The sequence below is a fragment of the Meleagris gallopavo genome, chromosome 20 (genome assembly GCF_905368555.1).
Source record: "Meleagris gallopavo chromosome 20, MGAL_WU_HG_1.1, whole genome shotgun sequence".
Lineage (NCBI taxonomy): Eukaryota > Metazoa > Chordata > Aves > Galliformes > Phasianidae > Meleagris > Meleagris gallopavo.
Genome location: NC_139423.1, coordinates 5,818,788 through 6,066,515, shown reverse-complemented (window position 1 = coordinate 6,066,515; position 247,728 = coordinate 5,818,788). Strand labels below are relative to the sequence as shown.

Here is a 247,728-nt window from a genome sequence, read left to right as displayed (position 1 = left end):
CAGGATTGGAGCCTGGGAACCCAAAGCAAGATCCACAGCTCTTGTTCAAAGCATCTCACCTGATGCTCAAACACGTAGTTTTGCCATAATTGCTCATTTAGCAGGAGGAAGACTGAGCTCATTAACAAGCTAGATTACCAAGATCCTGATGATACTGATACTTTGGCTGCTCAGCAGCCCCATACCATAAGGTCAGCCACAAAACACAGAGTATCACTGCAGACTGCAGGATAATCCAATAGAACCTGATTCAGTGCCAAGAACAGATTTGAACAGCTCAATGGCAAAGACCAGAGAGCTCCTCCAGTCTTCTCATCTGCTAGACAAGGTTTGCCAAGAGCAGCCAATGGATGCACCGTTTGCAAGAAGAAAGCTCTGCAAGCCACTGCATTTGCACAGAAAACCTGCACTGCTCCAGAGCACACCGACAGCAAACCCAGGTACTGCCTGGCAGTGCAGCACCACTGTTTGCTGTCCACACGGCAGCTGACAGCTACAACCATCATGCACCCATTGCACATCACACTGGGTGCCAGCACCTCCCCAGGCTCTCCTTCCACTGCCATTCAGAAAAGCAGGGGAGGAAGAGGAGCTGTCAGCCCTCCTCGGGCTGTTCCTGCCCAACAGGTTTTCTCTCCTGTCTCACGTTGTTACTGTTCCCATGCAACCCCCCCTGTAGGCATATTGGGGCACGTCCGGAAACGATTACAATCAGCTACAATAACGCTGGAGCAGCCCCAGAGCTCAGCCAATGCCGAAAAACACTCTGTTCCTTCGTTTATGAATGAGTAAACCCTTATGCTTTCTATAAACGTCAAGATAAATTACCTGTGGGCATTCCCCTCTTAGCACAAACAGCCACTCCAGCCCTGCAGCTTTTTAATGGAGACATCACCCGAAATTGCTTTTTCCTGCACAGGTGGGGGGATAACAAAGGAGGGGGCAATGATTGCGCCCAGAGCTCCGGAGATTTAACCTTCCCAATGCCACCTGCAAGGCAAGGAGCCTTCAGAGGATTTTTCCAAGTTTAGAAGCAAAATGCAGGTTCTCCATCATCCTGGGGGAAGAGTGGGGTGAGAAAAGCAAATGCTGGGTGCTTCAGGGGGAGCAGAGCCCATTGCTCGCTCACTGCGAGAGCTGCAAGACTTCTCCCACAAAGAGCAAACCCAAAAGCTCTGCTCCCCCTGCAGAAGGACTCAGCAGCCCCTGATCAGCTCTCAGCCTATCCCCACTGGGACAGCAGCCAAGGGAATGCCTCATCCTATGCCGTCATTCCCTGCTCTGCCATCATTTCCCCTCTGCCCCTGTGTTTTCCAAAACACACCTGGAACAGAAGCAGCTCCCTTCAATGCATATGATTCACCTTCTTCCAGCATTGATAAGGGATGTCTAAAAATATATGGGGAGATAACGATCTCCGAGATGCAGTTGTTGGCCTTGCTGGCATAGCAAAGCCTGGCCCAAAGAGCATGGAAATGATCAAACATGCTTTCAGTAACACATGCCTACATTTTTTATTTAGTACCAGGGTATGGAAACAGAGGTGGATGCCACAGTGCTCTCACACTGGGCTCTGCCAGCAGCAGGCTGCTCATAGTCAACAGCACCAACACAACTCAAAGCCACACACTCTTGTCTGGGGGTGAGAAAGAGCTCAGAAGCATTTCTAGGGCACAAAGATCCCTTAGGCCTCGTGATACTGCCACAGCAGTACCTCCATAGGAGCAGCACATTACAGCGACATCAGTTTTGCAGTATGACAGTGATCACCACTTGCATTGCAGTCCCAGGCTCTGCAAGCTGCCACGCAGCTGAGGAGCTCACTGCAGTGTGCAAGTGCATCACAACACCTGCATAGCACCGTGCACAGCTGCATCCCCACCAAGAGCAACAGCTGGGGGAAGGGACCTGGGAAAAACACCACCAAACCCTCCACTGGCTTCCTTCAGGCCCTGACTTGTCAGACAGGCTTGCTGTGGTGCTACTGCTTATCCAAACATCTTCATCTCTTTCATAAATTCAATCCCTCCTTATCAGCCATCAGGAGGAAATGCAGGAGCTTTAGCAACTGAAGTGCAGGGAAGAGTGCAGCTTTGATTAACCCACTTACTCCCCAGAGGTCACTGGCAGTTCAATCACTGTGGATTCACATGTTCTCAATCACGTACTGGGAAATTGGGCTGGAGTTGAAAGTTTTCTTTGCATTCAGGAGAAAGCAGGAGCAGGGAGGGGGGTTCTGCAAATATTAATTTCAGTTCTCCACTGCCAGTTCCCATGACTAATACGGGGCTGTCAAAAACTAGCAGCTCTGCTTAAAATTTCAGCCTCCAGAGCCCTGGCAGTAAACAATCTCAGCTTCATGGTTTGTGTTTTGGAAATGACAGTTCTGTTGCAACAGGCTGCCAGGAAGATTTGTTTCTGGGTGACCGGAGTGCACCCCCAAAGACTAATGCTTCAACGCAAATTGAAAAGTCCAAGAGATCTCCTTGAAAAGGAATTGCATTGCTTTTATATGAAAGCACAAGGAGCTGGAGTGCAGTGGGAGCTGTTTGCTCCAATAGCTGAGCAAGCACCCAACACAGCAGTGGTGTTTGCAAAGGGTGCGTTTCAGTGGAGAGCTGCACCTCCTATGACACAGCCAGCACCCACTGCCTGCTCACAGCAGCCATGTGCCATTTACCAGTTGAGGTCTCCCAGTTCCATTTGCAACACAGCAATGATTGGCATGTTGGTTGTTCACCTAAATTTATAGAGTGCTTCTCTCTTTACCCCAGCCCAGCTGCAGAGCAGGTGGATCCCCCATCCCTCCCATGCTCAGCACTCAGACATCCACTTTTCATAGAATCATAGAATGGTGTGGGCTTGCAGAAGCTGTAGATTCTCTTTGGCAGAAAAGGGGAAGGCTCTTCAATGATTTCTTCCTGGTTTCTAGATGCTCCACCACAACAATACTGAGCCCAAATGTTCTGTCCTGCTCCAGAACAACTGGATTGAAGTAGGCAAAAAAACTCAAAACCAACAGCCTAAAAGCTGCCCCAAAATGCAAGTTCTCTGTGCCCAGCAGGAAGCCCAACATCCTGGATGCACAGGAAGAGCTGCTCAGTTCACCAGCCAGTGCTCCCCACTTCAACCCAAACTCTTGCCAGCACTGAGCTTTGAGAAAAGCAGCTGAGGAGGGAAGGGATCCCACTCCCAGGTTGCCCAAGGGTACGAAAACTGGGAGGAACTGAGCCCTCTGCCAGGCTGGCCAGGCTTGTTAGTAAACTGCTGCTGGGAGGTGAATGGGAAACCAGACCGCTCACTTCTACAAAGGGCTCTAATAGGCCATGGAAAGCTTTCCATGGGGAACAGGGAGCAAACATCACCTGAGGCAGCCCAAACTGCACAGAAGGATACCTCAGAACAGCAGAATTGGGCTGGATTAGATGGCCAGATAAGTTTTCTCCTAGATTTAATCTTTTTAATTCATTGTCATTCTCATAATAACACTCTGTGCTTTTAATTAAGTAAACCACAATAACATTTCAAGGAGACAGCCAAACAAAGGGCTGGCTCACTCTCAGCAGTGCTGACATGTGGCATCCACCTCCCCGCCAGGTGGTGATGCTGGAGATGCACATCTCTGCAGACGTGGCAGGGGACTCCTCCAAGAGGCTTTTCCTCACTGCCCACATCCCCCAGTCTGCTCTGAATCACCCTTTGGAAGCCTGAGTGTGACCAAAGAGGGTTGTCAGCATCACTTGGCATTACTGAGCTGAGCTCCAAGACACACTGCCACATGTCCACTGCAAAAGGACCCTGGAAATCTGACAGACAACTTGGACTCAACCATGGGATTCAGCAGCATCTATATTCAGCCTAGCAAGTCCAATGGGCACCGTGTAACACCCAAACCCCAACCCATCAGACTCCTACTACTGCTTCCCAGAAGGCCAGCCAGCCCTCACACTCTCACCCCAAAGCTCTACATCAGAAGGGCATCGGGTTTCCGAAATCCCTATTTGTCTTTAAAAAAAGGAGGCTGGGGTGACATCCAGAAGCAGTTCTTCATTCCTCAGGAATGATTAATTATCTGCCTTGGTGGAGTGTAAAATATCTCAGTAGAGCTGTAGGTTGGGCTGAGTTATTGAGTGAGAGTGCTCTGAAAGCTCCCACTACCCCAGCACAGCCCAGTGAGGGCTGTGTGCTAAAATTCAAGTGCATGCTGCCAATAGGTAAAAGGCTGCATGCTGCTGCAGGAAAAGGGCTGGGGACTTGTGCTGTAGCAAGGGGCCAAGTTCTTAAAATGAAAGCAGTTCTTGATAGTCTGCAATTGAAGCAGACAGTGGCAATATCAGCAGAAAAAGAAAACTTGCTTGAAGCTGCATTGGTCCCAGCCAAAGAGCAGAGGACTTTTCCCAGCCTGCAGCAGGTGATGGATAAGGCTGGTGCCCCTCAGGAGGGCATACTGTGAAAGTTGTATTGAAGCAGAAATGTAAAGCTTCAGCCTGAGGAAATCAGGCTCACTTTGAGTCATCGCATTTCCTCCATCGCTTTACAAATGAGATGCATCTCAATTGATCAAAAAGATAAAATACCATTTCCTCCCTTGAAATCATGCCCACAGACCCTGGAAGTCCTGTCCACTCCCATGCCCCAGCATTTCTCCAAATGCTGCAGAATTCACACAGATAGGCAGTTATTTTCCTTTTCCCTTCAGCTCCAGACCTCCTGACTGCATAGAAAAGAAAGCATCTCCACTTTAAGCTCAAAACCCAGAAGTTAAACAAAAAGAACCTCAAACTATATTACTGAGTTATATGGGTTTTTTCCTTCAAACCACATGGTTTGGAGTGCTCAGGTTGTGATTTCCATGTCCTTGCACCTGGCAGCACTCCCACAGCTGCTTCAGTGGAGACAAGAGCTGCTCAGAAAACCCCTCTCCATCACATGTTCCCAGGTTGTCCTCACACAGTGACAGTCCAGCTTTGGAAGTCACAGCCAGCACATGGCAGGCTCACAGAGAAGCACAGGCAGCAGAGGAGCCAGAGTGAAAGCAATGGAGATTTCACAGCAGTGAAGGAGAATACAGGTTTTCCCAGCAGGTGTAAGAGAAACTTCTGAGGTACATCACAGCAAGAAGCCAATGCACCTGCAGGGCACTTGCAGCTCTCACATGCAATTTGCTGTTTCCTCCCAAGTGCATTTTGGCCAGCAAACAGGACAGCAGCACAATGCATCCTGCAGGGATGCTCCTGCAGTGCTCAGCTCTCAGCAGCCACTGCCATGCCATCCCCGCAGACCCCAACTTCACAGTGCCATCCCTGGAAGTGCACAATAGCTGGGTAACACCAGGAAGATCTCACTCCTTGAAAGATGAGCTCAGACAGGAAGGATTCAGGGCATTTCTTTTCCTACACAACTCACTGCAGCCAGCTGCTTTTCCAGTCACTATATAAAGCAGCTGTTCTAGTCTTGAAGAAAAGCCTTTGAGGACCAAAGCATGCACTGGTGCCCAAGCAAACCACAGCCCTGGAAGAAGGCTCTGCACTGCCAGCACCATATGGGCCAAGCAGATTCAGGGCTCCAGGGCTGTCAAACCATCACCTTTCACCAGATCCTTCTGCAGGATTTATAGTCCCCTCCCACGCACTCCTGCCCTTATCCAAAATCCTCTTGCCAGCCTCTTACTTTTTGCAGGATCTGGCCCTGGCCTCTCCTCCGCCTCCAACCGGGTGTGTCCTCCCCATCCGCCGTGCCAAAGCCTCAGACATGGTGGGAGGTGACATTTCCGCCCTGCTCCCAGCCCCAGGAGGCTCAGAGGGGTGGGAATTTGGTGGGAGAGCATCACAGACAGAGGCCCGTTAACTCCTGACATCCTGAGAGACACTGATGCCACCGAGGAGGACATCCCTGTGCACCAGCAGCGCCGCCACACAACACATCCTGATGGCCCATGCAGAAGGGGAAGCTCAAAGCTCCCCACAACTGAACAGGGAGAGGGTGGAGTTCACCAGCCAGGTACACAGCAGGTCACCATGTGGTGCTGAGATGAGACATCTCCTATTCTCTCCACCAGCCCAGAATATCCTATGTTACATAGAGAGCTGGGACCACACACTGTGCATCACCATAGACTACACCAGGTGAACTACATTCCAGCCACACAAGGCTCTTTACCTCATCCCAGCTACCCAGATTTCCAACTTCATTCCAACTCTACTCCTTTTTGTCACTGATTCCACTGAACCCTATCCCTTTTTGTCCCCTTTAAACCATCCAAAAGCAGCTACACAGAGAAGAAAAGGAGATCTGCAGCCACATTTGCTGTTGGCTCTTCACATCCCTGTAGGTGCCTTGACTTCTTGTTGTGATGTCCCTCAAAGTTCCTCCTACATCCTCTGGATCCTGACAGAAAATCTGTTCTCTCCTTCACATTGAGAAATCTCCACCTCTTTCGCTCTGGTTCCCCTGCTGTAGGTGATTTTCCATGTGTTTTCCCTGTTTGTGGACTTGATGATCCCCAGATGTCCCTTCCAACCCCCTGCGATCCAGGAGAGGTGACAGCTCACGAGGTGGGCAGATGCCAGAGCCCGAGGTACTTTTCCCAGGAAGCAGCGACTTTCCTCCTTGCTGAGGACATAGCAAAATGGATTACAACTACACTGAAAGCCCAAGGCTGTCTGCTGAGCTTCAGGACCAAGAACCCCAAAGGACATGCTTATGCAGAGCAGCTCCATAGCTGGAGGGGCACCAGAGCACACATTCAAACCAGAAAACCTGCAATGAAACCACTCCTTGCCAGGACCCTGCTGCCTGCAGAGTATCAAGAAATGATAGCAGAGCCCTCCATCCCCATCCTCGCCCTGAGGCAGCCCGCACCTGGTTCTGCCCTAAGCCCATCATGCGCAGCAGATGCTCATGCCAGCAGCAGCCACTGCACCACCTCCCTGCTCCAAATCAGATTAAACCCACCAAGCCGCCGGGGCCATGCAGGTTGCAGCGTTAATTAAATCAGATTTACTCCCCTCACCGCTTTCTCCCCTTTCCCAGAAGGAATTCTAATGACTGCAGAAAGCCAGGCAGGGGGAAGGGCTACAAGCATCACACGGGACTGCTGACAGGAGGCAAATCAGGAAATGCAATGCTTAATTCTCTATTTCTGGTAATCCTCCACAGGGGCTCCAAACACCCAGCTGGGTGCAGGGCTCACGGCACTGCTCACCAAGCATGGTAGGCAGCAGCCAAGCCAAGGAATCACATTGAGTTTGTTGCCAGCACTGGGGGCTTCACTTTGGGATAACACTACTGAAGGAGGTTGCTAAGCAAAAGCAGGGTCCCCATCTGCAGATTCCATCCTCTTATTCCTGCCACTCTGCTGGCAGAATTCCCATCCCTGCACAGCTCTGCAACCCAGCAGCACATTGCACTTTTCAAGCCTCCGTGGCCAATTCACACCCAGCTCAAATTGCTCAAGACCAAAGGCAATTACAGGTTTGGTTTTGTTGTTTTCTGATGGCGGGTGAGATGGCTCACGTTCCAGAAACCACCAGCGCTGCTTTTCCAAAGCAAATGTTGGTACAGGGCAGGAGAGCTGGAGCAGCAGACCCAGCTCATGAGGACACACGTGCTGCTGGCAGAGCACAGCACAGCTCCGGGCTGCACTCTGGGACCTCACTCCGCTGCTTTGCAGGAGCAGAAGCCCCAAAGCAAGCTTTCTAATGGCATTGCCACACAGCCATAAAAGATGGGTTTCTTTTTCTTCCTAAGACAAATACCTCCAGGATCTCAACAATCCATGGCCCTGCTACCTAATCTACCTCTGGCAGAACCTTGTTGCTATTACTACAACTGTCTGGACATGGATGGAGTTGAATCAACACCTCCGGCAAGCAAGAGATAATGCATTGCCCTGACCCATCCCACAACCTCACAGATGGATCAGAAAACACTAGTCCTGCTGAGAACGAAGAGCCAGATCTCCTCCTTCCCTCCGCTTCTTACCAGTACAGCCATCCTAGCAAAGCCCAAGAACCTTGAAGGGTGTCTGGGTCACACATCTCCAAGTCCTTTGGTGCTGATGGAACAGTAACATCACTGCCAACCTGCAGGTTGTGATCTCTCCCCAGCCCCAACTCCTCCAGGTGGGCAAAGCTATCACTGGAGACTGAAGTGCAGAGGGAAGTCAGGAGGAAGGAAGCACACTCAGAATCAGGGCTTGCCTGCAGAGGTGGTAGTGGGAATTATGCTATCAACTTTTAAACATCCATTTGGCTGTATTTTTAGCCTGCAATAATGATGTAGCAAAGATGGGGAGATACAGTTGGTTTTCCCATTGTTCTGTGAGCGCATGAACCCAAACACAACACAAACCAGTCATCACCACCACAACCACAGGAGCAATTCCCCCCTCACATTCCTCTGCACATTTCCACACCGCAGCACACACCCACATCCCCAGGAGAGGGAAGCCAGCCTCCCAATTACAGTAATTAACATGATGTGTATTAATAAATGAGTCTGGTTTTCCCAACAGGGTAACCTGCAGCGGCTTGTTGGGAGGCCTGATCTCTTTTCAGACTGCCAGAATTTGGGGGGGATGAGGCCATGGGGACTCCAGGAGGACCCCAACACACCTCCTGCCCCAGTGCAGGGTAGTGGAATGGGGCCAGTGTCCTCATCCACCCCAGAGCATCATCTCCTGTAAAGCCTAGAACAAGCAAGCTGGAGAGCTGGAAGCTTGCTTGGCCACAGGCAGATGCTCTCAGGGATCCTGCCTACATCTTGTCCCCATGTTCTTCCAACTCACTGATTATCAGGCTGCACACACCTCCATTTCTGCCTCCTCCTTGGATCACTGACCCTTCCACTCCAGCTGCTTCCTCCTCTTCCCACAGTCCAAGGAGTTTGATATGGCTTTTTTTGTTTGTTGGTGGTGTTTTTAAGGCACAGAGCAAAGGTTTATAGAGGATCTGCATGCTCCAAGCCTTGCCCTTCCCAATTCTTCAGCCTGTTTTTCTTGTCCAGTCAAGAAAACACAAGGAGCAAGACTGTGTATAAGACATAGCAATTTACCCCAGTATCCAAGGCAAGCTATGCCACTTATCACACAAGCCACCTCCTCCCACTGCTGCCTGTACAGGGATGGGGTGACTTCACCTTCCCTTGAGCACAAGCATGCAGTCATACCACATCCCCAGGGGCAGCCTCTTGGCCCATCACTGATCTTGCACAGCTCCACCCTACCATGGGGCATGAGTTTTTAAGAGTATCTGGAACTCATCCCAAAGGAGTTTTGTTGCCCGCAGCATCCCTGCAACTGGGATTGCCCCATCTGATCCCCATAGATCACCCTGCCCCATCCCCTTCCCAGCTCAGCTGGCTTTCCATCTCCCAGTGCTCCCTACAACACAGACAATAACATTGCTTTTTATATAGAAAACAGTAAAATGGAATCACATCTTAAAAAAAAAGTATTTCCACCTCACTGCCTACAGCCAGGCTGTGCCTTTCCCTTCCCCTCCCCACCAGACTCTGCTATCAGGCCTCTAAGTCTGTTTAATTGAAAAAATGTGATTTAGGCTAATTGACAGCAGATGAGTTACACTGCTAAAAAGCGAAGGAGCATTTGATCAATTTGATTTATGGCAGCAGAGAACCAGCCTTCCCAGGTCTTTGCATCCCACTTCCAGCCCTGCTGCCAAAGCAGTTCAGCTGGCAAAAAAAAGTAATTAGTGTTTAATTTCTTAACAATTTTTTTTTTACCTTCCTTTTAATTGCTCTACATAAAACTGTCCTAGAATTTTACAGCCTCCCAAGCTACGTCCTGGTCCAGCTCTCTTTGCTGGTTTTAATTAGGGTGAGAGACGGCTGGCACATTAATTTAAAGAGGAGGGGGAGGACACCAGACCATGCTCCAGGAAGGTTTGGCCATTACAATACCCAGCTGGTATCCACCAGCACTGCACAGGGAGCAGGGCCCCCCAGGAGCAGCCTGCATGACCTGAAGGCCACCATGCCCTGTCTGTGACAGGAAGGTTTGACTTCTGTTCACCAGAAGCAAGCAGAGGGAGGTATTTCCTGCAGGAGAATTTCCTCTCCTTGAAGGCTTAGAGGGGAAAACTAGCTTAACTCTGAGCATTTGCTCCCAAGCAGCTTTGGAGCTAATCAGCATTCCTACAGGATTGGGGTTGGCAGCACCCTGATGTTGCTACTCCTCCCATGGATTTACCAGGATGCAATGCGTGCACTGAGTCCCCACATGAACCATGCAGAATGCACTGCCAAAGCTCCCCCCAAAGCTGAGGAGGTGATAAGAACAGAGCATCCTTCCCATCCTCAGCCCTTTGGGGTGGCTCCAACCTGGGCAGGAAGCTTTTAGCAGCCCATTTCTACTTTTTGATTTGATAAAGCTACAACTGGGGGTTTGAGGAAGGTCACAAGCAAGCCAAAGGAGACAGATCTGCCTGAGGGGCAGCTGGAACATGAGCCTGACCCTGGCAGGACAGCATCACCATTGCTCTCAATGAGCACTTCCCCAAGCAAGTTTCTGTGCAGAAGGTAGGAAAGTGGCAGGAAGCTTATGAGGATAAGCAAGAAGGGGAAGAGTTGAAGAAACAGCTGAGAAATACCTGATGCAATGGGAGAGAAATATATTTGCCTCTGTTTTCCCATACTGGCCCTTCTTAAAAAAGGAATCTCAGGATGCCTGGAAAGGATTTTTCCAGGGGAAAGCAAAGGATTAGGCCCTTAACGAACAGCCAGAAAGCTTGGATTTGCTCAGCTGTGTTGTCTGAAGAACAAAAAACAATAATCAACTATTTCTTTCCTGGGTTCAGCCCTCTCCACACACTAAATCTCTTGGCAGCATCACACCAACACAATAGCTGAGGCATGCAACCCCAGCCCTGCTTATCTGCATGGACATCAAACAAGTCCAGGAGCCCAGAGCACCATGCAATAGCCAGGAGAGGTTCAACACCACATACCTCCCCTCAATGCTTTCTAGCACAGAGGTGAGCTCAGCTCCTGCAAAGTCCCAGCACTGCTTCTACAGGGAGCAGGTCAGTGATTGAAGGTAAGGAACACCTGCAAAGGGGCTTTGAAAACAGCCAGGACAGCTGGGAAGTCATCAAGAGGATAAAATCACCCCCAGGTGCTCAGCCTTGCTACCATAAGAATCAAACCAGTAAAGCTCTACACAGCAACAAAAAAAAAAATGCATCTTGCAGAGACCAAAGCTACTCTTCCACAGAAAGCCCCTGTAAGTACAGCTTGTTTCAGGCTGATTTGGTAATCAGAAGTAATACTCATTAATCACAACGATTTCCACAACATGACCATAGGGAGCTCTGTCAGCACCAGGTCTATCCAGAGCAGTCAGTCCCCAGGTACTTTCACATCCCCCCAGCTACTCTCAAAAGGAGAAAGCACTTTAAAACACAAAACAAGCAAGCAAGGACCCTCCTTTTCCCTTCTCACAGGTGATGAAATACCATATGCTACTGTTTTTTCACTTTAGTAAAGATAAAACCAACTTTTTTAAGCACTTACACAGCAGCAGCCAGAGCACACAAGCCCACGCACCAGTTGGCCAGACACAACAGTTTCCCTCTAAGGAGATAAAGAGAAAATCCCAGCATGGAGATATCAATGCCCACAGGCTCACCTACAAATCCCACCTTCTAGGTAGCTCCAGACCAAGCCTGAGCCCAGCCTACATCCCATGGTGTAGCTCACCATCACCCTTTCTTTCAGCTGCAACAAGAAACCAAAGCTAACCACATCTCCTTCCCACTCACAGAAGAGAAAATGGCAAAGTTTGGTATTTTAGAGGAAAAAAAATAGATTAACCAACTCACCAGACAGCAGAACACAGCAAACAGCTTCTTCTCCCCAGCAAAACCCCCAAAGAACCGAACCCTCTCTTCCCTGCCCTATTTTAAGAACAACCCCCACCTGCTCCAAGCACCAACGAGATGCATCTGAGCAGGGCAAGAGTTCCAAAGGGAGAAGTGCCCCAGTCCTCCCCAGCTGTGCAGGCTGATGAAGAGCACCTGCGTCTCTTTGAAGAGGTGAGCCGTGCTGTCTTGATATCTTGCCCAAACAATCTCCAAAGGGTTTTCATTGTGCTTGTTTTGCTCTTGTCTGCTCTAAATCAGACAAACAGCAGTGTGAGAGTGATGGTGAAGAGCATAGAAGGGAAAGGACTCAAATAATGGATTGAGGAAAGAGGGGACAAATTTTGCCCTAACACCAAATAAGTTGATGGAATGATTCTCTTTTCATAGGCTTTGGATCTGCCTATTAAAACCTTGTTTTCTGATAGAGATGTAACATTCATGCCCCTTTAGCAAATAAAACAAATCGAACAGTTTTGTAGATGGTGACTGATGGGAAATGTATCTCCAGCACTGCAGCTCTGCCAAGAGCAATGCAGCACCCAGCACAGCCCAATGCATTCTGCATGCAGTTGCAGCCCGTTCCCAACCTGCCCACTTCCAGTACTGGGACTGGAGAGGTCCTGGACACTCCCAGCTCCAGCAGAAGGGGTTTATGAGGCCCAGAGGAAAAATCACAGTTATAGGAGCATTTTGAGCTGCCTGTAAACATGCACCAGATGCTGCAGGGATGGATGAATTGGGGCAGAGGTATAGTAATGAGAAGGAAAGCTGTGAATGGATGGATGGTTGGTTGGGGTGAGGGAAAGCCTTTCCTTCTCCCCCTGCAATGGCTCATGGCTTCTAATGTGGTTTTGTTCAAATTGAAGCAAACAGAATTAAGCTCATACCAAGTCCGAGCCTTTTGCATCCCGGCTGCACTTTGCTCCCCCCTTTTCCAAGCAGGATAGAAAACTTCCCAGCCCCTAAGCCTTCTCCAAAAAGAGATCCCACATTAGAAAAGCAAATCCAGTTCCCCTTGTCCATCGTTCATGTCTACATGTCCTGAGCAGCATTGCACACACCAAGCCTTGGGGTGAAGAAAGAGTGCTAAGAAGGGGATAAATGGAATCATAGAATCATTAGGGTTGGAAAAGGCCACTAAGTTCACTAAGTCCAACCACCAACCCATACCACCATGCTGACTAACCGTGTCCTGCAGCAACTGGGGAAGGAAGCAGTAATTTGGCACCAGAGTGGTTCTGAAGTCCAGCAGGGCCATGCAAGTGCCTATTTCTATGCAGGACCCGAGCCAAACGGAGACAGAAATATTGCAGAAGAAATGCCTTGGGCTCAAGTGGCTGAGCACAGAGCGCGTCCTTATCGGCACCCATAGGCGCCAGACTGCAGCACACAAAAGGCCCAAGGCAGCCCTGGAGCTGAGCCAGCTCGTCTTAATGTTTGCCTTTGGTAAAGCAAACTAATAAATCCCCTTGGGTTTATCCATGCTTCCAGTTTGTATTTATTAGCGAGAATGACAGGCAAGTTTTCCTCCCGGTTCCACAGGTAAATAGCAATACATCTCCCACGCCCTTCCCCTTTTAACGGCCTGGCTCTCTGTTTGCTCACCATCTCTAAACAAGCTGGGATTACACGACTGACCGACACTGAAGGCAAACAGCCTTTGAAGTCAATATTAGTTATGAACTCAGAAGGGTCCTGGGAGCTGCCATCCATCCCTAGAGCAGGGCGGGAGGAAGGCAGCACCCGTTCAGTCTTGGGGCAGCTTTGGCAGGGAAGAGCAGGGAGAAAGGATCCCAATAGCAGAAGTTCTCCAGCAGCAGTGCCAGTGGTTTGCATCCTACTGCAGAGAAACGTAGACATATGTTGGCCATCCCATGGTGCAGCTCTTCTTGGCCAAGGAAGAGCGTTTCTCTGTTGTGCCATCAGGTTTGGCTTATGGATGGGAATGCCGTGATTTGCCCAACCACCTGCTCACTGCTCCATGAGGCATGGCTCCACTCCACCAGGAGGAGAAAAGAGCATCAGTCCCACCTCAAACATGAACAGTGGCTAAGGGCTGAGCATCACCTTGACTTCTGCCTCCAAGGACACTTAATCAATGACAATGGATTTGACATCACCATCACCCATCATCACCAAACCAAACACCAAGTGATGTCCGCACATTTCTGGGCTTTACTGTTCTGCCATAGTTTTCCCAAGCACAAAACATGGTTCTCAAAACACTCAAGTAATATTTTCAAAGGAAAGGGCCCAGAACTCCATGTTCCTGACCAAGGACCTGCTGTTCCAGCGGAGCACAGCAGTCACACCACCAGCTCAATATCGAGACCACAAGTCACTCCACCACAGCTGAACACCCAACACATTCATGCACGTGCCTACGGCTATAGTGCTTTTTAGATGAAAGGACATCCTTGTTTTTTTTTTTTGGTAATTGAAGAAATAACTCTTAAAAAAGAAAAAATCAAAGGACATTTCCATTACATAAACATCCTTTTATGATGTTACGTTTCCACACAGCACCTTCCAGTGCTTCGGCTCTACAGGGTGGGAGGGAACACATAGTCCATGGACATGAAACAACATGATTTAAGGGGATTTAATCTGCATCTCAGGCACTCTTGGAGCAGGAGGCATGCGAGGGGCAGCCGCCTAGTTGGCGGGTGATGGTTAAGGGGTTGCAGAAAGAAAAGAGGGAAAGGACAGGGAAGAATTTTTCTGCAAAGCAAAGGCATTAAGCTCTTGGCCTGGCTTTACCGGGGTAGAAAAGTTTGCCAAAGCGTCGGTTTCCTGTGCAATCAAACCCGTCCACTCGGCAGCCCCGCGATAGGGCCATGATGTAAGTGTGGCTGAGCCAAGGCAAACGGAAAAGAACAGCGAGCACTCCGAGAGGCAACGGATTTTATTAAGCAGTTTAATTGTTTCTGAGGGTGACATTTTTCCCCTTCTTGACGTCCCCTTCGCTGCGGTTTGGCCCTGTGCCCCCCCAGAATCCCACCTCACCCCTATGGGATGTGTTGGGGAGGATGCAGCCATGTAATGTGAAGGGACACAGCTCCCAGACAGTCTCAGACCCAAGGCACTGCAGTTGTCAGCTCTTGGTGTGCTGCTCCCATTGCTTCTCCAGAGGCGTTCACCCCCTCTGCATGGGGCTGCACCCAGTGCTGGTCCCGGCATTCTCAATAAGAGCCCGAAACCCCCAAAAGATTCAGAAAGAAGAACGAAGGAGGGAAAAAAATAAAATAAAATAAAAATCCACAGCTACTTCTTTGGAACCGGGCAAGCTCTTGGTGCTTCGCAAGGGAAAAAATGGAGCTACTGTTTGACCCGAGAGGACGCAGCCATCCAGCCCCACAGATCCTGAGGCCACCCGGCCAGGAGGAGGATGTGCAGAGCGCAGCAGGGAGCAGTAATTCGGCCATTCCTGCCCTGCATGGGTGCAGGAGAGCGAGGTCAGCTCAGGACCCTGGATCACAGTGAGCGGCGGTGGGCGGCTGCACTGGGGCCATTCCCACGTCAATGCTGGGGGAAGGAGCACGGCACGACCCTGGGTGCATCCCAATCCCTGAGGGTGCCAGGCACTGTGCTGCCTCTGTCCTTCCTCCCTCCCGTCCACGGTGAGGTCCTGGTGGCTGCTCCTGCTGCAGTGCATTGGCTCTCCTCTCAGGTGCATCTCGAGCCTCCACTGCTGGCCCTGCAAAGGAAAAATCCAGCGTTAGTGGGTTGTGATAGAGGAAATTGACATTCCTCTTTGTTACCCTTTGGGATGATGGATGAGGGAGGCACACCAGCAGCTCTCAGTGTCATCTCCAAGCCTTGACACCAAGGCCAGCGGGGACCCACTGCAGCCCAACACCCACACCCAGCATAAAGGTGAGCAGGAGACATGGCTGGGGGCTGGCAAGAGGAAATCAAATGGCTGTTTCCATAGAAGAAACAAAACCACTACACATGAGAGTGCACAGGAAGGGGAACCAGCTCATTTTGCTTGTATTCATGCAAGGGATGCACAAGGGAAGGGACAGCAGCATGTTGCAGCACTTGCAGAGCAGGATGCAGGGCAGCCACAAGGCTGGCACAGGCTGGAAACATCACCCAAGCCCAAAGAGCTGCTCTGCATGCTGACAACTTTCCCAGCCTTTTTTTTTTTTTTAAACTTTTTTTTGCAGCCACTTGGATGGAGATGGGGAGAGGAAAACAGTCTGACAGCAGATGCTGTTACCAGCATGGCAATGCATCATCCCATTTGGCTTTGCTGCCCATGGGCTTCCCCTATAGGTCCCTCAGCCGAGCAGCATGGAGGATCCAAACCCCTCTGCTACGTGCAACACCACCAGCTCCCATGTGGCTCAGCCCCCGTGAAGCAGGTTTTCCATCCAGCAAACCCTGCTCAAGTCCCCATCCTGCTCCAACATGAGCCAGGAGCACGCAGAAAGACGGGAATAGGTTTATGTTCGCTTATCACACTGCACTTATCATCTGTTTGCTTTGGACTTCGCAAGGAATATGCCAGCCAGATTGGCACCTCCTGGCCAAGCAGTGAGCCCCCAGAAATACTGCACAGAGATGGGGAACGGCCCCACACCCACTGACAGTCAACTTCGGGGGGAAAGGAGCAGTGCAGCATCTCCAAGTTTGCAAAGAGTCCCTGGCTCTTGTAAATGTGTTAAAAAATAAAACCCTTTAAGAGCTTCCAGATGTTCTGTTTATGTTGTGGTGTTACCCTGCTTGACTCTCGGGAGGCCAATACACAGCCTCAATGAAATCACAGCAGTGGGGGGAGTTGGGGGGGGAGGTCTGAGCCCTTCTCCTCCTCTTTGCCCCCACTGCAATGTTAACTCCCACGCTGCTGGCAAACACATGACTAGTGGCTGCAAACCCCCTCCCTGCACCTCTGGGAGCTCTCACATCCATGCACCCCCGTGCATGCCCAAAGATCCAACCTCAGTGTACGCATCCAGCTCTGTAAGCCCCAGAAGGTTTCCCAAACCCACCCTGCTGCCATAGCAAAGATGTGACTGGGCAAAAAGATTTGGGCGTAGACACACACGCACACACATCGATGTTGTGTGCGCACAGCCCGGCGCTGCACTCTTTGCACAGGGCGTTGCAGGGATGGAGCGCTGCTTTTGAAGTTCCCGCGAGCGAGCGGCGTGGTTGGCAGCAATCAAAGCACCATAAAACAGCGCTATCGCAGCTGTGTGCGCACGCTCTGATGTGTTATCAGCCTGGCCCCGGCCAGGACAGGGGAGGAGGGCACTTGTTTGTGCGGCTCATTTGAAAAGGTGTTAGCACCCGAGATCAAAGGCGCTTCCTGATGCGCTCCACTTCCCTGCAAGGGCACCGGCCGGCGCTGCTGGGGACGCTGCAGGATGGAGACATTGCAGGATGAAGATATGGGATGGGAACACTGAGGGATGGAGACACTGCAGAATGAAGACACCGTGGCATGGGGACACTGCAGATCACATTTCCTGCCCTGGCTGCTGCTGTAGGATGTCCTCCTATCCTGTTCTCTGGCCCACTGGGATTTCAGCTTGTCCTCCCCACGCAGACTTCTGGCACCCTTGGCGATGCAGCCCAGCTGCTACCCCTCAGATGCCCTCATTTCACTACGCACAGTAGGATAGTGCTTCACTTTGTCCCAGCGACGCCCTCTGCTGAAGGCCCATCCATCCTCCCCATACCTTGGGGATACGACCAAACCCACCCACAACTCACCTCCCCCTGTCCCCACCATCTGCACATCCTCTAGCATGAACCCCACAGAGGACCACATTCCAGGTGCAGTTTCCCTTACCCCAAACCGCTGCCTCCCACAGCCCCCACGCTCCCCAACCCAGCAGCATCTGCTTCCCCAGCCCGCGCTGTTCCAGCCACAGGAGGACACACAGCAGCACACATTGGCCACCCACCGTGAGCCCTATGCTCCTCCAGCCCCCGCCTTGTTTTTCTCCTCTCTGTGAGCCCACTAAAACCCCAGAGAGCAGAGATGTCCGGCACTGAGTAAGGGCACGGGGCTGCCTCCGCACTCAGCAGCCGCCCGGGGAAGGCAGCGCATCCATCCAGAGCAAACAGGAGGCACTGAGAGTGCAGTTTGATGACAATCAGATGCACATTTCTGCATGGGGAGCTGCCTCCTGCCCTGTACCCCCTGCCACGGGCTTGCAAGGAGCCGAGCAAAGCGTAGGAACAAAAATGAGGCTTTTGGCTACGGAGGATGAGAGCATCGCGTCTACAGACATCTTGAGCACAAACTGTGTAGGCAGCGAAGCCAAACAGGAAAGGAAACCAACAGACAGGGAAACGATTCTGGCAGCGCTCGCGTTATGGCTCACTCGGCTCTCATCAGCTGGAAATACCTCCGTGCTGCTCCCTCTGCCTGTCCCTCCTGCAGACCCTTTGCCCTGCTCAGACATGCCCCAATTCTGCTTTTATTGCTGAAGCGCTTCCCATCCTATGGGTTGAACTTAGAAAAATGCAGCTGGAGAGCTAGATCCTGTTTGCAGCAACTGCCCCAGCACACCCAGCACCTCCTTGCACTGGGTCCTGCATGCACGCCCAGGCAGAGCTCAGCCTGAACCCAAACCTCTGCAAAGAGAAAGGAAAGATCAACAGTTTGTGGATCTGCAGAGGGGAACAGAGTTTTGGCATGGGAAGGAGCTGCAAAGATCTGGGGTTGTACCAATCAGACCTGCACACACAGCTGGCCTTCAAAGCATGGAGGTGGTGGACATGGAGCAGTGCAGGGAGCTTGTGCTGTAACTCCCGCAGCCCAAGGGAAGGCGATTTGATACCAGCCTGAAAGCAATCCGCAGTTGAGAGATGCAGATTTATTCACATGCCCCAACGTGCTTAATGACCAAAGTGCTCCTCAGTGAACCCAGCAATGGATTGTAAAATAAAGTCGTTGCGGCAAGTGGATTAAAGGAAAAAAAGCAAAAGATCTGAGAGATGAAACAGAGCCGGTGAGTCACGGCTCTGCCAGCACATGGTGCCCTCCCAGGCTCTGCCAGCACTGGTGGCAGCACAGCCTACTGCCACCCCACGTCCCCAACACCAGCAACCCCACAGAACATCGTAGAAGGATAAAACCCCATCACTCCCTGGAGCTGCCAAGGAACCCATCCTGTGTTCTCTGCTTGTTTGCATGTGTTCCATCTGGAGAGGGGATAACCGCAGCTCTGCCTGGCCACGTGCTTCCTCTGCTGGACATCCATCCACCTCCCATCCCACCTCCTCAGACATCTCTTTGAAGCATCTCTCATTGCCCTGTGGCTTTGCTGTCTACTCCATTGGAGCAGCTTTTTGACAATGCTGCAAAGCAAATGCGTGCTCTTGTTAAGCACCAGACTCCATTGTAAGAGCCAATCTCAATCTCAGTTTCTGTCCAGAGAGATTACCTTCATTTACTGACCTAAGCATCAGACACCAAAATCTTGCCAAAATCCCAAACGGCTTCAGATGCCATTAAACTCCTTCAGCTAAAGGAAGTGAAGCCATTCTGTTCCCATTTCTGGTAACGTGTTAATAAATAACAGCATCCAGACAGGTGCCGTCAGCCTTGCTGCAGAGTTGCTGCTGGGCTGGCACTGAGTCACTGACCTGACACAGTACAGATAGCCGTGAATCAAGGGCAGACAGTCAGACAGTGCCTGAGACCAAACATACGCTCACATATGCTCATGGCTGCAGGGTGCTCCTCCCCAACCCGGGGCTGAGCAGAGCAGGATGCTCAGCACTGCACTGCAGGGGTCAAGATGCACGAGAGCCCCTTGCTCCAGGGCTGGGCACCCCAAAGAGTGCAAAGGATGTTCATTGTTTACATCAAGAGCTTGATGTAAGATCCAGCACGCCCAAAATACTCACAGCATTCAGATGCAGCAGCCACAAGCTGCAGAAAGCACCTTTCCAGCATGGCAGCAACCTGCTGGTCTCAAATCCGAGGAATGAAAGGGAGTGGCTGTGGCTGCAGTGTGTCCCACAGAGTACAGCTCCTCAAGGGGGGGATGCTCTCAGTGCCACTGGAAGCACCACAGCCCAAATATCACCACAGCCATAGGCACTCACCCCTAAAACAAGTGAGACTGGAAATATCCCTTCGACCATCCCCAATAGAAATTCCTCCAGCGTACCCACCTCCACTTGCTGTGTGTGTGGGATGAGGGGGCCTCCATCTCTGGCTGTCCCTGGTAATTCTTTCAAGCGATGACACTCTTTAAAGTGTCACATCAAGACTGACAGGCAGATGAAAGAATGAAGCAAGTCCTATCCTCCTTCATTTTTGGTGGTAAGAAAAATTGAGGCTTGGAAAACACGCTCCCAGGAGGGGCTGGAGGTCTCCTGCAGGCTCTGGCACCCGATGACAGCTCTGACTCCTTTATTAAAAGCATCCCCAAAGTGATAACCCTCTGACAGACAGACTGACAGCAGCAGCATGGTGTTACCGGGGCATGAACTTTGTTTGCCTCCCTGCATTTTTGCTTCTCCTGCTGGGACTCCAGCATTCCCCCATCACAGGCAGGAACCAAACAGCTGCTTTGCTTTCTGCCTTTCCCTGATGATCCCATCCAACTCCTGGGTTCTACCAATGAGCTGGAGGCTCAGAAACACAGGAAAATGCAGAGAGGCTGCTGGCCAGGCCAGCTCAGACAGGACAGCACGGCAAAACCAGCCCAGGTGCATTAATGCCATTCCCAAAGCAGACTGGGGTTTATCGGGGTTACTGGGTCTGCTTGAAGGAGAGCGGAGAGCTGAGCTCTCCATACCTGCAAACGTCCTCCAGTTCTGCAGCACCTCCTGCCTGCAAGCAAAGGCGAGCAGGGCTGTGTTCCCAGGATAAAAGGATTAAAGGAGCATCCATTCTTATCCTCACACCCTCAGCCTGTTCCTCATCCTGTGAGTGGAGCATATGGGTAAGAACGGTGCAGCAAATCCTACTTGCTTGGGCTCAGCCAGGGCAGTCCCAGTCCTCACACTGGGGTCAGGCTGCTTTCTGCAAAGCTTTGCACCAGGGAGCGTCCCCAAACACAGGTGGCAAAGCACCCACACTGAGCCCAGCCTGTGCCATAGACAAGATCTGTCCCACCAGCCCCATTTCCCTGACAGTATGATCACGCTGTGCATTCATTTTGCAACCTTGAGCTGACTTCTATCCCCAGGGATTATCAACATAAGCAGCGTTTTTTCCTGTGCTGCCCCAAACCTGATTAGTTCTCCGTGTTCCCCTTCCTTCTGCAAGAAAACACAAGGATATCGGGCACTGACAAAGCATGACAGGGTGGGCACAGCAGGACCACAGCCCCAGAACACAGCCTCATCCAAGAGCCCTGGCACAATGCAGCCCTCTCCCAGGCACCATCAGTCACAGCAGCAAGCAGTATGCTGAGCATCAGGGCTGTGCTTTGAGGGAGAAACTCAAAGAACTCAAAAAACTGCAAAACTGCGGCTCCTGGGGACCCCCCAGGGCTCCTGCAGGGCAACAGGGAAACCCACCGTGCACCCATCCTTATAAAATGGTAACTATAAAACTTGCTGCAGTAAATCAGCATGGCAGAATGCTGTGTAATTCACACAGTGGACTTCACTCTGGATCAAGGGGTAAAATTACCTCTGAGCTGCAGTGAGATGGTATCCCAGGTCAGGATTAGGGTTGCTGCTGACACAGGGTGGGATGCTGCAGAGCTGCCCTCAGTCCTGTGTTGGCCTTTGGAGAAGCTGGGCAGTTGTCTCTGAGCAGGAAAGTGGAGAGCAACAACAAAAATTCCTTATGTGCATAACTCAGCACAGAGCTCTGAACCATGGACACACTGCTCTTTTGTTTTCCAGTGGTAAGGCATCAAAATTGGGGATTTTTTTTTTTTTTTAATTGCTAAATTTAAATAAAACTTCCCTGTAAGAGGAACGAAAAATGGCCATAAAACAATGGAGCCCTGCAGTTCTCAGCTGAGAATCCCCACTGGGAGCAACGGTCACCTCCGCTGTCACAAAACCGCTGCAGCATCACACGCACAATGCTACAGAGTGCAGGGATCAACCCAAGCAGCAGCCAGCAAAAGGCATCACCCAACCCCTTGCAAACCTTGTTGCATTCATACCAGGTCAACTTCTGGCATTTCTCAGATCCCTTTTGCTCTCTGCATCTTGCTTTTACCCCAGCTATCCAGATTTAGCACAGCCCTGACACACAATGTCACATCTCTCCAAGGCAATGCGAGGTGCTGATGGCCACGGCCAGCCCTACAAACGGCCCTGCACTGGCTGTGGTCTTCTTTCTTTTAGTGCTCCAAAACTCAGCCCTAAGACTTGGAACGCTTATGGGACTGGGAACGATTACAGCACATTTGATGACCCCGAGGACTTTGCATGTCCCCACAGAGCATCCCCAGCAGAAGGCAAAGCACAGGGATGGGGCCATGCCGGTGACCTCCCAGCAGAGCCATTCCTACAGCCAGACAGGAATTTTATTTTATTTAAACTGTTTCTTGCTTGGTAAACGCCAATTGGTTGAAACTTCAACTTTACACAGGATTATAGAAATGTAGGTCAGGAAGAAATTGTCCAAGTGAAAAGCTCCTTGTAACTCACTCTCCCCAGCACCCCGGCTTGCTGTTGGACACAGGGCTTTGTACTATTTCTACGTATGTCCCAGTGATTCCAGGTGATTTCCATACACGTATGGCTGGGTACCAATGGAACCTAAGCATCAACATCTTCCTTTCATTGCTGCTCAACACCGTAGATGCACAAAGATGAATTTCTAGAGAAAATCCACTTTCCAGAATGGATGATTTACCCATGAGAGGAGCTCAGGCTGCCCCCCAACCTTCTCCCCGCTGCTGCCCACCAGAGCCAGGGAACCACTGATCCCTTTTCAACACCTCCCAGCACTGTAGCAGTAATTTATGGGGCTCATTTCAGCGCTGTGCTCAGCGCCCACCACGCAGGCACCCGCACCAGGCACTGAGCTCACCGCAGCACAACACGGCCACGCTCTGCAGCTTTATGTTTGTTTGCTTTAATTGAGAAAGGGCCGAGGGAAAAGAAAAAAAAAATAGTCTGAAAAAAGAGAAAGAAAGAAAGAAAAAAAAAAAACAACAAAAAACCCTCTTTCAACCCCCTGGTTTCATTTTTCAGGTGTCTTGATTTATTAATCGGCCCATTTCTATTTAATAGGCTCTCCTTGCTGGAGCACCAGCACAACCCCAGTCCTGCAGCTGCCAACCCATCCCCAGCCCTGCACATCCCTGCCTGGCAGGCAGCTCCCAGCTCTCTTCTCCAGTTCTCAGCAAGCTCACAGTGCGGGCAGATGTCAAGTTTCCAAGAAAGATATTTTCATGTAATACTGGGAGGATCACAGGCACTAAATATGATTTCATTTTTAAAGCCACACTCACTTTGGCGTTGTTTTAAAACTCATCCTCTTTCCTCAGAGAGGAAATAGCACCAGTGCTCCAAGAAACACAAACAGGTGATCTGCACCCATAATGCTCTAAGAAATCAAGGGTTGATCTTCACCTGACATTCACAAGCATCACGACAAACCCCACTGAATGTGCCACAAGGTCACACTCACTTTCTCCTATGCACAGCCACGTGGAGCTGAGTTTGATGTTACGATTCAAGGCGTGAGACCATCACAAGCAATCATCCCCCAACAACCAATTACAGCTCTTGGATACCCCCATCTGCCCAGCCTTCCTCCCACCACCCTACTCTTTCCCCCATCCCATGCCCCGGGCATGATCCAGGGCACAGTGCCCATGAGGAGAACTCCCAGTGGATGAGATCAACATCTCATTTAATTAAATTCTGCCTTCTAGATCAAGCAAAAAGCACTCAGCCCAGCCCCAGCATACTGAGTTTGGACTCCCAGGGAGGACACAAATGCTGGAGGTTGACCCAATTTCCAGGAGGGCTCTTGGACAAGACTGAGAACTTTGGGTCCACATGCTTTACTGGTGCTGATCCACAGCCCAGTAACCCACCCCATAGGGAAAGATTTAATGAAACAAGTCACACGTGGGACAGACCTCATAGTCCCAAGCCTAGATCTGCACCAGGCAGTCCGTTTGTCACACTGCTGCACCCCACATGTGCTCCCCCTGCCCACTGGCACAACTACACCAGCTCAGGCAGAGTAGAGCTGCTTGCAGCCACGTTTTTCATCAGCAAGGCAAGCAGGCTTGGCCTCTCAACAACTAGGGCTCTTTTAAATAATATATATATATATATATATATATATATGTCAGTCTAGCTATGCTGCTGGCTAGGCCCCAGATGACTGCGACCAAGGCCAATCCCCAGGATAAACACAGCCTACCTGGGTTTATAAGTGCCAGAAGCATGTAGGCACCATGCGTGATCTCTTATACAAACAACACTGCAAAAACAACCCTGAGCACTGTAGGAACACTTGTAGTACGCAGTGTACATGAGATGAAGTGTTTGGGAACATTACTGCAACGTATCCCAGAGGTAGATGCTTCCCCTCTCCTGCCCCATGCATCAGCCTTAAAGGTTTGGAGCAGCGTCTCACTGCTGGCCACAAGAGTGATGTGCCCAGAGGATGCTACACTGCAGCTCAGGATCACATCCAGGGGAGGGGTGCATGGTACAAATCATGCTGGGCAGGCATGGAGCTGGGATGCAGTGGAACAGGCAGACTCAGAACTCTGAGGAGGGGAAGAGATGCAGAAAAAGCTCAGATATGGCCCAGAGCTACGGGAGATGCTGGCCATGCACAAGGAGCAGATGCTCTGTGTCCTTACTTGTGGGACAGGCATTTCCAGCTTCAGTATCACTGAGCTTTGTGTTTTCTTCCCCAAGAGAAAACACAAAACCCACACACAGGTGGAACAATTCAGGCTGCACTCATCTTTTTGCCTCCAGTTATTCCAAAGCTCTGCACTTCTTCACCCTTTCTCTTTCTAACCCCTCATTTATAAGGCATGGTTAAAGAGGTGCATGCACTGTGGGGGCTCAGCCCCCTCTCCCCATTCCTTCCAGCATGAATTTGGAGACCATGGGCTCTCCAGATTTAACCTCCAAGATAAACATCGTGGGGCTGGAGCTTGCTCCATTTGCACTTCAACCACAGAAAGGAAGCAGCAGCAGGCAGGCTCACACCTGTGCCCACTCCATCCTGCAGCAGTGTTACAACCCCTCATCCTTCCATGCACAAAGTGCCAGCTTTGCAATGGATCTGTAACGGATGGCTTGGAGTGAACTGAGAGCACAGAAATTATATCATCACTGAGGCTGGAGAAGATCACTAAGATCCCCAAGTCCAACCCCAACCCATCCCCACCATACCCATAACCATGTGCCACATCTTCATGGATGGAACACGTCTGGGGATGGTAACATCTGATCAGAGCCCGTGGTTTGTGCGCTGTTCAAAGGCTCCGAATCACTCTGACAAACACAAAAATCTCCTTTCAGATCAGGATGTGCTAAGAAACATATCTCAGAGAGGCAGTTAACACCTGGACTCTTGTTCAGAGAGGAGGAAGGAAAGGGTCTCCAGGCTATTTGGCAGCAAGAGCCTTCCAGTAAACACTTATCTCACATCTTACGTTTCAGTCGGAAGTCAAAAGATTTGGTTCATTTTCCACCGGGAATGGGAGAGCTGAGCTGCCAGGGGGAGGAGCAGCCAGCCCTGTCCCAGGGCTCTGCCTGATGTCAGCCTGATTCAGCCCTCCGCACACCAGCTTTTGGGGATGTTTGACTCATTTCACTGCTGGGAAATGTATTTTCACCCGACACAGTGGGAATGAAGCAACCGTGCTCCATAATAACTCAACCAGGAGAGCTCGCAGCCTCAGGAACGAGAGGTCAGATTGGCCCCAAATGGGCTGAAAACCTCGAGATCAGCCCTATGACAGCCAGGAACCCGCAGCTCCCACCCTACGCCCAGCTATAAAATTGCCTTCTGAAGATGATGCACGGATTAATTGCACATACATACCAATGCTTTCATGAAGAAAGTTATTATCTAAAAACGGTGGGAGCAATAAAAATATAAATAGGCCTAGAGGCACCGCAAAACGATGCCATTTTGAGTGCATTTATTTTTTCCTTTCGATCTGCGGGGTGGTATTTAAAGATGAAGGGAGGAGAAGGAATACACGCTGCTCTGTCCCAACCCCACAAAGCTCTGGTGGTCTCCCAGAGGCAGCCGGGGGCTCTGGGTCCCCGCTTTAACAACCTCTGTGCACCTTTCATGTGCCACCCCACTGCCATCCATCACACATTCCATCCCAGCTGCAGCCTGCAGGCGGTGCCCACCAACCCCCTCCCTGTGCAGAAGGGTTTCTCAATATTTGCCTTTGCCATATCAAAAGGTGTCCGCAGCCCAATTCCTGCGGTACGCGGCAGCTCGCTGGTGGTCCCTAAATAAGCCTCCAGATGAGCTCACACCAAACATCCTCAGGTCCTCGCAGGCAGCCTCCATGCTGACCACAGCAACCTTCAAACAAGCCCCGGGAACAGGAGAGGCACAGTTCCCTCCACCACCATCCTCCTCCCGCAGGGTCCACCCAGGGGGACGTTCCTCAAAGTAAACTCAGTGTTCTTGGGGTTGGCCCAAAATCCGAGCCAGCCAGGACAGACAGACGCTGGGAAGGCAACCAGGAGGGAGAGGAAGAAAACCCACAAGCCCCTCTGCACCATCCAAGTCACGAGCCGTGGCTCCATGATGGGGAAGAGGATTTTTCCTGGATTGTACAACTCTGTTTGCATCTCCAGAGATACATGAGGTGGACAAAGGTGACTGTGTCCCTCATTTCCCCTTTCTCTCCTCTCCAAGAAAGGCTGAAGAGAGAAACAGGGACAAACTCCAGCACATACCCTTGTGAGATGCTCCGAGCCCTGCCCAGCAAATGCCTCCAATGCCCCAGTGCAGTGTGAGGACAGCAAGGTGCCTCCTGAGGACATGTGGCTTCACGGACCAAGCAGCTCTAATGTGTTTTCTCCTCTTTGGGAGAGCCATCCACACCCCCAGGCTCTGGGATGGATGTATTTGGGAAGGTGACAGCAGCTATGTGCCCTGCAGCCACAATGTCACTGCATTGTGATGCATCAGGTCAGTGAGCAGGGCAGCAGCCATATGGCCCAGAAACCTTCAGACTTTTATTGCAGCCCAGTTAATTACTGCTGGAAAAGCCATCGGCAGAGCCTGCAAAGCCATTCACCTCTGTTTATTCTGGCATGAGGGAAAGTGGCTGGGGCCACCATGCAGCCTGCCACGGGCAGAACATGGGGCACAGAGACCCTGCAACACTGCACAGCACGGCCCATCTGTGCCGTGGGGACAGCTGTGTCCCCTCACACCAATGCTCCCGTCACCAAACTCCCCACGTCTTCACTGGAGCAAGGGATAAATCTCCAGCTCTTCTCCCTGCTGTACGAAGCAGCAGTATCCAATGCAGTGTTACTCAGATGGAGAAACCAAGGCAGACACAGAGAGAGGCTTAGCTCTGCCATGGATGTGGGACACAGTGGCAGCCCGGCAACCCTGCATGCTGTGGCTCTGTTGTCCTCAAGTAATGGATTTACCTGACCCCAACTCCAAGCAGTCAGACAGCTCTGAACACACAGCCCAATCCCGCACATGACAGCAACAATAACGACTCATTAATTAAATGCTACAGCTTGCCTGAGAGCTGCAGCAGCCCCATGCATACCCCTGTGCCCTTGGCCACGTTCCTGTTCCCCTACGCAGCTGCACTCTCTGTCCAACCCTCCACTTTCTGTCCAACAGGTTCTCCTCCATATCTTTGTTTCTGAGAGGATTATCACTACAGCAATCTCCAGGTGACAGCGTGGCAGAAATCCCACCTGCCTCCTCCCACACTGCTGGGGACCACGCAGGACCAACAAGGAATAAAGCAAACCTCTTGCCTATAGAGGGCATTCACCTGCTTCCTGAAGTCAGAGGCTTTTCTAAGGGCAAGAGAGCAGCAGAACGAGCTGCTTGTTGCATTTGAAGTCTCTGAAACCGATGAGCTGGGAAACAAAAGTTGCTGCACCAGACAGAGGGGACAGCTCTACAGTCTGCAAACATCTGCAACACCCAGGAGCCCAGTTTGGCTGCCAACTTCGAGCTGGGAGCACAGGGGTTCTTAAAGGCACTGCTTACTCCAAAGAGAGCCCTGCTCAGAGCAGACCCACGGTTCCCAACACCTCTGCAGCGTCAACACTGTCCCACGTGTCCACAGAGTCCCCTCCATCCCTGCAGGAGCATAGCAAGCGCCCTGAGCTGGTGATGTGCAGTGAGATCTGCTGCCCTTCAGACATGAGCATCTGCCCAACCAGCTGTCATCACTCCGAACTCAGAGGAAACTCCAGTCTGGGAGGCAGAAGGACCCACGAGAGGCTCCCCAGCTCCCTGCACACACAGTATGGGGGACCCAGAATATGCCACTACCCTCAGGGGTCCGGATTTTGGTCCCGCTCCTTCCTGGCTTGGAGACAGTGCAGAGATGGAGCTGCAGATCCAGGCACTTTCCCTCCTCACCTCAGGGAACACGCATGGATTTTAAAGCTTCCTGCCAAGTATCAATTGTGCAGATGTTGAGTTCTTGGCAGGGACCACGCGTGTGCTCCCTGAGGTCATAAGGAAATCTCTCCAGAGCACAGGCTCTGGCTGAACACGTTTCTGAAGCCCTGTAACCACACAATAGGCTTCCAACACAGTCCCTGTAAGCGAAGCCATGCATAGGAGCAACCCCCTGGACAAAGCAGGCTCTTCTCCATCTGTGGGATTTCCATTTTGCCACATTTAGCTTTCCAAAGGTGAACGCCTCCTGATGGCCTTGGTGCTGGCCCCACATGAGCAAGGATGACGCTGAGCCACAGCATCACCTCCAGGATCCAGCAACTGCACTGGGCCACACTCAGCAGCACAGAACCTCCCAGGCAACAACCCACAGGAGCACATCCACTGCATCACTGCCACCAACATCTGCCAGAGCCACCCCATGAAAAAAAGGGTGGGTAGAACCCATAGCTCTCATCCTCTCAGCCCCTTGGCAAGCTCCTCCCGATCCATCCTGTTCCCTGCTTGGCTTGGGAATTCCAGGAACATCTGCATGTGCCTCCTGCCCAGCCCCACAGCTGCATGTCTGTACCTGTGGTGTGGGATGCACTCCTCACCTGGCTCAGGCAGCAAACCCTCCCATACACTGCACACTGCCCACCTGGCTGCTGCAGCATCCTGTTCCCAACCAGCCTCCTCTGGCAATTAAATCAATTAGTTAAGTCCTAGCCACTGTGCCCCCTAAAACAGAGAGCAAACATCTGCAGCAGCAGAGGGGGCACACACGTGCTTTTTCTTCCCATCACCTGAAAGGATTTTGTTCTCTCCAAGTCCATAATTAGTGAAAATATGAGCATCACTCCCAGATCACTACTGAGGAATGCAAGCATTGCAGATGCACAGCAGATGGATGCCGCCTCAACAAACATCCCACAAGTCACCCAGGTAGGATGCATGGGATGCTCACGGTTCCTGCTCCAGTCAGATGATGGATTTTCCCAAGCAAGTCTGGAAAGTGCCACAAACCCCATCCTGAGCACTTCACAGTGTGATGGACAAGGGCTCTGCAAGTCACCTGCTGACACACCTGGGAAATGTTCTGCTCTCCATGGGAGCCCTCTGTCCTGCTCCTCCTCCCCCATCCCCAAGAGCTCCAGCAGCTTTCTAGGTGGGAAAAAGCTCCCTGCAGAGGTGCTGATGGGAAAGGGGCCTGGATGGGGTGAAGGAGGAGAAACAGCTGCCGTCGCCCATGGCAAACAGACCTGGCAGCGCCGTGTTTTCCCAGCGCCTGCTGGAGTTTTATGGCAAGGCCAAGCTTACCTGGCAACTGCAGGAGGAATAATAAACCCCTGTTAGTGGTGTGCTGGGTGTGTGGGATGGCAGGGAAGGCAGATCCCAAACCCACACATCCAATGATCTGTGCACAGTCCCGCAGACACCACTGGGACTGCACAGCAGCACTGTGGAGTGGCTCAGGGGCCCACTCCGGTCCCATCTGGAGTTCAGGGCTGGACTCTCCTACTCTTCCCTGCACCATCTGACCCCTGTATCCTGTATCCCCCTGCAGTGCCCAGCAGGGTGCAGGGGAAGGCAGGACTTCACAACTGCGAGCTGCACTCCTCCATCTAATCCACACGCATCCCAACACCATTCCTCTCGGTGGAGGTTTCCCAACCTTCGTATCCTTCAAGAAAACTTTACAACAAATGCCCTGCACCACTTTGCCACCTTCATTCCCTGCATCACGGCCCAAGTTCTGCATTAAAACTTCCCAGCCTTTTCGTCCTTCCCACCCACCTCCCGCTCCATCATGCGCACACATCACTTCATCTTCAGCTTGGTATTAGGAAACATTTCTTCTCCACAAGAGTGGTTGGGCACTGGCACAGCTACCCAGGGAGTGGGGGAGTCCCTGTTCCTGGAGATGTTCCAGAACTGCAGAGATGTGGCACTGAGGGACGTGGTTATGGGCACGGTGGGATGGGTTGGGGGACCTTAGGGGTCTTTTCCAACCTTAATGACTCTATGATCTCTGCTTTGGGGCACGAAAAAGCTGAATTGCAGACGTCCCCTCTCCCCTCATGCACTCCAAGCCCACATCCAATGTGTTGACATCAAACAGAACACCCGCTGTCCCTCCCCAGAATCTGTGGGGAATTTGGAGTCCCTTGGGGGTCGCATTAGGAAGGAAAATGCCTATGTGAGATAATGCACGCTACAAGTACAGCCCCATCCCTTCAGAAGGGCCCAGCATGGATCTGCTGTCCCCCCCTGCACTGCAAAGCAGCCCTGTAACCTCCCTCTGCCCCACTGCTCTCCGCTGGCAGCAGCTCAGCGCAGTGCTTTGGCACCAAGACCCCCACCCTGGAGATAGCCCTATTCACACTAAAAACTGCTGGTGTGAAAAAACATATTTAAAAAAAAAAAAATTGGTACCAACCCAAAAGCTTTGAGGCAGAACACCAATGGGCTGTGAGCAACAGCTACAAAACAAACACCTGCGAGTGATGGGGGACCTGCCATCCATGTGCTTGGACAGATGCCCCTTGCAAGCCATGTTGTTTGCACCCACAGGCACCCAAAGACCAGACACCATGTTTTCTATACACTTTACGTGGCCGTTGAGAGTGGTTTCATGCAAGCAGCAGTTCCCCAGTGTTTATTTTAGCACTGTAACAAAGCTGAGTTTTAAGAGGACTGACTGTTTTTGGTGGCTCCAACTTGAGATTCTGTTTAGCAGAAAAGAAGAGAAAAAATAAAATGAGGGAAGAAGGGGAAGAAGAAGGTTTGGGTGAAATTTAAGAAGTCCCATAAACTTTGCTGAGTCCCATAGAACATCCCCTCCAGTAGAGCTGCCAAGGGAACGAACAGACCCTGTTATTATTAAGCACAATCAGGCCCTGCAGAAGTTTCCTATCCAAATTGCAAGGGCACAACAAGGTGTAATGCCACCCAAAGCACAGCAGCAGCACAGGCTGCCAGGACAGCACCTATGCTCCTCTTGGGAAGAGATGTTGGGTGAAGCCAATGGGACTGACATGAGCCCAGCAGCCAGGACATGGCACGCACTGAGCACCTTCCCAGTGTTGAAAGGAACCCTGGGGCAAACAGCACACATCAGTGGCTCAGCACAGCCTGCACTGAAGCCACCCCTGTCCCTACTGCGTCCCCATTGTGTCCATACCACGTCCCACTGCTGAGCAGGATGCAGAGCCTGCAGTTGGGATCCAGGGGAAAGGGGATGAAAGGCAAGAGAAACTCCGATTAATTGAAAAAACACAGCCAGGCCATGTTTGCCTAAGATTATCCAGAGGAATGCAAGTCTCCTTCACAGCGCGTTCATTTGCTCAAAACAAAAGTGAATAGAGTGAACTTTGGGTGGGAGAGGAAAGGGAAAATAAAAGATTCATATGACCTGGATTTGGGGCTGGGACAAGATCTGCCTGAGGACTGGAGTGGTTGCAGACTCTCAGCCCATCTCCACAGCTCAGCCAAACGCCCTGAGCCCACCACGTACCCCTGTTGGGTCAGCAGCTCTGTGCTGCTCAATGGCATCAGCACAGCACTGTGTGGGAAGGTAGCACCACAGCCACGCTGCTTCCAGGAGCTCACACTGGGGACACAGTGCGTGGGGACAGCCAATCCCTCAACCCCTTCCTTACATTTCAGATCCATCTTTTAACTTTGGGGAAAAGAAAAACACAGTCTTCAAGGAGCAAGGACAAATCTGCACCACGGAGGGGAGAAGCACACAAGACAGCGGCACCAAAGTCCCACAGATCTGCAATGCAAAGCCATGCATTGCAAACACTCTGCAGGGTTGGAAATGCAGCACGCAGCCACTACACAGCACAGAAGAGCCCCAGAGCACTTAAAACTTTCAGAGCCATGCTGCCCCGTGGTGAATACAGCCTTTGGGGGTTTTTGCAAGCCTAATCCTCCTCAGAGGGAGGAAGAAAGCTTGCATCACATCCCATCATGACTTGGATGTACTGGCATCTCTGCCCTGACCCTGCTCACCCATCTCAGCGATGCTGACAGCAGTGGAGGTGAACCCAGTGCAGAATGCTTTTCTCTACCCTCAGCCACACTGCAGCACACCTCCTGTAAGTGCCATCTGCACCAGGATAAAGGAGCTTTGTGTAACACTGATCTCTCAGCACGTTCCCATATGGAATTTGATCACCTCGGACTTATCGGAGCGGAGCTTTGAAATCCTCCACCCCTCTGACCACAGATGTCAGCTGTGACGTGAAGGGTGCTGGCATCCAGGCATGGGATGGGCTGAGCAATGCCCTATCACATCCAGCCTGCTCTCAGCTGGAGGGCCAGGGCAGTGCTGCACAGAGCCTGGGTTTGGGGCTGCACATCACAGAGAAGCTGCTCCTGCTCCCACTCAAACCCACTCCCCACCTCCATGCTCACACTGAGCACAGATTCACAAGAATCCGACTTAAAGAAACAGAAGGTGAAATGAGAAAAGGGAAAGCAATGGAGAGCCGGTCCAAGAGCAACATCATCTGGCAACTTTGTTTGGAAAAATTAATAGTTCTGCAACATTTTAAGAGAATGGAAGTGGATGGAGAGGGGAAGAGGGAGAGAAAAGGCAGCGTGGAAATCCAGGAACTCCCTTCAACTTTCTATCCACAATCAAAAGCGAGGCTGAGAAATAAAGAGAAACACAACATGTTGTTGATGACTTTTCCATTAAATACGAACATTTAAACCCCCTCTTTGTATTCCAGCCTTTGCTCGCAGCCTCAGCAGGCCCCACTTCATTTTCCCTCCCCTCCCTCCTTTTTAATAATAATAATAAAAAAAAAGTTATATGACTTTAATTAAATGCACTTATTAAAAGGGTGAAATATTTGGAGAGGCTGTTTTTACGCTGGAGGCACATTTTCCAGCATGCTGCAGAGTGTCTGCATCCGCCCGCCCCAGGCAATTTTTAATGCACAAATAAATCCCCACCTGAAGTGCTGACAGGTTATTACGCAGTGTGGCAGCCAACTAAAGTAAACACAGGGGCAGAGTTTTAACCTCTTGCAGTCGCAGAGCCTCTCCCCACCGAGGCGGGCTCAGGAGTAAATGACCAGCAGCAAAGCAGCCCCTCTTCCTGCAGTTCCTCTGCTCCATCTCGCTCTGCAGCCAGCAGTAGGGATGGGGCAGTGCTGGAGCATCAACTCAGCAGTGCTCAGCCAATGCACCAAGCCAGCAGGCAGTGCAATAGGAAACCACATGGCAAATTGACACTGGGCAGTTGTCACGGGTGTAGATTGATCTCGTTAACTCCATGACAGCAGTCATGCCCAGCCATACTGCAAAGCAGTGGGTCCAACCCCCAGGAGGCAACGTGCTCCCATCAGCTGCGTCCCATTTGCATTACTGGCGTTCCCAAAGCTAAGCCTGGGGTTTGCATGTGCCCTTATCAGCGCCGAAGCCGAGATCCAGCAGATAATCAACAAACTGCAAACAAATCACCCTGCAAACAGGAAGGGGATGGACACAAAGACCAAGGGAAGGAAGGTGCCAGATCTAAGGCCGAGTGCTGCTTTTTAGAAAGGAGGCATTAGCATCACCCAGCAGCTCTCATGCCCCACCAGACTCTCACACCAAGGCTCCCACATTTGGGAACTTAATTCCAAGCATCCACATCCAGGCATCCAAACATGCTCAGCTCCCAAACCTTCCGCCACAATTCTCAGTAACTAATAACTGTGCATCAGGCTAAAGCCAAACCATGCGAGTGTCTTCAAATCTTCAAAGCCCAAAAGCCCAGCTGCCAAAAAAAAAAAAAAAGAAAAGAAAAAAAAGCAGCTCCCAAAGCCAGTGGTCACTTCTTTAAAGTTCGGAGCTGATGCACGAAGCTCCTCTTTCCTGAGGATGACACAGTGCTGCACCCATCCCCTCCTAAAGGTCACAGGCACAGCACACAGAGCAGCATCCAACCTCCACAGGAGGGACCCCCTGCCAGCAGGAGTTATTTGCACAGAAGAGCCCACGCCAGAAGGAGACCAAGGAGGTGGATCAGCCACCTGAAGGAGGCCTTCATCCCACTGCCACAGCCACAGCAGTGACTCCTCTTCCTCAGCCACAGTTCCTGCACAGGTCACTCGGGCAGCACACGATGCAGACAGGCTCCAACAGCAACGCCGCCCTTGTCTTAAGAAATTAAGGCTTCAGCTCTACTTCCACATCTGACAAGACGCCGCATGCTTTGCTAATCCTCGGAGGAGATTAACTTTTTATTTAGAATTCTTTCCTCTAAATGTGGCAATTATGAAGGGTGGTTTTTTTTTTTTTTTTTCCCCCTTCCCTTTAAGCTCTTGGCAAGAAAAACATTTTCTCCAGGTTGGCTCAAACAGTTCAGTTAAACAAGGATCCCGGTCTTATTTTCCCCTTCTGAGCACATCCCCAGCAGCAATTTGCACAAAGGATGGGAACATCCACCTGCAAACGCAGAGCCAGTGATGGTGATGGAGGAGAGCAGCTATCAGTGCTAAATACAGCATCTCAGTGCAGTGCTGTTCACATAACCCCACGGTGGCTCAGTGCACAACGGAGCCCCAGCACTGATGCCCAGGAGAGCTGTGGGCACAGGGAGAGTTTAGACACGCCTGACTGGGACTCCACCAGCAATTGGTTCCCAAAGCAAAAATTCAAGCCAATCTTCTTAGGTCATATACCCACACATATACATATAAACCTAAAAAATATGACGACAGCATACACGTAAATGTAACAGATGGGTTCTGCCTGCATGCACCGAGCCCACTCCCATGCAGACACCACATACCTGTGGCCGTGCAGCTCCAGCAGCAGTAGAGCAGTTCACACAAAATTCATTGAAGAGTGCCCCAAACGGAGCAAAGGCAACCCTGACTGCATACAAAGGGGGGGAAAAAAAAAAAAAGTGTATCGAGCGCCTGCAGCTGTCAGAAAGCATTTCTCCAGCTTTGGGCGAGACAGACACAACCAATTTAGCGCAGCCTCGCTGAGGTGTATTAAGCTGTCAGTCGGGATGATATGAATTTAATCACTCGGAGCAGATCAAAGCTCTGCAGTGCTGTCGGTGGTGCGCCGGACGCACGGCGATAACGCAGAGGATGAATGCATACGGGAGCACAGGGAGCAGGAAAAGCCTCAGTGTGCCCTGGGACATCCACCTCCCACCAGGACTGCCCCTGTGTGGGATACAGCTCCAGCAGTGCCACCTCCTGCTCCATCATTCCCAACTTCATGCTAGAGATCCCTCCAAGCTACAGGGTCAGCTTTCCCACCACTGCGATACACGCGGTGTCCCTTCCTGCCACCATCCACCTGCAGAGGAGGGGGAAAAGCCACAGAACCAAAGGGAAAATACACAGCTCAGCCACAGCTGGAAGGGAAGCCTCCCATTGCTGCAGGGATTTAGTCTGCCGTTTCCCTGGGATGGATTAGCCTTTGACTACTCCATTAATTTTTACTGAGGTTCACCGGGCAGTTTTTACTGGGGTTTGTTCAGCAGGAGGGAGCGGGCTGGCTGCACCATCCAGATGCTGCACGCTACCAACCCAGCCAGGAAATTGTAACCAAACAAAGCATCTCCTGCAGAAAACTGCCCACAGCTGGGGTCAGGCAGAACCCATGGGAGCTCATCCAGTCCACAGGCTGAACAAATGAAGGGGGACCCACCGTGCCCAGCTGCCGCTCATGGGCACCTTGTGCACGCTGCCAGGGATGCTCATATTAACCCAGTGAGAGGAGGAGACGCCAATGGGACGCCAACCTCCCTGTCCACCTGCAGAGGGATAGGAGCTGCTCAGTGGCACTGAGTAGGGAACACACAGCCAGCAGCAGCTTCAGCATCAGCTCTCCCCAAGGCCAAGCATCAGTGCCACAAGGCAAGGAGTTGGAACGCCTCCAGTCGCACCCAGAAGTGGAGAACAGCATGATTTGATAGCACAGCACACATTTCTTGGTATGCTTTGCAATTGTTACCAAGTTCTCATGCACAGAAGCTCAGCTCTCCCCAGACCACAGCACACCTCCTGAGCAGGACCGCGCAGAACGCCATGTGAATCACTTACATAAACCTAATTAGCAGGGCTCCGCTTTCAGCGCACCAAATGGCTCCTCTAATCCTGGATTTGTTCTCCTAGAAACTAATTTAATCTTACAGTGCCAGCCAGGCTGCTCACGTGGCCGAGGGCAAGAGCAACCCCACAGCTCTCTGTCCCCACTCATGAGCTGCTATAGGGCAGGCAGCCTGGCGTGCAGCCTTCCCATTCCCCGTACCACACCAGAGCAGCATGTACTCAGGGATCTTAATCCTCTAAACCAGCCCCAGACAGAACCTGCTGCTTAAAAAATAAAAAAAGCTTCAGAGATCTGAGGAGGGAGGGCAGGAGCATGGTACATCGGAGCAGCCCTGCACCTGCTCCAGCACTGCCCAGACTGACAGCTGCTGCTTGGGGTGGGGGGGCTAAGAGGTTCTGGACACCTCTGATGGCCAGATGTCACCTCTGATGGGACGTCACCTTGTCCCAGGACAGACAGCACCTCTGCTCTTCGCATTCCCAGCAGCCAGGTACTAAACACCAAGTAGCAGAAATTGGCATCACTCTGGCTCGGAGAGACGCAGAGTACCGTGACCATCAAACAGCAGTGACATCATCCTATGGGCGCAGGACCTGGGAAGACTTTGGCACCAAGATCCCAGCCAGAGCAAAGCTTCCCCCAGCCACATCCACGCTGGAACACACCAGGATGCTCCATGCCAAATGGTGCCTCAGTGCCATCACTGCCTCTTACTGAGCTCAGCCCCAGCGCCGCACTCACGCCTACGTGATGGGTTTTGCAGTGCAGTCCTCCTTCACTGCTTTACACGCTTTTCTCCAGCCAAGTGTGAACGCTTTCCTCTCTTTTTTGCAGAAAGGTGAAGCAAGGACATCTGCAGCCAAGCGTCATCCAGACTTGGAGAGCTCTGGCAGCAGCACTCCGTTCTGCAGCAATTTTAATTTATAACCATGCTCACAGTAACCTTGGAGAAATGCAGGAATTGGACTCCTAAGCCCTAAAATTAAAAAGTATCCAGAAATCACAGTTTGGGAGTTTTCTTCCTTCTGAGCTTTTCCACTAGAAAACTTTGTTTCTGGCTTAAGAAGGTTGGCTTCCACAGACAGCTTTAAATACGTATTGAATCCAACACATATGGCTCATCGTGCCAGCAGGATCCCAAACCTTCTGCAAGGGAAACCCCACCTCCTGGGCAGGCTGAGCCTGGGCCTCCAGCACTTCAGACTCCCTTTCTTTTAGCTCAAAGCAGCAGCTCTGCAGACACCTCCATTCTGCCCAAGCACAGAGCACTTTAAACAGACCCAGGAGCACAGCAGTTCCCCAACAGCCTCATGCTTCAACCAAATAATACAGCTTAGAATCATAGGATCAATAAGGTTGGAAAAGACCTCTAACATCCCCAAGCCCAACCTCAACCCATCCCACCGTGCCCATAACCACATCCCTCAGTGCCACATCCCATTGGTTGTGGAGCATCTCCAGGGACGGTGACCCCAGCACTCCCTGGGCAGCTGTGCCAGTGCCCCACAGTAACAGAGCCCCATCTGAAGGGGACGGGCTGCTACAGGCACATCCCTTCCTAATGCCAGCAGCAGGTGCTGGCTGGGACCCATGGGAAGAGCTCTGCCAGCCATCCCCAGGGACCACCTCGCTGTGGTGTCACCCCAGGGCTTGGTCACATGCCCTGTCTGGGCACGAGCTGCCCACGTCCTTGGTCTGCAGAGAGCAAACATCAGGTTATCTCCCGTTAGCAAACAAGTGGGCCATTAAGCGACAGGACTCAGACAATATTTAATTGCCACAATCGTGGGAAGGGGCAGCAGGGAGAAGGCAGAAACTGCAGGGGAAATTCCACCAGCAAAGATTAAACGGACCTGCAAACCAGAGCTGACAGGTTAACAGACAGGTAATATCCCAGCAGTGTTTGCTCAGCCAGGCAGGACAGGCAATGCCACATCCCAAACAGCAGCAGGACAGAGCACAGCACCAACAGCACAACAGCCAACCTCTCAGCTAAACTTCACGGACCTCCAGCACTGCGTCCTCATAACTCAATGGGGCCAACACAGAAGGCTTCCTCCACACCTGCCCAGAAACCTCTTTCAGCAACTCCTGCATCCCCAGCAGGCTCCATCCATCCATCCATGATGAAGCATGGAGTGTGAGCCTCTCAGGTCCACCTTCCCTCCTCCCTTGCTGGGTCCCACGAGCACTTTGGAAATCCTGACCCACAGGTGAGGAGCACGGGCTGCTGAGCACCACCCAAGTTGTGTTGGGCAGCAGGAGCTAACAAGTGATTAATAGAGGTTACAAGGTTGCATCAGACAGACAGGAATGTGTTATGAAGGGCAATGAGCACATCAGCAAAAGGTGTTAAAGAGCCCGACAGGTTGTTTATAACCCTCCATGAACAAGCGATTAACCATTAATCCTCTGTTAGCACCGCTCTGCACAAGCAGGGCTCCCTGCTACAGGTTGGCCACCAGCTCTGCAGAGGTGTTCAGGAAGAGCAGAAAACAGAGCAGCCCCATCAGATGTGGCTCACACAGCTCCCACTGGAAGAACCCATGGTTCCACAGCACCGGGTTGTGCTCCAAGGGGGTTCCTGGTGGGATGCCAGCACTCACCCAGCTCCTTCCAGCATCTGGTCTCATCCTCCTCCACCTGCATCCTATCAAGGATGCTCTTGGCTGGCCTCAACATGTTTGAAGAGCAAGGCATCTCTATTTAGACCCATTATAAAAGCTCTCTGCCCTTGCTTTGGGCTGCCTATTGCAGGGCTGGAGGGAAGCAGCATGCAGCTGAACTCCCTTCTGTAAACAGGGCAGGGGCTGAGCAAGCAGCTGGGCAGGGCTGCAGCAGAAGGGCACTGAGAGGGCTTTGCACAGAGGGTGGGAAGCTCCCTGCAGCTCTCACTCTGCAGCCACTACACCCTGTCATCCTGCAAATGCTCACAGCTCCCCAAACCAGCCAAAACCTCTTTGGAACAAGTTTCAGGAGCTGCAGAAAGCAGGTTTTATGAGCATCCGGATGAACCCGGGCCAAGAAGGGGAGGTCAGAACGGAGCTCGTTCTACCTGTACTGACATCACGGCATCCCTTTTCCAAGTGCTGTAAGGAATGCCAAAGAACATAGAAACAAAACACAGCCCTCATGCAGCCAACCTGAGCATCCGATGAGAGATGCCCCAGCAGCACTGCTCTCAGCTGTCCATCTGCTTTGGTATAACCATACAGACTGCAGTTATTTGCCAGGTACTCCATTCCAGTGCTGCCAGCAGCAGCTGCTTCCTCTTGCACAGTCCCAAGAAGACTACAGGACAAAAAGCTAAACCTGAAGTGACAGACTGGGCCACCCATCCTCAAATGTGCTCAGTGTCCCAAAGGCAAAGCATTTCCTTCATGCTACAGTGAGGGAACCTGCTCCCCATTCAGCTATACCTGTGCCTGAACTTCATTTTCAGACATTTGCTTATCACGTCCTATCACCTCTTCCCAGCTCAGCCTCTGGGCAAGCAGCAGTAAAAATAGAGGGGGAAAAAAAAGAGACAGGAAACCTTGCCAGGTGGAAATCAGAGAGGAAAAAATGGTGCTCCAAAAACAAGCATCCTAATGGCTTCATAGTCATCACAACGTCTCACTGTTCTGCTGAAGAGCTTGGATGCACTGGACTGTCATAAGACACGAGCACAGTGCTTTGCTCCAGTCAGAGATTTTGCACATGGACTCTTGAGTAATTTAAGTGACTTGCAAGTCCCAGTGTTCTTAATCAGGAGGCTTTAGGAAATCCCATTCCTAATCCTTCCGTGCTGTACGAGCTGCCCTTCCTTCTGCAAAAAGGGGATCATACCTTCCTGCTCCATGGGAACATTGCTAACCCAGTTTTTGAGCAGCAATGAGAGCTTGGAACAAACCGAGCATGGAGCTGTGCAAGGAACTGCACCCAAACTGCCCCAGCTGAGCTCCTTTGCTGTCCTTTACCCCAGCAATAAGGGGGCACGGCTCTTGGGAGGGGAACACTGCACCCAGAGATACTGGCAGTATCCAGAGCAGGAGCAGCAGCCAAGGCCATGGCATCAGGCAGACAAGGGGCAGAGCAGGCAGCCAAGCAAGCTGAAGCTACTGGAGAAAACTGCAGCCACTGCCTCCTATGGGCGTTTTGCATCTTTGTCATCATTTGATTTGTTTGCCACGAGAAATAAAGGGGTGTGCTTCAGCTTCTATTGCACAGATGGAAATGCAGACCAAGCATCCCAGCTGAGGAAGCCCACAGCTCCTGGGAGACCAAAGGAGCAGCTCCTCAGGCCCTGCGCTCAGCCACCACTTTTCTCCATGACTGTGGACAAATGGCTTCATCTCACAGAGTCTCAGTTTCCCCTCTTAAGAAACAAAAAGGGGCCATTGCTATGCCCACAAAGGAGGCTGCATCCACCAGAGCTTTGCACAACGCTTCAACCCCATGGCACAGGAAGTGTGAGACCACCACAACATGGAGCTGCTTTGGCAATTAAGAAATTCAAGCTGAGTCTCAGAGTCAGGGCTCTGACTCTGGTGTTCCCACCAGGCACCAAACCACTTCCCAAAGCAGCAGCACAAGGGTTGGGTACCTCGAGGTTCCACCAGCACACCTCCACCAGGCTGGGACCATCCCTTGCAGGGATGCTCAAGTGAACCATATCAGCATTTCCAACCACATATACTCAAAACAAGTTGCTTTGCCACAGCTCCTGCAGAAGTAGTTGGAAAAGCTCAGCTCATCCCTGCAGAAAGCTCTGCAGAGGGTGCTCAGAGTTCTCCTTGCCCTTTAAATCATTTTCTTCTCCCTTCCTTCTGCCCACACCCACTCATTCAGCGATATTTATTATCGCTACTGATTTCCTAATCTCCAGCACATGATGCAAGAACAAAACTCGGAACAATGTCACATATTAAAACCCAGGCACAAAGCAGAGATTTGGGAAAGCTCTGCACAATAAATAACTTGGAAAAACAGCACCAGGGCAGAATGTCGTCCTCCTCCTCCAACCAGAGCATTGGCAGCAGGCATAGCCCATGCTTGGGTGGGGGAAAAGGTTGGAGGTAAAAATGCAAATTGCTTCTCCCTGCTCCCCCCAGGTTGTCTCCACCAGGTGCTGCCAATGCCAGGCAGGACCCCTGCAGGGACCTCTAAGGGCTCACCTAAGGATCGAGCAGGAGGCATTGCTGTAGGCAGGTGGGACAGCCTCAGACTCCAGACGTGAGCCAAGCACTGGTCAGTTACACCCTCTTCACATTTATTTGGTGTTTACCAAAGTTCAGTGCAAACCCCGATCTGCCCTCTCCCCCAGTGGAAGGTGATTGCTCCTGCAGCTGCTCCAAGCAGAACTCCTTCCCCAGGGCAGAGAAAAGGCAGAAAGGGAAGAAAAGGAACTGCTGAAGACGAGGCATTGGTGCAGTTGCTGCAGATCCAGAAAAACTTCAAAAGGACAAAACCATGGAGGTCAGTCGCCAAGACACAACAACATCAAAAGCCCTGGATGAAGCCAAGCATGACAGGTGAAGGGAAACAACAGAAAGAACAGAAGGAGGGAGAGGGATGGATGAGGGCATGGGCTGGAAAAAGTGCCCAGGTTCCGACCGAAGCAAAATCCCCAACCTGTTGCTGGAATCTCCCACGTGCACCAGGCACTTGTGAATACTAATCAGAGCTGAAGAAATATCAAACAATTAGGAAGGAAAGTCTCTTGGCAGGGTTTCTCCTGGAGACGTCGGACTGGTTTTGTTTATGAGCGAGAGGAAGTGGTAACCGCTCCTGTTTGTTCTTCTGAAGAAAAGAGAAAGCCTCAGTGTTTTAATTCCTCCGCTGAGAACCCTGGAGATTTGGCCTCAGATGGATCCAAACGGCTGATCCAGATTCACCCTCAGCCTTTTGTTGCAAGAAAATATTTTAGTCATTTTTCTCCCTCCCCTTCTGCGTGGGGAAGGAAAGCAGAGGATACAAAGCAGGCGGTTTTGTTTGCTGAACACATCAGTGAGAAGAGAATGCCAAAGGACCACAACGCAGCACAGCTCCCAGCACATCGAGGTGTCCTTGTGGGGCAGATGAACACCTCAGAGCCTCCTTTGCCTTAGGAAGGCACACAAGGGAACACAGTGAGCCAGATAAGTTTCCCCACAAGGCAATGGAGAGCAGAGTGCCAGTGGGTGCCCAGCACGAGGCTCCCATCGCTGCCATGCGGAGCAGGACACGGCCACTCATTGACTTGAGGGTACAGCTTCCAGCTGTTGGTGGCTTTTAGAGCATCCCAGCTCAGCAGCCATCCCCCCAGGCAGCCCTCCTGCAGCCACCATGGGCAAGCTGTGACACTCATGGCACAAAAAGCCCAGAGTTTTTGGGAAGTAGTGCACTACCCAAATGCATTCACCATGGAAACCCGGCTCCAGGCTGGTAGCCCCAGTGGAATCTGCCATTGGCTCCAGCTATGGAGGAGGCAGCCTGGACAGTAAAAATCTTTCAATGTGAATGGTGCCAACCAAGCAGTCTGGAACTGATCTGGAAGTGCTTTTTGAGGCAGCCAAACACGCTGCTTTATCCTGTGATTATTCACCCGCTTCCAGACAGCACAATGTGGAAATACTGAGCCAGTCAGCACCCCCAGCCCTCCTTCACCTGAGGAAGTCAGGCCATAGAAATTAGGAACAGCAGAGCAACAGCCTTCCTAATGTATTTTTTGTAGGAGAAGCAACACGTCAAGCCCTCCCCGCATCAGCTCCAGGAGTGCTGGAGGTGGGGGCCTGCTCAGTGCATGCTCAAGAGGACACCAAAGGAATGGCTCTGCTGAAGCTTTTCAGACAAATCTATTAAGCTGTATGCATCAATTGGTTTTGGCTGAAGCCAGATCCATAGAGGTCACACTTACAGCCCCCCTAAGTCTGCTCACTCCCCAGCCCCATCCTGTACTGCCACCATACCCTGTGAATTTGGCTGCCACAAAAACCTGGGGAAAAGAAGCAGAGATGTGGGCCTTGCACCTTGACGTTGGGTACCTGCAGACACTGAACAAACTCATGAGGGATTCAGTTCAGGTCCCAAAGCACCACCCAGCACCGGGTCGGCCACCAGCCCAGCACTGCCTGGGAGCCACTGTGCCGCACACTATGCCTGAGCCAGCACGGGGCATGACGACGCTCCCAGTCCTACCCAGCCTCCCCCTTCTCCTGCACTGCAACGAGCCGTTTGCCATCTCTTTTCTGTCTGCAGCCACATCCAAACCCGACTGCCAGAACAGCTTCGCAGCACTTCGGGGAGCAGGAGCGCAGACACCCAAAGCGCTACGATCCACCCTGCGGCTCCGAGCCCGAGGACAGCGGAGTCCGCCACCGGCGGAGCCACAGCGCCACCAAGCGGCGGAACTGCAGCGCCATCCGGCGGCCGGGGCCACAGCGCCACTTAGCGGTCATCACTGCTCTGCACCCGCTCGCATCGCCCGGCAGGTCTCGGGCTGCGGCCCGGTGTTCTCCAGCTGGGAGAACGGCACCATTGGCATTTGCAGGGAGCAGACTGGCACGGCGACACGAGGTTCGCGGGTATTTCTTTTCCTCTTCTTGTAATTACCCATCTTCCAGTTGCTTTCCCAGTGAGCATCTCGGAAGAGAGCAAAGCTTCTCCTGCAGTGACAGCCCCATGCTCTTGCACTAATCCATGCTCCTCACATGCCGCCAAGGGCCCCCACTTCACAGGAGAAGACCAAGAGTGCTCCAGGGATGTCCTCCAGATGCTCAGGCACAGAGCAGGGACTGCCCTGCTGGGACCCATGTCCAGCCCCTCCCTGAACCTGGGCATTCACCACCTAAATCTGCAGCAGCAGCAGCTCCTTGCAAAGCTAACAGCTGTGCTTCAGCAGTAGCAGCACCAAACTTCCCAGTCAAAACCAAGAGGAGATATCTGATGAAGAGAAACAAGAAATCCTCCCGTCTGTCACACCCAAAGCACCAATGAGCATCAGAAAGAGTTACTGTTTGTATTTACTGCTAAGTTCAGTTTTATTTGTTTGGACTTAGTTCTATTAAGGGAAGTGGAGCAACAGTGTTTGTTGTGAACATAGATTCATTTTTATCCAAACACATTTCTAAGGAGTCCTTCTAAAAACATTTCATTTCTGTCCTTCCCTTGCCATGGTCACAGTTGCATTTTTGCAGCCACAGCATCCTTTCCACAGCCATTTTTTCACCATCTGAAGCATCCAAAATGCACTGGCAACCTAAACCTACCACAGATCCAGGTGAACACACACACACACACACCCCACTTATTCTCTCTTCTCCATTCCTCCTAGTCCATCTTAGAAGCCACACCACAGCTTACAGCACACAAGGATGCCCACTTTGGTCCTCGTAGCCCCAGCAGACAACCACGGAGGCACAGCTGAGGACGCTGGAGCCCAGCAGCCCACACTCAGAGCCTTTCAGCCGGAAGGAACTGCAGAATTCGTTTTTTTTCTTAGCCTTGAGCAGAAGGTCAGGCAGGCCTTGCCAAACCAGCGCCCATCGCCCCATCGCCGGGCGCACAGCGTGGCTCAGCCCGGCCCAAGGCGGCCGCCAGGTGGCAGCGCGGCCCCGGATCGACCCCGTTCTGCCGCTCCGCCCGGGGACGGATCCTGAGCGACGGCAGCTGGGAAAGGTTCGAGTTATCTCCGCCGCAAGGAGTCGTTAGCAGACCGGAGAGAGCGATGGGATTTTGCGACTTAAACAACGTCTATGAGTTTTCACTGCTTGCGAGCGGAGGGAAGGTTCTCTGCAGGGAAATCCCAGTTAAGCCTTCCTGCAATTCCTACGGAGTGCAATGCCAGACAGAACTGACAAGCATCGAGACATGAAGCATCTCAGGAGAGTGACACCCCAGGGGCAAGCAAGGCTTGGTGCATCGCTTATTACACAAGTAGAGAGAGCAGCCAAGCTGATAGTGGAAATCCTCTTTTGCAGTTCACCTCTCAAAGAGCTGAAGCTAGCAAAACAAAGCCAGAAGTACCAGCCTGGCCCCTTATTGCACAAGCTGTTAGAGAACCGAGCTGCATTACACTTGTTTGGGGTGGAGTCTCTGCCTTGCCTTACCCCAAGGAGCTCTGGTCTCAAGCTGCTGTACTACCAATAAAAGGAAATATGTGATATCAGACCCCTCCTCCCCCTCCCTCCCTCCCCCCCCCCCCCCATGTAGTTCAGGGACAGGAAGCCAAAGCACTCACTGCAAGGAGATAAATTCAAGTGCTTGGTACATTCAGACGCTCATTGGGAAAACCACAACCACAAGGCTCTGGGAAGAGACAGAGCTACATAACAGCACCAGTCAGATGCCAACAGAGGAATTGGGAACATCTGAGCTGGGAGCATCCCAACTCTGCTCAGAGAGCTGGGTGCGTGCAGTGCAAAGTGACGAGCCGGATGCCTCTTCAGGTTTGCATTTGCCTTCTCCATCCGTACTGAAAAGCATCCAGCTGGTAGAGCTGTCTCTGGGGAGGACACACCACATCCTCTCCTGTATTTGCATTCAGCAGGAAGAACAGCATCTTTACATCTCCTGTTTCCCTTCATCCACACTGGCGGAGAAAACTGCTCAGCTGCTGCAGGACACACAGCTGCACTGCCCCTGGATGGACACCAGCACAGAGCTCACACTCCCACCAGCCAGCATCAGACTTTTGGCCTGACTGAATACCAACAACAGATGAGCTCTAACCCAAAACAGAAGCATACTTCACAGCAGCAATTTTCCCTTTGTTCATCACATTTCTCAGCCTCATTTCTCCCACACCAAAGCTCACCACAGGAAAACACATGATAGAAAGCAGTCTAGGCAGGGTGAACCACAGCCGCATCTCAAGAAAACCATTTCTGCTCTGTGCCCCAGAAATAAATGGGATCCACCTCAGCTCAAAGCAACAGAGCACCTGCAGGCTTATAGCCTGTGCAGTAAACAGGGATTGAAGGGGAACATCCTTCCCAAAGCACACCAGGACCATGAAAGTTATGTTCTATCAGTGGGTCAGTCTCAGAGGAAAGCCAAAACAAGACAACCGCATTCCTCTCTTGGCAATGGGCAGCACAGAAGGCTGGACGTGGGCCCAAGCAAAGGACCACGAGGGATGGCACAGGAGTCTGAGGTGCTTTGGGGCACAGAGCCCCAGGAAAAGCTCTCCAGGACAGCAGGAGAAGCCCCTCTCCCCCAGCACAACAGTCACCAGCTCACCCAAGCTAGAATCCCTGTGTTAATTCCCCATCCCCAGCTCCTCCTGCAGAGCCCCTTGGGCACATCTCAGCATCCTGTTGATGTCACTGCCGACACAAACCCACCCAAAAGAAAAATAAAAACACAAACCAAAGGCCTGGCATCATTTTCCAGCATTCCCCTGCCTTCCCCAAAGTGGATTTGCTGTTTCAAGGAGGCTTACAGCTCACCTCCCTGCAGTTGCTCCCCTCCTTGAGATGAGCCCCACACTGTTCCCAAGAAGCCTCACAAGTGGCAGCCCCCCCCCCCCACAGCTCCCACCACCCACTATGACATGTTTACAAGCACAGCAAGCCAGCAGGGTTCCTCTTTTCCAGGGAAAGGAAGAGAAACCTGCCTGCGGGATGCTGCACTCCTTTGTCCATTATTCTGCAGTAAACTCAGAAAGAAAGCACGAGATTTCAGGCTCAGACAGTGCTAAAAAGATCACTGAAGTAGGAGATGAAAGCCATGTTAGCTTTCCAAAGCAAGCCTCTATCTACTCCCTTGCTGCTGGAGTAGTAGGTAACTAGATTTTGTACTGTTTCCCAAAAATGGAGGAAAAAAGTATCTTAAAAAAGAAGAAAATCAAATCCTTGACTCACCTCAGACCAGCAGGACATTCCCACACACGTGTATGGATGGGGTCTTCTCCCAGAGTGCTGCAACGCTGAGAAATAGTAGCCCAAAAAGGAGAGGCGTCCGCAGCACTGGGCTGCAACTGCAGCTTTCTACATCTGTAAGTCAGGTGATCTCCAACACCAAAGGCAGTTGCACAAGTTGAGGAAAAGCTGCCATGCTGGCTGAGTGATGCCAAAAGAAATAATCCAGCAGATTTAGAGGAGCAGGTGTCTGTGGCCACCTGGCAGCAGCACACATTTCCAGCTACGGGCAGAAGGGTGCATCCAAAACCCACAGCAGTCCAAGAGGGCTCCAGATGCGAGATCTCAGCAGACAGAAGTCGTCTCAAGATAAATCCTCCTTGCTTGGCCGAGGTGGAAAAGTCCTAAACCCACACAAGGTCGGGCTGATTGTGCCTTCTCTCTTCCAGGTACAAAGGACACTCCAACAGCCATCGCATCCATCTGCCCAGCAGCGATAGCAATTACCTGCAGAGAAACACGTGTCAGGATGAAGGAACAGCAGTGACCTGCAGCAGGTCTGACACACAGGAAACAACCCAGCCACAGAAGGAGGACGATTTCTTGGCAGGACAACATGGCCAAGCACCCTGCAGTGGGGCAGGGAGCAGAATTCCCCCACTGCAAGGATGCCCTGATGACATGAGCACTGCAGCAGCTGTGCTGAGCCCTTCTGTGGGTCTGCAGACCCCACTGTCCCTTGGCAGGGGACCCAGCATCTTCCTCCCTCAAAAGCAAATAGAAGTTCACCAGAACGCCGTCACTGCAGCACACAGGATTCCTTAGGAGGGCTTTTGATTTAGCACTTGTCTGATGGCTCCACGCTCACAAGCGCTACAGCATGTGTGCACGCACAGCACTTTATGGGGATGCACTGGGACTGCCCCGCTTCGTTAGGGCGCTGCTGCTCTCCAGCACAAAGTCCGTATTTGTTTCCCCGCAGGGGTGGAAATAAAGGGGGTTTTGTATTTTCTTCCTCTTCTCTTTGCAGGCTGGAGTGAGTTTATTTGACACTCCAGCACTCTTTGTGCGCTGAGTGCCCGAGGATAAATGCTACCCTTAAGAGTTACTTGGCGTTAGACAGAGGGACCCTCTTCAGAGGAGAATGGGGGTTTGTTGGGATGGGGCGGGGGGGCACAGGGGAGGGGGCCTCTGAAGAGTGCCTATGCAGCCCTCATAGAAGGGTCTCTGTCCTGGGCCACAATAGAGTGAATTCTTAAAGATACCGGGAGCTGAAAGGAAGGAAGGAACTTTCCTCCCTTTAAAAAGGATTTTTGGGAACAATTGGAGAAGCTATAGAAAAGGGATCATTATTTCCCATCCAGGCTGCTGAACTAGAAGCCCTCCCTCCCCCTCAGCTGGGCAGATGTGATGTTTGCCATCGGGATACACAGGACCTGGGGCCACCATCACCACCCGGTTCCTTTTTTCCAAGGGAGCTGTGATGCCACTGCAGCTCGGCTGATGAGCCCCAGGTAATTCTATTCACAGCAAAATTCAGTGTTTGCATCAAACACTTGTATGCCAAACACTTCTAGTGCCCACATCCAGCTCTTGCTGCCCTCTGTGTCTGAGCAGCACAGTGCACACACACCTGCAAGCTGCACTGCAGCACCACCCACAACCCAAACGTGGCTGCTTTTCCACCCCAAAATTAGCCCTGCTCATCACTGCCCCCCCCCAAAGGGTGACACCGTGCCTTCCTTCACGTGCAGGAAAGAGATGCTGGCACCACGTACTCCAAATAAAGCATGTTACAAAGCTGCAGCTGGCCACAAAGCAGGCTGATGGAGAACAACCCCCCCTGCAAGCACGACCTGTCCATAGCCACCAGCCTTTCCTGCTGTTCATTGAGGTGCCAGCAATCAGCCACAGGCTCTGCTGGGGGGCTCCCAGGAACAGCCAAGCAGGGTTTTCCTGCCTGGGAAACACAGAAAAGTCACTGCCAGCTTCGTTCCTGGAGCTTATTTCCCACCAATAGGCATTTGGGCACAGAGCTCTGAGTGAGCCAGGCTGCCTCTTGGTGTCAGCAGCACCCAGGTGCTGCTCCTCTCCCTCCCAGAGGTGCTGCCTACCCAGGGATGAGCCAACCCCAGCACTGAGCTCATCTGCATGGGAAGATGAGCAGAAGAGTTCCACCTGCCAAAAAACAGTATTTAACACATATCCCAAAGGAATGTTCCCTGCAGCACTCTCCCAACCCAAAGCCTCCATGCAGTAGCACGCACCACGCGGCAACCTGCTGTCACAGTGCATTAGAGGTTGTCTCAGACTGAGTTAAACATTGACAGCTCCAGGGGCAAGAAGCAAGAACAAAACCACAGCAAGAAGGATCTTCAGAGAGCCTGTCCCGATTTGAAACCCATCCCGGGCTCCATTTCTGCAGGAAAGCTGCATAACTACCCAGGGAATCAAACGTTTATTTCAAGGCTTGGGTTTTAGCCCTCCAACTGCATTGCCTGCCGCCACAGGAGGGAAAACCCAGCAGGAAAAAGGGGGGGGGGGGGGGGGGAAAACAAAGCACTAAAAGCAGAGCAGGACACGAAGCCACACAAAACCCAGCTCTGCCCCCAGGGGCTAATATGGTAACGCCCTGTAAACCCTAATCCTGTGTTAAGAGTTCTCATCAAAACCCAACAGTATTTACTACCTCCTTTAAGTCCCCAATAAAAGGGTTTTCCTGCAGTGTTTACACTAACAGAGGGGACTTTACGCCAGCATTTGCCCTTTTATTATTTTAAATTCATCTTTCTGATGAAATAAGCCACTCTGAACAAGGCTGCTCTTTGTAATGCCATTATAACTTTCTGGCCAGCCTTGGTAACTGGCAAAGCACCGTGCTTTCCTTACCCTCCCTTTTGTTGCTTTTCCCTTCTACTCGAAGGTCAAACAGAAGAGCCCCCAGCGAGCTGCATTGTGCTGCTGCCTTATCCCCCCATTGTCTGGGGCCTGAGACATCTGATCTCCCAACACTGAAGGCACTTGGATCACTTTGTATAAAGAGTTCCTGGAACTCTGGATACTCTCCTGGATAGAAGAGACCATCTCAAACCCTCTGGGAAAGATGAGCCAATTGCTGTTAGGAAACACCCATCCCACTGAGGAGAAGCAATGCTCCTATATTAAGTGTATTTGAAACCAAACACAAGAGGAATGCACGCCCGTGTCCAGCCCTCAGAGCATCTCAGAGCCCAGGCTCCTATGTTTCATTGCTGTTCTTCCCCACATTCAGAGCCATTGGTCCCAGTGTCCTCTGAGCCCTCTCTGTTCTGCAGCCCACAGAGCTGCATTGCACTGAAGCAGTCACGTACAGGTGAGCTGCTCTAAACTAAACCCACAGCTTAATTTATAGCCAATCACCCAACTGCTTACATCCCCTGCAAGTGACTGTGACCGCCAATCCTCTCCGGCTCAGGGCAGCTCTCTTCTTCCACACCCAAAGGGTGAAGCTGCCTTCCCCAGAGCTCAGCCTGCAGGGTGAACTCAGTCCTAGCAAAGCCCAGGAGATCTGTGGTTTAAACCATTTAGGTCACTTCCACCACGGCCTCTACCTCCCAACCGCTGCAGGTAGGAAGATCTGAGCCAGTAAATCAACAGAGGCAGCTGTGGCACCAACATCCCCATCACCACCAAACCCACCTGAACCCACAGGTGGTTGCCAGCAGCACAACATCCCATGCCCAGCAGCTTCCCCATGCCCCTACCTTGCAGAGACTCAACTCCTGCAGCACAGCCCTCCCTGCTCAGCAGACACCATGAAGGGAATGTCCATGGCTATAACAGTGGCTATAACTTCCCCCTGCCAACGAAGAAGTGGATTGCATTTCTCTCCACACGTGCTATGCTTGCAAAGGGGCTTCACACTTTGGGTTACGGGCCCTCTTCTCATCAAGAAATTATCTCCCAGTTGTCAGGGGGCTGCTAGGGTTCAACCATTCAACAGCACCCCAGGAAAGGTTACAACCAACCCATGGAATGAAACCTGAGGGGTTGGTTTAGAGATCTGCACATGGAAAGCAACCAGCAAACAAGCAGCACAATAGGAAAGACAAGTCCAAGCAGTATGAGCACCAAAGCCTTTGAGAAAGGAGCATTGCAACACCCCATGGGCCCCACACTGCCACCCCATTAGCACAGGTGTGACCCCACATCTGTGGGAGGATTGATGCGTGCAGATTTTCCCACCCATCCGTAGTTTTACGTGATGGCTTTGGGACATCAGTGATCTCATCACCTGTCTGACAGCACAGAACAAGCTGGGGAGGAGGAAGGCGCCCTCACAGACACCTCTAAACTGAAAGCTGCCCTTCTAAAAGCAGGCAGCATTTCCCCATGCCTGAGTCACTACTCAGCAGCCCCTTCTCCCCCCTGCTTCCATCCCACCAGCTGGGACTGTGATTATAAGATGTCTCAATTAGCAGGAGAGCTGAGCAATTCCTCCCATCTCAAAACCCTTCAGAGGAAACGCATTCCAACCCAGCAGAGACCAACACTAACAATGTCCAGGCAATAAAAGCTCCTCTTGTTTATATCAAAGTAACCTCAAAAATCCTCTCCCCAAACAAGCATCCCTCACCCTCTGGATGGATCAGTGGGCTCAAACTGGAAGGGCTGGCGTTGCCCTCAGTGCACTGCATCCCCAGGAGCAGACAGCACTAATTTGTGTGTGATTGGTTGCAGGTCTAGACTGGTGTGGTCTTTTTGTTGTAGTGAGCAAAAAAAGGGACTCATTCATGTTTTTCCAGCGTTCACACATGCTCTTGTGCATCACAGATATCTCGCATCACCCACCCTCATCAGGTGTTCCCAGCTCCGTGTATACAGCACAAGAAGGTGGGGAGAGCCCTGGGTCCCCAGTAAAGGGGGGAAAGAGGGAATTGAGGCTCCTCAAGGCCTCCCCTCACCCCAGCCAGGCACCTGCCCACAGCTCACCGCAGTCTCTCTGTAGCACAGAGCCTTTCTACAGAGCTCTTCCCACGGGTGGGAAAGGGAAAAGTCATAAGATAAAAATTATAAAATCTTTTCAAAACATTTAAAAAAAAAAAAAAAAAGAAAGAAAAAAAGAAAGAAAGAAAAAAAATACCTTCATGGTTCTTCTTAGAGACATCCTTGCCAGCCCAGCCCCTTGGCTCCCAGCCTCCGAGCATCCCCCGGCCGCAGCCCCCGGAGCCACCCGGACACAAAGGCGGCTGAGCCGGGCCGGAGCCCATCGGAGGCACAGCGGACCCCGCGAGGAGATGCCCGGGAGCCCTCCGACACCCCACTCTCCCCTCCCCCGACCCCAAGCGAGGAGCCTACCTCAGCAGGCCGCCTCCCAGCCGCCGCATCACCCCACCACCATCATCCGTGCTCACATCTCCCGGAGGGAACGACCCCGAGATGCTCAAGGGGGGAGATACGAGTGGAGGGGGATCGGTGCGGCATCGCTACCGCTCCCTGCCCGAACAGAGCCCGCACCACCGCGCCCAGAGATGCTCCGACTGCGGCGTTCGGGCCATTTCCCCGCTTATAAAGCCCCGCTGGCGGCGGGCGGGCGGGCGGGCGGGCGGTGCGGCTTCACGGGACTTGTAGTTCCTCCCCCGGGCCGGGAGCCGCCTCCCCCCGTCCCTCCCTCCCTCCTTCCCTCCGTCTATGCGTGCGTCCGGGGGGGGGAGGTGGAACCGCGATCCGTCCCCTGGCGGATCCATCCCATAAACTGCGGGGTCAACGAGTAACGCCAGCGAGCGCTCAGCACCGAGAGCGATCGTTTCAATTGTCCCGTGTATTAGTTATTGTTTAGTTTAATGATTGGCTCAATTATTAATTTAAATTAATGATTAACCCGTCTGTGGGATGAATGAGCAATTAACTGTACTGTTGACGTGCGGGCTGATTTAAGGCCCATCCTTGAGAGCCTGCTCCATGCAGGCAAAGCCTGCCCTGTATGCCCTCATGGGACGGATCCTTCCCCACGCATCTCCCTTCTGCTCTGCTCTGTGCCCCCCCCACACACACACTTTTAATTCAGTCCCCATTTTTGTACGGCTCCCCAAAGGAGACCTCAAGAAGAAGGCAGGTGGCAATGGGAGGACAAACAGCTCTGCACAGCCCCTTTGCAGACAAATTTTAGGCAAAGGAGAGGGTGAAGGGTACAGAAGGTGTTGGTCGGGGGAGGGGGGGTGACCACACGCTCCCCCAGATCCCATTAGGCTCGGTCTGGGTGAGCCATCTCTCAGCCAGTGGCTGCACAGGGGCTGGGAGCCAACGTCCCACCTGCACTGCAAAGGGCAGCATCCTCTGCTGCAGGAGGGAAACCACAGCAGTGAAACCACAGAAGTGTTGTAGGACAAGTGAGCAAGGGGCTGAGGGAGAAAGAGGGAGAGAAAAGGGAGGGGGAAAACCTCCTGGCAGGTTTTCAGGGCCCAAAGCTGGAGTGGAAATGCTTCCCTTCCCTTAATTGCTTGGAGACCAGATGAATTTCTTGAAGAAACCGCAGCCGAAATGCTGCACAAATCACATTGTTGTGCTTGTGTTGGCTGCGTTCTGAGGGAGGTAAAAGGTCATCGTTTATGGTGTATTAAAAGGAAAATATATATAAATTTTAATGCTGTGGAGGAGGGGTTGTGCTGCTTTTTCATCCTCGCATTCTCTAAATTAAAACCTGTTTGGCAAGCAGCGGAGTGCAACCAGCAGCAAGGAGCAGTGCTGGGAAAAGCTCCTATGCATGGCACTGCAGCAGCCCCCAGGTGTCCCTTCCTGTTGCCCTGCCCAGCCCTGCTCATGGGGCAGCCCTGCCAGGGAGCAGCCTTGGTCCTACATGCATAGAAAGACAGACCTAGAACTGGAGCAAAGTAACATCCAGCTGGGCAGGATGTGCTGGAAGAACTCCATATGGTGCCCGCAGGTAGGATGAGACGCAACCCAACGTCCACTGGAGTCCATGAGAAGGCTTCTCAACTGGAGCTATGTCTTTGAAGGGCCAACATCAGCAGGAAGACCAAGAGCTTGGTGGCACAGAACCACCTGCTCAGATGGCTCTGGATTTCTCCAGGCAGGTTACCATTTTGGTAGCTTCATCGGGAAGCTTTGCTTCCTTTTCTGCTGTTGTTGCCTCCAGAAGCATTCGTACAGGACACACGATGCACTGGAATAGAGTGAAGCACTGGAATATGCTGTAACAAGGCAAAGCACTGTAGTAGGGTGATGCACTGTGACAGTGATGCACTCTAATGGAGCAATGCACTGTAAAATATGGGCAAGGCTCTGCTCACAGCCCACCCAGCTTGATGCAGCTCTGAGCACAGGGCTGGCACAGAGGTGAGCAACTTGCTCCCAGCAGAGCTTGGCTTTGATTTACTGGAGGATCCCAACTCCAGTTTTACAAGAGTGTGAAGTGAGTGCAAAAGGTTTGGGAGATGCTGAATGCTGTGTGCTGCTGCCAGGTGAGCCAGCACCCAGCAGGGCTGGAGCATGAAACAGGGCCCTGCGTGCCTGTGATCCTGCAAACACAAAAACATTGTTTTATGGGAGAGCCACCACCTCCCCTTCCCAGCTCCTTGTGAGAGGACAGCATTCCTGCCCCGCATTCCTCAGCCACTGCTGGGATGGGGAGGGGAGAAGGGAGCAAAGCCTTGAGTTTTAATTAGAACAGTGCCCTGCACGGGTGGTGTGGGCAGGGAATAGAGTCACCATAAAGAGAGATAAAGTGCTGCAGGTCAGGGAATGAGGATCATTACATGAGAGCCTGCAGACTTCAGAATGTCAGCCAGATGTTCCCAAGTCACAGCAGATCAGTGCTTTCCCAGCTGAAAGCATCCTTTATCCTTGTAGGACACCTGAGGAAGGAGGGAGAGGTTTGGCCCCACAGCTGCAGAACATGGATCAGTGCAACCTGCAGCCTCCAGCCAGGGGCTCGGAGTTGTTTGTGAGAGCTTTTAAGAGCAGGAAATCCTCCCTGCAGATGGGGAGAGGAGGGATTTTGGCTGGGGACGCATATGGTGCTCTGTGCTCTCAGCCTGGCTTTGGGGCTGCAGCACCAGCATCACATGGGGAGAGAGGTTAGAGATGGGCACAGCATGGATAAAATGAAGGGGAAATGGGAAGGGAGATGTGGGAATGAGCTCCCATCAGACACGAGCTCTGAAACCTCTGCAAGTCCTCTGCCCTCCAGATACCCTCCCCACATGGGCTAAGTATATAGTGATATATTGAAATATGGGAACAAAAAGCTTTTTATTTCATTCGCCAAGAGTGCCAAATGTCTGTGAGGGCCAATAAAGAACTGTTGCTCCAGGGAACGGCGAGCTGCATTTCAGGTAAAACAAAAACAACCTGAATCGTTGCCCAAAACTTGAACCAACCCCAAGTTCATAAAATAAAATAAAATAAAATAAAATAAAATAAAAAAACAACTTGAGGTTTTGTAACAAAGTGCTGTGACATGGGATTGGTTTTCTCCCTGTTTCTGGGTGACCACAAGAGGAGCATCAGTGGGTTCTGTGCACAGAGCTGCTCCTGGGAGGGAGAGGAGGAAAACTATTGCTGATAGCAAATGTGGGTATCTGGGAAATGAAGGAGCCATTGGAAGAGGGAGCGATGCCAGAGCAGCTGCTCTGAGTTCTGCACACTCAACATCCCTTCCACCTCCAAGAAGGGCTGTGGGACAAAGGACACAGCCGTCACCTGTTTGCACAGTGACAAAGCCCAGGCAGGGAAGAGCTGTTTAAATGCTGTTCCCAAGGGCACTCAGCAGCCCTGTGGCACACTGATCCTCCACCTCCCACCTGGGCATCCCAACACAGGGATGTGAGGGTCTGATTGACCCCAACAACCTCAGCTCCCAGATGGCCCCATATGGAGGTGATGGGAGGGTCTGGGTGGAACACGAGGCCAAATCTGCACAGGGAGTGGGGCAAAGAACATGAACCCATGCGATGCTGACCCCGTGCCAGCGTATCTATGGGCTGTGTTTTATATTTAAATTAACTTATAAGAACTTTAAGGCTGAAATGCTCTTAGAAGTACATTGCGCTCTCTGCCACAGAAATTCGTGATTTGAGCTCGAAAAGGTGACTCACTGAACATCCATTATAACGAGGAATAAAACCACACACACACTGAGCGAGATTTTCAAGGAGCCCCGTGATTTAGTGTCTCTTTCTTTCTCTCCCCACACTTTTTGCCTCCTGCACAAGGATCTATTGAGAAGCTGCAGAACAAACGTTCCCTTATGCAGCTCCAAAAAAGTCTCCGTCAGTTTGTCTGAGACAGCTGCCTCCAAGCACGCTATGGTTACTCATTAACCAGGTCTCCCAGGGCAAGGGGAGGAAGGAGTAAACTTAATAGACCCTAAACCAGTGGCAAAATAATAATAGTAGTAATAAAGAAAATAAATAAATCAGGTGTCCTAGAAAAGGAAAGGGAGAAAACAGGTGGCACCGGGAGCACCTCTGTGGGCAGACACAGAGGGTCCTGTGGGGATGGGCAGCCAGAGAGCAGCCCAAAGGGACCAGCAGCACCAGGAGCAAATGCATGGGGACAAAGGAGTGAGAGTATTAAAGGGAAAGAGAAGAAAGAGAGGGGACAGAGAGGCACTTGTGCTCCATGGTGCTTTATGTGCTCCGAGTGCTGGGGGAGGATTACTTCATTGCCCGTCTTTGCTCCCCAGTGGCTGGGTGCCTTCTCTCCTCCTTACAGGCTTTGCATGAGAATGAGTGGCTGCTGGAGACCGAGGGATGCTGGGGATATGGGGCTGCTTGGGGATATGAGGCTGCTAGGGTTGGCATGCACTCTCCAGTTGTTCCCCACGCTCCAACATCTTCATGCTGGATCCCAAAGATGGAACATCCCATCCAGCCCTAGGGTGGGTTCTGCCCTGCCCAAGTGACACAGGCACTTTTCTGCCCATCACCATCTCCCCCAGCCCTGCTCTGCTGAAAGCACAGTGCCCTTGGAATATTTGCACCCAAGGATGCACCTTGCAGCCTCGTTTCACCCAGCTCCCACTTTTTGGGGAGGCAGCCAAGCAAACCCAACCAGCCACACATTCCTGTGGGCATGGCACCATGGCAGGGCAGGATAGGGAGAGTGCAGAGCATTGCTGTGACCAGGGCTGTTCCATCCTCTGCATGTGGCAAAGGGAACTGCGAGATCCTGACGGGAACAGTAATTAGAGTTGCAATAAAACACCGAATATAGCTGCAAAGAGTGGCAGTAAATCAGCCCCTCCTGCCATTCACTGCCTGGACCGGGAAGCCTCGGTCAACACCAGCATTAATTCCCTGGGCTTTATTTGCGATACGTGCTCTCCCTGGAGATAAGAGAAAGGCAATTGACTGTAATTATCTCCCTGTATTTTGTCATGTGATTTTTTTTTTTCTCTCTCTCCCAAAAACAATTAAGGGATTGCAGTGAAAGGAATGGGGTGGGGATGGAGCAGTGCCAATCGCTCTTCTACAGCACCCAGACCTGCACCCCTCACCCCTATCTGTGAACCCCTATCTCCTGCATCATCTCCCACCCAGAGCAGCCCATCAGCCTGGTCCATCTGGACCACGAGGCCAAGATCTGCCAACAGCTGCAGAGGAAGGAGAGGAGAAGGCTGCAGGGCTGTGGTTCTGTGATTCGGCTCTTCCCAGGCGGCTCAGCTGGTGCGCTGGCGAAGCAGGTTCCTGACGATGAGATTTTTTGTGAAATGCTAAACATCTGGAGCTCAGCCTCACAAGGCCGCCTTTGTGCAGCTGGTAAACTATCTGCCATAAAACAGCACTTGTTTCTGAGAGCTTCAAGGAGAGGGGGAGGGAGAAAAATAAAAAGAGAGAAGCCACCCCCGTGGAGGAGGAACCTCAGCCACTTCTCTGCTCTCACCGGGGTCTTCCACGCTGCCCAGGGTGTGGGCAGAATGCTGTGGCCAAGACACTGCCAAACCCCCTCCCCTGGGCCTTAACCTTTGGTAAAGCAAGCACAACTCGCAGGACACGTTGCTGGGTTGCTCTTAGGGTGCCGAGCTCCCACAGCACAACTCCGTAGGAAAAATGAGCGCACGCAACTGGGAGATGTCGTGACCAGCAGGGCTGATGGCTTCTAGGAGATGGTGGCACTTCTCAGAGCACCTCCAGTCACCTGCTGAGAACCAGTGAGATCAATGGGCTGCAGCGGTGCGAGAAGCATCTGTCCAAAATCCTGGGGGCAGAAGATGGGAGAGGTGAAGGTGCCATCAAAGCACGGTGGCACAGTCTGGGGATATTTCTGTCTGTCCAGAACAGGTCCAGAGGACCCGGTGCAATCCCAGCCCAGAGGAGGCTCCTGCTCACAGCTCACCAAAGGAGATTGCAGCACGGTGCCTTATCAGCTTGTCATCTTCTCTAAACACAGAGCATGTCTAACGCTGTAAAGGAAGAGGCAGCTAAGTTCAGGAATTCTGCATCTTTCCTTGGAAAGCTGCTGTCAGGTGTCAGAGGGAACGAGCCCCTCTGGGATTGGAGCCCAGCCAAAGGCGCAGCACACCAGGAGGGCAGGGACAGCAGCACCTGCTGGACCACAGCATGACTTCAGGCCTCCCAGCATAGGGTGCTGCTGCCACCAAGTCCCCAAGAGCCCCGGGGAGCCAAACCTGGCTGGGACTACTCCAGGAGAAGGCAAAATCCCCCGGTACCCTCCCATCCATCAGGGCTGCCTCCGCACAGCAATTACAGAGGCCTCTGGGGCTTTCACACCCAGTCATCTGGGGCCTCCATGTTCTAAATAACTTAATTTGTTTAATGACTTGAGAAGCCCCGGAGCCCCTTTGGTGTCTGGATACATTTCCTTGCTCTCAGAAAGGTTTTTTCACAGCAGCACAGCCGCCACTGCCCAGGAATGACAGGCAGCAGAGGGCTGACAGTTGATCAGCATCACTCCCAAAGCTCTTCCTTGGTGCCAAGGCTGTTCCATGGGAAAGACCCCAGCTCCTGAAGTGGGACCATTTGTCTGTCTATCCATTCATTCATCCAGCCCTCACTCCATCCACCTGTCCACCCATCCACACATCTGTCTACCTGTCCATCCAACTGTCCATCCATCCAATCTATCTGTCCATCCATCCGTCCATCCATTGGTCCTTCTGTCCACTCAGAAGTCTCTCCCTCCATGGTTTCCCAGCACGCATTTTTCCACATGAGCTAATCTTCCCTTGGCTCTCAATGACAAATTTATGGCAGAGAAATTATTTTGCAGGAAAAGGAAAGCAGATCCAGGCCATTCTCTTCCCCAAGATTTTCACATGGCTTTTGGAGCAGAGGTTCTCTTTTCTGCTTCAGGCACAGCAGAAGGATTGTACAGGATGAGATGGGGAGAGAGCATGTGTTGGGCTCTGTAATGGTTTCATTGTTTGCATAAGAACACGAGAATGCAATAGGCCGAGAGAGATTTAAGCAATTCCTGCATGCAAACCAGCTCTGGACACAAAAGCTTTTCAGTTATCATCAGCAATTTGTAAGATTGTATTAAAATAAACCCACAGACTCAGTTTCCTGCTCTCACGAACCGCCCTCGTTGGATTGCAAAGCATAGAAATGCATCCCAGAAATCTTAACTCAGGACATCTGAGAGTCTAAGGAATACCCTCTCCCTGCCCCTGCACAACTGCCTTCCCCTCACTGCTATAAGAGCCCTGAAATAAGGAAAGAGGCACGAAGAACAGAGCAGTGCCATGCACAGACCCCACACTGCTCTATTTCCTCTCCTTCCCCATTTGGAATTGCTCTTCGGTCAGAAGAATTTACAATAGGAACAATGCTGGATTGACATTGCTTTACCCTAACCCCAACCCTTCGCACCTCACAGGACACACAGCAGCACGGGGAACATAGGTGGCACAGGGACCATTCCCACACACCCCCCATCACTGCTTGCAGCCAGGGGAACATTCAGGAGTCACAGCCCAGCACTCGATGGCACAGTTCTCAACAGTTGGCTGACCATGCAAGACTAAATGCACGCTTAGAGCACCAATATATACATTAAAAAAGGGACTGGCATTAAATCTCAGCAAGAAACTCAATGGCCCCATAGCATCTCCCCCAGGAAAGGGGCAGCCGGGCTGGAATTTCTTTTCTTCCCTCTCATCTCCTCAAAACAGGCTGGCTCCTGGGGGCTCGGGTGTGGATGGGTCAGAGCACCTGAGCTGGTGGAAGCAGAGGAACGGCTGCGTGTGCACTCTGGAGCTCGGGGATGGGAGCTGCATGTGTGCTCACATGAGAGAGAGTCTCAGTTTTAATTGCAGCCCCGTTGCCAAGTACAACAAAACGCACACACAAAGAATAGAAGTCATTTTGTTTTAAGGGCTGAATTGTTTCTCTCCTCAGGGGTGGGGAGGAGGGAGGTGAAATCCATTCCTTTCTAAGCAATGACTCAGGTGCTGCCATCTCCCCCGGGCGCGCATCCCTGCAAGCCCGAGGAGCGTTTTGCCCCGTGTTTTGTTTTACGGCACGGGGCTCTAATAATGGGATTATTGTTCGGTTGCGTGCAAAGCTCTCGGCTCGGGGTTTGCTGTCCCCGCCCAGCCCTGCAAACCGCAGCCGCCATCGCCTTTAACGTCCCCAGCGCCCGGCGAGCGCCCAGCGCAGCATTCCTGCGCCCTGACTCAGCCACACGGCACCGGGTGAGCGCAGCAGTCCCTGCCCCTCTTGCACAACCATCGCCGTGTCCCATCTGCAGACCAGCGAGAGGAGGCAAACCCGTGTTTCCCACAGCTTTCCCTAGTGCTCACCGCTGGGGAAAGCCCCCCCAAGCTGCTCGAGCAACACAGAGCGAAGTGGGATCCCCCTGAGCACCCCAACTTCGGGCAGGGTGTGGAGCAGCTGGAGCAAAGAGGAGAAGCCCAGGCCATGCACACAGCCCAACAGGTAGCAGGTGGGATGTTCTGCCATGCCAAACCCAAGGAAAATCCATAAATTTCCACAGTAGTTCCTGCCACCGCAGGACAAATTGCCAGCGATATTTGGCACAGCTCTGAGTGCCCGAAGCGGCAGATTTGCACTCACAACCCCATACAACACCACCCAAAGCCCCAATCCCAAGACACGTGTAATGCCATACACCTGAACACCAGCAGCCCCCCCGTGCTCCACTCAGCCCCAAGCAATGCCCCCAGCAGAGCTCCTCTTTGCAGGAGAGCTTCCACACGAACTCACAGACCATCATCTTCCAAGCTGCTCATTGGCATCACCACGGACGTCCTGCAGGCAGCTTCTGCTCTCGGTTGAAAGAAAAGCAGCAAAAGACACCAATGCAGCATTGCTTTTCTGCAGCAGCACTGCTCAGCAGAGGTACCAGAGTTCCCAATGGGGCACCTGGGCTTCAGCTGGGCTCACACCCCCATCTTCCTAATGCTGGGAGCCCACCTGCTGATAAACACATTCCCCTAGGGCTGGGAAGAATTCAGGTATTATCACACCTCTCCTTCATCAGCACAGTTTGCAAAACCCAAAACCACACATACTGCTATCAGAAAGCAGTCCACAGAGTTATATTTGGGGCTACTGTTAAATCAGACAGCAAGAGCACATGCTGTTTAGGAACAGATCTTTACCTTTCGGGCTTTGAGGCTTCTGAATGAAGTGGGGCCACATCTGAAGTTTATCTCCAGCCCTTATTACTTTAGGATAAAACCCAGCAATCCAACATTTCTGTCTGCGTGGAGCTTCACCGAAAAACTAGAGGGGGGGAAATTCCCAGCTCTGATGCTGCTATTTCACAGTGGTATGAAGCAGAGATGCAGCCACTGACCACAGCAACCCTATGGTGGGCAGGGACCATCCCACTGCTCTCCATCCCCAGCTGTGTGATGTGGGGCAGAACCGACGTGGGACAATTCCCCCATCCCCAATGCTCCTCTCCCCCCGCTCAGTGCCTGCAGCCCAGCACTGCCCCACACTTGGCTGCTGCTTGCGTCGCCTTTGCTCCCAGCTCCACCTTTTAATTGGCAGCTATTGTTTCCACAACTCACTCCAGGCTTGGCCCCCAGCCAGCTCTTCAATCGTGGCAAGACATAGATGTATAATTTCATTCACCTCCAGGGTAGAAACAGAAAAGAAGGATTTTCATCTGTGTTTTCTGCATTACCCTCCTGCCCTCCCCTCCAGGTCCAATGTACATAATTATCTCGGCTGGCTACATCTAAGCAGGATTAAGTGCATTATGTGATATTATCTCTCAGCAATCTGATTACGAGGTTGCCTTTAAATGCGTAATGTGTTTTTTTGTACCAACTTACACCGCACGCCAGAAATCAAACAAGAAAACACGACTTGCAGCCTGCAAGAAAACCCAACCTGTGGGCACCTCCAGGGCTGCCACGTTCCATGGGAAGGCTTTGGAACCCACATTCCATGGGAAGGCTTTGGAACCCACATTCCATGGGAAGGCTTTGGAACCCACGTTCCGTGGGAAGGCTTTGGAACCCAACAGGTGGGCTCACCTACCTGCACCTCATGGACAAAGGGCTCCTTGTGCCCCCAGGGACACGGCCATCACAGCTCAGCTGAAGAGAAGGAGTCCCCAAGGGCTGCTTTCTTTTTCCTGAGGGATTTGTTGTGGTTGGTTTTTAATGAGTCATAAAGCATGAGCCAGTGTCAGGGGTTGGAGCCAGGGCGAGCTGGGCTGCTGCGGTACACCCAGTGAAACAAACTCGTGGGTGCCACGCACTGCAGATGCCTTTCCTTGGCTCTTATTTTGTTATTTCCCTTTCCCCAAGCTCGCTGCCTTCCTGGTTGAGAGGCAGGACATTTGTCAAGCTGAGAACCAGCAAACCATTAAAAAAGAAATGCAGTAAAACAGAGGGAGGAGAAGAAAAGGTACGGATTTACTGCCTTAAAATAAATCAGTGCAAACGCTGAATTTCCCATTTATTGAAACCAATCACAGTTAAAAGGTCAAATCCATTGGCAAACAGTAGTTTTGTATCATCCATAGTGACATACAAATGAAGTACAAATGGAATCCAACCAAAATAACAAACCAAACAAAAGTGCGTGGCTCTCTCTTAGCTCACTCAACCCATCCCCCTGCTGCCTTTCTGCAGCCCTGTTGGGTGCAGGTACAGCTGAGATGCTGCCAGGCCATCCAGTTACTCCTGCTGGAGGGCCTCATTAGCCTTATTAGTCTTCCTGAAAAACAGAGCAGCCCTAGAGTGTGGACTTCCCCACAACTGCATTCTGCTCCCCACTTAAGCATGTGTTCAACCACCCTGTGGTTGTTGGACAGGAGATGCTTGAAAGGAAGAGGGTGAAGAGGCAGATAAACCTGGTGCATGGGTGGATAATTAACGCACACTGATGAGTTATTTCATCCCAATGCTGCTCAGCAGGACAAGAGCTGATCCTGGCTCAAGGTAACATGGCACCATGTTCAGAGTGACAAACAACCCAACACAGCAGCTGGAGAATGGCAGCTGCTTGGTAGTGCTGGGCACAGCCATGAGCCCAGGTGGAAATGCACTGTGCCATACAACGATCATGTAGCAGCAACGTGGATGAACACACATTGCCTTCTCAAACAACCAACAAACACTGTGACACACTCCTAGCACTGCAGGATCCACCAGACCTGCTGCCCTCAGCGTGTCATCCCAGTCCTAACACCTCCACCTCCACCATTCAAAGCCTGGAGTGGAAATTGAGACTCTTAAGCAGTTTACTGCATTCAAATACTTTGGTCCTTAACCTCAGACCAGCTTAAGCACGCGACAGTGAATTTCTAATCTTCTACAAGGATGATCAAAACCAAGAGAGACCTGAATCAGAGAAACCACCCCAGAACTGCAGCAAAATCTGCAGCCTGGCCAGCACGTCTCGCAGTAACCTTGGAGAAAAAAAATCTGGTGGCGAAAGGAAACCAGGACCTGCAAGGAACCATCCGTATTTGTGCTTTGAAAACCATCGACTTGATGTTATGAGGAAGAGATATATAAAATTATAGGAAATTAACACCAACCAGATCAAAAAAATATATATACCGAAAAAGTCTAAAGCGTAACACGTGTCCAGTTCCAAATGCCACCATGGGAATTGCTGTGAAGTCTTCTCCTGGGGAGCAGTGAGCTGCCTACCCGAGGCCAACATCCAAGGACATCATCACCACGAATCCAAGTATTGAGGTCCAGGAAGCCAGCTTCCCATTGCCACTGCAGGGAGAAAGGGGAGGGCGTGAGTTCTGCCAACCCATCCCACCGTGCCCACTGACCTCAGTGCTACGTCTCCACCATTCTCGAACACCCCCAGGGATGGTGACTCCACCACTTCACTGGGCAGCCTGTGCCAGTGCCTGATTGCTCTTTCTGAGAACAAACCTGTAATATTTAACTTGAATTTAGGGCCAGTTGGGGGTCTCACCTGGTCTGTGCCTCTGGGATGATATCATCCATCACCACGTAGACCATGGCTCCAGCAGCAAAGCTCAAGGCATAGGGGAGGAGAGGCTCTGCCATCACCACAGCAAAGGCTCCTAGGATGCCAGCCAGGGGCTCCACCATGCCGCTCAGCTGCCCATACCTGTGGGACAATGGGACTGAAAGTCACTGGACATTCCTTGAATCCCCCAGGGTTGAGGCCAGGGCCACACAGCAAGCATTGAGCAGCAAAGGAAATATGATCAAACCATGTTGATTTGTCCAGGAAGGGAATTCAGACATGATCCAATGCCTTCCCCTTGTGAGATCTGGGAATCCAGGAACAGGTAAGAGAGGAAATATTTCCAACCAGTCTCAAGAGGGACATCTGGCCACAGCCTCCCCACTCTTTTCCCCAGTTCTCTTTCCTTCTGAGACTGTTTTAATGCAACCATGGGAACTCATTCCTCAGCAGCCCTGGTACAGTCCCAGCACTCGCTGCAATGGAGATGGGTGGGAGGATAAGAAAACAAAGCTTTGGAGGAGCAGCCTGCGAGCCCCCCCGCCCTCCCATCCATCACCCAAGCGCAGCACACGTGCACAGGCAAGAACGCAGCCCTGTGCCTGCAGAGTTCATGGCCTTGGCTTTTTCACCTCAGGGAAAAGGAAAAAAACAAAGTGGGTTTGAAATGCAGCCCAGAGTGAAGTGAGAGAATTAAAAAAAAAAAAAAAAAAATGGAAAACAAAGTAAAAATCCCCTTTTGGTGCAGGATCTGGGAGCTAACCACGGGCACTGAGCCACGATGGGGCAAACCGCAGGGCTCGGGGCTGAGCCCTGCTCTGAGCTCAGGGCACTGGGGCAGCACCCACTGCAGGGAGCTGGAAAGCAGCCCCAGGCTCAGCCGTGGGCAGTGCTGGCTGAAGGAGCTGCTGGTCTACAGCACAGCTCCAGCAAAACTCTGCAGGCTGAGCATTCCGTGGAGACCGTGGCACGTGGCCCTTGGCCAACATAGGTCCATCCCAAAGGCAGCCCAATAGAATCACAGAATAGAACAACTGAATCAAAGAATCATTAAGGTTGGAAAGGACCTCCAAGATCACCGAGTCTCATCCCAACCCATCCCCACCATGCCTGTTAAACCACATCCTTCAGGGCCACAACTCCAGGGACAGTGACCCCACTGGTGTCCTGGGCAGGCAATGCAAATGGGTACAGGGCAGCAAGTCACAGGAACCTGCTTATAGGAGCTGTAGGTCCCTGCTCTGGCAGAGCTTTGCTTACCAGAATGCTTTCCACGTGGAGAATCCTGCACCACGCAAAGGCAGGCTGACAGCAAGGCCTTCGGGGAAGTTCTGAATGCCAATCCCAATAGCTAAGTTCCTACAAAGAGAAAAGAACATGTAGATATCTATATCTGTATTGGGTGGAAAGGACAGGCTGGGAAAGAGAAAAAGAGAAAGGGAAAGGAGGAGTAGAGTAGAGTAGGGGGAGCGGAGGGGGGAAGCAGAGGAGGGAAGGGAAGGGAAGGGAAGGGAAGGGAAGGGAAGGGAAGGGAAGGGAAGGGAAGGGAAGGGAAGGGAAGGGAAGGGAAGGGAAGGGAAGGGAAGGGAAGGGAAGGGAAGGGAAGGGAAGGGAAGGGAAGGGAAGGGAAGGGAAGGGAAGGGAAGGGAAGGGAATTGGTCTGTCCATTGGTAAAGTAATGCAGGAGAACACAGACTGCTGTGAGGACCATTTCTTCAGGCACAAAAGATAAAAGGCTTAAGGGGGTTATAACAGGAAGGCACGGTAAACTTGAGCTGCTCCAATTAAAGCCCTATATCCCCAGTGGCAGAAAACACAGCTCTTTTAGAGCTTAAAAAGCTCAAGGACAGCCAGGAGAGGTTTGGAAGGATGTTCAAGGGCAGAAAACAAGGTGAGGTTTCTCCTCTTTCCATCTCCCCTCCAAAATTCAGCCCCAGCTGCGTGCTGGCAGCCAGCACAGCATCCACCCTCAGAGCACCCCACACTCCCTGAGCCAGCACCTTCTCCAACTCAACCACTCATCCAACACAGAAGCAGCTGACGGCCAAGAAACAAAGATTTGCACTTGTGGGGTCTGTCTGATCTCATCTGTGGTTGCACCCTAAGCCCCTCCACCAGGCACCTCATTAAGCAGAGGCTGCTCCCCACTACCACCACAGCAGTATGCACACATATGCATGTCCCAAGGATTATTGGGACTCCCAGCTCTGCAGGCAGAGTCAGGGGTTCCTTGGCCAGCAGCTGAAAGCTCCTTTTAAACACTTGTTTCCTATTAGTAAAATAAGACTGGTGAGAAAAATCTCTCCGGGTTGTTTAAACTTCAACCATGGTTTACAGAAGAGGGGAGGGGAAGGGGGGAGAGGCTGTGGGTTTCCCTAACCAGGACAGGCTATTACAATCAAAAACATTATTCAAGGGAAAGAGAGAGAGAACGGAGGGGGAAAAACATCCCTTTTAGAAAACACTGGAGCCGCTGTCTGTGTGCTGGGTTTTTTTTCCTCCTTCCCTCGCCTTAGCACAAAGCAGCTATTACTAGCCCCAACCACAACAAATTAATGGGGTGGGAGAGGGAAGTGTGAATGGAGGGGTCTGTACGGGAAGCAGCAGCACGCTCCCCCCTCGCTGACCCCTCGCTGCAGGGCTGCCCATGCACAGAGGCAGCCCCGAGGGGCACAGGGAAGGGAATTTAAGCCAGGGAGAAGCCTGGACGGGTGGGCTGGCCCCTGCCCTTTCCCTGCCCTCTGCCCCTATAGCAAACCCTTCAGGGCTCCCCTGGGGGGGGAGGCAGCAGCAGTGTGTCCCCCACTCCAGGTCAGGTTTTGGGTTAGGGTTTTCCCAAGGACGTAGGTGCAGGTATCACAGTGGCACGAGGCTCAAGCACACAGTTGAGCCCCAGCACTCTGGGACGTGGCAAGGGAAAGGGTCTCAGCTGCAGGGTGGCATTATCCCTCTGCCACCTCATGGCTTCAGGTCCCTCCAAAGGGCTCTCACTTGCTGAATCCACTCTCCATCACCCAATGGGGCCACTTGTTCCTTCAGTGCTTCCTATCACGCAGCTCTGCCTGAGCACCACTTGGGGCTCAGCATCTCAGCAGGATCAGAATGAATCCAGGGTAACACAGAGGCCAGGAACACTCCAACCTCTCTGTCCATCCTGCCTTGGCTCCCTGCATATTAGAGATACCCGGGTGCTCAGGCAGAGAACACTGAGCTCTGGTGCCCAAATTGGGAACAAAACAGTCCCAGGAGATGTTCCTCCTCCCTTGGCTGCCAACTTGTGCACACCTCACACCTTGGTGTCGAGCTGATGGCACTGAGGTCGGTCAGAAAGCAACCAAATCACATAAAGCTGCATTGTGCACCAGGAAAACAAAGGCTTCCTTATTACGGAAATAGGTGGGGATTCTTGGAAGGTTTCCCCCTGCTGCAAAGAAACACATTGTAAAACAGATGCACAAAGACAGCGTAGAGCACGCTGACCCAAAGGCTGTGGGACACAGAGATGGGATAGAATAGAATCACAGCATAACCCAAGCTGGAAGGGAAACAGATCATTGAGTCCAGCTCCTACGGGATGGTTTGGCCAAGGGGGGAATGGCAAAACATCCAAAGACTTTGGGATCTACACTGGGAAAGGTGGGGAATAACTGTGCAAGTGACAAAGTGTTCAAAGCAAAGCCTGTGCTGTCCAATGGGTCACCTACGTCCACCTAAAAGACATTAGGATAAGCTTCAGGTCAACCCCAGTGTACAGACAGGCACTGATACGCAGAAAGAGGAAATATTTCCTTTCCCAGTGCTCAACCTCAGTTTCCCCATCTGTAAAATGGGCACACCACAGCGCTGTGCTCCGGCACCTTTTCCACCTGGGCACACCACGAGTCCCACAGAGGGGTCCACACTGCGTTGAGGTGATCACTCCTGCAGCATTCCAATGGGAGAAGAGGTGAAGCTGTGGCTGAGACCCAGCGGGGAGCACCAGCACCCCAGGAGTGCTCCCCAGCTCACTGCCAACCGCCGCGGCATCACGCTGGGAGACTCCAAGTTCACTTTCAGAAAAAAGTTGGCATCTCTGCATATTTGCAAGGTCAAGGCACAGAAAGCCTTCTATAAGCCTAAACCCTTGTTTTCAAGGGCCTATTCTTTTACAAACTGATTATGAAAGCAGGCTACATATTCTTAACAAGCCCCTTTTCACTACGGCTTTCAATTCCCTCCAGTGTATAATGTGCATGTGTATTCTTGCATGGCAGGCCCTTACATACTGTTTTGATTGTTATCGTCTTGCCATGAAAGGACCGATTGTTTTGGGTTCCCAAGATTACATCATGGCTTCCCACTCGGGCTGCCTGGAGAGGTGTTTGATCAGGGCTCACAGGTGGGAAGGAGCCCTGCGGTGAGCACGGGGCCCTGAGCGTTTCCCCATACCTGCCCTACCTGTTCAGCACAGCTGCCTCGGCACGCCAAGCTCTGTGCAGCACTGACGGTGCCTCTCACGCAAGGTTGGGCTGTGGAGTGCTCCCGTCCTGAGAGCAGCTGTCCTCCCTGCAGCAACAAGCAGGCTGGGAGCAGACGCAGGGAGAAAGTGGGAGTTTTATGGGACAGAAAGGTGAAATAAAGCAAGCGCCTTGTTTTCATAGAGTCATAGGGGTTGGAAGAGACCTCTGGAGGTCATCAAGTCTGAGTCGAGTCCATTGGGAAGCCAACAGCCAGGCTCCCACCCAACCTCTACAAAGAGCGAGGGCTTTCCAAGTGGCATCAGTAAAACTGGAAGGAAGCAAAAGGCACAAGTGAAGGAAATAACGCGGGGCACCAAGCAATGGAAAACACGCAGAGCTCAGAGCCGCGCAGGCAAACATCTCAAACCAACACCGCAAATGCACAGGTCTAAAACTGGCAAATGCCCAGCTGCAGGGGTTTCAGCAGCCCACACGTGCAATCTTGAGCAGTGGTGGCACAGCTCGGCTGCTCCATGCCTCTCTTGGTGCTGCTTTTTGTCACCTCCCCAGATGCGCCCGCCCCGCTGCGCATAGCGTGCCGTGCGGTCTGCGTCCCATCTGCTCGCCTGGCCCCTTGCCAGCCTTAAACATACACAGCCCTGGGTCCACACGCAGTAAACATTTACAATTTTAGGAAATTTTACCTTTAATTTATCCCAAAGGCACATGAGCAAAGTTGAACATCATTAAACCTGCTCTCTCCTCTGCCCGCAGCAACCGGGACGTGAACTTCAGCTGGAGAGCACAAAATCCCCCAGCTCTCACAGCGCTTTGCCATCGCTTCCAGGCAAAGGGAGGAGGCAGGTGAAGGAGCGTGGGCTGTGGGGAGGGGAAACAGTGACACAGAGGGGACATGGATGCCACCAGAGTCCCCCTCTTGACAGGACATCAGCTCACAGAGGGCTCAGGGACGTTCTCATGTGCTCAGAGCCAGAGCAGAGCTGCCCACTGTGTGGGATTATTTTTTCCCTTGGTGGGAGTTAAAAATCCATATTTTTATCTGCCCTATTACTTCCAGAACTGTTTGATTTTCTCTATCAGCCTCATGCATGGTCCGCATCTCCCCCTGCCCACAGGGCACAATGCTGAGTTTCATCCCTCTGCTCTTACTGCAGCAGGGAGTGCCCAGGGATGTTCGAAGCTGTGCTTTTCGTGTGCTGGGTGCTCAGAGCAAAAATACACATGCATGAAAGGCCCCACGTGCCAGCTTCAAAGTGAACAATCTGTTCCTGATGATGTTCTTCTCTAAAATGGCCCTTCAGGATTGAAGGAAAAGTGTGAAAAAGGAAATTAAGCCCCAAGAAGGGCAGAGGGAGGCTTGGGGCAGACAAGCACCAGGGGATGCTTCATTCTATGATCACACTGCAGAACTAAAGCTTTGCAGAGAGGACCCAGAGCAAACAAAAGCACCTTCATCCCTGGATGCACAACAACCCCAAAACTGCAGAGATGCACAAGGACAGCCTCACTGCACAGCACTGAGCCCATTTCTTCTTTTAGCTACACCCAAATCTAAATTTTTACATATTCATATAGGCACGCCCATAAATAACGTGATTTTAATGATGTGGCCGCATTGATCGAGAGTAGGGCTTGAGCTGGAGGCAGATACAGAACCCTATAAAGGTTATTAAAATATTTTTGAGAAATCAAACACACAGACAGGCTGGGTGGTCTAAAAGCAGGGCTGGGATTGCGGCCCACCTATAAACCTCAATACAAGCTGCCCGTTAACATTTATAGTTTCACCCAAAACACCAACCTTCTCCCTTTGCGTGACTCTACATCACAAGCACGTTTCACATAGAAAATTACATTGCATGAGAATGATAGGATGAGAGGCGATGGCCTGAAGTTGTACCAGGGGATGTTCATATGGGATACAGGAGAAACTTCTTGGAAAAAGTGGCTGGGCACTGGCACAGCTGCCCAGGGAGCGGTGGGGTCACCATCCCTGGAGGTGCTCCAGAACTGCAGGGATGTAGCACTAAGGGACGTGGTTATGGGCACAGTGGGATGAGTTGGGGATCTTGGAGGTCTTTTCCAGCCTTAATGATTCTATGATTCCACAGATAGATGCACACGTGTGCTCTTCCCTTCTTGTCTCTTGGACAAATGAAGTGACATCCCCGAAGAGCCAACCATGGACACACCATCCCCAGAGGACCCAGGATAGGTCTCAGGGTTGATGAACCCACGGGTTCCCCAATGGGCTGGGGAGGCTTTAAGTAATTGCCATGCACTGCACACTGCTGGGGACCTGTGCCAGTAGGTAAGAATAGAATGAAAAGCACAGAAACGGTTCCTCCCTTCCCTGTCCTGCAACATCGCTGCTAAAATGCGCCTGGAGAGAGTGTGAAAAAGCACCGCAGCGGCGCCTTTATGCAGCCCCAGACCTGGAACTAAACAATTTACTAACAGATGTAGCTATAAAAAGCCCCATTATCACATCTTGTACGGTAACAATGTCTTCATTCAAACTGCTTCCCCTCCTAGGAAGGTTTATTTTCAATCCACGCTGCTACAGAGAGGCACGGGCTGCAGTGCAGAGCCAGCCCCTTGCTCAAAGTGAGCCTTGTTTAGCCTTATCTTGATAAGATAAATAGGGATAATGACTTTTTCTTTCTCTGCTCTTTTATTTGCCCTTTCTTTTATTTTAATGGGAATTGCAGTGCAGATCAAAGCTGGTGTGCACAGACCCACGAGGGATGGCACAGGAAACCATTTCCCCGCGTCCCGTCACGACAGACCCCAATCAAGATGTCTCTGCTCCCTGCTGCATCTCTCCTTATCACAGACCGAGCAGCAAGGCACAGGAAGATCCCACATTCAGCCTCTGACATTGCAACGAGCTGGGAAGCAGAAGTGTTCAGTGCAAGCTGCCTTGGACCACGTGCACCTATATGGCAGGGCATCCATGCCTCCATCCACACACTGCTATGCCCAGTGCCTTCCCAGCGCTGCTCAAGGAACAGAGCAGAAGTCCTGAGATTAATTAATGAGCCGTGATGAGAAATGCAGCACCCAAGGAGTCAAAACCCACCCACACTTGCTTGAGGGACACAAAGCCAGGCATTCAGTGCACGGGGAAAACATTCAGCACCCAGAAGGGGGAAGCTCCCAGCTCAATAACCATCACTGAGTAATAAACATATACCTCCAGGACAGGTTAATTAAGAGGTGCTTAATAAGCATCTTGCAACAGCTTTGTTTTGTAACCAGAGGCTGCACTGCAGGAAGGAGCAGTGGCTGAGGAACACGCAGAGCTCAGGGCACGGAATTTCCCTCCAGCCCCACCACGCAGCAGGAAGAGGTGTTTCCATTTAGTGCTCCCATGCACATCCCTGGATCTGATAAAGGAGAGAGGATTCAGCCCCACATCTCCATCCCACCCAAGCCATATTGGCTCCTCCGTCACCTATTCATAGCAAAGAGACAGAGCTGGTGTGTGCAAATGGGAGAGATGAACCCAGCACATCTTCTGCTGCCTCACACCACAATGATTCCCATTCATTCCAAGAAAACACAGCGTAAAAGTATTGCCTGGTTTCAATCTCCATGCATTAATCAAGCCTCAGCCTATTTCTTTCTCTTTTCCAGCGGTGTGGGAGGCACAGGCTGTCCCATGAAATAATATTTTCCGAGCCATCGTCAAAGTCCGCTCGTCAGCCCGAAGCCTCTTTCTGTCTCAGCAGAGCTGGACAGGAAACAATCTGTGGGCACAACAGGGCCAGCACTCCCCACACAGGGCTGTGAATGGGGGCCATTGTGCTGCAGTGAGGAACCCTCCCCAGCACCAGCAGGGAAACAGATCTGTTTGCGTCGCTGCCACACACACATTGCAGCTGAACAGGAGCCTTCATTCAGCACGGGGCAGGTGTCTTATCGGGACCTGCTGTCTGCACCACGCACAATGCAATATTGCACATCATTTTTCCAACTTTTAGACCTTTATACACTCAAAGGAAATTTCTGCATTTTGCTTTGTACCGTTTTCGCTTCTTTCAGCTTTCTGTCGCACCTAAAAGAGCAGCTCCTGCTCTGTGCTTTGCCAGGGAGACACCCAGCAGAGCCAGAGCTTCCACGAGAGCTGTGCAAAGGCACCAAGCACGCCCAGTGCTGCTGCGAGCAGGCAATGGGAGCAGGGGTGTAACCACATAGTGCCAGGTGGGAGCAGCGGGGGTTTGGACAGGGATGGCTCTTCGTTGGTACCCAATCTGGGATCCCCTCACTCTACTGTGCAGCAGCCAGCAGGAACAGCAGCTTCCCACCACTGCAACAGGGGCAGATTAAAAAAGCAGAAGTGTACACTGTGTGCTTTCAGGGGAGAAGAGTGCAGGAAAATCCCACCTATGTGCAGACCAAGCCCACCGTGCCTACATTTCCCACTTCTCTCCTTTGACCAGGCACCAGCCAGGCATCGCTGCCCTCGGCTGAATGAAGGACAGAGCATGGCCACACGCAGCACTGTCTGACTCTGAAATGAAACAATCCCTTCATCACACTCACATCTTGCTGCAGACCACTGAAAAACTGCCATGGTGAACTTCTCTCTTTTTTTAAAAAGAAAAAAAACAACTTTATTTTCTGGCACCAACTATCCCTTGTGACTGGACTTAGCCACGGGCTGTGACAAAGGCTGTGACAAAGGCTGCTTTCTTACCATGTTTATGCACTGTCAGAATTGTACAGGCAGTCTTCTCCCCAGCTTTTCCTACTGGCTCCAGGCTTGGTTTTCCATCCTTAATAATAATCTTTCAGTTATTAAAATTCTGTACAGAATGACAATAGAATAACACCAGGGCTGCAAGATGAATCACCCAGAGGTTACACCCACAGCGCCCATAAAAGACAGGGACGTGGAGGGAGAGCTGCCCTGCACGTGGGGGATGTGGGGATGGGCAATGGGACAGGGGAACAGGAAAAGGGACGTGGGGACAGGGATGAGGGGATGGGGAGTGAGATGAATGGACAGGGATGTGGTGCATTTTCTGTGGCAGCACCTTTCTGGGCTCCTCTCCCTGACACTGCTGCAAGCAAAACCCCCATGGGATGGGGATGCTGAGAATCCCTCAGGGTCCACTGACTTAAAGAAAAAACTGACAGACACTTCAGTGGGGTTTTTTCTCTTGCAAAACCACACTGGGCAGCTCCAGCCCCATCTGGTTGCATTTAAATCAGCCACACAAAATGGGGAGGTTTGGTCAAACTATTTCTTTTTCCTCCTCCCTGCATGCAATCACTTCGAGCAGTGGGGCACAGCCATCCTGCTCCCAGCGCTGTGCTGAGCAGCCCCGTGGGGCCTGGCTGCCCCATGGCGAGCAGAGGGATGCAACGCAGAGGGATCTGGCACAGAGGGACTCAAACTGCTCCCCGCTCCCCAAACCCAGGGCAGGCTCCTTTGTATCCTGAGCCCTCTCCGGAGTGCAGCACAAAGCACACAAGATCTCCAACTGGGTAAGCAATCCCTGCTTAACATCAGAAGGAAAAAAAAGCAGCTCGGCTGCCGAGATCTCTGCTGTTTGTGCGTGGTGACATCGTCAGCAGAGCCTCCTCCGAGCCGGGCCGGGCAGCAGGAGCGGGATGCGCACGCCCGGGGGCAGCAGAGGAGCGCGGAGCCGCACCGGGAGCTGCGGGACCGGAGCGGGGCGATGGGGAGCGGCACCCAGGGGACCCCAATGCACCGACCGGAGAACAACAGCGGCCAGCTCGGCCCGGCCTCCTCCTGCCGCCCTCTGCAGGGCAGCTGGGGCTTTCCCGGTTTTCGTAATTCCCTCTCTGCTGATACTCATTTCCTATAGGCAAAGCTGGAACAGACGGAGCTTCCCCAGGGTCCTACAGTGAGCTCCTGCACAGGTCTCAGTGCGATGCGGGAAGTGAAATGCATCGATCAGCATCGGTGCCCAGCAGCAGGCAGAAGTGAGCACGGGTCAGCAGGCTCTGCAAGCACCCACCTTTATGCAATGCAACCCTGGGCGTTTGCATCGGAGTGTGGGAGCCAGCAGAAACACTGTCACACAATTCGGTTTGGAGCTGCTCAGCCCTGCTGCCAACAGCTCACATCACAGTGGGAATGCAGAGTCACAGCCAGGGGAATAAGGGGGTAAACTGAGTCATGCAGCTGTTCCATTGAAATGCTATTTTCAAATCATGGAGACGGAGGAGATCATAGCTGTCACATCCCCGAAGCGCTGGGGTTGACCCAGAGCAATTTTCCCTTCAAACGTGTCAAAAGATTTAACTCTATTTCATCACCTTATATATATATAACTCCACTGCTACTTTCTAACACGAAGGGCTCCTGCAAAGCCCCTGCAAGAGCTGTCCCCATCTTTTCCTCTTCATAAAAACTCCCCAACAGCAGCAGCAGCAATTTCTTTTCCCAATACTCCATGCAAGCTGCATCCCTTCCCCATGCCCAGCACAGCCACGCTTTGCTCTGGCCCTGCAGAGCAGACAGGAGCTGCCCGTCCTCCCCAGAGATGCTGTATGGGAAGGAATTGGCAACAGCACAGCGTTTCACTCCTGGATATCCCCAACCATTTTCACGGGGCAGCGGCCACACGAAGAGCTTTTTGTTCTGCCTGCAGATGACAACGATAGACAGATTGATGGCAACGAAGTCATTTTGTCTCCTTCTGCAGCTGACAACATTTGCATTGGTATTTCCCTGGTGCAGACTCCACCTTTTATCTAACATGATTAATGCCATTGTAAATACAGAGAAAGAAGCAGCTGCTTCTGGTTTCTCAGCTTTTACTGAGCAGCTGACAAAAAAAAAAAAAAACCACAAACATCCTTTTGTAAGAGAATCCCTGGAGTCTCTGCAGGCTTTATGAAGAGCCTTTTATTGCAAAAGGTTGGAGAAAAGCAGTTTATAGATGCTTTATTGTGCTGTGCTCACCACAAATCTGGATTGTATCTGCTACAACCCAAGTGCCCAGGGCAGAGCAGTGAGCAGAAGCCCTCAGCTGCAGGGGAGGTGACATGGATGTCATGAAAGCTGTGCGACACGGACAACACTCAGGCCCATAGCAGGTCCAGGCATAAAGCCTAGGGGCTGCATGCAGCTCTCTCACCCAGTGCTGGGGCCCCATAGACCACCAGCAGTACTGGAGTGGCTGAGATGCAGCGTGCCTTATTTTACCACCTGGAGGGGCTGGGAAGGGCACTGCAAAGCCTGAACATGCTGCTTTCCCTCCGCAACACCTTTGTTATAAATGGGTCTAGTAATCAAAAGGTAAAATTCAGGTATGCGATTCAAACAGAAAAATAAAAGCATTGAGGTGCACTTCAGCTGCTGCTTTATAAAGCCATTGGCAGCCCCCCGATGATGTCCCTGAATCACTGCTTGCAAAAACTGAGCCACAACTACCCCATCCCATCCCACCACTACCCCATCCCATCCCACCACTACCCCATTCCATCCCACCACTGCACCAGACACAGCACAGCTCCTGCAGCCCCACTTAGCAGCCCAGCAGTGCTGGGACAGAACCATTTCAGTAACCAGCATCACCAAGAGAAGCTCTTTTTCCACCTGACGAGCCTTGAAATACCCAACAGCAATGGTGCATGCCCAGTCTGGGACAGTGGACAAACTGTGGCAGGGAGAGTTGCCCCAAACCCCGCAGCAGCACCGCGCTGTGCCTTACCTGGCGCTCTGGAAGGTGGCAGACACCGATTTTCCAATAGCCCCGAATCCAACTCCCACTGCTAGCCCCTCTGCAACGGGAAGGAGAGAGAATTAAGGTCAGATCCTGCAGCATCCTTGGGGCTGTCCTTCCTTCAGCACACCCAAGAAAGCAGGGCTGCAGGTCGGGCTGTTGCTTTTTCTCATTTTAACCTAAATTCTGTGCAAATCTGTACAAGGAGGGCAAGGGGTGACACTGAGCAGAATTGGGTGCAGAGGTGCTGCCTGCTGGGCTCCTTCATGGCTCCCTGATCTGAGCCTAATGCACTGCAGCCAAACACAGGGAGACTTCTACGCCTGTAATGAGCACATGGGAGGGGAAAAGGCCACAACCCCCAGCAGCTTCAATGCGACTCCAAGCACAGCAGGGGGAAGCCATCCAAAGCACAGCAGCAGTGCTGGTTTGGAGCCCGATGCCAGTGCACGTTCTGCAGCCTTTGAGGAGGCAATTCCCCACCCAGGCTGTGTGACAGCCATACAGGGGACAGCTCAGAAGGCATTCAAACAGATGGAAGGTGTTACATGTGCCTGCGAGGATGAGGTCTCAGAGGAACAGAACCGTGTATGTTTGTGGGCCCTTGGATTTCCAGTTGCCTTGGAAACACACCATAAGAAGCAGCACTGATTTACTATCAGCACGGCGTCCCCTGCTACAGGCTGAGTGTGTAGAAGTTGAAATGCATCACAAAAAAAAAGAAACAACAACCCAGAGGCTTAATCTGAGTTTTGGCTTAGGGTGGAGACAGTGAGAACGACATCAGGAATCAGTCTTAGATACAGCTGAGGAAACTCCTCACCATTCCTAAGATAAAAGTGCAAGGCAGTGGTGCAAGCCCTGGCGCAAAGTCCCTGTACAAAGTGCTGCTGCAAAGACCTGATATAAAGCACTTGTGCAAAGCCTTCCTGCAAAACACACATGCCAAGTCCCTGGGCAAAGCACTGGTGCAAAGCCCCCGTGCAAAGCTCTCATGCTGCCCAACAGCACCATGGGGAGAGAGGAGGGAGCTCTATCAATGCATTCGTGGTGATGCTGAGTGTGATGAGGGCACGACAGAGCTCTGCAGAAAGGACTTTGGCTCTGCTCCTCTGAAAGATCTCTCTTTAAGTGTAACTCACCCAGAAAGCAGCATTCAAGGGGTATAAGTGCCCACTTGTACAAATAAGAAAAAGAGTTTTGGGAAGGGAAACAACACACCGGTTTTCCCTGCTGTAAAGCAAATTGCATGCAATAAGAAACTCAGCAGCACAATTAATGAAAGTACAAATTACGGATACATGGGAACAAATTATAGGAAATTAGAATCAACAGATGGTGCTTGAAGGGCTCATCCAGAAAGGGAGGAGCAGCGATGAAGGAAGCTCCATCAGAGCTCCCCACAAACCCATGCACAGCACTGCAGGAGCTGCTGCAATGCACACAGCCATGCAGAGCTCAGCCCCATGCATGGTTCAGAGGATTAACTTGCAGGCAGAATGGCTGACTGAATCCCAGCAGACTTTTCCCTTACCATCCATTGCACAAATCGGTAAGAGCTCAGCCAGTTGAAAGAACCAGGTGAAATAAAACCCACTGCTCTTCTAAATCCTATTCACTGCAGCTTATGCGACAGGGCTGGGAGTGCTGAGCCACACAGCTCCCCTGTTCCAGAGACATGCCATGCACTCACCTGGCCCCGGCTGCTTCCAGCATTGCTCTCAGCATGCAATGAGCTCTGCAGCCTTGTGGGAGCCAGATGTAATGCAAAGAGCACTCCGAACTCAAAGCCCTCCCGATTCTCCAGAAGAAACTAATAAGCAGCAAGCCTCGCTCACCGAGCCTTTAGAATCACACTGGCAAGTAAATTAACCCCAGCTATTGTGTTACATGGCTTAAAGAGCAGAAAAATGAGCACAGGCTGCAGGCAAAGAACAGCATTGCAATGATTAAAAACAAATAACAAAAGTAACCAAAAAAAGAAAAAGGATAGAAGTAGTATTTCTGATCCCTCTTTGCCTCCCAGTTTGTAATAACACAGCTCAATTTCAGGAACAAAGAACGAGATGCTCTCACACCCTGGAGCTCAGACCTTCTCTAAGGCTCCTGCAGGAACCCAACAGGATGCAGCACAGGCAGGATGGGGGCTCAGGTTCCTTCCATAGGGACAATGAACTGAGCAGCAGTGCACAGCACACAGCTGAGCAGGGGCAGAAGCCAGGGCATGGAGAGAGACTGAAGGCAAGGGGAAATAAGGGGCTGTCAGTGGCTTCTGCATACAAGGGAGATGCTGCCACACAGCCTGAGTGATACTGGACTTCTTGGGGGGGAGATAAGGAGAGCTGCGGCATATTGGAGTGCTGCATCTGAAAGAATGGAAAGAATTAAAGATGTGCCAGCCCTTCCTTGGGAGCAATGGAAAGAGCCTGCAATTTGGACAACACCCTCTGCATTAGCTAATGCACAGCTGATGCAAAGCACGTGCTAGCTCAGTGCAAGAGCTCCCTCTGGGTCCACTCTGCCCAGCAGCACTACACCAGGAGAAGCAATGAGCTGCTTCCAGAGCTTTTGGTGAAATAAAACCAGCACCTTTGGGCAAGCAGACTGCTGCCCACACATCCTTTCCAACCGTGCACTGCAATGGCCGTTGTGCAATCCATGATGCACCTGCAGCTCTGAGCATCTCTGGGCTGGCAGAAGCAGCATGGTGCTGAGCTAACTGCTCCTCCTGTTAGGGCAAAGGCAGCTCTCCTGGGTCAGCAAACGAACCCTCTTCCTCCAGGAAGGAGCTGGGGATGCCAACACACCATCAATTATTCATCTCCCTCTTTGAAGAACTGTAAGTTCCTCGTGGAAAATTAATCTGGCTCTAATGAGGTTTGTATTCCTAAGAGTTTAAGCATGTCCCTGTCTCTACTATTCAAAGTCATCAGTTTTTCCCAAAGGTTGAATTTCAGTTCCCATCAGACAACATCTTTTTGCCATTACAGTGCAAGAAAGTGCAGAAGTTACCAATGATTTCTGTGAATTTCACATCTCCGGATATCTGCCATTAAGAATAGCAAGCAAGAGGTTGATGTAGCTTTAGCAAGATAAATTTTTGCCTCCAGTTTTCCAGAGATCTGAGGACAGGTCCGAGCAATGCTGTACACGTGTTGATAGCAAACAGCAGCTGGAGGCAGGCTGAAGCCTGCAAAAACAAACACCTTTCAGGTGCTCAGCACAGAGCTGACACAAAGGAAATAGCCTTATTGCTGTGTGCAACACAACAGGGTCAAACTTCATCAGAAGGGATGCTAGGCTGCGATGCACTCTGATCCCAATGCCTTCTGTAGGGGGATGCCAGGTGATTTCACAGAATGGCTGCAGGATGGGGTGTTCTGGAGCACAGCTGCCCACCCATGTGTAAGCAATCAGAGAGGTCAGTTTGCAGCAGGAGAACAAGAAGTGGACAAGAATGCTGAGCCAAACTGGTGGTGTGCATCGTGGCAGCTGTGGGTGTATGGTGCCAGCAGACACAGCGAAATACAGCCTGGGCACCACGAGGCCTTGCTTTGGGGTCTTTGTCATTCAATAGGGTGGACTTGGGTAGACCAGGCAATTCCATTATATTCCTCTTGATTTACCTCAGGAGCCAAATCACCAGCATGCCATTCTATTCCTCTTTTCACCTCTATCACCAAAGCACAACTGGGCACAAATCCCTGCTTCCAACCTGCAGCAGAGCCGAGCTGCACACAGCCTTGTGCACCCAAACGAAGCACCTGGTGTTAAACAACTCACTGCCCACACCCTGACACTGCCACCACGGAAATGCATCGGTGGGTGAGCAAATCCCTTTCCCACAGTGAGAACCCAGAACTGCCCTCAGAGCTGGGACTGACAGCAGAGCTGCAGCCAAAGCAGGAGGTGTCTGTGTGACACACAGCAGTGCATGGGAGTGGGGCAACCCCCCAACGCTGCCTGCTGAGCCCGGTACTGCTGGCATGGCCCCACGCAGGGCACAGCAGGGAATCCCCGTGCCTCTCCATGCTTTCCCCCTTTGCAGAAGCCCAACAGCTCTGCGTGAGTCGCTTCAATCCATCAAGGCACTTCATCCGTGCAAATGTCAAAATATGTGCTGATGAGGCTGCAATTAGTGGGAGGTTTAATGAAAGGGTAGTGCAACCTTTCCCAGAGCAAGCAACTGATTGCAATTGAGTCGCAGCCGTGCAAAAACACTTAGGGGATGCATGGATCCCTCTGCTCCCAACCAGTCCCCATCCACCAGGTCCACACCGTGACCCTGAGCTGGGACACAACCATTCCTTCCTCTAAGCAGCAAGCACAACCTGGTGAGCACGGTGCTCCCTCTGCAGCAGTTTGGTTCCGTGGAGCTGCTGCACGAGCAAAGCATGCACGATGCACCAAACATAGGGGCACCTTCCCCTGCCCTCTTTCCCACCCCGTTTTCAGGAATTCAAGCAGAAGAGGGGAGTGTGCATGCAGGTGAGACACAGCACCGAGCACCACAGAACTCAGCTCCTCTCCTCGTGCTCTGCTTGAAGCACAGTGAGCATCAGTGCAGGTGGCACAGCAAAATGCCCCTCAGCAGAGCACCTCACCCCAGATGGCCATACAGGAGACACATTAAGAGGCATTCAGAATGGTTAAAGCTGTGGGAAACAAGAAAGCAAGCAGTGTCCTTTGTCCTTATAGTTGTCACCAGCTGAAAGTTTTTCCATTTCAGATCTTTCCTCTCTTGCCCATAGTGGTGCTTCACTGTGTCACTGCAAGACTCCTCCCTCCTCTCCTCGATGCTTCACAGCCAAGGATGACTTTGTTCCATATTTAGCCCACACACTTTACTGATCCTCACACTTCTGTGCTTGCTTTGTTCCTTCTCAGGGAAAAACAAGAGCAATGCAGCACGTTGGTCAGCTTCTGGGAATGGGAAATGGAGAAAAGGCTCTGTGTGGAGCCCTTTGGCTTTAGGGCACAGCAGGGATGCCTCCACCACCACCACCACCACCTCCTACTGGCTTTCTCCCTCACACCCCCACTTCACTCAGACACCTGAGGCAGAAATAGTGCAGAAATCTTACTAGGGAGCAAACACAGAGCAATAGGGCCACACACAGAAACACAGGGTTTCTTACTGCAGAAGGGATGGGGCAATGGGGCTGGGACTAAGTGGGCTCCTCTGGGTACCCCCAGCACAGCGCCTGCAGCCACTCCAGCCTCACAGCATCGTAGAAACATAAGGAAAAATTCAGGCTGGTTTCCTTGGCAGCATCACCCTGGCTGGAAGCATCCCCTGGTGTGGGCTGCAGGGACCCCCGTGGCACCCCAAGACCAGCACAAGATGCGAGCATCAGTGCACACTGTTCTTAGTGCCTGCACACAGCAGGGGTTGCAGGAAGGAGAAGAGAGTGCAGCCAGCAGAGCCAGCTGGAACAGCCATCCCCAAAACCTGCAGTCCCAAATACCTGCCATTGAATGGTGTGTCTGCAATGGGGCAGCACAGAGCAAAACAGGGAGCCCATGCCAGACTCACAGTTCCATCCCACAGCAATCCCTCCTCCCTCAGGGATGTGTGCACAGAGGAAGGAGTTTAAGCTCACACCTCGCTAATTGTTATTTGTGATACACCAGTAACATTTTAATTAATTTCAAGTCTTCAGCATAACAACCACCCAAGGTACAAAGATGAAGCAGAATAAACAGGGCTTGATTAAATACATAATTAATGTTCTACTAAAGCCGGCATATATGAATATTAATTAGCAGGGATATTCTGCTGTTCGGCATCTCCTGTCATTATCAATTTATTCTTTACATTGCCAGCCCCAGCTTTGGAAGGAATTAGCAAAGCTTTTCTTGCCTGCAGAACGCAGCAAATTCAGGAGGACGATCCCTACATTCAATTATCTCAGTACACACAGCAACAAGCGTGGAAGGAAAGATAGACACACTGCCAAGGCTGAAATGTGCTCGTCCCCAAGCAGGGCTCAGACTAAACAAGCCCAGCACTCTGCTGGCAGTCGGAGCAAAAGGCTGTGGAGCAGCAGGCTCAGCTCTGCCCCCCAGCCTACCTCTGGTTCCCTTGTAGCAAAGTGCTGCTGGACCAGAGGTGAAGGAGAGCAGCTGCTGCCCAGAGCCAAGGCAGAAATCTCACACCTGCAAAGCCACAGTGCTCCTCTTCTCCCTTCTGGCCTTTAAGTTCTTAGCCCATAGGAGACCAGAACAGAGCTCCAGCAGTGGCTGCAAGCAGCCCCTTCCCAATTGCATCCTCCTCCCTGCAGTACCCAGCCCATCTCTCATCCCAGGGATGTGCTTCAAACAGAGCAGGGAAGGATGGCAAGCCCTGGGAGCGATGCTGCCAATCATCACCATCTCAGCTTCTGGGGCATCCCGGCTTTTCAGCTTGCACAGAGCAGCTCAGCCCCACGCCCTCCCTGCACCTCCTCCAGCACAGCATTAAGCACAGTGTCATTCCACTGCAGGAGTCTGCACTAATTACAGTGTCAGCCTTTCTGCCGGCAGGGATGATAATTGAGGTAGAGCATTACAGTGTTTCCAAACCCTGTACAGCAGGCGGAGAGCTCAGCAGATCTGGGTGTGCCACCAGGCACTGGTGACACTGGCAGGATGGAGACAGCACTGAGATGATAAAGCAGAAGAGCTCTGGGGAAAATCAAACCCAGCAGCATCCTGCAGACTGTCCAGAGACCATGAGCTTGACCTCACTGCGCTGAGCCCCAACCCACAGGCTGGACACAAAGCAGCAGCAGCAGGCAACAGATTGGGTTCAGGGCCCCCACTGGCACAGCTCCCCAAACATTAAGCTTTAATATTGTGACCTTTAAGATGCAAAAGAATGTCTGAGCTCCCACAGCTGCCCAAAGGTGGCTTTGTGCTCTTGCTGAAGCAATGAAATGTTGGATCTGCATCTCTACAGCAACCTGGGGTGCGCAGTCATTAACTCAGTCCCTGTGGGTGTTGCTTTGTTCATTCCTCTACAAAACTCGCTTTTTGCAATGACAGTGAAAGGAATCCCCCACCAACACAGCCCGAGGCAGTGAGCTGCTCACATAACCCAGCTCCTCACTCCAGGCTGCCTGGCACTTCATTTGCAGGATGCAATCCAATTACCGCTCACTCCGAGCAAAAGCTTCCTCCTTTCTGTGTACACACGTGGCTAATTCAAAGCTCTCTGCTCGCCTCCTGCAAGTGCACAGCAGGGCTGGGAGTTTGTAAAGAGACTGTGCACCCTGCGGGCTACAAACAGGAGCAGCCCTGGGAGCAGTGCCTGCAGCTATAGCATGAGGTGGCCCTTGCACTCATAGCAACTGCAAGGCCACAAGCCCCGTGCTCACACCACAGTCTTCTAAAGGGCACTGACCATCCTCCACATGCTTACAGACCCGGTTATGCAGAAAAGCCATTTCTTAAACCCCTCACCTTCATTCAGGCAACAGCCTGAGAGACAGAAAGAAAGGGGAGGGAACAGACGGGAAGGAGCAGAAGAGGAAAGATGGGAGATAAAGTCACGAAAACCGCCTTATATTACTTTCAACATCACTAAGATCTTCAAAGCAGCTGAGTGTCTTCAGCTGTTAGCACCTTCTCTCATCTTGCATCATTTCTGGTACCCTTAAAGCCCAGCTCCTGGAACAATGCAGTCCAAGATTTTTGGCCCTGCGGTTTCCCATCTATTGGCACACTCCATCCCTTGAGTAAGAAAGGTCATAATTGTACTTGTTCCTGCAGAGAAGAATTGCTTTAAAATGCACCTCTTGTTGTACACAAACCAAAAAAGGAACAACAAGAGACCTGAATCCCATTGTCTTTACAGTGCAGTCTTTCTCAATCTCCTCTCAGATTTACAATTTTTGCCCACTACAGGCTGGCAACAAAGTGAGGCTGCAGATGTTAAAGACACACCAGTGAGCCTGCAATTTCCCTCCCTGTATGAGGTTTCGCTGCCAAAACCTTCCATCGGTTCAGCCCCATGCAAACAGCGCAATGCAATGTGACAGATCCCACTTGGCAGGTGCCATTTGCAAGCAGCAGTGAAAAGGAGAAAGGGAGAAGAGAAGGCAGCCCCAGAAAATCCTCCTGGGCTGTGTCCAGCTCAGCATCAGCTTCGGGAAGGGTACAGGGATGGACAGACAGAGGGATAGACAGAGGGATAGATAGATGGATGGATGGCCGGGCAGACAGCTGGGCCTTACCTGGGATGTTGTGGATGGTTATAGCAAGGATCATCAGCAGGATCCGCCTCCAGCTGCTGCTGCTGGCTGTCAGGGCAGCATCCCTGGCCATGGGGAACGCTGGGGGGCTGTCAGGCAGGGGGGTCCCCGCACCTCTCCTCCGCTGGTAGGGCTCCCCGTTCTCAGCCTTATCTGAGGGGACAGAAAGACAGAGGTGGGTCAGCTGGAGGGGACAGGAGGTGGACACCTCCCACCTTCCCTCTCAGAAGGAGAATGTAGAGAGAAGGAAAACCACCCAGCAAGATTTATTGCTGCCATCTGTTAATGCCTCTGGGGGTGCCGGGTTCCCAGAGCTCTGCTCCCAGCAGCACAATGACCACCAGCTCTATTCAAACATAGGCACCTAAATCCAAGCCCCAGGGAGGGCTGTGAAGGGAGGAACAAGCACTGGGCAGTGCTGTAACAAAGCTTGTACAGAACGAGACCAGAATCAAAACCTTCCAGCTGCTTTCGCTTGGCACTTAGCAGAAGTGATAAAACAAATGTCATCAGCATTTCTAAAATATAACTTCTGGGGTCTGAACAAAGCAGCTTCACTTTGGCACCTCCTCTGCTTGTAAATACGCTTCTCCCATCTCCCTTCTGGCTCTTTTTCACGCACCATTACCTCCGGGATTGCAGGGGTAAGGAGGAAGCAGCCCAAAGTGCAATAGAACCACACCTGTAATGAGGCTGCAGTCCCACAGAGCACAGCAGCACATGAGGGCAGTTTATGGGAATAAACAGAGCAGGCACAGCTTCTGCAGAAGCACAGAGGGCAATTTAGATTCGTGATTTGAACAGCAAAATGACTCTCATGTAAATTATCTGTGCCTTAGCAGAAGGAAAGGCAGCAGCATCCCCACCAGGGAGACAATCCGAGCATCATTCCCTACTCACATGTAGCAGCAGGGCTACACAGGGGGGAAAACTGTGTGTGGTTGGCTTCCAAGTGTGGTGGGGAATAAAGCAGTAACAGCAGCAGCTGATGGGCAGAGACACAGCACTGCAACAGCACCCAGAGCTCCAACCAGGGCACAGGGCAGGGAACAAAACAACAGCAAAAGCTAAACAGGGCTGGAAGAGCCTCAAGAGCAAATTGGAGCAGTGCTAAGAGTGGAGCAGGGGGCGGCTTTCAGAGAATAGCTGCTGTGATCAGACGGGCTGCTCGCAAGGATGCTGCCAAGACAATTATATAGCAAATAATTATCTCTGCCACGTGCATTACTTTGAATCCTGTTCACAAAAGCTCCTCTATATATTCTCCTCAATTTATCATTATTGAATTTCTTCATAAAGCTGCAGGGCAAAGACTCTGCCAAAAGTTTAATTACATACGTGCAGCTTGCTGCATTTTTCATATCCTCTGTAGCCAGCCCTTGAAAAAGATAAATGGCTTTGAGTATGGCTTAAACTGCTGCAAAAAATAAAAGCCAACGGACTCCTTATCAGCACGTGAAACAGCTTTTTATTTTTTTATTATTTCTTAATGAAAATGGCTTGCATGAGCCAGAGCTCAGCTCTGCTGCACTTGCCCACACACACAAACAGATGAATACACTACTTGCTATCTGCACCCAAAAACTCTTCACGACTTTACCTCCTGAATTACTATCAAATCCTATGGAGGCAACAGAGCTCTTTATGACTGTTTCAGAGCCCTCCCCATTCAGGGACGGCTTTGGCCATGCTTCTGTCCAAAGTCTTGTCCAGGTGCCCACATAACACAGGGCTAGAATTCATGTGCCTTCATCCCATTGGGACGGGATGGGATAACCCACAGCACTCAGTGCCTCCCCACCTGGAGGTATTGGAATGAAAATCATTCACAGCACCAGAATGCTGCTCAATCTTTTCCCCATTGATTTCCCCATCAAATTCTAGCAACAAGACCACCTGCCCTGCTGGGGAGGGATTTTACTGCCAGCGTCCAGAGCACTGCAGACAGGAGGAAATCACTGCTCAGCACAGCACATCCATCATGGGGCAATGCGGAGGTTCTGGCCTCGGCCAAACTTGCATGAGATAAATTAGCAGCCTCAGTGTAACTACTGATAAACATTTGTCAGCTCCCATCCCCAGCTGGTGGGAGAAGAGAAGGAGAGGGATTGCTGAGCATGAAGGACAACACTTACAAAAGTGAGACTAAATGCCATGCACAGGGCATTCAAAAAAGCTGTTCTGTGTCAGCTTGCACAGGGAATGCTCTCATTTCAGAAGCCTTTAAGATGGACATGCACCCATTCTGCCCAACATCGCGCTGTATTGGCACTCAGTCTTTGGCACAAAATGGAAATGTGCACTAAATGCTACGGCGGCTCTATTAAAAACACGAGAGATAAGCCAGTGTGCATTGACCCTTGCCTGAGGGTGGGGTGGGGAAGAGAGAACAATCTGCTAAGGAAAACGACGACACAAGGAGCTGCTGTCCCCTCCTGAGGTGCAGAAAGTAACAGCACGTCCAATTCTCTCCCCTAATGACTGAGATCAAATTATATGGGAAACGCCTAAGATCCCCCAAGCCCCTTATAGAACACATGCTGAGGGCATGCAGCTCATAACACACACCCAAGCACTGCCCCTTCCACCCTCCATAAGCCTGAGATGCTCCATTAAACTTAAGTACACATAACAAATGCTCCTGTTTGATCCCACACCATATGGGCTCCATCACCACTACTCCTGTGAGGAGCTGGTTCAGTGCCCGCTCTGCTCAGGCAGCACAGCCCAGAGGGAGAGAGGGGAAGAATTCATGCAAGTGCTGAGCTACAGTGCTCCCAGAGCTGCCCATCAGGTGTCAGCAGCTCATTAGCAATTAGCAGAGACAGCTGAGCTGAGAGCCTGGAAACTAAGTTGTGAAGGGTCCGGAGCATAAGTCTTATGGGAAGGGGATGGTTCATTCTAGAGAATAGGAAGCTCAGGGGAGAGCTGCTCTCTTTCCACAACTCCCTGAAGTTGCTCTGTTTAATAGAAATAGGATGGGAGGTGATGGCCTCACATTGCTCCAGGGGAGGTTCAGGTTGGATATAAGGAAACATTTGTTCTCAGAAAGAGCAGTGATGCACTGGCACAGCTGCCCAGGGAAGCGGGGGCATCACCATCCCAGTAGGTGTTCCAGGACCATGGGGATGTGGCATTGAGGGATGGGTCTGTGGGCATAGCAGGGGTGGGCTGGGGCTGGACTTGGGGAACTTAGAGATCTTTCCCAATCTTAATGGTTCTATGACTCTATATCTCAGTGCATCAAATTGGGATAGAAAAGGGAACTGGAATGAAAGCATGCTGCAAAACCAACCCTGAACTCATCTCGTGCAACGCAAAGCACAGCAGCAGGACCAGCTCTATGGGACCTGCAGACCCCACAGCAGGACAGAACCTCACACTGCAGCCCAGCAGCACTCAGACAGCCCTGCCCTTGCTCCCTGCCTCCCATCCATCTTCCTTCATTCTCTGACCATAAAGAAACCCCAGAAGAGAAAGTGCTTCGAAATTAACAGCCACAGCCCCCGGGAAGCCAAGGCAGACAAGCTCTCACAGCAGCACCCACGCAGGTCCACAGCAGCACACTCTGCCTTTCCAGGACAACACCATCAATCTTTCTTCATATCTTTTTCCTGCTGTTGTTTTAAGGCTCTGCTCAGGTGTTGACAGCCTCTGACTGTGCAGCCATTGATCTGACAGGCACAGACACTCAATGGAAGGGGTCAGGGGACCCCTTGGCCGCAGCCATTCTCCCATTACATTCTGCAGGAATTTCAGGGAGCAGAGCAGCAGCAGCAGCAGATGGGTGCCGGCGAGCACCTGCTCCCCATCACATGCTGCTCTTTAACAGATTTTAATTACTGCGAGTAATTAAGCACAGCACCTGTGATGGGAGAGGCACCGCAGGACCCCAAGCTGGGTCTGCTCTGCTCAGAGCCACAGTGAGATCAGAGGGAATGGAAATGAAAGACAACCTTTTCCCTTCCCTCTTTCAAGGAATGAGTCCCCGAACGCAAGAGAAGCACAGCTGATAGAAAGGCTGCTCATGCAACAAAGCTGCTGAGTGGGGAGCTCCGTGGAGTTGCCCAGCTATGGCCAAATAATGGTGCTTTTGAAACACATTGCTTATTTAGCACTAGCAAAAGCAGCAGTGAGGAGCTCAGGGATCAAAACTCACAGACCAGCAGAGATGAGCACCAGGGGACACCTGTGACACCATTTACACGCTGTGTGACCACAGTCCCAGCCCGCTGGCACAAGCTCAGCACTCTGCTCCCCCCCCCCCACCAAGGAACAAATTCATTTCCAACATTTCTGGCAGATAAAAGAGGTCTCTGCATCTGCTGGGGCTTTCAGCAAAGAAGATAAATAGAGAGTGTCATGACTCACTGTCTATTAGGCGCCTTCATTTATCCAGGCGTGCACAGGAGCTCTCATAAAAGGTTGTTTAATTCAGCATGACTGAGTACCACTGGCTCTCAGACACGCGGTTATTGCTGGGATCCGTCTGAAGTTAGGAGTCAGGAGGAGGCAGCGGCCATCCCCTGCTCCAGAGCGCATCAGACAACGAGGAAGGGGGTTCCTGGAGCCCAGCTCCCAACACAATCACTGCACGAGAACAACACAGCCTGCAATCAGCCCAGTATTAATGGCCAAAAAGGGAAAGAAGAGCTGGGAGACTCCTGGAGCCAGGGCTGCCCTCCCTGCCCCACAGCTTCCCCACCCTGGGCAATCCCAACAAGGGGGGACACCTGCAGCCCCACAGCAGCCCTCCCAGCTTCACAAGTGCTACCTCCATCCACACAGCCCTGATACTAACACAAGAACTTCTCCTCCCTCTCTGTAATCCATCATCAAGAATGGGTGAAATCCAATGAAACGACTGCTCCAGCCCTCAGCACCTTCCTTTACCTACAGCAGCTGAGAAATCATGCACAGCGGGCTCACAACACGTGGGCCTTACTGCTGCTTCCCTTTATCGTCCCATATTTTCTATGCTCTCCCTCCTGCTGCAGGTGATGCTCTGAGCTGCCAGCAACGTCCAGGCTGGGAAAGGCTCCAGGTGTCCCAGGGAGCTGCTGCTGTGCTCAGAGGTGCACTGGAGGATGGGAAAACGAGTGCATAACACAGCTGTTAATTCAGACAAAGAGGCACTTGAGAAAAGCAATGAAAAGGAGAAGAAACAGCACAGCAAGCCAAGCCTCTGGAAATGTCCACAAGGTGCAACGAAGCACCTTCCATTTCCAGAGCTGCACAAATTCACTCCCACACGGCCGTGCCACCGAGCTGCGGTTGGGTGAAGGACTGAGCAATGGCAGCGGTGACACAGCCCCAACCCAGCACACAGAGGCACTGCAGTAACACTGAGGCCAAAGCATCCCTCACCCCTCAGGGTGACATAGGTGACGTTGCGCCAAAGAGGAGGAGGATGGCTGCCCAAAGCTCACCTCCTGGCGTCTGCAGCATTTAAAGATTAATTTCTTGGGCAAGAGCAGCAGCACAACGTTAAATGTAATTACATGCACCAGGTCCTTTTAAGCAAACTAATTCCTGCTAAATTCCAAGAGCTCTTCAAAGAGCTCCCAGTAGATGAAGTGTACTGCTGAATCATTTTATGCTGAAAATTTACATATCTCAGATAACTTAATTGCTTCATTTCGGAGCACCACGCTGCATTCAGATCTCTGATCCCTAGCAAGGAACAGCACCTGATCTTAGTGGGATGGGATGCACTGGATTCCTGAAGTAAGGGAAGAACAACTAAATCTTTTTAGTTGATTATAAGGAAACTGAGCTCTCATTGGGACACAGGATGGGATCAGCAGGAGTGGTGCCACCCACAGGGCCACCACGGTGCTCCGGATGCTCAGCATCACATCCTCATGGCCATCATTGTGCCACAGAGCCCCTCAGCAGGGCTCCATCCATCTGCTCTTTGTGCAGACTTCTTTGCAGCACTCCCAAGACGCCAGCCTAAAACCAGCCCAGAGGAGCGGCTCTATTCTTCTCCATTATTTCCATAATTTCGGCCTCACATGCCTTCATTCAAAGTCTTTTAGTCTTCTTGTTTTCATCCCAGAAAGACATTGCGGCTTCAGCTACAGAAGTTCTCTTTGCAAATTAATTCAATTTGTCGGAAAATAGGAATCGATGAATAAATGCATGAGGGACCAGAGGTCCAAACAAGCACAGAAACTGCACCGCAGGGCCGTGCCCAGCGCAGCCCATTGACATTCCACATGGCACAGAGGATGACAGAGCAGTGCCAGCACCATCCACAGGCATCAGCTGCCCTGCTCCAAGCACAGCACTCACCAACTCCTGCCCAAACATCCATTGCTATCAGAACATTACCACTCTGGTTGGATGCCTCGCCACGCTCTCACAAAGCTCCTAGAAAATGAAGTGCAGCTTGAAAAAAATTCATTCTACAAATCCTGCAAATTGCATTCCCTGCAGCAGAGCAGGGGCAGCACTGGGCATCAGCAGAAAAAAAGAAAAAAAACAATGAGAACAGAGCACAGGGACAGCCCCGTTTACATACTAGAAAGGGCTGAAAGAGCCTAGAAAGTATCGTAAGGATTCTTTTACAATCCAGGCATGGCTCATGGATGCTGTCAGCACCTGCATTCCAATCGCAGGCAACAGCCACACTGCAGCACACAGGCAGATCCCCTCGCTAACAAAGAGGAGCCGCCCGGAGGAGCAGCAAAAGAAAGAAATAAGCACCATTTCAATCTGAGGAATTGTAGATTCAGTGCAATTGCACTGCTCGAAGGCAGCTTGCACCATCTGCTGCCACAGACCCGGTGCAGCCTTGCAGACACCCTGTGGGATGCAGCACGTGCGGGATGGGAGCAGCAAAACCGGGGGTGAGGAGCGTGCTGCGTGCGTGCAGACAGATGGCAGGGAGCGTGCTGCAGCACCGGGACTCACAGGGAAATAGGGCTCCAAAAATAGAGACTTGAGCTGAGCATGGGAGAAAATGTGATGAGAAACCACCTAATCTTAAAAAAGGAGAAGTCATCATCGTGTGTTTTTTTCAGGTGTAAATAAGAACATCTAGATTTTTTTTTTTTCCTGTCCCATTCTGTAGGACAAAAGCTCAGATGACCCAGCAGAGGGGGGAGGAGGCGGTGCAGGGACACATCCTGAACCTCCCCAGCAGCACTGCACAGATTGCCATCAGCTCCATGCGCTGGGGCTGCTCCTGCCCCATAGCCTCCTGAAAAATATAAAACGCTTAGACATTATATAAAAATATAAGAGAAAAAGCCCTGTTTGCTCTCTGATTATACACTGCAGCTGTTTTGCATGATGGAGATGAAGTCAAGGCGCAGCCTCCAAAGGCAGAGGCTGAGCACAAGGCTGGTGCATGGGCACGAGGTCACCTGGGTCCCCAGCACCATCCAAAAGGCTCTCGGGTGGGTCATTGGGTGCCAGCAAGGTTGCAGCAGGGCTACAGAGGGGAAGCTCTGCTGGCAGGGCTCCCTTGGCACAGTACCAGTGGGAGCTCACTCTGCAGACACCAGGATATCAAAATGAAATGAAGCCATTGTAAAGTTCCCCCCGTGGCACCAAGAACAGTCATACACTCAGCCTTAGGCATGCAATGCAAAATCCAGAGCTGTCACAGCACAGCCATCATTGGAGACTTCTCCAAAAATATTATTCAAGCACTCGAATCCTTCAAAAGTACTCAGAGGACGTCTCTAAACAGCACTGCTCAAGCAGCTGGGGAAGATCCTGGTCGTGGCATCCCTGCAACCAGGGCTGCTGGCAGCACAGTATGGGCACTAAACCTTCCCTGTGCCTGGGGAGCTGGGGAGAAGCAGCCCTGTTAGCCCTGTTTCACAGCCACAGAGGCTTTTCGGAAGCAAAACTTCTGCTTGCACTTCAGTTGTTAAACCTCCATCTAATATATTCATGCAATTCTTGCATACCTTACAGAGCAATTAATATTTAAGAAGCAAGTACATGAAAATAGATACAGACAGGTTAAAAATTAAGTTCCTTTGCAGGCTCTGCAAGCTTTTTCTTTTTTTTTTTTTTTCCAGGGCTACAAGCTGAAGGCAAAGCACCGTGTTGTGTGCTTGTGATCTCCACAAACCAAGTGTTATGTCAGCAGTACAAAATCCCAGCAGCTCTTCCAGATCCCATTGCCTGCACAGCTCCACCATCACCCCTTGCTTTTTTAAGAGCTCCTTTTGAGGTTGCCTACCAGCCCAAAGCCCTGACCCCAGCAGAGCTCTGGTCCCATCAGTTCCAGGAGCAATAGTGCTGTGAGTGCAGCATTTGTCAGTGCCATCGACGCTCAGAGCTGGGGAAACTTCCTGAGGGGGTGGAAAAAAAGCATGGATTTTAGTGCAGAGGCATGTTCATCATCCTGTGCCATATACCACGGAGCAGGCTGCATGGAGAGGGCCAGGGCAGCAACCACCGCCCCAGGCCATCGTGGACAGATGTGCAAACGTGCCGGAATTGAAATCAGATGGGAAAGAATCAGTGCCACAGATCACAGGAGGACTCCCACCGATAGGAAAAACCAATCAGCTGCTCTCAGAAGGAATACAACTTCCTGAGCCCCCCAGCCTTCCCTGCACCCAGAGGATCACTGCAGCACTTGGGAGGTTAGCACTTGCTCAGAGTTGGCATAAAGCAAAGCAGAGGCAGGAGAGCCCCAGCAACAATCAGAAATCCCAAAGCAGCACAGGGCTGTGTAAGCAGAGCCCTCCATGCAAAGTGAGCAGGGCACTGCACCTGCATGGCAACAGACATAATATATGTATTTACATTGTTTATATTTATATACATATATAAATACACACACACATATATATATACATACATATATTTACATACACATATTTGTGGGGCAGGAGACCATTCCCCTTGCTCCAGTTCAGGATTGCCCAAATTCTCACCCCATCATTTCCCAGCCCCACAGCATGCACCTCACTCACTTGAAGTCGCATCAACCCTGTCTGCTTTTATACACTGTTATACTTAATGTTTGTTTAGTTTCAATGTGGGGGAAGAACCCATTTCCTGATGCAATTCATTCCCTTTCCTTTATGCACTTCATGCTCCACGTCCTGTATGCATCCCCAGCTGCTATCACTGCTGTCATACTTGATGACTGCAAGAGGTCCCAATGATCATTTTGCTCCCCCAAAGCATCCTTAGGGTAAATCACAATTATGCCTGTCCCCACTCAACTGAAGAGCCATATCAAGAAAATAAATGAATTATTGTATTTATTGAATGAAGCCAAAAGAAAAAAAAAAAAAAAAAAAACAACACAGCAACATCCATTCCCGAAGCAATAACACTGATTGCCAGTTCAGCTCAATTTAATAAACCTTGATATTTAAGGGTTTCTTGAAGGCAGCTGCAGTGGAATGGTTCCCCTGTGCTATCCCACTATCCCCTTGCAGCCTATAAGGGGCTCAGGATGGATCCCAGCCCTCTGCACAGCTTCCAAAGCACAATGCAGCCCTGGAGATGTCCCCGAGGGATGCTCCAGTGGATGCTCCTGTAGGACCAAGGATAGCAGAGGAGCCCACCTCTCACGGCTCTCCCACTCTGTATGATCCTGCACCACCCTACAGCGCCAGCAGAGCTGCCTCAACCAACTGAGGGCTGAGGGTGGAACCGAGGCTGCATAACCTGTTTGATAAAGAGGTAGAGTTAAAAACTGAGTGAAGAGAGGTAACAGATTGCCGGGCGTAGCCAGGAAATTAAAGCTCCTTGCTAATATTGCACAGAGTTAACGAGACTCAATTTGGGAAATGACTTCTCTGATTAAGGGCCATAAGCACTGCAGAAAGCATCTCGGCAGCCTCCAAGCCTGCTGATAGCACTGATTTCAGAGCGTGTCCTGACAGCACATCACTCAGCAGACCTCAATAAGCCCCACAGACGAACAGATTGTGCTTACACAAAGCAAGCACGGAGCAGAGCAAAGGGCTCTGCAGGTGGGTGTGCAGGCTGCAGCACCTGGGAGCCCACCCAGCCCACCCGGCTTGCTGGCTTTGCTTTAGAGTAAAGGGACGGCCACACACAGCAAACAGGAGAGCAGAAAGCCACGTCCTGTGCTGTTAAATCTGTGTCTGTGTTGACACAACAGGTAAGAGGCTCACAGGAAAAGCCACTTCAAAGACAAAAGCCTCTCCATTCTCAGGTGGCATCTGTCCCCTCCCTGCCACACACACAGCACAGGATGCACGAGGCATCATTGCACCATCTATAGGATGCCTGCAGGGCACAAATCCCAAAGACTAGTAAGGTTAGTAGGGCTGGAACCCCCTAGCAGGGGTTGGAACAAGATGAGCTCTAAGGTCCCTTCCCAACCCAAACCATTCTACAATTTAAAGGTAATTCTGTGTCATCCTCCTCCACCTGCACCACATCCCTGGAACATTCAAGGAGAACAAAATGTCACCATCTCTGAGAGCTGATGGAAACAAGCCTGCGTTTCCAAAAAGGGAATGGAAGCAATGGAAATGACGCATCTCCAAGAGCCGAACAGACGAAGATGGAGAAGCCAGAAGCAAAGCTGAGCCCTCCTGGCCACGTTCCATTTGGGAGAACACTGAAGGAACGAAGGACGCGTTACCGAGAAGCTATGGAAGGCAGAGCCAGTGGGGAGCAGTGCCAGGAGTGCACAGCATGCACAAATGTCCCCTCCAAGGGCTGGGCAGCAGGCAGCTCTCCTCCTGGGAGCAGTATGAGTAGCACAGGGCTGTAGGGAGCAGCAGCCACCGGCTGGGGCACAGATACAAGGACTCTGCCCCCACAGCGCAGCACAGCTGCCCCCAGAGGTCGCAGGCTGACGTTTGCTCAGGGATTGGGCTGAATGTGGTTGGAAACTCGACTGATTCACACCTGGAGTTACTGATTGCAGAGCTGGAGGAGCACAGGGAGACAGAACTGAGCCCACAGAAATATTCCCAAACATTTTTCACCTGCCAGGCTGCACTGACACACGAAGAGATGCTCACACTGTGCCAAGGTTAAGGGGAACAAACCACCCTTCCACATCTAGACTCAGAACTTCAGGTTCTGACCAGAACAGGGGCACGAGGCTCCATCCAAAGGCAGCTTTTTATCAGTTGCTGAGGGATTACATGCTACGATTTTTTATGTTTATTTTTTGAAGCTCTGTGTATATAAATTCACACTTAGTCATGGCCATAAAACCCACCGCCAGCACCCAGCTTGACAGGGACGGTCAATAACCATTTGAAATGCTCAAGAAAGGGGCATTAGAATGTTTTTAAATCAATACAGCCATAGCCAGAGGCGTTCATCATCAAACTGGCTATTAAAATTCAAAACGAATTGATGCCTTTGGAGTGCAGCAGCTCTCCAGGCCAAGCATGGCATGAGCGTGTCAGCGCTGTTACAAATGCAGTGGGACCAACAAAAAGCAGTGAGCATCCCGTTCTGCAGGAGGATCTGCGTGTTGCATACGTTGTAATGGCTTAATGAACCTTCCTGACACACACACGGGGCTCTGGCTGGATATTGCTGCCATGAATCACTGCGGGTCGCGTGGCTGCTGAGGCACCGTGCAGCATCACTGCTCACAGCTCTGCTGCTGTCTGGGGAGTGAGGAGGGGGATACAGCCCTGCAATGGGCACAGGTCACTGCCATGGAGGAGTTTTCCCCCTTTGCAGCTGGACCAGGGAGCAGAGGGTCCTTAGGGCCCTCAGAGACCCATTTTATTCTTGTATCCACCAAACTCTTGCTGGAATGCTGTACCCAAAAGCCATGCAGAGCTTACAAACCTCAGATTTTTGAAATACTTCTTTACATCCCAAAGAAGAGAACACAGTCTTCCACACTGCTATAGAGAGCAGCCCTAAAGACACTGAAGCACAGAATCAGTGAGGTTGGAAAAAGACCTTCAAGTTCCCCAAGACCAACCCCAACCATCCCACCGTGCCCATAACCACATCCCTCAGTGCCACATCCCCATGGTTCTGGAACACCTCCAGGGATGGTGACATCCCCACACTCCTGGGCAGCTGTGCCAGTGCCCAAACACCCTTTTGGAGAAGAAATTGTTCCTAATATCCAACCTAAACTCCCCCCCTGGCATAACATAAGGCCATTCCCTCTCATTCTATCTGTTCCCTGGGAGCAGATGCTGATGACCTTCACCCCATCACAACCTCCACGCAGGGAGCTATGAAGAGAGATAAGCTCTCCCCTGAGCCTCTTCTTCTCCAGAATGAAGCATCCCATCCCCTCAGCTGCACTCCATAAAACTTGTGCTCCAGCTGCTCTGCCCCAGGCTGGCAGGGACACACTGTGACCAAAGTGCAGGACCTGGCATTGGTCTCATTGAAGCTCATACCATCGGCCTCAGACCATTGATCCAGCCTATCCCAATCCTTCCATAGAGCTTTTCTACCCTCAGGCAGACCAACATTTCCTCCCAGCTTGGTGCCAAATATACTGAGGGTGCACTCAATCCCCTCACCCAGATCATCAATGAAGATATTAAGATATTAAACAGGGCCAGCTCCTTCCCTGTCTTAGGGAACACCAAGACAGGAAGAACCCCATTAGCTCCAGTCATCCCAGTGAGCACAGCACACACCAGCCCCAAACCCATGAGAAATGGAGCCAGGAGGGGATTTTCCAGCTGCAGGGACACAGCCGGGTGACAGAGCAATACGTACATTGTGCCTGGTGTACAAAACCCACGCTCCACCCTCTGCCCTCTCTTTTTAATCACTAAGGGGTTTGTGGGGCCTTCTTTCATCTCCGCAGCTCCTTTCCTTCCTTTCATCAGAGGTTTATTACATCATTACAGGATTTTAACTGCCCGCGCGCTGATGAAAGCTGCGCTGCGTGAACGAGGTCTGCTTCCTCCCTGCACAGTCCGCAGCAGCAACTCTGATACACAATAATTGCTTTTGAAGGGAAAAAAAATGAAGCAGAAAGGGACAGAATGACCCTCAGAAAAGAAGCAGAGAATTAGAGAGGTTCTGATGAGTCTCGGGCAGCTCCGGGGCTGGCGCTGGCAGCGCAGCTGGTTTGTTGTAGCAGCTCAAATTTAAGAGAGAAAAAAAAAAAAACAACCAAATTTTCATCTAACAAGATTTGTCTACAATGTCCCCAAGTCCCGTGGCTCATATAAGTAACACATTTAATGAAATTTCATTTCGTAAGCACGCTATTTCACACACCAGTACTTTTCCCCAACTGCTCTTCCCCTGTGGATTCACTCACTGAACTGTGCAAGAATGCCACGGTGCCATTTCATAGAATGGCCTGGGTCGAAAAGGACCACAATAATCATCTGGTTTCAATCCCCTGCTGTGTGCAGGGTCACCAACCACCAGACCAGGCTGCCCAGAGCCACATCCAGCCTGGCTCTGAATGCCTCCAGGGATGGGGCATCCACAACCGCCTTGGGCAACCTGTTTCAGTGCCTCACCACCTCTGAGAGGAAAATTTCCTCCTCATATCTGACCTAAACGTCCCCTGTCTCAGTTTAACACCATTCCTCCTTGTCCTGTCATTACCCCTTCTGAAAGCCAGCAGAGCCACTACCACAAAGCCTGGTGCCCCTTCATAGGAATGACTCCACGTTGGCAGCACACTGTTGGATGCACACATTGGCGACATCCGAGCATTTCTTCGGACACAGAACCTTCACTATGATACAGCAACAGGAACATCAGAGAGGGAATGAAGGAGGCTGCTTGTGAACATCACCACCCGCCATCAGACGAATGGTTCTGCACCAGGACATGGGGAAGGATCAGCACGCCTTGCTGCTCCATAGCCACAGCTTGCAGGAGTGTGAATCACAGCTCGGGTTGCAGGATGCCATGCCCTATGTAAATCCTTTCTGAGAACTGCCCAAGAACACCACGCACGTCACTGTGATGGAAGGGGTCAAACCCGGACTTCCCAACCCGCAGAAGGAAGCACAGCCCACAGTGACCTGCTGGAAGTATTCCTGTGCTTTGGAAGCACGAGGACCCAGGGAGCTGGGGTAACCGTGGGGTGGGGGCAGCACTCTGAAGGGCTTTGTTTGTGCAAAGCAAAGCCAAAAAAAAAAAAAAAACTCCTCGTTTTTATCGCAACCTGATCCCAGGGAGGGAGGGAAACAGCTTACCACCACTTCCCACCCTGAGAAAGCAAAGACAAGGCTGGATTTGTAGTAACTGAAGCCCAGAGATTATCTCATTCACCAAACACTAAGTCCAGACACATATTTCTCTGCAATTCACACAGATCTGCCTATACTCCATTTTACATCGACATGCAGGTACTCACGTCCCACTTCACGCAAGCAGGAGGAGCCCCCCATCAACTCCCATCAACCCTCATTTGGAGCCACATCAACGCCTGCTGCACCTCCAGGGCAGCCCCCATCCTAGGGACCCACTGAGCAATCAGCAGCTGGATGGGGAGGAACTGAGGTCAGGGATTCCCAGCCCCAAGTCCACAGAGCCCAGCCTGGTGGGTCCGTGCACCTCCACACCCTGCAGCCAGCAAAGACAACTGCAGAACAACACAGCGGTGCACTTTGGGATTTTACTGTTGTTGTTGTTTTCACAGCTTTAGCAATTTTCAAGCATGTAAATATGAAGTAAGGGTCAATGATTCAACAGCGATTAAGGCTGAAATGTTGCAGCTCGTACCCATTAGACTTCAAAAATACCCATTATGTTTCCAAAGTGTTCCCAGGAGCCCAGCCAAGCAGTACTTGGGGAGAGCTGCCTCCTCAGAAGGCTCCACGTACCTCGCGAGCACACGGAGCAGGCAAAAAGCAGCAAGAAACAAACGGAAGAATTAATGCATTGTAGATTCTTAATGCTGTTCCCCCAGAGAGAGAAAAAAAACCTTGGAGCCCGATGGAAATTTTCAATTCTCAAAACCGTTTGCACTATTTGTTTGTAACTATGAAAGAAGACGAAAACATCAAACGGTAGTGGTTAAGGTTTGTGACAATTGCTGGGCTGTCTGCTTTCTCCTCTGCCTCTGGGATGGAGTTTCCACCCCACTGAACATCAAACCCCCACAGCAGCCCCACAGAGGGGATGCTGGAGCAGCCCTCAGGCTGTTCTGGGAGCCCCCCAGCACACTGTGCCCAGCGCAGGGCTTCCCTCCCTCCCTCCCTCTGGGGAAATGCAAGCTGGCATTTCAAATCCTGAAGAATCCACAGATTTGAAACATTTTATGAAACATGCAATTAAGCAATGCTGTTAAATAACAGAGCCTGGTGTACGAGGATAGTGCTATTCTTTGCAAAAAGGATCGTTTCTTCATCTCAGCCCGCACCCAATTACTGACAACTATAACAGCATTTCACCCTATTGCCAACCAAGATAAAGCAGAGGGGCAATAAGATTAATTCTCTAAATTACGTTTTCTTCGCCTAGAGAAAGACTGAAGTGCAGCAGAACAGCAAGCTGTGCTGCACAGAGGATTTACATAGGGCATGGCACCCCGTCCCCACACACACACACACACCACGGACATTGGAAACCTGGCGAGCTTCCACCACTCCAAACTGGGAGTTCCTTCTTTAAAAGCTCTCCAAAGGGAAAGAGCTGCCAAGGAGACACTTCACTCCTCGCTTTGGCAGCTGAAATCCTATTAGCTTCCAAAATGAGGAGTGACAGCACGACCGTCGGCTCTCATCTGTAATTAGGGAGGGCACCGAGGGTCAGCAGAGCAGGAACCTCCGTATGGCACTGAGCACCGAGGGCAGGGCAGTGCTGGCTGTGCCCACGCTCAGAGTAAACTTATCTCAGGCTGAGCTGATGATTTCATTTCCCCGGTGAATTAGATATCTAATTATCAATAATTCATAGCCACAGGCAGACGTGCAAGTGGTTTTGAGAAGTGAAGTAGAAACAGAAATGATGATTCTTGGAATGAAAGCCAGCACAGAGACAGACCCAGAAAGGGAAGAGGAGGTGCACTTTGCACGCACGTGTCAAAACCAAGCCAATGTCAATCACATACGTTACAGCCTGGGTGCCAGCTTAAGAGGGGCATTCCCAAACGCTCTGCGGGTGGTATATGACAGGATGCTTGCCTGGATGGTGCCCAGCTCTACCTATCCGGATGGACAGCTCGCTCTCATGGTCTGGCCAGCAGGCAGGATCCTGCTCACACTTCTCTTTCGCCGCTCGCGGGTCGCAGCTCAAGGCAAACACGGTGGAGGGGGGTCCGCTGAAACCCTGCAATGCAAGAGGCAAATTTAGGCTTTTCCCACGTCTTCCCATCGGCTTTCTCCCAGTCCTGTCCCCAGGGACTGCTCCAGCATCTGCATGGCTGGGAATGCCTGGGAGACAGTGAGCTCACACACAGCCCAGGGGTTGGTGACCCAGTCCTGCTGACCCCAACAACGGGTTGGCACTGGGGTCTCATTTCTTCAGCCTGCGTTGGGTTTGCAAGGGAAACAGTATGTTCCAAAATGAACCGGTTTCCTCAGCATTTAAGTGAGATGTCACGTTCACAACCACCCAGTGTTATTTCCAGAGCCAGAAGGCCCTGTGAGACTCCAGACTCAGCTGGAGTATATCCCTACAGCACTTGTAATCTCCAAAAAACAGCAGGAGATGGCCAAAACCAACACATCCAGCTACGTGCAAAGTCTGCAGGGAGCCGAGCACACAGCGAGAGGGACCCTGAGCCCTGCCAACCCAGGCAAGGCTCACACAAACCTGCTGCGACTGGGGACGTGCCAGAGCATCAACCAAAGGAATCCTAACAGCCCTGTTTGTGCTCTGGGACACGTGGCACCGAGCTCTGCCCCAGGCTGCTCATTCCCCCTGGAGCCCCATGGTTCCCAGCCAGAAGCAGTGGCACGCACAGGGATGGATGTCACCAGGCAGGAGCACGGGCTGAGCTCTGTGCTGGTGGCAGCAGAAGGAAGGGACGTGCACCGAACAGCCCGCAGCAGTAATGGGAGCCTTGCTGGGTAAGGTCGTGTTAAACAAAAGTAAAGGTTAAAGATGAATAACTCAGTCGTCTCTTCTCCCAGCATTTGCATAATACTGTCTGACCTGGGCTATTAATACTAATCACCACTCGCTGCCGGCCTTCTCTTGCAGTTCAATCAGGGTGCACTCACCTCCTCTAACCCAGCACCTAGAAGCAGCATTGTTGTAGGAGGGGCTGCTGCTCTGCTTGAGCAGGAACAATTTCTTCCCCCTAAAAAAGCAGCTGGGCACTGGCACAACTGCACAGGGAGTGGAGGGTTACCATCCCTGGAGGCGTTCAGAACTGTGGGGATGTGGCACTGAGGGACGGCTGGGCTCGGGGATCTTGGAGGGCTTTTCTAAGCTTAATGATTCTACAACAATAGAAGTGATTTGCAGCAACCCCCGGATGGCCGGTGACCAGGAGACGTGGCACAGCTTCAGCACTATTGCATGTGATGGGGAGAGAACAAGAATGGAAGTTCACAGGCTTGCCTTCAGCACGCTCTCCCTGCCCGTGCACAGAGCTACCAAACCATCCAAACAACTGCAGCTCAAGTTAAAGAGGTTCCACCAGCACAGTCCTCCCGAGGTCAGACCGCTTGCCTCCACATTTGCAGTCCTGCAGAGCAGCATCCCACAGCTATTTGCTGCACAGCCAGTGATTATCAACACGGCACCCGCAGCTCTGCTTCCATGCAAGGAAACGCAAACTTGAAGGTATTTCAAGATGCTTATTGTAAGGTCAGGTCACCTCCCTGCTGGCTGCACAAACACACAACTCTATCAATTGGAAAAAATATGAGTGACCTTCAGGAAAGCACACGGTTCTTCCAACTGCGATCGCTCTGAGTCATTTCAGTCCGGTCCCCGCATGAGTCCCTTAATTGGAATGTGTCAACGGGTTAAAAAAGCATTAGAAAGAGAAGGGGGAAGTCAACCCACATTAATTAGCTTGTGCCACTAATTAGCGTTCACTGAAATAACCACGGGGGCTGATTACTTTCCAAAAGCCCAAATGCAACGGGAGACAGGCACAGGAAGACCCGCGGAGCTGGGAGGAAACTATTCTGGGCACAGGAATCCCCACAGCCCTCGCTTCTGTTTGCAGAGCTGCAGCAGAAAAGTCGTTAGGATTTCATGGCCGACTGCGTTCAAAGGAAATATACATCCTTACAGGCAGCAGAGAACAGTCAATTTCCACATGTACACACAATGAAAAGCCAAGGAGGTGCCCGAAAGCATGGAGGGCAGCAGGCAGCGCCAGCAGCTCATGCCCTGCAACAGGGAAATCCCATTTGGGGTGCGAAACCCTCACCTGCAGCAGCCACAGTGTGGGGAAGGAGCAGACCAGCAGCAGCACCCACAATCCCAGTCCAGCTCCCCAGAGGTGGGCACAATACCCCCCGGCCCTGCTGCATGGGACAGGCTTTTCTTCTTCCCCATGTCCTTGTAAGGCAAAGGGATCATAAAGAAGGGATCAGCACAGAGCTGTATGGTGGCTGAAGGAGAGCTCTCACCACACAGCAGGGTCAGGCCCTGGACCGCAGCATCTCAGATGCCCCCAATGCTGCCAATCTTCCCTCCTGCACCAGCTGCCAGCAGAACCAAGTTTAACACCAACACAACGGAGCGATGCCTTTAAGAAACAACCTGCTCCTTCCCCACGCAACCAATAAAGGAGAACAAATTAATGAAGAAACCAGGATGACAAAACGCAACGCTCCGGGGCTTGGTGGGGATCAGTCAGTACAGAACCTGAGGGTGCTGCCAACCCACTGCCGTGCTGGATGCTGCCCAGCCAGTGCCTCAGCAGCTCCACAGGCACAGACTGCCATCCATCAGCCAGAAGGCAGAAAGCATTTCAAGGGGAAAAAGAAATGGGATGGATTTTATGATGCGATTTTAAAACTAAATAAACGTTTCTAACTTGTCCAGGAGGTAACACAGAGGAACAAATAAGAGAGGGTAATAAGCGATGTCTTGATGGTGCCCAGAGGCACTCAGTTTGTGCTTATTAAAAGAGAGAAAGTGGTAACAGAAAGGAAAAGCACGAGGAGGAGTGGGCAGCAGTGGAAACAGAGAGCAGAGCTGGGAGGGACAGAGCAAGGCAGCCCCAAGCACAGCCACGCAGTACTGTGTAAAGAGGAGAAAGCCAAATTTGTTTTCATATGCAAGCTTGTGGGTCTTCAAGTGTTTCAGATACATCTTGTTTTGCATTTTAATTTGGAGACCACTAATAACAGACCAGCAATAACAGGCAGGGCAGCAGAAAAGCACTTCAAAGCCAATTCTTCTCAGGCTTGCTAATGAGAGCCAGGGCAGCTCTGCTAACTGCACTGCAAGACATGGAGGTGTCTCAGGATTTCTTGCACTTTCCCCCTAGAGGTCAGCTGGCTGAGGTTTTATAATGCCTGAACCAAAGCAGGCACAACCAGAGGCAGCAATCAGAGCCACCCACAGAGAGCTCCCAGCTGCACTGGCAGGAGAGCACAAACCATGCTAGAAAAGATGATGCATGGAAAAAATAAATACATGGGATGCATAGCATGAGCTTGCATGGTCCTGGTGGGGACACAAAGATCTTGGGGTCTACAGACCCAGCCTAAACCCTAATCCCAACAGACAGCTAGACCCTTGCTCCCCATCCCTGCAGAATCACAGGATTGTTAAGGTTGGAAAAGACCTCCAAGATGTCCAAGCCCAACCCAGTTCCATCTCGCTGTGCCCACTGACCACATCTCTCAGTGCCACATCCCCATGGTTATGGAACACCTCCAGGGATGGTGACCACATCACTCTCTGGGCAGCTGTGCCAGTCCCTGACCACTCTTTTGGGGATTAAATGTTTCCTGACATCCAACCTGAACATCCCCTGGTGCAACATGAGGCCGTGATCTCTCACCCTACTGAAGCCCCAGGGCTGAGCTCTATCCAGCACTGGCTGGGGATCGCCTTTCCCAGGCATCACAGCACGAGCCCTTTGGCAACCTATCAGCACCAACTCACAGGGTCTGGATCTGAGCACAGCCACATTTTCAGCCTCCAATAAAACAATCAATCCCATAATCATTCAGCCCCAGCAGGACCGTACCTCTACCCTACAGCTTTCCCAGGGGGCTCAGCCCACCACCTCCAACCCCACCAGCCTGCACCACGCTCACCCAAATGTACTTGGGAGGAGGGTGGGGGGGGAAGATGGGGGGGCCTGGGGCACCCAGTGCCCACGCTGAGCATCTTCCATCTGCCTCCTGCCACACTGCATCCTCCCACGTCCACACAGCCCGTAGCTATGGCAGCGGGAATGGGGAAGGGAAGGTTTGTCCCTGGATAGAAAAGAAATCAGCATTTGTTCAGCAGGTTTTTGCTCCAACAGCATCTTGCAAGAAGACAACAGCAAACTGAAAGGGCTTTCCTGTTGCAATGAGAGAGCAAAACTTCCCCCTAAGAACCGGGAGCAAGAGAGCTTAAGTGAATATTAAGGAAGCCTGGTACCAGTTTATCTGTAACTAATGTAATACTATTGCGAGTACATTTTATTCACTGCTAATTATCAGCCGCTTTGATAACTCATAATTCTTCCAAATTGCAAACAGCAGCTCTAATCATTGCTCCCCACTGACGAGCTGCGAGAATAAATCAATCCTCCTCCCACATCTCCCAGGGGATGGGGACAGTCCCAAGGGGTGATCCGGAGCATCCCGGGTGTCCCACAAAGGCAGACAAGATGGTAAAAGATATTTTTGGTCAAAGCCAAATATATTGTTTTTTTCTCATCTGTGTGTTTGGGTCTTTGCCTTTCCAGGAGGGAGCACAAACACCACAGGAATGTTGCTGGCATGCCGTTCCCAAGCCCCCGAGGAAACCCAGGGGGTTTGTTACACAACGTGATGTTTTGTAAAGAGCAATATTTAACATGGCAGAGGGAAAGGAAGTTTTTGTAACCTCTGCCATTCCAAAAAAATAAAGGCACGCAAATAGAGCTTTGCTTTTTCCCTGCGATCCAGCTGAAAACAACTTGTTAAACAAACAAGACCTCCTCGGCAAAAGGAGAAGACAAATTGATGTCACCAATCTCCTTCTCTGAGAATGCTTGGAGGAACTTTGAACCCAAGCAGCCCTTTGCTAAGCAATCATCTAAACCCACCTCTGGAAGGCACTGCTGCTGAGCGAGGACAGCAGGGTTAGGGGTGGCGACACCCAGAAGCACACACATGGAACGCAGCCATCCTGCTGTCCTCCAGCTGCAACGGGTTGGAGGAATTCCCCCAGGGATGGCTCAGCCCATTGCCATCACTTGGCACAGCAGCACTGAGCCGGTGCTGCGAGATGAGGTTTTAATTGTGAGCAATAAGCCTTTAAGCCACCAACGGGATTAACCAAAGCTTTTGCTCCTCATGCTTACTGAAGCCTAAAGGAGCAGCTCTGCATCCTGCCCCAATCTTTGCCTCCTCCTCACTTTGCATATTCAGAACGTGGCAGTGTGTATTTTTGCAGCCTCTGTCACGCGAGGCTTTTTGCAACAGTAAGAAAAAAAGCCGAGGGAACTTCAATTAACAGTTCATTTTCACACCGTATAATTCTCAGGAATGATTTGCTATCAGTGCAGATTGAATTGATGGGGAAAAAGGGAAGAGCAGGCCCAGGAAGGGCTGGCAGAGTGCTGCTCCTCAGTACAGCCCCTTCCCCTGCAGCAGTGGCCCTGAGCCAGCAGCAACAGAGCATCATCCCAATATAGAGCCTGCAGCAAACTCACTCCCCAGCACAAGGTTCTGCTGCTTCTTCTTTCTCACAGAGGAGATGCAAGCTTCTCGGGATGTCTGCAGGAGGCAAGGGAGCCCTGTGCTTTCTCAGCACTCATCGGGAGAGGCCCTTCCATCTCCCCAACCAATCCAATTAGTTTGTTAATTCATTACGAGAGAGAGGTGTAATGAGGGACGAGGCACTTCCTAATTACCACCAATGAGAAGCTAACCAATTTCTCGTGCTTCAGAGTGCAAAGTAGCAAGGCTGCCCTAGGGGGCACAGCTGGATTTGGGGCCTGCCCCTAACCAGTCACACAGCCTGCACTCATCCTTTGCATTCAAGGACACTTTGTTCACATTTTGCATTCCAAAAACAGCTTCCAGCAAAGGGACCCAGTTCTGCTGCACCAGCACGGAGAGAACCCAGCAGGGTTCAGCATCTCTCCCCTTCTCATAATCCCTGCTGGTAAATAGGGCAGCACCCACATGCACAGAGGAGCACATCTCCTCTCCTCGCTTATTCTACCAAAACCTGCAAAAAACACTCTGGGTTTTCACAACTCAGCTCCATTGGTGGTTGTAAACCTGCACAGTGCTGCTCCCCTCCTGGCTGCATCTCATTCTCCCAAGCACCCATGAAATATCACTTACTTATATGTGCTGCATTTACCTCACCTATAAAGTCCTGACAGGCCTTAAAATAAAAAACAGCACGTGAGAAATGTAAAGCAAGCACAAGATGCCTTTCCAGCCTACAGCTAAGGAAGGGCTCACACAGACGGCTCCTCATTTTGCATTGGCTGTGAAGCCTGAGAGCACCACATTAACATCACCTCCTCTTCACTGTCTTGTTGATAATTAGAGCAGGGCAAAAAGGCAGGAAAATGCATCGCAAAGGCTTTCACACCTGAACTGTGACATCCTGAGACAGCACCCAGTGCCCCCCTTTGCCTTGCCAGAGGGGGAGGGACAGCCAGGTGGGTACAGCACCATGAGAAAAGCCTCAAGGATGAAAAACCAACACACAAAACCTTTTCACAGGCTGCTCCCTGTGCAGCAGCAAGGCGTGGGGCTGTATGTCCTAACATGGGCACTGCTGTCCTCACCACGGGGCACAACATCAGCTCCTCGCAGCCCATCCGCAGAGCAGGCAGCGTGTCGAGCAGATCTGGGTGAGTCACAGCTTACCTCGAGAGCAGGCTGACATCGTGCTGCATTTCTAGATGGATGCAGATACATTTTCCGTGCTTTACATGAAAGCAGGCTTCCTCTCCCTGACAGTTCACCACCCAATCAATTGGAGCTTGACTCTCTTAATGGCAGGTTTACATTTCACAGTGGGGGCATTCATTTGGGTGATGCCAGGAACAAATTCTAAGGCGGATTTGAAGATGAAGGAACAGATGAGGAGCCATCAATAGCACTCACTGTACCACAGGTACACAGGGCCTCTTGCAGGTACCCAAAATGAGTGTATAGACACTGCTGGAGCTCATCCTACAGCTGAAGATGTTTCTCCCCACCGTGAACTGGGCACCATGATCCCTAAACAGGGACCAACTCTGAGCCCTCCACTGAATCACTGCACATCCCAAGTTGGAAGGGACCCGTAAGGATCACTGAGTCCATCCCTAAGGTGCAGGGACAGCAGTGTCCCCAAGTGCTGCAGTCCCCACTCAGCCCCACAGCAGCTCAATCCAGAGGAAAAGCAAAGTAACCAGCAATGCATGCTCCAATTCAGTCAGCAGAGAGCTCACACTGCCAGCAGAACTGGCCCTAACAACAACACCCCCCCCATGTTACCATTCAGATGCACCCAGCAGATATGGGGGAGATCTGTCATTCCCATTTACTACGGTTTTAGTTGTTTTTATTCTCCTTTCTCCAAAATTTATTCTCCTTTACAAATCTCAGCCAGCCCCTTTGCAGTGACTGAAATGCAGCAGGGCAGAGAGCAGCCCCACTTTGACTGGAGCCTTATCAGCAGGTAATACCCCGCACTCAGGGTAATCAGAGGGAAATGGGCACGTTACCATGGACAGAGATGCACAGCATAGAGGTAATAGGGGAGAAGCATGGCTGGCACAGTGCTGACAGCTCATTGAATTAAGCCAGGGTCCCCCAGCCCTGATTTCTGCAGGATTGTACACCTCCTGCTGTCACAGCTCCTACCACTGCAGGGTCCATCTGCTGTCAAAGCACTCAAGAAATATCATTAACTTAAAGGAGGCTTGCTTTGGGGAGCAGGAGCAGCAAGATGCTGTCAGAGAAGAACTGGTATCCACCAAGGATCCCATAGGTGGGTTCAGGGAAGCAGAAGCACCTTCCCCATATTCCCCACTCCCAAAGATGGTCCCCTTCCTCAGTGACCAGAGTAGGATCCCCCCCGCCTGAACCAGCAGGATGTGGAGCAGACCGAGCAGAAGGGCTGCTGTTTGTTTTTCCCAAAGCAAAGGAAGTCGGATCAGAGCAGGAATGCAGTCAGGCTGCAGCTCACCAACCCCATCCGTCCAGCTCATCCCATCCCTGCTATGAGGCAAAGGCTCCACTCCTGCAGCCCCTGCACACACAGAACACGAGCTCAGCTGGGATCTGGAGCAAGCCTGAAACCCCAGCAACAAGCACAGCTCACAGATACACGAGTTTTGTAACCGTGCATTTACAGGCCTGCCAGTTCCCACCTTCTGCAGAAGTACTTTGGTTGAACCGTCACCACCCTGCCCAACAGCCACAGCTCCCCAAGCAGGAGCTGACTACAAAACCAGCTGCAGAGCAGCTCAGATGAAATGCATCATCTCCTTTTGCTGCACAACTCCTCCAGTGCCCCAGGAACCAGAGTCAGCAATCCCCTGCTCCAGGTCCTCACCCAATACAACTCAGGTCTGTGTTCCCAGACCCTGGGCAGCTTCAGTCCCATGGCCAGGAACTCAGTAAGCCAAAAAACATACTACACACACACACACCCTTCGGTTAACACTCACAACACAAAGCCTCCACCTACTACAGCAATGAGGATGTGCAGCTAATTAACTTTCTAGGAGTTGCAGATGAACAGGAAAAAGCACATTAAGGATGGGAACTTGTGATGGGCACATCTCAGGGGAATTAATAAATTGCATCGGAGGAATTTTTATTTGGTTTATAAATTGATGCTGGTGATGAGCCCCAGCACACCCCTTCCACCCCATTGAATAACAAAGCCATCAGCTCCAGCCCCACGCAGATCCCACAGGAGAGCTGCACTGTTGCTGCCTTAAATGTGGGGCTGGCAGGGATTTGGGAAGCAACACATACCTCCTCCAGGCACATCCTGAGCCAAACTGCAGATACCATCATTACTACGTGGGACAGTGTCTCTGGGATGTCTGTTTACCGAGTTCTCCAGTCCTTCCCAAGAGTGCTCCCAGAAATAGCCTAAAATTCACCATGCAAAGTGCTTGATCCCAGAATGGACTCTAAAAAAAGCTCACATGCATCACTGGTTTTGCTGTGCTCACCCAGGCCAGCACACACCAAGACCCCGCTGCAGTGCTCACAAACGTGTGGATGAGGGGCAGGAGCACAGCACTGCTCTGCTGTGAGGGGAGTTAATGGCATCAGGCCCTTGCTACACCATACACACACTCACTCCTTTCTCACTGACCCCAGGCCAAGCTCCCACCTGGCCATCAAGCCATCACACAGCTGCAAACAGCAGTGTGAGAAGCCCCAGATCAGGTAAGAGACATCATCCAGGTGCTGAGCACAATTCTGCCATGCAGTTTCCTCTCACAGAGCGCCTGCCAACTCAGGAGAAAGGCTTTTAAAAGGCACTTTAGATACTATTTGCTGTAAATCTAAGGAATGCTCCACCCATCACATGAAGCTTTATTGATTTACTCTGCAGTCAGAAAAAACAAACCCTGTATCTAGCTGGCAAGAAAATAAAAAAAATTCGATCAAGGAGATATTTCTAGGGTGGAATTACAGCCTCTCTCCACTCATCCTTTACCCAGCTATGGCTGGGGATCCCAACAGCTCCCTGGCAGGGTACCCACGAGCTGCTGCCCACCTCACATCCCCTTCACACACCCAGACCCCAGCATAGCGCAGGAGGCCACCCGACATTTCCAGCCTCACCAGCCTTGAGGTAAAGGAGACGAAGGTGATTAAGCATAATTATCCTATTTAGCATGATGACCCCAAAGCAGAGAGGATGTCATGCAGCCGGGCAGCGGAAGGAACGATGTGGTTAATGGGAAGGGCGGACGCAGCGGCACATCGGGGTGACGCAGCCCACGAGGGTCTGAGCCCTGAGCCCTGCAGTGATTCATCTCCAGATGCATTTTCTCTCCCTTCCCTGACTTGTACCATCTTCCCTGTTCCACCAGCACCAAGTTTCGCTCCCTCAAAGGAGCCTTTAAAGAGCAGTGATCCAGAAAAGGAAGAAGCAATGGAGCTCCTCCAAGCCACAGCTCTAACACAGGTTGTGCTCCAAATACACCCACCTGGACACAGGAGCAGTAGTAGGCACTGAGACTGCCTGCAGCCCCCACCTGAGGCTTGCTGACCTGGCTGTAAGAGGCTGTTCAGGGTCCAGCAGCTTGAAGATGAAAGCAAAATGCATACATGCGTGCAAAGATTTAAGAGCAAAAGCAGCCAGGGAGTGTTTGAAGATCAGAGGCAGAGCTGGCTGCATCTTTCAGACTCCTGTAGAATTCCTTTGGGAAGAGCAAGGCCAGAGCAAGAACCCAAAGGTGGAAGCACGACACATCACACACACCAGAAGGCAGCAAAGTCAGCAGAGCTGCAAGACAGATTTGAAGGATGAGAATAATATTCCTTAATTCCAGTGTTCTTATGTGCTACTGTAGACCAAAGGCAGCCACTCGGCCTCGGGGACCCTTTGAGCAGAGTGCTGTGCCAACACACAGCTATTATTAAGCCAGTCCTCCTTCAAAGGCTCTGATTGTTACCCTCAGCCCCACTGCTTTCTGTGCAGAGGGGAGAGCTCCTCACCCCCACCACCTGCCCCTCAAAACATCACCAAGTGGGAATAATGTTAGAATTCAGCACAAGGAGGAGGAAGCTGCTGCAGCATCGCCAGGGCTAGAGGAAGAAAGAAGCAGGCAGGTCACTTAGTGAGGGTAAGGCATTCCCTGAAGGTACAACAACACCCTGTTGCAGAATCAGCTCTGCTGAATATGACGTGGAAGGGGGTGGTTAGTAGCATAAAGGAGATGCCCACTGTTCAGGGTTCTGAGGTCTGTTTCACAAAGGTCACGCTCCCCAGGCACACCCAAACACCATCTTACACCTTGCCGTTCTCTGCCAGCTCTACAGACTCAGCTAACAGACAAGCAAACATGCTAAAGCCTTCCCACAGGGAAGCCGTGAACAATAAAGATGTAATAGATTAAATCTGTCTTTTGTAGGGAATTTAATGACTACAGCTGTTCAGCATCATTAACCACTTTGTCTTGGCTTAACCCCCCCCCCCCCCCCCAGCTCTGCTGCTGAGCAAACAGCCGGGTACCAACAGAGCTGCTGCCGGCTGCAGGGGGAGCGAGGCTGTGCTCCCCACCTGGGAGCAGCTCTGGGGTGATAAGGAGTCATTAAAAGCTTTTAGGACCCGTTGCTATACAGCACGGCAATGAGGGAGGGGTGCCAGGGACGGGCAGGGCTCTCTGCCAGAGCTGCGTATGGAAACGGCTCCTCCTGCCCAGGGCTGGCGTGCCCACTGCTCTCATTGACATGCCTCTGTCTCCTGATTCCAAGAGGAGGGAGAAAAGAATTAAAAATCAAGACTGCAAAGCGTTAACTGATGTAGAAAGAAGCAAGGCTTGGTGAAGAGTTCACAGCAGCACAAAGAGCTGAGAAGGAGCAGCAGCTCTTCTCCTCTTGGCATTGGGTTGGACGTTGAGCCCCAGCAAGACCAATGTGTTTCTAACACGCTTGGCACTGTCCCTGGTCATCCTGCTCTTTGCAACACAAGAATTTCACGCCCCAGTGCTCTCCCCCCCATCCACACTGCCATTTCAAAATGCACACCAGCACAAAGCATCAGCCACCAGGAAAAAGCAGGCTTCGTGATGCAACTGTTTGTCTGGTCTGTTGAGAAACACCAGCATCAGACAGCTGATCAAACACACGGCCCCAGCAGCACCATGCAACCAAGGCAAACCAGTGCTGGAGACCTCAGGTTGCACAGAGCAGACACAAAAGGCACAGACCTGCTGCTCGCAGTCCCCCAGTGCTGCACGGCAGGGCCAGCGCCCTCAGCTCTGCACAGTGCTGCTGCTGAGAGATGCTGAGCAAAGGCACACAGCCCCAGAGCACAGCACCATTTCTGGGAGCAACAAGAGGAGGCAGGGAGAGATCTGACACATCTGACTGTGCCTGTTAGGGGAGGCTTGAAATGCAAAGGCGTGGGGAGCACTGACACAGCCACAACCACCAGCCCTGCCACTCCTCAAAGGGAGCATCTCGTGCTCCTCATCACAAATAATCCTACTTGCACTGAAATAATTGATTTTTATTTATTTTTTTTTTTAAATCTGTCTGGAGGGTTTTGATAACATCCTTACAGATAAAGCCGTTTGTAGGTTTTCAGCCGTAGAAGTCCAACAGAGCTTCTGATTTATTTATTTTTTTAATACCACTCTTAGACAGTAGGGTGGTTCATTCAATTCTGAGATGCTCAGAGGGCTGGCAGCTCTGCAAATTAAACCTCTGGGCTGAAACAGAAGGTCACACCTGAGCTGTTTGTGAAGTGTTGCCAGTGAAAAGAACAAAAGCAGAAGCGTGGAAAATAAAGGAAGCAAAAAGGAAAGAGCACAAACAGCCTAAAGCTGCATTCAGCACAGGCAGAACCACAGAGTCTTGGGGAAAAGAGAGTTTCATTAGATCTGTGATAGAAAACAGTCTATATCTGGCTTCTGTCACAGCAGAATCCAAAGGAAGCACAGAGGATGCACAAAGTACATGAGTTACCGTGGCTTGGGACTACCAGCAGACCCAGCAGCATTGCTCCACTGCTGTCTGTGCACAGCTCCTGCACCCACCCCAAAGCCTGCTGTGAGCAGTGCCCCACTCAGCTCCACGAACCCCACACTGCAGGAAACAGGAATGTGACACTGAGGTTAGGAACACATTTCTATCCCAAACAGCAACCCAGAGCACACTGGCACCAGCTGTGGCTGCAGCACTGGGTGTGCAGCAGGCAGAGCCTTGGGAGTGCACTTACCAGCACCGGGATGAGCAGGTCAGCAAAGAAAACAAAAGCTGCTCCCAGAGCAAAGCCCACGGCCACGGGGACGAAAGCGAAGGCTCCAAAGCTGCCAGAGTGCTCGGCCATCTCAATAGCCGGGGCCAGGAGGGACCAGTAGGAGGCAGCCAGCATGACCTAGGAGACAGAAAGTGAGTGGTGAGAGCATGGGGACCACGCTGCTCTGCTCCCATAGGCTGAGAATCGAAGTCCCCACGGGCATTGATGAGCTCAGCCACGCAAGCAGCGTGGCCACTGTAACCCAGCCCCACCACCATACCCAGCTCCCAGCCCAAATGCATCACTCAAGGATGGAGAAGGAAGGATTTTCTGTCGGTTTGAACCAAGAGTGTTTTTGTTGGCTCAAGCCTAAAGCAGCGAGTGAAGCACAGGAGATGGTTAGGGGAATTTTCTGGGGAATTCAGGAGTCCTTCAGATGGGAGCAGCTGCAGAGCAGGAAAACCTTCCTTATCCCTGGGGAGCACCCAGGCACTGCCCGTTCTGGGCACAGATCCCAGCAGAGCTCTGTGCATTGCTTAGTGCTTAGCAGCAACGCCTGGGAAGGAGAAGGAACTATCCCAGAAAAAATAGAATTTGGGACCTATGGGGTTTTTCCAACCCAGCCAGAGCAGGGCAGGTTCTGTCGCAGCTGGTTGCTCTGGGTGTTTCCCAGATTAAAGAACAGAAAGCCAAGCAAGGCACCGCTTCCACCAGCTTATTCTAAAGAACCTACCACCAATGTGTATTTTATCCCTTTATCTCTTCCTCTGCTTTGCTGCATGACGCACTGGGCTGGGTCAATTGGAAACCACCAGCCCAGCCCCAGCAACAACGCTGCAGCTCACCTGGGACCAGCTCTGAGGAATGACCCCATTGGGCTCAATGATTATTTAGTCTCTATCCAAAAGCCAGGCTTAATACAGGGCGGGAGGGAAGAGATGTGAAGCAGAGGTAGCCAAGACAGCAGCTGGATGCCCACTGTTCCCACAGCACAGATGGGTCTGTGAAACTGGGATGAGGACAGAGACCACAGGGGAGCAACCTTTCCAGGGTCTCCATCCTCCACCAGTGGGGATGCCGCGGGACGCTGCTCTCCACCCCACAGACTCCATAGGGTGTATGGGATGCTCTGCCAGCTGCACGGTGCTCAGAGGAGGTCCTGCCCAGCTCGCTCTTGCTGTATGAGCATCCTCCTGCAGAACAGAGGTGTGTAATGAACTACCCCACTTTAAATCATTTTTATACAAAGAGTGAGATGCCTATTGCTGTAGACACCAGTCCCTGAGGGATTGTGTAAATCTCAGCTCTCTATGAGCAAGAAGAAAGCAGGCTGTCATGTCAGACTTAACCACAGCTGTCAAACTTCATATTTCAAATGCCACCTCCTTTAAAAAAACAAAAACACACCCCAACATGGAAACACTGGGAAAGGCTTTGCAGAATTATATTGTCATCCTATGTTAAGATATCATTCCCCACGTGAAGCAGAGGGCTGACGCAGCTCAGCCTCCAGATCCCATTACCACTGAAGTCAGCATCAGAGCTTCCCCAGCCTTGCTACATGCAGCCCCCAGAGGAGCAAGGCACAGCTTTAGGCTGCCCAAACCTCACCAGCTCAAGGAGCAGCGCTGAGCTGCACTGACAGGTTGGGTTTGCTCAGGAAGGAGAAGGGATTCATTTCTGTGCCCAGGTTGCCAGCATGACAGTGAACCTCTACAGCCACCTTAGAAAGAATGGCAATGGTATTTCTGTTGTGAGACATTCAGATGACCTCCCATCCTACTCCCAGGGTCACCAACCCTCTGCCTTTGGCACACAGTGGTTATGGCTGCACAGAGCCCAGGATCCCCCTCATAGAGACAGGATACAAACACCACAGCAGCACAGCACAAGAGGCATCTAAAGCAAAAATAAGAGAGTTTGATCTCCCCTTCCAGCATGCACCGTGCACTCAAGAGAAAGCCCTGCCTGCATCCAGCTCAGATCAATAGAGCACGAAGCCATTCCCACAGAGGACAAGTTCTGCACAAAGCCTTCCACTGCATTTGCTGGCAGTGCATAGCTGTGTGCTCAGCTCCACCAGGAGCAGGAGCCCAGCACAAGGCTGGCAGGGGCACACACAGCTCCTGCCAAACCCTCAGCAGAGCCTTCATGCTCTGGAGCTGAGCTGCAACACCACGATAAATCCACCAGCTTTGGGAAAACAAAGGGAGGATGGGGAGGAGGAGGCCCAGCAGAAGGCAGCTGTGCATCCAAAGCACCTCCAGGCTGCAGGGAGCCCAGCTTTTCCTTACAGCAGTCAGCACATCCAGACACAGCAGGTCTTCTCAGCCAGGAGCACGGAACACATGTGCAGGGTGGGTTTGGTTTCACTCCCTTGCTTTGTACCCCTGTAGCAGCAATGCAAGACTTTTCCACAGGTGAGACTGAGCTCACACAAGATTGAGCTCTGAAAAGCAGGGGTTCCCGTGGGCTCAGAACCTGATTGCCTCACACCAGGACAGCCTGGCACCGTGGAAAATGAGTGAAGCCAGACCTGTTTCCTCCTATTGATGGGAAATAGCTCAAAAAGTGCCAGTCCATAACCACAACAACACTGCCCAGGTACCCACCAGCACCAGCACCTCCATCCAGGGAAGGACTCAGCACCCAAAGCTCCCCAGAACACTGCAGCCCCAACTCTGCACTTCCCCTCCCCACCCCAAGCAAGGTGCCACAGTGCCACAGCTGGGCACAGCCACCTGAAACCACACTCACGTCAAAATTAAAGCCTTCTCCATGCACAACGCATTCTCAGCAGGACTCTTCTTGCCATCATGCTTCTGTAGTGGGAGCACAGCTTCAGAGGAAGCAGCCCCATGAATGGCACACGGATGGGAGGACCCGAAGGGAGACCCCCTCCCCCCCCCCCCAGCAAAACAGGAAAGAGAACCAGAAGGCAAGAGATTGGCAGGATGCTTCCCCAGTGGACTTCTGTGCCTGACTTCATTAAGGCTCCAGCAACAAGAACCAGCCTCAGCAGACTTGTGTAAATTACCCATTCTGTTTTAAGCAGCACTGAAAGGGAATATTCATTGCCAGACTCATCTGGTACAGCGTAAAGAGCACGTCTTCGTGATTTTTCTGCTTCACCTGGGACAAAAGAAATCAAACTGCAGCCCAATAAAAGGAACAGCCACGCAGGGAATGAGGACTGCTAGCGTTCATATGGGCATCAGCCTCTTGATGTTCAGATAGCACAGCACCTCCAGGACAACGCTGAGATAACAGGGAACATTTCAGAAAAAAAAGGTCTTATTGAAGAATATCAGATTTAAGAGAAAAACCAGAATTCCACATCAGCTGCCCCAATAAGCAAAGCCTGGTCTCCATGGAAACGCACCGCCTCTGCGCGCCCAACCCGCCGTTATCCATGGTTTGCACAGAGGGAACTGAGGCAGACAAACAGCCAGGTGCTCAGCAGCAATGGGGTGGAAGCAGCCGAGCATCCCCTTCACTGCACCTCCACCCGTGCCATCCAGCACAGACAGCCACACCAGAGGGGTGAAGCAAACGTGCTTCACTTTGTGGCTGTGCCCCAGCTCGGGGCATCACAGTAATGTGAGCACAGGCCCCAGCTGCACCCGCTCCCCCAGAGCAGAGGTGGATCTGCAGGGCGAGCTGTGGCTCTCCAGGTCCCCAGCCACACTGGATCATCCATCTTGAGTCACTCGAGTGTCCCCATCCCTGACCTCCCAGCTCAGCCAGCGGTGACGGACAAGTCTTGAGTTCATTCTCAATATTTCACAGTGAAGGTTCCCAAGACACAAGCAGGGAAATTGTTACCAGCAGGACAGAATTACTGCTGTGACCCATCTCAGAAGCAAACCTGTCCCAGGAGGGCACGGCACAGTCCCCAGCAGCCCTATCAGTGGCTCCAGGGACATCGAGCTGAGCACCAAAGTGGTGCAGTTAGAAGCCGTGCAGCACACGGGGCGAGGAGGTTTGCTGGCTTCAGCAGAGCACATGGGAATGCAGAGAAACCCAACAGCCCAGATTTCAGAGCTCACACCGCAGATAAAGAGAAATTCAGTTCTGTCTCTATTCCAGCACTCGGAGACACAGCCTGTATATATTGGCAGGAGATTTACATCAAAGAGACGGCGTTTAGCAGAAATTCCTTACAGCAGGAGAAGAAGTCCCTGATCACTGTCTGAAGAAACATTTTTTTCAGGGCAGAAGAGAGAGAGAACAGCACAAACAGTTTTCAGAACAGGCTGCTCACATCCTGCTCTTCCTCCCCACAGTCAGAATGCACAGAGCATCCACGGACTGCCTGCTCTTCTCTGCTGGAAGGACACCAGCGTGGCCAGAAAGGGGCTTGCAGCACTGCTCAGCTGCAAGGAGCAAAGCCTGGCAGGAACTTGGATGGGTTGTTACTTGGGGTAACCCCCCCACTGGCACAGGGGCAGTTTAAAGGTATGGGGTTAAGTGCAGCCTCTGGAGGGAGGCACTCTGGTCCCTTAGCAGACAAAAGGCAGAGTGCTACGGGCACATCTGGAACAAATCTAACAGAAAGGACAAAGATCCAAGCTCCAGTGCTTCTGCCACGTCAGTGCTGCCTAAGCACTCAGCCCTAGGGTGCAGAGCTGCTCCCAGAAGGTGCAGTGCTACCATCACCTCCTCCCCAGAGGCCGCTGCCATCAGAGCAGGGCTGCACAGCTCGTGCTTGGCATGGGCAGCTCGCCAGAACCAACAACCCATAAACAGCCACGAGTCAGAGCTGATAGCAATGCCTTCTGCAGCAGGACCCTGCAGCCCATCGACGTCCTGATGGTGCTCCCTCCAGACACTGCAGTGATCTCAGGAAGGCTTCCCTTCCCTGCTCCCAGCACAGCAAACCCAAGAAAGCCGTGGAAAAGCCAGTGTTTGTAGGACATCTGCTCTGCGGCTGAGCCACACCTCTGCCACGCAGGGATGACTCAGTGACAGCACTGGAGCTAATGTAGCAGCCGTCAGAAGGCAGCAGCACCCATAGCACATCCTGGTACCTCCTCTGATGGGGACAGAAGTGCCACAGCTGAACGGGATGGAGACAGCAGGAAGCACCTGGCAGCATCTCCCTGACTTGCAGATGAGCTGCTCGTAGGAACAAGGTTGTCTCTGGCAGAAAGGCAGCTCAGAAATCAAGCACCGGAGCCAAGCTCCAGAACAGGCAATTCCTAAAACAAGCGATTAATTTATAAAAGATGACCCAAGAATTTGTTGCAACAGACTATCTGAATTATTCACATCACTAGCAGGTTACTGATACGTTCCAGAAAAACTTGCTAGGAAGCAAACCAAGTTCTGCAGAGCTTCACCTTACCTGCCTAGGCAGGGATGCAGCTTCTCCTGACCCTAGCGCAGCTGGGCTTGACTCAAGCATTTGGAACAGAGGAAGACTTGTGATCTCCAGGGCTGTAAACAAACTTCACCTTGATCAACAGGGCTGCAGTGGTTGGGAATACACACACAGCAAGGAGCCCTGCTCGACACACACCATCAGTGCTAGCAGTTACATGCTGTACAGCAGACAGGCTCCTGCTTCATCCTGAAACCTGGCAGCACCTTCCATGCTCCAGGTGCCAGGTACAGAGCCAGGACACAGTGAGAGGGCTCTGGCTGAGCCCTTTGTTGTGCGTCCAGGGGCACTAGGAATGCACAGGGCAGAGGGAGGCAGCACTGGACTGGGCAGCAAGGAGCTGCATCCAACATCTGCTAACGCAGCAATGGATCTGACAGCACGTGGGAAGTCCAGACACCCACAGCCAAACCACTCCTGAAATCCTTCTTTACAGCCAGCTCCCACAGCACATCCCAACACACAAGGCAGTGATGCCAAGAGCATTCCTCAGGGCTTCCTACCAGGGTTGATGTGCCTTCCTAAAGCCTTCAGATGCTGACAGGTTGGTGTCTGGTATTTCAGCAGGTCGCCAAGACACACCAGCACTGCAGGGAAAAGCAGCGCCATCCACCAAGCACCAGCAGCCAGAAAACATCTACAGCTCTCAGACATAGAAAACAAATGTGATTTATTGAGTCTGAATGAGCCTCCACTTGCTCATAAACACCCCAGAGTCTGGGCAGTGGGAGACATTCTACATTTGCAAGCCCCAGCACAACTTCAAACCACAATTGACGCCACAGTTTTACCTCTTCCTTCAAGACCTAGTGAGCACTACATTTACTGTATGCCCTAGATTTAGGCTTCACTGCCTTTATTCTCCAGGATTTTAAGCACCCTAGCTCAGCAGGACAGCAAGAAGCGAGCTATGCACACTAGCCTGCAGGACAAGAGCTCTCCAGTCCAACTGAACTGCTCCAGGACAAGGAATTCAGGAGCCCAAGGAGGTGAGAAGAGCATAGCCCCAAAGCTGGCACCCTCGTGCCCCCAGCCAGCACTGCACCATGCCCCTCTGCTGCCACACCAGAGCAGCAGGTAAGCACCAGGGGATGCTAACAGCAGCAAGCAACCAAACGATGAACAGAGAAGCAGCAGAGATGTCAGCATGAGAAAGCACATGGAGGCCGTGAGCAGGAGGAGGCTGCAGCACTTACCCCTGCAGCAAAGCCCAGGCTCCCATCCAGGATCCGCCTCTGAAACAAGAAAATGAACACAAAGCACAGCATTTACTAAGGGCACAACAGGCAGAGTGCAGCCACACCACAAAGACACATGGAGAGGAGGCAGCTGTGCTGGTGTCACTTTCTTCTTCCCATTTTTGCAACCCAAGCTATTGCCATGCTGTCATACAACGTGCAGTGCTTCAGTATCCAGCACTGCAGCCACCCTCCTGGAGCAGAGGTGTCTCCTCCAGTGTCACCCAGAGCCTGAGGATTGTCCTGGCAACAACTTCCCATGCCAACTCACCAATGCTGCCTGTGATCACCCCAAAGATGTAGGGGGCAAACTAGAAGCCATTTATACACCACTGCCATTCATTTCCCCTCCCTTGAAGGTTTTTACTCTTCTTACAACGTGCTGCTACAAACAAAGCCATTAGTCTGTAGCCCAGCACGTACCCTGCCTGCTTCACCCACAGCAGTTTTTCTCCTTTAGCACATTGCCCTTCCCCAAGAAGAAAAGCAGCGTGCTGCTGCAAAGGGAATCTCACTTTGCAGCGCACTCCTGAATAAATCATCACAAGAGAGAGACATAAATAATAAATCCATCACAGCAATTCTGAACACAACAGCGGGGGGTGGGGTCTCCAATTTCGGAATATGAAATAACTTAAAGATTAGAGCTCTGCTTGTTCTGAGTATTACACAGCAGAGGGGAAAGAGCCCATTGCTCTGCCTCACACACCACAGCCCAGGGCTGGGAATTTAATTTCCTCCTTTGTTGTGCTGGCACACAGAAGAGGAACAAGTTGGATTCTTTCCCTGCCAGCCCAAGGACCACTCAGGGCCAAAATAAAGTCCCTTCTGCTCAGGTTCCAACAGCCAAAGCTGCCTGTGAGCTGAGTGCAGCCCCTGCCCAGTACTCACCTGCCCGCTGGAGAAGATGAACACCAATGCTGAGCCAGCAGCTGTCAGCCCCCAGGTGAGGAGGGTCCCCAGCACCGCCTGCAGCACGGGGCCCTGCCCTGGGATCATGCTGAGTGCACAGGGAGCGGCAGCCTAGGAGAGACAGGGAGCATCAGGAGAAGCCTGCAGTGAAAGGATGTGGGACAACCCACGTGCCCCTGCCTGGCTGATGGGGAAGCTCAGCCCCTCACTCAGGGGACAGAGCTCACTGAGCTGTGTGCCCTCTCTCTCTCTCTGTGTTTCTTGCTTCGTGTTGCAATTTAACCCAATCATAGAGGAGAGATTACAGGCAGGTCCAACTCCACACACAGCCAACGTTGGGCTCAGACCCAGGGAGCAGAAGCCCTATCCAGGCAGGGAATGGCATCCTCCACCCACTGGAGCATCTCCCAAGTCTGGAGGGTGTTTTGCATGGAGCAAGCATGAGTCCAGCTCCCACGCAAGCTCTTCCATCATGACCTCACGTGCACATTGAGGAGCAGGAGGAACACAGGGATCAATCTAACACCTCACTGAGCACAGCTCAGCCCACATCCCCTGGCAGCTCCCAAGCACATGCCTTACACCCCGCTTCTTTGTGCCAAAAACACATCCTACAGGCAGCAAAGACAAACACCCTTATGGCACAACCAGGACAGCAGGAGGGAATCATCCCTGGAATGGGCACCACTGCATGGCTCAAAACCCACAGCTGGTGGCTACAGACAGCCAGGAGGGGATTATTGCACACCTGGGAGCAGCGCTGCTTTGTAACAGACAGGCTTGCCAAGAATGCACGCGTACAGGGATAAATATATCTTTCTACATACACACCTTTGCCTCTTTTTTCCCCCCCGGGGGGCTCAGAGCGGGTGTCTCTGCAGGCAGCAGGTGCCAGCCTTGCCCCAGAAGTGCCTACAGCATGGCCAGCTACCTGGCCCCAAGCAGAGGGGCATCCCCAACCTCCCTAACTGTGTTCCCAGCGCCTGCGGAGCCCCACAGCCCCCACACCGTCCCCCTCCGCACCCCACGGATCCGCTGCCAGCCCTCCGCGCTCCAGGCCCACAGCCGCCAGCCCAGGCCGGAGGTCTGAAACCCCCAGACCCAAAGCCCGGAGCCCCTCACGCCCAGGCCCCAACCCCACGGACTCTCACAAACCTAAACCCCTTCGGCACCTCCAGACCCCTTCCCAGCACAGCCCCCCACGGCCCGGCCCCACTCACCGTCCGGCCCCGAACCCCGGCTGCGGCCCCGCGCCACTTCCTGGTGCCGGCACACGTGTCGCCGTCGACGCCCCGCCCACTCCGAGCTCTTCGCCAATGGGAGCGCGGCGCGGGCGGGCCGTCAGCGGCGGTGCGGGCGGGCGCGGCAAGGCGGGGGTGCAGCGGCGCGGGCGGGCGTGGGAGAGCACCGAGGTGACGGAGGGAAAAGCCAGAATTAACCCGAATCTTGGGAAAAATAAAGAGGCTGAACAGACAGGGGCTGCTCCACCAGGAGCCTCGCCATGAGCCCGAACCGAGTGCCACCCACGTGCTGTGTCCCCATGTCACACAGGGTCCCTGCATCGGGGTGTCCCCAGTCTGTGTCCCCTCCCCTCACATCGAGGGAGGAGCAGCACCCGAGCAAGACCCTGCTCTCAGCACGGTGTGCAGCTCCATCAGTCCCGCTGTTCGCTCATTAACGTCCTGCTCGCTGACATCCTGCTCGGGGGCTGCACCCCAGAGACCAGCACACCTCCCCCTGCTGCAATACACCCCAGCAAGCACCTCCAATCCACCATCATCCATCCCCCCATCCCCATCTCAGGGCTGGAGCAGCCTCATGAGCATCCCTCCCTTGGAACAATTAAGCCCTGGCAGCCCAGGCATTGGGATTTACACCAAAAGCAGAGGAACTCCATCCTCTGTGCTCAGCACATCCCGGTGTCACCAGTGTGTGCTGCACCATAGGTAGCAGCAGGATGCACTGAGTTCTGCACCACCACCCTTCTTCATTAGTGCTTATCTTTTAACAGTTTTTGATCAGCCTCCCCTGCTGCAGCTGGGGAAGGTTGAGGCCATTTGAAACCTCTCTGATTTAGGATTTAATCAATTTTCCCCATAATTGCCTGCATCCTTCATTAGCTGCCGTAACAAGGCAGATGTAGCACGAGGTGCCAGCTGGGAGGGATGTGAGGACTGAGCACACAGAGCTCCCACACACAGCCCCAGGTTCCCAGCAAGCCATGATGAGGGCCAGGGGACACCACTGGGGCTATCCCTGTGTGGGGACAAGCAGGGAGCCCCGGGCAATGGGAACAGTCAGATTCTGCAGAAGCACCAACAGAATCAGCTCACACCTTCCTTCCCCAGTGACACGCACAGACATCACCGTGTCCCCTTCCCTAAAATAATGGGGCTGACCCCACCTGCCACCTATCTATGCCTGTTTCCTGCAGCCCAGTGCTGGTAAGGGATGGGGACATCATTGCTCCCCACTGTGACAGTGCAGGCAGTGTGTAGGCAGAGCTGGCAAGGAATGAGACCCAGAGACCCTACAATGTGATTTGAAACAACAAAAGGAGGGGCAGCAAGTCCTGCGCAGTGTCTTTCAATTAGAGGCAGCAGGAAGCACTGGAACCAGCACTGAAACCCCTTCACTTTGTTCAGATAAAGCTCCCGGTGGGGATCACTGTGGCAGCAGCACAGCGATGGCCCAGGCACCCACGCCTGGGGTGTATCTGCAGGTACACCCAGTGTCCCTGTTGCTACCCCCATGCTACTGCCCTGCCAACGGTGTGTCCTCGTGGCCTGGCTGCTGCACAGCACACATCCTTCAGTGTCTGCAGTGGTGCACGGAGTCAGTTTGGATCCACCAGCAAGCCAAAGGAATGAGAGCTTCCTGAGAGCTCCATCTCTCTCCCCTGGGGATGGGGCACAGTGCGCTGCATCCCAAGCAGGACCAGACAGGGGCACAGCATCTCCATTGCATGAGTCAGAGCTGATGGCACCCATCCATCACAGAGCACGGAGTGACAGCTTTATGCCTCCCTGCCAGCTTTAGGCTCACTGTGAGAGACATAAAGGACACGCTACAGATCTGGGGGAGTACAGCCAGAGAGTGCAGGTGTCCTGCTGGGACAGCGGGGTCATGCAGCACATGGTGTCACTGACCCCAACAATTGGAGTGGCTGCACGAATTTCTATTGCCAAATGCATTGTTAAATTTAATGCATGCAGCCCTGAAGAGCACAGAGCGCAGCAGGGAGAGACGCAGGCGGGAGCTGGGATTGCAGCCCGTGGCTGCCAGAGGCTCATTAGCATCGGGAGTTATCGTTGTGATTCACGGCCGATGTGAGCAGCATCTTTCAGTGCAGCCCAGTCCTTCTACTCTCGGCAGAGATCAATAAACTCATTATGAAGGCAAATAATGGCAGTGGGAGAATGAGAGAAGCGGGAGGCGAGGAGCCGGCTGCAGGAGTGGGAGGCAGCAGGAGGAAGAGGAGGGCAGCCTCGTGCAGGGGCTGCAGACAGACCCGCGTGCCACCAGACCCATTGATCCCTCTGCAGACCCCACCTGCCCCATTGCTACATCCAGCAGGAGCACGGTCAGGCTTCTAGAACAACATATAGATCATTAAGGTTGGAAAAGACCTCTAAGATTGTCAAGTCCAACCAACAACCCATCCCCACCGCGCCCACCGACCACGTCCCTAAGACATTATGAACAAGGATAATGGGAGCCACGGGCAGAAGGGCTGAGCAGGAGCACACCAAGCCCCCTGCCCTCCTGCACAGCACCCAGGAGAGCCCCCTGCCCTCCCTCCTGATTGGGGAGGAAGGTCAGGTCACCCTCTCCCTCCATTGGCAACCACACTCCCTGCACTTTGCAACACTCATTTCCAGGACAGGGGTCACAAACGCTGTTTTTTTTCCATGACCCTCGAAGAACAGCTGGGAATGGATGGCAAGAGACTCAGAGGGACTTTGAAAGCTGCTTTGTGGTCACGTAATCCCCCTGCCCCTCTCCCATGGGTTGTATGGAAGTCAGAGCTGTGTGGGAAGGGGCCATGCATTTCTCCCAAATCCACGCCTGCCAGTAAATGGCTTTTCAGCAGAGTGGATACTTGGCAAGCTAAAAGACAAAGAGGAGTTTATCTGCCAGCACCAAACCAGCTGCTGGGGTAAGGCAGCGTATCACCAAACCAGGGACCACCCAGAGGAACAGATCTCTACATGAGGCCAAAATTCAATGCTAAATCTAATCAAACTGAACAAAAAAAAAAAAGAAAGAAAAAAGAAAAAAGAAAAAAAAAAAGAACCTTCAAAAGGCTCAAGCATTCTTTTGCCTCGGCCAGCTGACCCCTCACCACTCAGCCATCAGCTCGGATCAACCCTCCTTCACTGCCCCTTCACTTCATTTGTTTCTTTTCTTTTTTCTTTCTTTTTCTTTTTCTTTTTTTTTTTTTTTTTCAATGATCAGATCTGGTTTCAGCCACGTGAGCTCAGTGGCTGAGTTCACACAGCAGTGGGGCAGAGGGGGCTGAGCTGTAGGGCCAGAGGTGACCACACTTTGCTCAGATGGGGAGGAAGGAGGATGGTGATGGGATGACGCTCAGCATCAGGATGGGACAGCACAAGGTGAAGGGGATGGGGACAGCCCTCCTGGAGCACTCTGCACAGCAACCTGAATATGGGACCTGGAGTTGGAAGGTGGAGAGAGATGGTGGGAAAAGTCCTCAGTGCTCTGGGAGTAACCAAGGCTGCATGCTGATTGCAGGGTGATGGGGCCAGGGCGCATAGAGACTGCACTGAGGGACAGAAGGGACAGAGGTGGCAACATCACCTGCACAGGGGGGAAATTCAAGGAGGCAGCACTGCAAAACACACAGCAAAGCTCTGCGTTGCCCTTCCTGCTGGCAGGGATGGCTGCTGATGTGCCTTTGAGGATATGGTCTGTGGAAACCCCATGGCTTTCCTGGGGAAGGGCACAGCCAGGACAGCCCTCCTGGGCACACAGAGCAGCTGAGGGAAAACAGAACAACTGTGAAAAGGTCACAAGGCATCGAGCCCTTCTCCAGTGCCACACCAGAGCGATGCACTCCCTCCTCCTGCCTGCCAGGCAACACCTCTGCCCTGCTCCTCCTCTGCCAGCCATTCCAGTGAGGAGCTGCCCTTGGTGACACACGCAGTGGGACCCCAAACCCCAGCAGGCAGCACCCATTGCACCTGCCAAGCTCTCATCCTCCGTGTCCTCTCTCCTTCCCCGCTTTTACTGGGATATTAATATCCACATCATTTATTCTAGGGGCAGATCTTTCCATCCTCCAAAAAGATTTATGGGGCTGATAATGGTTCTTGTTCTTGCTCCAAGACCCTGTGTCTTTGGATCCACCTCTGTAAGTGAATGGCTAAGTGCAAATGAGAACCTCCCAGCCCCTCTTGCTGTAATCAGCAGCCTCGCTCCTGGCTCTTTGTTCCAAGTCACTCTTAATTTCCTGCTTTCTGTTGTCTCTTTGATAACTGGTGGAAAGATGGGGGGGAGGAATAGTTACTATTTAATTGCATTCAAGATCTCAAACAAACTAGAGCAGAGGTTATCTCACCCAAAGCTCTCTGGTTTTGGTCTTTCTCCTCCAGTCACCGTTACTGGGTAACTGCAGCAGGACAGGCTGTGGCAGCTGCCACCTGTATTGCACGAATCCCAGCTTTCATGCAGACATCTCAAAGCTGTGGGTGACCATCACACCAACTTCCTACCCCTCCCAGGCAGTGCCGAGCCAGCACAGACCTGCCTCGCCTTGCCTTTGGTCACAGAGTGCAAAATCCTTGGGTAAAAATAGTCCCAGCATCCCAAGAAAGACTGGGAATTCCACACACCACTTAGTGCAATGCAAGCCCCAGCGAGGTCATGGTGCGGCCATCACCGTGCCCTGCCCCCCCCCCCCCCTCCCTGTACACCTTGGATGCACCGGGAGAAACCGAGCATTTTGCACTATCGTTGGAGCCAAGCATGGAGAATCTTCTGCTGGAAGCCCTACGGAGATGGGGAGATCCCCTACGCTCTGGGGTGCTGCAGGGTCCCCGATCCCACACTGCTTGCTTGCACAGCAGCTCCAGCACACACCTCCACATCCCTCGTCCGAGCCTCGGAAAGGGCCGGGCGGGCACGGCAGGGCAGCACGGGCAGGGCAGCGTCGGGAGAGCAGTGCGGGCACGGTGGGGCAGCACACGCGGGGCATCGCGGGCAGGGCATCGCCGAACAGGTCGGACAGGACCGGGCCGGAGCGAGCGGCACCGAAGAGCAGCACGGGCAGGGCTGTCCCCGCCCCGGCCCCGCAGAGCCGCCCCAAGCGGGGCGGAGCGCAGCCGGTGCGTTGGGTCCGGCGGCGGAGCGGGCAGCGCGGAGCTGATCGGAACGGAGCGGTGAGGAACGGAGGGCGCTGCCGGCGCCTCCCCGGTGCCCGCCGGGCCGGGCCGGGCAGGGGCACGGCGGTGGGAGCAGGTGAGAGGAGCGGGGCCGGCAACGCCCGGCTGTCCCTACCCGACCCCGGGGGCTGCAGCCGCGGGGAGCCGGCGGGAGCGGAGCTCGGCTGGGAGCGGGGAGGGCGCGGCGGAGAGCGGGGTGCGGGTACGGCTACCGCCTACCCCGCATCTTCCACGGTAGTGGCAGCTCTCGGGTTTCCCTTTCCCAAGCTGGGCGCTGGCTCCTCGCCGGCTGCGTGCTGGGAGGGGAGGTTTTCCCCCGCTGTCACTGCTCGAGTGTCGGTCGCACCCAGAGGGGATTTATTCATCAGTCGCCGTTCGGGGGGTCGTGGGGGCTACGGAGACAGGAGGAGCCGTGGTGTGTCCAGAGCAGACTCCTCTGTGCTCCCTGTGCAGGGAGGAAGGAGGTGGCAGAAGTGTGCTGGGGAAAGCCCTCCAGGGAGCATCTCTCTCACAGAGCCTGGCTGCAGGATGGGCAAATCCTCCCCAGGAATCCCTTCATTTCTATTTTTCTCCAATTTCTAGAATTTTCTCCCTCATCCCCAAAGCGAGGGGAGATGACATCTTGGCTTCTCTGAGCCACCCGTGCCCCACAACCAGCAGAGCCATGGATCTGGAATACGAGCTGCCCAACGCCACCACCTTCTGGTTCTCTCCAGCTTCCCCATTCGATAACTTCTCAGTGGATGCCCCCACCAATGCATCACAGAATGCCACAGGCCAGCACTTTGACCTAACCAGCAACGCCATCCTCACCTTCATCTACTTTGTGGTCTGCATCATAGGGCTGTGCGGCAACACGCTGGTGATTTACGTCATCCTTCGTTATGCCAAAATGAAGACCATCACCAACATCTACATCCTGAACCTGGCCATTGCTGATGAGCTGTTCATGCTGGGACTGCCCTTCCTGGCCATGCAGGTTGCGTTGGTACACTGGCCCTTTGGCAAAGCCATCTGCAGGATTGTCATGACAGTGGATGGGATCAACCAGTTCACCAGCATCTTCTGCTTGACAGTTATGAGCGTTGACCGCTACCTGGCTGTTGTCCATCCCATTAAGTCTGCCAAGTGGAGACGGCCCAGGACAGCCAAAATGATCAACGTGGCCGTTTGGGGTGTCTCCCTGTTGGTGATCATGCCCATCATGATTTATGCTGGAGTGCAGCAGAATCACGGCAGGAGTAGCTGCACCATCATCTGGCCGGGAGAATCAGGTGCGTGGTACACGGGCTTCATCATCTACGCCTTCATCCTGGGCTTCCTGGTGCCTCTCACCATTATCTGCCTTTGCTACTTGTTCATCATTATCAAAGTCAAGTCCTCGGGCATCAGGGTGGGCTCCTCCAAGAGGAAAAAGTCTGAGAAGAAAGTCACCAGGATGGTCTCCATCGTGGTTGCTGTCTTCATCTTCTGCTGGCTCCCCTTCTACATCTTCAACGTTTCCTCTGTCTCTGTCCTGATCGTGCCCACACCCGTCCTCAAGGGCATGTTCGACTTTGTCGTGGTCCTCAGTTATGCCAACAGCTGTGCCAACCCCATCCTTTATGCCTTCTTGTCTGATAACTTCAAGAAGAGCTTTCAGAACGTCCTCTGCTTGGTGAAGGTCAGCGGCATGGACGATGCGGACCGGAGTGACAGCAAGCAGGACAAATCCAGGCTCAACGAGACCACAGAAACCCAAAGGACCCTGCTCAATGGTGACCTGCAGACAAGCATCTGAGAGGGCAGCGGGGTTGTCCTTCACTCGCTCTCCTCTCCCCACTTGCTCCCAATGGCACTGGTATGTAGGGAGTCGGGCAGGAGTGCCAGAGATGCACACCCCAATGGGCCGGGTGTCCTAAGCTGGGCTGGTTCCCAAGCTGCTGGTGGGTTGGCTTTCAAGCATTGTGAAGGATATGGTTCAAGAGGAACTGCCTCACCAGGAGCACAGAGACTGTAGGAATCCCCACGTGGCAGCGCACGTTTAAACACCAAAGTGCCGTTGTGGGCAACAGACATTGCTGGGACAGCTCTGCTGGTTCTCCTGGTATTACCTATGGGGCTGACATTGGCTTTGGGTGCTCTGCTCCGGAACGGTGTTCACGTCGAACTGATGGATGGATGGAGAATGTAGCCTGGCTGGGCTGGGACCTGAGTGCACAGGGGGTGGCTTCGGGAGGAACTGAGACCACAGGTGGTGCACGCACTGCCTGCAGAGCTGCAGAGCTGTGCCGACTGGGAGCCGAGACCTGCTGGGAGCTCCCTGGCAAGCACAAGCGTGTTCCTGCAGTCACGTCCTCCCCCTGGAGCCAAGGGGTTACATTCAGCCCGACTTTGTAAGCTACTCAACTCTTCCCCCAAAGCCTCCCTACTGCTTCCTTTGCAGAGAGCTGTCCTGCATGGAGGAGGCACGGCAGGACAGAGGCAGCCTCCCCGAGGACACAGCCCTCTCCAGCACTTTTGGGTCCCTCCCTGCTTCTGTTCTGCCTCCACCAGCCCTACAGCCTCCCTGCTGCAGGAGAGCCCCTGCCCTCCTCCCTCCTATGATATCGCCTTCCCACAGATTTTCTCTTCAGATGGAGGTTTTTCCCCCTTTTTCCTTCTTTTCTTCTCAGATCTGTTCACATCAGCCTCTGGCTGATCTCCCCAGTGAGCCATGGCTGGGCTGGCTGAGCAGCCACTGCACAATCCAGTAGGAAATTCTTGGAAGCATTTATTTACTCAGCAGTAGCATTGGGGTTTGGAGTACAGCTGTGCAGTTGCTGCTCATCCTGCTGCTGACAGCCAGGTGAGATGTGGGCTTGTCCTGTCCCTGCGGTGGCACAGAGGATCACCAGGGTTGGAGCTGCCATGAGCGAACATCGCCTGCTTACCAAGAACACCTCCCTGCTCTGTCCAGGCAAGTCAAAAAAAGGAAGGAGTGATGGAAAAGGTGGTTGACAGGAAGTTGGGGCACAATGGGGCTTGACCCTCATCTGAGCCAAAAGGACTGGGAGGAGCAGAGGACCCTGAGCTGAAGAAGGAGCCTTTGAGATGCATGGAGGAGAGTCCCCGGGCTGCCTCTGTGGGATGGCTGCAGCTGCTCATGTCTCCACGCTCTGTTGCTAACAGCAAGGCTGTGACCACTGCAAGCCACCCCTGTCACTGCTGGGGTGCACGTCCTGCAGGTAACTGCAGAGGGGGGACAGCATTTTCCCCGGCGGCTTCCAGCACGAAGCCAAGAGGAAGAGCAGAGAAGAGCATCCAGACCCCAGTGCCTCTCCTGTAGCCAACGTGGGTAAGGGGGACCCTGGGGTGCAAGTCATGCAGTGAGGGGGGTGGTGGGTCTGGCCCAGCCACCGGGGGCACAGTAAACCATGCCCACGGCATAACCCCAGGAGCTGGTATGCTCTGCTCAGACACCAAACGCAGCAATTAGAGCCCAGTGGCTGCACTGCCCGCTGTGTTTAGCTGCTCAAGAATGTCTTGCAGTGATCTGCTGTGCCCCAACGTGCCTCAGCACTCAAACCCTGTACCATGGTGTCCCTCCTTGGCAGCACTGTGTGAGCAGGAGGGGAAGCGCAGGGCAGAGCTTGTGCCTGTTTTCCTGTCCTTCTGCAGTGATGCCCCCCCCACCAGCACATCACCCCTGTCCTACTTTGCAACCCCAGCACCCCCACCAGTCCCAGAACCCCACAGGAGCTCAGTGCTGGGCTCAGTGCCTGCTCCCTGGCACAGTTCACTCAGACACCAACACCAGAACACCCCTCTGGGTACGGGGCTTAGGTTACTGGGGCAAAGTAGGGCACTGTCAGCATTTATTTGCTTTTAACCATTTACCTCTGCGGGGGCTCAGCACTGAGCTGCTGGCAGCCACTTGCTGAGCGTGTCCTCACGACAGCTTCATTAAGGGGTGTAAATCCAAGGCGAGAGGCAGTGACGGCAGCGCAGGCTGCCTATTGATGCCGCAGGAATTAAAACAAGAGCAGCTTGTCACATTACCGTGAAATATTGGAGCGTGATTGCCAGCCTGGTGCAGCCCTCTGCCAGGGTAAGGCTTCAGTGTCAGGGCTGCAGCGATGCGTCAGCTGGGCTCCAGGTGCTTAATATCTGGTGGGTGGGAGAAGAGTTATTTGTGTGGAAAGAGCCTGGGGCAGGAGAGGTGACAGGGAGGCAGGGGAGGGGGTAAGAGCCTGATGTTCACAGCCCCCAGCAGGTGCTGCAGTGCTGCTGGCAGTGCTCCGTCCTGCCACCACCTCGCCATGATGCAGGGGAGCATGGGGTGTTCCCATTTCTGGCCGTGGGTAACTCTGCGTGCTGCTTTCAGGCTGGCTCATCACTGCCTAATAAACAGCAGCGCTGTTGCTGCTGTGAGTAACAAAGTTTTCCTTCTCAGCCACTTGATTTTAGCTGGAACTTGACCTCATATCTGCTCAGAAAAGCCTCACAGGGCTGCCAGAGGCATAATGAGATATCTCTCCCAGTTCATTTCAGAGCAAATAGGATGATCTTGCAAGTACCAGAGCAGCTCTGCTGCCACTTCACATGCAGACTATTCCCAGGCAAGTAAGATTAATTACAACTCCTGCCTGCCCTGGCTGGAACAGATTTATTCCAATTTGGAGGTGATGGAAAGCAGAGTGCCCCGTGTCCTGTAGTACTAATCTGCGTGCCAGCACCCGTGTGGTGACCCCACGCCCATGAGAAACAAATTGTCCTCAATCCCATCACTTGATCCCACACACAGATGAGGAACATTGCATCCTAGGACAGAGCCTGGCTCCTGGTGCTGTGCTGGCCGGTTCTGCCCAGTGCTTGGCAGCCAAAGCCTGCTGGGCAGTGAGAGGCTGGGTTCGGTCCTGCAGCCTTCTTACTGCATCTCTACAGCTCCTAATATCAGCACCAAAGCTGCCTTGGACTTCTTTAAAATAACAATTTCCTAACAAACTGCACTGTCCTATCTCTGGAGGGCTTCCCCAAGTCTCTGTCCCTTGTCCTCGATGGAGGATCCAAAGCCTCCCAGGCTCTGAATCCACACCGCTGCTCAGATCCAGGCTTGGTTCCCACGTCTCTCCCCTTCCCCTCAGCACCCTTGTTCCTGCTCAGCAGATAGAAGAGTAGGAGCCAGCATCAGACCGTTGCCTGCAGAGCCTTGCTTACACCCAGCTGGAGCAGTCCTAAGCAGCACATGGCTCCATGGTCACCAAGGGGCTAACAGGGAGCACACTGGGGACACTGACACAGCACTAGCTCCCCAAAACAGCTTCAGAAAGATGCAAGAGCTGAGCCCCTGGGACCGCAATATAAGGGCACTGGGGCTCTGCAGTGCCAGTGTTGTTTGTGCTGGGAGTACTGGGGTGCATAGCCTGAGAGCTGCAGCTTGTGCTGTGCTCCTGGGGTTGTTTCAGCCCTTGCTATGAACAAGCTGATTTCCAACCTCTCAGGGAGAACCTGCATCCTCCTGGTCCCAGGAGCCCAGGCCAGGGCTGTACAGAGGGGAGATCATCATCAAGGCACAGGCAAAGAGTGCAGCAGACCTCAAAGTCGACCTTGCCATCACTACATCTGAAAAGCAAACTGCTGCTTTCTGGCCTGAGGACACATCTACCCTTTCCTGTCAGCCCGCAACCCCAGCTGCACACTCCTCGTGTCAGATTTCATCTTGCTGTTTGCTCCGGGACAGCAAAACCCAGGAGCATCGAGGACATGGCTCCAGCTGGGATCAGGGGAGCCAGTCTGGATCTGTGCCCTGACCAGAAGGAGACAAGGGACGCAAAGCCCAAGTACCCCACACTGTACTGCATGGTCAGGAGGGAAGGGGTGGGTGGTTGTACATATGTATATATAGCAGACATGCCAGCAGAAGGTTTTATTATCCCTGATGCTGTAGAGACACTCTGCACCGTGTGTTTTGCTGTGCACCCCACAAGCAGCGTGCAGAGCAGTCAGACCCAACTCTTTGGGTGCCCTTCATTACCCATGTGGGGCTGGCTGTGGCGTGCACGAGCCTGGAAGCAACTGCTGTGCTGACAAGCAACAAAAGCACTTGAGCAGGGCAAGGGGAGACAAGCTTAGGCTGCTGCTAAGCGCTGAGTCCTTCCTAGCCAAGCTGGTGTTCCTCAAGCAGCACTGTGCCATGTTCCCATGTTCTGTACATACACCCCTCTGTATCTGTATCTGTGCTCTGTATAGTGTGTGTGGGTCTGGTGTAAGACATTGTGACTGGAACATGATGGAAAGCATTTCTGCCTGAAGCCTTTCTCTCTGTAGCAATATGATGTTTCTTGGTGTCAGTGTGGAACAGAGCCTTCCTGCAGCAAAGGCTCCCGGCTGTCTGTGTCACAGGGATGGAAATATTGATGGGGGTGGGAGGAAAGTAAACAAATTTTCCTACCATTTCTGACTTTCTGTGCATGTGCCTGAGCTGGCCAAGAGAAGCGTAAGTATAGAAGAGGCTTGGACTCCTCCCAGGAGGAGAAAAGGCACCAAACCCAGAGTGTCACCATGGGCAGTGCACACTTTATGTCCTCCACAGTCCCACTGTTCCCCCTCCCATCTCAGCTCAGTGAGGTTGGTCTCAGCTCAGAGGGTCCCCATAGGAGAGCCAGCTGCCCCAAAAGCACAACATTGCTCCAAACTCAGAGCACCAGCCACGAAACGAGATGGGTCACAGATGAAGCGTGACCACAAACAGCTGCAGGAGGGAGGGTTGCAGAAACTCAGCATGAACGACTCCAAGGCAGGAGGCTGTCTTTTCAGGCTGGCAACACCTCTGTGCTGCTTCTGAAGGGATCAGAGCCTGTTAATTGCCGCTGCTGGAGATTTAATCGACTGGAGACAACGACACTGGGTAGGGTTGTGTGTGCTTGGAGGTGCATCGCCAGAGAAACGACGAGGGCTGTGCTGCAGATGTTCGGACATGGGCTCAGCTACAAACTGTGAATGTTGAGCCCTGCAGCCAGCAGTGCCGACCGCTGCACGGGGCAGCTTTGCTATCTGCGGTTTCCATGAAAATAAATCCCTTCAGAACACGAAGAACACCCCTATTTGTGTGCCGGCCAGGTCTAATTAGACTGTGTGCACACGCGCGGGGACGGGCGGCTCTGTGCTGCGATCAGAAACGCTCAGCCCGTGCAGGAGCACAGGCAGAAGCAAGCCAATAAGCGCCTTGGATAGGATCTGCACGCTTTCCTGCTACCTCCAGGGACTGGCAACAGGAGATAATGTGTGTGTTTTAGGTGGGAGCTACACTTAAAGCGGAAAACACACAAACGAGCACAAATAACCAGAGGGGATTTTCTGTTTCCGATGGGTGCATCGCAGCTGCGCCCCCAAGCAGCTCGTGAGCAGCAGGCGCGGAGCGCTCGGCCGAACCAATGGCGCCCCCTAGCGACGCCCGCCGCACCTCGGGGCTGGGTTGGAGCCCGGCTCCGCGGCCTGGCGCCGCGGACAGGACCGGGCCTGTCCCGGGAACCAGGCGGGAGGGTAGACCCGGAAGCGAGCACCCAGGAGGGCCCCGGAACCGGCGCTGAGGCCGAAGCGGGCCCACAGGTAGAGAGTGTTTCCCGCGCATCTCTATTGCCATGGCAACCGGGCGGCACTCTGCCCAGCACAAAGATGGCGGCCTGCCGCCGGAAGTAGCACTGCCCGTCTCCAAGATGGCGGCACGACCCCGGAAGCAGCCTGGCCCGTCTCCAAGATGGCGGCCGCCACGTCACTACCGCCCCGCAGCGATGGCGGCCATGGCGGCGCGGGGCGCGGAGGCCGAGGCTCTGTTCGAGGCTCACACAGCGGCGGAGCTGCGCGAGGCGGAGCGGCGGCTGCGGGCCGGCATCGAACAGAAGCGGGAGGAGCTGCGGCAGATGGTGGGCGAGCGTTACCGCGACCTGATCGAGGCGGCCGACACCATCGCCGAGATGCGGCTGAGCGCCGAGCGGCTGCTGGGCTCCGTGCGGGGCCTGCAGCGCGGCGGGGTGACGCGGCCCGGCCCCGCTCCGCCGGTGAGCAACGAGCGGGAGGGCGGGGGAGATGCCCTCCGAGCGCTGCCTTAACGCCGTTTTCTCAACCGCAGGCTCCGCCGCAGGTGCAGGAGAAGCTGTACCGGGCGGCCGCGCAGCTGAAGCTGCTGCTGGACATCCCCGAGCGGGCGTGGAGCGCCATGGAGGCCGGGCGTTACCTGCCCGCCGCCCGCCTCTACCTGCTGTGTCGCCACCTGCACGGCCTGTTGCACCTCGACGCGCCCCGCGCCCGCTACAGCCCCGTCCTCGCCCGCTTCCCCATCCTGCTGCGCCAGGTGGCCGCCGCCAGCCACTTCAGGTGGGAGAAGGACGCGTTGTGAACCGGCAGCGGGTGCTTGGGGCCCGGAGGCCAACAGCAGCCTGAGCTGGGTTGACAGGAGGGATTGTTCCCCTCAGCTCTGCCCTGTTAGGTCCCACCTTCAGGACTGTGTCTACGTCGTTACTGTAAAGGAAAGGCTGGGGGAACTGCGGCTGTTCAGACTGGAGAAGATTCTAGAGAGACCTCATTTCAGCATCTCAGTGCTTGAGGGGAGCTTATACACAGATAGCTTATTCACAAAAGGGAGAGCAAGGGAGTTTTATGTGGGCAGTAAGCAATAGGACAAAGGAGAACGGCTTTAAACTAAATAAAAGGAGATCTAGGTTAGATGTTAGGAAGAAATTCTTTACCCACAGGGTGGCAAGGTCCTGGCACTGCTACCCAGAGCTGTGGGTATCCCATCCCTGGAGGTGCCCACAGCCAATCTGGATGGGACTCTGGACCACCTGATCTGGTGGGTGGCAGCCAGCCCACAGCAGGGATTGGAACTAGATGATCTTTAAGGTCAACTGAAGCCATTATAAGTAACAGCAGGCTTCTGCTGTGAGGAACGCAGTACTGAGTAGAGTTTCTTCTCAGAATCTCCTAACCCAACCTCTGTTTCTGTCAAACAGCGGAGCTCCTCCTTCTAGCACTTGGTTACTGTCTGGTTCCTTTCCTTGCCAGATCCACCATCTTGCAGGAGAGCAAGTCTCTGCTGAAGTGCCAGACCGTGTCAGACCAGGCAGTGGCAGAAGCCTTGTGTGCCATCATGCTTCTGGAGGATAGTTCCCCACGCCAGGCCCTCGCAGACTTCCTTCTGGCCAGGAAACTGGCAATCCAACAGCTTCTCAACCAGCCACACCATGGTCAGTACAACAGGGCTGCCTCCTTTTTAAAGTTAGGGTAACCGGCTTTGTTTCTTGTCTGTTTCGCCCTGTAGTACCCAAGCAGAAAAGTGGGTGGCTTAATCCTGCAAAGCTGAGTGGTGGGGTTTCAGCCACGTTGCACTATTGCAGTGATACAGTGGATGTCACTGGCAGCTTTTTGCCATGGTGCTGAATTAACAGAGCTCGGGGACTAAAGCCAAGCTTATCTTCAGCCAGGAAGTAGGTGATGCATGTGGCTGAGACACATGCTCTCCAGCCCATTCCTGGAAGGTTTCACTGGACCCACTGAGCATTGTCATACTTCTGTTAGAGGGGCTGCCTTCATTGAAAGGCTTTTTCTTTTTTTGCAGGTGCAGGTATAAAAGCTCAGGTCTGTTCATTGATGGAGCTGCTAACCACTACCCTGTACCAAGCTCATGCACTCTTCTACGTGATGCCTGAAGGGGTGCCACCAGATCCAGCCCTACCCTGTGGCTTACTCTTCTCCACCCTGGAGAACACTACAGGCCAGCAGCCAGCAGGTGAGCACCCAGCCAGCAGCAGCTCTGTTTACAGGCAGGAGACTGCCCCGTGCTGAGCTGATTCCCCCATCCCGTGTGCTTCTAGGGAAAGGTGGGGTTCTGGAGGACGAGGTGAAGCTGAATAGCTGGTTCAGGTACCTCCCAGAGTCTGTAGTGGAATTCCAGCCAACTCTGCGGACCCTGGCACACCCTATCAGCCAGGACTATCTCAGAGACACACTGCAGAAGTGGATTACCATGTGAGTGTGACACTCTCCTCCTTCACAGAAGGCCCCTACAAGGTCTCCTTGCTAAGGACAAAACAGTCACACACCCTTATGGAGCAAAGCTCTGCTGACTCCCTGCTCAGTATTCCTTCACCCCTGCAGTTAAGCAGCCACAACAGCAGGGTACAGTCTTATCAGGCTGTAGCACTCTGTTACAGCAAACCACACTGGTTAGGCCAGGGCTTCATAATATTTACCTAGAGCTGCTTTATGCTGCCAAAATCACCAGCAAACAAACAAAGAAAGCAAATCAAAACAAAATCTCTTACCTTTCTTTTTTGGCTCTTGGTCCAGCACCTCCTTCCTCTTCACTGCCCTTCTCCAGACTGTGAGTGCAGACAGAGCCCCTTTATAGAGCATTCAGCCCCCTCCCCAGCTCCCAGTTCCCACCATGTGGATGGGGACAGCTCTTACAGCCCCTTAGCAGCCTCGTTACTCATATATTGTTGTCAGTCTTGTGTGATTAACCCATAGAGCTGCTGCTGGGCTGGCCAGCTGGTCCCTAGCATCAGCTGTAGCCCCCTGTGGTGCGCTTATTGGCCATGAGATGTTTCCCCCTGCTTGCCAGGCTCATAATGTGGGTAGTTAGCATAGTGGAGGTGTTCCTAGGGTGCACCTGGGTTTCCAGTGCAGGGCACGTGGCTTCCTTGCTGGGATTTAGGGTGCAGCTGTCTCACTGAGAGCCAGAGGTACCTTGAGCCCTGCAGGTGCCTTTGCAGGTAGTTTCTTACTGACAGATAAAGAATCCCCCCCACCTTGATGTAACGTGTTTTCTGCTGGGTTCTCCGGGGTTGTTTCTGAGCAAGTCTGAAGTAAAACTCCACCTTCAGGTGCAGTGAGGATATCAGGGCTGGGGTCAGCAACCTACTGGTCTACGTGAAGAGCCTGAAAGGCCTCGCAGGGATTCGTGATGCAGTGTGGGAGCTGCTCACAAGTGAGTCCGTAAGCCAGAACTGGGATGTGTTGTGCCGTCGCCTTTTGGACAAGCCTGCTTCCTTTTGGGAGGACCTGCTGCGGCAGCTCTTCCTGGACAGGCTGGAGGTGAGCACTCTGCTGCAGCTTTGCTCTGTTCCCCATTTTGTTGTCTCCAGCATGCCACCGGTGCCCGTTAGCAGCATTAAGTGCATATCTTAAGTGCTGTGTTACAGGAAGCACCTGTAAAAGCTGCTTTTTTCCTCACTTTCTAGATACTGACTAAAGAAGGGTTTGAATCCATCTCAAGCAGCTCCAAACAGCTTCTCATCTTAGCCCTGCAGGAACTTGAGGCTAAATCCAACACCTCTGCCTTGAGCAAGCACGTCCAGTTTGAACACAATGTGGCCCAGTTCCTGTGGTCAGAGAGCTCCAGCGATCTGCCTTCAGATGCTGCTTGGGTCAACGTGGCAAACCGCAGCCAGTTTACCAAGAGCGGCCTGTCCATGAAGGCCCAGGCGCTCACGCCATGCGTGCAGAGCTTCTGCTCAGCTCTGGACTTGAAGCTGAAAGCCAGGTTGGATGACCTCCTGTCTTACCTTCCTGCAGAGTCTTCAGCCACCAAGGAGCTCGCTCCCACCCCGCAGCCTCTCTCAGCCTTCGACCGCTATGCTGACACCGGCATGGTGGAAGGGCAGCTCCGTGACCACTGCGTTGCCTGCATCCACCACGTGCTGGGCTGTGTGCGTGAAGAGCTCCAGGGTGCACAGGCGGATGCTTCCAGTGATACCAGGCTCCATGCTGTACTCTTCATGGCCAGGCTCTGCCAGTCCCTGAGTGAGCTTTGTCCTCACCTCAAGCAGTGTATCCTGGGCCGGTCAGGCAGTGTGGAGACGGCACTGAAGGAAACCCGCTCCACAAAGAAGTTGGGGAAGGGGAAAGTCCAAGAAGTGAATCCTGTGCAAGCCAAGTGGCAGGAGGTGAAGGCAGAACTCCTGCAGCAAAGCCTGGCTGCTTACCAGATCTGGAGCTCTGCTGTCACTAAAGTAAGGAGCTGCTTCTCTCATCACAGCTGCTTTCTGTGGGGTTTTAGGAGGAAGTTTTTCACACAGAGGAGGTTGTGGATGCCACATCACTGGAGGCATTCAAGGCCAGGCTGGATGTGGCTCTGGGCAGCCTGGTCTGGTGGCTGGTGACACAGCAGGGGGGTTGAAACTCGATGATCATTGTGGTCCTTTTCAACCCAGACCATTCTATAATTCTATGATTCACTGGCTCAGCTCCCAGTGATTGGTGCTGCTGCTGCTCCCTCGCTGACAGAGATGGCACCTGGTGGGATGCGTCACTTGAGAGGCTTGGGGGGTGAGGGAGGATAGCCTCTCTGTAGAAGGCTGCCTGTCCATGTTTACTCTCCCCAGAGTCTTGTTACTCAGTGCTTTTGTGTTTTGCACTCTAGGCTCTAGTTCAGTGCTTTACTCAAACATTGCTGCTAGACACAGCTGGTTCTGTCTTGGCCACAGCCACCAACTGGGATGAGATTGAAATTCAGGAGGAGGCTGAGTCTGGAAACAGCATAACATCAAAAATCCGTCTGCCTATGCAGGTATGAGAAAGATCCTCTTGATAAATGCAGAGAAATAATCTGATGGGAGGAGAAAATGTTTGATGTTTTCCAAAACCACTGCTTTATCAAAGGTTGCTAACCTACCATGCAGTTTGCCCGGCGCTTTGAGCACAGGGCAGACACTCTCTGATGCTGTTATTTGTTCTTTGAGACACTCACCTCTTAAGGACAGAGGTCAAAGGAAGGAAAATAGGTAGTTGCTGTTATGTATTCAAATGAATAAGATTGGCCTCAGTCCTTTAAAGTTGAGCCAAATAAGGATGTATGCCTGGTTTATACATAGAAGCCCACTGAAGAGACTTCACAGAAACTGATTGCTCTGAAGGACAGGTCTGCTGTAACCAAAAGCAGATTACAAACCTGTGAAATTCAGATTCAAGCCCTTCTATGGGGGCAGGTAGATCTTTGTAGCAGCAACCTTGTTGCTGAGGGTGCAGGGAGCTCAGAAGAACGATGTTATGCTGCTGACAAAGCTAACACAGCTTACAGACCCCATGAAAATAACACTGTTTTCTTAAACAGCCATCCTGGTACGTCCAGTGCCTCCTCTTCAGCCTGTGCCAAGAGGTGAACCGAGTCGGCGGTCACACTCTGCCAAAGGTCACCTTGCAGGAGCTGCTGAAGGCCTGCATGGCAGAAGTGCTTGCTGCCTATGAGAAGCTCATGGAGGAGAAGCAGGACAAGGTACATGAGTAGGATCAGGCCTGGTTCCAGTTTGCATGAGATGTGGGGATCACTGGGCAGTATCTGTGCTCTGGTCTCTTGGAAAAGGAAATACCCACTCGGGAGAGCTAAAGGGGTGAGTGCACTCTGCCTCTCCCAAAATGAGGCAGAAAGGGATCTGACAGCAGCCTGTGTGCTCAGAGGGGTTTGGTTGTGCTGGTTGTTTTTTGGGGGGCTGATATTTTCAGTGTCAGTGAAGAGCCCTTTTCCTATTTGCAGAAAGCAGGCACTTTCCCCATGACACAGAACAGAGCTCTGCAGCTACTCTACGATCTGCGGTACCTGAATATCATCTTGACAGCGAAAAGTGAGGAGGCAAAAACCAGCAGGATCAGGCATGACTCCAGGTGCAGCGTAATTCTGAGTGCTAGAGACTTACAACATGTTGTGGGGCCCCAAAGCTGTTTAAACTTGCAGCCTTGCTGTCTGCCAGAACACCCACAGGAGTGGTGCCTGGGCCACGCAGGGCAGTGCAACCTCTGTGCACAGTCACAGGAACTGGTTTCTTACAGCGAGTCACTGCTTATCCTCAGCATGTAGGAGTGGGATTGTGCAACTGACAGTTCAGACAGCAGCCTTGTCCCCTCTGCTTTGTATACACAGTGCATCCACGTGGTGGCAGGCACACCTTCAGAGGATGTTCCTAAAGAGAACAGTTATAAGCTCCCACCTGAGTTCCAGCCTTGAACTACACTGGGGAGAAACAAAGCAGGTATTACAGCAGTACCTGTAAGAGCTGAAATCATTCAGCTGATTTTTTTCTTAGCAGTTCACATTTTGTTCAGTCGCTTCTGCAGGTCGAGTCCCTGGCAGTTCCAGAGCACTCAGTGAAACCATCCCATGGACAGCAGCAGCCATCTTTGCTCACTAGGATGTAAATGCTGACAGGCTTCCTCTGCTCTGCTTGTAGAATTGAGAAGGTGACTGACTTCCTGGAGGGACACATCGATCCATTTGACTTGGATGTTTTTACACCACACCTAAACAGCAGCCTTCATCGCCTGGTTCAGCGAACCTCTGTAAGTGCATGAAAAGGAATGCATCCTCAGGAAGGAGTGCTAAAAAAATAATTTGAAGGGTAGTTTTATAAATTGCTTAATGTCCAGAGAGAACTACTGGCACTTGGTCGGGAATGGGAAGGGTATTTAATACCAGGTGACAACAAGAGGAGCTTGCTGAGCTGGCTGTATGGCACATAATCATGCATGGAGTTGGCAGAACTTTATCTAACAGGATTTGCTGAAGCCTGTGCAATGTTAATTGGGTTAAGTAGTGCTGAAACAGCCCTAGAACTCAACTATAGTAACAGCAAGCAGCACCAATTAAGAGTTACAAGGAGAGAAGAAAGACAATTTATAGTCTCTTTAAACCAACCACAAGTACCATGCAAAGCTATGCTGGTAGGCTCAGCAGCAGCATGTTGTCTGGTCAGCTCTGCAGATGCCCTCCTTGCAAACGGCTCTTTCATACCTTGTAGGTTCTCTTTGGCTTGCTGACTGGGACAGAGAACCAGTACACAAGCAGGAGTGGTGCTCTTGGCTCCCAGGAGCTCCATAATATCTTGCCCTTAGCATCCAGCCAGATCAGGTAAGTTACCCAGCTCTTCTGTTTCCTGAAGAGACGTAAGAATGAATAGGCCTAGCACTGCTGTTTCCTACAACCAACTGCATTTCTTTTTTCCATATCTTAAGGTTTGGACTTCTGCCACTCAGTATGTCAAGTTCACGAAAGGCTAAGCCTGCTACCAGGAACACAGAAAGAGTTCAGGTTGGTGAAACAGAGCCATATTAACTTCATGCCAGTGCTCATTCTCCCACCAACAGTAGAGCTTGCTGGGAAAGAAGAAAGTAGCCAAACAGTTAATATTTAACCTGATTTTTATTTTCTGTAAAATGAGAGAACCATTACGGCAACACAGCATGAGATGGGTTGGATTTCCCCTCGACCCTCAAAAGAAACCTGATGGCCCTGGGATATTTCTGGGGCCCGCTTGCTGTATGGTAAAAAATTAGCAATATCCATCATGAAAATGCAGTGAAGCTTTGCACAGATCAGGTTTTGAGATCAATGCATAAAAGGGTTTCATTTAAGTATGGCTGCAAGAAATGTTAAAGGATATTATCTAATTATTTCAACTCCCTTCCAGTGCGATGCTGACCTTTAACTCCTGATGAAGTTGGCCTGGGTATTTCAGCCTGTGTGAACCGAGTGGCTTGCTTCTCTTGCAAAGGCTCTGCCTCGTCTTGTTGCTGTTTTACTAGCAGACAAACGTTATGCTGCCACGTTTCCTCCAGTTTAAAACATTTGCTTAGGTGGAGCTCCCTGTGCTGAGGATTGAAAGAGCCAAAGGATACCTTACTGCTACAGGAAGCAGGAGTTAGTGATCCATTTTCTTCAGCTGGGATGGAAGAATAAAGAGCTGGCTTTATCAAAGCAGAGCGTTACTTGAGATGTTGGCATTTACTCTGCAATTCTTGTTCTCTATCATTTAGAAGTACTAAAAGACAGATACAGTATCAGGGTTATTTAAAAAGCCCAAACCTTAACAGTAAATGTATTCTTTACCTCTTTCACCTCAGCTGTAGTAGCATGTAGAAGTGTGCAGTGATGTTTGCCTTGCTTCCACCACTCCCCTGCTAAGGGGGCAGCAATGGCTATGGAGTACATGGACATTCTGCATTCACTCCACTCTGCAGAATCACTTGTTCCTTTTATCATAGAACAGTTCTAGAGAGGTTAAAGTTGGCAATTACTCAAGAGCAGCTTTCTACAAAAGCAACAGCTGTACTTCTACTTTTGTTGCCCCATTGTTCTGAGCAACAACAGCCTTTTCCTTACTGCAGAATTACTGTGTTTGAGCACTGAATGACTTCTGTATAGTTGCTAACACGAAGAAGCTGTGCATCCACCTCTCAGAACAACCTTTGGCTGCTTGTCATTGCAAAGCCAGTTAGGTTGTCTGGAAACAGCTCTTCTGCTGTAGTCTGTGCCCCCTTGCAGCTACTGTAGATGAAGGATTGGTCAAAGGTATGCTGTAATCATTCCTGACTCTCTTGTATTTAAAAACAGGTTCCACCTCCTGCGTTCACAAGAGCAGAAGACGACGAGGCCTTGCGCCCTGGCTCCTTGTTCAGGCAACTTGTAACTGAGGAGGAAGACACAGCTGCATCTTCTCTCTTCAAGCTGGGATGGCTTTCTGGCATGACCAAGTGATTCAATAAAAGAGTTTGGCTCCGCATTTGTCTTCGCTGCAAACGCTCTCCCTGCAGCAGGGACTGGTGTTGTCAGGAGAGAAGTACTTTCCATCCTCAGCCAGATGGTAGCATGCCACTTAAACCAGGAACAGGTCAGGACAGTCCTTGCACTCTGGCTGCTGAACCAGAGCTCTAGCTACTCTTTTACTTCCTATTCCTTCGGAGTTGTTAACCTTAAAGTCAAGTTAAAGAAATAAAACTACACGATGTAACAGAAAACAAAACATTTCACAGCTAGAAATTGGTATTAGAGCAATGCAAGATTCCTCTTTCCTTCAAAAGCTCCTCCCCAGGCTACTCTATGCTTTCCTCAGCAGATACCATGTGTCTGTTCACTAAATGAAACCAGCAGGCATCTGGTATTTTGGCTACAGCTGCCTAAGCTTTCCTGGTTCTAGTTTCACAATTTATTTTCAATACTGCAACAGTAAAGATAAAGCAGACAGCGCTCATCACACCCCAAACCTGGTGGAGAGCTTGCAGCTATAGCAGTCCTACAGCATTCCTGTGACAGCATTTACTTTTACTGCCTTATTACCACTAAATGCTCAAAAAATTATTTTCCCAAATACATTTTTACTGGTTTATTGAAATAAAAAAAAAAAAAGACTTATAAAACTGAAGATGAACGCTGGAAAGAATTTTACACAGAGCAACAAATTGCTAACAGATTAGGCAGTCAATTGGAATTGGACGTTATGCAATCCTATATCACAGATGTGGATTCCTCAGTCTCCTTTTGACACGTACTTTAAAACCACCCCAAAAAGAATCCTATAAAAATTGCTTCAAAGCCCCTTTTGCATTGCAATAGTGCAGCAAACCACAAGTAAACAATTTCCTGTTAACCTGTTATTTCATTTCAAATATAGACTGAAAAGGCAACAGGCGTTTTGTGCAATTTCATTTTAACAAACTAAGTTGAAATATCCAATCTACACAGTGCTGTCCCTTCACAGAAGGCAAGGAACTGCTGGTTCATCATGTAGGAGGGCGTCCCCGGCTCTGTAAGCTGTGGAAGTGTGCCTCCTTCAGGATCTGGTTGATGTGGAAGTAAGGACCTTGACTTAGTGCAGACTGCTCATGGAAGGACTGAGAGGAGACAGGACTGGATCCCGTAACTATGGGGTTCAGGCTGGGTTCTGGGCCGCTCGCTCTGTCAGGGCTGTTGATGCTACTGCTACTACAGCTGCTGCTGCTGCTGCCGCTATCGCTGCTGGAGGACTGAGACAAAGAGAATGTTAACAGCAAAACGACACATTTCGCTCTCCTGTCCACAACGAAACGCCTCAGTTAAGCAAGCAGTCTTTACAGTAAGTCCCTCCCTTCCAGATTTTTAGGCTCATATTCAGCCTGATGGACAAAAGAAATCGACCAAGTGCTTTCTTGGCATTCATAGCTGCAGTTATTGCCAACACATGAAAAGCATCACAGAGCTGAAGGCATGAGCAAGCTTTCACCCAGAGTTTCACTGACCTCCAGTTCAAACCTCGTGCTTTAAGCCCATCAGCTCTGCCCCCATGACCCACATTTTAGCACTAGTGAAGTTTGCTGAATTCATCCGAGAACTGGAAAATAAAGAACGTCCCTACAAAGCCACACGTGTCAGTAAAGGCAGGCAGGGCATGGGGAAAAAGCTGTACCATCCTCACATGAATCACTTCTGGTTCAGCAGACGTTTTAGGTAAGCACCATGCAAAGCATTTTTCTAGAAGTCAGGTGTTTTTTTTTTCTAAAACGTGATCTGAAGCATCCAAAGCAACAGACTGGTAAAGGCAACACGACACCCACTGTAGGTCTTTGAACACCTCAACATGCACACAGCTCTTCTTCTCCCAGTGCAGTGCTGGCACCGCAGTGGTAGCTGTCAGTTTTCCGTAACAATTTACTTGACACAGCAGTGAAAGAATGACAGCCATCTAAGCACCTCCACACACAGAGAAGAGAGAGAACTTAAGATTGAGCTCACATGGAGGACAAGGTTCGTTTGCCAGCATTTGGAATAAACACACTTCATTCATGGTAATAACTGCAAGAGCATTAGCCATCATTGTCAGCGTTTCAAAGACATAAAACTGTTTGGTTTGTACCATTTTAGGGGCTGCTAATGAAGGGCCTCCATTAGCTACAGCTGAAATACTTGAAAGCCAGGCTGGATGTGGCTCTGGGCAGCCTGGTCTGGTGGTTGGTGACCCTGCACATAGCAGGGGGTTGAAACCAGATGATAATTATGGCCTTTTTCAAGCCAGGCCATTCTATGATACGCTGTTCAGGACAACGCCGCAAAGATTTAGGTGCTTAAGAATCAGCAAGTGACATTACTTTGCCATCCTGCAAGAAGGAAATTCAAACAAGCAGCCACCATAAATGGCAGCAGCTAAAAAAAAAACATTTTGGTAGGCATTAAGTTAAAACCACAGAAGTCAGAGCTTGGCAGCGACAGCAGAGGAAGACAAATTTAAGGAAATCAACTGCAATTTAACAGTTGGCACCACATCCAGAAAGTCTCACTTAAGGGTAAATCTAAGAACAGTGCAAACTGCATCTGTGAGAGGCTTGGGAAGGCATGTACAAATTGGGGATGGATCACGATGCCAGCTGGAAGCACCATGGCACTGATTCCACAAGCGATCGTCACGATTCAACCGTGTAAGTCTCCTTGTTTTGCTAAGCACTAAAAACGCTTCTGTGCTTCAGTTCTGTTAGAGTACATCAAGCAAGACAATGGTAGTGAGGCTACACCCGTGCTGGTGTGTTAGGTTCAGCTAGCAAGGAGAAAACAATAAAAAAAAAATACATGAAGTCATTCTTAAGGAAGCAGCAGATGTAACTACATGAGCAACCCACTCCTCTTTCTACTGCTACTGACACTCGAGAGGGAGACAACACCAGAAGGACAGAGAGGAGCAGCGAAATGGCACCTGCTGGGCCATCTCATTTTGCATAGAAGCACAAATACTGGAATGCAGTGCTGTTATGCTGAACAAGTCACAGCAGCCTTGGAGAGAAACCCACCGCACAGGACACTTTGTTTCCTTTTAGTCTGTGTTCCTTACTGTTTTTCGTTACAGCCACCTTCTGAAAATCAAGGCAAAAGTCAGAATGAGAACCTAGCATCACTTACTGCCCAAGTTTTGTATCTCATCAGAACAAAAACATTCTAGAGCTGTTAGTAAGGATTATTTTTACACATTACTAATTTTATTTTTAAAGCATAGACTGTGTCCTGGGACGTGCTTCCTACATCTAAGGCTGTTGGCAGCTCTGATTTGTCAGACTCTTTATTTCCATTTCTCTAATGCAAAAATTCACTAGCACGAAGCCCCCTTATAGCCCAAATCATGTCATGGACCTACCATTTCCCCAGGCTGTGGTGCACATTCTGTTACGCATTTGGACTACAATTAGACAAAAAAAGAATCCTTAAAGTCATCATGGCAGCAATGACAGGCATCTACACAATGAAACAAAGGTTTAAGCAAAAGGGCAGAAGAAAGCCCTGTGAGGGTTTACGAGCACCTGAAGCATCAAAAGGGCATCTCCATGGCTTACCCAACTCATCAGCCCCCCTTAGCATAACAGAAATTTCATCTGGACATTTGCTTGGAAACTATCTGCATCGATCTGCTGATCTATGATGTTGTGTCTCAATCACTAATAGCAAAAACTCGAGAGCAGCATGATCTAAGCTGAATTTAACAAAGAATTAATCTGGTTTCCATTAGAATTTAGACCAGCCCTTCTTCACCATGGGAGTATCTGTAGAGTGGCATAGCTGCAATGCTACAGAAAAACTTGAAGCAACTGCTGCCTTGTGTCAGCAAACTCCAACAGTAATATCTGAGGAATCCTATCATCATCAGGCTAACAGAAAGGAATCCTAAGAAATTGGGTTCAGGTAGGAAGAGAGTTGCTGGAACACTGCAGGCTCTCTTCCTTCCAAGGGAAAAAAATGAGAGCAAAGGGCTTTCCCCAGTGATTCCCAGGCTGCAGATCACAGTGCTACATTCCCCTGATTGCCCACATAACAGCTCCTCAGCAGATTCACTGCAGCTCTGCCTAACCTGACAGGCTAGTCGAAACAGCAGAGCTTTGCTAAAGTAATCAGCAGGTATCTGTGTAGACAAGAAAGCTAACCTGCTGGTAAATGGAGAAAATAGAGGACAGGATGAACAGGAAACAAAGTGCAGTGGCAAATGCTCTGCTTTGCTAACATCCACCATGGCTGCAGGTATGTTTATGGACTGAACTGCAAAGCAGAAGTTTCCCACAGTTGTCACCCAGGAGTGCAGGAGTGGTTTGTTCTGATAACAAATCATTACAACAATTTGCCAAGAGGCAGCACTGATGGCTGCTGAAGAACATCTCAGTTTCCCACCTGCGTAGGTCAGCTCAAGTTAAAAATGCTGCCTACCCCAGATGAAAACAGCAATCCCCTTTCCCATTACACACAGCTCATAGGAGTGGTGTGACTGAAAGCAAGGACTGAGTGATGCCATCGAATTACCCACGCATGAACAGCCACTAAAAAACCTCCCTTCATCTAATACTTGGCTATCAGCTACAGAGAACGAGACAAAACACAGAAAGGTCTGCTATGAGCCAGGCTCTATTTGAGGACTATGGCCACCTGGTTTTTGTACCGAGGTTATGTTCAAGTCAATCACTCTGTGAGAAGGAAAGCCAACTTTGAAATGAAAGGAGGCGAAAGGAATCAGAGCTCTGCTTTTTGTCTCACGTTGGCTAGATGTGTGTGCCCTCAGATGGAAACACACTGTCCTTCCTATTCCTCTCCTACAGCTGCTGGGGGCTTCGAATCAGCCAGAGCTCTCCTTGCAGATGACATATCAGAAAGCTAAGTACAAGCATTATGAAGTGGCAACAGTTTCAAAGTGACACCAATCGGAAGCACTTGCACACTGCAAGCACCAGAATGTCTCCACTTAGTACAAGAAGTCCTCAAAGAAACACTGAATACTGATTTAATCTCACAGCTTTGATCTCTGAGCATGCTCAGTTCAGTGAGTCAACATTACAAGAAAACAAGCAGGGGAAAAAAAAAAAGAAAAAAAAGAGCTCTGTTCATCTGTAAAAAACATTGTGAATTTTGTTCCCTTGAGAAAGGGAACATTGATTTCTGTAAAACTGTGCCCAGCACACACATTCCTCCATTCCAGCATTCCAGGAAGATCTCCTTGCCTGCACATCAGGGTTTAATGTGTTAAAGCATACTTCTGCAACGCAAGTGCATGCATGAAGCAGGAATCTTAATGTTAGCTTCAGCAACTGAACTCTGCTCTGACTTTGCCAGCAGCGGGGCGGGCAGCTCATATCCATGCTGTTCACTCACAGGCACCCCAAACAAAACAGCAGTTAAGGACAGAGGTAAGGGCATCTGCTCCCATGTGTCTGCTACCAGGCTGTTCCCGTTGCTGTGTTTTAGTGGCTTCGCCCAGCCAAACATCAAGTGCTCATAGGACAAGCAAAGGTGCTTCTGCCACTCACCATGAAGGTTTTTCCTGATATTCTCAATTTCATTACTCCCATTTCAATCCCTTGTTCCACACTAAATTCTTCCTCCTCCCGCCACAAAGCTTGTTTAGCCATTAACTACTCTACACACGAAGAGGTGTTTCACCTGTTGGACAAGTGATTCTGCGTCAGGTGGCAGGCAGCTATCAATGCTTCTACCCATTATACCCAAAAAGCAAAACCAACTCCAACCCAGCAAGTCTTACTTTTGGCAAAAACACCACAGATAACAGCAACATCTCCCACCAGAGCAACGTCCCTTGTGACAGACATCTCAGCTGTGCAATCCCAGTATCACAGCAGCCACTGGTAAAACTGTGCTGGCTAAAAGAAAGCCTCCCTCACAGAAGTTATGGTGGGATAGAGAGGTTGATATCATTTTAAATTTAAGTATGCATTTGAAGGCATTGCTACGTGATAAAAGATAAGCTGCTCAGGTACAGAGCACACCACATGTCGTGCAAAGCATATCTAGTAGTTCAATATAACAATATCTTGTGATTACTTATTAAGGTCAGTCTTCAGAGAGAGGGGGCTCCATTAAAAAAAAAGACTTTAAAATCTTAAAAGAAATCCATTTCGTAACTTCCAGGGACACAAACTAACAGGCATCCTCTGCAGTGCACGCTATTCTCCATTAATGCTTTGGGATAAAACTACATTGCTAATGAGAAATGCACACAGTGAACCTGCAGATGATTAATACAGGCAACAATTCAGGAAGTCTGGTGGCAGTGTGAAAATCAGCATCTTTTTAATTATAATTTTTTTATCTCAGATGCTAGCAAGTGACACCATGCTAGAACACCTGCTGTGTGAGGGATGAGACCACAGCAGACAGAAGCCTTCTGTCAAACATAAAACTTCTCACTAGAAAACATGCTGATATCCAAACTGCATTTTACAGATCTGAGACTCTGATACATAACAGAGTTTGTGTCGTACACAAAGGAAAAACAGGCCTTCATCAACAACTCCCTATGAATACAATTTCATCAAATAATCCAACTATTCAACTGAGCATTAAAGGAAACTAAATCTGTCCAAGAAGGCTCTCACCTCAGTGTCCCAAGAGTCCTGAAGGACAGTATTCCTGGTACTACGTTTGGTCTGTGGAATATGACTGTCATCTTCATTGCCATTGCGCCTCCTCTTCCTGAAGAAAGTTCAGGGAGAAAGAAGAGAAAAAGGATTATCAGCTTACTGTTGTACTGCTGGTTTGGGCCTTCAGAGAAAAAAAAACCAACAGGAAAACTCATTAAATTAATGACAGACACATCTAAACCTCTGATGTGTTGTGGACATCATTTTCTCTTTTTAGCTGTTCTCTATGGAGAAAATCCTCCCCCTCACCAATTAGTCAGGTCGATGTTTCATATCAGTTTAAGGGTCAAGGACTCACACTGGCCATTAAAATCGGTGTTAAGCATCTCTCTAAATAAGTTTCTTTGACAACTCTCAGCCTTGTAACTGCTCTCAGTGTTCAGGCCCATCTATAAATAAGCCCGGGACTCTGGAAAACATCTGACAGGCTGAAAAGAGCAGCTGGAAAAAGCAGTGACCACACTTTCAATAAACACTCGGTTACTTTCATCTTGTTTACATGAGTCTACAATTGGAACCTGTGACGACTTTCTTCAGTCTCCCAACTCAGCATCTGAAATCAAATCATGTTCATGAACCACATTTATTTATTGCACTCTAAAAGAAAGGTTTGCTTGCTGTTAAGGTGGAAAGCACATCCTAGAAGACAAATCCTTCCCCTGTTCGGATCTCTTTGCCATCCTCTTATGACATCAGTGCTGCTCCATAGCAGCTTAGCAATAACAGCAGCTTAGAATCCCTGTGAACCGCTTTCTCTCAGTGTCAGCAAAACCTGGCTGTTAACGTCAGGCAATTTTTCCCCACTATAGAAACACAGTCGGTCTACCAGACCCTCAGTATGCTGAGCGTTATACAAACGCTGGGAGAAAACCACTTTGATAACTGAGGATTAACACGCATAAACACACACAAATGAGTCAAAACAGACTCAGGCAAGATATTTATAACTGAATCTTTCTGGCTGAAAAGCTGCAGCAGCCTCAGCCCACGTCCGCAGCCCAGAAGCTGCCTCCTGCCTCTCCCTCCCTCGGGATGGCCACAGCGCGGCTGCCTGACGCCCACCTCAGCATCCCATGCTGTCACACCGCCCCACCGAGCAGAACCAGGCCCCGCCCCGCCGCAAACACACTGTGTCCCCACACAACCACCCCCACTCTGCCATTCCACCCCCTGCCCAGCTCCCTCCCCTCACCCCCAGCTTCCTGCTGAGGCCTCAATCCCCCCCAACACCCCCACACGGACAATTGCCGCCCCAGCACGCAGCGCAGCCCCCAGCCAGGCCATCCTCACCGACCCCAACGCTCCCCTTCGCTCCCACAGCCGTTCCGCGCCATCCTCCCTCCACCCCCCCACAAACCCGCGTTGCCAGCAGGCCGAGACCCTCTCAGGCCCGCCTCCGCCTCAGGCCGCGCTCCCTTTCCCCTTCCTCCTCGCTCACGCCGCGCTCCCACCTCTGCCTGGCCCCCCGCTCGCTGGGCAGCGGCTGCCGGCAGCTCATGGCGGGCACAGCCCGACGGCCGCGGTGCGCTCCGACGCCGCTGAGGAGATCCGGCACCGCTCGACTCCCACCGCCGCTTCCGGCGTCTCCACCTCCCGCACATGCGCGCCGCCCGCCTTAACCCCGCCTTTATCCTTATGCGCATGCGCGACGCTCGCTTTAGCCCCGCCCCATCGCTGCCCGCATGCGCGCTTCGCACCCCCCGAGGCCCCCTTCGCTGAGGGGCGTCCGTCGCGTCGCCTGACGGAAAAGCGGCCGCACCATGGCCGAGGCCCCGCCGGGCACGGAGCGCTGCCCGCACTGCGGGCGGCCCTTCAAGCGGCTCCGCGCTCATCTCCCGCACTGCAAGGCCGCGCCCGGCCTGGAAGCGGGCGGAGACAGGAGGCGGGAGGAGGAGGCGGCCCTGAGGAAGAGGAGGAAGCCGCAGGCCGCTGCCCAGCCTCGGGTGGAGGCCCAGGCGCTGGTGGAGGCCGAGGCCCGCGATGTGGCGCAGTCCCTCGACCTGCTGCCCGAGGAGGTGGCGGGAGTCCCGGAGAAACTTCGGGACGGGGTGAAAATAGTGATCGAAAATCACCGCGTCAAGGTGGTGAGGGAAAGGAGCGGCCCTGGGGGGCGGTGCGGGGATGGCCCTAAAGTGCTGCGATCAGCCGAGCCCGAGGGAAGAAATGCCCCGAAAGCAGCGCACGTGGAGGTGCCTGGCCAAAGAGCTCCCGGCTCAAAGGGAGGAAAAGACACCGGTTTAAATGCGGTTAAAACACGTGGGCTGCACGGTCACCCTGAAGCTGACAGCAGAAGGAGCCCCTCTGACCTCGCTCAGCAGGAGAGAACAGGCAAAACCCTGACAGAAGAGAAGCAAGCGTACGTGGAAGCTGCTGCGGAATACAAAGCCCCTCTTTCTGTTTCACACGCCCAGAACCTCCATCTGTCAGCGAGAGAGGATTGGATAGGTCACAAGGAAGGGACATCCAAAAATTACCTAACTGGCATACAAATGCTCAGTGTGAACAAGAAGCAGATGGCTGTCGTTTCTGAGCCCATCCTGAATGCAGGGAGGGACAGCAGGCTGGCTTTGGACCAGTCCTTGCTCTACACCTCCAAAAGGCAACCCATCTGTCTCCCCCAGGCCTCTGGCAGAAGCACACAGTCAGGTGCCATGGGTTTGGAGTGGTTTCCAGACTTACATTCTAATTACCACAGTCTGAGCATGTTTCCTGGGAAGTCTATTCAGGACGATGTGGGGATCACAATGAAGACACCAAAGGGCAATATCTCAGAAGGACAGCAAGGTAATGTTAGAAACAAAAGTCTGCTGCTGAGATCTGCTGTACTGACAGGCTGAACTGCAAAACGTGAATGGAAGAGGAGAGGTAGGAAATGCTGAGCTGCTGAGGATGTTGCTGAGTTTTCAGCAAGTGTTCTGGATCAGATCTGAACAGGTCTAAGTCTAAGGACATTACCTATCCAACTTTCTCACCCTGGAAAACCAAGGGTTTGTGTTTTTAGGTTTGACTCTTGCACACCAGAGCCAGTAGAGCCAGCTCACTTTTTGGAAGGGACAATTCGCTCTTCCTTTCTGAGTCAAGGTCAAGACACTTGCAGATACACAAGTTACCGGGTCCATGCTCACCGCTCATTGCAGGAAGCGCAAGCACAACATGTATTGGCCTCAGTTTCCTCCCTTTGACCATTCTAACTTCTCATTTTGCAGGTCCTCTCTCAGAAAGGCACCTGATGGATGTAAGGCTGGGGGAGCTGCCCATGTGGCTCACCACCTGTGACTTTTCTCCCCGGGGGCTGCTTGCAGGCGTGCAGAAAGGTGAGGCTAAGTTTCTAGCTCTTGTGGCAGAAACATCCCACTTTACCTGATAATGTGCTGCTGCAGCCTGGTCCAAGGGGCCAATCTAGGTCTCTGTAAAAAAGTAAATCAAGAGACCCAACCTTTTAGCTTAGAAAAGCACATGAAAACCAATCAATCAATTCCATCTGACCAGTATACGGTTTGACCCTTGTGTTTCTATTCCAACAGTTTGGAGCAGTTATTACAACAAATACATCAACGTGAAGAGAGGCGGAGCAGCTGGAATCTCCATGCTCCTCGCTGGGTACTGTGTCCTCAGCTACAGCTGGAACTATCAGCATATCAGTAAGATTTCCTTCTTGGTATCTGTCTTATTTGAGGTAATCCCCGTTTTGCAAAAGCTGCTATGATTATTTAATAGTCACGTTATTTTAGGCTCAGAAGTAATTTAAATACTTTATCAGTAAAACTAATATCAGAGCTCAAGGAACAGCATTCTGATTTGGCTTAGGAAAGCAGAGGAATTTAGTAAAAGTGGTGGTAACAGTCATCAGATTGCAGCTTCTCTCTAGCTACAGCCAGGAACAGTCAGGAGCACTCTTCTCCCTTTGCTCTGTGTATGGCTTGAGGTATTCCAGCTCATTCCCTGGATTTACTCATAAATGACACAAAGGATTAACTGGTGTCTGTAGTTTCTCCACCAGGACTTGCTCCCAAGTGCAGCTTTATAGTAGATAAACAATGAAGGCTGTAGTCAGACTCCTGCTCGTCACTGCTGGGGAAAGTACTCTTGTCATACAGTCCCTGAGCACAAGGCTGTGCTAACTTTTATTTTATTTTATTTTATTTCCCCAACCCTTTTTTGCTAGAGTGCTATCGCTGGCGTAAGTACCACTGAAGAAGCTGCAACAACACCCAGGAAAGACTGGTAAATGTTTGACAGAGTCAGCACAAGCTCCTGGGACCAACAGGGTTTGAATCCTCAGTGAAACAGCAGAGGCCCATTTCCTGTCAGAGACAGGCTCTTAAGCTGTTGATACTGGGAGAATGCTTTTCAGCTACCCTCCTGCAGATAGAGGGGTATTGCTGACAGCCTGCAGTCACTGCTCTGTGGCTCAGCGTTCAGTACTGAAAGACAAGAAGATGTTAAGGCAGCTCCTCATAGGTCTGCATGCAGTAGATTTCCTGTGGTATTTGGCAAAATATGTGGTAGATCATTGCAGAGAGGGGTTAATAAATAACCAGAATAACCATTGCCTTAAGTTATCAGAGCTGTACCTAGCACTGGGCACCTTCTACTTTCTTCTTGCCACAATAAGCAAGATTATGTTTGTAGTTAACTTGTGAAAGGAGAGTGATCCCTGCAGAGCCCTTCTACAAAGGGGTGCCTGCTTCCCTTAAACACTGCTTATGAGTCTACCTGGGCTCTGAGACAGCTACAGGAAGGATCTTTGTGGAGGTTTTAAAGCAGCAGCACTGAGAACACAGTGCCCTATTTCTGGAGGAAGAAAATCCATTGGATTAGCTGTCGTGCCCAAAGGGCAAACCGACATCAGACAAATGAGGACAGTTATGAGAGTGCTAGTTGTAGCCTGCCATCCTCAAACGTGTCTGGAAAAGGGTTGGTCATGTTACAGGCACAAAAGGAGGCCAAAAAAAAAAGAAAACACAACCAAAACTCTTTATTCTAAGTGGGGTGCAGGAGAACTGTGTCAGAGGTGTTTCACAAAGAACTCCCTTCTCACCAGCAATAAAATCCTTGTGAATTTTTCTTTCCTGTTTGGTCCTGTGCATTCTTAAACATGGTGATTTCTTGCCTACTTCCGACGTGACCAGCACACCCCCACTTTCCTTTGACTCAGGCACAAGCCATTTCCACCCTTAGCTTCAGATTTGTGGGCTGGTAATCTCCTAGTGCCATCTCCCTGCTGCACCAGTCCAAGCGTAGCCACATTCCAGCTGTGCAGGAGGGGACGGAGGCAGTGACTGCTGTGGGAATATTGAATTCCATTAAGGAAGATGCGATTTCTCTTTTGCTGCTCAGGCACATAGCTGTAAGAGCAAGTGCTGAGCATAGCCAACAGGCTTTTCTAGTCCAGCAGCTGTCCTAGTGGCCTGTCTGGCTCCATCATGTTGTACATCTCCCTGTGTCTTCCTTCTGCTTTCCCTGTGAGAACGCTCATTTCCTCAGCAGGATTTCCATTTGATTCTTCCCACACTTGCCAACATAGTGACCTTTCTGTCTGCTCCGGGGAAGGAACAGAGAGAGGCAGGCATCAATTTTGTGATAGATCAACCCTGTGCTGTTTTACCACGTGTTCTTGTCCCATCATTTCCAAGTGAGTGGACTAATGGAGCTATACCTCATCTGACACAGCTTGTGCCTATAAGAAACAGCCTAAGGCTTATTACTACAACAACCCCCTGCCTCCAAGACTGCTTGCCACAGCTATTCTACTGCGTGCCAAGTGTTTACAATCAAAGAAGTCTCCGTGTTATCACTTTCACTCCTTACCTCATCTTCTAGGGGCTGCGGTCCGTCAGCCCCAGGCATGCTAGATTCACAAAACCCACTTTCAGAGAGCCCCCCCACAGCTCGCGCTGTCCCTCTCTCCCACTCCTCCAAGGTGAGATCATTGTTCTCAAACCTCCCAACTCCAACATCACCCACCTTGAAGCAGATGCCTGGTTTGGTGGGCACTGTAAGATGATGGAACCGTTGCTGGGGTTCCTGGGCTGCACTGCCAGGGACTGGGTGGTGCTGGTAATGAGCAGTAGGGGCTCTGCAGGTGACACATCTTTGCATCCACTCTCCCCCCGGCAGCATGTCCTAGCCATGCCTATATTCTGAGGACACTCTGCTCCCTGGTGGGGACATGGGGCAGTCAGATTCAGCAGCCCCCAGCTCCTACAGGAGCACTGGGGCAGGGGCACAGAGCAAGAACACGTCAGTTTGAGATGGATCAGTGTGGGGACCTCCCCTGTATCACCTTTGCTGGATCTGTGCTGTGCATCATCAACCCGGCCTTGAGACTGCAAAGGGACACGAGGACAAGAGTTACCCCCCAGGACACAGCAAGCAGTACCCCCTCATGGGGCTCACAGCCATCCAACGCTGTCCCCAGGATTCACATCCCCCAGCCAGCCCTATCTGGCTGCACGCCAAGCTCCCCTATATCTCACCCCATACTTTCTGCATAAATTTGCATTTAGGTCCAGCAGGGCAGAAACCAACAAGGTAGTTGGCACACATCACCCTGTGTGTGTGCTTGTACCTGCACAGGGGACCTGCCACGCACAGAAGAGCTCCCCGTTAGCAGGGACACAGCGCTGAGCCCGGATCTCTGCCAGGCACCAAGTAGCACTCCCACACAGCCCCCAAAGCTCACCCTTCTCTGGCTCCATCACCTTGCAGGATCTGGGGCCAGCAGAAGGGAGCAGACCCCTCCCCCCCCCCCCCATTACCAGCAGGTGGTGAGCACTGTCCCACTATCTGGTCACTCACCATGCCTGCAGAAGCCTTGGTCATACCAGGGACAGTCCGTGGTGCCAACTGTGGCATCAACATATGGGAAGGGACAGTTCTCACTGCTGCACTCACCTGTGGGACTGGGGGGAGGGGAGGGGGTGAAGGCTGGGACAGCACTCACCCAAGCCAAACAGCAGAAATATGGAATAAACAGGTGCCCAGGGGCATGCAGCCTCGGGCAGACACTGGTGGCATTTCTTCCCGCAGACAGGAGGTGGCATCAGGCGATTGCTTGAGGCCAGACCCGGAGGACACGGGGGGCTTTGGTGGGACAGGCTGCAGGGTCCTCATTCTGCTCTTACCGAGTTTGGAGTGGGAGCAGCGCTTGGGGATCGCAGTCATGTTGGGCTTGTGTAGGAAGTCACAGCCACTGCTCCATAAAAGCAGTGCTTGCAGACCACCACCCACCTCATTCCATTGTGTAGGATCACCCCCAGAACGCACCCAGCTCATACAGGCAGTGCCTGAGTACCCCGTATGTTCACTTTGGGGCATTCAGACCCTCCCTTCTGTGCTATTGCACAGCTCTGGTCCAGAGGAATGTGGTACTGGGGAGAAATTATAGGCTCTGAGTAGTCAACCTTCTGTGCTCCAAACCTCCATTTTGCAGGACACACAGATGTGGAGAAGCCCACTATGGTCATGGTGTGGTGACAGAGCAGAGAGAGGCCCTATCCTGCTCCCTGATGCCCCCAAGGAACTGCAAAATAGCACTGGTTCCACCCATCCTGAACCCTTCACAGCACTCACCTCTGATGCAAAGCCCTCAGGTGAAGAACTTGCAGACAGCCAACCCCAGCTCTGCAGGGAGATCAGAGGAGAAGGAGCTTAACCCACAGCCCTAGTGCCAAGACCACCATTCCCCAAGGGGATGAGCCCATAACTCTTCCCACAGAGCTGCACTGGATGCATCCTCAAGGGAAGCAATGCCTGAGGCCAGCCCAGCAGAAATAATACATCAGCTGCAGCAAAGCAGGGAGAACCCCAGCACATTCTGCAACTCTGCTGCTCTCCACGGACGCCACAGGACCCTCAACTTTCTGTCTTAACCTGGGAAGGACAGGAGCTGGGCTCCTTTGCTGCTGCTCTGTGTCAGCCTCTGCATCAAACCTGATCCTCTCCACACCAGCTCCTCCATCACTCTGTAGTCACTAATTCCCAGAGGCACTCAGAAACCTCCTCTTCCTGCCCCCAAAGCAAGCCCAGCTGAAGCAGACACCCAGTGCCCTCCATTTAGGGGGAGAAGCTACCCACATCTGCTCTCAATTTGCAGCCATGATTGCCTGGTGCCTCAGCCCAGCTGCGGGGAGCTCAGCCAAGGTCCCCCAACCCTGGTGATGCTTCCTTGCATCAGCATATGTTTCCTCTCTGCCGGTGCTGGGAGAGCAGCTGGCAGTGGCCCTGACCCACAGTGGGGTCTGCAGAAGCTGACTCTCACCCCAGGCTGCACGCTCAGCAGGGAGACCTGACATCAGAGCTGAATGTGGTCTTCATGCTGTAATTAAATACCCAGATAGCAAGGGATGGAACCTTTTGTTGCGTCTTGTAATGCTTTGAACACTGCTGGTGATGCAGAGCTGCACCATCCCCAGTCCCACTTTGCAGTGCCACATCTCCAGGCTCACAGTGGGGACAGCCAGCTCACTCCTTGCACCCCATGAGAAGCCCCTTTGGCCTCACTGCCAGGCTGGGGGCTTGTACATGTGCAAGGCTGCAGTAGCATGAGTAAGAGACAACCCTGGTGTCACACTGCCTCCCAGGGCCACTCCAAGCAGACTCCTGTCCCTCTTCCATCATGCAGTTCCTGCAGCCACGCACATCCCCATCACGTGCCCGGAGTGACATGGCCTGACACATCAGGGATGGAGACCTGCTCCCATTCTGTCACTAGCTATAAATGCACTGGAGCAGTGCTGCCCGCCTGCTGAGCGCCGCCAGCGGGGCTGCAGCCTTGCACCGTGCACCCACCAGCACCCAGTAGTTGTCCCGATGGCATCCCATGCAATGTCACATCCCGCACTGGCCTGACGCTCACTGGCATCACAACGTTGCTCCCCATTAGCCCCAACCCCGCAGTGCTGGCCCTGCACTGGGGCTGTTGTCCCATCCAGGTGAGCAGAGCTGTGTCCCACTTGCACTCACTGAGCTGCTGTGCTTTCTGCCCCGTCGGCTCGCAGCAGTGCGGTGCTGCCGAGCAGAGGCTGGAGCCGACAGGCGTCACAGCAATGGGAATGGCTTTGTGACAGAGCCAGGACTGCTCAGCACCTGCCCTGGGGCTCTCCATCCCCACAGTACCCTCCAGGAAGGGGTGCAAAACCCCAGAGACCTTCCCAACGTGCTGCTTCATGTCAGTGCAACAATAAGGGACAGGAAGAGCCTGACGACCTCTCAGGACACAGAGACTAGCACCATCGGTTTAGGGAGGATGCTCAGAGCCCAGTGCAGCAATCCCAACCCAATGGAGCAGGGTGGGAGCAGGGTAGAGGCATCCCGGTGAGCTCAGAACAGCCGCTGGCCCGGCTGCCAGCTGCAGCTGCTGTTGTTCTCCCATCCTGAACAATAGTCCAATGTCCCACACCGCGGGGCATTGTGTCGGCACAGGACCCCATTGTGTCCCCACTGCAGCTCAGCGCCTGATCCCAGCAGCATCACCCTCCCAACCTCTTGTGCAGGGTGGTGGGCACCCAGCCCAGACCCTCCCAGGCCTGGAAAATAATAAAACAGCCAAATCCTTCCCTCCTGGTTCAGCCCTGCAGAGCCATCTGCTTGAGGATGAGGAAGTGCTCCTGGACCGCTCCCCCCCATCTTATCCCGTCCCATCGCCAGGCAGGGAGCAGCAGAAATCCTGCTGTAGGGTAGGCATACCTGCTGTGCTGGACACGGCCCCACCATCCGCTCACCCCAGGGCTCACAGCAGGGCACCCCCAGCCCTTGGGACTGGGGACAGCCAGTCCTGCCCTTCCACCTTCCCCTTCTCCCTGGCTGAAGGAAGCAGGCTGCAGGAGGAGAGGCCACTTGGCATGGTCACCCCTTGGCATGAGCCGGGCTGGCCGGAAGGGCACAGCCCAGAGCCAGATCCGGCCAGCAGGAGCTCACCCGCTTCCCCCACGGCAGGCAGCCCCGCTCTGATGGGCAGATAGAGCACAGCCACAGGTGCCAACACGCAGCCAGGTTGGCACAGCCTCACACTGAGCCGGGGAGCAGCCACAGGGCCTGGGAGGAGGCAACAGCATGGGGTCTGGAAGCAGCACGGAGAAACCCCATCCCCACACTGGACCTGGTGTAGAAGAAGGCAGCCACCCACATCTCACCCTATAGGAACTCAAGCCACTGCTGTCACTAGCATTTCCTTTATTCTTCACATTTTTACATACATGGTATAAAACCTTTTTCTTCCACCTGCCTGCACCAGCACAGCCCCACAGCAGCAGCCACCAGCATGCTGGACTGGGGGGTCCCAGGCATTCATCCCCAGGCACAGACCCACGGTCCTATTGGTGTCCTCAGCACAATTAGTGTCAGGGCCATATGGAGTGTGTCACTGCTGGGATGGAGCATCCATCTGAAGTGTGAGGAGCAAGTCCCCACTGCAGCACAAAGGCAGAGGCTCTCAGACTGCAGAAAGTCCCTAAGAAACCCAGAGCTGCCAGCTGTCCCAGGGCTCTGAGTTCGAGTCCTTCCTCATGGGAAATGTCCCCTCCGTTAAAAAAAAAACAAAAGCAAGAGTAAAGAAAGTTAAGTACAAATCAGAGAGCAGTAAAAACCTTATGGTGGAAAAAAATATATATATTACTAGAGGGACTAAAACGTCAAAGCCTCATCTTGTTTGATTCTATAATGCTTTACGTGGGCAGGGGAAAAAAAGAAAAGAAAAAAAAGAGCACTAGCATCCAGAGTCCAACAGAAAGAACCAAGATTGAGTCTGTTCCTTGTCCAGGGATGCGCTGGAGCTTTCCCAGGGCAGCACTATCCTATCACCATGGGATGGCACCGGCACTCCGGGAGGGAGAGGAGCAAAGCGTTCCTGGTGCTGCCAGCCCCAGCACTGGGTCACCCATCCCTGTGTCCAAGCAATCACAAATGAGAACCAGTCCCCTCAGCTCACCGCCCGCCCTATACCCTGATCTCATCATCATCTTCATCGGCGAAGGAGAACTCCTTGTCAGGGCGCTTCGGAGGGCCCCGCTGGCTCTGTGCCCCCACTGGGAGGGGGCTGCGCTCCCCCGGCCCCGAGGCACAGCCGGATGCCGCACTGCTGTCCCTGGGGCCGTCGGCGCTGCGGGATGGACTCTGGCTCTGCGCGGCCACTGGAGAACCGGGTACAGCAACATCCCCCTCCTCACGGCTCTCCTCCGCCTCGAGGTCTTCATCCTGCTCCCACTGCTCCTTATCCATGATGCTCAGCACATCGCCGAGCATGGAGGGCCCCAAGTCGATGTGGAAGGACATGATGGACTCGGCGTGTTTCATGCCAGCCCCGCTCTTGGCCACCACAACGGGCAGCTCCGTGATGTCCCCGAAGTCGCGCTCGTCCAGACCGGGGCTCAGCGGCCCGGCGGCCGCTCCGTTGAGACGCTGCTGCTCTTCAGGGCTCATCTCCTCCGGCATCTTCTTGACGGGACTGGAGGAGAGGCTCTTGGGCAGCTGCCCCGCGCTCCTGTCCACCTCCTTCTCATTGAGCTGCGGCAAGGAGACGGCATTCTTCACGAAGAGCGCCGAGTCGCGCAGCGAGCCCAGCATGTCCCGCCGGTCACCGCGCGTCACCGACTGCGAGCGCTTGCTGCTGCGGAAGCGGCGGGACAGCAGCCCCGGCTTGGAGGCCCCCGATTCCTCACCTACCTCCGGCTCGCCGGCTTTGCTGGTGAGAAACGAGGTGTCCCCGAACGCATCCCCGGCCCGGCCCACGTGCATGGTGTGCCGGAAGTCCCCCAACGGTGCGCTGATCATCTCCGCCGTCAGGTCGGCCCGCGAGCGCCGCTTGGAGTGCGCCGAGTTGGAGACGAGCTGCTTGAGGATGGGCATGGTGCTGGTGGTGGGCAGCACGGCCAGCGGGCACGGCTGCTTTTCACGGCTGCTGCTCCACGCACAGGGTCGCACCCGGCATCACCAGTGGGTCACTGCTAGGGGACAGGAGAGGGACACAGTCAGGCGAAGACACCATGGAATCATAGAATCATTAAGATTGAAAAGACCTCTAAGCCCCCAACCCACCCCCACTGTGCCCCACTGACCCTTCCCCAAGTGCCACACCTCCATGTTCTGGAATACCTCCAGGGATGGTGCCCCAGCCCAGGGCAATTGTGCCAGTGCCCAACCGCTCATCCTGAGAAGAAATTGTTCCTAATATCCAACCTGAACCTCCCCTGATGCAACGTGAGGCCACCACCTTTCATCCTAAAACAACAGACACAGCCCTGCTGACACCAGCCCTCATACTACCAGGCTGCAAAACACAACACCATGGCCACAAATGACTCTGATCCTGCAGGAAAAAGCATCAGCCCCCACACAGAGCATTGCAAGGGGGATGGGGCCTCAGACCCCACCAAGCCACCCACACCCGGTTCTGTCCTCTCAGAAGAGTGGTGTCAGTCCCCACCCACGAAGCAGACAAAGAGTTGGGCATGGAGAAGCAGCATGAGAGTCCTTGATGGAAATGAGCATGGCACCATGGTCCCCTTGTTCTGACCCATGGTGACCCCAAGCTGCAGGCTTCCAGATGTCCCTTCTCCTCCCTGAACACTCGCACTTTGTTGTTGCTTTGGAGACAGATCCAGGATGACAAACCTGGGGAACCATCACAGCATCACCACACCCCACCCCACCCCACCGACCCTTCTCACCCCACAGCACCAGAAGGCAAATCCCCACAGCAGCCAGGTCTGCAGCAGAGCTCCTCGGGTGACGCCACCATGCTTTGGGGACACACACAAAGAGGGACATTGAGGGCACCCACTGCCCCTCCCTGCACAGCCCCAGCCCACCGGAGTGGGGCACAGCAGCACTGAATTTCCAGGAGCTGCACACTGAGAGGATGCCTGGGATTTTATTTTTTTTTTAATTGAAAGAAAGCGGGGAGGAGCAGCCGCCAGGAGGAATTGGAAACAGACGGCAGGAAGTGTGCAAGGAGCCCCTGGGAGGCACCACCAGGCTGAGGGGAGCAGAGCAGGGACAGCTCCTGCAGCCTCATGCACCTGGTAGCATGTGTGGCAGGATGGGGACATGGGGGACACGGGGGACCCAAAGTCATCCGTGCTGTGCCCTGGTGCTGATCCCACATGTGCCTTGCTACTCTCACTGCACCCCCATCCCACCCCCCCTGCACAGCCACCTCACCGTCACTGCTGTGACTCAGGGGTTACAGCTCACAGCAGAGATGACCGAGGGCCTCTCCCTTCCTCTTTCCCACAGCCCAGCAGCATTACAGCCACCTCCATCCTCAGTGCCATCACCGGCCCCATCCAGCCCAGCCCCAGTAGCCACGCAGGAGGGAGCAAGGACAGCAACCACATCATTGCATCCCGTGGCGTCAGGCAGCCCCAGGTGGTCCCGGGTGAGGAAGAGCCAGAGAGGAAGAGCTCACAGCCGCCCTCTTCCTCCACTCGGGCAGCGCGGCGTTGCTGACACAGCCATACTCACAGGGAAAAGGACAATAACTCTTCCCTGTGTCCCCCAGCCATGCCCAGCTCTGTGGGACCGGCGGGGAGAATGCCCATAGGTTGATACAGCAGCAAGGTCCCAATAAAACCCAGCCACATACCCACACACATGCCCCAAACCTGCCCCAAGACACCTGGCCGTCCCTCACCATTCAGCCAAGCTCGTTCCATGTGGGCAGGGTGCACTCTGATCCCACGCAGGTGCAAAGTCCCATTCCCTGCCCCACTCACACAGTTCCTGCTCAGAGCCAGCACGCTGCATGGCAGCCCTAGAGCTGAAGGAACACAGTGACCCTGGGGGCTCCGGAGGGGACACAGCAGCAAGGATGAAGTAGCTGCTCTGTTTCCCACCGGCTCTTCCCATACACTGCAGCCACCCCAAACCCAGAGCTGGGTGGGCTCTTCCCCACACCCCCATGGAGCTCATCAGCTTCTCAGAGACCCCACTCCCAGCAACAGCTCCTGCATGTGCATGGTGCAGACATTTCCCTCTGCACGCTCTCCTTTCAGGCCAGCATTCCTGCAGCCTTTGGTTTTACATAAAACAAACACTCCCGGCAAGCTCCCCAGCTGGGCCAGGCAACCGTGCTGGCTGATTTAGGCCATCTGGGGACTGTCCCTCCCTTGTATTTAGATTTCGGGGCCAAGTTGAGCATTTGCAAGATACTTTGCAAGCTGCAGTGAAGGGGCCGCTGGGAGTTGGAGCGTTACTGGTGCAGCCTCCCCGTCCAGCCGCCCACCGTCAGCCTCCAAACAAGCCATGCCCCCCCATCCCCAAGGCTTCAGCCCAAAAAAACATTTCATAGTGGCCCAAATCTCCCTCAGAGCTCTGCCCCCAGCCTCCCATAAAGGCAAATCTGGAGCAGCCACCTATACCAGCCCCATCCCACTGAGGGAACAGGGCACAGAGCCCTCTTCTGCTCTTGCTCAGGGCGAGGAGCAGATCCTGTGACATTCACGCTGTGCATGCTTTCACAAAGGAAACCAGGCCAGAGCAGTTCCACAGCTGCCTCTCCTGCTGCCTCTGGGATCGCGGCTGTGAAACCCGAGCGGTGCAGCAGGGCTGGCAGTGCTGCCCATTTCTGGGCATAGCGGGTGGCAGCGAGTCCAGGCAGGGCTTTGGAGATGCGGATAGGATAGGACCTGCAAGCAGGGTTTAAGGCAACACAGAGAAAGCAAAGCAGCGGTTTGCTGCTCAATCTGCCTCATCCCTGCTTCTCAGCCCTTAAGAACCTTGAGCTTGAAACAGCAATAGCCTTGCATCTCTGATTTCCCCTGCAAATGAGTGCTGAGCCTGGATCCTGCAGATGGCACAGAGGAGAGCCAAGGGTTGGCAGCAGGGGCCACTCAACCTGATGCCATTTGCATCCCCATCTCACCCCACTCTGCACCAGTCACCCACTGGGGACCACAAGGCAAAAGAACAGGGATGGCACACGGGTGCGTGCGAGGAAAACACTGCTCCAGCCACGCTCCCACACACCCTGCCTCCGGCTCACCCCGCTCCAGGGCTGGGAGAGCCCTCCCAGCCAGCCCAGCCGGATCCCAACGAGCCGGGCTGCACACATGCCACAGGCAGCAGCCTCCAGCCCCAAGATCAGAGGATGCTCCCCACCCTGCCGGGCGCTGGGGCAGGGGCAGCACAGGACCGGTCCATCCCCAGTACAGCTCCGGGGCAGGGAGGACGCGCTCAGCCCCGCTCACGGGGCGCTGCCCCCCCGCCCCGGGCAGCCGTCTCGCACAGCCCTTTGATGTCGCTGCCTGGCAGACGGCTGCCGGAGACGCTTCTCTCACAGATGACGCCCTGCCACCTCCGGTCCCAGCGCTATCACACCCCGGTGAGCCCCGCCAAACCTGGGGAGGCCGGTCCCGTTCGCGTGGGACGAGGAGGCGCCCGGTGAGCGCTGCTCTCTGCTGTGGGTGACAGGTCTGGTCCTGTCTGCTGGCACCGCCGCGGCTCAGACGGGATGCACAGAGGAGGCTTCAGCGGTCGGAGCCCGGGTCAGCGGGACGGCTCAGCTCGGCGCTGGTTGCAGCTATCTGCGCGTAAATCAGAGCTGACCCGAGGAAGCGCCAGCCTGGCGGTGCCAAAAAACGGAGCGGCGTTCCCCCCAGGGAGCGCTGACGCCCGAGAGCTGCATCCAGAGTTCAGCGAGGAGCTATGGGCAGGACACGCCATTACACGCAAGGGAGCGAAACCCTCCTGCTGAGGGGCCAAGAAGCAGCCCGCAGCCACGGAGGGGACGTTTCCGAGGGGAAAGGTTATCTCCTCGCTCCGTGACTCGCAACAACGGGGACTGGTCAGGGTCTGACAGGATACGGGGGCTAAACAGCCCTCCTGACCTCCTCCAGGCTCCAAATTCCTGCGGTTTCGCTGGGGTGGACGGGAAGTAAACAGCCCGGCTTCCCACGGTTCACCCCGACACCCCACCTGCCCAAACCCCACCGGCCGGCTCGGGGCCCCGCGCCGCCTGCGCTCAGACAAAACCCAGCGAACAAAGGGAGAGACGGCCGCGGTCAGCACAACGCCGCCGGGCTGCTCACAGCTCACCCCACAGTGTGCACCGAGGGGGTGGCCGCCCCCCGCTATAGGGGTCTTTTCCCCCACCTCCCACACCAGCACCCGACCTCACGAACATACCCCGCATTAAACCTCAGCTGGATTTGCTCCACGGTCTCCGAGGGAGCCGCGTCCAAAACAGATTTGTTTACTGCGTGTCCCGAGATCGGTGCGTTGCTCCCTGCCCCTCTCCCTGCCTCAGTTTCCCCCCTAGACAGCTAACGATCTCAGCCCCTGCGTTAACAGCCTATAGATCGGCACTTGGAAACATCCATACCGACCGGGGCTGCTGGGGTCAAGCCAGGGCAGCGCAGGCTGCATCCCTGTCCCCACCAGTGGCTTCCACCCCCCCCAGTTCGGCTCTGGCAGCGCCGTCCCACACCGCAACAGGCTTCTGAGCCCAGTGGTCAAGTTGCAGAGCTGAGCAAGCCCCCGGGATGCCCAGAACGCGTCCCCCGGGAGTGCTGAGCGCTACAGGAGAGTAGGACGGGATGGCTGGGAAACCCTGATCCACCCCCGACTGCAGGAAGCAGAGCTGAAGGGGGATTTCAAGCCGCTCTGTGACTCAGCACCCGCTTCGCCCCGTCCCAGCGAGCCCAGAGGTGCGGCTGGAGCCGCTCCAAGGATCGGCGTTTCCGAGAAGGGCCGCATGAGCGCAGTGTTCGGGACTTCGACGGGGTGGGCAATCAGAGCCCGGCCCGGCACCGAGCCCCGGACAACGCGCTCGGGCCGGCCGGGACAACGCGCTCGGGCCGAACCGTGCCAGGGCCGGGACAGCCCTGGGGCCGGAGCCCGCAGCTCGGGCGGGGCGAACCGGTGCCCCAGGCTGGGCAAATAGAGCTCCGGAGGCGCCGCATCCTGTTAACTCCTTCACCCACCCGGCCTGGTGTCGAGACAGGGCTCGGAACAGCCCCAGGACCCCACCCGCGATGGTGGCGGCTCCGGACCCCCCCGGTCCCGTGTCCCTGAACCCCCACCGGCTGCAGCCCGAACGCTGCTCCCGGTTCGAGGGGGAAGAAGGTGGGGGCCACGGCGCTGCCTGCCCCCACAGCCCGGGTCCGCTCCCGATTACCGAACCCCACCCGCGGGGCTCCCTGCCTACCGGAGCTCTATCCGCACGACGAAGCCGGCACCGCACGGCCCAGAGCTCCCCAACGGCCCTCGGAGCGGAGCGGTCCGAGCTCGGCGCCTGCCCCGCTGCCGCCGCGCCCCGTCCCTCCCTCGGACAATAGCAAAGCCAAGGCCCGGCCATCCCATCCCCGTGCCGTGTCGATCCGAGCCGTGCCGGGCTGAGCCGTACCGCAGCGCTGCCCGACCCCCTCGTACCTGCGCGCTCGTGTCCCGCGCCCGACCCATGGCTGTGCCGCCCGGTGCCGAGCCGAGCCGAGCCGAGCCGGAGCGAAACCGCACCCCCTCCACTACCGCCGGGCGCGAATGATGTCATCGCCCCGCCCGGGCCAATGGAGCCGCGCAACGTCACGGGGCTGCCCCACTCCCTCCATTCAAACCCGAGTGGGGCGGGGGGGGCGGGCAGCCCTTGTCCTGGATGTGGCCTTTTTGGGGGTCCCTATTGGGTCCCCAACCCCGGAGAGAGATCCTCTATGCGGAGTGCGGGGATCCACGCGTGTGATTCTTCCCCCCGTGGGGCAGCCAGGAGCTCGGTTCTCCCTTCTCCAGGCCCAGCAGTGGGCGGGGGCAGCCCGCACCCCCAGCATTGGAACCGGGGCTGGAGGCTGTAATTAATTAAGGGAATTAAAGCCGAACTGAGCAGCCAGGAGTCAATGGGTTCAGCCCTGGGGGAGCACCGTTGACCACGCTCCGCTCGCAGCCGTGTCATCCCCACTCGCCCTCTGCTGTCCCCAGCCTGTCCCCATCCAGCCCCGCAGCCCCAGCCCCTCGGCAGCCCCACGCGATGGGTGCGGGGCAGCAACACCGCGCTGAGGGTTCAGGGCTGCGCAGCCTCCGCCGGAGATTAAGGCGAAACCTTTGTGGGAGAAAAGGGGCGGGAGAGACAAGATTATCCCGAATCTGCCTAATGCGGCGTTTCTTGCATATTCCAAAGCGTCTGGCGCCTCTGTGCATGCAGCCAGACCGGGGGATAAAGGGGTGGCGAGTGGGAGGTACGGCTCCAGATGCTGTGGCTGTAGGTGCTCGGGAGCTCATTGCTGGGGCACTACGGTGCCAGGGCACGGAGGTTTCTGGTGTCACCAACGAGAGGAGAACCCCACGTGCAGGGCGGCTCCATTCCCCAAAATGCAGCTGCACGGGTTCAGCAGCACCAACACAAAGGGATGTATCTGGGACCAGGCAGCGCTGGGCACTCTGATGCTTCATCCCAGTGTTGCCCATCCGTGGGAATGGGATGAGCCAGAACCATAAACCCATTGCTCACTGCAGGGCTGGGCAACATGCAGTGCTGTGGGGATGGCATGCCAGAGTGGGGGGCTGAGCACCGAGGCCAAAACAACTGCACTGGTGTGGGTGTTCAGCACTGCTGTTGGTTCCTGCAGGCTCCTCCTGGGCAATGCTGCTCCCTCTGTTCACATCGCTGCCATTTTCATAGCCGGTTTGGTCAGCAAATTTGATTTTCCCTGCTTTGCATTGGGGAAACTGAGGCAGAACACAAAGCACCGTGCCTGCGCTTTTTTAGGTTGGAGCGGCTGTGGAAGAGGAGGCTCCATCCTGGGGCTCTGCCCACATGCACCAACCCTCCCCCCCCCCCCCCACGGCTCGTTATCAGGTAGATCAGTGCTACCAGGCCAGCTCATGTCAGATGAAGGCCTTGCATTGCCAGCAATGCGTGCCTCACCTGATGCTGTCATAGGAGCCCAGTGAGCTGGGTGAGACAGCACAGTCAGAAGGAATTAAGCTCAGCCGGCTGCCAGCGAGACAGCACTGCTGGGGACAGCACCTGCGGGCTGGTGGGGCTGTGGCTGGGCAGAGCCAGCATCCAGTGAACGCGAAACACTGCTATCAGAGCTGTCCCCACTCCTGTCCTCGTCCCGGAGAGCCCCCGGGGCAGGATCCGGCCCTGGGGAGATAGCAGCAGGGTTGGGGATACTCAGAGGCTCAGGAGTGGGTGGCTGGATGGCTCTGACCCTCCCTGAACCCATCTCTGGCTCCTTTTAGTGCTTCTCAGCAGCTTTTGAAAGCAGTGTGAAAAAAAGATTGTAAAGCACTTTTAAAAGCCAAGGAAAATGTGCCTGGGTTCCCAGCAGCCAGTCCCCTCCTCCCCAGCAAGCCCAGCCAGCAGACCAATGCCTGCCAGCTCTGCTGATGATGCTGCCTTGGCCATGCAGGAGATGCTTCTGAGAGCACCGTCTGGTTTCTTCTGAGCCCAAGTGCTGCAGTGGGGTGTGGGAAGCACCAAGCAGGCAGCCTGAGTGCCATCCCAAATCCCCCAGCCCCAGAGCCTGTGTGCATGCTGGCCATGGCCAGAAACTTCCCTAATCACCCCCTCCAGCCCCACAGGCACCAGCTTATGCCCAGAACTGTAGGTTCTCACCCCTTCCTTGTGTCATCCACCCAGTTAACCAGCCAACCCATGCACTCCAGCAGGATTGCACTGCATGCTCACCACCAGCACCTCAGCACCCGCAGGAGATGCAGGTCAGAGCCTGGCACAGGCAGGGTTTCTCCACCATTCCCAGCAAGCACACTTCCCACCTAACCAGCAATCCAAAACCCACCACAGCCACCCCAGTGCCCCCGGCACCACCACAGGTGACAGAGCCCATACAGTGTGACAAGTACTCAGAGCTGCAGGAAGGATGCACAGACCTGGATCTGCCTCCTGCACAGAAGAGGTTTGGGGTTTCAGCTTCTCCCCTCTGTCCCCCTTGGCTGGTGCAGCCCTGATAAGCACAGTGCTCGCCCTTGGCAGACTGCAGAACCCAGCCAAGTACACACTGGGGAACATGTCAAGGTCAGCACAGAGCAGCTGGCTGAGTTGTGTCTGTGCCACAGGGAAACTGAGGCAGCATGGGCAAGATGTGCCACTAACACCACTGGCACTGAGACCATTTCCATCCCAAGGATGTGCATCCTCTGTCCCTGCAATGGGGGCACGCTCTGGATGCTGGCTGCATCACAGCATCTCTCAGGGAGCCCTTGCATGGGCTGCTCAGATTTGCTTGGCTTCTCAGCAAAACCCTGCAGGGAGCAAGAATTCCCCTGCCTGAGGCTGGGGCTGAAGCCAGGCAACAAAAAAGGAGCAGGATTTGTCCAGCCCACCCCTGCCAACATCGGCACTCAAGTGAGGAGATATCTCCCTCCTCACTGCCCATGGAACGGACAACACCACTGCCCCTGTGCCCTTGCCTGTGCCAGCTCCAAAGTAGGTTGGATGAGTCACCTGCCAGCAATTCCCCCTGCTCTCTGCTGGCTGCAGGGACGTGGTTACAAGATGAAGCAGGGACAACACTCCCACAGGTGGCAGTGGCTGAGGAGCAGCATCCCCCATTCCCCCCCAGCCCAGGGGAAAGGTAGAGAGGGCACCACATCATGCACCCAGCCCCCACCGGTCCCCAAAAGCAGTGCTTACACAACACTTCCCACGTCAGCAACCAGGCGAGGACTGGGCACCAGCCCCATGATCCCAATGAGAAGCTGTCCCAACCAGGGAGCTGTGTGCTGAGCTGTGCCATAGGGCTGACTGTCAGTGCAGCAGGATGGACAGACACATCATACTGGCTCCTTCTCCAGCGCAGCACGGTGACAGAAAGCTGAGACAGGGTCATCCTCAGGCTGTTTATTGGCATCTCTCAGTGCAGCCCCACCAGCTGGTGCCTGGCTCACCAATAGGCAATAGAAGAGGAGAGAGGTTTGCTATGCAGAGAGCACCAAAACCACTCCCTCTCCAGCCCCAGAGCACCCCGGGCATCACCACCGCGTGCCCCTTAGGCTCCCAGGCCTCTGCACAAAACAGAATTAAAATAAAAACACCTCCACGCTGCCAGACAGGCAGAGGAGCGGCCACAGTCACTGCATCACCCCACTGAGTCCTCTCCAGAGTGCAAATCATAGGAGACATCAGCACCACTTGCACCCCTGGGTGCTCTGCTGGGGGGCTGTGCTGGGCCAGGGGAAAACAAAGAGGGCAATTCATTGTCCACATGGCTGCTGGCCCCATTTCTCAGAGGGTCCAGGCTGGGGGCTTCACCCCCAGAGGGTTACACAAACAGAGCCCCTCTCCCCACACAGTCTCCTCTGCATCACCGCCCATTCCAACATCCTTGTGGGACCCACAAGTTGGGCTGCAGCACAGCCAGGGCCCCTCTGCAGCCTCCAGCCAAAGAGTCCTCAACACAGAAAGCTTTGGCCAAAAAGGGGAGCTGGGTTCTGCCCCCCAGCCCCAGCACTGTCACTTGGCATCCTGCTCCAAGTCCTGCTGAGAAAAGGAAAAAGCCTGAACCTGAGCAGCCCCTACTCAGGCTCTCAGCACCTCCATCCTCTTTTCCTCCCTGATGCTTATTTCCTTGATTTCTTGGATTCTTTTTTTTTCCTTTTTTTTTTCGTATTTTTGTATTTTTGTATTATTTTTTTTTTCTTTTTGCTCCTTTGTTTCGTATGGTTTTCTTCTGCTCCCCTTTAAGTATCAAACAAAAGAGGAAAACCCAGCGATGGGGGCTCTGGAGCCAGGAGCCAGGCTGCTGGGCGGGCGGTACAGGGTGCCAGGTTGGCTGGGGGGGTTGCCGGGGGTCTGTGGGGTGGGAGTCCTGCTGGCTTTGGGCCGGAAGAGGCTGCCCTGCTGTGTGGAGGTGCTGTTGGAGAGGGGTGTGTGGTCGGGCTCCCCGGAGTCGCTCTCGGTGTAGCTGTACGCCTGCGCCCGTGAGATGCCCTTCTGCTGCCTCCGCCATGAGTTGTAGTAGGTGGGGTCACTGATGTAGTGGTTGACAAAGGAGTGGGCTTTCTGGTGACCCGGGTCCACCTCGTACTCGCTGTCGCTGCCCTAAAGGACAGTGCAAAGAGTGAACGTGGGGCAGAGCCGCCCATCGCCACAGAATCACAGAGTATCCCCAAGCTGGAAGGGACCCATAACGATCATCAAAGACGGGGAGAGCTTTCCCAAAAGATGGAGGGGGTGAGAATGGCTGCAGCACAGCAGGGGCGGTTCTGCTTTCTGCTAAAGCGAAATAAAACCTCGCACAAAAGGGCTGCGTGGCCCTGGGGCCCCGTTGTCCCCGGGGTGTGAGGACGGGGGTGCTGGCGGGCGGCCGCCTGCCTCCTGCTCGCCGTAATTGGATTCAGCTTCTCCTCGGCGCGCACAAAGGGCCCATTGAGGGGCGGCGGGGAAGCAGCACCGCGCCAGCTTTCGGCTCTCGCCGCTCTTCACAGCTCCTCAAAGACACTCGATCCCCGCAGAAGGGAGCGGGGCTGAGATCCGCGGAAGGAATCGGTGCGGGTGGAGAAAGGGGGGCTCGGGGCTGACCCTGCCTGGGGACAGGGCTGTGCCGCGGGGACCTCCCTCCCGACCCCCAGGCTTCGGTCTCCCCTTTGTCGCTGCTTTGCAGCATCCGGCCCCCGGGGTGATGCTCAGTGCTCCCTGGGGGCTGTGCTCCTGCCCGACCACAGCTGCCCGCTGCTCCGAGAGGACACAACGGTGCCATTCTGCGGGCTTGGCAGAGCTGCGGCCGTTGCCATCAGTGACGGAGCAGCAGGACAGTCCCCAACCCCGCGCTGTCCCCTGCAGTGCCACATCCCCTGCACATGGGTCGGGGGCCGTGCCAGCTTCCCACTGGATCTGTGCCGTGAGGCCGTGGGGAAGCACTGCTTAAGGGCAGGATGGAGCACGGGACAGGCAGTGCTGTTCCCAAACACAAGCCGGGATCTGCACGGTGTGGGGAAGATGCATAAGGAGGGCTCCCAGCAATGCTCATCTTTATCCCAGGCCCTGAGCTCCCACATCCCAGCCCTGTTTGTGCAGTGGGTACCTGGGAGTCGGAGACTTCGGAGGGTTTCTCCGTCAGGCTGCTGCTCTCGGCGGGGATCAGGTCGTTGTACTTTGTCACATCCTCATCTGAATAGTGCAGGCTGCCAGGGCTGGGGCGCGGCGGGGACCTTGGGGACAGGCAAGTGCTCAGCACAGGAGCAGCTCAGGGCACAGTGGGATGCCCCTGAATACACCAAGAGCCTCTCCAGGACTGTGCCCATGGGCATGATGTCTGAGCAGCCCTTTCCTTCCCACGGCACTGGCTCCTACCGGGTGTAGATGCCATTCTTTCTGCAGAAGGAATTCTTGACAGAAAGGCGCCGGTTGTTGAGCTCCAGGGCAGGGAAGCTGCTCTCATCCAGGCTCACCATCTCACCGTGGGTCAGGGTGTTTCCCTTGGAGCCATTCCCTGCAGGACAGGGACTCAGCATCATTCAGGCTCCCCGAGCCCTCCGAACGGGGAAGCAGCATGGGGTGATTCAGCTCCATCCCCTGCCCCAACCCATGCCCACACTGAGAACAGTGCAGTTCGGGAACACCCACGAGATGCTCTGTGCCCCCAGCAGAGCCAAGCTTTGGCTCACACTCTGCCCTGCTGTGCTGCCTCCAGCTCAGCGGCTGTTTGCTTAACGAGGAGGTCTGGATTTTCCCCACAATTTGAGCCCTTGATACAGCTAAGAAAACAGGGCTGTGTTTGACTAATCCCAGTGACCTCTGCCGAGCCCCTGAGCTGCCCTGACTCCACAGCTGACAGCAAGACAAGCCGTTTATTTAATCCTCAGCTCCCAGCACTCTCCATGTAGCATGCAGCAACTTCCTGGGACATCAGAAGAGCCCTGGAGCAGTCACCCTGAGGCAGGCTGGGTGCTGCTTTGGGTGCTCATCACCCCACTCAGACCCCAAAAGCAAGCGGGGATGCCCTAGAGAGACTCTGATATGGGGCAGGGCTCTGCAGCCCTCAAATGATTCCCCCCTGCCCAGCATGCAGCCTCCGCATCACACAGGCACGTCATCCCTCCTGATGTCCCCAGCAGGTCTCCACCACTGTCACCACCCCAGGACAGCAGAACCCCAGCGCTCACCCGAGTCTGACTTCTTGGCATATTTCTTGCTCTGCCCACGGATGATGAGCACAAAGACGAGCAGGAGGATGAAGATGAGCCCCACCAGGGCAATAACCACCAGGAACCACCACTCCTCATAGAAGGGGTTGGCTTTCTGGGCTGGGGCACAGCATGGGAGGGGATCAGAAAGGGACTGGCAGGGGTGGGTATGGATAAGGGGACCCCAGGAGGGTCAAGCTCGTGAAATGGGGATAAGCAGGAGGAGACAGAATCCCCTGGAGGTACCCCTGTGGCTACCTGAGACAGAGGGGGATGGTGTGCTGGGGGTCCCATAGCCATAATCATTGACAGCAATGACACGGAAGTCGTAGCTGACCCCCTGCTTGAGGATGTCCATGCTGAAGGTGTAGGAGGTCACTTCTTTGGGAATGTCTTTGATGAGAATGTCCCAGAGCCCCTCGTCTGGAGGAGAGAAGGGGATGGGAGGGCGAATTGATTTCCTCTTAAAACCCAGGCAGGGAACATGTCCCTCTGCAGCCCCTCTCCCATTCCCCTCCCCACACCCACACTGGGAGCATGCCCCCTGCCATCTGGAGCTAAGCTCGCTCGCTGCAGCATCATTAACATGCCGTAGCATCTCACAGAGCTGATTTATCACCAACCCCTCATGGCCAAGGGCAAGGCAGCTCCCTGGGGAGCGCACAGCACCGGCTCCCCATTAACAACCGGTCAGATCATCTGCGCTGTGATCTGCAGCACAGAGAAGTCATTAGTGCCAGGATAGAGGAAAAGGGCAGCTGTGCCTGCAGCTCCCTGCTGCAGGAATGGGGACTCTTGTCCAGCAGCCCTCCCAGTTCAGGATGGCCTCAGTGCCCCTTGGTCCAATTCCCCTGGCTGAGGGGACACCACGACTTCTATGACTGTGAAATCTGAGCTGCTTGGTGACTCACTCGTCCCTTTCCATCTATCCCTTATTAGCATTCTTAGGGCAAACACATGGCCAACATCAGCTCCTAACCCCTACCCCAGCCCACTGTGTGTCCAGAAAGAGCTGGTGCTCCCTGCCTCAGTTTCCTTAAGCCCAGAACACCACTGGTGGAGCTGCAGTACCTGAAGGCCGAGCCTCAATGACATATCTTGTGATGGGTCCTTGGCCGGGGTCTCCACTCGTCCAATGGATGGTGATGGCTGAGCCATAGCGGGAGATGAAGGGCTCTCCAGGAGGGCCAGGGGCACCTGGGGACCCAGAGCAGAGCTGGTGGCACAAGGGGACAACCCACATGGGACCCACATGGGGGATGAGCACCGGGGAAGTGTCCCCAGCCATAGCTCCTCTGTCACCCCAGCACCCCCACAGCCCCCCGCTACCTTCCCCTGGCCCTGTGGTGATGTTTGCTTCAACGTCCGGTCCGTAGGCGAAGGTTTTAGCCCTGATCCGGAACCGGTAGGTGATGCCCTCAGCCAGGTCCTTCACCTTCATCCACAGCGGGCTGTTCCCCTTCACATCCACCGTCACAATCTTACTGACACCTGCAGGGATGGACGCTGAGCCGGGACCCCCCCGAGTCCCCTCGGATGCCCCCGCTGTGCCCTCACCGTCCACGGGCATGCAGGGCTCATAGACCAGCCTGTAACCCTCCAGGATGCCATTGGGCAGCGGTGGTGGCTCCCAGGACACGTTCACTGATGTGGTGGTCAGTTCACTGAATCGGATGGAGCCGGGTGCGCTGGGGGCTGCAAGGGAACATGGGGGGGGGAGCAAGGACAGCTCAGTGCTCCTGGGGACCTTCCAGCACCACATCAGCCCCAAGCACTGCCCTGTGGAGCTGTGCCATGGCCCCACCTGCCTGCTGTGTCCGGGCTGTAACTGGGGTGCTGCGGGGTCCGTCTCCAGCAGCGTTGAAGGCAGCGATGCTGACCCAGTAGGAGGTGTATCCCGTCAGGTTCTTCAGCTTCACTCCAGTCTCAGGCAGGAAGAGTGTCTTCACCCGTGCACTCTCATTCTGCCGCTGTGCCTCCCAGAAGTGGATCTGCAGGTTCAGAAGAGGTGGCACTGACACCCCAGCTTGGTGTGAGTGATGCCAATTCATTCCTCCTCCCCACCAAAGTCCTGTGGTGCTCAGCCAGCCGGCACAGCCCTACTTTAAGCCTCCCGTCCTGGAGTGGCTAGAGCTCTGGGTATGCCAGAGGGAAAACCCAGTCCTCCTCCAGCACGCCTCCAGCATGGCTCCAGGCAATGCCAGGCATCAGACTGACCGCAGCTCGCAGCTGCCTCAGGGACAAGCATCACTACACTGCACATCAGTCGTGCTGAGATCACAAGAGCTGTGCCCAAATCTCAAAGGACAGGGCTGGGAAGGAGGAATCACGATGGATGCGGATCTAGAGTGTAAGGCAGGGCAGCCCGGCTGCATCCCCATCAGTGACCCTGTCAGATCCCCAGCAGCATCCCGCATCGGGGACCGGGAGCATCGGAGGACCGAAGGCGCCCTCTGGTGTTCAGAGGCGGGCAGGGCCACCCGGCATGTCCCCAGATCGCTTCCCCATCGGCACGCACAGCATCTTCCTGGGAACCCAGCCAGGTACCCAGCTTCTCACCAGGGTACCCAGCACCCTCTGACAACACTCGCGCAGCATCTCCCCAGCACCTTCCCAGGGCACACAGCACTCTGCCAGCCTCTCCCCACGTCCTCTCCATAGCCCCCGTGTCCCGCAGCCCCAGCTCACTGCCAACTCTCAGGTGATGGAGCCCGGTACCTTGTAGCCCTGGATGTCCCCATTCTGGCTCTCGGCGGGTGGTGGCTCCCAGGTGACATCCAGCTGGGTGGCAGTGGCTGCCTTCACGGCCACGTTCTGTGGTGCTCCAGTGGGCACTGTGCAGAAGGAGGGAGCAGTGTCACAGCCCGGCTACAACCAAGATGGGGGGGGAAGCCTCCCTCGATGTGCAATGGCACATTAAGGCTGTAAAGAGGGGATGCAGGGGGGACATAGGGACACAGGACAGAATGTACCAGGATGTTCCAGCCCCCTCTGGCAAACTCACCTGCTTCACCCACAAAGACCTCCTGGGGGGGGCTGGGGGGTCCCTCACCCACTGCGTTGTACACACTCATGCGGATCTCGTAGCGCCGGTGCTTGCTCAGGTCTGTGGGGAGAGAGGAGATGGGTGAGCAGAATGCCACCTTCCCAAGGGACCCCACAGAACCTCCTCTCCAGGAAACAGGAGAGTGTTCCCAAGGGGCAGCGGCAGCAGACAAGCAGAGGTGTCCCCTGGACACAGGACATGAGGATTCACCTCATAGCGCAGGCAGGCAGAAGGAAGAGACATAGGGGGTGGCAGTGTGGGGGGACAGGGAGCAGTGACTTACTGTCCAGTTCGTACTGGGTGAGGGACACCTCGCTGAGGTTGTGCACGGCGTAGACAGCTGGGTGGCACAGTAGTGAAAGCAAGCAGTGTTAGTCCTCCTTCCAGCATTGCCTCCCACCCAGGGTACCCCATAAGGAGCCCATCACCTCTGAGGACTGTCACAACACTGAGGAGCCCCCTAGTCCCCCCATCCCATGAGTGGGACAAGCAGGGTCTGGGCATCAGGGTCCCCATGGGGGATCAACTGCTACCGGGAGCAGTCTTGGGCTCTACCCTCATCCCTCATGTCCCCACTGTTCCTAAAGCAGCTGTGACCCCATTCCCTCCAGGGTCTGAGGATGGCAGCACACAGACACGCACAGCAGGAACACCACAAAGACACCAATGTTACATGCACACTTATGGACACCTGTGTGACAGGCACAGAGGCGTCTGAGCACAGCAGGACTCAGCCAGCACAGCACAGCACAGCGCGTTAGGGACAGTCTGACTTGATGGCACAAAGGTGACAGCTCTACAGGTCACAGCTTGGCTCTGGAATGGTACCCAGCACTGAACACTGGTGCAAAGCGTGTGATGCAGGTGCTGTCCCCCACCCACCACCACTGTGCCCCACATGTCCCTGTGCTTCCCGAGGCCACAACCACTCACGGGTGAGCTCAGCCCACGTAGTGCCAGGGTTGCCAATGCTGTGCAGGGTGAAGCCACGCAGGCTGTCATACAGCAGCTCACGGTAGCGGAGGCGGAAGCCCAGCAGGATCCCATTGATCTTGTCCTCAGATGGGGGCTGTAGAGTGGGGAAGGTGAGGGGCTGCTCTGAGCCAGCACCCCCTGAGATGGCTGTCCACAGCCTCAGCAGGGTGCCTTGTACCCAGTGCCCAGCCTTGGAGAGCCATGGAGTGCTGCACAGCACTGCCACCCCTGGGTGCCACCTCCTCGGGGACAATACCTGCCAGCGGATGAGCACGGACGTGGTAGTGTGTGGGGTGACAGAGAGGATGGTGGGGGCTTCCTCGGGGGCTGCGGGGCAGAAGCAGGCGGTAAGGCTTCAGAGACATGCAGGACTCCTGATGCTACCATGTCAGTGCCATGCAGGAAGGCACAGCACCATCCCCAGACCTCATGGGCACCGACCTGCCTGCAGGGTGGTGAGTGACTCTGACTCCTCGCTGTACTCGCTGTCCCCAATGTCATTTGTCGCTTTCACACGGAACTTGTAGGAGGTGAAGGGCTTCAGCCTGCATGGGAACAGAGCAGGATGGGGACGTTGAGTCCAGTAGGCACTCCTTGGGCTCCATCCCTCCCACCGTGCTTCACAACCCTGCTGCAAGCGCTTCCCATCAGGTGGGGAAACCGAGGCACTGGATGAGTGCCCAAAGCAGAGCCCATCTCTCAGCAACCCCACCATGACTTGGCATCATTCCGTGCCTCACCTGTCCACGATGAAGGCCGTGGCATTGTGGCTGATGGATGCAGGGTGCAGTGCCCACTCACCGCTGGGCAGCTCACGGGTCTGCACCGTGTAGAAGCGGACGGGGGAGAGCCCATCACTGCCCGGCTCCCAGGACAGAAGAACACTGCGGGCACGCACGTCCTCCTGCCGCACCAGCGGCTTGCTGGGGGGCTGCGGGCGATCTGGGGGAGGCAGGTGGCTGGGAGCATCGTGGGCACAGCACCAGCACGCCGAGCCAGAGGCTGGACCCCTTCATACCTCTCTTTTCTGTGGTCACCACGAGGGCTTCAGCTGCCTCTCCCCAGCCCTTGCGGGTCTGCGCCGCGATGCGGAAGAGGTAGGTGGCCTCGGGCTGCAGGCCGGTGGCCGTGTACTGCCGTGTGCTGGGGCCCAGCACCTCGCTGACAGCCGCGTTGGCCGCGGTGGTGTTAAGGCGGTGGGTGAGCTGGTACGCTGCAGGGATGGGGGTGGCACCGTGGAGGTCAGCCCCTCAGCGCTCCCCATTGCCTCCCCCTCCATCCTTGCCCCACACCCAGCCAGCAGTGAGGGAGTCACTCCCTGCTATGTTTGGGGCAGAGCTTGCTGACGTGGGGGCAGCAGCTCTGAGATGCTAAAGGGTGGCAGGGAGCTGGCCCTGCCTCTCCCATATTGCTCCTGGCTCCCACGGGCTCTCTGCATCCCTCCGCAGAGCATCATGGCACAGCCACAGCAGCTCCCACCTACCCAGGATGATGCCGTTGGGGGCTGCAGGCGGCTGCCAGATGAGCCGCACGGAGGTCGTCCTCACTTCAGGAAACAGCATCCCCACAGGAGGCCCAGGTACTGGAATGAGAGAGGTGGGGTTCACCACGGAGCACACAAGTGAGTGCAGAATGCCCGGCCCTATGCAGATAGCAACCATCCCCATCCTCTGGGAATGGCATCCTGTGCGTCCAGGTTAGAGAAGCCCCAGGGAGCAGAGATAGGAAGAGATGGGATGACATGACTTTAGGCACCCTGGGTACCCCTCACTCTCTTGGGATCTTTCTGCCCTTCTGTGCGCTGGCACTCACCATCATCCAGAGTCCTCTCGAGGACAGGGGGCCGGCTGGGCACGCCGTCCCCAATCCTGGTGAAGGCCAACACGCGGATCTCGTATAGTGTGAACTTGCCCAGCCCTGTCAGCTGGGCACTGTGGGAGGCATTGCCCTCTGCCAGCCAGAACTGGGTATGTGCTTCTGAATCCTTCTCCTTGTACATCACCTGAAACAAACCCATGTGACACAGCTGGGCTTCCTGGGTCCCCCAGGGTGGAGCAGCAAAGGCTCTTGGAGGTGGCACAGCCTGGGCAAGTTGTGGCTCCTGGGGCAGGGCACAGGCACTGGGGCTGGTGTAGCTGCTCACCTTGTAGCCCAGGATGAGGCCGTTGCAGTCTGCCTCAGGGATGTCGCTCCATCGCACCAGCATGCTGCTGGAGGACGTGGCCTGTGCCGACACATTGCTGGGGCCAGAGGAGGGCACTGGGGGGATGACAATGAAAGGTCAGCACTAGGAACGAGTGCAGGTCAGCATTGGGCTGGTGGGAGCTGCTGGTACCTGACTCCCGTGTTCGCCCCAGCACCAAATTGCTCCAGGGCCCTGAGCCAATGGCATTGAAGGCTTGGACCTGCACCCGGTACTCGGTCCACTCCTCCAGGTCTTCGATGGTGTACTCTCGCTCCACACGGTCATGGATTGTGTGCACCACTGCCCGCCCTCGCCCATCCGAGCGCAGGTAGCGGATCCGGTAGCCCACCGAGTCGGGATTCCCGTTGTACTCCTGCTCCAGGAGGGGCTGGCACAAACAGTCACCATCATTCCTGATGTCCCACAGCCACTCCAGGCTGTCCCAATGGGCACTGTGCCCATGGGTGCAGACCCTCAGGGTCCACCCTCACCATCCAGCGCAGCCACAGGCTGGTCTCACTGGCTGTCCGCAGGGTGACATTAGCAGGTGCCACATCCGGGGGGGCCTGCAGGGTCTGGATCCTCCTGGAGGGTAGGCTGGGGGGGCTGGTGCCCACGATGTTCACCTGCCGCATGCGGAAACTGAGAGGGGAGAGCAGGGTCACAGCGGGGACCAGAGTGGTCTGGTCCCCTGGGAAGGATGGCACAGCCCTGGCCACTTGCCTGTAGTAGGTGTAGGGATTCAGGTTGGGCACCTCCATGGAGCGGGCATCAGGCTCGTTAGCCAGCTGGTGGACGAGCCCCCACTCTTCGGCCTCACCATTCTGGCCCACCTGCAGGAAGGCAGTAAGGTGAGCTGCCCCCCGGCACCCCTCTTGCCACCCCACAGCCATCCCATACCTGTGCCTCCACCTGCCAGCGAGAGATGGAGGTTTTGCCATCGTAACCCGGGCGAAACTGGAGGGTGACGGAGCGGGGACCGATGTTGGAGATGCCCAAATTGGTGGGGGCACCGGGGAGCTCTGCAGGGACAGGGCAGGGTGGGTGGCACCAGCTGCTCGCCCCCAACACCAGCTGCATCCCATGGTGCTCCCACACCACCGCACTCACCTGGTGGCACTCCCGAGGAGATGGTGGAGGAAGAAACTTGGCCTTGGCCCTTGGAGGTCATGGCGGCCACCTCGATGGTGTAGGTGGTGAGGGCGGTGAGGCCGGTGACGCGGTACTCCAGCGTGACGTTGGGCAGGTAGTGGGTCACCCGTGTGTTGGTGCGGTTGTATTCCTCCCAGGAGATCCGGTAGCCTGAAGCACACCCCGTGCCATCAGCCCCCAGTCACCCACCCCGTGGGGATGCAGGGAGCATGTTGTGGGGCTGGGTGACGGGAGGTGCTGCGGGAATAGGATCATGGGAGATGTTGCGGGGTTGGAGGGCAAGTTGCCGTGAGATTAGGGATTGGAGGAAGATGCTGTGAGGTTGATGCAGGCAGACACTGCAGGGTTGGGGGGCTCAGCATCCCTACCTGTCAGAATACCATTCTTCTCCAGGGGCTCCTGCCAGCTGACCTTCAGGGATGTATCCAAGATCTCACTGAAGCTCAGGTGTCCCACAGGGCCAGGCACTGCCCAAAGACACCCGGGCTCAGCACACAGCCACGCACCCATGGGAGCCCACAGGACCCCACACGGAGCGGGCTCCCCAGGCGTAGGGCTTCCCAGGGCTCGTGGGCACCCCGTGCCACATCCTCCCCAGCACCAGCAGCAGCAGCCCCAAATCACTGGGCTGCTCACTGCCACCCTGGGGCGCACAGAGCCTCCCCGTACCGTCCTCGTGGGTGCGCACCAGCTGGGGCGGGCTGCGCGGGCCGTCCCCCGGCGTAGTGAAGCACAGCACTGATGTCAAATACTCAGTGAACTTCTTCAGCCCCACCACATAACCCACGTGGACGCTGTCCTGGAAGTTGGGCCGCACCGTCACCACCGTCGCCTCTTCCTCATGTTCCGGCTCCCAGGCAATAAGCTGCAGGAATCATAGAATCACAGAATACCCCAAGTTGGAAAGGACCCAAGTTGGAAGGTAAGATGGTGCTTGGACAGGCACCATGGTCCCCACCACACCAGCACCATCCTCCGAGCATCCCCAGCCCCCTTTATTTATTCAGCGTTGATTAAATATCAATTAATGATGCAGGGAGCACTTGATGCTGTCTAACTGGTACGTGTTTACCCTTACAAGCCGATATGGAGCGCACACTTGGTGATTAACTCCCATTGATAACAGCACGTAATCACCAGCTTGCCTTCCTTTAGGAGGTATGTTTGGGCATTTAATTGGTATTGTGCAAGATAGCCTATAGCAACTTAATTAAATACTAATTAGGCCCTAAAAATACTAATCAAAAATACTAAGTGGCATTTAATAAGAATGTTAAATATCCTACTTGCTCTGGTTATCTCATTCAGCGGCAATTAAATTCCTGAACTTCTTTTGAGTGGATTAAGAAACAAGTTTAATGTTTCAATTCAATTTAATTAACGTAAATTTGAATTAATTGCAAATTGCAATTAATTACAGAGACTCCAAGACCATGCAAGTGTTAAATCTCAGTAAATATTGTTTTAACAGTTGGGCTGGAATCCATTAAAATAGCTGGGGGGGCTGCAAGGAGGAGTCACGCTACACTGCGTGGGTTGGCCAAGGGGCTTCCTGCTGCAGGCTTTTTAGGGAGATCTGCAAGTAACCCCTCACCTTGTAGCCCTGATTGATGCCATTGATGAACTGAGGGCTGGGGGGGTTCCAGGTGAAGCGGATGGTGGTGGAATTGGTGGCCTCAGTCTGCACGTTGCCCGGGGGCACAGTGGGCACTGTAAGGACAGAGGGCATGCTGGCAGCAGCTCTGGCTCTGCCGGGTCTCCTCCCTCAGCATAGGGACCCCAGACACCCAGGAGTGCCTCATCTTGGGGCCATGCCCAATTCCTGGTCCCTGTGCTCACCCCTGGTAGCCCCCACCCATCCTCCTGAAGCCCATCCCCATCACCTCCATGGCACAGCAGGGTCAACCAAGCCCCCAACCCACTGGTGCAACCACCAAGCTCTGCCCAGCCCTGCCTACCTCCCTGCAGCGTCCACTCTGTCACCTTCATGCTGTACACCCCCAGGCCAGCGCTGTTGTACGCCGCCACCTCGATCTCGTAGTTGGTCCAGATGATGAGGTCCTCCAGGAGCAGATTGTTGACATCAGCATTGGTGATGTTCTTGAACTGGTAGCCCACGGGCAGCCCGGCCAGGCAGTACCTGGGGACCAGCTGTCATCAGCACTGCACCCCAGGACAGTGGGGACAGGGTGCCCACGCTCCCCCACAGGCGCCTACCGGATGATGTAGCCCTTGAGGACACCATTCTGGTGGCTCTCAGGGGGTGGCTGCCATTGGATCATGATGGACTGGTTGGTGCGGCCGCTGGCGATGACGTTCTGGGGGGGTGCAGATGGTGGCTCCTCGGGCAGAGACACTCTGAGGGGCACCAGGTGAGGATGAGCACTCAGCCCATCCGCAGACACGTGTCCCCCCACTGCCGCTCACCTCTCTGTGTCCTTGCTGAACTGGCTCCTGCCCACATCGTTGACAGCACACAGGCGGAACTGGTAGGAACGGGCGGGCACCAATCCTCGCACCACCACCCACGTCAGCTCGGGGTCGACGCTGGCCAGCAGCACTGTCCAGGGTGCATCTGTGGGGAGAAAGCGGTGAGCAGGTGGAGAACACAGCCCTCAGGGTTCCTGCATCCCCTGCCCGCTGGTTCAGCAGTCCCACGGCCCTCAAGCTCCACGCATCATCTCTTCCCTTCCCAATGTGATGACAGAGACCAGGCTTCAGCCCACATCTCCAGATGGGGACAGCTGAGCCACCACCACAGGGACAACCCCAGGGTCTGGGAGGTGGGCACAGCCCCTTACTGTTCTCAGAGATCTCCACGAGGTAACGCAGCAGGGGGCTGTTGCCATCGAAGGGCTTGGCCCAGGTCAGGTTGATGGCCCGCTTCTCCAGGGGGCTCAAGATGGCCACGGGGCTCTCGGGGGCATGGGGGAGCTGCCTGGACGGGGCGGGGGACACGGCGGTTAGGGCTGGGGGCACAGCGCAGCACGCAGCACCCATGGGGTGGGGGTCTCACCGAACACGGAGGTGGGCACTGCGGGAGTCATTGCCACCAGCTGAGAGCACCTTGCAGGTGTAGGTGCCGATGTCCCCCGACCAGGTCTGGGAGATGTGCAGCGTGCCCGCCTCGTCCAGCCGCAGCCGGGGGCCGCTCTCCGTGCCCAGTGGTGCACCGTCCTTCTCCCAGACGTACCTGCCCCAGGTGGGAACCCAACGGGGTCCAGGTGGGAACCCAACGGGGTCCTGGCACCCTGCAGCCTCCCGGCAGGGGGGACTCAGTGCCGGGATCCCCGTGCACACGGCACCAGGTGGCACTGCAGGACCACCGAGCGCCAGCACAGAGCGCATCCCACTCCATCCCCCGCCCCGACCCCCACCTCACATCCACACTGGGGTCGTGGGTGACGCCGCAGCTCATGGAGGCCTTGGTGCCCTTGATGACACTCTGGTCCTGCGGTGGGTCGGTGATGCGTGTCCGTGCTGTGGGGGAAAGGATGAGTGAACGGCACTGCCTGAGGGGCTGCAGGGCGCTGGTACAGGGGTAGAGCCACCCAGCTAATAACACTGGGGACAGTGTCACAGGCGGCCACGTGGGTGCAAGTCTTAGCATCCCTCCAAGCAGAGCAATAGTGCCCATCCCTGGCACTGCACCCAGCAGGGTCTGACCTGCAATGCAGGCGCCTTACCCCAGACCACCAGGTCAGCGGAGGCTTCATCCACGCCACGGGAGTTGGTGGCCAGACAGGTGTAGGTGCCGGCATCAGCCAGGTGTGCGGGGCTGATGAGCAGGCTGCCCGACTCCAGCAGGGTGAAGCGCGGGAGCTGCACCGAGCCGCTGGCCAGGATCCGCTCCCCTGGGGGACACCAGAGGGTCCGTCACCCATAGCCATCAGCCAAGCCCGGTGGCCACGTGTTCAGCATCAAACCAGGAGGATGAAGGTTTGGCCGAGCCCTGTGCAACGAGCTTGCCAAGGACCCCCTGGATCATGCAGGCAGGACACCGTGCCCCCAGCCCCTGTACCTTTCTGCCAGGTGATGGCTGGGCGTGGAGCCCCCGAGGTCTCACAGTTGAGGATTACAGACATGCCATCGATCACCGTGCTGTCCTGGGGACCCCTCGTGATGTTGGGGGCGATGCCTATGGAGCAAAGAGATGCACAGATACCCCCGAAGCCCTTCCCAGTGCTCAGTCTTGGCAAAGGGGTCTGTCCCTATCTGGGGGGTCCCATCCCATGCAGGGCATCCCGGAGTCTGGGACAGGGGGGCTAACACCTACTGGTCACAGCCAGGTACGTGGTGGTCTGCACCTCTCCGGCCGCATTGCGGGCGAAGCACTGGAACATGCCAGTGTCATCAGGGAGCAGCCCACTGATCTGCAGGCTGCCATCTGCCAGCAGCTGGAAGCGGGACAGCTGCTCCGGATGGATGAGGGATGCATCCTTGTACCAGGCCATGTCGGGAGGTGGCACACCTGCAAGGATCGGGTTGTGTCAGGCATAGGAACATGGTAGGTGCGAGACCACAACAGGCACAGGGTGCAGTTCACCTTTGGCTTGGCACGGGATGGCCACCACCTTCTCCATCTCAGCTGTGATGTGCCTCTCCGGCTCCTTGACAAACTGCGGGGGCTCTGCAAAGGGAAACACGGAGACAGGCAGCGTTAGCACTGGGATTCTCCACACCCATCCTGAGGGGCTGAGCCCGGCCCCACTCGTTGCATGCACGGCAATGCCTCACCCAGCACGGACAGGTAGGCACCCTCAGCCACAGCAGGCACACTGCTGCTGCGCAGCACAGCCTCGCACTCATAGTAGCCACTGTCACCCAGCGTGGGGTTGAGGATGGTGAGCCGGCGGCTGTAGTCACTGATGCCGCTGGAAATGGGCACACCGTCCTTCTTCCAGATGATGTGCAGCTTGATCAGTGGCCTGGGGGAGGGGGAAGGGGGCAGGAGGATGCCATGAGCCAGCCCCCCTGTGTCCCATACCTCCTCCTACCCCATGGCACATCTCATCCCTGGGTTTGCAGAGCTGATGGGGGTCCCCCAGCCCCATCCCATCCCCGCTGCTACTCACCTGGCGTTGGCCACGCACTCCATGGTCACCTCTGAGGTCCCGGCCACCACGCTGGTGTTCCTGGGTGGGACAATGATGGTGGGTGCGATGGGATCGGCAGGGCCACCCACGTCTGGGGAGAAGCAGGCCAGAGCAACAGCCATCAGCACCCCCCCCTCTCCATACGCCATGGGGGGGCAGGAACTGCAGGGCTCTGCTCTCCTGCAGCACACCCAGCCCACCACATCTGGGAGTTTCTCAGCTCCCCATTCACCCTCTCCTCCCATAGGATCTTGTGACCCCACAGCCTCCACCCCATACAGCAGCTCCTGCGCGGCACCAGCTGGCAGGGAAGGAGGAGAAGGGAGTATATAAAGCAAAATAATTGCAACAATAAAAAACCCTCATGTAGACGCTGTAAAAATGTGATCGTCGTGAAAGCTGCTGATATAGCTGAATCCATAAACATGGGCTCTAAGTTGTTTATTACGCACCGGGATGCCAAGGTACGGAGCAGCTGATTAATGGGGCAGGAGGGAAAGGGGAACAGGCACAGCCCTGCATGGGAAGGCGTAACAGCAGCCATGGAGAGAACAGCAGGAGCTGGGACAAGAGGACCAGCGTCACTTTGAGACACGTTCCTTAGGATGGGGTCATCACTCGGACAGGTACCAGAGAGGGGACCCAGAGGGCAGGGGGCACATGGTTCTCCTATAGATTGAGGCTGATCTAGAGCAACACGGACCAAGAGTGGTCGTTGGCCAGCACAGGGGCAACAGCAGGCAGCAAAGGGGCTACTTGGCACCATCCTGTCCCAGATCCATCCCAGCACCTAAGGGCAGCCCAGCAGCACCACGATTAGGATGGCACAGGGAGAGGGGCTCTGCTGGTGCTACAATTAGCACTGGCCACCATCTGCAGCACGGCCCAAAGTGCCTAAATAAATTTGGAGGCAGCCAAACCGTTAAGTCAGCAGAAGCGGAGCCTCCAAAGAGATTTACTGCAAATTAAAGGTGGGTGGCAGCCAGGCGGCATCGGGGGAGAGGGACACTCACTGGCCACGGTGAGCGTGATGGGCTGGCTGGTCTTGTTGTCCCCGTTCTTGTCGTTCACTGCCTGCACGTAGTAACGTCCCGCATCCGGGGCCACCGTGGAGAGGATGACGAGGGTGTTATCCAGCGTGATGGCTCTGTGGGGTGAGCGTGGCACAGGGGATGTGAGCCGAAAGAGGATCAATCGGGACCTCCCCATTACCCCACCCCACGGGGGGAGATGGGATCAGACCATCCCAAACCCAATGGGGACACAACTGATGTGTCGGGACCCTCATTTCCCTGCCCCATGGGTATAGATGGGATCAGACCATCCCAACCCCAAATATGTGCCCATCATGTGGGGGGGTGTAACTCAGCCACTGACCCTACAAATGAGCCACAAACTGAGCCCCACACTGTCCACCCACCCTCCCATGCACAGCATCCACGGAGCACAGTGGATAGTGCAGATTAATAGGGCCCAGGTTATTTATTTATTTATTCTTACGGAACGATCCAATCTGCTGGAAACATAAAATGGTTTGGTGGAGGGGGGGGGGTGAAAGCGGGAGTGGAATATATTTTACCATTAAATATGAGATAAAGGAGTTTTATCTCCTCAATCCTGCTTTGCAAATAGAAAAGAGACCGGTTCAATTCCTGCATAATGTGGGTTACAAATTCAATTCCCGCACGCCACGCTGCCAGCGATGGGCTCAGCATGCAGCCCCATAGGGACACCCCACATGCACACACCGTGCACGCTCCTCCACATCAGCTGCTGCCCCGGCACGTGCTGAGCCCTCCCTGCTTCCCTCCCCCAAGGCTATTTTCTTTTTTTTTTTTTTTTTTTTTGTTAAATTTATTTCCCTGATGACAAACAGTCGCCAAGTCCCTCCCTGGGTTTTAGTGCAACAATCTCAAGACATCTGTTAAACATCCTCACTGCTGGTTGAACAAGGACGGCGGCAGCCGAGGGAAATGGACTATCTCTGGATGCTGGGGGGATGCTAGGGGGATACTGGGGCATACTGGGGGGATACTGGCAGAGTACTGGGAAGATACAGGAGAGATACTGGGATAGTACTGGGGAGATAGTGGGTGGATACTGGGGAGGTATTGGAGTATAGGGGGGGAGTAATGGGAGAGTACTGGGAAGACGCGGGGAGGATACAGAGGAGATAGTGGGAAAGTAGAGGGAAGACACAGAGGAGATACTGGGAGAGTATTGGGGAGATATTGAGGGGACACAGAGGAGGTACTGGGGTATACTGGTGGGTACTCACATTCGGCTGCTGGGGGAGATCTTGCGCCCATCACGGAACCAGGTGACCTGGGGCTGGGGGAAGCTGGCGATGCGGGGTGCCCGGATGACAGCTGCCTCCCCATGGGACACACTCTGCTCTGTCTCACTGTCCTCAAAACTCCCCATGTCTGCAGAACACATGAGAGAGCAGCAGCAGTGAGCGGCAGTGTGGGGACCCAGCAGGATCCATCCCCAGCAGGGAGCAGGCTGGAGGCGACAAGGATGGGCTCCCCACAAAAATGCAATAGGGCCATGCTGAGTTCTTCTCTCATCCCAAGATGAGAGAGCCATCCTTGCAGCACTTGGAGCTGATTAACCCCATCACCCACAGGGACCACGCTGTGGGTTCAGTGAGGAGGACTCAGCCCTGGCACCAGTCGCCAATCCCCGCAGGGAGAAGCAAAGCATAACCTTGGCTCCATACACATGGCAATCGCACCGCTGCCCTGCACAGCTGAGAAAAGCAGAAGCGAAGCAGGGTGCATTGAGAATGGGAAGTGGGGGGATTTTTATTGACTTCCCTTAATTGCTGTAATTAAAAACATGTAAAGAATCTCTTTTTAATGACTTTGCCATTATCATTAGTTGTTAGCGCAGCTGCCTTATTAATTTCCCATTAGCTCCCTGATTTGTCGTGTAGAGGTTGATGAGGATAGGACTGGGGGCATCCCACAGGGAAGGGACGGCAAAGAGGAGACACAGAGCCACCATCCCCAGCACCCCGATAACCCCAACGCCGATCCCCTCCACCCCCCTGGGTGCAGCCCCTCCTGGTCCCACCCCTCCCAGCTCAGGGCTGCCCAGTGTGCCACCCATGGCTGTCACTTACAGGCCACCTGCACCTCGGTCTGGCGCTGCAGCAGGGCTCCCATCCGGTTGCGGACGATGCAGCGGTAGAACCCAGCATGCGTACGGTCCAACGAGGTGATCATGTACCTATAGGTTTGGGGAGCACTCAGCACACAGCCCCCAGGAGAGGCTGCAGGTCCCAGGCCAGCACTGCACTTGCTGCATCAGGTGCTGACACCCTCCCCAAAAAGTGGCTGCTGGAGGTGTGTGTGTGTGTGTGTGCGCAGTGCGCCCTTCTGTGTGTACAGGCAAGGCCATGCATGCTGCAGGAACAACTCTAGCCCTAACCCATTTTCCCAGGAGGCTCACAGTTATGTTGCCAAGCACGCTGCCATGCTCCTTCCTAGTCCATCCCCCTCCCGCCTGCATGGTTTGGAGCCATCAAAAGCAGAGACGCAGCCTGGGATCTGCAAACGGTGCCACCTCCTCCACAAAACCAACCTGAGGACACTTTGCCTGGGATGCCCCTCCCTTCCCCCCCCCACACACACAGCTTCAACAGCTTCATCAGGGCACAGATGCTGGACAATGGGGCTGTCCTAGGGGTTCTGAGCATCCTAGCTGCCCAAAACCCCTCCCCAGCTCCATGCACACCCACAGTCTGAGCATCGCTCTGCAGCTGAGCCACCTTATCAGTCCCACTGCCCTCGTGGCTGCTCTTATCAGCCACCAGACCTGCAAGCTGATAAGCAGATAAAGGGAATAACCACATCTTCACTCATCTACTACCACTCACCTCACCCCACTGTCACCAAACCTCTAGGGGTCATTCCCAGTCCCTGGGGGGGACACCCCCATCTGCTCCATGCCCCCAGAATGGACTGCAGCTCCCCCAGTCTCGCAGACAGCAGCCCCATGGGGGACAGCTCTGCATCGCTGCCTCCCAAACGGGGAGAGCTCTGAGATAAAGTGGAGAGGGAATAAATAAGAGAGCTCCAACTCTCCTCGCCCGAAATCCAATCTTGCATTAAAGCACGCCGCAGGCTGTTGCAGCAGAGCTTTGTTTGTTCTTTTGATAACAGAGCGTAAATTAAACTTTCATAAGGCATGAGGAACACGTCTCCTCTGCTGGGGATCTCCTGGTGTGGGAGCTGGGATGGGGGCCACCCCCAAGCCAGGGTGGGTGCTCAGCCCCTGCCCCATGTGCAGGAATTGCACATGGGAGTTGTGGGTTCTGGGCTCTGGCCCCAGGATGCTTTGGGGATGCCTTGACAGCTGTGCTATGGAGCAGGGCCGGGCTGGGTTTGCACACAGAGATAGTGCCTATGGGATCTGGGTGTGGAAAGGGAGATGTGGGCATTCAGGGGTGAACCTGCCGGGAAGAGCCGTGTCCCCACTGCCAGGCATAGTGGTGGTGGCAGCTCCAGCACAACACTGCCACCCATACGGGCATGGACAGGGCAGGATTTGGAGGGGTCCCATCTTCTTGTGAAAAGGGAACATGGGGAGGGGGGGAGTTGAGTGGAGGGGTCACACAGCCCCAGCAAAGGGCACACTGCGTGCCAGGGACTGCCCGTCCCCACCCAGAAGGGAGGATGCCCTTTGGGAACAAGTCCTTGAGTGTCACGGCTGATATTTAAAACGATCCCTGCAGGCTTTAAATAAGATATTTCAATTCCAGGGAGCTGTCAGGAACGGATGTGGACACCAGAAATAATGGGCACGCTCTCCTTGTGTTGTCCTCGCCCATAAATCACACGCACGCACCGCGACTCCCAACCGCACGCACGGACGGACAGACGGACGGACGGCAGCCGATGCCCACATGAGCCCCACGTACGGAACCCCCTGGCCCTCCCTCCACACCCCCACCATGCTCACAGCACCCTCCGATGTGACGCATCCCCTCTGCAGCACCACATTCCCCTATGGGCACGGGGAGGCTTCTCCCCCACGAGCCCAATTAGCAGAGCCCTGGCCCTGTGCCGCTGGAGCTGGAGGAGCTATTACAGCAACCAGCTTTGCACACACACCTAAGCGGATGAAAATAGCCCAGAGAAAGGAAATCAATTACCGGGCGCAGTCTGGCCTGCAGTTATTAAGCAACGTGAGCAGAGACTTTGTTCTCTGCCACTTGGCTTCTGCAGAGCCTCCATCCCACATCGCTCCGATGCAATTTCCGTGAGCGTGGCCGCAGGGATTGAATTTGTGCTGCTCACGGGGTGGGAGGAGCAGGGAGGCACAAAGGGTGCGGTGCACAGCCCCCCTGATTCCAGCTGGGGGTTGCAGCACCCAAAAGCTGACCTAACCCAGTTGCTCTGCCCACAGGCATGTGCTGCATGGGTTCAGTCTGGGACAGAGGTCCTGCCCCACTCTCAGAGCATCCCTGGCTGCTGACGCCTCTGTTTCAGTGTTTGTTTGTTTTGCTTTTAAGGACAGAGGTTGACAAGGCATTGTGCATGGGGAAAAGCACTTCTGAAGCAAGAAATGACCCACGCATCAAAACATGCCGAGATGGCAAACAGCCACAGTCTCAAGGCTCAGTCAGGAGGCGGCTGCGTCACGCTCACACCAGGAGCCCTGAAGCCAGAAGCCACATGCCAGGGGACCACGGCTCCGCAGAGCTGCCAGCAGCAGGAGGAGGATGGGGTGGATGGATGGGATCACATCACAAACCACATCCTCTCCATCCATCTATGCAACCCAGAGGTGCCTGCGCCATTCCCATCAGCAGCTCAGCTGTGCATATGGAAGCTTCCCAACCCCCATGGGGCTCCATCCAGAATGAGAGCTGCAAACATCCCAAAGAAGCAGCTGCTTTCAATCTAGGGCACAGAAATCACACCCACTCACCACAGAGGGGATGCCACTGAGCACCCCAAAGGATAAGCAACCCCCAAAGACACCCCCCTGCCCCCCACCTCCTATGGGTGCCTGGGCAAGGACCCCTCCCCATCTTCCCATTACTGTGCCCATGTGGCACAGAACTGATACAAGCCACAGCCCCTCTCATCCACAACCCTGGCAAGGCATTGGCAGCACCAACACCCCAGGCACAGGGCCCCAAAAGGCTTCCTGCTCTGCTCCCCTGCACACTGCTTTGTTATTGTAGGGTCGCTAACAGTGCCCCCACACTTCAGCACAGCCCTGCCCCAGCCCTGGCTGATGCTTGTGCCTCTATTATTGTAGGGTTGCTGAGAAGCGTGGGGCTGACACTGCAGAATTATTATTAGATTGAGGGGGTGGAGAGGGGCCGGGAAAAGCACCAGCCAAAGGATTTGATCCATCAAATTTAAAGCCAGAAGAGTACAGAAATCTGTGCAATTCCTCCAATGCAGCACAGTAACAGCAACAGCTGGATCAGATTTTGGATAGAAGCACACTGGCACGGCCCCCTTTGATTAATATCCTGTATAACGACTAATTAATTCTAGAGGGGACATGTATTTGAATAGTTACTGTGTGATAATGAAATGTCAAGTGAGCATTAAACACACTTAGCAGAGGTTTAACGACTCCCAGCGCCCAAGCCATGTGCCCCAGCACCTCACCCTGAGCTGGGCTCCCGCTCAATACAGCTTAAATACACCCCCAGTATTTCATCAGCCCCCATTAAGCGTGTTATTGAATCTCAATTAGCTCCCAGTCGGAGAGGGCTCTGTTTGGATACATGTGGCTGGAGCCACCATCTCACTGCACACCAGAAGGGATTCCTTGAGGTGAGGGAATCGCAAGGGCTCCATGAATCACTGCTTCCATGGGCCCTGCTGGAGCCCTGAGCCAATTAACAAGGAGCTCCTGCATCCCAGGGGCACAAGCAAGCCTGCCCCCCATGCTGCCCTGTCACACCATGCCACAGCAATACAAGCAGCCCCAACACACAGCAGGATACAGCACTCACTTAGCCTGCCTGCAACCTCCCCCCCCTCTGCTCATCAACTCTTGTTAATTATATTAATGAATGGCAATTAGTGCCCCAGGCTGTGTTTCACACCTGGGCTGGCACAGAGCTCACCCAGCAGCCAACAAAGTGCTTTTGGTGGGCAGTGTCACAGCATGGGGGGGCAGGAGTAGAGCACCCTGCGTGGCCTCAGGCTGTGTCTTTGTAGGGGGGTCCTGGCTCTATCTTTTACAAAAGTACATTTTTCAAATAACTGGGAGCCCCTGAAGGCCACACAGGTTGGCAGTGAGCTGGGTTTGTAGCACATTGCGCTCCCTGCATCCCTGAGGGACACACACCCCAACCCACCCCAACCCAGCAAAGGGTCAGAGGGACGAATCTGCAGAGGGATGAATCTGTCCCTCCTGGGTCAGCCCTCACCATGCAAACCAGTCCAGAGCTGGGGGGGGAATCCTGGCAAGGAGACGTGAGGCTGCGCTTTGCCCAAGGGGAGCACTGGGAGCATCAGTGGTGCAGATGTTGTTTTGCTGGAGAAGTGAGGTGAGCAGCGCTGCGCTGAGGCTGGCATGTGTCAGAGCTGGATTTTCGTTTTCCTGGGCTCTGAGCTCCTGGCAAAGGGTTCTGGGCTCAGCTCTGGAGCTGCTGGGCTCCTCGTAGGCATGGATGGATGCGGGGGAGAAGAAAGAGAGCTGATTGAGCTGATAGGAGATGCTTCTCCATGGATGTGAGTCTGTCCAGAGGTAATCTATGTGTAAGGCAATTTCCAAAGGCAGCAGGACCCAACGCAGTCCTTAATAGGACAATCTCATGTGATGAATTACCAGACCTAACTAATCTGCATGTTAAATTTCTGCTGTGAGAAATAAATATCCTCAATTCACCAGAGAAACGCTTTCCTTCGGAGGATTTCATTAAAGGCATCGAGCTGCCTGATTTGCATGTTATGATTCCTGGTACGAGAAGAAGTCAGGCTGTGGAGAGAGCTCATGGGAGAGCCCAGCACCAGAGCAATGGTGCGAAACAGAGATGGCCCTGGAGAGTGCAGTGCCAGGGCACGGGAGCAGAGCATAAGGGATGGGCCCACTCTGTGGTGCCCGGGCATTGGGTCCCATGGCAGAGCCACCGCCACACATCCCATGGATGGAGGATGTAAGTGGGGGTGGCACTGCTGATCTCCAGTCCCCAGCGATGCTCCCGAGGAGGGGACAGCACTATGCATGCATACTGTCCTCTGGAGGTGCTCCCAAGGGGGTTGCAGATCTGCTTGCACGTGGAGCCAGGAGGGTCCCAAGCCTCCCTACAGCTTCCAGGGATGTTCCCACAGGAGATGGCTCTGTGCGTGCAGAGTCCCCATTACCTTGTGATCCCCTCTTGCCTCTGGTCCCCAGAGATGCTCCCGAGGAGACGGCTCCATGCACACACAGAACCAGCCTGGCTCCCACCACCCTGCAATCCCCAACTGCTTGCAGTCCCCAGGGATGCTCCCAGGAGGGGACGGCTTCACACACACACGGTCCCCAGGGATGCTCCCAAGTGAGGGGTGGCTCCATGCACGCACAGAGCCAGCTGGTCCCAGATCCCTCGTGCTCCTACAGGATACTCCTCAGCAAGACAGCTCCACCCGCACACGGAGGGATGCCCTTGTCCTTTGCTGGCCCAGCACCAGGGACCTGCAGAGCCTATTCCCCACCTGCCCTTCACCACACGCCAACGAGTCGCTCCCGTCGCAAGCTGGCGGCTGAATTGCTGCGGGAAGGAAAGGGCAGTTGCTATGGAAACACGCTGCCAAATTGGGAGAGAGCAGCTCCTCGCCTTACAACGTGGGAGCAAGCTCGTCCAGGCGAACAGACCGACAGGGGCAGCTCATGGAGTGGAGGGGGTATGAGCCCCAGCTCCTGGGAAAACGGCTAGAAGGGGCAAAATGGGAAAACATGTAAAAAGCGCAGGGCTGGGAGCAGCTGGAGGTGCAGCCGGGATGCACTGCTGCAGGAAGGGATGCGAGGAGGAGCAGGGAGGATGCTGAGGCTGAAGGCTCAATGACACACTGCCCTGGCCAGGAAGCGTGGCTCCCTGGGTGAGCGGCCTTGCTGGCAAGAAGGTGTGAGCTGCTATGGGTCCTGGGGTCGTCCCACGGAGCAGGGACATGTGGGTATGTGCCAGTCCCATGTGAGGTGTTGGCTGCACCCCACACCACCAAGGTACCCCCAGCCCCAGCATCCATTCCACATTCCAAGCCATCAGCCCCAGCTCACCCCTCTCCAAGGATTACTCTGTTTCTAAACTCGTTAACTTTTAATTACCACCTTCCCACTGCCTGAGCAGGCTGGCTCTGCGCCACCTACATCTCTATTAAAATTCAATTTATGCCCATCATAACTAATTTTGGTCCTTTGCCTTCCTCACCGGCAGCCTTCAATTGCAGACAAGGCATCCAAAGTCTCCTCTCGACACACGAAATCCCCTCAGAGAGCTGTGGACAGGCAGCACACGCCGTGCTGAGTTAAGCCGATGCCGGCAGGTTGCGTCCCTGCCGTGGCACAGCCGGGTGAGAGCCAGGCAGTGATTTGCATAGAGCCCATTTGCTTCATTAGCTGCAGCTCGGCAGCTCGGTTTGTTTGGGTTTTCCTCGTGTGTTTGCTTGTTTTCTCGCTTCGTTCCTTAATCCTTTCTGGCTGTGAGCTGGAGCTGGAGGCAGAGGGCTCAGGGGATGGCAGTCACCTTGACCAGGGGACCGGGGCATGCAGGGTCTGGGCCATCCCAGGCCAATGTGGGGACATGGGCACACGCTGGGGCAACTCCCTGCATGGGGTCTGCATCTCCACCACCCCACTCCCACAACCCCACTGAACCCCATAACACCTTGCATCACCCCCACTGGGCTGTTGACATCACGGGGCTCAGCAGGGTGAAGGACAAGGGATCTGTCTACGGTGCCATTGGGCACCCAGCATCAGGGTGAGCACCCATGGGAGTCAGCCAAGGTGTTGGGGCACCGCTGAGGTGCAGCTGCTGGACTCAGTGGGGACACCCATGGGGTCTCCAGGACCCACAGCTACCACAGTAATGTCTCGAGTGTGGCACCCAGCTCTGGGGAGGGGACATCACCCAGCCACATTGTCTGCATTCCTGGCATCCCGGAGCAGCCCCGCGTTGCTACAGCAACACGAAGCCTTCGGATTCAACGCCTTTAAATGGGGAATGGCTTGTCTTGGGCTGAATTATTGATTAAAACAGAGAGGATGACACACACTCAGAAGAGACGGCGAGAGGTGCCCAGCACAATTTCAAGGCAAATCTGACATGGGCTGTGGTGCGGAGCTGGCAGGGGGATCGGTCAGTGCCTGGGGCTGGATGGGGCAGGTGGGACATGATCTGTGCCCGGCGTTAATCCTGAGCTGTACAAATGCCTCCTCTCAATGTTGACCCGCTTAAATCCATGGCTCCGCTGCCGTTTGCTCTCCAAACAGAGCAGGCAGCTCCCGGCATGCTAATCTGCTGCTCCTGCCTCCGCGCTGCCCTTGTGCCACCAACACGTCTCCATGCAGCAGTGATGGGGCCCAGCATAGGGCACAGGATGAGCCCCCAGCACGGGGGTGGGACGGTTCCCACGCACACCCCCAACCAAGAGCATCCCCGGGTGGGCACTCACCGGTACTCCAGGGAGAACTTGGTCAGCTCCCGGCTGTTGTGCAGCCACTTGAACTCCAGAGGCCAGCTGCCCTCCGCCATGCATGTCAGCACCAAGCGGTTCCCCTCCAGGTGGACCTGGCTGCGCACCGGCTCCGTCTTAAAGTATGGGGACACATCATCTGCAAGGAGAGAGAAGGGAGAGGGGTCAGAGCTGCCCCACAGCAGTGCAGCAGCAGGACCCCAACCCCGTCTTCTCAGGTGTAGGATTATTCCAGCAGCCCTGAGCGATGGGGGATCCCAGTTTATGCCCCCTTTGTGCTCCCCCCAGTGCAGCTCCCGGCCCAGAGACCCCTTGCACCTGGCCGCTGCCCAGCCCAGCCATTTCCCGAGCCTATCGACACCAGCTTAGCCCATCTAGGGTTTGTCTAAGCTGCTTTCTTTGCTTTATTCCTGGCTGCCTTTGTAGCGCTTCAGAAGCACGGAGCTTTTAACTCGAGGTGGGGGGGGACAGGGCGGAGGGGCTGGGAGCAGAGCAAGACATAAACACTTACTCGTCTCCTGTTTTATTTGCTAAGTAAAACTATAAATCGAAACACACAGCTCCATTTTCTGCTTAACAAATGGAGGCCCTTTTACTTCAAAGACACATTCATATTCCCCAGCAGCTTTCAAGTGCGCTTTCAATCACAGCTTCGGGTTTTTACTTCGGGGCCAGGCTCTGCTTTCTTGTGTGCACAGGCTGCATTCCAGTCCAGGCACTGCACACCGTGAGCTGGCAGCACAGCAGCACTGGCCCCAGGGTGCCCAGGAGTGGGATATGGGGCTCAGCCCACCTCCCCTCAATGGGGTTGGGCTCTGCAGGAGCTCAGAGGCTCCACACCCCATCGCTTTCCTTGGGGGCAGCCCATTCCCTCTCCTCCTTCATTTCACCCTCCTGCCTGACAGCAGTGCTCAGGTTGGCAGGGGCTGCTCCTTTCCCACTGCCCTCTGGACATGTATCAGGGCTGAACTCCACAGCAGCCCCGACCCTGCCCTACACATTGCAGGGGGCAGAGCCAGGCTTGCAGGGATGCACATGTGCACCTTGGTGCGGGAGCTGTGTCCATGCAGGAACACGTGCTCGGGGGTGCCCACATGTCCTGGTCAAGCTGCAGAGAAGCTCAGCTTGCAGCTCCAGGGCCTCACCCACGTTGGATCCCACTGCATCACTGCAGCTGTAGGACCACGGCGATAGGACCCAACCTACAGGCACAGCCCTCATGGGAAGAACACCCGGCTGTGGGGCTGTGCTGCCATGTAACCCCCACCCCCACCACAGCACCAACTCTGTGCTGTGCCATGCCCGATGTGGTGGTGTTGCAGAGCCAGGCACAGCACAGTGCTCCCAGTGCACCTTCCCCAGGGCCGGCGCGCTGTTTGCATAGATCCTAATTTGATTTTAAGCAGCTAAGTCTCCTCTCGCTTTGAAGCATCTGAGCCATCTGTTCTGCATTAAAGGGTGAAAAGCGGTGCAGAGGAGGCGGTGTCTCCTAATTCTGCTATTGATCATGCAATCGTTATCCACCCACGAAGGTCAACGCCGCCGCCTCGGACGGAGCAGCTCCCGTCCCCCCCCAGCAGCCACGCATTGCCTGCATGTTGCCTGCTGCATGACAAGGGCATCCGTGCCCACAGTGCCCGCTGTGCCCTGGCACAGGGACCGGGGGCAGCAGGAGGAGTGGAAATTTCCCGTGCATGGGCTGTGGTGAGGTCCCAGCATGGGACACGTGGGCACCTACAGCCTCAACACCAGCACAGAGCGGAGGCAGCTGGGTCCTGGATATGGTGGAGCACTCCTGGGGTATGACAGCCACGTCCCCCTGACCAAAGGGTCATTACTGCTAATTCTTTTTTCTCCCATCTGTTGTGACTGTTTACACACCACTCGCTAATTAGAGACTAATTAGTTGGTGCAGAAATTCATCACTTTCCAAACACAGGCGAGAGGGAGAAGTGGCCCCGGGAACATCTGCACACATCTGGCGGTGGCATGGGCACATGCTCAGCTCCCTGAGACCACCACCGAGGTGCCATGCCATGCCATGCCATGCCATGCCAGCCCAGCACAGCCCCTCTCAGTCCCTTCCACACTGAGAGCTCCACCTAACTGCACGTTCCCATCCTGCAGCACAGAGGAGGGAGATCGGCAGTGCTGTCTTCATCCGAACCACCGGTGGTGATGGATGGGATAATGGGATGCCAAGTGCTGGTAACAGGGAAGGAGGGCAGGAAGGGGAAGAGAGGTGACCCAGCTCACTTCTTCTTGCTCTCTCCCTTCACTGCCGCTGACATTTTAATGCCAAGGCCTCGCAAGGCACTAATCCAACCTAATGGGATCAAAATCTTTGCCCCTGCACTTTATTTACATAATGACCGCTGGGAGCTGGGTCTGAGCCCACAGCCGGTGCATTAACACAGGGAGGGCTTGTGGATATAGGGCAGAGGCCCCCAGCTTCACCAGAAGAGCAGTAATGGATCCTAATACCAGGGCGTAATGGATAAGCTGGGATCTGAGCATCTCCCCCAGCTCTAAATCCCTCTTGATGGGAAGGAACGAGAGGTTTAAGCCCATGAGGAACCCAGCCTGAAGCCCTGCCAAGGGCGCTGCAGCCCCCCTCAGTTCCTGGGTTCAGCACAGGGCCACCACCTCGCTGCCCCTCGGGGACACCAAGCTGCTCCCCTCCCTGGCACATTAATCAGAAGCTGATCAGCTCAGCGCCTGTTTCCTGCTAATTACCATTAATCAGGGTAAGGCACAGCTGGGTGCACCTGAATCCATCCTTGCTCATCACACAGCCTTAGGGACACCCCAAAACCATACTGGGGGGGTGGGAAGGGCCGCATCCCCATTCCCTTTTGCAGGGTTGACACCACCAGCCCTGGCACTAGCCAAGCCCTGGGGGTCCCTAATTCCTCCTGGGGTGTCTCTGCCTGGCAGTGCCACTGCACAGCCCTCCTCCATCCCCCAGTGCTCCCCCCCAAGCAAGGGTGAGATGGAGCTCAATCTCTTCTGCATCAGACTATCACCGGTGCTACGCAGCACGAGGAGATTAAAAAACAATAAAGAGAAAGCAAAACCCTCTGCTATAATTACCAGCCTTTAGCCGCCAGCGGAGGCAGGGGAGGGAGGGGGAAAGGAGAAGAGGGGGAAAAAAAAGAAACGGAGAAGAAGAAATCCACTAAAATTTTAATAGGAACCACTGCATTTAATTTAACGACACATTTTTTCAATTACCAGAATAATTGTTTTATTCATAAAACGAGTTTCAATAAAGAGGGTAATTTTCCTTTGTTTTTATTATTCATTTGTGTAACGCATCGGCGGCGCAGCTTCCCAGCAGCCGCTCTGCATCTGGGGCTGGGGGATGCAGGGGGGATGGATTGAGGAGGCACGGAAGGGGTTAACACCACACTGCCCCAACACACAGCACCCACGGGTGACACGCGTGGGGCCGTGCGGTGCTCCCAGCTGTGGGACCGGTCCACGCCATCACCAGTGGCCCCACAGCTGCCCCCTGACCCGCTGCTCCCATAGGGCGCACTATGGAGCCCATCCCCGCCAACGCACGTCCCCACTGCAGCCACCTCCTGGGACGGCGGTGGTGACCACGCAGTGCCAGCAGGTGCTGGTAGATGAGCAACACTCCCCGTGCTGCCGGGAGCATTAGTATTCCTGAGACGAGGCCTCTTCCCCTTGATAAAAAGCAAATATGGAATTGAAATGCCGAGCGCTGCCGGCACCTGGGGAGATGCGGAGCTCGGCGCGCCCGTGCCATGGAGCTGTGGATGAAGGGCTGGGGACAAAATGGGCCCCCTCACCGAGCTGTGCCCCAGCACCATCCCTCATTGTCAGCTTTCCCACTGAATCACCAGATTCGGGGATGGGGCAGAGCCACCAGGCTCTGATGCAGGAGTGGAGGATGCACACCCACAGAGCACCACTCACCCACGGGGACACTGACCCTGTGCCACCCCCGGCACAGCACAGCCTTCATTTCACCCACCTGGTGAACGCTGATTTGTCCCAAAAGCCACCAGCGAAGGGTCTGGGTGCCCCAAAGCACCAGGCTGCAGTTAGTTCACATCATCCTACGACCCCATGCCCAGAACCCCCCCACCCCCACCCATCTCAGCCCCAGTGCAGTTCCTTGGGGTGTTTTTAACATTTTTTTTTTTTTTTTTTTTCCTTTTTCCTAATAAAACGCCTTATAATTGCAGATGTGTCCATTAATCCTCGCGACTCACTTTGTTCCTTTCCTTTTCCTGCGTTCTCCCTCCCTCCCCTTCTCCCCCCGCTGAGACCAAGAGCTTTATAAATCTCCTTCTGGCTATTAATTAAAAGCAACCTCTCCGCTATCATGAGTGTACTTGCCATAAATTAATAGCGGCCTTCTTAATCAAATCTTATCTCCTCTCCGAGCGCCCGGCGTGCGGTGCAGGAGTTGGTATCCCAGCCCACTCGGCCGTGAAATGCAATTTCCAATGCTCCAACAGAAACTGCAGCTCCGCTCCATCCTCCCCCCCACGTCCCCGTCCGCTTGCAGGCCACGCGGGATGCAGGGAGGGATGGGGCGGCTGAGCGGAACGCAGAGGTTGCTCCCCAAAGGCACGCTCCATTTCTCAGCCATTTACTGTGTTTATCCGCAGCCCCGGCGGATGGCACTCACCTACCTGCATTATTTAAAGAGCGCAGGGCTCGGAGCTCCCTGTGGTGTAAGGCTGTGGCGGGAGCCAAGGGAAGTTCTGCTGGGTAAAGGGACACGGAGGAGGTGGCACAGCCACTTCTCAGGAGCTCAGCCACTCTTGGGTCCTGCAAGCATGCAGCACACTGCACAGCCTCGTTCCTCCTGTCCCCCAGACCCCAAAATTGCTAAGGGCCACACTCCCCCCCTCCAGTCCCACACATCTCTCTCTAGAGTTTCCTTTCTCACTGCACCCCAAGGTTCTGCTTCTGCACGTGGAGCCCCAAACAGCAGCAAGCACGTGGCATAGGTCAGTATCCTACCTGCTGGCCACATCCCCCATGTCCCCTAGGAGTCCCAGTGAGCCCCCAGCTCTACCCTTTCACTCAGGGGTACCTATGGAGGTATCTCTGAGCATGGCAGAGTGAGGGAGGACCCAATATTGGTGCTCAACAGCTGTTCTTCCACACTAGAACTATTAATTGCAACTCCTTCCTAGACTTGCTGCCATTGCCCTGCTCCCTAAAACTACACCACAGCCAGCATGACCTGGAACCATCCCAGTGCCACCTCCCATGCCCAGCCAGGAGCCGACAGAGCATCCCCTCAGAGGAGATTTTGGGGTTTTGTACATGCCATAAGCGGATTGCAGAGGTGTGCTAACTGGATTAGGTGCGAGGCAGACCTGGAGCGGCTGCAGAGCAGAGCACAGCTCCCACCCCCTGACATCGGCAGCAGGATTTGCTTTAAAAGTGGTTCCTTCCCTTAAGCCTTCAGAAAGGTGATGCTGTGGGAGGGCCAGAGGCTCTGCCACCTCCTCTCTCCCCATGCAGAATCCCCACAGGGCCCCAGGACAGGCAGGCAGTGGGGTCACAACCCCACACAGCCACCCCTGGAGACACACAAAGGGGTTTCATCACACGATCCCGCAGCAGCACCAATGGCACCTGCAAGTGCACAGCAGTTGTGCCCGTGTCATCTTTCATCTGTTTCCACTGCAGCTTCCCCCCATCAGCCCTGAGGCACGGAGGGGCTGTGATGGTGAGAGAGGGCTCCATGAAGTCCTACTGGCACAGCATGGGGACAGAGCCAGTATGGCACAGCCAGCACGGGGCACGACCCAACCCCTTGCTCCTGCAGTTCCAATGCTGCCCAGAGGGGCCATGGCACCCCCAGGACAGACAGATGGATGGGTGCCCACCTCCAGCCATGCCAGGGGGACCTCCTGACCACACTGCCACCCCCATCTCCCTCTTCCTGCATCTGTCTCCAGGCCCACACTTATTTATTTATTTGTTAATTAACTGCTGTTTCCATAACAAACGCTCCAGCTTCTCCCAGCCTCCAACAGCCCTGGGGCTGGATTGTTAACGAGGATTTTAATTTGTTAATTAAAAGCAGGATGGCTCCATAACAAGCTACTCTTCCGCAGCCAGGCTCAGCGGGCTGCAGGGGGTCAGTGGCCTCATGAGCCCCACTGGGGACAGGGCACAGCCCCTTGGGGATGAGGGACATGGGGACAAGGGACAGCACACCCTGCAGCACCACGCTGCCTGCTCAGGATCCCTCTTCTTCCAGCAGCAGCACTAGAGACAAAGCCACATCTCACCTTAGGATCACCTCTCCAAGCCCCACACAGCTCTCAGTCCACATCCCCTCCTCCCCACACCACCTCTCTGCCCAGTGCCACCACTGCCCCTCAGCTCCCCACGCTCTGTGCACAGACAGCAGCTAGGGACAGCCCTCACTGCCCCTACAGCAACGGGGACCCAGAACTTTGGTGCACACGTGGCTCAGGTAAAGCCCCAAATGTTCCCAGAGCTGTGAGCCCTGCCCAGGGAGCAGCACAGCACGTCATCCAGCCCCACGGCGAGGAACAGAGCACGGCTGTGTGCCCGTCCCTGCCTGCCCTCCTCACACACCCACCCTCTGCCCGCCCGGACCGGCAGCTCTGGATGGAAAAAATAACATTTCCCCCCACGGGAACCCCAAACACAGCGCACACATGGCACCGTTGTGCACTCCCAGCCCATGAGCCTGGGGGGGTAACAAACAGAGCTTTGTGCTCCAAAACGCTGCACAACTCCATGTGCACAAGCCCCAGTGCTTGGCCTTGATCCCAGTCCCAAATCTACACACCCTGGCCCCAAAAGCACGGAGCCCATCACATGGCACCAAACATTTGGACTCCAGTGCCGGCCCCCCTGCACATGGCAGAGCCAAGCTGGTCCCCACTGGACGGCAGCATCCCCTTCCCCCTGCACACCGCTCTGTGCCCACAATCCCAGCAAAAGGTGCCCAGCACGTGCCAGCACCCCCTGCATCCCCACGGCCACGTCAGCACTCCTATCCAGCTGCCCTGTCAGCCTGCATCAGCACAGAAGTCACCTCCAAGTGTCCCTTCCCCGCTTTGGCCGCACATTCCTCTGCATCTGTCACTACAGCAGATTGGTGCCATTCCTGCCATGGTCCCCAGGGTGCCGGAGCTCAGTGAGGGGATGGGGACACCGCAGCCCCCCCAGCCCAGGGGTTCAAGCTGGGGATGCCCAGCTCCTGGGGCAGAGCTGGATGGCACCGAGCCGCTGTGACACTGAGCACAGCACACGGGGGTGCGTGACACAGCCTTGTTCCTAGCTGGGGATCTCTCAAAAGCAGTCAAAACTCCTTCCCCAGCAAACTCCTTGCAAGGCCACAAATCCTCCTGACGCTGCGATTGCACAGCTCCTCCGTATCTGGGTCAGTGCTGTGAGTCACGGACACCCAGGGAGTGACTCAACACAGCACGGCCGGCTCCCCAGGAGCAGCTCCAGAACAGCTAGGAAGAAAAGGATGGGCACATCCCATGTGGGATGGGCAGCACACAAGCCCAATGCAGATCAGCACGGCTGCAGGCTGGATTCAGCCCCACGGGGCACAGGGAGTGCATCCTCTGGTTGTTCCTGGAGGGCAACCACAGCCCTGGGCTCTGCAGCGTATGGAGTGTTACTGCCACAAGGGGTGTCCCTGACCCCCCCAGCCATACAGGATGCACAGCGCAGCGCTCGCCCTGCAAACACCCTCACAGACAGACAGACACTCAGCAGGCTCACCGCGAGAATCTCACCGAGGTGGCATTTCCCAACGGAAAAAATACGACGGGGGAAAGAAAAACAGAAGGCAGAAACCACAAGAAAAACCCCACTCAGCCTTTCCCAGGGCACTGACATCATTCAGCCGCCAACCTCACAGGATGGAAAATGCTGTGCCAGCTCCTGGCCCCCCCTGCACCCCACAGAGCGGGACACTGCCACCCGAAATCCGTATCAACAGCAACAATGGCCAAAGTGCCCCATCCCCATCTTTGTCCCTATTGGCACTGCACAGAGGGGACAGGCAGGCACAGATGCACTAGGGTGTTGCCTGGACATCTTTTTTTTTTTTCCTTTTCCCAAAGTATTAATTAGTCATTGCATTGCTCACTTTAAACACAAATAGCTGCAGCATGACTGCAAACAGACTTCTTTTTTTCCCCCTAGGAAAAAGCTTTGCTTTTCCAAAGCTTTACTTCCCTCCTTCATTCAAAGATGATGGTTAGGAACGGCCACAGCCCAGCCACCCCCCCACCAATGCCCTGCATTTCCAGGGCAGGGAAGCGAATGCTGCTTATTGCACTTATTTACACACTTGTGGCTCTCCTGGCTGGAGGGGCTTTTGCAGGCAGCCCAGCGATCCCAGCAGCGCCCAGCCTGACATGCAGCTTATGGGGAGAAGCCAAGCGAGCAGCTCTGCCACAGCCCCAGGTGGAGTGCTTATTTCCCCTATGCACAGCACGAGCCTTATTTCCACCCTCCACTGCACAGCTCAGCCCTCTGCCATCACACCCCCAGCCCTTTGCAAGCCAGCAAAAGGGAGAACATGGGGAGATGAAGGCACCCATTGCCTTCCACTCTGTGCAGAAAGGGGCCGGGTGCTCCTCGCCTCCTGGCAGCCGGCAGGGAGGGTCCTCCCAACAGCACAGCTTTGAATTAAACATACCACCCTAATGAGTTGATTTTATTAGTTTACGAGTGCATTGAGAACTCATTATCAAAATAAACATCAGTGCACTCCACCGAGCGCGGCGTTGCACACACGCGCCCCGGCAGCGCTGCAGATGGGGCCATGAGGTTCTGCCCCTGGTGCCCTCTGTGCCCCACATCCCTGCACCCAGCCCCATGGCATCTGCAGTCCCACACCTCGGGAATGTGCAGCTACCCGCCCCACAAAGCACCTCACACCACCAGCTTTGCTTTTTCATTCTGGGGACCGAGCATCACCGTTGTTGGGATGGGATCATCCCAGCTCCTGCCATCCCAAAACAGACAGTTTGAGGTCCCCTGGTCCACAAGACATCATCCCTCTGGGATGCTCTGGGCAGGCTGAACCCCAATCCTGCTCCACCCCATTGGGGCACAGTGCTGTGGTGGATACCCCAAAGGCATTGGGTACACCCACCCCAGCCCTGGGGAGCTCACACCAGGGTGGAGCACTGAGGCACGCAGCAGGGGACAGCGGGCACATTGTCTGGCTCGGCAGGACACGCTCCCTTTGGAAACAGCAGCTAATCCCATTTCATCCCCCTTCATGGCCATCAGCTGTTTTTCAGGCATTCAGGAGGCGGGTTGCTGAAACCAGAGCTATTGTATCCCTGCCGCTGCCCCAGCCCCCTCCATCCATCACAGCCCAGCACTCGGCCACGCATCCGGCAGCATCCCCACACCCGCTCCATCCCACCTCCATCCCCTGCACCCAGCTGCACCTGTGCCCCTCTGCCTTCACCAAGGACCCTCGGTCTGACCCTGTGGTCCAAGTCCAGGTGAGGAAGAAGAGAAGAAATTCCAGGGGGTCCCCTCATAGCCCAAGGATGTCACCAGAGGATCCCCATGCTCAATTTTTCCCTGCTGGGAAAACGCAGTTCCTGGAAGGAGGGCAACAAATGAGGAGATGGCAATGACACTATAAAACCCCATTAAAAGAGAGCACTTGGCCAAGATTCAGCCCAATTTCCTACATTCAGCAAGCCAGGAGCTGACCCCAGGAACACAGCGGAGGCACAGCGGGCAGGGGACAGGGGATGCAGGGAACAGGCTCCTCCAGCCAGCCCAGCCCTACACATGTGGGACAGGTGAACAAGGGTGCCCTTGGCTCCAAGCTCACTCTGAGGAAACGCCCGTTGGTTGGAACAATTTGCATGCCCAGGAGTCGGCACGCATGCCCCAATCAATTAAAAGGTTCTAAAAATAGTATTTGCCTTCATCAACCTGTTGTGAGTCATGGATACGGTAATGCTGCTGAGTGCTGGGCACTCTGCCATGTGGCCCTGGATACCCAGTCTGCACGGGACAACCAGAGTGCCCCATACCCTCCCAAAGAGGCCCAAGGACCCTCGTCCATGCAAACCAGGGGTGACAGGACCCTGCCAGGCCCCCCAGCACCCGACTTCCTGCATCAACTCCAGCATCCCCGCAGGGATCAGCATCCCCACAACTGACCATATCAGAAGCCAGGCATCACCATCAGCATGCAGCCAGAAGGGCTCAAGGTGATAGCTGAGGACTCACAGGTTTTCACCTCACCCAGCAGCACACAAAGCAATTAGCTCAGGGGGCTAAAATTAGCTCAGCGGTTTCTTTCTGTTAATGGTCAAACCCATCAAGGTTTCCCTCCACCGGGGGCCCCGGCACCGCTGTGCGGGTGGCAGTGATTGATGAGAGGCGACGGAGCTGCTCACGTGTGCCCGTGTTGGGCAGCACAGCCCAACCCCAGCAGCAAGGCAGCGGGACACCAGCCTGGCCAGCAATCCTGGGGCAGTGCACCCCACCACAGCCTGTGCCTCAGTTTCCCTTCAGCTGTCAAAAGGATCCTGCAGGGCAGGGCTCCCGGCACGCTCAGTTCAGCTGTTGTGCGAGGAGAGATGGGCAATGGGGACAGTGACAGCAAAAGGTTGATAGGGAGAGTGACTTTGGCACAGGAAAGGCATTCTGGCATTCCTGGAATCATCACTGCGCTGTCCACGCTCGCAGTTGGGACGCTCAGCTGCTGGCACAAGGTGACAGCTGATCACAGTGCCCAGGGCCCCGTGGTGGCCACCGGCCAGGAGATGACACCGATCTGCACGGGGAGGTGACAGCTCAGAGCAGTCGGTGGCCGCCACTCACTGCATCCCCAGGGACAGCACTCGAGTCCCCTGCACCTGAATTCTCCATTCCTGGGGGCCGAGAGCGGGGACACAACCAACCCCATCGGAGCAGGGGAGACAAAGGGGCCAGGGACCAGCTGCAGCCCGGAATGTCCCCTGCCTTCGGCCCCGTTCCCAGGGATCAGGTTTCCCAGTTCCCAGGCAACCCGAGCGTTCCAGGCACAGGCATTCCGCACCCTGCAGCGCTGGGGGCAAAGAGAGGGGCCACAGGCAGGTGGTCTGCAGGGGCTGGGGGAGGTGGCAGCAAGGGGAGGCATCGCTGGGAACGGAGAGATGCACCCCAAAAGCACACTGGGAATGGGGTAGGGGGATGCACCTCAAAGCATCATCAGGAGACGCATTCCCAGCAGCAGGCTCTGGCTCACTGAGCAGCACCCGGGGCTGTGCCCTTGCAGTTGGCATTGCTGGCATGCGCAGGATGCCAGGCACGAGCAGCACGGCGGAGCCACTGCCTGCACATTCCTGCTGCCAGCAGAGCAAATGCAGTGTCCCCTACACCCACCCCCATCCATCTTCCCCCCAGAGACTCACAGGACACCCTTTCACCCCCAGCCCCATTGGGTGCTGGATCCCCACAGGTGACCACACAACCCTTCCATGCCACCCTGTGCCACAGGGCTCAGCTCACCCTTCGTTAGTGCGATCACATCACTACTGACAGCAGCATATTTATTACCGGCCCAGCACTGACCATTTCTCACCCAGTGACACACAACCTGCTAACGAGCTCGGTGAGGTAACGAGGGCTCTGGGGCAAGGGCATTCGCTGCTCCCCCACCCAGATGGGACCCAGCATCTGAGGGTTTTGCTCTCACACCCCTTCGAGTCTCCACTGCCCCCAGGCAACAACCTGCACCACTGCTGCAAAACATCAACGTTACCAGTCACTGTTTACGTAGGACCTACAGTAACAGCACGGTTAGAGTTCATCTGAAGGCAGGAATCAGGCACATCAAGGATGAGCTCCAGGCTGGGACAAGGCAGTACCTGGGGCTTTGTGGCTGATGGAGCGGAGATGGGACCAGCACTGCGCAGCCCCACAAGCACAGCCTCCTGCACCCCGCAGGGGACAAGGACACCACTTGTAAAGACTCATGAAGACAGATCCAGGGTCATTCCTCATCACATCTGTACACTGTAAACCCGCCTTCCTCCTCCCAGGTTTAATTACCAGCATTTTTCCACGATCACAAGCAACCTGCATCTGCTCGCCTGCCTCTCTCCTCCAGCTCCTTCGTTTGCTCCCACTGAGCAGAAGTGCCACCTCAGCCTCACCCCTGTCACCAAGGGATGAGCAGCGCTCGGTGCTGCCACCCCAGCACAACGGGCAGGGCTCAGGGAGGGCACCCACGAGTGGCACACATTGGTGCGTGCCATACCATGGGGGCACAGGATGGCACACCCCACCCTGGTCCTATGGGGAACCACCAGCACTCCACGCACAGTGATGGAGCACAGCAGATCACATCCCTCCCCCGTACGGTTATCGGGTCATCAAAATTTCATTGCTGTGCCTGGCCACTAATGGCTTCCAAAGGAGCATCAAATTTTAATCTCTCTTTTCCTCTCCCCTAAAAGCCACTTTCCTTCCTGAGCCGGAGCTTTGCACGAGGCCGGCAGCTAGAGTGGCAGCCAAGCTCATGGGGAAGGGGGAGGCAGAAAAAGCCATTCCAGCATTCCCAAGGCTTGACGATGGACACCAGCCCTGGGGATGCTTTCATGGGTAAAGACACCTTCCCAAAGCCAAGGGAACCACTGCCCTTGGTCACATCCCCAGGAAGGGGCAGGGACCCATCCCCTCCAGCCCTGCTCCACGGCACATGCAGATGTGCCCAGGGACCACACGTGTCTGCCAGAAGGCTCTGTGCCTCCCACGCCAGCCCCTAATAAGCCTCTTTGACTGAAGCTGCCCATCTCAGGCCCCTGCCCCAAATCCCGTCTGGAACCTTAAGCCTCCCAAATCCCTCCTGGGACTGGATGCAGCTTCCTCAATCCCATTATGGGTGCTGTGCTGGTGCAGGGGGTCCTGGGCTATGCCCCCAGCCCCAGCTGAGGGAAAACTGTACCTCTGAGAGGCACAAAATCTGCAGAACAAAGCAGGGGAGGGGAGGAATGGGAAGAGCACCCCAACTCCTGGGGAACCCTCTGTTGTCTCACCGTTCGGTGAGGGTCGCACTGCGACAGCTCCAACCCACACCGCCTTCGCCTCTGCGTAATTAGCGCGAGGCCCCTAATCAATAAGTTATTTTTTGCCGTGGGTAATTAATAATTACACAGCGCAGGCAGGCTGTAATTAAACTTCCATCCCATCTCTCCCCAGTGGTGCTGGAGTCTTTGTTTTAGCAACTGCAGGTATTAAAAGTGTTTCATCCTGCGCGTGGGGAGCCCGCGCCCAGCCGGGAGGGTCTTAAGCCCTCCTCCCCCCTCCCTTCCATCTCTATTGATCCCATTTTCTTTGGCTGCTAGAATCAATAGCACCGACACAAAGCACACTGCTGCCTCCGCTCCAGGCCTGGCTATGGGGCACCAGCCCTACCAAGGTGCCCATATGGAGATGTCCCTGCTGAGAACCCACCGCAGCAGGGCTGAGCTAAAGGCCACAGCGGGCACTGTGCCCACGGGGCAGCTCCTCCACCCACGTCCATTTGGGTTGCAGCGATGACTGCTGTCAGCCCACGTGCAGCAGGAGGTGACCCTGCCCCCTGTGTCCCTGAGCCAGCTGTAGGGGACAGGCAGGCGATGCTCCATCACTGCTCGCACTCAGCCATGCAGGCTTCCAGCAATGCCACGCCACCCGCCAGGACACACAGCATGCTGCAGGATGCACAGCTCAGATCGTGCACCAGGAGCAAGGAGAAAATCCCTTTCTCCTCTGCTCCAGAGCCCCACAGGGAGCTCCTCAGCCCCATGGACAAACAGGAGTCAAGCACAGCAGGAGAGCAACCCACAGCCAGGAACAAATGGACCATGGGGGACCGCGAGCTGGAGCCGCCAGGCAGGAGAGAAACTCGGCAAGGGAGTGAATCAATCAAAGAGACCTTCACAGCTCCCCACACAGGGCCTGCCCGGATAATATACTGCCGCTTTAGATGTTATGTTCTGAACTTAATTACTGAGAAATTATAGCAGAACTAAGGGAGGCTCAGGGGGAGCAGGAGGACGGGAGCGCATGGAGACTTCTGGCTCCACTCACTGCTGCAAACAAGGGCAAGAAATGTCGTGGGTTGAGGAGCCCCAGACACAGCACAGTACCCCTGTGCCCCTCATTTTGCAGCCTGGATCTGCTCCGTCCGAGCAACGGGGATGGAGGAGACCGTGCTGCAGCACTGCCAGACAGCACCTCCTCCACATTCCTGCAGGGATGTTTGTCTGCCGGGGAGGGGACAGCACCCCAAGGAGGGCTCCCCCCAGGAATCTCTGCATCTCAAAGGGGCAGGAACTACTCCTGCCTCTCTCCAAGCAGCCAAAAGCACACTGCTGTGCCACAACCCCAGAGGTGATGAGGAGACAGGCGCTCATGCTGCCCAGTACATGAAGCCTCAGAGTACCCACAGGGACTCAGGTCTGCAGACCCCCACTGCCCCACTCGCTGGAGGTCGACGGGACTAGAATCACTGCAAGAGCCGCTCCCAGAACTCGTGCCGCGCACATGTGGGGTCCCCAGGGAGGGGGTGAAATGAGTGCCCTCACCTTGGAGGGCGTCTGGTCCTCAGGAAATGGCTGACGCATTTCTACCCCGCACTCAAAGCAACGGTTCGCTTCCCATCCCCAGAGCGGAGGCTGTTACGGGGCAGGAGAAGCAGGAGGCAGCGCAGAGCTGAGCCCCCCCAGGCACCGCGCTACGCTCTGCGCCGTTCGGCCCCGGGCACCTGGGGGTCTCCTTGAACACCTCTATTCCCCTTCCGAGCTCTGGGGCAGCGACCCAAACTTCTTCATCCCGGGCAGGGTGAGAGCCCCCAGAGTCCTCCACCTCCCAGGGTTCATCTGTCGGAGGGGCACACAGAACCCCCCCCACCCACTAGTGGTTCACCGCCAGCATCGAAGCGGGAGCCGGAGGCTGAAGAAGCCGCACCCCGCACCGGGGCCCCTCGCACCCCCTTACCTTGGGTAACGGCTCCCGGGGGGCCGAGCAGGGCGAGCACCACGGTGCATAGCAGCCCCCAACTCCCGGGCCGGGCCATGGCTCCGCCGACACGGGGGCAACTTCCCCGACTTTATAATCCGAGCGGCGGCGGCTCCAGCCCTCGCTGCTCCCCGGTCCCCCGGCGCAGGGACCTCCGCGGCAGCGCTGCTCGGAGGGAGGCGGAGGAGATGTGCGGAGCTCCCGGCGGGGTGTGGGGGGGCCGCAGACAGCTCTCCGCCGTGTCCAACTTCCTCGGAGACGCGCAGAGCCGGGACCCCTGAAAATTCAGATCGGGGCCGGCAGCCGAGCCCCTCCCCACGAGCTGCCCTCCGCGTCAGGGAAGGGGAAAGGAAGCGCACAGCCGTCCGCCCCCGGCCCCTCCTGCCCGCCTGGGCACCATGGGGAGCCGCAGAAAAAAGTTTGGGGTCCGGGGGCGGGGAGGCGGCCCCTCCCCGGCGCTCAGCTTCTGCCTGGGAACATCCTCGCCCCGCGGCTCCGGGCGACGGGGCGGGATGGGGTCTCGCCTCGCGTCGCACCCCAGCAAACGGAGAAAGTGTGGCGGTGACGCGCGGCGGCGAGGGGTCCCGCTCGGAGCCGCGGGCGGTGCGCGGCAGGCGGGCTGGCAGCGCCGCGCCGTCCCTTCTCGGTGCTCCGGCCGGCTGCCTGCTGCCTCCTGCGCGGCGGCGGAGTGAGCTGCGGCGGCGGGGCTCGGCGGAGCCGGGGGCAGCCCGAGCCGGGGAGGCGGGGAGTCGACGCGGCTCCGAGCGCTACCCAGCGGCCGCGGCCGGGCGCGCACGGAGATGCGGGGGAGAGGGCGCGGCGGGCACGTCCCCTCGGCCGCCCACGCTTCGTACGGAATGGATGGGACGACCTTCGCTCCCTATCCCCCACCCCGGCCGCAGCAGCTGCCTTCTCTGCAGCTTTCGGATCACCACGCGCCTGGCGCGGTCCCCTCCTCACTGTCCCCAGCCACACTGACAGCGCTCAGAGCGTCTGCACCTCATCCCCATATCTCAGGGAGGGGACACGTCAAGTCTCCAGGGAAGCTCACAAGCAGAACTCGGTGCCACCGGGTTATCAGAGCTAACAGTGCAGGGTTCCGGAAAAACAAGATATCCAGCCCTAGGGATGAGCCAGCGGTGCCTCCCAAATCTCATATCACACCATCAGGCCCATTTCTCAAGCTCAAATCTCCCAGCAGGATCTGGTCACAATCACACATCCTTCAGAGACAACCGTGCTTTATGTCAGCACAGTGCCTTGCACTTGCTGGGGGAGAGCAACTCAGCCAGAGCTGCTACTGAACACCAACAGACCTGAAGTGTCCACAGAGAGGAAACACCTGGATGAATCAGACCCATGAGCACACACAACACCTTAGTGTAAAGGGGTCTGAAAGGATCAGGGCAAAAACACAAGCAGATTAGTCTACAGCTCAGCCCAGCACCAAAGGTTCAAACCAGGGCAGGGAATTGAGGGAGCATTCTCACGCAAACATCAATACAGCGATGTTAGTTCCTGGACACCAGAGTGTATTTCCCCCCGTGCAATATATGCTCACGTGTAAATCACACACAGAGCTCAGAGGCACAATGCCTGTGTGCACGTTGCATATTTGGAGAGCTACTGCCAAATTTCCCATCGACCTCTTGAGGAGATGCTGAACAATAAGCCAGCACTTGCCCACCCCAGCATTAATCAGCTCCGTGGCTGGCATTCTCAACTGAGCCAGTGGGGATCGATGTGCTGTAGGAGGCTGTGAGCTTGGCTCACCTCTCAGGGTGGTGTTCCCTGACAACGTGGGCTGCAATGAGCAGGGAGGAAGCCCCCCATGGAGTGCTCAGACCCCAGTCCCACAGCACTCACACGTGCTGCAGTGGGGAACAGCCGCGTAGTGCTCAGCACTCTCCCAGCCCCCTGCGGGATCAGGGTTTTGTTCCATGCAGAACAGGAATTCCTGTCTCCAGGGCCATAAATTCAGCACCTGCCCCTGCTGCCAGTACTGATTTATGGTTGTTGCAATTAATCTTGCCAAGGTGTGAGCCCTTTATTACCTGCTTGCAGAGGTACCCGGCTCCCCACAGCCACCCAGACAGGCTGCAAGAGCTCTCATCTGACAGCAGAGCTCCCACCCAGCTCTGCCTGCTCCATGCCAGCTCTCATCTGCCCAAATTTACCTAAGCATCAGCAAGTTCCCGCTCACAGCCCCATTGCTGCTCCCAGGGGTAGTGGGAAAAGCCAGGAACTCAGCAGGGAGGGCACCGGGCTCTGGGTCACACCTGCCCCATCGCTCCATCTCACATCAGTCAACCCAATCCCCCACAGCCTACCAAGAATCCCAGCTTCTGAGCCACGATTTGGGGCAGTGTCACTTGTAATTACGATGAGGCATGCACACACACCAGCTGTGCCGCACGACTTTTGCCTAAGATGCTTCTGGAAGGGGTGAAAAGGCACGGCTCTCCAAGTGCGCATCGGGGGGTGGGCTCTGAGCTCCCCATTTCTCCTCCAGATCCCCTCCTGCTGCTTCCACAGGGTGGGGGGCTCCAGCCCCCAATGCCTACCGGCTGCTGCTCGGGGGTTGCTAATGAGCACTTGGCCCCACGCAGCCCCACAGGCAGCAGAAGGCAGCCTCAGGCCTATTTGTAGAATTGAAAGCTGTTATTTTGCCTCCTGCTTGAAGAGGGCGCATCAAAGTCAAACCAAAAATACGTCGCCGGGATTGAATTAAAAACTCTTGTTTGAAACCAAGGCAAGTTCCAAAAAAAGATCAAGGCTCTATTTGAAATGTAAAAAGTCTTTTGCTTGGATGTCAGGCGCTTCGGGAACCAAGAGTCAGCACTACCCAAAGGCTACAGGACAACAGCCCACAGCTCCCCTCAGTGTCTCCTTGCACGAGGCTGTGGCTCCCATCATTGTTTCCAGAGTGGGAGGGCTCTGTGCCACCCCTCGTCCCCACAACCATGGGAAGGGGCTGGGAGCTCCTCAGCCCCTTTTTGCATTGGAGTGGAGAGCAGCAGATGTAACCACAGGCTGTCGGCACCGGCACGGGGAAGAGAAATTGGATAATGGAGGCTCTGCAGTCTCACAGATAGAGGTATAACAAGCTCCCACTGGCAGAAACTGAATCCAGACATAGCCAGACTAGCAATAAGGTGTGCACTTCACAGCGAGGACAGCTGACTGGCTGCAGCAAGGCTCCCCAGTACCATTCTGTTCGTAATTCAAATTGTCTTTCGGGTTTTTTTGTTTTCTGTTTGTTTGTTTGTTTTCTTCCCCCTTATTCCATTGTTTTCCAGAAGCATCTGCTCTCCTAGAAGGGTCATTTCAAGGTGATGCTGCCCACAAGTTGGGGACAGGTCCTTGCCCAGGCAGTGGGGCAGGCACCCTCCCATGCTGCAGGATGCACTCCTGGCCCAGCGTGGGGCTGCATGCAGCAGATGTTCTGCTTGCAGCAGGACTGGAGCTGCCTCCCATTATCTTGCATCGAAGGGCATCAAAAGCAGGGCTGCATGCTGCCCCTGGATGCTGTGCAAGGGGCATCCAAAGCAGCTGGGAACAGAAACATCTTTAATATTTGATGACTTCAAAATAAAACACCGGGAGAAGGAATGGCAAGCTCCCCTGCCCAGCCAGGAGCTCTGCTCCAGCATCAGCTGCCTGGGGCATCTCAGCCAATTAAGATCTTCCTTCAAACCCACTGTGCATCCCCATGCTCAGTGCAGGCAGAGGGCAAAGCAAGGGCATCTTTCCAGCAGTGACAACAGGACTTCTACTCCCAAGCAGGATCTAGCTCATGCCATCCATCCTTACCACACAGGAGATGAGAGTTGAGGCATTAATGCCAGCCCAGCCCTTGTGCCCACATATGAGCAGCAGCCTGCCCAGGAGCACAGCTGGATGGTTGGAGCTGCTGCAAGACATGAGCAAAGCAGGGAAACGCTGTTCCTGCTGTTCCATGTAACTCAGCCCTTCTCCAGCTCCTCCTCCAGAGCAGCTACCAGAACCATTTCTAAACATACCCACACTCACACCAACATCCCAAAGCCACAGCCACAGGACCCTGCTATTAGCTCTAACAAGCAGGCTGCATGGGGCTGGCTCCCCACCCCAAAGCTGCTGCTGAGGTCGGACACACCAACCACTCCACCATCCCAAAGCTGAGCTCTGCTGTTCCTGCAGCCTGTAAACATCAGAAGCTGCCAGGATGGGCTGTGGGGCAGACAGGGTGAAGGTGCAGGGGAAACAACGCCCAGCACCGCACTCCGCCAGCAGCCCCAACCACACGCTGACTTTTACATCAGATCATTAAAAATTTAAAACAGGGTTTTGGCTCATTTTAACATGGTTGCTTAACATTTAAAGGCTGCCTTCCTGAGTCCTTCTCCATAAAAGCAACAGGACACGCTAGGAGCCAGCTCCAACCACAAGCATGCAGAAGTTGAGGCTGTAGAGGTGCCCCAGTTCCCCACACCTGCATATGAAGCTCAAAGAACAATTTTTTTCCTGGGCATTCCATATTCAAAAGCAAAGAGCCTGATAGGACACCAGTTTGCTTTGGACAGCACATATCAAATCCCTCAAACTTGTCACAGCCCTCCTTGCCTTTGCTCCTACTGCATCACACTGAGGTGAGCACAGACCCACCACAGCTCTGGTTGCTCCAATCCACGAAAGCAACATAAGCAGAAAAGAAAGAGACCAATACTTTTCCTACCTGTTGGGATTTGCACATTTATCCTTCATGACAGGCTCAGCTGTTCCTCTCTATCCTATCCCTGCAGGGTCCAGCAGCTCCCTATGCCTTCTGCAGGTTCCCAACCCCATGGAGCTGGCAATCCCAAACCCTGCATACATCTCAGAACCCCCCCCCCCCCCCCCCCAGAGAGCTGCAGCACCACAAAGCAATACATTTCCCCCAGCTGACCTGGGTCAGTCCCATTTAATTCTTCTTCATTAACCAGTGGATGTGACACACCTGCCCTGGTTGCCATGGGGGGAAGCCCTGACCCACCGTGTGATAGATGCACAGATTGTAGCCAAGGTCTGGGACTTTGTTGGGTGCTGCCATCCCCACCTAAAGGGTGTCTGACTGGAGCACGGGCTGCTGCCTTGAGCTGTGGAGCAGCAAAGGAACCCCCAAAGCAGGCAGCTGCTCCCCTTGGCCATCAGGGCGGTGGTGTACAGAAGCAATGTGGGTCACACTGCTCTGCTGCTGGCTCTCCATCACCTGGTGTGCGGTGTGTGCCTTCTGAGTGCTTTCTGGGCACTTCAGGTGCTGCACTGATTTTCAGCGCTACAGGATTAAGTGATAAATAATGGATAATAATAGTAGGAATGGTAAATAATATATTTACAGGCTTGCATAATGAATAACGTTGTGCACGAGTTGCCGGTGCCACTCGTGAGCACTGCTGAACTGGCAAAGGGCAGTGGGCACAAGTGGGAGCTGAGGATGGAGTTATGGGGCTCTCCCAAAGCCTCCTCACCCCAAACCTCAGCCATTCATCCTGTGCTGTGTGCCCACAAAGCCCCAGAGGCATTTTAGGGAGACAGAACTATCCATCCCTCAATCAATCCCGTTAGCAGCAGCAAAACCTCAAAGTGGATTTCTCCATGCACCACAGGGCAGGGGGTCTCTGCACAGCCCCCTCCCCGTGCCCAGCAGGCTCCGGGCTGGATGCTGCCCTGTGCCCATAGAATGGGGTGGAGGGCAGGGGGCTGCACCCTGAGTGCTCCCCCAATTCCCCTGGGGCCGGGCATGGAGATACACGTAGACAGTCTGGAAACAGATCCCAGCTGGTTCCTGCCAAGTAATTCCGTTCAATGAGAGCCTGTCGATACAATTAGCTGTCAATTGTCACCCGTGCAGGGCCAGACTGGCGCACCCACTGCTGACTCATTAAAAATGAGCAAAGGAAATGGAAATAGCTTCATGCAGGGCATCCCCCACCCCTCTGCCTCAGTTTCCCCATGCGAGTGGTTGTGGGGCCACGAGCTGCAGCCCTGCGCAGCCCCACATCCCCCAGCACAGGGGGCAAAACAAGGGGATGCTCACAGGAGCCCATCATGTGCAGCTGTGCTGGCAGTGAGGCGGGGGAGCGATCTGTCTTCCTGGCTGCCAGCTCCAATGGCTACATTTCAGATAATTCCAGATAGTAAATTTTTGGAGTCCCTATAAGCTAAAATCAATATTGGCACAACTGTGCGTCATTAAAAACTAAATGAACATGACAAAGCCAAACTGCTGCCTATTAAACAAATGAGTTTTCTATCCACACAGGCACAGCAGGTTATTAAATTCTTTATTACAGGAGCAACGCTTTTTATAAAAGGGGGTGGGAACACGTTGCCCTGCGAGGTGACAATGCCATAGCCTGCCCTTCCTGCAGCACTTGCTGAGGGGCTCTGCAGGCACCAGGGCTGCAAAGAACCAAGGGGGGCTTGGAGATTTTCTGCGACAGCAATGCAACAGCGGCGGTGCATTGGCAATGCAGCAGCTGCACAGGGTGGCTGGGTAACCTCCTGCTTTACTCCTGAAAGGCTGAGCTGTGCCTCTTCAGCTCGTATCTCGGGAGTGCTGGGGCTGTCCTCCGTCCCCTCTGTGGAGCACAAAGATCAGGCTCTGCCTTTCACTCCGCTGCTGTCCCTCCTTGGAGTCCCAGCAGCAGCCCGCTGCCTGCCCCTGTGCAGTGATTGCAGTGCCCTGATTGTGTCCAAGCTCTCACCATACACCAGGAGGTATAAATATTAATAGGTGCCGGGTGAGGGCTGGGGAGCAGAGGGCTGGGAGGGCAGGGGGGAAGGGGCTGGGCTGCATCACCCCCTGGCCCCTCGCTGCACAGTGGCTGGGGCTGAGCCGCAAAACACAGGGAAAGGTCATCGTGCTCAGCCACGGGAAGGAGAGCTGCCGGGCAGCAGCTGCCCCAGTGGCTCTGGTGAGTGCCAGCGGCTCCAGGGACATCTGTCACCACCCTGCTCCATGGCCCATCCCCACAGCGGGGTGTGCAGGGCTCTGCACCAATTTATGCACGGGTTGCACAGTGTGCATGTGGCACATGGAGACCTGCACCAGCCCCATAGCTGTGCTCGCCCCAGGGACAGACACGGATCCCGTGTGTTGTGTGACTGTGCTCGGATAATGGGATCTCTGCAGCCACGCACTGTTTTTTAATTGCACACAAATGGAGCTGAGTGCCACGTCTCTCAGCTGTCCCAGGCTGAGGGGACAACCTGGTGCTACTCAAAGTCTGGGTACCAGCCGTGCTGCAGGGATGTAGAGTTCCACGTTTCCCTCCTGTTCCCTGCTGGCCAGGCTGCTCTCCCTGCTGCTGGAGTTTGATGATGACAAACTGCGTCGACATGGAGATGAAGTGCCTTCCCCAATCTGCCTGGTGCCCATTAGGCAAGAGCAGCTGCAGTGATTGATGCTGGCGAGCCCCAGGCGAGAGCTTCCCCATCCCTCCCACACACACACCACCAGCCTCACCCCCGCCCACTGCCACCCTACAGACCCCTCCTTGACCCCATAACACACAGCATGGGGGCATGGGGATTCGATGGGGACCTCACCCCGCAGTACAAGCATGGGGCGAGAGCCACCATGCTGCTGAGGACAGTGCCAAGCCGTTGGTCTCCCGGATAGCACGTGGGGTTGTCAATCAGGCAGTGTCAGCTGTGTGAGATTCACCTCTGCAAGGAGATGAAAGTGGCTCCGAACGGAGCGCCGTGCTCCCTGTGGAGGGGGCTGCACGCAGAGCTGGCCGCCGCCTGATTGATGCTTTGACAGCATGATGGATGGCGGCGGGCCAGCCCCTGCCATGGCCGCACATGTACTGCATCCCATATCAGGAGATGGGAGGCAGCCACACAGCCGGGGAGGGCTCCCCACCCCATCCCATCCCATCCCATCCCATCCCATCCCATCCCATCCCATCCCATCCCATCCCATCCCATCCTATCCCATCCCATCCCATCCCTGCAGGGCTGCACGAGCAGGCAGAGCAGGCTGCAAGGGGTGGGAGCTGCAGCGGGAAGTTTTATGGGGTCTGCATCAATCAGCGGGAATCCCATAAAAGTCGGTGGGTATAAATGGGCTCCTCAGATAGGTTTTGACATCCAATTGTCTTTTCCATTTCAGATGTCATAAAGCTATGCACACCCATCTAGAGAGAGGGAGCGAGCGTGCACTCTCCGAAATACAGATGCGCAGACACATGCACAGTGCGCCTGGCACACGTGCGTGCAGAGGCTGTGTGTGCACACTGCTCACACACACACACACCCTCTATTGGCCCCCCCTGCTCTCATGGGGGCCCTGCTAAGGGCAAAGCCTGTGCTCTGCTGAGGGCCTGGGGACCCGCTCACTGCCATTAACCCAAGGCAGAGGTAGGAAATGGGAGGCTGGGGATCGATTTGGGAAGCTGTTTAAAAACCTCATTTAAAGGGAGAAAAGGAACATCCAGCAAGCAAGCGGTGCCAGGACGTGCTGCTGCCTCTCCTCCTGCAACACAATGAAACAGGCAGCGCTCAGCTGGGAGGATGCTCCCCTCCTCAGAGCCATCACTTCTCCCTGCAGGGAAATCACAGCTCCGGTGTTAGGCACAAACTCAGATGAACGAGCAGGTCGTCCATCATCTCTGCGTAAATCATCCGCCGTGCTCGGCTACGTGAGCATCACGGCCTGGGGACAGAGAGCGGCTCATGCGCTTCAGTGAAAAGGGGGAAATTTTACACAACTGAGGGAGAGAGGAGGAGAGAAATGCAAACTCGGAGCGGTGGGGGAGAGCCATTCATCTCTGCAGCCTGCAGCATCCCCCTGCAGCACGCGGCTCCAACTGCCTGGGGACCACTCAGACGCGAGCAAACGCCTCTATTTTGCTGAGGATTAATTGTCCCTGAAAGAGTCACAGCCTCCCCATCATGCTGGGAGCTGAGCGTGGGGCTCCAGCTGCCGGGACACCTTCCTTCCTCCCCACACTGGGCTTGGGCTACCAGCACAGCAGGGAGCAATTGCCCTTTGCAAACTATGGCCTGGCCCAGGCGGGATGAGGGGCACATGGATGCTGTTGCACACCTTCCCCGTGGGGAGGAGATGGCTCTGCTGTGATTCAGTTGTGGAGATGGGGTACCTCCCATGCACCCCATGGCACTGCAGGAGGATGCTCCGCTGGTCTGTGCTGGTGTCACCCAGATGCAGAATGAAGGAGAGGAGTGGGGAAGCAGGAGGGACCCCACATCCTCCTCCCACACCCGGGCTCTGGCCGCTGCATTGCTGTGGAAGGTGACTTCTTTGGAGATGGCTCTCGCCGCATCGCAGAATCGCTTCTGGATAAGCAATTACCGTCTATTTACCTCTGCCCATATGGCACTCAGGAACAGGTGTGCAGGTAATGAAATACCCAGATCCACCAGGCTCGGGGAGGCTGGCTCGTCTTTCCTTCTCATTCCTGAGCTTGGGCTGCAGCCCGCTCGCAAATGATAGCTAAGGAAGATGGAAGGACATGGAAGAGTGGAGCTGGGGGCCACCTACTGCCAGGCAGTGCTACCCTGCCCAACTCTGTGCAGTGTCACCCACACAGGACCGACATCCCCGGGGTCCTACAGCCCCAGCACAGCCACCCAGACCCCCTCCTGCTGTCTACACGAGTTCTCCCTGCCCGTAACTCATGGCTGAGCCACTGCTTTTCTTCAAAAGCCATCTAATCTCCGCACACAGCCGCGGAGAGGGGGATTTATCACCTCCCCCAGTGCCGTATCCTCTGTGCGGATAAGATAGTTTATGCAAACAGACGCCAGGCTGTGTCGCTTCCTTATTTCTCTCTCCCCGACTCGCAGCTCATCATCGGTTACAGCGGTGACCAGTCACCTAAATCACCCGGCTGTGCGCCCGCTCCCGGCGCTGATTGATGCAGGCGTTTGTCTGCTCTCCAAACAGTCCCAACCCGCTGAGATGTGTGGGGACACAGGGAGGGGTGTCACTGTGGGGCTCGGAGCTGGCACCCAACCTATGGGGTGCCTCTTTTTCTTCCATCCCTACAAAGTCTCCCCCAGAAACCAGCACTACCAGAGCTTATTGGGAGGCTCCACCAAGCCCAGCTACCCCAGCACAGGCACCAGAAAGCAGCAGACACAGGAGATGCCGACATCCAAATGGCTCCTGCTGAACATGGCCCTACAGATTAGCGGGGAATTCTCACTGCTGCCTTGGCAGGGGCTGCTGGCATGGGTGCCCACGGCAGGGCTCTGCCTTTCTGGCAAACAGCTGCTTTCCTTTGCACGCAGTCTGGGCCTTGAATCACAGAGAGGAAACCCAGCTGCTGTCCGGAGCTGCGAGCGGCTGCGTAATCTGTGCAGCCAAGAGATCTATGGGCTGCTTGGGTATAAACAACACCACAGCACAGCCCTCTGATGTGCTGAGATGAGGGTGCATGGGAGCCTCTCTCTCAGTCCTCACAACATAAGGATGGAGACCCAGCCTCTCCAGCACTGCTTGTCCCCTGTGAAGGTGACCGGCTGTCACAGTGTGTGCTGCCCGGCCACCTGTGCAAGGTTCACATTCATTTCTTCATTCAGTGTTCAGCGCCTGCTGGCACGGGCAGGGTGGGGGACATGTCCTTCATATCCACGCAGGGCTCACCTGGGGTCTGCTTTATGCTCTGCTGTATGTCCCCTCCACTTTGCTGCCAGGGGAGTCGGGGGGGAGGTGCCAGCATCTCGGTGCCATGACTAGAGACCAAGATTACCAATGGCTCATGGCCAAGGGAGGCTGGAGGGGAACAAACCCAGTGTCCTCGCAACATATGTGAGTCGGGAGTGAGTGGTCCCCAGGCAGCACAGCGAGCAGCCGGGCGTGCACAGAGCTGGCTGCCAGAGCTGTGTCCCCTGCCAGCTGCCTGCCTGCAATGACACGCTCTCGTCCCCTGCCAGCTTTTGTCACCTCTGGGCACACAAGGGAGGGGACAGGCTCTGAACTGTGGATGTGGTACGGAATGGAGGTGGAGGACCTCATCACTGCTGCAGTTCCTAAAGGGAGGAATGGACCCACCCAAGCTTCAACTTGCTGCTCACAGGGATGGTCCCCACAGAGGCCAGGCAGCCCTTGTCCTGTGCTGTGGCTGCAGCCTGGCCTTGGGGACACAGGTCACTGGGTGTTGAAGACGTGGACCAGCCAAAGTCATTTTTCAGAGCACATCCCCCTCCTCAAATTCTGGTGCTGATCTGTGTGTAAACTCTGGCATCACCAGGTCTGGACCAATTGCTCTGCACCACAGGAGCAGCATCTATGAGCACTGTGGTGTGGAGGGCCTGGAGGAGCAGGACAGACCCCCAGCTGCGTTCAGACATCTGCAATTCTGCTGAGCAAAAGCAGTGCACTCCTGCTGAATCTATTTGCACCTCCCTCGCAAGGCTGTCCTGGCCATGCTAGCCCAGGCAAAGTGCAAATGAATCCCTCTTGCCTCCCAGCATGGTCTCCAGTGACACGCTAGTGCTGTCTCCATGCTGCTCATGCAGTTCCCATGCACCTTCCTCACCGCAGCCACGGATATCCTTGTCTCCACCCCAGGGCATCCCCTTCTCTCCTGTCCCCAACGTCCCATGAGGTGCCCCAGGACACCACACACCTCCCACCGTGGCACTTGGTGCTGCACTGTCACAGCTCCCCAGTGCATACCATTGACAAGCTTCTGTTAAATAATTGAATTACTCAAATTGTTCCCTTTTCCCTTCGGTTTCGGTACACATTTGTCATCGTTCCATTAGGCAGACGCTTTACTCTCATTTCATTTATTCATAAGCATCGCCGGGGCTCAGGCAGCAGCAGTGACAGCAGAGCTGAGCGTGATCGCTAGCACGGGACACGTTGTCCCCAGCGCTCCTACGGTGGCACGGGGGTGGTGGTGGTGGAGGATGGGTTCCACGTGCATCACTGTCACCGCAGCTCACTGCCCTGTGCTGGGGACAGCTGGGCACACCATGCCCTGCACTGGGGTGCAATGGATTTAGGCAAAGGGGGGGGCTGAGGCAGCTGCACGCCTACAGCTGTGTCATCATAAGCGATCCCTGTATCAACAAGACAGTTACAAAGGAAAGCAAATAAGCCAATTATGGGGAAATATCCCGTCACCCGTCCGGCTTCCCCACAAAGCACAGCGGCACGAGTACAGCGCTGCTCATCCCAATTAAACACCCATGGTGACAGCACGTGGCAGCAGATGAAAGAACTCCACAGCTCTGTGACACCCCTCCCCCCTGCACCCCACTGATGGCAGACACCGGTGTCTATGGGGAAAACAGGGTCCCACGTGGGAATCCTGCACTGCAGGGCACATCCTCACCGAGAGTCCCCATCCCACTGAGCAGAGTCCCTACACGAGTACAGCCCCAGGGCATTGGGTGCCCATCACCCCTCCACCTCTGGGATGAGGGAGAGGCACTGCACTGCTGGAGCCACCACGGTCCTCATCTTTCATGTCAAGGATGGGAGAAGACCCAGGGGAGGAATTAGAGATAAAAAATTGGACACTGGCGGGAGGGTGCGAGGCCTCCCCTGTGCATGCAGAGTAGATCCATTACCATAATAACGAAGCACTTAATAGCCACTTCCCTGCTTGCTCTAATTGAAACGGATAGCGTTGTTTCCAGGCCTCAGCAGTGTACATCCTCGGTGCTGCCAGCATGCGCCCATCCCACAGCCATCGGCAGCTCCTGCAGGATGGGGACACAGAATGGGACAGGGATGGGGACAAGGAGGGGTGTGCTGGCCAAGGTGGCTACAGGAGGTCAGCAAAGCCACATGCCTGGCCCTGTGCCCCTCCTGGAGTCCCCACGGTTCTGAGAACACTCTGTAGTGCTGAGCTCATCCCTCTATGTCAGGCAAAGCAAGAACTGGGGGAACGTGGCTCTGGGCACAGGTCTGGCACAAGCTTGCAGGAGCACTGATCACCTAATTGCAGTAATTAGCCCATAATTGTGCAATTATTTCAGGACGTGGTGCCATGTGTTCCTGTAACGGATGGAGAGGAGAGTTCTGCACAGCCAGAATGTCTCGGGGTTAACCCAGGACCCATATGTCCTAGGGATCCCCCTCTGACATGGCACTGCATGAGGCTGACCGTGGCTGACCGTGTCCCAGTGGCTGGGTAGCACTAAGGCCCCTGTGACATCCTGTGCTAGGGGACAGGGTTGGCACTGAGCTGCTGCAGGCATGGTGGGCAGCACCTCCAAGCACCCCCGCTCTGCTGGGGCTGGCAGCATTGAGCAGTGGAAATAGGAATTTGGGAAAAGAAGAGACAGTCAACTCTGCCCAGCTCGACTGTATGGGCATGATTCATTTCACTCCACCCATTTTTCCATGAAATGGCAGCAAATCTCCACTCCAAGCATCATTTCCAAGCGGGAGTGGCTGTGCAGGCAGACACCAGCACCATGCCTGGGCTGTGCCAGCACGACCTGCCAGTGGCTGCCTGCTGCCCTGCCCACCCTGCACTGGTGGCACATGGTGACAGAAGCGTCCAGCTGGAACCATGACCTGTAGCCATGAGAAACTGCTGCAACAGGATGGATGCAACAGCTGACGGTGAGGATTTTCATCGTTTGCGATGGAGCTCAGCCCATCCCCATGCACAAAGCACAACAAGCTGCGTTTTCTGCAGGAACTTAGTCAGGAAGCCCACAGCCCCGTGACCCCCAGCCTGAGGGAGACGCCGGTCTGCGGCCATGGGACGCCCTGGCTGGCAGCCTGCAGCTGGCGGCGATGCAACGGCACGGATGGGGACGAGTCCTGAGAGGCCATGTGGAGACGTCGCTCCAGAGGCATGTGCTTGTTCTGGAGTGTGCCGAGGGGCTGCAGCCAGCTGGCTGAATCCTGCCTGTGGGCGGCTGCACGCCCAGGCTGTGTCGGTGCTTGCACATCAGTGGCCAAGTCACCACAGCGCAAAGAGGAGCGGGGCTGCAGGACAGCACCATGATACACCCAGCTGCTCCTACACCGAGCCCTGCAGCGCCCAAGCTGTGTGCACGACCCCTTCCCCTGGGGTTCCCTCCCCCCTATAGGGTTCCTCAGAGTGAGTGAACCCCAGGATTTCCCTTCTGAGGCTCCCCAGCCCATGAGCAGCCATCAGCCTGGATTTCTCCCATTTCGCCCATGCTGCTGGAGGAGCAGGGCAGGTCCTGGCGGTGGGCAGAGACACGAGCAGCCCCGTGTCTGCTTGAGGTGCCAGCAACAAATCCAAGGCTGCGTCAGCACAGGCAGCAAAAGCCCCGGCACGGCACGAGGCTGACAAGTGTATCGTGTCTCCAACGGGAAGGAGCAGACGGGAGGGAAATAAAAGCAAATGACATCACTTGCTGGCACGGGAGCACACACCAAGAGCTATTTCTGGCAGGACCTGGCCCGGGCTTCCTGCTTAAATGCTTGCAGATGTGGCTGCGGGCGCCTGGCGCAGGGCTCCAGCTCCTCCTGTGGGCTCCCAGACCCAGCCGGGTGCTGCCCACGCCAGCATGTGCTTGGGGCCAGCAGTGGTCCCAGCACTGCCCCATGGCTGCCACAGCCCTGCATGGCTGCACAGGGGTGTACAGGGCAGCCAGCCGGTGACCGGGACATGGTGACACCTCAAGGTGACCGACAAGGGCAAGGAGACAGGAACCTGGCAGTTGCCATGGTTACCAGCAGAGCATCCCCCAGCGCTGACTCAAAGCATGAGTAAAGCCCATCGTTAGGTGCAGGGAATGCAAGGAAAGGCTGGATGGCTGCGAGTTGTCCTGGTCACAGTGCCAGGGGGTGCTGGTGAAGCTGAGACACAGTCTTGTCCCGTTATCTTGTCCTCATCATCAGGAGCCCAGCTGCCCTTCTTTGCCCACTTGTACACTAACCCAGACCTTATTCCTTCGAGGGTGGTTACAACACCCTGGATCTGCAGAGTGAGTTCATCCCACTGGCTTATGGACAAGGCACAATTCTGGGGGAAGGCTTCCTCCTAAACCTGTGGCTGCTTGGCCACCTCGGTGGGGTCTGAGCTCTCTGGCAGAGATCTGGGCTGGGCTCAGTGCCGCTGTTCCGATCCTGGCTTCCCACCAGCTGCAGTGCTATGAGCAAACCAAAAGGAAAAGCAGCTCGGGGAGGAACTAAATCCAATTGAAGACGTGGCAGCTGGTCCTCCTCTTTCCTTCTCTGGTTTGCTACGCAGGGTGCAACACCAGCAGGTCCCCATCCTCGCTGCCATCCGTGTCACCACAGAGTGAGACAGCCACCATGGGGAGAGGTGGCATTTACCAGTTGCCCCCAACCACTGCAAGGAAACCAGTATCTCTGCTGCCACAGGCAGGAATATCCCATTCAGTAGCTGCTGCCAGATGTTCCTCTGCAGAGTTACTTGATGGAAAAACAGGGAAGGGAGCATGAGACCTGCCAGCAACATCTTGCTTTAATAAGAGAACAGGAAATATTGTTGGAGGAAGGAAAGATGTGCCTGAGTTTGTCCTCCTCCTGCACAGAAATGTGCTGTTAGAGAAGGATCTCTAGCAGCAGGGATGCTGGGCTGCACCCAGAAGCACCCAGATGACCCCCATTCCCATGGGTACATCTCTGTGCTCCACCAGCCCCAAAACACCCAGGGCAGCTCAAGGAAGGCAGAAAGCTCTAAAATCAAACTGAGTTGAGGAAGGGGAGATCACCTACATGTCTCCGTGCTCACAGCCTCCTTCCTGCCTCTGCTCAGCCAGCTGCCAGCAGCCTGAGAGGAAGGATGGGGAGAGCAGCAATTACAATGCAGGCAGCTGGCTGCAGCCCTACGGCTGTTGGAGAGCTCTTCGTCCCACCCTACCCCATCTTATTCCGTCTCCATTCACCCCATTCAATCTCCATCCAACCTATCCAATTTCATCCCATCCCATCCCTGTCCATCTCATTCAATCTCCATCCCATCTCCATCCCATCTCCATCCCATCCCCTTCTCACCCCAGCAGAGCCAGGTCGGTGGCACCAAAAGGCTTCGTGGTCCTTGAGGTAAAGAAAATCCCCAGGGAGGAGGAGAGAGGAAGGAGAAGAAAAGCAAACGAGCAAGGAAAAAGGAGTTCAATCAGATTTGTAAAGGGCACAATTTACAAAATCCATCACATATTTTACTAGGCTGGGATTTACGGATTAGCCTGTAATATTTAGGTGGCTTTTTGTAATAAAATCCTGAGCTGCAGCAGCCTTGGGAAAGAGAGAATGAGGAAGAAGTCTCCTGTACATCCCACCCTCATTTTCCCAGCTTTTCCTCCTTATTCTTTCTTTCTGATCTAGGCAGTCCCGTTAATCTGGGCTTTATCTGCCTATGGAGGAGGACTGAGCTCTTTATTGGATTTTTGTCAAGAATAAATGATTTAGTTTGGGATATTGTGGAAACGGTTTCCGTGGCATTACACCATCTAATAAATGAAGCAGTGGGGATCAATTCCTTCCCGGCCACGCTCTCAACAGGCTGTGGGAAGCCTGTGCTGTCATCACTGCCGTTGTGGATCCAGCAGCTCCACACTTCTTGCCTGATGGCACTGCCACCAAAGCATCCCAACCCTGGAGGCAGCTGTGAACCACGCAGAGCATCCTCTGTGCCTGCAGGAAGCACCGATGCTGCCCTCTGTGTGCAACAGCAGCTCCAGAGCCAAGTGACAAATGAGCAAAGCCCGGAGGTGCCAGGAGGACGGCAGTGCAGGGTCACCGTGGGTTTGTCCCTGCTGGGGACAGGGCAGGACAGAGAGGAGGGAACTGGAGGCTCATTTCCCTTTCAGGAAGGATTATAAAACCCATCACTAAAGTTCTTCTTAATCGTCTTAGCACAGACCTAATTATTGGGAAGAGTACTTCAGGGGGCAGAAACGCGCCCTGGACTTCCTTCATCTCGCTCAGCCCTATGGAGGGGAGATGGATCCCCACCCTGGGATGGATGGGCAGAACCTCTGTGCCCCATCCCCACCAAAGTGCCCCTACGCTGCCACAGCACCGGCACCCACCCACAGCACCATGACAGGGTGGGTGGGCAGAGCCTTTGAAGAGATGGAGTGCCTGTGAGTGTGTGCAGTGATGATTTATGAAGGCTCCTAATTAAGGAAATCCTTTGGGGAATGAAAATCCCTCAGCTGTCAGGTTTGTGTGGGAAGGAGAGCAGGCAGAGCCAAGGACCTTGGGGACATGAGGAGTTTTGCAGCCAGAATGAGCAAAGCCACTGCCGTTCCCGACCCAACCTCATTTCTTCATACCCATAACCATCCCCATCTCCATCCCATCCCCATTCCATCCCCATCTCTATTTCATTTCCATTCCTATCCCCATCTCCATCCCCATTCCTATCCTCGACCCCATCCGTATCCCCATCATCACTGCAGAATGGGGTCCTGGGGAGGAGCACCCACGCATGAGGCTGAGGGTGTCCATCTCATGGTCTCCACACGCCAGAGTAGGGAACCCACCCCATGAACAGGGAAGTGCCAGACCAGGGCATGGCACAGCTGGAAGAGGACCCCCCCCTGTCGCCTACTCCAGTGAGTTCAATGAGTTATTACTGCAGGAAATGAAACTGCTAATAAATCCCCAGGCAGAAGCCGGGAAGGTTAAAACTCCATCTTTAAAGGGAGACAATGATTTATAAAGTGGCATCTAATTCCTCTTCCCCACTGCACCGCTCTGGGCTGCCAGGAGCAGGACTGTGTCTGTGTGTGCTGAGCTCACCCCATGCATGGAGATGCTGACAGCCCAGGATGGGGGCTGGGGGGGGGGGGGAGGGGAGAAGGACCCAACTTGGGGTCAACGCCCTGTCCTCAGCCCCCATTCCAGCCCCCATGTGCAATCAGACACACACTCCCTGCACACCACGGTAATTCCCCATCCCCTGACCTGCTGGGGACCCACTCACCTGCAGAAAATAGGTTTTTAATAGAGTTTGGTTTTTCTATCACCTATTTGCTGCGCTGCTTTAAATCTCGTTCCACACAGAAGCGTTGCACAGCCGCTGGGGCTGGGCACAGCCATCATGCTGGGGAGTCTAAGAGTAGAGGAAAACAACACCCCAATGGATCCCAATGGCTGGGGGATACGTGGCATCCCCTCGAGGGACAGCTGGGTCCGGCTGGATGTGGCTGTGAGCACGCAAGGCTGGGATGCGCCGTGCAGACGCGGTCATTGCTCTCATCAGAAATAAACAGGAAGATGTGATGAGCCTCAGCCAAGGGCTGGGGCAGCAAGGAGTTGTGCAGGGGGCAGCAGGACTGCAGGCAGGGGAATGCATCCCATTGCTGTGGGGCTGCACCACGGCACCCAGCAGGAGGATGCTGCTTGCAAGCATGAGCTCACCCCAATTCTTCCCCTGTCTGACCTCAGCACTCAGCTCCAGCCAGCAGCAAGTCCCTACAGGAGAGCATCCGCACACAGCGTCTGGAGTGAGAACATCGAGGGAAATAAGGCGGTGAGCAGAGCAGGAGAGCCTGTAAGTTACCAGCACCTCGAGATGCTCATAAATAATGCACGTGGCACAGAGTTGGGGAGCTTTTTACCCAGTTAATTAATATGTATGGTAATGTGCATGAATGCAATGCAGCGGCAGGGCTCTCCTCTTGCTCCCAGAAAAAATACTTCTTGGAGGACTGACACATTTATTATCTCCCCTATAATTACCTTATCGTGAGCATTTGTTCTAAAGCACCCTGAGAACCCCAGCCCTATGCAGGTCTCCCAAGAGGGGAATGGCTTTGAAACATCGGTGGGGACTGGGGAAATTGGGTCAGGATGGGACTCCAGGGCTCTGCTGGGGATGTACCAGATCTGCTTGGGCTGTTATGTCATCTCTGGGCAGAACAGATGGGATGGGATGGGATGGGATGGGATGGGATGGGATGGGATGGGATGGGATGGGATGGGATGGGATGGGATGGGTGAATGGATGGGACAGAGGGGATGGATAGATGGGTGGATGGATGGGATGGGATGGGATGGGATGGGATGGGATGGGATGGGATGGGATGGGATGGGACGGGATGGGGATGGGATGGGATGGAATGGGATGGGATGGGATGGGATGGGATGGGATGGGATGGGATGGGACGGGGACGGGGACGGGGACGGGACGGGATGGGATGGGATGGGATGGGATGGGATGGGATGGGATGGGATGGGATGGGATGGGATGGGATGAATGGAAAGGATGGGATGGATATGGGTTAAGATGGATGGGATGGGACAAGATGGAATGCATGTGCCATGCAAGAGCTTCTCAAGGCCGTGCAGTGCAGGACAGGGTTGAGCAGCTGCAGTGTGAGCTGTGACGGGGGATATTAAAGCCTTTATTACAGGGTGACACTCGCTAATTGCAGAGCTCCTTTCAGGCAGCCAGCAGCGGATGAGCTCGGGCGACAGCACCCAATTATTGCAGCTCAGCAGGGGAAAAGGGAAAGAAAGGAAGAAAAGAAAGCACAATTATCGGGACCTCGTCTGTGGCGCGGCACAGGGCTGCAATTTCAAACCAGGCTGAGTTTGCCCAGCCCCGCTCTCACTCCCAGTACTGAGCACATGACAGCTCACATTTATTTTTCAATGGGCAGCCACCCATCTCTGACCTTCAGCTCCAGGCCTGGCTCCTTGTGCCCATCCAGCACCGCATCCACACCCAACACCACGCAGAGCTCTTTCCTGCAGGAAAACACTGATTTCCAAGGGCTGCAGATGCCATTTCCCTATTCTCCCCCACTCGAGCACAGGTCCCAGAGCATCCCCTGCCCCTGCTCAGCCCTCATTGATTATTGAAACACAGATGCTGCTGGGGGGCTGTGCTGCTTTTTCCTCTCCACCTCACCCTCTCATACCTTTTCCTCCCCGAGTTGCTCCCGGCCCCGAAATCTCAGCCTCGAATATTAAAAAAGGTCAGGCTTCAGCTCTGGTGAAGTAGCAGAAATCAGGGCAGCATGAACAGCAGCAGCACAGCAGGACCGTAAGCGGAGTGAGAGGATATGGGGGTCCCCAGCACTTCTCACCCCAACAACATTTGTGCCGTTCCCCACCACCTCTGGCTCAGTCACTGACAAATTTAATGATGCCTTTGGGAAACAATAACGTATGCTGTTTTAATGGGGCTGTCTGGAGCAGGGTGGGTTGATGCTTATTGGGGTGGGAGACAGGGATGTGTGTGGATGGGTGGTGACCCCACAGCTCTTCCCTGCCCAACGAACTGTCCGATGGTGCCCAGATCCCCTCAAGATGGCCAGGGTGAAATGGCAAAGAGCAAAGTAAGGGGACAAGGTGGGGGGTGGCTCAGGGGACAGCAGGGTGACACATCCCAGCAGGAGAGCAGCCATTTCCATCGATCCTAAAAGCATTTTGCAGCATCACCCCCTCCAGTGAACCGACTTCGCCCAGCAAATCCAGCAGCACCCAGGGGCAGAAACACCACCGAGACCATTTTGGAGCCATGCTGGAGCTGGGGGATGCTTTCAGGGAGCTGAAGATTACCTGCAATGCCTTAATTACTTCTTTCAGTAGAAAAATCAAGGGCATGAAAACACCCTGCTGAGTTTTGTCGCTTCCATCTCTGCTTTCTGTGTGTGCTTTTTTTTTTTTTTCTTTTTTTTTTTTTTAATTCTTTGAAACAATATCACAGAGCTCTCCTGCTCCCCACCCCCTGCTTGGTGACTCCTTGGAGGCCATCACTGGCAGCTCCCCCCGTTCTGCTGTAATGAGAGAGGTGTGCATTGAGCCAAGGGGGGGCAGATGGGGGTCCTGGGCCACTCCAAGGCTCTGCAGTGGGGTTGACGTGGAGCTTGGCTCCCTGAGCCTTGGCCTAGGCTTATTTTAATCAAAGCTAATCAACTGCAATTACCTAATCAGCTATCCCAATTAGTTATCTATCCCAGCCCTGCCTTCCCCATGCCCCCTGTGCGGCTGCCTCACGGCTCATCCCCAGGTGCCACCACTTTCCTGAGCAGTGCCACCAGGAGGTGACCTCAGCATCTTGGTATTCCTGATGGAGAAGGACTGTCACCTCCCCATGCGGCCACCACGGCACTCAGAGGGCACTGAGGGGGGACACCAGCCGGGGTGCATGGGGAGAGGTCCAGGCACAGAGCTGAGCTGTGGGGACAAGGCCAGCCTGGGTACTTGGACACACTGCACCATCCTGCAAGAAAAATTAGGCCAAAGCAGTGCCCGGCTCTTCTTCTCCCTCCGAGTGATCATCGGCCTTATTAAAAAACAACTAATTATTATGCTGGCTCATTAGCAATTATAAATCTGCAGCTCTGGTACTTCATTAAAAAAAATGACAAGTTAGCACTTAATTACGCTCCCCCAGCAATGGAAGCATTAACCCTCTGTACCCCACACCGGTGCCCACAGCCGCACCAGTACCCACACCAGTGCCATACTGGGATGCTGCTGCAGCACAGCACTGCGCTCCCCAGGCACGGGGCACCAGCAGCAGTGGGCAGCCCACGCTTCCAGCATGCATGAGGTGTTCACAGTGGGCAGAAACGTGCCCCTGCCCAGGGGCAGAGCTGGCCCTGGGGTGCCCCTGAGGCTGCCCATGCCGGAGCTTTGCACACCACAGCCAACGGTGGGAAAAAATTACAGCTGCGCAACGAGTTCTCCCAAATTATATCACCTCCTCTGACAGCATAATTGCTCCTTTTCACCGAGATTTAATACGGAGCTCAAATCCTTAAGCAGTTGTGTGTTATTTTCAGGGCTCCCGGTGGTGCAGGTAGCGCGGGAGCAGCAGCTGGAGGTGCGGTGCCAGGGGGGCACGTCCTCTGTTTTGGGGTGGGAGATGAGAGATCAGCACCGGTCCATGGGGCAGAGAGGGACACTTCTGGTCTGGGTGTCATCAATGCCTGCTGCATATCAGCAGCCCCCAGCCCTGCACCCCTTGCAGCACGCCTTGCTCTTGTTCTCCACGCACTCTAATGGCTGTATCAATATTATCTCGCCTGCAACTTGCCCTATGACAGAGATATTAATGACACAGCACAGCGCCAGGGAAGGACACACGGGGCTTCCAGCAGCAGAACCGGCAGCACCGCCTCGCTCAGCACCACAGGACCCAACACTGGAGGTACCATGAGGACATCTGTGGGGTCACAGCATGAATCCAAGCCCCACGGATTCAGCTTCCCCAGCAAGACAGAGTGTGCATCATGCAGTGTTCCAGGTTTGTGTCGGAGCTCTGCGTGCACAAAATATCTCCCTGTGACTTCCATCCAGGCTTGCATCCCACAGCCAGAGCAAGAAACAATTCCAGTCTACAGATGCCCAGCAGAGATGCTCACCCACACTGCCACTGCCACCCCCATTTATCACCATCCTAGACAGACCTCGCTGTCCCTGCAGAGCCCCATTGCTACACTGGGAGCAGGTGGGCAGCACCAGCAGCAAAGGGACCCTGCACCCTCCCCTCACCCAAGGACTCCAATGGCTCCTCCTGCACTAAGCCTGAGCCAGACAAGCATGGTGAGGAAAAGCATGTCCTGCTTGGAAAATAAACCATCATTAAAACATTTTAGGATTACAGTCAAGCGCCATCAAGTTGTTTAGGAGGCAAGGAGCATGAAAAGACACCTCAGCAAGAGGCTTTCCGACAGCAAGCTCCATTCAGGAGCAGAGATTTGCAGTGTTTAGGAGCGTGCTGTGCTGCTCACTGTCCTGCAAAGCTCTTGTGCCCACCGCTGGTGCACGTGGCCTTGGGGATAGCATGGGGCTTTGGGGCCGAAGCGAGCACTGGCTGTGGGAACTGCCCTGAAGTGCAGCACTGGGGGTGTGCCAGCTGTGCTCAGGGAACCATCCAAGGAGCCAGGATCACACGTCTGGAAATGTATGATTTGTTATTTCTCTTGCCCTTCTCCATTATTCAGTATGGAAATCACTGCTGTCCTGTCGCCAGCTCCCCCGAGTGCTCTGGCATGCAAACAGCGCCGTCGGGTTTTGCCTTGGTCCTGGTGCACAGAGGAGTGGGAGCAGCAGCAGGAAGCTGAGGGGCACACAGGGCTCCCCGAGGGTGAGGGGCGAAGGCACCATTTCATTAAAGCCAAGTACTCGTCTGGTGCAGCCAGAACTTATGTGTATTGCATCGTTATTTCTCACGGGGCTGTGCCTGTGGGCTGAACTTGGCTTTCCAAAGGTCTTTTAGCTAAATTAAAGTGCAGCTCTGCGTCTCACGCTCCTCTGCCTTCGCATACCGGGTCTCACACCCGGTAGATTCACTTGAGGGGTTTTCCCCCATTGGGGTAAGCAGGGCAACCCATCTCACTGCCCCGCATAGAGGCAGTGCTGAAGTTTTACTCTCCAAACCCCTGCTGAGCACAGCCCCGGTCCTCCCCCTGCGACGGCGCTTGTCTGCAAAGCGAGGAATGCACATCAGGATGTTAAGCAAATAGCTGTCATGTAATGGATGGGGCACCCACGGAAACGAACACTTACAAATAGCTGTAGCATTTACCTAAATGTCACGCTGATTGCTCACTGCTCTGCACAGGGGCAGCATCCTGGTGCTTGGCTTTTCGGGGTGCGCACGCAGTGCAGCATCCAGAGCTGTGGACCATGGGAGCAAATAGCACCGAATCAGGCAACATTTCCTCTTCTGTCATTTCTGTTCCCTTTCGCATTTCTTCGGGTGAGGAGGTTGCCAAGAACCTGGCCCGGCCTTAGCATCGTCGTTTATTCAGATTTATGTAAATGCATTCCTCTGATTAGTTCATTCATTTAGCGGATCCAGCAGCTTCCCCATTTTGCACAGGTTTCATCCCATTTGCTTCCCTTCCAACTCTGCCAGTAATCTCTACTTTTCTGCTGAGCCGGACACATTTCTGCAGGGTTGGGGCCGGGCACCACATCAGCCACAGCAGCACAGGGCAGCATAGGGCAGCACATCCCCTACCTGGATGCTCACACTGGTACCCGTAGCACCAGCACCTGGTGATGCGCTCCCTGGGCACGGCCAGCTCTCACCATGGAGCTGTACAGGCAATACCCATCCCAGCTCCTCACCCCTCCTGACCCACCTTAGCCCTATCCAAAGCCTCAGTGCCATCATGTGCTCCTGGCAGCCACAAATCAGTAGCAGGGCTGCACACAACTCTTGCAGCGGTGGCAGCGGGGCTCTGTGTCGCCGCAGGACTCTGTGTCACCGCTGACAGCGGCACTAAATCTCTCACGGGTGTGATGCCATGTCAGTTTTTCCTCGGGCAGAATGGGCTGAAGGCACAGTTGGGTCTCTGCCTGTGCCCAGCTGTGGTCTGCGAGATTTGGGATGTGGGGAGGGAGGTGGCATGGGGACAGCAGGAGTCACCCCATGGAAATGGAGACAAGCACATCCCACGGCCATCCGAGAACCCTCTCCACCTCTGTGCCTGCCCGACATTCCTACAAGTCATCAGCTGCTAATTGCTCCGGTTAAATTATGCATCAGCTTCTTAAAGAGCCATTTAAGCTCAGAGCCAGATGTGCTTTTTTTTTTGTCAGCTCATGACATCCACCTTGGGCAGTTACATTCATCTCGGGCCGATCAGGTGGGTGATATCCTCGGCAGTTACTGAGAGATGGGAAGCAGTTCTGTCCCAGCACGCAGCCGACCCACCTGCTCCTGCATTTGTACCAGCAGAGACAAAGGATGCTCCCGAATTTTCTGCTGATTGCAACGACGGCTCTGAAGAAGCACAGAGACAGGATCCAGTCCCAGAAACCTGGGGACAGATGGGAAAGAAGCTGTGATCCTCAGAGCCCAATACAGCTCCAGCACTCCCAGCCCCGCACCGCTGCCATCCCCTGCCCCCACCCGTCCCCATCCCCTGCCCTCCCCAGTCAGAATCCAGAGGAGACAGTTTAATCTCAATCAATTAGAAACAAAGTAGTTCTAATGGCAGGGCAATAAAAGAACACTTTAATTTTAGAGCTAATTAAATATCAACAATTGCAATGCAGCAACAGACAGTTAACCTGGAGTAACCCATTATTTATAAGGAGTAGAACGCATTGACTCGGGGTATGAAGTGAGTTGTAGTCATTTTAATATCAGCTGTCACAGTCTAACTGTTCTCTTTTGTCTCACTCCAGCACAATCATCTCGCCTGCTTCCTCTGGGACCATTACCACTCCTGAGCTCAGCAGAAGATTAATTAAGCTGAGGTCCCAGCAGAGGCTGATGTGTGCTCCCGGCCGGGCTGGGTGAGCGGGGTGACATCGGGGCACGGCGGGGACGATGCCTCCAGCCCAGGGCTCAGTTCTAATTGCAACGCCCTGGGTGTGAGATGCTCGTTAGAAGCTGTGAATTATTAATGGAGACTTCTGGTGGTTCTGCTGGGGGACCCCAAACCTGCACAAATCCATCACGGTGCTGTGAGCCCCAACTCCACGTGCTGGCAAGATGGGGCATTTTGGAGCGTGGCAGCCCCAAACAGTGCCATGAGGTGCTCAGGGTGGGGGGTCAAGCACTGGTGTGGGCTCTGTGCCCCTCCCTGTGCTGGAATTTGGGGGCTGCTTGGACCCAGCGCAGCTCTCTTCCACCTACAGAAGTGTTGGGGTGGGCACACATATCCCAGCTGCTCCTGGGCTCCATCCAGGGGTGTGCACGGCCACAGCCGCAGCACAGGCACCCCGATGACCGGCAGCAGCTGCTGCTGCATTTAATAAGATCTGCTGATGGTTAGATTGGAGCTAACAGAATTATTCCTGTGTTAAAGCGAGAGGTTGACTTTCCCTCTCCGTTATTCGCACTGTCAGGCTCGGCTCCAGCCGCCGGCCCCACTATTTCCCTGCTGAGTGCAATGAGGCTGCAAATGGGGTCTGTCCAAACAGCACCATGGCCAGCATGGCCCCAGGACTATGAGCCACGTGGACCACAGGCCATGAGCTGGACGAGCCATAGGAACCATGAGCCGTGAGCAACATGAGCCATGAGCCATGGGAGAAGGGAGGAGAATTCGGGGCAGCAGCGAGGCATGTCTTGGAACGAACCCAACGCGTTTCATTCCACGAGAAGAAAATGTTTTGACTTCCATGCTGGGCTTTTGTTACCGTTTTGATATATTGGCTGTAAAAGAAAAATGCCATTGTGTGACAGAAAGTCAGAAATTTTTCTTTGGGAAATGTCAACGCAGAACAATTCCAGATTGAAATGTCTCAGCAGCCAACGGCTGACGGCAAATCCTCGCCCTGTGGTTGCGCCTCCCAGATGCGGCACCTGCGTCCCGGCACCGACAGCCCATGGGGACCACAGAGCCCTCTGTGGGTCCCCAAAATGTGCTGTGGGTGGCACAGCGGGGCTGTATTGGCAGCACTGTGCACACTTTGGTGGCACTACAGGACCGGAGCTCGCGCATCGCAGCCAAAATCCCACATCCCCATCGCTCCACGGCCCCGTGGCTTCTTCCCAAGACCAGTGAGGCCAGCATGGGGTCTGGGGGTACAACCCCCACCCCACACACCCTGAGGCCATTGGGATGTGGGGTGGCAGCATTTCAGTACTGACACACCATAGTCCCAGGGAGGAGCAGCGGGGCCATCGGCTGCAGCGTTTCCATGGGAGCGCTCCCTCATAGCCCAGAACAGCACAGCCCTTCCCACCTGCTGGAGCAGAAGGGGCTGCTCTGGATGGGAAGTTACGTGGGATTTCGTTGTTATTATTATTATTGTTGTTATTATTTAATTCTCAAGGTCGTGGGATTTACGGGCCGGGCTTACTTATTATCAGACACAGCCAAATAGAAATGATAGATTTCTGTGCCAGCTTTACAGCAGCTCTCGGTGGCTATTAAGGTTGCTAAAAGCGTTTTCCATTCAAAAAAAAAAAAAAAAAGAGTGAGCAAAGAAAGAACGAAGGCAAGAAAAAGAGCAAAAGGAGAAATGCAATAGGATCCAGGCTGGTGATGGATTGCAGGAAATAATCCACCCTGGCAGCACAGGACTGCATAACCTTGATGTCAGCGGCTATTTTTCTCTGCTCTATGGCTCAATACCCATAGAGGTGGGGTGACCCCACTGCACCTCCTGAAAACTGCCCAAATTTGGGACTCTCTCTCATTTTCACATCCTGGGTGAGGGGAAAGTGGGTTCCCGATGTGCCCCATGCTTTGGGTGCTGGGACGTGGTGGGTGGTGTGGCCATGTCCCCATGCACGTCCCCACCCCACACACCCCCCTCCTTCCCTCCAACGTCACCATTCAATCTCTTTTTGTCATCTCCCTTTTCCCCCCCTCCGTACCGAGCTCTCTTCCCCGCACCTCTGCCATTTTTATCTAACACTGGCCGTGAAAATTGGTGTGAAATGAAGAAGAAAAAAAAAAAAAAGAAAGAAAGAAAAAAAGCCTCTCTGCCTGCAGATGAAATCAATTGCTTTGGCAGGTCGCCCGCGGACACCTCGGAGCAGCACTTCCCATCTGCAGGGCTGTGTGCGGATATTTCCCTTTCTTCTCCTGCCTCTCCCCCATCCCTCCTCCTCCACCCCGGTTATTTTTTTTTTTTTCCTTCGGTCTCTGCAATTTCACTTTGATGTCGTCGGGATTTCTGCTTTCTTGGCAATCCCCCCTATGTGTGCGGGGGGGAGAGTTTTTTAGGGGTCTGTGCACATGGCTGTGCCCCATTAATGGGTGGCAGCTTGGCATGAGGCTGGGGATGGAGAACCCCATAGATCCCCCCCCAGTGCTGTGGATCTCCCTTGTGTCCCTTTCTGCCCTGTGCTGGGAAACAAGGGATTGTGGCTCAGTGCATCCCAAGGTGCAGCATGAGAGCCACCAGCGCCAGCCCCACTGCTCCCCAGCAGTTTGACACTGCACTTTGTGAAAGCTGCAAGGAAAACATCAATGACATTCATCACCAAACCCTTGGTATTCTGCAGGAGCTTCAGCCCTGCAAGGGAAAAGGGAAGGGAAAAAAAAGGATGCTTTCTTTCTCATGCTTTCATTCTACTTTGAGGTTAATAGAAGGCTAATTTGAAAGCACTCCGTTAATGAGAAAGCTAAAAATACTCGTCCTGCACAGACCCTTCCTTTGGAGCGGTGTCTGGGAGGCATTGGCTGCAGAACTGCTCCTCAGGGGCAGCCACAGACCCAGGGACGTGATGACCTCTCCTTGCCCTCTGCTCACTGCGGTGCTATGGATGTGGTTTGGTGGCCTCCCCGTGTCCCACCAAGGCCAGGTCGTGCCAGGACAGTGACATGCTGCCACGGTGGTTTGGGGCTGGGTCCTGCCGTGGGGACGTGCTCTCTCCCATCTGCCCCCAGTGCCCGGAGCAACACATCCAACCTGATCTCAGTGTAAGGGGTGAATTGTGGAAAGACAAAGTATTTATTTACTTTTATGTCAGAGCCTCCCCAGAGCTTGCAACAGACTTCTACTTAAAAGTGTAATAAACAGAGATGTAATTAGTCTATAAAATTTGGACTCGAAGGCTCATTACTCCCAGAATGTTTAGCCTGTGCTTATTGTGTCACTGGGCAGCGTCACTCACAGCCCTGTGCTGGCATGAGCACAGCAGCACTGAGCCAAGAGAGCCCCCAGGGCAGCCCCCAACCCCACCGCCCTTTGTTCCATCCCCTCTTCCTCCCCTCCCTCCTCTTCCTCCCTGCAATGGGTCTGATCCAGCTGTCTTGCAGGGGAGGTGCCCAGGTTGGTGCACAGTTTGCACACAGCAGAGCTGTCACCTGTCCCCAGTCACCCATCACCCACCACACATTGCTGCATGGGGCTGATGGGCACTGTGCAGTCCCTCCCTTTGCAGAGAACAGACCACAGTTCTTTCTCACAACACAACGTAGATCCCCAAACTGGCACGAAGAGCTCAGTGGACCTCACGGCACAGGGCTGAGGTCGGCACCAACCAATCCAAGAGCTGCTCATGGAGGGGCAGCCACCAGCCATCTGAAAAGCAGCTACCTGCCTGCACCAGGCATTGACATTTCACTGCACTGGGAGCTGGAGGAGCCTTGGGGCCACAGCTGGTTCTCTCTGGGCTTTCTGCACACCATGGGGAGATGCAGGGAGGTGCCCAGCCCTGCAGCAGGAGCATCTGCACCGGCTGTTGTCCCCAGCACTCATCCTTCCAAAGGTGCCACAGAGATGTCAAAGCACTTCTAGCAAAACGGAGTTCAGAGGCCAGCTCTAAACTGGAACAAACGAGGAGTCTTTAATTCCCTTTAGACAGAGCCGCATTAAAGAGTTTTTCTTCTGCTGCTGAAGAAGCACAGCCCAGCTCCCCCACCTCTCTCCTGCTCTGCTCCCTGCAATCGCCCTTTGAGGAGGTCTGGGAGCGTTTAACCTCCATTTCCCTGCACAATTAAGGAGCTTGATTTGGGCACACGGTGAGATGCTGGGGGGGGCACTGAGGGCAGCACACCGACACCACTGTGTTGGCTCCCAGCATCTCCCAGCTCCTATTGATGCTTTAATTTTCCTTGGGGTTGGGGGGAAAGAAGAAAAACGCCAGATAATTGTAGCGGAATGGGATGATAAGTAATGTTTGGTATCCTTTTTACAACCATTCCCCAGGGGCCCATTATGGTAATTTTTCTTCTATAACTGGCAAATTGTATAACAAGTCAGATGATAAACTAGCAAGCCAGGCAGAAATTTGCATTTTAATACAACTGTCTAAATCATTTCCTCACGTAGGGCCGGACAGGACACCTCCACCATCTCTGCTGCTCGGGATGGCCAGCAGGGATGGGGGTCGGGGTCCCCTCCCCATCTCATAGATGAGCAATGCCTCTCCTTCCATATTTCCCAGCCATGAACCTCAGTGGGAGGCAGAGTCAGGTCCCTGAAGCTCACCAGCATCAATCCTGAGCGAGGTATCCGTAATGGCTGAGATAACGGGCAAACACAGGGGTCCCACAGGTGCTGGGGTCCCACAGCTCCTCTGTGCATGGAGCCAAGTGTGCGCCCATGGGATGGGATGGGGGGATTCAGCAGCCTCAGTCCTCCCACCCACTTTGTGTCTCAAAGAGCTGTTAGCAACCATTCAATTGAAATCCGATAGTGAAATGCCAGCCTCCCCTGACAGGTTTATAAATAGCTGCTTTGAGCCCAATTTGAAGTTTTGATTAAAAAGAACTGAGAAAAAAAAGAAGAAGAAGAAGAAGAAGAAGAAGAAGAAGGGGAAAAACAAAAGCCAGTGGGAAGCTTGCAGCCATCCACCTGCAGTTATATCCCATCCCTTTTCCCCATCCCATTTCCCATCCCACTCTCCCCACCAAACACCACCCAGCTCAGGATGTGGACAGAGCCACAGCATCCTACCAGGATCCATTGCATTAATACAGCCCTGTGTTGGTTGCTCTTCCACACATGGAACCTAATTAAGATTTTATAAACACTCATCCAGCGCAGAGAACTGCCACCACATTAGCAAGGCAAATAGGGCCCAAATTAAGTTATTTTCTTCCCTTGTTTTAGTCCACTTTTTAATTAGGTGGCTGCTGAGATGTGGCATGGCCCTGTGTAATTGTGTCACCATGATTTATTACAGCTTTTCACTGGAGTTACTGCATCGCCCTTTGCATCAGCAGGCTCAGTTTGGGTCACTCGTGCCAGTGGGAGGCTCTCCTGTGGGAGCACAGCAGGAGGTAAGGGCACTATGGTCCCCTACCACATCCTCCCCATCCCTGTCCCTATCCATCCCTCTCCTCATCCCCAAACCCATCCCCGTTCTCATTTGACTCCCAATCCCATCCCCATCCCCATCCATCTCATCCCCAAACTCATCCCCCATCCCCATCTCATCCCTATCGCCATCCCACCTCCAACCTCATCCCATCCCCGTGACTATGGTCATCTCCATCCCCATCCCATCCCTATTCTCATACCATCCCAACCCCATCCCAACTCCATCCCAACTTCACTCTATTCCCATCTCTATCTCCATCCCATCCCATCCCCATCCCATCCCATCCCATCCCATCCCATCCCATCCCATCCCATCTCCTTCCCTGCAGTGGCTCAGGGACCCCCTCCTGCCTCCTCTCTCCCAGGGGAGCACAGATCTTCCGTACTGGTAATCACAACACAACTACAAACAGTTACAAAAAGAAAAACAGAACTGAATAGATTCTGTGTCGAAATTTCTAACAATAGGAAATACATTTTTGAACAAAGCCTGGAGAATCAGTGTTTTCCCTGCGGAGAGGTGGGCACAGAGCTGCAGAGGCATGATTACATCCTTCTGCACAGCCACATCGATAGAAGAACAGAAGCAGCACGCAGCCCCTGTGCTCATCCCATTGCACAGGGCAGCCCAGGACGATGGGCTGGGAACAGGAGAGGGGACAAAAGGGAAAACACAACCCACAGCATCCTTTTTGGGAAGGCTGATTCTGCGAGATGCTGCATGAAGGGGATGCTGTGGGGTGCCAGCCCTGCACACCTGTTTCCTATGCGGCTGCAGTGATGCCGAGGGCAAAGCTGAAGCACCCGCTCCTGCACCATAACTCTTCAGGTGACATGAAAGCTGCTGTCACCTCCTTCCAGCATTAGCATGAGTGACCCTTGCTCTGTGCCCACACGTTTGCAGCAGATGGTGAGGCCACTGGAAGGACGCGTGGTGATGAGCTGAGTGGACATTGCCAGCAGAAAGGCCACGCTCTGCCCCGAGCTGTGGGAGCTGGGAGGGGGTGCTGGCAGCTGGCACTGCTCTTATCACAGCTCCCGGATTCCAGGAAAATCCTGGCACGCTGGGCACTGTTGGGGCTGTTTTACTGCAGGACTCTGGGGACACACAGCTAATTACCGGTGACAACATTTGCGTCGCCAAGTTGCATATAAAGGAAGAAGAAGAGGGCAGAAGCAAGCTGATGGCACAGGGGGCTTTCACCAAATTGCATCCCCATCCCATCCCATCCCATACCCACTCCATCCCCATCCCATCCCATCCCATACCCACTCCATCCCCATCCCATCCCATCCCCATCCCCGCCCCATCTCCACCCCATCACTGTCCCATCCCCACCTCATCCCCATCCCATACCCACTCCATCCCGGTCTCCATCCCACCAGCTAAACCAACCCAAGCACGGCCCCAGCACCGTGCAGCAGTGATGGCAGCAGAGCTGTGGATTTGCTACCTGCTCCACCATCCACAGAGCAGGGATCGATGTGCCCTGGGGCCAGCTCAGTGCCCCACAGCAAGCTGCGGCAGAGCGGGAGCACCAGAGGGACAGGAAAGCATAATCCTGGTGCTGGGGGCTGTGAATAATGGGAGAAGAATCCATAAGTAATTACATTCTAATTAATTAAGGGTGATGGATAGAAGGGACCGTCTGACACCACACAGATCGCACGAGCGGTAAAGGGCCGTTCTCCTGCCACCGCCAAATTGATTTACTGATTTGGAGAGGGAAAAAGAAGAAGAAGAAGAAAAGGATCTCAGCACTGCACCGTTTGCAGTACAGGATGTCCCAGCTCTGCACTTCCCTGGCGCAGGGCGTGCTCCCAACTCCAGCTGTAGCAGCGGTGCCAGGAGCACAGTGGTACCAACCAGGACGGCTGTGCACCTGCTGCAACTTCGGGGCAGAGGGGTTTGGCTTTGCCAGCCTCAGCCCCCGGCTTTGTTTGCGAGCTCACGTACAGACTCCTCACAGTCTGCACTCTGCCATGGCACCTGCAGAGCTGCCAGCATCACTGCTGCCACTCAGCGTGACAGCCGGCACTCGGCAAGGGCTCCTCTGTGAGCGGGGCTGCGATTAATTAGTGCTCTGTCTTATTAGCACCTTTATTCACTCAGTCCTGTGCACCGCTCTGATCTGAGATGACGTGACTCGTCCTGCAAAGGGCCCTCTGCAGAGGCTCTGCGTCATCCCTCCTTGCTCTGCGCTTTGCAACTTGCGCTCCAGCTTGCAAACGTGTGTGCACACATTTGTGTGCTTTTGCATGCATGCATGTGTGTGCAACCACATGCAAACCCACACACACACATGCAGCCATGTGCATACCTATGCACACACGTGCAGCCACGTGCAAACCCACACATACACACACCCTCCTCCCTCCCGGATGCTCTCCTCCCCTCTCCACGCTGCTCCACGCCGAGGCACGTCGGCTTCAGGAAGTGGCTATTGTCACATTACCTTGGAGACTAATTAAGCTGAATATGAGAGCTGGAACACCTTGACTCGGGGAAGGTTAATGGCGCGAGCCTGTCTCGAGGAGGCTGGAGCTCAAGTCAACTCTGCAACATTAATTGTGGTATTGAGCAGCACGGCACGAGCAGCTCCGGAATTGTTCTTCGCCATTACATTAATGGCATCGCCGTGTCTATATTCTTTAAGTAATTGGCAGCTTTCTCTGGGTCTCGTCCTCCATTTACTTTCACAGGACATTAGAAGTCATTGTGTACAATAGCTTCGCAAACCCTGATTGGTGCATTAAGCAGAAAGCGGAGGATAATAAGGTGATGGACAAAAGGAAGGGGCAGCAGCGGCGGTGGATTGCACGGAACACTTTCCTCACCCCTCGCTTTGTTGTGGAGAGTTGATGCAGTGACAGTGACACCCCCTCGCATCAGCCACGTCCCTCTATCTTCAGACACGTGAACCAAACTAAATGCATTCTGTTTGCACGGAACTTTTCCCAGTGAAGCACTGCATGGGATGGCAGAGCGCAGCGATGATGGTGGGAGTGCTGGCAGCACTGAGCAGAGATCTTTGCTGGGCTGATCCCTGGGAACGGGGCAGTGGGGAGGTGAGGGAGTGCGGATGGTGCTCGGTCCCTCCAGTTTGGCTCCACGTGTGCCTTCTGCCTCCATCTCACCTCCAACCCGCAGCTTCATTAATAAGATAATGATGAGTCATTTAACTCTGAATTTCCAGAGGAAAAGCAAACCACCTGCGTGTGCATTGGTTAATGACAGAGGCACTAATGAGACCTTTCTGAACTGGGCTCCCATTGGAGGATGAAAGCCCACACTCCCAAACCCGCTGCTGCTTGGAGGTGATGGGAGGGGTGTTGCTGTCTGGTAGAGCTGCAGTGCTGTGCCATGCTGTGCCTCACTGGGCTGTGCCGTGCCGTGCCTTGTTGTGCCATGCAGTACCATGCTACATTGTGCCATGCCATACTGTGCAACTGGGCCTCCCAGCAAGGGGCTGCATTGCTGGTTAGCATGCTCCTAAGGAGCCCAGCAGGTAATGACAGACAGATTAAAAAAGTAAAACCCAGAGTATTTTCCTTCCTCGCATGACACAGCACAGCAACCTGGTGCTTACAGGAACAGCACGGCCAAGCTTGCAGCTGGCCCACGGAGAGGAAAGCAGTGGGGGCTGCATGCAGGCTGCACCCCATAGCCCTGCGCCTTGGGCTGCATGGAAGAGTCCCAGGGGCTGCACACCTCCACCCCCAAATCCTGCATCCTTCTCGAG

General features: G+C 54.0%; 7 protein-coding genes and 1 long non-coding RNA gene across 28 annotated transcripts; 3 read left to right on the top strand and 5 right to left on the bottom strand.

Annotated features, from left to right (window-relative positions):
* Window positions 1-14,769: 14,769 nt before the first annotated feature.
* LOC116217320 (uncharacterized) lies at window positions 14,770-52,908 on the bottom strand. The gene is made up of 3 exons (XR_014887415.1): window positions 52,662-52,908; window positions 47,328-47,831; window positions 14,770-15,579 (listed from the first exon to the last, which is right to left on the bottom strand). It is a non-coding gene; the product is annotated as an uncharacterized LOC116217320 (long non-coding RNA).
* Window positions 52,909-63,209: 10,301 nt separating this feature from the next.
* On the bottom strand, window positions 63,210-122,909 carry SLC39A11 (solute carrier family 39 member 11). 5 transcript variants are annotated; one of them, XM_085240017.1, is made up of 10 exons: window positions 122,818-122,909; window positions 121,577-121,708; window positions 120,644-120,682; window positions 114,044-114,202; window positions 101,185-101,329; window positions 85,112-85,282; window positions 76,884-76,953; window positions 65,990-66,088; window positions 64,712-64,870; window positions 63,210-64,503 (listed from the first exon to the last, which is right to left on the bottom strand). In XM_085240017.1, the coding sequence occupies exons 2-10, from the start codon at window positions 121,682-121,684 to the stop codon at window positions 64,425-64,427; spliced, it is 1,029 nt and encodes a 342-aa protein (XP_085096143.1). In that variant the 5' UTR covers window positions 121,685-121,708; window positions 122,818-122,909; the 3' UTR covers window positions 63,210-64,424. The 5 variants fall into 5 exon arrangements, with proteins under 5 accessions (XP_085096143.1, XP_085096144.1, XP_085096146.1 ...); XM_085240018.1 differs by having other exon boundaries at window positions 101,206-101,329; XM_085240020.1 differs by lacking the exon at window positions 114,044-114,202.
* A 5,007-nt stretch (window positions 122,910-127,916) lies between these two features.
* Window positions 127,917-134,273, top strand: SSTR2 (somatostatin receptor 2). The gene is made up of 2 exons (XM_085239845.1): window positions 127,917-128,077; window positions 128,584-134,273. The coding sequence occupies exon 2, from the start codon at window positions 128,666-128,668 to the stop codon at window positions 129,779-129,781; it is 1,116 nt and encodes a 371-aa protein (XP_085095971.1). The 5' UTR covers window positions 127,917-128,077; window positions 128,584-128,665; the 3' UTR covers window positions 129,782-134,273.
* Window positions 134,274-135,703: 1,430 nt separating this feature from the next.
* Window positions 135,704-144,509, top strand: COG1 (component of oligomeric golgi complex 1). The gene is given in 15 exon segments (XM_085239839.1): window positions 135,704-135,759; window positions 135,761-136,019; window positions 136,091-136,335; window positions 137,023-137,204; window positions 137,576-137,746; window positions 137,832-137,985; window positions 138,843-139,053; window positions 139,200-139,970; window positions 140,381-140,527; window positions 141,071-141,232; window positions 141,491-141,618; window positions 142,182-142,290; window positions 142,749-142,858; window positions 142,963-143,038; window positions 144,341-144,509. Coding segments are annotated over 15 exon segments (2,910 nt in total). The 5' UTR covers window positions 135,704-135,718; the 3' UTR covers window positions 144,485-144,509.
* Window positions 143,131-152,809, bottom strand: VCF1 (VCP nuclear cofactor family member 1). 6 transcript variants are annotated; one of them, XM_085239846.1, is made up of 6 exons: window positions 152,613-152,649; window positions 151,117-151,213; window positions 150,031-150,163; window positions 147,882-147,923; window positions 147,541-147,603; window positions 145,095-145,749 (listed from the first exon to the last, which is right to left on the bottom strand). In XM_085239846.1, the coding sequence occupies exons 3-6, from the start codon at window positions 150,130-150,132 to the stop codon at window positions 145,507-145,509; spliced, it is 450 nt and encodes a 149-aa protein (XP_085095972.1). In that variant the 5' UTR covers window positions 150,133-150,163; window positions 151,117-151,213; window positions 152,613-152,649; the 3' UTR covers window positions 145,095-145,506. The 6 variants fall into 6 exon arrangements, with proteins under 6 accessions (XP_019477266.1, XP_003211562.1, XP_085095972.1 ...); XM_019621719.3 differs by lacking the exon at window positions 150,031-150,163 and having other exon boundaries at window positions 152,613-152,809; XM_010721479.4 differs by lacking the exon at window positions 147,882-147,923.
* Window positions 152,810-152,839: 30 nt separating this feature from the next.
* MTNAP1 (mitochondrial nucleoid associated protein 1) lies at window positions 152,840-156,232 on the top strand. 3 transcript variants are annotated; one of them, XM_085239840.1, is made up of 4 exons: window positions 152,840-153,945; window positions 154,368-154,475; window positions 154,686-154,837; window positions 155,327-156,232. In XM_085239840.1, the coding sequence occupies exons 1-4, from the start codon at window positions 152,922-152,924 to the stop codon at window positions 155,387-155,389; spliced, it is 1,347 nt and encodes a 448-aa protein (XP_085095966.1). In that variant the 5' UTR covers window positions 152,840-152,921; the 3' UTR covers window positions 155,390-156,232. The 3 variants fall into 3 exon arrangements, with proteins under 3 accessions (XP_085095966.1, XP_085095970.1, XP_003211560.3); XM_003211512.4 differs by having other exon boundaries at window positions 152,842-153,945; window positions 154,686-154,802; XM_085239844.1 differs by lacking the exons at window positions 154,686-154,837; window positions 155,327-156,232 and having other exon boundaries at window positions 152,840-154,026.
* A 5,088-nt stretch (window positions 156,233-161,320) lies between these two features.
* Window positions 161,321-168,686, bottom strand: CDC42EP4 (CDC42 effector protein 4). Of its 6 annotated transcripts, XM_010721481.4 has the most exons (3): window positions 168,532-168,686; window positions 162,826-163,106; window positions 161,321-162,666 (listed from the first exon to the last, which is right to left on the bottom strand). In XM_010721481.4, exons 2-3 carry the CDS (start codon window positions 163,006-163,008, stop codon window positions 162,100-162,102), a joined length of 750 nt encoding a protein of 249 aa, XP_010719783.1. In that variant the 5' UTR covers window positions 163,009-163,106; window positions 168,532-168,686; the 3' UTR covers window positions 161,321-162,099. The 6 variants fall into 6 exon arrangements, with proteins under 6 accessions (XP_010719783.1, XP_085096232.1, XP_085096233.1 ...); XM_085240106.1 differs by having other exon boundaries at window positions 161,321-163,106; XM_085240107.1 differs by having other exon boundaries at window positions 161,321-163,103; window positions 168,532-168,677.
* Window positions 168,687-171,940: 3,254 nt separating this feature from the next.
* SDK2 (sidekick cell adhesion molecule 2) lies at window positions 171,941-214,097 on the bottom strand. Of its 5 annotated transcripts, XM_010721482.4 has the most exons (45): window positions 213,352-214,097; window positions 198,331-198,490; window positions 190,821-190,927; window positions 189,972-190,119; window positions 188,707-188,840; window positions 187,673-187,784; window positions 187,335-187,525; window positions 187,144-187,227; window positions 186,874-187,068; window positions 186,619-186,735; window positions 186,284-186,451; window positions 185,975-186,077; window positions 185,614-185,790; window positions 185,399-185,535; window positions 185,025-185,172; window positions 184,815-184,955; window positions 184,556-184,737; window positions 184,192-184,307; window positions 183,267-183,462; window positions 182,966-183,064; window positions 182,556-182,747; window positions 182,346-182,467; window positions 182,169-182,278; window positions 181,937-182,087; window positions 181,596-181,833; window positions 181,404-181,519; window positions 181,073-181,262; window positions 180,744-180,842; window positions 180,279-180,473; window positions 180,001-180,202; window positions 179,702-179,805; window positions 179,517-179,587; window positions 179,219-179,354; window positions 178,569-178,625; window positions 178,244-178,345; window positions 177,958-178,073; window positions 177,044-177,230; window positions 176,797-176,934; window positions 176,569-176,730; window positions 176,311-176,436; window positions 175,498-175,662; window positions 175,219-175,359; window positions 174,407-174,545; window positions 174,138-174,264; window positions 171,941-173,155 (listed from the first exon to the last, which is right to left on the bottom strand). In XM_010721482.4, exons 1-45 carry the CDS (start codon window positions 213,428-213,430, stop codon window positions 172,802-172,804), a joined length of 6,534 nt encoding a protein of 2,177 aa, XP_010719784.1. In that variant the 5' UTR covers window positions 213,431-214,097; the 3' UTR covers window positions 171,941-172,801. The 5 variants fall into 5 exon arrangements, with proteins under 5 accessions (XP_010719784.1, XP_085096174.1, XP_085096175.1 ...); XM_085240048.1 differs by having other exon boundaries at window positions 176,569-176,934; XM_085240049.1 differs by lacking the exon at window positions 178,569-178,625 and having other exon boundaries at window positions 176,569-176,934.
* Between the last annotated feature and the right edge of the window lie 33,631 nt (window positions 214,098-247,728).

Bases quoted from the DNA above. Each gene is read 5' to 3' on its own strand.
- SLC39A11 (XM_085240017.1), bottom strand. From the start codon at position 121,684: ATGATCCCAGGGCAGGGCCCCGTGCTGCAGGCGGTGCTGGGGACCCTC. The intron at 85,283-101,184 runs GCAAGCATCCTG...CTGTCCCCTCAG, and splicing joins TAGAGCTGGGCACCATCCAG to ATAAGGCTGAGAACGGGGAG. The intron at 64,871-65,989 runs GTAAGCAAAGCT...ATTGTCCCACAG, and splicing joins TCCACGTGGAAAGCATTCTG to GTATGGGCAGCTGAGCGGCA.
- SDK2 (XM_085240048.1), bottom strand. From the start codon at position 213,430: ATGGCCCGGCCCGGGAGTTGGGGGCTGCTATGCACCGTGGTGCTCGCC. The intron at 187,228-187,334 runs GTGAGGCATTGC...TTCCCTTTGCAG, and splicing joins TGCCTACCTGTCCGTGCTGG to AGCCCCCGCAGTTTGTCAAG. The intron at 179,806-180,000 runs GTGAGGCACGGA...GTTCCCATGCAG, and splicing joins ACGGCCTTCATCGTGGACAG to GCTGAAGCCCTTCACCTCCT.
- MTNAP1 (XM_085239840.1), top strand. From the start codon at position 152,922: ATGGCCGAGGCCCCGCCGGGCACGGAGCGCTGCCCGCACTGCGGGCGG. The intron at 153,946-154,367 runs GTAATGTTAGAA...CTCATTTTGCAG, and splicing joins TATCTCAGAAGGACAGCAAG to GTCCTCTCTCAGAAAGGCAC. The intron at 154,476-154,685 runs GTGAGGCTAAGT...CTATTCCAACAG, and splicing joins GCTTGCAGGCGTGCAGAAAG to TTTGGAGCAGTTATTACAAC.
- CDC42EP4 (XM_085240106.1), bottom strand. From the start codon at position 163,008: ATGCCCATCCTCAAGCAGCTCGTCTCCAACTCGGCGCACTCCAAGCGG.
- SSTR2 (XM_085239845.1), top strand. From the start codon at position 128,666: ATGGATCTGGAATACGAGCTGCCCAACGCCACCACCTTCTGGTTCTCT.
- VCF1 (XM_019621719.3), bottom strand. From the start codon at position 152,659: ATGAGCTGCCGGCAGCCGCTGCCCAGCGAGCGGGGGGCCAGGCAGAG. The intron at 147,604-147,881 runs GTAGGTCCATGA...CTTGATTTTCAG, and splicing joins CACCACAGCCTGGGGAAATG to AAGGTGGCTGTAACGAAAAA. The intron at 145,750-147,540 runs GTGGGTTTCTCT...TCTTTGTCTCAG, and splicing joins GAAACAAAGTGTCCTGTGCG to TCCTCCAGCAGCGATAGCGG.